The sequence below is a fragment of the Heterocephalus glaber genome, unplaced genomic scaffold, assembly GCF_053883595.1.
Source record: "Heterocephalus glaber isolate CG9 unplaced genomic scaffold, H.glaber_assembly_v1.0 deba00001538, whole genome shotgun sequence".
Taxonomy (NCBI): Eukaryota; Metazoa; Chordata; class Mammalia; order Rodentia; family Bathyergidae; genus Heterocephalus; species Heterocephalus glaber.
This window is the reverse complement of record NW_028258333.1, coordinates 5,688,339-5,976,696: the sequence shown is the minus strand read 5'-3', so window position 1 is coordinate 5,976,696 and position 288,358 is coordinate 5,688,339. Positions and strand designations below refer to the sequence as shown.

General features: G+C 38.6%; 1 protein-coding gene and 1 pseudogene across 1 annotated transcript; both read left to right on the top strand.

Moving 5' to 3' along the window:
- The first annotated feature begins 110,299 nt into the window (after positions 1–110,299).
- Positions 110,300–114,959, top strand: LOC101705753 (nicotinamide phosphoribosyltransferase pseudogene; annotated as a pseudogene).
- Positions 114,960–168,294: 53,335 nt separating this feature from the next.
- On the top strand, positions 168,295–285,588 carry Marchf11 (membrane associated ring-CH-type finger 11). Its single transcript, XM_004845269.3, has 4 exons — positions 168,295–168,645; positions 169,779–169,934; positions 263,872–264,064; positions 284,930–285,588. The coding sequence occupies exons 1-4, from the start codon at positions 168,295–168,297 to the stop codon at positions 285,250–285,252; spliced, it is 1,023 nt and encodes a 340-aa protein (XP_004845326.1). The 3' UTR covers positions 285,253–285,588.
- Positions 285,589–288,358: the final 2,770 nt, after the last annotated feature.

The following is a 288,358-nucleotide window of genomic DNA, read 5'->3' as shown; positions in this document are numbered from 1 at the left end:
ATGAAATTTCTCAGGTGTTCTTTGTCATGGAAGTATCTAATTTCCCCATTGATTTTGAAAGATAATTTTGCAGGATAAAACAGTCTAAGTTGGAAGTTATTTTATTTTAGGGCTTGAAATACTTCACTCCAGTCTCTCCTTGACTTGAGGGTTTGTGTTGAGAAGTCTGCTGTGATTCTGATGGGCTTTCCTTTGTAGGTGATTTGTTTCTTTTCTCTAACTGCTTGTAGGATTTTGTTCTTCTGTTGGATTTCTGGGATCTTGACTATTATTTGTCTAGGTGTAGATTTTTTTTTTATCATGGCTAGTTGGAATTCTATATGCCTCACTTATGTGTATGTCCAATTCTCTACCTCTGTCTAGGAAGTTTTCTACTATTACTTCTGTGAACAGTTTTTTATGTCAACTGTACTTTCTCCTGCTTTTTTGTGTACTCTTATCAGTCTTATGTTAATCTTCTTTTCATCATCTAGCAGCAGCTAGATTGATTTCTCATGTTCCCTTACTATTTTTAAGAAATCTCGGGTTTTTTTTGGTCACTAACTACAATCCTGCATTTTGTATATAATATTCTATCTTCACATTCCCTTAATCTGCTGCACATGCTTTTAATGGAGTTTTTAATCTCCTGGATATTTGTTTAAATCTGTTTCATGGATTCCATTTCTTTCTTATGTTGGGCAATCATGGGTTACATTTCTTTCTTTTGCTGGGCATTCATGGCTTCCAGCATGTTTCTGAGCTCATCTATTTTTTTTTTATCTGTTTTTGTTCTAGATCCTCTAATCATGTCTTTCACTCTGCTCCCCATCTCTGTAGTTATCTGGGAAATTATTTCTGTTTTGAATTTTTCTAGAGCCTCATTCATCTGTTTTGTTACTTCCTGTGCTATCGGTTCAGGGTGTCCAGGTGGTTGATTATTGGACTTTTCCACCTCATTTCCCCCAGAATTTGCCTTTGGTGGTGTGGAAGTCTGAGTTTGTGCCTTGCTTAAATGTCTTCTCATTTCTATTTTTGTTGTTTGTACTGTCCTTTGTTTAGTTCCTGGGTTGATACTTCAAGATTGCTTATTGTAGGTACCTTTGTTGCTTGTATTTAGAACCCTTATAGAATGATTGCTTCTCAGAGGTGTCTTCCAGATATAGCTGGTCTTAAAGTTTTGAGTCTCTAATGACTGTATGGCAATCTCATTTTCATTATACCAGAAGGATAACTGATTAGATCAATCACAACCCCTTAGCCCAAGTGATACAATCAGCAATAACAATAGCATCAAAGACAGCTCAGAAAATGACAATTTGTGGTAGTTATTGATCTATCACCTTTAACTGTGTGAATTAAATCAAAATCAAGGACCATCCCCAAATATGTTTATAGCGCATAAAGTCTTCAATATACCAACTTTACCCTTTGGGATGGGGAGTTAGAAGGAGTTGGGCAGGGAGGGATAGATAGGTAGAAGGATAGGGAAAGGTTATCAGTGAGGCCAGAGGATACAGAAAGATCACACAAACTCTAGGGAACTGTTCAAGACAATAAGAAATGACAGAATGAAAGAACAAAGAGAAGAACAGAACAACCTATCAGCAATAGGGAATCTAGAAGCTGTATTCACTTTCCTTTGAAACTGATGAGAATTGAGAGAAGGAAAAAGAGAGAAGAAAAGAAAAAGAAAGAAGAAATTTCAATTAGGGCAGGAAGAGGAACAACAAGGGAGATGAAGAACAATGTGGGAGGGCAAGAGAGTGAGAGAAAGAGAAAGAAAAGGAAAAAAAGAAAAATAAGAAAGAAAAAAGTTTTGAAAAGAATAGAAAAAAGAATTAAAAATTAACAATTAAAAATAAGAGAAAAAAATAATTTTGAAAATAAAAAATAAAAATGAAGGGCCTCCTTCAGGGTATATCTCTGCTGTCACAATAGACAAAGTGGGCAGCAGTGTGCAGATCTCAGTCAATTAGTCTCAGGAAGCCAGTCCCAGACACATGAGATTCAGGCAGACTTCTGGCTGCAAGGCCCAAGTTGAACTCCTTGACCTGTTGCAGGGTTGAACTCTGCAAGGTTCTACTGCAGGTTCCAGCTGCCCTTCCCCTGAAGATAGTCCAGGTTCCAATGGGAGGTGATGATCCCTCCAACTTACCAAGTATGGTGGTCTGGTGTGCCTTTATTGCAGAGATTCTCTTCACTTTTCCAGTGGGCTTCAGTTTTCATCAGAGAGTCTGAGAGAGGCCCTCTTTCTGTTTTTCACTTCTGCTCTATCTTCTGAAGCTCAGGACAGTGGCCTTTATGACCCCCTGTGCCTCTGGGTAGTGTATTCAGGTACAGGTGCAACCAGGAGGCCAGAGCTGGAGGCGGATGCTGGGGGGAGGCACAGGTACCCTTGCTGCTCCACTCCTCACTGGACTGTCCCTGGCTAGGCTGCAGTTTGTGACAAGTGTTTACTTTTGGGAATTCAGAAAGTCGGAAAATTTAGGTGCCAAACTTTGAATGTATGCCTAGGTGCATTTTCTTGGGATGAATTCTGTATCTACATAATAATCTAAATAGTGTATGACTCTAAAATGTAAAGGACTACTGCAGTAGGATATGATGCTAGAAAGGCCAGGGTTATAAGTTATAAGTTTCTTTTCCCCCTCGCTTGCCTTCCCTCCTTCTTTCCTTTCTATTCTTTCTCTGTCCTCTTTTTCTCTCTCTCTCTTTCTCTCTCTCTCTCTGTCTTTCTGGTGCTGGAAATCAATCTATGCTAAGCACAAGAACTCTATCACCAAGCTGCTTCCCCAGCCCTCTATGCCTATTATCTTCAGTAGAAGAAACTTCCATCCTGTAATCCTAGACATCACAGTTGACCCTGAGAACCACATGCAGTCATGTGCTATTATTCACAGAGGGACAAAGAAAAGCAGTATCAATGGGTCAGGATCCCTGGCGTCTCTTCTCAATGTGGTAATTGCAGATTAAGAAGAGTTATTTTGCAGCCTCATCTATCAGAGCTACACACATGGAGCACCAATGAATGACACTCATCTCTCTCTCCAGATTTTGGAGCCAGTGGAGAGATGGGCTAGTGAAGACAGATGGGGAATAAAAAGAAAGTTGGTTCTGTTGATGAAGTGGATGGGAAAACATGGCTTTGTATGTGAGGCAAATAGACATAGTAATACTTCCTCTGAACCAGAAAGACTGGGCCAGTTGTCCAGGGCTTGCTGGACCAGCCCAAGTGATTTCCTTCCCTTCAGCTGGTCAGAATGTGTGGGCTACTGAAGGTCATGTAGCCATTATACTACCCTCTGAAGGGGCTGAACCTGGTGTTGGTCCATTCTCTCCTCATTGCACCAACTAGATGTTCCTTCCTCCCGGTGGGAGCAAGGAGTGAGGGGAGGACAGCAGTTTCTCCCAGTAATTGTCCTCTCTCTACTGCTCTCCTTCAAAAATAAGGAGTTAGGAATAAAATTTCTCCAAATGTGATTGAAACTTTGCATTAAGATACATTCCCAGTGTAGAGTTACCCTGAGTGGCTTGTTTAAAAAAATGGAAATAAGTCTGTTAAGGCCACGGAGAGCTGAAAAAGCATGATCAGAGAGATTTCTGAGAGACTGCCCATAGTAAGGTGGATCTCTACTGCAACTATCTCGTAATGCCAACTGATGAGAATTAGACATTTTTAAGTAGAGCTAAAACTGGCTAGGAGGAAGTGCTTCAAAGTGAGAAAAGTGGGAGTTGGAATCATGGATGTGAGCTCCAGATAAAACCATGAACCCGAGATGTGCCATTGTTTCAGAATGACCTTTCCTTCAGTTTGCCCTCTCTAATTTTATCTTCCTTGGCTCTACAAAGAATTCTCCAGCTTTCTCTCAGGCATCCTATGGATTTTTAATGCTTTCAAGTCATCACCCTTCCAAAATGATAACAGTAATTGCCTGTGAGAAAAATTGGAAACCTCAGACTTTGAAAGGAACCGTACCATTCTCATGGGGCTTTAAGGTTCTTATATGTATGGTTACCTATGGTCCCAATTTGTCTGGTGTCTCTCAGTTTGTACCTGATTTCCTGGTAAAGCTATTAATAGTCCTTCCATCCACTCTCAAGAATGTCCTAGTTTGGATAATTAATCACACAGTCTCTCTGCTTTTTCTTTAATGTTTGGTTTGTTCTTTCTAAAAAGAGGAATGGATTTATTGTTACTTACACAATTATAATTAGTTTTATAAAAAGCTATGACATGCTACTTGGAATTGTGATGGTCTTTCAAAAAGTTGGCACTTCCTGACAACTCCTCATTTATACTTTGTTTGACTCCAAATTGGAACTCTTTATTTTTCTAGCTGCCATTATACTACCAATTATTGTAAGCCTTACTGTACAGAATGAGACAAAACTGTTAAGTGGATCAACGTCACTGGTCTCAAAACATACTCCTATTGAGCATTGCTCCCCAGTTTCTTCTGCCTGACATGGAACCCCTGAAGCCCTTCTTTGTATATGATCTTCCAGCCATATCTTTCCTACTAGATTAGCAGACCCTGCCTGCTATATCCCTATTTATTAATGCTGTGTCACACAGAAGAAAACAGTCTACATGTGTCAAAACAGATAGGCCCTCTCCTTCCCTTCCTGTCAAACTCTCTGTCAAGGAAGAGGGTTAGTAATGGTGGTGGATTCACCTTAGTGCTTTTTGCCAGCATTGGTAGCCAACCAATAGTCCCCTAACATGGCTGTTCTGTTTGTTAAAGTAGGAAAATATTTCTGAATCAGTTGATCTATATTATTGTCCCAAAGTCCTGTAAGCTGTCTGGCACCCCATTCCTTAGCTCTTCTCTTAGGCATGTCTGGATCTCCCAGATCTAGCAGATAAGGGTCAAGAACCAGTGTAATGGGCCAGGGATTTTGCTCAGTGGTTTCACTGCCTGCTGCGCAAGCACAGGGACCCGAGTTTGATCCCCAGTACCAAAAAAAAAAAAAAAAAAAAAAAAAAAAAAGAACTGGTGTAGCAAGAGGTTACAGGGTCCTTGTTCCATCCTATTCTGATCAGCTCTTGTCCATGCCATACAGGTGGCTGGATACCACCCCTGGTTTGTCTATCCTCTCTCCTCTTCAAGGTGCATGGTACTTTAGAATTGAGCTTAACTCTCATGATTGTGTGTGTGTGTGTGTGTGTGTGTGTGTGTGTGTGTGCTTTTAGGGTGTCTGCAAGTATCTTTGCTACTCAATAAGTTGGCCAACTCTTTTTTTCACAAATAGAAAGTTGATACCTTTTAGCGGTACAGTATTCCTTTAAAACAGAATAGGAGCTAGTACCTATCTGACAGATGGTCATTCATTTTTAAATAACTTCCGTAATGGCCGGTTCACTACCCCTGGAGGATATTTTGTCCTCTGAAGTCAATTACATGGAATGACCTACATTTATTTCTCAGAAATATTCTGTATTTCAAGGAGCCAGATATGATAACAACAGAATTAGTCTCTTTTTGCTTAAAAAAATGTTTCTCTGGATGATCTTTGCTTAGCAATTTCCTCTGTATCCATATTCATGGACATTTCATAACATTTGAGAAATGGCACAAAGCTAAGGAGACTACGCTGTCCTGACTGCTGCCTTTTGGCTGAGAAATATGCTTTGGGCTTATTTATGAAACCAGTTATTCCCATCAAAGTTAGTTTTGCCAAAGGAACCAGTCATTCTTATCAAAGAAATGAATGAATGAGAGAATGAATGAATGAACACAGTGAAGGATCTTGGACAGAAAATTATCTTGCAGCCTTTATAGGAAATTCCCTGAGGATATGAGCTTCATGGCCTCTGGTTGGCCTCTTTCAGTATTTTATCAAAACAACAACCAGAGTTGGGGATTTAGCTCAGTGGTTCTGCCACCTGCCTTGCAAGTGCAAGGACCAGAGTTCGATCTCTGGTGCCAAAAAACAAAACAAAACAAAACAAAACAACAATCAGCGTTTCTCTGTGTGCCCAACTGACTTCTCTTGAGCTAATTTAGGCAATTTCTTCTGCTTCTTCAGGGTCCTATGTGAGTTTCCTTTGTCTGGCTGTGGTCCCAGATTAGCCTTTGTGTGGACAGGGCAGAGGTAGAAAGAAGAAAGGGCAAACATGCATCACAGATCTCTAGTGTTGCAGAGAACTCTATTATCAAATTTACCTCCTGTGTAGTAAAGGAGAGCATTTTCCTTTATTCTAGACACCCGATTATATTAGATTATATTACGAAGTAATGATAGCAGGTATGGTCAGTTCTTTTTGCATATCAGATGTTATTTCAGCTTTGGATATTTAGAAAGAAGAAAAACATTATAGGGAAAAGTGGAGTTTTTTGTTTGTTTATTTGTTTTGACTTTCTAGAAAAACTGTTACAAGTGATGTTCAAACCTAAAGATAAGAATAATGTAGTTTGCCTTTTGACCAACGCTACCTTCTGCATCCTTCTCCTCTTCCTCTCATGCCTCTACCTCCTCCTCCTCTTCCTCCTTTTTTCTTCTGTGGTAATAGGGATGGAACCCACGGGTGCTGGTCTATATCCTCAGCCCTGTTCAATCTTATTTTCAGACAAGGTCTTGCTAAGTTATCCAGACTTGTCTTGAACTTTTGATCCTCCTGCCTCAGCCTCCTGAGTATCGGGGATTACAGGCTTGCATCACCATAGCCAACTCCCTCTGACTTCTAATTAGGCCAATAAGGTACCTGCACTAATCTTCCCAGAGTATAATCAGAAAAGCAGAGAAAGAGGCTTCCTCTTGAGAACTCTAGTTATGGGACCATTAGTTCTGGTTATGTAGAGAAATATATCCATTGATTATTTTGTGGAAAAGTCATACCATGATTTAATTTCTTTTACTTTTGGAAGGAAGGATATTTAGCCTAAAAAAATACTTCAGAGAGCATGTAGCTTGTACTTTGCTGAAGAGGAGACTGTGGCTTGTGCATTGACAATAAACAAATATATCCCTCAAAGGGCTGGGCATTGAGAACAGTACAGAACAATTCTGAATGAGAGGCTTTTTGTCTTGGGTATACCTGGATTATAGCAGACTCCTGCCACCCACCTCCCTCTGTTAGGATATGAAAAAGGGAGAGGAGGATGCAGCCAATGACTCTGGGACAGTAGAGGTGTCCCTTACACACAGACACTTTTAACTTAATTCCATGGTTGGGAAATAACCCCCGAATCTCTCAGCAGGCCTGTCTGCCAGGGGAGAGTACCCTGAGCAAATGGCAGGTGTGTGTTATTTTCCTGTGGTAAAATAATATATAAATCATCGTTATTCTGATGTCTACACATTCCCAAGGTTGACTGTTTTGAGGTGATTAAAAAAACCACTTCTGCCTAGTCTTGAGCTTTCTGCCTATGTTCTGGTTAGGGTTCCATAAGCACAAAGAGGCAGGGATGTTAAGGGAGCAGAGAGGAGGGGCTAGAGGGCTGTGTATGGGTCTGAGTGACACTGAGGAAGTAGAGGCATGAGTGAAGAGAACAGTTAAAGTGAGTGAAGAGTGTGTGAAGACAATCTGAGAGTGACTTCCTGAAGTTTGGTTCCTGGATCCAGCCAACCAGGAATCTGCAGGCCGGTCCCTGGAGCAGGTAATTATCGGAGACCCCCACGGCGGGTTCAGATCTCCTGCTCAGGGCTATGAAGCAGGGTGCGAAGAAAGACCTAGAGACAGAGTTAAAGAGCTAGAGATGTGGGGAGCCAGGATGACCAGTGCTTGAGCAGTCAGAGGTCTGAACAAGCAAAGGTCCTGTACACCCAAAGCTGTTGATGTTTATTGGTGGCATCATAGTTAGACTGAGGGAAAGGGACTACACAGATGGACCACATGGAGTTGCTATGGATACATTGTTGATCCAGGCAAAGCTTGTAAAGAAAGAGATAAAGCATTCTTGAATTAGGAACAGAACAGACAAAATATTACGAGTAATAATTAACCTTACCTTTTTAGTAAAGAAGGTTTGTATTTTGCTTCATTTATTTATTAAGTTTTGGTACCAGGGATCAAACTCAGGACCTTGTGCTTGCTAGGCAGGTGTAGCACTGAGCTACATCCCTGGCCCAAGAAGGTTTTAACTCTGGGCATAGAATTTGGGTTCAAGTCACTCTGACCTCAGCCTGTAGGCTGACTCACTTCTATAAGCAAGTCGATTGCAGGATTAACCCTTTACGGTCCGCACGGCTTACAGGCTGCTTTGCGCATAATCAGTGGGGTGGTCTCCCACATGTAATTCCCCATTCTCCATTTTTCTTCTTTTATTTAAAGCTCCACTTGGACGGCCTCTTAGCTAATACAGCCATGTATCTCTTGCAGGTCACTCTGCAGCCACTGTATCTCAGGTGATAGTTTGTTCTGCTAATAGTTTTTGTTAATAAATCCCTTGATCCTCCTAGACAGGGTTCGTTATGGGCGGAGTGTCTTCTGAGTCCCACTGGGCAGTCGATATTGCTAAACTGAACATATAGGGCTGGTTATGTCAGAACTACTCATGGCTCTAACTCATGCTACCAACTGATCGTTTACTTCACTCACTGTTCACTCAAATACCAGGGTAGAAATTCCGTTTTCCTTTTCGGTACTGGATCTAACTTGGGTCCTTGCGCTTGCGAGACAGGCGGCTGAACCACTGAACTAAATCCCCGGCCCTCTGTTTTCCTTTTCTAAATTGACTGTTGTTCAAGGCTGAATTGTACATGAGCCACTGTTTTTACTTTGTAAGAACTCAATATTTCTACTCCCTTGCTGAATCTGAAAGGGACAATTTTGATTAATATTTTCATATTTTAAAATGGCTCCCAGATAACATCTGATTCATCCCTATAACAATTTTGAGAGACAGGAAGGAAGCAGGTAAATGGGCATTTCACATAGTTTTTGCTTAATGGTGAATTTAGTGCTGCTTGGGCTTAGATAAAAACTGAAGAAATTATTCATGTGGAATCTAAGATCATTATTCTTGATGACATCTATAACTTGCTGCTGGCAAGAACTGTTTATTGTAGTACTATGAGGAGAATTATACTCTGTGTTTGAACGTGACACCAATACCCCCTCCCATTAGGTACATAGGAGCTATGTGATGTTTTTTCTAATAGGAAGGGCAGATTTTCATTCAGCCATTTATTCTCTGTCTTGACATTGTGATGATGGACACACATTTCTGATATCGAACTTGGGATAAGCATTACAGTCATCACCACAAGCAGGGAAAAACAAATTGCCTGCCTAGGGATTTGAACTTCTGTCACTGCCCTCAGTAGGATGGTGTGCTAACCAGTGAGGGTAGCCGTGGGCATGCAATTATAAAACGGCGTGAAGCAAACTCAGTCTAGGGCCCTGAAATTTAACCTTTGGATATATACATTAGCCTTGATACATCTCTATGGAAGAACGTGACCTATCTCTAAAGACATTTATTGCAAAATGGTTTGCAGTTATCCTTCACAGAAACTTATTTTTCAAATTTAATAAAGATAGAAACATCAGTGATCCTTGAGGAAATAAAATTTAGTGTTTCCATCACACTAGATATTTATTTTGAACAATATTTACAATTATGTCACTCATCTGTGAAAATTGCTTTGAATAACTTCCTTTTAATGATAAGGGCATGCTTGAGCTACATCTGAATTTATGTTTCAGGGAATTATGTGGGAGAGATTAACATTTTAGAAATAGAGCACAAATATCAAAACACTACTAAAATGGGAACTTCATAGACATGCTAGAAAATGAGACAAGATCCATAAAAGCATTATTAAAAGAAAAAAAAGCAAATTCTCTGCAGTTAACTCATTCTGTGAACTATTTTGGAAATGAAGCACTTAATTATAATCATTCATGATTTAAAAACCAGTGGGTTATATAGGTAGATGACCATTCAAGGAAGTGAAGATGTGATGGAAATGGATGTCATATTTATAAACTGGAAACACCTTGACTATTTTGATTGTCAAAGATATTCCTCCCCCATCTCCTTCGCTTCCCTTGTTCAATCCATCCAAATATTGTCCAATTCAAATCTCCTGCCAGGGCCACTGCAGCACCCCTGTTTCCCATGGTGATGATGGCAAAGGTTCCATATGGCTCCTCTCTCCATTCCTGCTTCCCTTTAATCCATTTCTCATTGTCTAGAAAAGGCAAGTGAAATCATGTTACTATCCCACTTCACTTCTGACCAAGGATTCCCATTGCTTGCATCATAAAGTCCTCAATTCTGATTATCCCTTCAACCACAGGTTGTTTTCCATGGTTTTGTGTGGACACTGGGCAGTGGCTGTGATTGCAGGTACACAAGCATCTTGGAAATGGTGGGCTCACATTAATGAAAGGCCCCAAATTTAAATCTCTTACTTTATCTCTGACCTAGATTACTTCTGTAACCATGGAAGTTCATATATTTGTGATGAGGCATTATGTACATTTACTGTATCTCTTTAAAATCCTCTTTTGATATTTCTCTATCTTTTAGTATACTGGGAGCCTAAGGGAAAACATGCTGAATTGGCTTTTGCTATTCTCCCACCTGAAAAGCCCTGTTCACAAGCAATGGCCTTCTGCCAGCCCTCTGGACCTGTTCCTTTCTCTGCCCTCTGAACACACTTGAACACCCTAGCTCTGCCTTCAGGAATGGTTCTCACTCTTAACTGTTTGATGTTCTCCCTTGACTGTGGAACTTCTCCCAAAGTATTCTCATTCTTGTTTTCTCTCCTCTGGCTGAATGGTACTCATATTTTAATTTTTTCAGGTTAAACATTTTTTAAAAAAAATTACTGTGGACTAAGTCTAGGACCTTCTCACTGAGCTACATCCCCAGCCCTCTTTTTACTTTTTATTTTTGAGACAGAGTCTGGTAAAATTACTAAGTTGCCAAGCCTGTGCTTGAATTTGCAATCCTTCTGCCTCAGCTTCCTAAAGTGCTGGTATTACAGGCATGGTAGGCCTTAGCTTAAATGTCACTTCCTCTTTCTAGAACTTTCTTTGATCAGAATAGATTCTCTTATCACAAGCCTCTCATTCAAATGTTGGAATTGCCTTTCTTACCTCCCTATGCTGACTGGTTGTTACTACTGGTTCATATTTTCCCACCTAAACTGCAAGAGCTTGACAACCTTGCTTATTATAGTCTAGCAGAGAGTTAAGCAGCTCATAGACATTGAATATATAATTGTGTCATAGGAGCTCCATGGGGCTCACTGTTGTGTTCCGCATGACCCATGACCATTCCTGACACAGAGTGAGTGCTCAGTAAATGTTTTATGAATAAATTTCAACTGTATAATATGATACTATCATGCCACTGAAGGAAATGAACAATCTTTGTTAAATACTATACATTCGCATTGATCATATCAGGAATTGGAGTACAGATGCCATGATACTATAAACATTGACACAGGAAGATAGCAGCTGCCATTTTCCTGGCCTACCCTGATGGCCCATCAGTAGCTTGTCCTCAAAGAGCAGGAAGCCATGATGGTCAGCCACCAAGTTTTTGAACATTTGTTATTTTTAAATGAATTTACAACTTCCTTCAGTGGGAAAAACATAATTGATGATGATTATGTTAAAAAGGATAGTCTTTAACTTTATCTCATGAAAATTTGGTTGAATATTTGCTTAGATAACAAAAAGCTCAAATTATTGAAAAGACAGCTTACCCTAATTAGCTAAGAATACCAGAACAGCTTCATGCTGAAATCCAGCACAGTTCTGAATTCATAAGTATGAATAAATATGAGTTGAAGAAAGGCTACACACTAATTGGAAACAACAATTAAATGCAAAAATGTTTGCTGAGTCTCAGTTGTCTAAGATCTGAGTCTATGATCTATACAATTAGGTGGTACATTTAAATGTTTTTCTCTTAAAAACCTCTAAAATAGGGTGTCAATGAAGATTGACTGAATTCTTGGAAATTAAGATCCTTATTGTGATAGATAGTTTAGGAATAACAATAAATAATTATTATTTACATATCTGTTTCTTTTTTGTATATCGTTTTATTGGTACATTTTAGGTGTACAATATAATGACATTCATCATTGGAAATTTGAACCTTTACATAATCTCTCTCAGTTCTTATTTGTGTCCCCTTCCCCTGCCCTCCCTTCAACTCCTCCATCCCTCCCTATTTACAAAGACTTTGTTTCCTTTTTTTCATTTTCTCATATTAATTCCATTCCCCTCTTTCCTAGGATTTCAATTGGAATTGCATTGAATCTATATAGCGATTTTGGAAGTATAGCCATTTTCACTATGTTGCTCCTTCCTACCCAGGAGCAAGGGATGTCTTTCCATTTTCTGATATCCCCTTCAATATCTTTTTTCAAAGTGCTATAGTTTTTGGAGAAGAGGTCTTTAATTTCTTTTGTTAGGTTGATTTCTAGGCATTTCAGTTTTTTGGGTACTATTGTGAAAGAAATTGTTTGCCCTATTTCTGTCTCAGTGAGTCTGTCGTTCGTGAAGAGGGAAGCTATTGATTTTTGTGTGTTGACCTAGTATCCAGCTACTTTACTGAATTTGGTTATTAAGTCTAGAAGACTTTTGGTGGAGTTCTTGGGGTCTTCTCTGTAGGGTATCATGTCATCTGCAAGTAATGACAATTTGACTTCTTCATTTCCTATCTTTATTCCTTTTATTTCTTTCTCTTGTCTAATTGCTGTGGCTAATGTTTCTCAAACTATACTGAACAGGAGTGGTGATAGTGGACATCCTTGTCTTGTTCCTGATTTTAGTGTGAAGGATTTCAGTTTTTGACCATTTAGTATGATACTGGCTGTTGGTTTTTCATAGATGGCTTTTATCAGATTGAGGTAGAGACGGTCTATTCTGATTTTTTGTAGGGTTTTTATCATAAATGAATGTTGGATTTTGTCAAATGCTTTTTCTGCATCTATTGAGATGATCACATGGTTTTTGTTCCTGGCTCTATTGATATAGTACATTACATTGATTGATTTACTTATGTTGAGCCATCCCTGCATCCCTGAGATGAATCCCACTTGATCAGGGTGTATGATCTTCTTGATGATCTTCTGCATTCTATTTGCCAGTATCTTATGAAAGATTTTTGCATCTATGTTCATTAGTGAGATTGGCCTATAGTTCTCTTTTTCAGTTGGGTCTTTCTCTGCTTTGGGGATCAAGATGATACTTGCTTCCAGGAATGATTTTGGGAGTATTGCTTCCCTTTCAATTTCTTTGAAGAGCTTAAACAGTAGTGGCAGTAGTACCTCTCTAAATATCGTGTAGAATTCAGTGGTGAAGCCATCAGGACCGGGGCTTTTCTTGGTTGGTAAGGTCTTAATTATGTTTTCAATTTCATTGATTGATATTGAGTTGCTTAGAAGTTTTAGGTTTTCTTCATTCATCTTTGGTTATTTATAAGTGTTTAGGAATCTGTCCATTTCTTCTGTGTTTTCCATCTTATTGGCATATAGGTTCTGGAAGTAGGTATTGATGATCCTCTGGATTTCTGTTGGGTCTGTTATAATTTCACCCTTTTCATTCCTAATTGCATGGATTTTGGCCTTTTCTTTCCTTTTTCTGATAAGGTTGGCTAAGGGTTTGTCAATTTGGTTTATTCTTTCAAAGAACCAATTCTTGGCTTCATTGATTTTTTTTATATCATTCTCTTAGTCTCCACTGCATTGATTTCTGCCCTGATCTTTATAATTTCTTCCTTTCTATGGGCTTTGGGTTTGTCCTGCTCTTCTCTTTCTAGAAGCTTGAGGTTCAGCATCAGTTGTTTCATTGGGCTCGCTCTGTTTTTGTGATATGAGTATTCACTGCTATGAATTTCCCTCTTAAGGCTGCTTTCATTGTGTCCCATAGATTGTGATATGTTGTATTGTCATTGTCATTTAATTGAAGGAATTGTCTGATTTCCTCTTTAATTTCCTGTGTGACCTACTGGTTATTCAGAAGTGTGTTGTTCAATTTCCATGTGTTTATGAAATTTTTTGAGTTTCTTTTGCTATTGATCTCCAATTTCATCACACTATGGTCTGATAATATGCAGGGGATAACTTCAATTGCGTTGTACTTACTTAAATATGTTCTATGAATGAGTATGTGGTCTATTTTGGAGAATGGCCCATGTGCAGCTGAAAAGAATGTGTATTCTGATTTTGTGGGGTAAAACACTCTGCAAACATCTGTTAAGTTCATTTGTCCAAGAGTTTGATTGAGTTCTAGTATTTCATTGATTGTTTTTTTTTTTTTGTCTAGTTGATCTATCTATATGTGATAATGGGGTATTGATGTTCCCCACTACTACTGTATTAGTGCTTATGTGATTTTTCATGTCTGTTAGTATTTGTTTTATATAATTGGGTGCACTAGTGTTTGGTGCATAGATATTTATGATTGTCATCTCTTCCTCATGGATTGTTCCCTTTACAAGGATATAGTGTCCTTCTTTGTCTCTCTTAATCAGTGTGGGTTCGAAATCCACTTGGTCTACAAAGAGGATAGCTACTCCTGTTTTTTTTTGGGTTCCTATCACATGGAGTATTGTTTTCCACCCTTTAACTTTCAGTCTATGAGTTTCTTTTTGAATTAAGTGTGTTTCTTGTATGCAGCATATTGTTGGATCTTGCTTCTTGACCCATTCGGCCAGTCTATTTCTTTTGATTGGTGAGTTGAGACCGTTAACATTGATGGTTATACCTGATACATATTGAGTTATCATTGTCATGACTTTTTCTTTTTGTTGGATTCTCCCTCTTTGCTTTTAATTTCTTGTCATGCCTGGTGGATTCATTCTGCTGGGTTTCCTGGGCTTGTGATCTTCATTGTCTTTTCCTAGGATTTTGTCTAAAATTTTTTGGAGTGGTGACTTAGTATTCATGAAGTTCCTAAGGTGCTCTTTGTCCTGAGAGTATCTTATTTCACCATCAGTTTTGAAAGATAGTTTTGCAGGGTACATCAATCTGGGTTGGAGGTTGTTTTCCTTTAGGGCTTGAAATACATCACTCCAAGCTCTTCTTGCCTTGAGGGTTTGCATTGAGAAGTCTGCTGTGATTCTGATGGGCTTTCCTTTGTATGTGATTTGTTTCTTTTCTCTCACTGCCTGTAGAATTTTGTTCTTCTGTTCAGTTTCTGGAATCTTAACAATTACATACCTATGTGTAGATTTGTTTTGATCAATGCTATTTGGAGTGCTATATGCCTTGCTTATATGTATGTCAAGTTGTTTTCCCCTCCTTGGGAAGTTTTCTGCCATCACTTCTGTGAACAGTTTTTTTTTTTTTTATGTCATCTGCCCTCTGTCCTGTTTCTTCATTAACTCTGATCAGTCTTATATTATTCTTCTTTGAATCGTGTAGCAGCTACTGGATTGATTTGTCATGGTCCCTTACAATTGTTAAGCAATTTTTCTTTTCATGTTCACTAATTGAAATCTTATCTTCTATATCTGAAATTCTGTCTTCACATTGGCTCATTCTGCTGCATAGACTTTCAATGGAGTTTTTAATCTCCTGGAAATCTGTTTGCATCTGTTTTATGGATTCCATTTGTTTCCTATGTTGGGATTCCATCATTTTCCTCAGGTCCTTTATTTTTTTTAAATCTCTGTCCTCTCTAGATTTATTAATCATGTCTTGCACTATGGGCACAATCTCTGCTGTTATCTGAGAAATTATTTCTGATTTCCTTTTTTCCAGATCCTCTTTTGTTGCCAGTTCAGGGAGTCCAGGTGGTTGAGTATGAGTGTTCCATCTCGTTTTCCTTTGGGGTTGCTATAGGTGATCTGGAAGTCTGGGTCTGAGGCTTGTTTACATGTCCTTTCATTTTGATGGGGGGGGGTCCTGGTGCTGCTGGCACCTGCGTGGCTCACCTCCTGTGTGCTGGGAGCTGTGGCACCCCTACCAGGAATCCTCCTCAGTGCTGGGAGCTGTGGCATGCCTACCCAGAATTCTCCTCTGGGCTGGGAGCCATGGCACACTGACCCAGAAGCCTCCTCTTACATATCTGTTTCTTACTCTTATTTTTGTATACAGGAATATAATTGAATCATGTTATTTATATAAGACAAGTGTAATTATTATTTCAATTTTATATAAACAGAGGATTAAAGATCAGAATGTGTAGGTGATTTTCCTAAGGTCACATGTGATAACTAGTAGTGGAGTACCACATTGGCTAGCCCACGGTGCCTACTTCTTTGGGTTAAAACTAGTATAGATGTTACTGTAAAGTTATTTTGCAGGTGTGATGTCTATTTACAATCATTTGACTCTAAATAAAGCAGATCACACTCCATAACACAGGGGGCCTCATCCAATCAGTTGAAAGCCTTAAGAGATTTCCTGGAAAAAGAAAACTTCTGCCTTAAGATGAAACATAGAAATCCTGGGTGGGTTTCAAGCCTGCTTAGTGGATTTCCTATTCAAGACTTATCAATTCTTACCTGAATTTCTAGTTTGCAGTCTGACCTACTTAAACTAAACTTTCTTCTCTCCTTCTCTCTCTTTCTCTCTCTCTCTCTGTGTCTCTCTCTCCCTCTCCTGAACCATTAGAGATAAATCTAGTTTTAGTTTATGCATAAATACTTCATGTGTATTCCCTATGAAGGACATTCCAGTCACAAAACTCAGGAATTTTAATATTGATGCAATACTATTACAGTCAACCCTTCCCGTTTTCCATGGTCTCAATAATGCCATTTATAGCCATCTTTGTTTCTGAATCCAAATCCAATTCAAGATTATGGCTTGCCTCTAGCCTTCATGTCTCTTTAGGTAATTCCTCAGGAACCCTCACTCTTTCATGGTCATGACATTTCAGGGGAGTATAGGGCACTTATCTTGTGGAATGTCCCTCAATTTTGGTTTTCTTATGTGTCATTATGATGAGATTCAGGTTATTTGTCTTGGAAACACAACAAGTGCAGTGCTGATCACTTCATAGAAAGTTGCAACAAATTGTTTGGGGCCCTAAAAATAGGGCTCCTTTGGCCACTGTGGTTCTTATCACTGGATTTTACATTGTTTCTACTTCCCACCCCAACTTGGAAATAACCATTATTGAGTATGAACCCTATAGTCTTTTAGAAATACAGAGCCTGCCAAAAACATGTACACATTTCAGGAAAAGAAAAACATTATGATGTTTTACAACAGATGGTGTTACCCTCGTAAGGAGACCCTAGAGGATGTCGCATATTGCATAAAACCCACCACACTGCCGCCTCTTAGAGAAGAAATTGAAAATGCGTTTGCAGCAATCTCAATGACGCAGGTAACCCAAGCCACAGTTCACTGTATTAATAAGTGCCTGGCAGCTCATGGTCACTTTGAGCACCTTTTGTAATTGTAGAGGCCAAAGATAACTTGGATTAATCTGTGATGTCTCAATAAATTTAGTATTAAAATATTTATACAAGGTTTTCTTTTCCTGAATTATGATACATTTTTTGACTGACTGTATATTTATAAACCTATATATGTATTGAGACAATAAATAGTATCACTTTATACTTTTATAGTTACATAAATAGCTATACATATAAAATATCTGTGTGCTTGCCAGCTTTTTGTTGTGGGAACAAAATGCCTGACATATAAAGCACAAAAGAAAAAGGTTATTTTGACTCATAGTTTTAGGAGTTTCCATTGATGGTTGGTTGACTCCAAGGCAGAAACATCATGGCAGAGAAACATGATGAAAGGAAGCTGTTCACTCCCTGGAAACTTGGAAGCAGAGAGACAGCAAGGAGGGGGGCCTTAGAAGGCTCACCCCAGTGAGCACTTCCTCTAACCAGGCCCCACCCCACTAAGAGCACATTCAGCTATGAACTCATTAAAGGATTAATCCACATGCCAGTATATTACCCCATGACACAACCACCTTCCAAAAACTCCCCACCTCTGCACGCATGAGATGCTTGGCGGGACACCGTGAAAGTCTGCCATGTGTTTGAGACCCACCCTTAATACTGTGTATTATATAAACTCTATGTGATTCCTTTCACCATTCTCTAGATCACTCAGCCTTTTGTGGGCTGGGAAATCTTCACAGTGGTTTACAATGCAGCTTTCACAAGACCATTTCTGTTTTGCTCACTACTGTGTGGTCAGCTGATAGTGACTCCATCACAGGCACTCAGGTAGGGTTCACTGAGTGCACTGGAATGAGGTGTCTTCCAGGCCCACCCAGGACAGCTTCCCACACCAGGCTCTGTGTACACCCAGAGTTTTCACTGATTCCAATGACTGTGACACCCACTCTTAGCTTCTGATGACATTGAGAGTCCAGATGGGTGAAATCTTATCTTTATGAAAATTTTCTTAAAAATTTAGCTTTTGAATTTACATTGAGAGAGCAGAACTGACAATTGAGATTAATGGTTGCTGTTGAATGCACACCCTTCCTTACTGTCATAAAAGAACATTATTAGTATTTGAGAACAGCAAATTGCCATATATTGCTGCTGTTAAAACCAACACAAAGCTCTTTCAGGATGTTTTAATGATCAGTGAATGACTTAATGAATGTTGAGCTGCAGGCTATTAACCCTGACTCTGACCTCTATTAGCTATGAATTAAGGTAGGGATGTAGTCAGCTAAAAAGGGATCAGAGTAAATATGGAGAGTAATTAAGCTTCAGTGGGTCCCTAGATTTTTTCATTTCCATCGTAGTAATGTGTGTAACTGCCAAAAAGAGTTGATCACTCTGAACCTAGAAAAGATTTCTCATTTTCTGCTACTTAATTTGCATGTGAATGAAATGGAGCTCATTCTTTCTCACTTTGAAGACAGTAGTGGGAAAAGAAAGAGGCTTCAGTAGAGGTAAAATTGATGATAGTGAAAAGCAACCACATGCTTCCAAGCATGTAATACAATTCTTTAGGGGAAATTACTTAGTATTCCTGTTATCACCCAAATCTACTCCATAATTGGTCAAGTACAAACAATGCCTTTTACCTTCTCATGAAAATCAGGCAAAGAATATGCCCTGTAATTAATAGGATATCTGTTATGGCTTGTGTCTAGATCTTTCCCCAAATCCTCATAGGTGGGGCTTTTCAGAGGAGGCTGGATCTAAGTGTGTGATGCTGAGATCAAGGGTGTGTGATAACTAAATTAGTCCACTAATTGGTTTGGCATAGTTCCAAGTGTGGATAATGGGAAGGCTCACTTTGGGTGTGTGTGCTACCCACTCTAAGGGCGCATAGCCTGGGTAGAATATAAGGGACAGAAAGAAGGCTGCTGTTGTCGCTTGCTGCAGCAGCTTTTTTGCTACTTCGCTCCTTTCTGCCTGCCATGAACTGTTTCTCCTCTGCCATGCCACCCTGCCTTAGAGCCATCCAGTTATGAACTGAAGTCTCTGCAAACAGTGTGCCCCAAATAAACCTTTCCTCCCTGAGCTCTGGATATTGGGTATTTTGTCTCAGAATGACAAAAGTATTCCAGACAATGCCTGATTGTTCAGCTCTGATAAGTCAAGGTCAGTGTTCTTTGAATATCTATGAAGCATCAGGCATTCTATGGGTCAAAATATTCACCCAGATTTCAAATCTGTTTGTTGCTAACAGTTTTGGAACAAAACAAGAGTCATTCCCTAATGGTGATGCATGTGAATCAAGTTTGGTCAAAATGTATTTCCTTTATCTTTACTTGGCTTTCCAATATAGGACTTTAAAATTCTGGAGATTTTTAAATCTTGTATTTTCTTTAGGAAAAAAATAACATAAAGAAGGAAGGAAATGGGCCTTTTTATAAGATTGAATTCTTCTTGTAAAAGGTTATGAAACTTCCTTACTCCCCTTGAAGTATAGATGTGAAAAATCATGTGGTTATTTGATCTTTAATGGTCAGGGGAGTTTCTAACAAGAAAAAGGAGGTCCATGATGTGGTGGCAAATGCACAGGACTTACACCTAACACATGGAGACCTAAGTTCCCATGTGCATCTCTTACAGAAATACACAGCTTGAAAAAAGGGAACAATTCAGAGATAGAAATGCTTGCAGAACTCGACCTCATCTCTATTTGTATCAGACTTGAAGACTTTTCTCAAAATGTGTATCATCTGAAAATGGTCCTTGGAGACAAAAAATGAGACAAGAAATGAAATATATATGTATCTATGTATATAAGTATATATTATATGAATATGTACACACATTCATATAAAACCTGTGAGAGAGGCTGAACTAATACTGATAATACTAACTAATCTTTTCAAAGACTAATAAAATGTTTATTTAGTTTTCTTAAAAAAGCAGGACCACACTATTGAACTCCATTGTTATACAATGGAGAATGTAAGTAAGTTGAAACTTTTCCTAGGATTATTTAGCAATTAACTCTGCTGGAACAGACTGACAATAGGCAGAATGGCAGGAGAAGAGCACAGAAATTTATTAACATGCACATGTGCACGGTACTGTACAACATATGAAACTCAGAGAAGAGCCAGATGGTTGATACTCAAATACCCACTTCACAAGAAAGAGAATTAGGGACTTCTGGCACTTTGGAGGGATATTAGATAATGTTTAGGGGAGACGATGAGCTTAGAGAACAGACAATGGTCTGAGAGAAGGTTGCTCTGATGTTTTCCTTTAAGTCTCTTCCTGTGTGATGAATATAAACTTCTTTGGTTAAAAAACTTTCAGAAGGGGCTGGGGATTTGGTTCATTGGTGCCACCACCTGCCTCGCAAGTGCAAGGTCCCGAGTTCGATCCCTGTTATCAAAAACAAAAAACAAAAAACAAAGAATAAACAAACAAACAACTAAAACCCCCAAAAGAACAATAAAAAACTTTCAGAAAGAAGATTAGAAAAAATTGTGTTTCCCTTTGGGGAATCTAGTAATTATGTAGCTAAGGGAGCCTCAGACAAAGCTGTGTTGCATTTTCTTGGCTTTGGGTGCTGTCAGTTTGAAATTTAGAGCAGCATTTTTGGGGGTGTTGTTTTCAATAGGTGCTTATCAAATGTCTAAAAGGTATTGTTCTAGACATTGAGGATTCAGGAAAAAAAAGACAGACCAATTTTTGTCCTCAGCATACTTATATTCTAACAAGAGAAATGAACAAGACACAAACAAGTGGATCAACATCATTTTATATTTTTTCCAAGTGGCAGAAAGACAATAAAGCTGAGTAAGGGTATAGGAATCAAAGGGAAAGAATATTTGGCAAAGTGTGGCCAGAGAAGGCCTCATTGAAACAATCCCCAAGTGACTTGAAAAGGCACTCTTGAGACTTTCTGAGGAGAGAGTATTAAGTGGCGTGTGGACAGCAGGCATTAAGGGGATAATTTGGAATAAATATGTTGTGTTTAAGGGGGCATAAAAAAGCCTGGTCATGCTGGAACTTACTGGCTGGTAAGGGCAGGAGATTAGACAGAAAGGTAGGAGAGGGCATATTATAATAAGTTTTTAGGCCACGACAAATTTAGGTGCTTTTCTGATGATAAGAATTCGTGGATGGGTTTATAACAGAGAAGTGCCATCACTGAATTTAGATTTCTATCAAGTCAGTCTTGACAGCTGAAGGCACCAGGCACTCTTACACTAGAAGAGATAATAATGACAACAAGATAATATGCATTATGTGTGATCACTTATACGGCTTCTTAAAATAACTTAGGTCTTTCTCCTCATGTTTTACAGGGAACAAAACAACAGTTCTGGAAGGGGAAGTGTTGAACTATGGCCCCATTTTGGGTACACAGGGGGGTTGGTAGTAGAATTCACAGTGTCACACTGGTTGAGTGCCTCAACCACTACCCTGTGGAAGAATCACTCTATCCCACTTTCCAGGGATGGGTGAATCTTTCCTCTGAAACCAGCACTCCTTTTCTATTGTAGAGCCCTACAATGATAATCCTTCCTAAGGAATGCAGTCTTTCTGCTCCAACAATTCCATTCAACATGTATTTATTGAACACCTATGATGTGTTCTGTAGTGAAATAGATGAGCTTGTAGGGGAAGAAAGATAATTTTCTCTCCAGGTTTCATGAATTCTTAACTAGGTCTTTCTCAAACAAAAGGCAGATTAACAAGTGAAAAATAAAAGAAGTTCAAGAACATGTACACATGTGAGGTAATCCAGAGAAATGAGATACGCTTGTATTGTCTATAAAGATGCTGTTCTCCTTATTCTTTCTCTTTTTAATATTTTATGTGGGGTTTGACCTTGATGCTTTTTTAACAGTTCAATGTTATATATTTAGTTTTTATGTACTTTTAAAGTGAGATAGTATTAAGGAAAATTTCTAATTTCACAGGAAGACATTATAAAGCATTCAAAGATACAACACATAGAATGTTCAAAGACACGGTATCTTAATTTTGGAGACTCTCTGAGTTAGTTCCCTTCCTCAGCTTCAGTTGGGCCCTCCTTTTTTCTTCAGGTCTCTCATCCTTGTTCTGTTCAGTTGTTAGCTTCCTCCTAGTGGTCTCTCCTCTTTATGGGAACTGACTTACAGGGGAGCTCCAACCCATTCAAATCTTCTGTGGACTCCTCCTCCTCTGGAGGCAAAACACTTTCAGTTTCAATGTCTATTCCTAATTTGACCAGCAACAATGTCTAGTGACAACCTGCTGGGTGTTTGGGTTTTTCTTATTTACAGGTTCACCAGATAGTTTTTTCTTGTCCATGCTATTTTTGTGACTATCATTACGTAGCCCTCCCAAATGACATGCTGGGGTTCAGTAACATGTGTACTAGGCTTTTTTGATTTTTAGATTTGTTATCAATTAGTTCATTTTATGCGTCATTTGAAGAGATAGAAGCATTATGCTGCTTCCATCACCTTCTATGAATCACTATCAGGTTGGAATGATGCCTCCTGAAGTATCCATGATTTGATTCCTAGACTCTGTAAATATGTTATCTTATGTGAAATAGGGATTTTGAACATGTGACTAATTTTAGGGCCTTAAAATAGAGATTATCCCAGATTGTGCAAGCAGGCATGTAATCAGTGGGCCCTTTAGAGATGGAAGGGGAAAGAAGTAAATAGGAGGAAAGGATTGTGGGGCAGCGTCAGGAAGGATATTTGAAGAGGCCGTGCTGCTGCTTTTAAAGATAGAGGGAAGCAGCACAGGCCAGGGAATGAGGCAGTCTCTACACCCTAGAAAAGCAAAGGCATGGAGTCTCCCCTACAGCCCCAGGAGGAATGGAGCCCTGCCGGTGCCTTGATTTCAGCCCAGTCTTTGGACTTCTGGCCTCCAGAACCGTAAGCCAGTAAACTAGTGTTGTTTTTAAACCACTGAATTTATGGCAATTTGTCATGGTAGCAATAGAAAAGTAATACACAGAAGTGTCTCATTTCCAGGTAAGTCTCTAATGTTCTATTTCCTTGCAGCACCAGACCATGGAGGTCATGTGTGCCAGATGAGTTTGCCTCTGGAAGCGTGGGTCTCTGAGTCACCACATGGAAAGCAGTTATTTCCCAGACTGGCAGCAGACTCTGGTCAAACAATAAGTAAACCTCTGTTCTGAGGAGACCCTGGGACTCTAGGGTTGTTTAGCCTCTCCCTGCTAGTACACAAGCTCTGCCTTGTTAACTCAGATCTTTATAGGTGAGGTGGCATCAGTTATGTGCTGGTAAATGGTTGGCAACCAACCACCTGCCAGGGGAAAAATAATAATAACAACCTTAGCTTGCAGTGTTGCAGACACCTGGAGTGTAAATGTTCTCACCCTGGCTAATTTCAAGCTACTAACATGGTATCACTGAATATGGAGAGGAGAAGGGACCTAGTATTATTTGATGCCTGTTCACCTCAGGGTGGCATCTTGATTGAATATGAAAATGCAGCAGAGTTTGTGATTTTTACAGATGAAGAATGAATATGGGAAAAGACACAGAGTGCATATGGCAAGAATAAAACTGGAAAGATCTTATTTAGCAATATTTTGTACTAAGATTTTCAAACTAAGAAATAATAGGTAATAATTGTACATAGTAAAATAAATTTTAGCAATTAAAATTTAATTTAGGATTTACTTAATATACCAGCTCAAAACAAATCATTTGGCAAATTATTTGTGAGTTTTCCTTCTAAATGCTTCCTGTATATCTTGTTTTTGTGATAAGGGGTAAGTTACTGCCAGGCTAAAATAAAAGAATGTAAAATAAGACACTTTGGATTTGTTTTTGCATGAAGATTAAATTAAATGAACTTTCTAGCATTTGTTTCATAAATCAAATACTTTATTATTACTATGCAAATATTGAGAATATGCAAATGTTAAGCGGAGAGTGTAGCTCAGTTAAGTTATAATTTTAAAAAACTCACTTTTTAGTAGAGTAGTTCTTGTAAGGCTCAAACAATATCACAAATTACGCACTCTTGTAAAACTATTCTACTTACATTACCTGGATAAATATTTCAAAGGTCATTTTTAAATGATCCTTAATATCAAATAGTAGTATTAGTCTTTAATGTTCCTTTAAATATATTTTTCTAAAGTCCTTAACCCAATTTGAGACTTTAAACTGATAAATACCCAAGAAGTTCTTGGTTTGTATTTATCAAGTTTTTTAAAGAATTAAAAAGCACCGTACACTTGCCACTAATAAAAGGTAATGAAGTATTAACTTATAATTACATTATTATTATTAAGTATATTCATTTAAAAAATAAAGCTTGTATTCAGTAGAGGAAGAAAAAAATCCCAAAAGCTTACAGAAAAGGCGGCAAAAGGATAAATAAAGTTATATCGACACAAAAGCACTGAAAAGGGGCCCTCTGCTTCTTTACCCATTATTAAAATGAAGGACCCAAAAGGTTTGCCTGCCTGTCCAAGCCAGGCTGGAGCTGCTGCCTGGCTCCAAAATCCTGGCCTCATCTTTGAAGTAAAGAGGTCCTCTTACCAAGCCTCATGGAAGAGTTGGTCTTTGCACAGGCTTTGTTTTGTCAGCAGAAGGAAAGGAAGGATGCTTTGCCTTCTGTGTATTTTGCCCAAAAGGCAATAGGCTGAGTGTCACCCTTATTCTAATGTGAAACCTCCATCTCTAAAACATATGAACATTATTGTCGTACTTTAGTTCTTGTCACTGAGACGCAGTACCCTACAGCCACAATTTGAAGGAGGAGGGGTTTATTTTAGCTCATGTTTTAGTCCATAGTTGGCCGCTTCAAGGAAGGAAGGGATGGTGGAAGGGCCTGGTGGAGGACAGACGCTTAACTCACAGCAGCCAGGAAACAGGAGCCTGCAAGATGAACCAGGGAGGGAGATTCACCCTACCAGGTCACAGTAACCACTCTACAAACCCAGCCCCATCTCTTAACAGCAAATGTAGCTATTGTGCCTCCACGGTCCAGTCTTCTTCCAAAAGCCCAGTGTATGAGGTCATGAGGCTCTTGAAGGCCATCTAGATATAAACTGTAACAGTTATATTGATTAAACCACTGTGAAAATGTTACTTACTAGTGTAGCTATTATAAAATATTGCTGCTCTGGTTAAAAGTGCAGTCAAGGCTGTGCTGTGGTCAGTATATTTTTAAAATTTTTATTAGTACATGTTTGCAGTACACAATGATTACATTCCTGGTGGGGAGTTGGCACATGTACATAATGCACCTTAATTCCTTTTACTTCCCTTTTCTTTTCCTTTCCCCTCTTTCCCCCACTCCCTCCATCATTCTCAAACTACTCCTTTGGTGTTATTTCAACTGGCCAATCTCTTCTGAAAATCTTTCAGATGGTCCTCTTGTTCACAATTTGTTCTTTGTCTATATACGTATGTATTTTGAGCACATGTATGTGTGAATGGTCACACACACACATGCACATGTCCTGGAGACTTGCAGGAAGTGCTTCAAATCATTGAATTGTTTTGGTATTGTCCAGACAGCCATCTGGCAGTTTTTTCACTTTGTTCTTGTCTACTATTGTTTGTCACACACAAATAAAAGAGGTGGGGGTGGGGTGATGGAAAAAGCATCATGTATTTCAATATGGCTTAGCACTTCTACCAAAACAGTCCTTTGAATTAAGTCCACATTTTGCAAAGGTATGAAGACATAGAGAAAAGTTTATTCTTTTCATTGGGAGCATTCACGAATGTTCAGATTGAGTATTCAAATGAAATAATTGTCCATAGGAATATATATTCTAGTGATTGCATATATATGCCAGAACTGCACACATGCACAAAGATAGACTCATTTGCTTCAAAGATAAGATCAGGATTTTGGAACAAAGAGATCCAGAAGCTACATAAAGATTCAGATAAGGGAGGTGAGCCTAGTGAGTCTTCCACTCTAATATAAAATTAAAGGTATTTAAAAAGACTTAATTTCCAAAGTTTGACTATTATTAAAGCAATAACAGAGGAAGCTTCTGGGTTAACATTCCACCACTCCCAGCACAGAGGACGAGGGTTCCAGGCTGCCATAGCACCACTCCCAGCACAGAGAAGGTGAGCCACTCAAGTGACAGCAGCACCCCAGACCCCTTCGAAATGAGAAGACATGTAAACAAGCATCAAAACCAGACTTCCAGATCTCCTATAGCAATCCCAAAGGGAAACGAGATGGAACCCTCTGATACTGAACCACCTGGACTCCCTGAACTGGCAACAAAAGAAGATATGGAAAAAAGGAAATCAGAAATAATTTCTCAGATAACAGCAGAGATTGTGCCCATAGTGCAAGACATGATTAATAAATCTAGAGAGGAGTTGAGGAACATGATGGAATCCCAACATAGGAAACAACTGGAATCCATAAAACAAATGCAAAAAGATTTGCAGGAGATTAAAAACTCTATTGAAAGTCTATGCAGCAGAAGGAGCCAATGTGAGGACAGAATTTCAGATATAGAAGATAAGATTGCAATTAATGACCAGGAAAAGAAAAATTGCTTTATAATTGTAAGGGACCACGAGAAATCAATCCAGCAGCTGTTAGATGATGCAAAGAAGAATAACATCAGACTGATCAGATTCAATGGAGAAACAGGAGAGAGTGCAGATGACATAAAAAACTATTCACAGAAGTGATGGCAGAGAACTTCCCAAGCAGGGGAAAAGAACTTGACATAAAGATAAGTGAAGCATATAGGACTCCAACTAGCCTTGATCAAAAAAAATCTACACATAGGCCTATAATTGTTAAGATTCAAGAAACCCAACAGAAGAACAAAATTCTACAGGCAGTGAGAGAAAAGAAACAAATCACGTACAAAGGAAAGCCCATCAGAATCACAGCAGACTTCTTAATGCAAACCCTCAAGGCAAGAAGAGCTTGGAGTGATGTATTTCAAGCCCTAAAGGAAAACAGCCTCCAACCCAGATTGATGTACCCTGCAAAACTATCTTTCAAAATTGATGGAGAAATAAGATACTTTCATGACAAAGAGCACCTTAGGAACTTCATGAATACCAAGCCAGCACTCTAAAATTTTTAGACAATATCTTAGGAAAAGACAATGAGGATCACAGCCCTAGGAAGCCCATCAGAATGAATCCATCGGGCATGACAAGAAATTAAATGCAAAGGGATCAGAGAATTCAACAAAAAGAAAAAGTTATGACAATAATAAGTCAATACATATCAGTTATAACCATCAACATTAATGGTCTCAATTCACCAATCAAAAGAAATACACCAGCAGAAGGGGTCAAGAAGCCACATCCAACAATATGCTACGTACAAGAAACACACTTAATTAAAAAGAAACTCATAGACTGAAAGTTAAAGGGTGGAAAACAGTACTCCATGCAACAGGAACCTGAAAAAAAGCAGGAGTAGCTATCCTCTTTGCAGATCAAGTGGATATCAAACCCACACTGATTAAGAGAGACAAAGAAGGACACTATATCCTTGTAAAGGGAAGAATCCAAGAGGAAGAGATGACATTCATAAAAATCTATAAACCAAACACTAGTGTGCTCAACTCTATAAAACAAATACTAACGGACATGAAAAATCATATAGGCACTAATACAATAGTAGTGGGGGACCTCAATACCCCACTATCACAAATAGATAGATCAACTAGAAAAAAAATAAGCAATGAAATACTAGAACTCAAACTCTTGAACAAATGAACTTAACAGATGTTTACAGAGTCTTCCGCCCCACAAAATCAGAATACACATTCTTTTCAGCTGCACATGGGTCATTCTCCAAAATAGACCACATACTCACACATAGAACATGTTCAGGTAAGTGCAAAGGAATTGAAGTTATCCCCTGTATATTATCAGACATAGTGTGATGAAATTGGAGATCAATAGCAAAAGAAACCACAAGAATTTCATAAATACATGGAAATTGAACAACACACTTCTGAATAACCAATGAGTCACAGAGGAAATTAAAGAAGAAATCTGACAATTCCTTCAATTAAATGACAATGACAGTACAACATATCAGAATCTATGGGATACAATGAAAGCAGTCTAACAAGCAAAATTCATAGCAGTGAATACTCATATTAGGAAAACAGAGCGAGCCCAATTAAACAACCTGGTGTTGAACCTCAAGCTTCTAGAAAAGAAGAGCAGGACAAGCCCAAAGCTTATACAAGGGAGGAAGTTATAGAGATCAGAGAAGAAATCAATGCCATGGAGACTAAGAGAATGATACAAAAAAAATCAATGACGCCAAGTTGGTTCTTTGAAAGAATCAACAAAATTGACAAACCCTTAGCCAACCTTATCAGAAAAAGGAAAGAAAAGGCCCAAATCCATGCAATTAGGAATGAAAAGGGTGACATTACAACAGACCTACCAGAAATCCAGAGGATCATCAATACCTACTTCAAGAACCTATACGACAATAAGATGGAAAATAGAAGAAATGGACAGATTCTTAGATATGTATGAATTACCAAAGTTGAACGAAGAAGACCTAAAAATTCTAAACAACCCAATATCAATGAAATTGAAAACGTAATTAAAAACTTACCACCCAAGAAAAGCCCAGGTCCTGATGGTTTCACTGATGAATTCTACAAGACATTTAGAGAGGAACTACTGCCAAGACTGTTTAAACTCTTCAATAAAATTATAAAGGAAGCAATACTCCCAAAATCATTCCTGGAAGCAAGCATCACTTTAATCCCAAAGCAGAGAAAGATCCAACCAAAAAAGAGAACTATAGGCCAATCTCACTAATGAAAATAGATTCAAAAATCCTTCATAAGATACTGGCAAATAGAATGCAGATCATCAAGAAGATCATTCACCTTGACCAAGTGGGATTCATCCCAGGGATGAAAGGATGGTTCAACATAGGCAAACCAATCAATGTAATATACTATATCAATAGAGCCAAGGACAAAAACCATATGATCATCTCAATAGATGCAGAAAAAGAATTTGACAAAATCCAACACTCATTTATGATAAAAACCCTAAAAAAATTGGAATAGATAGTCTCTACCTCAATCTGATAGAAGCCATCTATGAAAAACCAACAGTCAATATCATACTAAATAGTCAAAAACTGAAATCCTTCACACTAAAATCAGGAACAAGAGAAAGATGTCCACTATCATCACTCCTGTTCAGTATAGTTTTGGAAACATTAGCCATGGCAATTAGACAAGAGAAAGCAATAAAATGAATAAAGATAGGAAATGAAGAAGTCACATTGTCATTATTTGCAGATGACATAATACTCTATATAGAAGACCCCAAGAACTCCACCAAAAGTCTTCTAAACTTAATTAACAAATTCAGTAAAGTAGCTGGATACATGGTCAACACACAAAAATCAATGGCTTTTCTCTACACAAACAACAGACTCATTGAGAGAGAAATAGGGCAAACAATTTCTTTCACAATAGCACCCAATAAACTGAAATACCTAGGAATCAACCTAATGAAAGAAATACAAGACCTCTTCTTTGAAAACTATAGCAGTCTGAAAAGAGAGATTGAAGATGGTACCAGAAAATGGAAAGACATCCCTTGCTCTTGGGTAGGAAGGATCAACATAGTGAAAATGGTCATACCTCCAAAACTGCTATATAGATTCAATGCAATCCCAATTGAAATTCCAGCAACATACTTCACGAACCTTGAGCAAACAATCCAAACATTCATTTTGAACAAGAAGAGACCCGGAATAGCAAAAGCAATTTGAGGTAACAGAGACATGGCAGGGGGTATTACAACCCCAACTTGAAACTATACTACAAAGCTTCTGTGATAAAAACATCATGTTACTGGCAAAGAAACAGACCTGAGGACTAGTGGAACAGATCAGATGATGCAGAAACAATTCCAGACATACTCAGCCACATCATCTTTGACAAAGGAGCCAAATGCCCTCACTAGATAATAAGTGGTGCTGGAACTTACAATGTGGGAAAAAATTTTCAGCAGTTGTATCTTAGACAAAGGACTACTATCTAGAATATATATAGAACTGAAAAAAATTAGACCCCCCAAATTCAAAGACCCAATTCAAAAATGAGCATCTGAAATGAACAGACATTTTTCAGACAAAGAAGTAAAAGGAGCAAATAAATATATGAAAAATGTTCAACATTACTGGTTATTGAAGAGATGCAGATGAAAACAACACTGAGATTCCACCTCACTCCAGAAAGAATAACTGTTATAAAGAATTCATCCAATGACAAATGCTGGCAGGGATGTGGGGAGAAAGGAACCCTTCTCCATTGTTGGTGGGAGTGCAGACTGGTGCAACCACTGTGGAGATCAGTATGGAGATGCCTCAAAGAACTGGGCTTAGAGGCCCCAATTTACCCAGCTATTCCCCTGCTGGATATCTTCTCAAAAGAATAAAAAGAATCATACCACAGCGATATATGTGCACCCATGTTTATAACGGCACAGTGTGTAATAGCTAAAGCTTGGAAACAGCCCAAGTCCCCATCAATTGGAGACTGGATAAAGAAGATGTGGTTTTTTTTTTTTTTTTTTAATAAAATGGAGTACTATTCAGCCATAAAGACCGAGAAACTAGACACATTTATAGCTAAATGGATGCATATTGAGGCCATACTCTTTAGTGAAATAAATAGTACACATATGTGTAAATACTCAATAGTTTCTCTAATTCAAGAAACTGAAAGTGTAATTAAGGATTAAAATGATTAAAATGAATAATTTGAAATACGAAGAAATGGCTGAAAAGGGTAGGAGTGGCAGGAGGGGAAAGGGAGAGATCAGAGTTACAGGCTGGAATCTGGAAAGAATTCATATATAGGTTGTGTTTAAAACTATAGGGAGAGATGTAGATAGAGACTAGGCTGGAACTTATCAATGAGTTGGGAAGGAAGAGTCACTGAGATCAAAGGAGAGAAGGGTGTGTTTCCAGAAGAAGCACATACAACTATGTACAGTACACACTATTTGATAGTGTGATAAATGACTGTTATGGTTTTAGGTACTTATCATAACATGCTGTGCTTTTCATCCTTTAGAGCATAATCCTACTTATATAAAAGAGTTTACTGTAAAACAGTGTGCTGCTATGCCAGTGGTAGCCTCATGTATCTCGTGTTTAACTGTGTATTTGGATAATATCAAGGGCCATCACAGATTGTTGATGTATACCTTTTCAGTTTACACTTAGAAGTTGGCACTCTGTGTGGTACTTTGCGATACACATGGATGAAATTGCCTAATAACATATTTCTCAGATTATATTTCCATCATGGGTCATATGAGTGTATTGAAATTTAAATAAAAAAAATTTGGCCTATGTGGAGTCTACCAGCTAATTAGAATTTTTTTCCAGACCACTATTTGTTCAATATTAGTTTTGAAAATCTTTCTAGAACAAATCACATCCTCTGATGTCTTGTTAATGCTTGAGATGTTTTTTAAAATTATACGGAAAAATGTTTAAATACTTTTCAGTTTTGCTTTGGTTGAGTTCTACTATATTTGAATATTACTATAGTATTTTCCCTTGCATTGTTTTTCTTTGAATAATTTTAATTTTTGTATATGTGTGTGTTTGATAATAAAGTTATAAATTTAAAATAAAAAAGGCTGCTGGAAAAATTGGGTTAAAACTAGACCTATATCACTCACAGTGCACTAAACTCAAATAGAAGTGGATTAAAGATCTAAATTTAAAACAGAAACTCTGAACTGGCTGGAACAGAGGTAGAACTGTTAAAGACATTGGTGTAGGAAAAGATTTTATGAACAAAACCTCAGTTGCCTGTGAACTAGCACAAACAATCAACAAGTGGGATCTCTTCTTATTAAAAGGCTTCTGCACAGCAAGAGAAACCACCAGCAGTGTGAAGAGACAACCTACAATGTGGGAAAAAACTTTTACCTGCTGCTCCTCAGACAAAGGTCTACTATCTAGATTATATAAAAAACTAAAAAAGAATCAGACCTCCCAAATATAAAGACCCAATTCAAAATGAGCATCTGAAATGAACAGACATTTCTCACACAAAGAAGTAGAAATAGCAAATAAATACATGAAAAAATGTTCCACATCACAGGTCATTCGAGAGATGCAAATGAAAACAATGCTGAGATTCCACTTCACTCCAGAAAGAATGGCTGCTATCATGAAATCAACAAATAACAAATGCTGGTGGGGCTGCAGGGAAAGAGGAACCCTGCTCCACTGCTGGTGGGAGGGCAGACTGGTGCAAGCACTGTGGAAATCAGTATGGAGATACCTCAAAGAGCTAGGACTGGAAGTCCCATTTGACCCAGCTATTCCCCTGCTGGGTATCTTCACCAAAGAATTAAAAGAATCATACCACAGTGATATATGTTCACCCATGTTCATAGCAGCACAGTTTTTAATAGCTAAAACTTGGAAACAGTCCAAATGCCCATCAACTGGAGACTGGATAAAGAAAATGTGGTTTTTAAAAAATAAAATGGAGTACTACTTAGCCATAAAAAATGAAAAATTGGCTGGGGATTTAGCTCAGTGGTTTCGCCGCCTGCTGTGCAAGGGCAAGGACCTGAGTTCGATCCCCAGCACCAAAAAAAAAAAAAAAAGAAAAATTAGAGGGCTGGAGATGTAGCTCAGTGGTTCGGCTGCCTGTGCTGCAAGTGAAAGAACCCGAGTTCGATCCCTGGTACCAACAAAACAAAACAAAACAATAAATAAACAAAAATGAAAAATTAGAGACATTTTTATAGCTAAGTGGATGCACATTGAGGCAATACTCTTGAGTGAAATAAATAGGACACACATGTGTAAATACCAATTAGTTTCTCTGGTGTGAGAAATTGAAAGTGTAAATAAGGACTAAAAGGTATAATAGATACTGTGAAATAGGAAGAAAAGGGGCAAAGGGGAAGGGGAAGTGAGAGAGGTAGGGGAAAGGAAAGAAGGGAATGGAATTAAGATGAGAAAATGAAAAAATGGAAACAAAGTCTTTGTAAATAGGGAGGGATGGAGGGGTTGAAGGGAGGGCAGGGGAAGGGGAAAAATAAGAACCAAGAGAGATTACATAAAGGTGCAAATTTCCAATGATGAATGTCATTATATTGTATACCTAAAATGTACCAATAAAATAAAATTCAAAAATAAAACAATAAAGTACTTATTTCATAATTCAGATTATAAAAGAAACGGTCATATAGATACAAAAGCGGTATAAATATGACCAGAACAGGTAGCCAGAGTAAAGGTTGGAATGAGCTAGTGTCAAGTGCATGAAAATAATGCATCAAGTTGTCTGATAAGACTTCACTAGGTGTGCTGGGTAACAAATATCCTCAGTATGTCCTACAGAAAGAAAAATTTCTTCTCTTGGGCACTCATTCTGAAGAAAGAGATTCTGTTTAGAACATGTTATTCTATGAAATAGGGAAAGCATAAGAGCAGAATTACACAGTGACCTTTAAGGATTTTACATTGGTGACCTGACACGTATTACTCCTGCTGACATTCCATCGGGCAAAGAAAGCTAGATTACCAAGGCACACAGGATAGAGAACTAAACTTCTTTCAAAATGCTCTGTAAGTCACATGGCAACAGGCAGAATTTTATCAGCCTCTTACAGAGAACACAAAGAATAAATAGGAACTCTAATATAATCTAACATAAGGGACTGTCCCATAGAAAATTTTCCTACGAAGGCATATGGGACTTCTTAATCATCTCTCAGGAGTCAACTAAATAATCAGGTATTGCAAAGCACTGCTCATATGTGATAAAGTATTCTCTTACCAGACACGAGAAGCCCTACTCAGTGAACTTGAAGCAGACAGTATGAGGTAGAGCAGAAAAACTGAGTTCATATCAAGATTCATCAAAGGATGACATCACTTACTGATGACCACTGATGTTCCTCCTAAAAACAAGGTCTCCTATTGTCAGCCACGCCTCCACTGAAAAAAGATGTATTCACAACTTTAAAAAGCACATTATCATTACTAATTTCTCCTTTTTCTTTTATACCCAAAGACTGAAAATGAAAACAACTTTACTTGAGCGCCAGCAAGGCTGTGAATGTCCACAGGACTCTTAGGTACTCTGAGATGATTTTCTTTGACTTTTAAACTATCTATTCAGCATGGCCTGTGTACAAGTGAAATCCAACCCAAGTTTCAGAATTGATCAACTACCATTCAGATGATCGGAGGGTTGTGCCATTTATATTGAAGATGCTGGAGGGACTCTCAAAGGGGACTCCTTCTATGTGAATTTTTGTTTTAATTTGCATGCCTATTTCTCAACGAGTTGAGATTTTTTGACCAATCTGTGGCTTTGGCCACCTCTTAAATGGATCAAGAGACCAAGCACTTTCGAGGTAGATATGACATTAATCTTTTTTTTCCTGCCAGAAGCTGTTGTAACCATTTCCTTATTAAATGTTTTTTGGAGTGTCAGGTCTTCCTGGCTCATCATGGAACAATAAAAATTAAATCTGAGCAGATGACATGCAGATGTAAAAATTCTAAATAGCAGAGCCACTTAGAAGAGCTTTAAGGTTTGAATCTAAAAATCATTTATGTGAATAAAATGCTATTCTGTTTTTAATAGCTGTAATACATCATACTTTCAATGTGTCTATAACAATGGAAAGTATTGCTAAAACTGGACTTCCAGGATTATTATCAGACTGTCTGGAATGCAGCTTTTAGATTCTAAAATCCATTTTAACGTTAATTGGTCATTATTGGCAACAATATTTGAAGTTGCAGTGTCTACAACTTTAGGAGACATATAACCCAGACTGTCTTTGCTATAGACTGAATGTATCTTCCATAAATCCATACATTCAAAATGAATCCCTTCTTTGGAATGTTTGGAGATGTGGCCTTTGGGTCATGGTTGGGTCATGAGTAGAGCCCTCATGAACAGCATTAGTGCCTTATAGTAGTGAACCAGAGTTCTTTTGCCCCTTCAGCCCTATGAGGTTACAGCAAGAAGGCTCTCTGTGAGCCAGACAGTGGGCTTCAACAGACACTGAATCTGCTAATGCCTTGACCTTCGACTTCGTCCTAGCCTCTGGAACTGTGAGAAATAAATTGGGGGAGACCAGAGGAGAATTGAGGCCTAACTGGCCTCCTCTTGTGAGTACAAAGGAGACAGGCTGCACTCGGGTAATGGCATATCGCAAGTTCTAGGGAAAGGATGAGACAGCAGAGGTTAAGTTGTCTACCAGAGTCCGTACTAATGGATACTGGAAAGCAGATGAATCTTGAGTTACTTTGATTGCTTGTATCCTTGTTTGGGTAAATAAAGGTAAGACAAGCCAGATGCTGGGTGGAGAGGGTGAGTCCCCCTGCCTACTAGAGGCAAGAGCCCCTTGGCTGCCCGCATGTTAAACTGACTCCGTGTCGCATCAGGGAGAACAAAGAAGTGGGTCTGGGTCCTGCACAAGTGGTGCCGGGGTGCAGAAAGCTCCAGGGAGTGTGCTGGCCCCAATAATTCTCTGTTATTTGTAAGCCATCTGGCCTATAGTATTCCATTATAGCAGCCTGAATGGACAAGACACTCTTTATTTTTGTGAAGATCTTTGCAATTTACTTTTTTTACCTCTATGATAAAGTTAAATTATGTTTATGTTGATGGCTCCTTATCTTAAAAGAGTTCAAACAAATGGCTGATTATTCTTGTGCCACTGGGAAGAGCCTTGCATGTGCCAATGAAGTAGGGTGAAATACTATATAAGAATAAAAATTAAGGGTTAAAATGGGTCTTGGAGGTTATAAGGTGGTATAGTGACAAGAGGCATGACTAGTAAAAGCTTATGGGGGGATTAGGGAGAAGTGTTTTCAGTTAGGTTTGTTTTGGAGAGGTGAAAACATTTGTCCCTTATTTGACCCGTGGTCACAGATAAGGCCCCAGTGTTGCCATGGCATGGCTTGGCTTTACTGAATGTGATGTCTACAGAATAATGAGGTTGAATTTCCTGTGATTGAGGGAACCCAGTCAGAGTCATTGTCAAGGTCAGGGCCACTTAAATTTGACAGAGCAACCTATGGTCCCCGGATGGACATTCTGCTGAGTTTAAAGGGATGTTTATTTTTGTCCTCATAAATGTAAATGCTCCAATAGCAAATAATTAATACAAAATTTACATATTTCTATGAATGAAGGCTAAAATGTGGACATGTCAACTAGAATGTGTAGGACAAGTAATGATATGGCTCAGAGCTTTTGCTTTATTCCGATGATGCTTGATTTTCAGAAGGCAGGGAACATCTACGAAGCAACAGGCACTCCCAGCACCCAGATCTTGATTTCTGATGATATTCTCTGATCAAAAGCAGCAGGGGTTTGCAGAAGTGGCTGACTCTAGGACGAGGCTGGCAAGATGAGCCTAGAGCATCGCCCAGCATCACACAGCAGGGAAGTACCCCGTTCCCCCAAACCCCCACTGTGATTGGTTGTGTCAAAAGACCACAGTAACCATCTGAAAGAGCTCCCAAGGGCAAAGACTGGAAAATTTGACCAACAACATAAATTTGAAAATATTGTATGGTTCAAAGTATAAAATAAGTAATCACAAGTTCATACTTATATAATAAAAATGGGAGAGAAGAGTTCCAAACAATTCATATAGTTACTCTGCCTTCACAGCTCCCCATTCCTCAGATGTGGGCTGCTAACAGTGTTTCCCTTCAGGAGCAAAAAGCACAGCAAGGAAAAGAAGAGAGTAGAACAGGAAATGGTCAGTGGACAGACCTGGAAATCACTACACTAGGTGATCAAGGTCCACATCCACAGTCCAAAGTCACACTGGTGGTAACTGGTGTGGTAACAACAGCTGTTTACCTTTGTAGGATTCCTCCCTAAACCAGAATCCCAGTCTTACTGTGAGAAGAATGTCAGATAAACAAAATACAGGGTCATCCCACAAAATACCTGACCAGTACTCCTCAAAACTGTCAAGATCATCAAAAATAAGCAGAGCTTATGGAAACATAATGACTAAACACAGGAATTCTGCCAGGCCCAGGCATGTTATTTATGCTTTTATGTATGTATCCTAAACTATATACTATCAACTGCCATAGTTGCTTGGTGATTGTGGGATCATGCTATATAAATATACCTTTCCAGCATTATAAACAATGCTGCACACCGTGCTCCTTGTACACATTTCTTTGTGCACACAAATGAGGATTCTCTAGGATTGGCCCCCATGAGGGGATCTATGTATATTCAACTTTACTAGAAATTGATTGATTGTTCTCTAAAGTATTTGTGCCAATAATGTTGATGTTCTGCTAGGTGATAGGATTTTCTGTGGACTTACATTTTATACAAAAATACTATCACTTAATCTGATTATTGACCTCCTACTCTATTATTCTTTCTCAGTGACTTCTATTTCAAAAGCTTATTCATACTCAACAGTTAAAGTCTTATTACCACTAAGCAGTTCCTAAGGAATTTGACATATGATCTGAAGACAGTTTTGTGAAAGTTCAATACATATTTTAGACAATAGTGCGATCATTTGAATAAGAATATTATCTTCCAAAGCTCATCGCTCTGAATAGCTGTGCCTCATAATAATGTGTAAATGTACTATTAAAAAAGTGTCTTTACTTAATGGATACATTGGTAAGGGAAGAGAAAAGAGATGAGTATATCTTAAAATTGATTCAATCACCATTACCTAAAGCTCAGCTATGATATTGTAGCCACGAGGCTCCTGTGGCCTTTGAAGACCAAAATATGCTAGCGCTATTGAGATATATTGCCAGAGCAACATGCACAATAAGGCTCAAATGCCTGTCTAAAACTATGTAAAACATATGATACTTATATGTTTATTATATGTTGACATGACACTATTTTGGATATATTGGATCATATAAAATCTCACTAAGTAATTTCTTTGATTTCATTTGACTATTATACTGTGGCTACTGTACCTTTTAATATACATATGACCTGTAATTGTAGCTGGCATCTTATTTCTGTGGTATTATATTACTCTTGAAGAATCTTTGTGGTGGAGTTGAGGAAAAGACTACAAAAAGTATGGCGAAGACAGTGAGATGCCATGATGATGGGGGATCATGAATGTGAATGTTGAGATCACCAAAGACAATGTTCAAAAAGAACCATGGACCAGAGGATAAAAACCTCCACGAATGAGGCTGTTGATGGAATTACTAGAACTAAAAAAGGTACCAGGTGATGAGGGATTTAGAGATTTTTGAAGAAGGGATGAGATTGTCTACAACTAGTGATGAGGTATAAAAAGATCTTCTGTCTCACGGCCCTGCCATGGTGTAGTACATGGGGTATACAAGAAAACCAGGGCAAATGAGTAGCATGTAGGAGAATCATGGTCCTCAGATAATGAGATCAGTTGGATCAAGAAGTGAAGGGTCATTCAGAGAATAGCTTGGTGGGATATTACTGATGGCAGCCCATTGATGCCAGTGGGTGGAAGAGTCACAGAACTGTGCTATATCAGTCAGATTTGGGGATGGATGAAAATCAGTGGCCTCACAAGGGTGGATGACCTGAGACACTTGGATCTCAGGAAGCTTGTAGTGCATGCCAATTAAGCCTGATGCTTCCACAGAAGGTATGGACACTCTGGTGTACATCTCAGCACCTTCTTGGGTTTGCACATGGCATTCTGACCCATGATAGAAGTGGTACCATTGTGAGGAATATATCATTGTAGGTAAACACAGCAGCTCACAGAGCAGCTGATGGCAAATGTGTAAAGAATGTTCATGAACTACCACTGATCCCTAGGCTGTAATTTAGGAAGTATTCTCTATGGAATTTCTTACATTTTTGCTTGGTATAGTAGGATGATTTGTGTCCACCCAAAATTCATTTCCACCTGGGACCTCAAAATGTGACCTTATTTAGAAATAGGGTATTTGCAGATATAATTAACTAAGGATCTTCAGATAAAACCCTCCTACATTTAGTATGGGCCTAATGCAGTGAATGGTGTCCTTGGAAGAAGAGGAGGGGACACAAAGACACAAAAGAGGGGAGACAATGTGAGGATGGAGGCAGAAATTGAAACAAAGCATCTACTGTGCAGGAAACACCAAGGATTGCCAGCAGCCTCAGAAGCTAAGAGGGAGGCATGGAAAATTTCACCATCAACCTCTAGAAGGAACCAACCCTACCGACAACCCTGACTTTGGAACTCTAGCCTTCGGAGCTGTTGTTTTAACCTGCTCAGTTTGTGCTAATTTGTTACTGCATTCCTATGAAGCAAATACACTTGGTAGTAAGCTGATTGGGGAAAGAGGCTAAGATTTCAGAGATTTGTCCTGAGTCACCCCAGGATGCTGAGCACACAATCAACAATTAATAAATGTACTCTGATGAACTCAGCCACTTCTCAAGTGTATGGGTGCAAAATTCTCAGACCTTTAAACTGACTATATAAAGAAAAATTCATAGAGCCACATTAAGCATTTCTCTAATATGCAGTATGGAAGTGATATAAAAATTGAGGAACATTGTTTCAGCTATCTTTACACACAAACATAAATCCCTTAATTTACCCCATTTCTCTCCATTAATGTTTGCAGACCTTAGAAGCCTGCATATATTTTTCTAAATGGCTATCTCACTGAGGTTGAGTGCCCTTACTATTTTGAGAAAAGCAAGCCTAGGAACTTCACCAAAGTTCTGAAAAATGTTAACTTCCATACCCCCGAGCATTTTAACTAAGTGCATTTGTACTTCAGAATAGGACAGTAAAATCCCACCATGGTAGTGGTATTAAGCTTAGTGTGGACAGAGCCAGTCTCTACCAAAGGACCTCGTGATTCTCACTTTCTGGGATGTGGAAAATGGCAGCAGGTGTAGGATACCAGCTGAACTATATTCTTTTGAATCAAAGTGATGCTTTTCTTAAAAAGCCAAACCTATATTTTTCACTAATAGGACATTAGTGTTATGGATAAATTATTCAGAAAAAAATTTTTTTTTGGTACCAGGGATCAAACTTGGGACCTTGTGCTTCCGAGGTAGGCACTGGAACCACTGAGCTAAATCACAGGCCCTCGGAAAAAATTTGTAATCAACTCTCTAATCAGGTTCTCTTCCACTGGAGAAAAGCACAAAAAGCAATACAACATGATCTTGTAGCTAGGGAAGGGAGACCCAGAGAGCTCTGTCACTGCTTAACCCAAAAAGGCTTTGGGTAAAATAAGGCTGAAGCTGAATGATTGAAAGGAAAAGCCAAAGATTGTTTCAGTTCTCTACAGCGGCAGAAATTGGGGTGAAGGAAAGTCCTCCCCCAGCCCCATCCAAACACGAGTGTGATACAATCACTCCATCCTCATGTGCCCACCATATCTGGCATTTTTTGTGCTGAAGACAGAGGGAAAAGTGAAAAGAAGGGAAAGTGATATAATCAAAGAACAGTAAGAACCGAAACTGGAGGGGTGACTAGTAAGAGGAGAAAGAAGATCTACTTTTACTTGACATAAAACAATATAATAAAAGTTGCCCATAGAAAGCAGGGCAGTTATTGTTTGTTTTTATTTCTCACTGTCTTTGCCTCAAGCATTGGTGGAGAGGGTTAGGAGGCGGGGAAGGGGACGGGAGGAGGCAGTGCAGACCAACTCAATGAACAATTTCTTGCTTTGACAATGCTCCCAAGCATGCTCACAATAAACCTGGCTGTAATGGGGACAGCAAAAATCCTTTTCTGCTTTTTTTTCAGGTTTATGCTCCTTAGAGTAAAAAAACAGGAATCTGTAGGTGCTGGTGATTGAATCAATTTTAAGATATACTCATCTCTTTTCTGTTCCTCTTTTTCACACCCTTACCAATGTATCTATTAAGTAAAGATATTTTTAAAAATAGTACATTTGCACATTATTATGAGGCACAGCTATTCAGAGCGATAAGCTTTAAAGATGTATAGGTTTCCCTAATTTTTCTCAGTGAGTTTGTTATTTGTGTATAAGAATGCTATTGATTTTTGAGTGTTAACTTTGTATCCAGCTACACAACTGAATTTGGTTATTAAATCTAGAAGTCTTTTGGTGGAATTTTGGGGGAATTGTACGTAGAGTATCATGTCATCTGAAAATAATGATAGTTTAACTTCTTCCTTTCCTATCTTTATTTCTTTTATTTCTTTCTCTTGTCTAATTTCTTTGCTCCAGCTAATGTTTCCAGAACTATATTGAGTAAGAGTGGTGATAGTGGACATCCTTGTCTTATTCCTGATTTTAGAGTGAAAGTGTTCATATTTGAGCATTTAGTATGATGTTGGCTGTTGGTTTGTCATAAATGGTTTTATCAGATTGAGATAAAGACCATCTATTCCAATTTTATGTAGGGTTTTTTAAAAAATCATGAATGGGTGTTGGATTCTGTCAGATGTTTTTTCTGCATCTATTGAGATGATCATGTGATTTGTGTCCTTGGCTTTGTTAGTATGGTGTGTTACATTTATTAATTTGCATGTGTTGAGCTATCGGGCATCTTTGGAATGAATACTACTTGGTTGTGGTTTATAATCTTTTTGATGATTTGCTGCATTCCACATGGGAGTATCTTATTGGGCATTTTTGTGTCTGTTCATTAGGGAGATTGACCTGTAGTTCTCTTTTTTAGTTGGATCCTTCTCTAGTTTTGGTACCTGAGTAATACTTGCTTCTAGGAATGACTTTGGGAGTATTGCTTCCCTTTCAATTTCATCAAAGAGTATGAGGAGTGGTAACATTAGATCTTCTCTTTGTTGGTAAGCTTTTCTTTGTTGATAGGTTTTTAATTACTTCTTCCATTTCATTGGCTGTTATTGGGTTCTTTACAATTTTTATATATTCTTGATTCAGTTTTAGTAATTCATATGTATCTAGGAATCTATCCATTTCTTCTGTGTTTTCCATCTTATTAGAATAAAGGTCCTCCTAATAAGTGTTGATGATCTTCCGAATTTCTGCAGGATTCATTGTGATTTCACCCTTTTCATTCCTGATTGCATGGATTTGAGTCTGTTCTTTCCTTCTTTTGATAAAGTTGCGTAAGTGTTTATCAATTTTATTTAATCTTTCAAAGAGCCAACTCTTTGTTTCTTTGTATTGTTTTCTTAGTCTCAATTGCATTAATTTCTACTCTAATCTATAATTTTTTCCCTCATGAGCTTTGGGCTTGATTTGTTCTTTTTCTAGAAGTTTGAGGTTCAACATGAGGTTGTTTATTTGAGCTTGCTCTGTTTTCCTGATGTCAGTGTTCACTGCTGAAAATTTTCCTTCCATGACTGCTTTTGTTGAGTCCCATAAGTTCCAGTATGTTGCATCAGCATTATCATTTAATTATAGAAACTGTCTAATTTCTTCTTTAATTTCATCTGTGACCCATTGGTTGTTCAGGAAGGTGTTAATTTCCATGTGTTTATAAAGTTTTTGTGGTTTCTTTTGCTATTGATTTCCAATTTTATTGCACTATGGTCTGATAATATACATGAGATAATTTCAATTCATTTTCATTTATTTAAGCATGTTCTATGTGCTAGTATGTGATCTCTTTTGGAGAATGACCCATGTGCAGCTGAGAAGAGTGTGTATTCTGATGTTGTAGGGTGGAACACTCTGTAGACATCTATTAAGTCCATTTGTTCATAGGTTTGATTTAGTTCTGATATTTCTTCCTTGATTTTTTTGTCTAGTTGATGTATTTGTGATAGTGGGGTATTGAGACCCCCCCATTAAAATTGTATTAATGCTTATTTGATTTTTTCATGTCTGTTAATACTGGTTTATAAAGTTGGGTGCGCTGGTATTTGGTGCATATGTATTTATGATTGTTATCTCTTCTTGGAGTTTTTGCTTAACAAGCATGTAGTGATTTTCTTTATCTCTTTAGATCAGTCTTGGCTTAAAGTTCACTTTGTCTGTAAATAGAATAGCTACCTCTGCTTTTTTCTGGCTTCCTATCTCATGAAGTATGGTTTTACATCCTTTGACTTTCAGTCTATGAATTTCTTTTTGAGTTAAATGTGCTTCCTGTACGTAGAAAATTTTTGGATCTTGTTTCTTGATGCATTCTGCCAGTCTCTTTCTTTTGATTGGTGAATTAAGAACATTTACATTGATGTTTATTACTGATAGGTCTTGGCTCCATTGATTCTGAAAGATAAATTTGCAGGGTACATCAATCTGGGTTGGAGGTTGTTTATTACAGGACTTGAAATACTTCACTCTAAGTTCTTATTGACTTAAGGGTTTGGGTTGAGAAGTCTGCTGTAATTCTGTTGGGCTTTCCTTTATAGGTTATTTGTTTCTTTTCTCTAACAGCTTTTAATATTCTGTTCTGGTGCTGAATTTCTGGGATCTTGATTATTATATGCCTTGGTATGGATTTATTTTGGTCATGTTTGATTGGAATTCTGTATGCTTCACTTATCTGTATGTCCAATTCTTTTTTCATGCTTGGGAAGTTTTCTGCCATTACTTCTGTGAAGAGTTATTTTATGTCCTTTGCACTGACTCCTGCTTTTTCATCAACTCTGATCAATCTTATGTTGTTCTTCTTTGCATCATCTTGCAGCTGTTGGATTGTTTTTTCATGGTCCCTTGCTGTTTTTAAGAGATCTTTCTTTTCATGATTGCTAACTGCAATTCTGTCTTCTAGGTCTGATATTCTATCTTTACTTTCATTAATTTGGCTTAACAAACTTTCAGTGGACTGGATATCTGTTTGAATCTTTTTCACATATTCCATTTCTTTGCTATGTTGGGCATTCATGATTTCCATTGTTTTTCTAATCTCCTCTTTTTATTTTTTTGGTACCAGGGATCGAACTCAGGTCCTTCGGCCTTTGAGGCAGGCGCCAGGACCACTGAGCTAAATCCCTGGCCCCGTAATCTCCTCTTTTTTAAAAAAATCTATATCTATTCTAGATTTGCTGAGCAGGTCCTTCATTATGATCATCATCTGTCTCTCTCCCTTTTTTTCACCTGAGAGATTATTTCTTCTCTGATTTTCTCTATGGCCTCATTCATCTGTTTATTTACTTCTGTTGTTATCATTTTAGAAAATTCCAGTAGGTGGCTTCTGATTTCCTCTATCTTGTTGTCACCTAGATTTGTCCTGGATGGCCTAGAGGTCTAAGGTTGAATTTTGCTTCTATGTCTTGTCATTTTCTATTTTTAAATTTTAATTTGTTTTCTGTGTTGGTGCTTGCAAGTTTTAGATAGCTTTATCACTAGTATCAAGGATTCTCTAGGAAATGTCTATTCCTCAGTGTCTGTCCCAAGATCCTATCTTCCCAATTTATTAGGAATGAGAAGTTTGTCATCTATTTGGCTCAGCTCCCAGTCCATTGGTACTGGACTATGGTGATGATTATGATCCCAGACAATCACAATGTAGTTACACAAGGGAGAGCAAATGATTATGACAGGCATGGCATCCTGGCTAAAGTAGTACAGTTAGCAATAACAATATCAACCATAGCCTAGAAACTGACAAACTGTGGTAACTGCTAATTTGGTATCTTTAACCTTAGGAGCAAGATCTATAGTTACATAAGAATATCCAACAGAAACCAAGAATTTGTATACAGTGAGTTTCCCTTGGTAGAGTGACTTTACCCTGTGTGTGTGTGTGGTGGTGGGGTTAAGAGGGATAAGGGACAAAACAGAGCAATAAGTGAAGAGAAATATAGTAGAAGCAAGGCTGAAGGACAGAGGTTGATCACCCAAGCTTTGGGAAACTGATGAGGACAGGAGAGAAAGAATGAAGAAAAAAGCAAAAGAATATCAAAGCAAGTAAGAAAGACTAGCAACAATGTTCATTCACATGAAAATATCAAAAAACCAAGAAAGACAGTTGAAAAAAAAGAAAGACAGTTGAAGAAAGAGAGAAACAGGAGGAATAAAACAAAACAAACAATAAAAGTCAAAACCTAAACAACTCCCCCCCCAAAAATCAACAGAGAAAGGAAAATGAAATAAACTAATAGAGAAAGAAGAAAAAAACATTACTTTGGTGCCCACAGTTCTGTGGCAGTGTCCATGTCAGACAGAGCCTAAATCTCTGCTTGGTGACCCCACCAAGTCTGCAGTAGGATTAGTGCTGGATAAGGGGCTGATCTTGGCTTCCAGATGTGGGGACTGGGGCCAGTCTTTAGCCAGCAGCTTTCTGGATAGCCAGCCAATGTCTCCTTATCCTGTTTTTGTCTGCATTTCTCTCCCTGTTGCTGTAGGGCTCTCAGACAGAGACACCCTGAGGGTGCGCCCAGTCCCATGTACAGTTGGCCCCTCCTGGACCTTGCACAGCTTCCTCTGTTCCACACCACTGGCTCCTCTTATGTGCTGCCCTCCTTGTCCTGCCACCATGCCCCAAGGCTGCTGATGCTGCTGACCACAAGTCAGAGATGTGCTGACTTCTCGGCCCAAGGGTTTTCGTGCAGCTGGTCTGGTAGCAGCTGCTTCTGTGGTTTGAGACTCTCCCTCCTGATGGTTGTAGGGCAGGAAGGGTCGTGTTGTTCCACTCAGTATCCTCAATGCCACCATGGCCCCTAACCTTGTTGTCTAGAGGTACCAGTTAGCTGCTATGGTGCATGACAGAGAAAAAATTATCCAAAACAAAACTGGTAGCCCATCAGGGTGGTAGCAGCTCCTGGTCACTTGCCTCTGTGTGTGCTGGTCAAATTTGTTGCCAGGCTGCAGTGTCTATTTGCAGGAAAGCAAAAAGAGGCAAGGGGCTTTATACCCCAGGCCTATTCTGTGGATTGAGTTTGCCATACATCTGTAGTCTCTCCATTTTGGGGGGGAAATTCCTGGGAATGGCCATTCCTGCTCCTCACACAGATAGTAGACTCACAAACAGCCCTGGGTTTTATAAAGCCTCATGCTTATGTTTTGTTTGATCAACAAGTCTCTTACTTCAGATTGATTTTGGCATCAGGATGCGTGTCCCTCCATTTCTTCCAATTACCTGTGTTTTTAGTTGATTTTCTCTGAGTAGCTCCAACATGGCTCCTTTTCTGTTCAGCCATGTTGAATCAATGTCTAATTTCCATTTTAATAGCCCTTATTTAGGCTTTTGTTTCATTTCCTTCCTTCCTTCCTTCCTTCTCTTTCTTTCCTTTTTTGTCCTCAGGCTTAAACTCAGAGCTGTTGTACTGAAGAACATCCTCAGCACTTTGTAATATTTTGAGACAGCCTCGTAAGTCCCCAAGTTGCCCAGGCTAGGCTTGAACTTGAAATCCTTTTGCTTTAGCCTTTCAGAGTGCTGGTTTTGTTTCTTATTCACTTCCCCTGCCCATTGAAAATTCTCTTGTTAAAGTCACCAAAGACTTTCACCTTGCCAGATCCAATATAAATTCTTGATCCTTGTGGTATTTGAACTTTTAGCACATTTTTCACAGCTATTCTATTCTTCTTAAAACACTTTATTTGCTTTCTATGGTGCAAATTTCTCCTTGTTTTCCATTTACCATATTGACTGCTTCTTCATGAATCCATTATCTCTCTCTTAAAGCAGGAATGTCTCATTGCTCAGGTGTCAAAACACTTTTCTCTAGCTGATATCATCAAATCTCATAGCATTAAACACCCCTACCTAGTGATGTCCTCAACATTTTTGCCAATCTTCTGAGCTCCAGGCTCAGGACCAATCATCTCATCCACATCTTTTTGAAGTTGAATGGTATCTCAGATTTAATTTTCCAATGGATACTTTGAGTTTCACTTTTTCTAAACACTCTTTCTTCAGTGATTCATGTCAAAAACTAGAATTTTAGTTCTAACTCATTATTTTCCATCATTTCCACTTCTCACCCATCACATGGCTTATTGGGTCACCCTTTAAAATAGCTGTTAACTGATGTTCTAATCACTTCCAACTGGCCCCACCTGTGATCACATGAGGCTTTGAGGGGACATCTAGACATAAAATATATGAATGCCTTTAAAAATGAAGTCATTGAGCCAGTCCCAGGACCCGGAAGGAAGCTCCCCTGCTGCCATCCCAGGCTCCTAGGGTAGAGAAGCTCAGCCCATCCCAGCACCTGGAAGGAAGCTCCCCCACCTCCATCCCAGGCTCCTAAGGCAGAGAAGTTCAGCCTGTCCCAGCACCCAGAAGGAAATTCTCCCACCTCCATTCCAGGCTCCTAGGGCAGAGAAGGTGAGCCACGTGGGCACCAGAAGCACCACCCCCCCGTGGAAATGAGAAAACATAAAACAAGCCTCAAAAACAGACTTCCAGATCACCTATAGGAACCCCAAAGGGAAACGAGATGGAACACTCTGATACTCAACCACCTGGACTCTCTGAACTGGCAACGAAAGAGGATCAGGGAAAAATGAAATCAGAAATAATTACTCAGATAACAGTAAAGATTTTGCTCATGGTGCAAGACATGATTAATAAATCTAGAGAGGACACAGATAAAAAAATAGAGCATCTGAGGAACATGATGGAATCTCAACATAGGAAACAAATGGAATCCATAAAACAGATGCAAACAGATTTCCAAGAGATTAAAAACTCCATAGAAAGTCTGTGCAGCAGAATGAATCAATGTGAGGATAGAATTTCACATATAGAAGATAAGATTGCAATTAGTGAGGAGGAAAAGAAAAAATTGCTTTAAAATTGTAAAGGAACAGGAGATATTAATCCAGCAGCTGCTAGATGATCCAAAGAAGAATAACATAAGACTGATTGGAGTCAATGAAGAAAGAGGAGAGAGTGCAGATGACATAAAAAAAACTGTTCACAGAAGTGATGGCAGAAAACTTCCCAAGCAGGGGAAAGAAACTTGACATACAGATAAGTGAGGCATATAGGACTCCAAATAGTCTTGATCAAAAAAAATCTACACATAGGCATATAATAGTTAGGATTCCAGAAATCCAATAGAAGAACAAATTTCTACAAGGAGTGAGAGAAAAGAAACAAATCACATACAAAGGAGAGCCCATCAGAATCACAGCAGACTTCTCAATGCAAACCTTCAAGGCAAGAAGAGATTGGAGTGATGTATTTCAAGCCCTAAAGGAAAACAGCCTCCAACCCAGATTGATGTACCCTGCAAGACTATCTTTCAAAATTGATGGAGAAATAAGATACTTTCATGCTAAAGAGCACCTCAGAAACTTCATGAGTACCAAACTGGCACTCCACAAAATTTTAGACAATACCCTAGGAAAAGACAATGAGGATCACAAGCCCAGGAAACCCAGCTGAATGAATCCATTGGGCATGACAAATTAAATGCAAACAGGGAGAACCCAACAAAAAGAAAAGTCATGACAAGGCTTTTAAAACTTTTAACTTCCTCTCCCTAATGAGTGTATAATTCAATGTTGTTATTGTACTGATTAGTATTTTTCTGATCCTAGAGTTGCACACCTTTCCTTGTGCTATACTGGCTATTTATCATCTTATGTCTACATTTTAATTGGGTTGTCTATTGATGCGCTGTAAGAGTTCTTTATATATTCTGGTCATAGGTTATATGCATTGTAAATATGGTCTGTTTAAGGAGTACTTTTCATTTTAATGATGTCATGTAAAGTTCTAAATTTTGATAGAATCTCATTTATCATTTTTTTTCTTTTATACATCATGTTTTTTTCATCCTAGGTAGTTGTTGCCTACCCTGACTTCATAGATATTTTCCCTTATAAGTTCTTCTTAACATTTTATACTTTTAGGCTTTCGTATTTAAGTTCATAGATCCCTTCAAGTTATTTTCATGTATGGAAATAAAGGATTGAGGTTAATTTTTTATATACGGATACCAGGTGTTCTAGTGCCGTTTCCTGAAAACACTATCTCTTCCTCAGCTCTTGAATTGAGTTTATATTCTATAAAATGCTAATGTTAAATAATCTTTCAAAACTCAGTGGAACATATATATGTGGTTCTATTTCTAGATTCTCTGTGTTATTCCAATGATCTATATGTCTTTCCTTACACCAACACTGCCTTGATTACTGTAGCTTTAGAAGAAGTCTTAAAATTAGGTACTAAACATCTTCCAACACTGTTTTTGTTTTTGTTTTTAACTTTTCTAGGTCCTTTGTACTCCTACATAACTTTTAAATTTCAATATCCAGTTCTTCATTTATAGCAAGTATACACAGACCTGAATTTTTATATATACCTTGTATTTTCTAATCCTGCTAAATTCAAATACAAGTTCTAGGGGCTCCTAGAGATTTCTTAGTATTTTCTCTGTAGATGCTCATTTCATCTACATATAAAGATTTTGCTTCTGCTGTGCCAATCCTATCCTAGTTGTGTCATTTTATTGCCAGACTATTTTGGTGGAGACTAGGTTTCAAAGTTTAATAGACAGATAAAGAGTAAGCATACCTGCCCTTGTTCCCCACCTTAAGGAGAAAGCATTGTATCTTCTCCATTTATATAAGGCATTCTCTCTGGAAGTATGTAGTACATGTCTTTAATCTGTTGAGAAGTTTCTGTTCTACTTCTAGTCTCCTGATAGCTTTTACCATGAACAGCTGTAGAATTTAGTCAGATACTTTTTCTCCAACTAGTGACAGGATCATATGGCTTTTTCCTTTCCTCTGTTAAAATGATGACTTTTAGGGGTGGATCTTCCAATGGTGAACTGTACTTACTCTGCATTTTCACTTGTTACATTTGTTTCCCCATGTGCTAAATAAAAGATGCTACAAGCTAGGGGGGTTTTGTCTTTGCTGCCCAGAACAGCACTGATCAGACCCAAAACTCAGTTCTCAGTCTTATTTGTTTATCTTTCCTGTAATTCTCCGTGTGCTGCTGTGGCTCACAAGAGACTAGGATTTACTACAGAGGTTTTGGTAACGTCCCCTTCCCCTGTTCCCTACATTTGGCGCCCAATGTGGGGTAAATCAGATCCACAAGTAAACTCGCCTGTGAGACAAACTCGGAGTAAAAAAGACAACACACCAATTTCCCAGAACGATTTCCAGACTCAGGTGAGGGACACTTGTGGTAAGAGTGTCCAGCTGGGGGTAATTTTCTATCTTTACTGAGTTACAACTATGGGTCAGTCTCTATCATTGGAACAACATAACTTTGCCAAATTACTTAAGTCGCTGTTAAAACAAGCTATGTACCCAGTACCTAAAGATGCTGTAATAGATTTGTTAAAAGACATACAAATGTACATCCCATCTTTTCCCCAGGAAGGGACAACTAACTTAATAGCATGGGAATGTGTAGGTACCATTCTCCCTGAGGCCTGGTGAAGGGGTGATCATCTCTCCCCCTCAAATTCTCCCCACTTGGGCCTTAGTCCACTCTGCTCAGAGGTCAGAGTTGCTAGCCATTTTTTTTTTTATGATTGAAAACTTCCCTCCCCAACCTCTTAATATTTTAAGTGATTCCTCTTATACAGTTTGGTTGACTCAAAGACCGGAAGGAGCTATGGTCTGCTCTACCTTAGAACCTAAATTATTAAACTTGTTTTTAAGATTACAAAAGGCCATATGTCAAAAAATTGCTCCTGCCTTAATAACTTGGGGGAGAGGTTTTGCCTGTGTCCTAACAAATAATGAGAAAACCTTATGGCTGCCCTCCTGGAATGTGAGACTGTGGGTCACACTGGTGGAACCGCCAACATCTCAAAGACCAGGGATAGCACCCCCACTGAGGGTGATGAGCCAACAGCACCTGAGTGACCCACCTCACCAGTGACAACCAACAAATCCACAGTAAGGTCCAGGACTGAGATGATGCCCCCAGAGAAGTAATAATTATAGATTTATGATAAAAAAATTTATAAAGGTGGGGACAACTTAAAAATGTTCTTTTTATATTTACAGGTATAAAAGCGCTTTCATTCCTTCTGATTCTAATTTCAAGAGATCTGTTAATTGACTACTAAAGTTTTTGACCAGTCATACAATTATAAATCTAATAATCATAAAAAAGACATTATAATTCAATTTGGCCAAATATATTTGAGTACACTCTAATTTTATAAATTGTCTTATATGTTTGTCTGTTGTCTGTTTGTCTGTTTGTACAGTTGAGCTTAATTTTTTTCTTTTCTCTTTTCCTTTTCACTTTTAAAAAAAAATTTTTTTTCTCTTAAAAGATATTCACCTATTATTAAATTGGCTTACAGATAAATGTTATTAAAGACATGCCCTCCTTCCCAGGTTGCTAACTGATCAAAGTGCCAGCGAGATTTATTTTATAAAAGTAATGTGTATTGTCACCTACATACAATAATCAAATTACAATAAACAGTTGTACAATAAAAAATATATTCTTATTATTTGTTTGTCAAAGTAAATAAAGACTGTGGGTACTCCCTTTAATAAATAAAGAAGTGGCCACCCAAAAAAATAATTATTCTGGTTTTAATTCACTGAAGGGACCCCCTAGTAATTTTCATAATCTTATGAGAGACACACCACAACAAATATTGTCTCAATATGTTATTATAAATTGATTACATTGGTTATCATTGACGTTTAAACACTAAATATGTTATTGTGATAGGTCTACATTGGTCATCTTCAAAAGATTAAGTTCTGTGGTATAAACAAAAGAGTGTTATTAAAAAGATGCTTTTGGTACCAAACTACATTAAAAAACATAATGTTTTATATAACCGTAATATTTATTACCACTCCTTTTCTGGTGTACAAAATGTATTCATGCCCTCTAATTGTATGGGTTTTTCAACATATTGTTTATGGTAATAACCTTTTAATTCAGATATTTGCCTTTCTCTTATGCTCCAGCCACCTATGATAATAAACACAGTTATAGGCTGATTTATTTTCCTTAGATGACATCCTATAAAAAAGATAACTACTTAGGGATCCAACCACAAAAACAACCATAATTGACAATAATAACAGTTTAACTATATTTTTATTCCAAAATGCTTAATATCCAGGTAAAATTATAATATTTGAGTTCACTACTCCTCTTACAATGCTAATGTGATTGATCTTCTCTTCTGGGTATTCAACAATCAAAGTTTAGAGACCAAAACTAAAGAAGTATCTGGGCTAAAAAGAGAGCCAATATTTTGGCCCTGGCCCTCCAAGGTCAACAACAATAACAAAAAGATCCAGGTCATAAAAAAACCATCTCCAATATCCTACATTTTTGGTGAGTCACCCAACCTCCTGAACAGAGAGGTTACTAAACACCAAAACAGTAAAGATCCAACAAAAAGTGTGCCAAAAAAATGTCACCTAAAAAAAAATCCCCCATGCTTTCTCAAAAGACAACATGGTCAAACAAGGCCGTGACATATCCTGATGACTGACATTGACAGAGGAACTAAGAGGCTCTATACATGGTTCCAAGACAGTGCCTGTAGAGACTTAATTGACCTTGTTAGATAACAAAAGATTGACTTTATTTAATACAGGTCTCACCGTAACTTGGTCTTAAACATCCAGTAAAAAAGTGTAACTATATAATAGCTATTTGAGCTCAACAAAAGTTTTAAGTATTTTTAGCCAACATTGTTTAAAAATAAATAAATAAATAAATAAATTTATTATTTGATTTTTCATCCTTTTACAGCCCCAATTAATACAAATTATGCTTATTATACACAGCTAAGCCAGTCAAACACACTATAGATCCTCACAGTATATAGGGTCAAGCTATTGTTGGGTGTGTTCACTTTTCCTAAAGACACCTTCACATAAAACAAAAAGAAAGGGAGATATGTTGGGAGGAATGCTACCTAATTCTAGGGAAAAGTCATTTGAGTAGGCCTAGTTCTCCTGCCTACAGCCCAGCTATGACATTCCAGACATAATTGTATTTTGGCCTCGGGTCACAGCTGAGACCTCAGTGATCCCACCATGCTGTAATCTCCAGGACAAGATCACACCTGTGGGAGATGGCAGGGAGGAACCAAATCTTCATCTGCATAGCTCCTTATTGTTCTTAGATTTCCACTGCCCCCCAAGCCTTTTGTTACACCTTGTTTATCCCAATGTGAAGTACTGAACTCTGCATTTCACTTGTTGCATTTGTTTCCCCATGTACTAAATAAAACATCCCCTTCCCCTGTTCCCTACAGTGAACCAACACTGCCATCCCTATAACAAAACCACTTTCTACATCCTGCCAGATCTGACTTCTAATAGTTTGATTTGTTAAACAAATTTCTATGTTCATACTTTTTTCTTCTATTATCTTTATCCAGTTTTAGGATTAGCACAATGTTGATTTCCTAAAATGAGGGGAGAAGGGTTCTTTCTTTTTTCTGCTTTAATTGTTTGATATAATTTACCAATTAAAATATTTGTGAGCCTGTTGTTGTCATATAGGTAGGTTTTCAAGCTAGGAATATACTTTCTTTAATAGGTGCTATTAAAATTTTATATTTCCACCAGAGTTAGTTTCATTAATTTGTATTCTAAGGTACTTCTTAGAAGTTGTCAAATTTATTTCAAAACAGATTTTTGAAATATGCTTTCTATATCCTTTTAAATTCTGTAAAATCTGTGGTAATGTCTCCTAGATCTTAATATTGTAATTTAAAAAATGTATAACTGATATTGTGTAAGAGGAAGAAAAGGTCTAAAAGAGCAGGGGAATTGGGAGGGGTAGGGGAAGGGAATAAAGGGAAAGGAAAAAATATGAGAAGAGGGAAAAAAAATGGAAACAAGGTCTTTGCAAACAGGGAAGGGTGGAGGGGGTGAAGGAAGGGCAAGGGAAGGGGAATAAAATAGGAACCAAGAGACTCATGTAATAGTACAAGATCCCAATGATGAATGTAACTGTATTTTATACCTAAAATGTACCAATAAAGTTAATGGGGGAAAAATAGCTATTAACTTCCCTGTCTCTAGAACAAAACACCTAACACCCATAACTTTCTTTTGGCTCATGGTTTGAGAGGCTTCAGTCCATGGTTAGCTGGTTGCAAGGCAGAAACGTCATGGTGGAGGGGCATGGCAGAAGAAAGCTGCTCACCTCATGGGGCCTGGAAACAGAGAGAACAAGCAAGAGCCAGAGAGAGGGACAGGCCACAGACAAGAATATACCCTTCCAGGTCCTGGCCTCAGTGATCTATCTCCTTGTATCCATCTCCTAACAGTACATTTGGCTGTTAACTCCACATTGCATCCCCATGATTCATTAATCTTCCAAAACTCCTACCTCTGAAAACAGGAGCCTTTTGTGGGATGTTTTTAATTACATTACACCAGAATCTAAATCCAATTCTTGGCATTTTAGCACAAGTCACAATAGTTTCTCTGCCCTCTTGCCATAACTAGTGAGTCCTTAAAAGGCAAGAAATTTTTTTTCTGACCAAATCTATGACTTTCTACCACACATAAACAAAAGATAAACACCTTCATATGGCCTATATGCTTCTGCATGTCCATTTATCTCCTGCCATTCTACTGAGTTTATCATTTACTATTTTTGCTTAATCCAGTTTACCATACATTGGCTTTCTTGTTGATCTTTGCTCACATCAAGTTAATTTGTGGTATACACATTTGTACTTTGTTGTCCCTTTCACCAGAACACTCTTCAGAAAGTCTTTAAAGAGCTTGTTATTAAAGAATTTTCAAATCTCTCCCCGTCTCATCTTCTTGACCACCTTTGCTAGCAAATAATCAAATGGCCACATTGGATACACATTTTTCTTTTTATTTTAATCCTGATTTATTTTGATCCACAATTATTGGCATCTGAGATTGCTTTCTGTATTTATTTGCTCACTTGCTTATATTCTGCATCCTGCTCTCAAATTTTAGAGCATAAATTTTCTTCAATTGTTATTTAGTCTATTTTGTTTACTGATCTATGCTTAGAACTGGAACGAGACCTCAGTGCCTAGACCATAATTGGTCTTCAATAAGTATTTACTGAATAGATGAATGATTTAAGACCTATTTTCTCAGAACACTCCATTGTATCATAAATTATCACTGTATAGTTTCACATAATTTATGTGTCAAATCATTTTCACCAGTCTTATAATGCAAAAATTTGTTATTGCAAGTTTGAAAATAAGATAGGCATTCTCTTTGCTTCAGTCCAGTATAAAAAATTGAATTCAACATATTAATGCCTCTAATGTGATAGTATCCATTCTTTGGTGTCCAGTCCCAAAACCTGTGATATCTTCTATTAAAAAAACTAATTGAGGTACATTATTTTTTCTTTTATTATCTGATCTTATTCAAAATGGAATAATTGTACCAAAATGGAAACAATAGCATTAGGACAGGAAAAATTGCACCTGCAGAAGAAAATAAAGAAGGGCAAATTGTGTGGCTATTACAAGTAAAAGTTTGACTTGGTTGGAAAGGAGAGCTGGAGACATGAATGAAGAAGAACAGAAGTCACAACTGGTGGAGATTCTTTTATAAAGCAGTCAAGTGTAAGATTACCAGGTCATAAGGAGGTGCATAAGTTCTTGAAGAATAGCAGTGACATGATAATAATGCATTTGAGACCCACAACTTTGAACAACAAGAAGGACCAAGGACAGGGAATGAACTTGGGAGACTCAAGTTCAGAACTAGACATCATGTGAAGACGTCTGATAATTATATGGGACCTCTCATTTATACAATGTGGGAATTTAACTTTAAAATTGAATATGAAAGAGAACTTCATATATGTCTGAAAGAAACTGAGGTAGCACTGTTCCTTTCTAACTTCATTTGAGCAAATTGTAGAATTTTCAGGGCCAACAGGAGTCAAGTTAAGTAATTTATCATGATGAATTTATTCGGGAGGCAGAAAAATGTGAGCCAGTGAGAGAAGTACATTAATAATTTGCCTTTGGAGCAGGATCCAAATGGCACTTTTTGCAAAGAATAGGAGAAATATTCTCATTGTGCATTTAAATTCACTTTCTAGTTTTTGTATTTTAGACAGATACTTCAAAATATTTCTGTGTGAAGTTATATGATTGCCTAAGATTTGCTTTCAAATAATTTGGGGACCTAGGGTGGATAGTGGTGGTTATGGGTGAAGCAAAATTGCTGAAACAAGAATTCATGAAGTTATTTTCTCTACTTTTGTATATATTTGAAAGTTATCACACTAAAACGTATAAACAAGTACAACAACAAGTATCTAGAAGTCAAACTAAATTTTTATGATACTCTCAAGTAAATAAACAAGCAAAAAAAGAAAGTCTCCAAAATTCTCCCAAAGGAGGGGGAAACTCCAACAAAAACAAACACCCCCCCCCCCAAAACCAAGTGAAATTCTTTCCTGACTTGTGACATTACTTGCTTGAGTCCTACCCCCAGAGGATGCCAATCACTGTCTACATAGCCAGGAGAAAGGAATGACCTTCAAAATTAATTAAGGAGAGAAAGAATGAGGAGGGTGCTGTAGAAGCCGGTTGGGGTCTAAGCATCCTCCCTGGCTGAGATATCCTGTAGGCTGCTCCGTTGCTGCTTGACCTCTGATTGGTGCCCACTGGATCCTGAAAAGCCTGACCCGGAAGTGTTTGCAGGCAACTCTGGAAGTTTGTCTCTGTGTTCTGGCTTCTAGTTTCCTCCTGTCTCTGTTTCTCACTGAGTCTTTTTTCTCCAGTGTAAACCTCTGTTTTTTTTCTCTGAGGTTAGTTCTAGCCCAGAGTGGCTACTTCTTCCCATTGATGGCCTGATATACTCCTGGCTTTACATTCCTCTGTGGACTTTGCCTGGTATCATCATGTCTAGCCAGCTTCTCTCCTATATTTATTGCTTATGAGGGAGGAGAATATTCATCCCAGGCTCACTGTCATTTACTCTGTATTTCTAGCAGCTGTAGCAGAAGTAAAGCTTTATGAACTACTGCAGATATGAGAGATATAGTACTCAAATACCTCACTGGTACAGAAAGGCCCTTGTCATTCCTCAGCACGGGACGGTCTCAGCCTTCATGCCACAGGCTCCATTTTATCAGCCTTGCCACTAGGACCCTCCAGATTTTCAAAGCCCAACTGGATACTGGAATTCCACTTTCAATAGATCAAACAGAAGATACAAAGGATACAAACAATCACAGTTATTTGTGAGAAGGAAGAGATTTCTTACCATTTAATAGGGTCAGTAGTGGTCAGGGCCTTTATACAATCTCTTCATATAAACTTTAAAGATATTTGATGTAATTATGAAGAAGGTTCTGAATTCCTTAGGCCTCAATCCAGTGGAGGTGATGTGAATTCCTCCCTGACTCACCTGTTGATCACAGGCATTCTCATGCAGGAGTGATCAGACCTGCTGTACACTGCTGGTCTACATAATTAAAATCAGCACATTTGATTTCTTTTAAACACACTCTGGCATGTACCTTTCCACATGCTTCCTGCTCTCGCATGGATGCCAGATGATGCACTTCAGTTGGTCCTGTCCCCAGCAGCTCCTATTTGAGCTAGGCTTCCCACACTCACTTTGGAAGAATTGTGATCAAAGTGTCAGTGTGTTTTTAGATTTATATTTAAAAAAAAACACAACTCTCTTAGGACTTTGCTTTGGCCTTAGGTCAATCTGGTCATTTGACCATGCCTAGCCAACAGTGTGGGAGGTAAAGAAAAAATTCCTTTTCTGCAGCCATGTGCTGTGTGCCAGATAAATATCAGGGTTATTAGCACAGAAAAAGGGCTGAGCTATTATTGGATGACAATGGGAAACTTGGATAATGCACATTGGTAAAAGAATAATCATAAAACCTAGAAAGACTATTTGCAATCAGCTGGATCTTGCAAGTGGAGTGGGAGAGGGAGAGAGAGGGAGAGAGAGAGAGAATAAATGGTGAATAAACTCCCCCCAAAGAAGAATTGTCTGTACCCTGTCAGGGGCATGACTTCAAGGGAGACGTTAATAATCTAAGTTCTTAACATACTGTGTTTGCACGTTATTCAAATGTATGATAATGAACATCATGCTTTGTGCACTAGAAACATAATATAATTTTATACCTGCATAATCAGATATGTGGGATAACAAAGAACTTTTTAATTTCCTCATTGTAATAAGTGATCACGATTGTAAACAGATATGAGTGTGATTATAGGTTTAGTAATACCTGCGGATGGGGCCAGTCTGCTGTTAGGTGTAATCATTCTCCCCCACTCCTCTCCATTAGCTGTGCCTCTCCCGTGGTTAAATGCTGTCCTTTTAATCAGTCTTGATTGCTTCCCCTTGCACCGAGAGTTGCTCAGGAACTCCTCAGAGGCACATTGTTCTGTGGCAGACAGCTGTTCTTTACTAGTGCAGACTGACTGGAGTTATATATAGTGACGATAATAATAAATTGTCTGCACATACGCATGTACCACATGGGGACCCACTGATGAAAATTAGTGTTTTATGCATATGTGGTGGTTTGCTCTGCATTTACAAACATTCAGCTTCATTGCTCCTCCCCCAGCTGCTGCAATGACCCCTTTTAGCAAGAGGGGTTCAAAATTGCCCTCTCCACTTCCAAGATTCCCTTCCTTATTTCTGATTAATTCCTTTACTCTTTATGTTCCCACTTTTACTTCTATATAATAGAAAGCCATACAAATTTTAGACTCTAATTCTGCTTTTATTTTTGAATATAAAGCAATGTCTACACAAATTCCACTTCCAAAAAAGCAGTATGTGTGAAATTGATATGTATATAAAGTCTAGCTACAAGAGGCACCAGTGACTGTAAAAATGAAAGTGACTTTAGTTTAAAAATATTGATTCCCATTTTTTTATTTGGTCATTTTAACTGGAGTGAGGTGATATCTCCTTGTGGTTTTCGTTTGTATTTCCCTGATGATTATTGATGTAGAGCACGTTTTCATATTCCATTGGCCACTCATCCACATGCCTTCTTTTGAGAATTGCCTATTCAGACCATTTGGCCAGTTTTTAAAATCACATTTTCAGCTTTTAATTTTTTTCTGTTGGTGGGAATATAAAATAGTACAACCATCATGGAAAAGAGTGTGGAAGTTTCTCAAAAACTAATAAATAGTACCATTATATGACTCAGCAATCCCATCACTGGGCATTTATTTAAAGGAAGTAAAATCATTATATTGAAAGATACTGGCATTCCCATGTACTGTGTATTATATTGTTATGCTATTATAGCCAAGATATGGAATCAAATGAGGCATCCATAAATAGATGAATGGATAAAGAAAATGTGTTAAGGAGTGATTGAAAGCTACAGTGAATGTTTAAATTAAAAAAAAATCTTACTACAGTAAAAGACATCACTAAGAATTACGGGATAAATGTCTTTGAAGTGAGGAGGAATATTTTGAATATTATGAGGGGGATTCATGGCAGTAGTTTTACTATAATAACACTTTAAAATTTAAACATTTGCCATAGTTTTTGATCATTACCTTACACAGTGAAATAGCATTTAGCCATAAAAAGGAAAAAATTTTGTCATTTACAGAAACATGTTGGAACTGGGGACCGTAATGTTAAGTAAATTAAGCCAGAAATAGATGATAGGCATGGCATAATCTCGCTTATAAGTGGAATCTAAGAGAGCTAAGCCAGTAGAGCTTTTGAGTACAGTGGTTATCAGAGGCCAGGGAGGGGAAAAAGAAAAGGAGGAAAGCCTGGGAGGTGGGTACAAAATCACAACCAGACAAAAAACATGTGTTTGCTTTGTCACACAAACAGTGATTATAGATAACAATATTGTGTTGTTTAATCTGAAATAGTCAGAAGCTTTTGAACGTTCACATCATACAGACATGATAAATGCACAAACTAAGTGTGTATCTTGAGTTGATCAACATCTGATGTATAAAATATCACACTATTACACTGTACCTCATGAGGATGCATAATTATTGCATATAAATAAAACATTTTAAAATATTGATTGTTATTGGGAAGAAAAGTGGAGCCAGATCCTTACTAGCTTGTTGGAAAATAATTCTTTGCTTAAAATTGCCAATCCAAGTTCCTTTATTGATCATCTAGCTTTTAAAATAAATATATACAAAAACTAGAGATCTCCTATTTGAAGTAATATGTAATTTCTTTTACAGCATCTTTCCACGTATCATGTATTTTCTGGTGTCCATCTAATTGGACACAGTGACACAATGACAAATGTCTCCTCTTGTTGTATGGAACTTCTCTAAGGCAGAAAATAACGGTGTTCACTACACTGGCCTTTCAACAGCAATCTGTTTTGAAGATGAGACAGTAGTATTAAAGGGCATGATATTTACAGTATAGCAAGCACTTTTCAGGGTCTCTGGTTTTTATTTTCAGGTCTTTATGTGAATGCTATTCTTTTCCTTCCTAGTTTTGCACATCCTTATGCTAACATTGCAATTGGCATGGAAAATTGCATTTTTTGTTTCTTTTTCTTTCATTTTGTACATCAGCATAGTGTACCAGAGAAATTTTTGTACCACGATTTACCATACAGTTTACTAGAGCAGTATAAATTGGGGATAGAACTTCTCCATCTTCTACTTGATTTTCACTGGGTTCATTATGGCAGAGTGAAATAGACCTTTCCCCAAAGGGGGATTCCAGTGTCTGAGGCCAGAGGAAAGCACACCAGACACATTACATGTGGCACCCGAGGGTGCTGTGGTTGACGCAGTGGAGAGGCCCCTCCCATGGAGAGCTTTGTCGATATTCTTCTGGGCTGGCTTTCTTCTTCTTATATATCCATATTGGTCTTTACTCTTGGAAGTTTTCTCTAGATATAATGTAGCAGAGATTTCTTTGATACAATAGCATCCCTGAGTCTCTTTGACTTACTTTTAAAATGATTGCAGAGTAATGAAAAGAACTTGGGATTGAAAAGACCTGGGTTCTGATTTTGCCTGTATTAACTGCGTGACCTGGAACAATTTCCCTCTTCTCAGGGATGTACGAAGTAAGAAATTTGAAAGGTTCACCTTATGTCAGAGACATATGTTGCTCTTCTGCTTTTTTTTTTTTGCACTTTATTAAATTCTTTTATTGGTACATTGTAGGTATACAACACAATTACATTTCTCATCGGGAATTGTACCTTTACATGATGCATCTTGGTTCTTATTTTTTCCCCATTCCTAGCCCTCCCTTCACCCCCTCCACCCTTCCCTATTTACAAAGACTTTATTTCCATTTTTTCCATTTCTCATCATTTTTCCTTTTCCTTCTTTCCTTTCCCCTGCCCCTCCCACTAGCCCTACCCCTTTGGACCTTTTCTTCCTATTTTACATTATCGATTATTCATTCTAATCATTGGTACATTTTAGGTATACAATATAATGACATTCATCATTGGAAATTTGCACCTTTACATAGTCTCTCTTGGTTCTTATTTTTCACCCTTGCCCAGCCCTCCCTTCAACCCCTCCCGTCCTCCCTATTTACAAAGATTTTGTTCCTATTTTTCCATTTTCTCATATTAATCCCATTCCATTCTATCCTTTCCCCTAGCCCTCCCTCTTCCTTCCCCTTTGCCCCTTTTCTTCCTATTTCACATTACCTATTATATATTTAGTCCTTATTTACACTTTCAGGTTCTCACACCAGAGAAACTATTTGGTATTTACACGTGTGCCCTATTTATTTCACTTAAGAGTATTCCCTCAATGTGCATCCACTTAGCTATAAATGTCTCTAATTTCTCATTTTTTATGGCTAAGTAGTACTCCATTTTATGAAAAAAACCACATTTTCTTTATCCAGTCTCCAGTTGATGGGCATTTGGACTGTTTCCAAGTTTTAGCTATTACAAATTGTGCTGCTATGAACATGGGTGCACATATGTCACTGTGGTATGATTCTTTTACTTCTTTGGGGAAGATCCCCAGCAGTGGAATAGTGGGGTCAAATGGGACTTCCAGTCCTAGTTATTTGAGGTATCTCCATACTGATTTCCACAGTGGTTGCACCAGTCTGCACTCCCACCAGCAGTGGAGCAGGGTTCCTCTTTCCCCACAGCCCCGGCAGCATTTGTTATTGGTTGATTTCATAATAGCAGCTATTCTTTCTGGAGTGAAGTGGAATCTCAGCATTGTTTTCATTTGCATCTCTCGAATGACCAGTGATGTTGAACATTTTTTCATGTATTTATTTGCTATTTCTACTTCTTTGTGTGAGAAATGTCTGTTCATTTCAGATGCCCATTTTCAGATTGGGTCTTTAAATTTGGGAGGTCTGATCATTTTAAGTTCTTTATAGATTTGAGATAGTTGACCTTTGTCTGAGGAAGAGCAGGTGAAGATTTTTTCCCACATTGTAGGTTGTCTCTTCACACTGCTGGTGGTTTCTCTTGTTGTGCAGAAGCTTTTTAATAAGAAGAGGTCCCATTTGTTGATTGTTTGTGCTAGTTCATGGGCAATTGAGGTTTTTGTTCATAAAATCTTTTCCTACACCGATGTCTTCAAGGGTTCTACCTAACCTCTGTTCCAACTGGTTCAGAGTTTCAATTTTGATATTTAGATCTTTAATCTATTTTGATTTTAGTTTAGGGGATGGTGAGAGATGCAGGTCTAGTTTTAATCTTTGGTAAGTTGAAGCCCAATTTGTCCAGCACCATTTATTAAAGAGGCTATCTTTCCTCCAGTGAGGGTGTTTGGCTCCTTTGTTGAAGATGAGATGACTGAGTGTGTCTGGAGTTGTTTCTGCATCTTCTAATCTGTTCCACTGGTCCTCAAATCTGTTTCTTTGGCAGTACCATGCTGTTTTTATCACAGTAGCTTTGTAGTAGAGTTGCAGGTTGGGGATTGTGATACCCCCTGCCATGTCTCTGTTACCTAGAATTGCTTTTGCTATTCTGGGTCTCTTCTTGTTCCAAATGAATTTTTGGATTGTTTTCTTGAGGTCTATGAAGTATGCTGCTGGGATCTCAATTGGAATTGCATTAAATCTATATAGCAGTTTTGGAAGTATGGCCATTTTCACTGTATTAATCCTTCCTACCCAGGAGCAGGACATGTCTGTCCATTTTCTGATATCATCTTCAATCTCTCTTTTCATAGTTTTCAGAGAAGAGGTTTTTGATTTCTTTCATTAGTTTGATTCCTCAGTATTTCAGTTTTTTGGATGTTATTGTGAAAGGAATTATTTGCCCCATTTCTCTCTCAGTGAGTCTGTCATTGGTGTAGAGGAAAGCTATTGATTTTTGTGTGTTGACCTAGGATCCAGCTACTGTACTGAATTTGGTTATTAAGTCTAGAAGACTTTTGGTGGAGTTCTTGGGGTCTTCTCTGTAGGGTATCATGTCATCTGCAAATAATGACAATTTGACTTCTTCATTTCCTATCTTTATTCCTTTTATTTCTTTCTCTTGTCTAATTGCTGTGGCTAATGTTTCCAGAACTATATTGAACAAGAGTGGTGATAGTGGACATCTTTGTCTTGTTCCTGATTTTAGTGTGAAGGATTTCAGTTTTTGACCATTTAGTATGATATTGGCTGTTGGTTTTTCATAGATGGCTTTTATCAGATTGAAGTAGAGATGGTCTATTCTCATTTTTTGTAGGGTTTTTATCATAAATGAATGTTGGATTTTGTCAAATGCTTTTTCTGCATCTATTGAGATGATCACATGGTTTTTGTTCCTGGCTCTATTGATATAGTACATTACTTTGATTGATTTACTTATGTTGAGCCATCCCTGCATCCCTGAGATGAATCCCACTTGATCAGGGTGTATGATCTTCTTGATGATCTTCTGCATTCTATTTGCCAGTATCTTATGAAAGATTTTTGCATCTATGTTCATTAGTGAGATTGGCCTATAGTTCTCTTTTTCAGTTGGGTCTTTCTCTGCTTTGGGGATCAAGATGATGCTTGCTTCCAGGAATGATTTTGGGAGTATTGCTTCCCTTTCAATTTCTTTGAAGAGCTTAAACAGTAGTGGCAGTAGTACCTCTCTAAATATCATGTAGAATTCAGTGGTGAAGCCATCAGGACCGGGGCTTTTCTTGGTTGGTAAGGTCTTAATTATGTTTTCAATTTCATTGATTGATATTGAGTTGCTTAGAAGTTTTAGGTTTTCTTCATTCATCTTTGGTTATTTATAAGTGTTTAGGAATCTTTCCATTTCTTCTGTGTTGTCCATCTTATTGGCGTATAGGTTCTGGAAGTAGGTATTGATGATCCTCTGGATTTCTGCTGGGTCTGTTATAATTTCACCCTTTTCATTCCTAATTGCATGGATTTTGGCCTTTTCTTTCCTTTTTCTGATAAGGTTGGCTAAGGGTTTGTCAATTTGGTTTATTCTTTCAAAGAACCAATTCTTGGCTTCATTGTTTTTTTTATATCATTCTCTTAGTCTCCACTGCATTGATTTCTGCCCTGATCTTTATAATTTCTTCCTTTCTATGGGCTTTGGGTTTGTCCTGCTCTTCTCTTTCTAGAAGCTTGAGGTTCAGCATCAGTTGTTTCATTGGGCTTGCTCTGCTTTTGTGATATGAGTATTCACTGCTATGAATTTCCCTCTTAAGGCTGCTTTCATTGTGTCCCATAGATTGTGATATGTTGTATTGTCATTGCCATTTAATTGAAGGAACTGTCTGATTTCTTCTTTAATTTCCTCTGTGACCCATTGGTTATTCAGAACTGTGTTGTTCAATTTCCAAGTGTTTATGAAATTTTTTGAGTTTCTTTTGCTATGGATCTCCAATTTCATCACACTATGGTCCGATAATATACAGGGGATAACTTCAATTCCTTTGCACTTACTTGAACATGTTCTACGTGTGAGTATGTGGTCTATTTTGGAGAATGACCCATGTGCAGCTGAGAAGAATGTGTATTCTGATTTTGTGGGGTGGAAGACTTTGTAAACATCTGTTAAATTCATTTGTTCAAGAGTTCAATTGAGTTCTAGTATTTCATTACTTATTTTTAGTCTAAGTGATCTATCTATTTGTGACAGTGGGGTGTTGAGGTCCCCCACTAGAATTGTATTAGTGCATATATGACTTTTCATGTCCATTAGTATTTGTTTTATATAGTTGGGTGCACTAGTGTTTGGTGCATAGATATTTATGATTGTCATCTCTTCCTGTTGGATTCTTCCTTTTACAAGGATGTAGTGTCCTTCTTCATCTCTCTTAATCAGTGTTGGTTTGAAATCTACTTGATCTGCCAAGAGCATAGCTACTCCTTCTTTTTTTTGGGTTCCTGTCACATGCAGTATTGTTTTCCACCCTTTAACTTTCAGTCTATGAGTTTCCTTTTGAATTAAGTGTGTTTCTTGTATGCAGCATATTGTTGGATTTTGCTTCTTGACCCATTCTGCCAGTCTATTTCTTTTGATTGGTGAACTGAGACCATTACCATTGAAGGTTATAACTGAAACGTATTGACTTGTCATTGCCATGAGTTTTTCTTTTTGTTGCGTTCTCCCCCTTTACATTTAATTTCTTGTCATGCCAGATGGGTTCATTCTGCTTTGCTTCCTGGGGTTGTGATCCTCAGTGTCTGTTCCTAGGATATTGTGTAAAATTGTTTGGAGTGCTGGTTGGGTATTCATGAAGTTCCTAAGGTGCTTTTTGTCATGAAAGTATCTTATTTCTCCATCCATTTTGAAAGATAGTTTTGCAGGGTACATCAATCTGGGTTGGAGGCTGTTTTCTTTTAGGGCTTGGAATATGTCACTCCAAGCTCTTCTTGCCTTGATGGTTTGTGTTGAGAAGTCTGCTGTGATTCTGATGAGCTTTCCTTTGTATGTGATTTGTTTCTTTTCTCTGACTGTTTGGAGAACTTTGTTCTTCTGTTTAGTTTCTGGAATCTTAACAATTATATGCCTATGTGTAGATTTTTTTTGATCAAGACTATTTGGAGTCCTATATGCCTCACTTATCTGTATGTCAAGCTCTTTTCCCCTGCTTGGGAAGTTTTCTGTCATTATTTCTGTGAAGAGATTTTTTATGTCATCTCCACTCTCTCCTGTTTCTTCTTTGACTCCAATCAGTCTTATGTTATTCGTCTTTGCATCATCTAGCAGCTGCTGGATTGATTTCTCATGTTCCCTTATAATTTTGAAGCAATTTTTCTTTTCCTGGTCACTAATTGCAATCTTATCTTCTATATCTGAAATTCTGTCCTCACATTGGCTCATTCTGCTGTGTAGACTTTCAGTGGAATTTTTCATGTCCTAGAAATCTATTTGCATCTGTTTTATGAATTCCAATTGTTTCTTATGTTGGGATTCCATCATGTTCCTCAGCTCCTCTCTAGATTTCTTAATCATGTCTTGCACTAGGGGCACAATTTCTCCTGTTATCTGAGAAATTATTTCTGATTTCATTTTTTTCAGATCCCCTTTCGTTGCCAGTTCAGTGGGTCCAGGTTGTTGAGTATCAGAGTGTTCCATCTCATTTCCCTTTGGGGTTGCTGTAGGTGATCTGGAAGTCTGGTTTTGAGACTTATTTATGTGTTTTCTCATTTCGACTGGGGCAGGGGGCTGTTAGCACCTGCATGGATTACCTCCTCTGAGCTGGGAGAGGTGGGACAGGGGCCGTGAGCAGCGGTAGGGATGGTGACCCAAAAGCCCTTTCCTGTGGGCTGGGAGCAGCCGGAGGGATGGTGGCCGGGAAACCCCTTCCTCTGGACCAGGAGCAGTGGGATGGTGGCTCAGAAGCCCCTCCCTGTGGGCCAGGAGTGATGGGAGGGATGGCATCCCCGAAGCCCCTTCCTCTGGGCCAGGAGCAGCGGGACAGAAGGTGGCCCAAAAGCCCTTTCCTCTGGGCTGGGAGCAGCAGGAGGATGGTGATGGGGAAGCCTCTTCCTCTGGACCAGGAACCGTGAGATGATGGCTCAGAAGCCCCTACCTCTGGGCTGGGAACAGTGGGACTCAGTACCTTGGTCTGGTGGTCTGGTGTCCTGTGCATCTTTGTAGTGTGGAATCAGGTGGCTGCCTGTCTGCAGCAGGGTGATTTGGTGTCTTCCATGCGACTCAGGACCTTGGTAGGGCATGCAGAGACCTGCCTGTCTGCAGCAGGCTGATTCAGCATGTTCTGTGTTACTCAGGACCTAGGTAGGGCATGGGCAAGGAGAGCTACTCCTGCTTTTTTTTGGGTTCCCATTGCATGGAGTATTGTTTTCCATCCTTTAACTTTCAGTCTATGAGTTTCTTTTTGAATTAAGTGTGTTTCTTATAGGCAGCATATCGTTGCATCTGGCTTCTTGACCCATTTGGCTGGTCTATTGCTTTTGATTGGTGAATTGAGACCATTAACATTCATGGTTACAACTGATACATATTAACGTATCATTGTCATGACTTTTTCTTTTTGTTGGATTCTCCCCCTTTCCATTTAATTTCTTGTCATGCCAGATGGGTTCATTCTGCTTTGCTTCCTGTGGTTGTGATCCTCATTGTCTTTGCCTAGGATATTGTCTAAAATTTTTTGGAGTGCTGGTTTGGTATTCATGAAGTTCCTAAGGTGCTCTTTGTCATGAAAGGGTCTTATTTCTCTATCAATTTTGAAAGATAGTTTTGCAGGACACATCAATCTGAGTTGGAAGCTCTTTTCCTTTAGGGCTTGAAATATGTCACTGCAACCTCTTGTTGCCTTGAGGTTTTGCATTGAGAAGTCTGCTGTGATTCTGATGAGCTTTCCTTTGTATGTGATTTGTTTCTTTTCTCTCACTGCTTGTAGAATTTTGTTCTCCTGTTCAGTTTCTGGAATCTTAACAATTATATGCCTATGTGTAGATTTTATTGATCAAGGCTAGCTGGAGTCCTATATGCCTCACTTATCTGTATGTCAAGCTCTTTTCCCTTGCTTGGGAAGTTTTTTGCCATCACTTCTGTGAACATTTTTTTTATGTCATCTTCACTCTCTCCTGTTTCTGCATTGACTCCAATCAGTCTTATGTTATTCTTCTTTGCCTCATCTAGCAGCTGCTGAATTGATTTCTTATGGTCCCTTACTATTTTAAAGCAATTTTTCTTTTCCTGGTCACTAATTGCAATCTCATATTCTATATTTGAAATTCTGTCCCCACATTGGCTCATTCTGCTGTGTAAACTTTCAAAGGAGTTTTTAATCTCCTGGAAATCTGTTTGTACCTGTTTTATGGATTCCACTTGTTTCCTATGTTGGGATTCCATCATGTTCCTCAGCTCCTCTATTTTTTTATCTGTGTCCATTCCAAATTTATTAATCATGTCTTGTGCTATGGGCACAATTTCTGCTGTTATCTGAGAAATTATTTCTGATTTCCTTTTTTCCTGATCCTCTTTTGTTTCCAGTTCAGCAAGTCCAGGTTGTTGAGTATCAGAGTGTTCCATATTATTGTTTCCCTTTGGGGTTGCCTTAGGTGATCTGGAAGACTGGTTTAGAGACTTGTTTATGTGTCTTCTAATTTCAATGGATGCAGCTTGTTGTGCCTTTGTTGAGGTAACTTTTTGCTCAGGCAGTGACCTTCAATTCTCAGCAAGCCTCTAAGCAGCCTTTTCTGCGCTGCTCACCAGTACACTAATTCCGGGGTTCAGAATGGTGGCCTTCTGGATCCCTGAGCCAACCTGTTTTCTGGCCGGGCTTCTGGCTGGGGCTTGTGCATTCTTGGGATGGTATCTAGGTGTGCCTCTGGCTATGGCCCTTATGCACCTTTTGTTTCAGAGGGCCTTTGGCTGGGGCCTGTGTACCCCAGTTCCTTTTGTGTGAGCAAGCTTCTGTTAGGGTCTTGCGCACTTACTGATGATATCAGGGAGAACCTCTGGCTGTTGCTTGTGTGCCTGTTTATCTGTTTTCCAGGTGGGCCCTTGGCTTGGGCTGGTATACCCAAGCCCTTGGAGTTGGGGTAGAGCCCTAGCTGGGATCTGCTTCCAGCTGTGCCACTCTGGTCCACACTGCTGCTCCCTCGACTAAGGTGGTCTGATGTGCTTTTATTGTAGAGATTTTCTTCACTTTTCCAGTGGGTTTCAGTTTTCATCAGTGGGCCTCATAGAGGCCCTCTTTCTGTTATTCACCTCTGCTCTATGTTCTGGAGCTCAGAACAATGTCCTTTATGACTCGTGTTACTCTATAGTGTGGATCCAGGTAATGGCTCCAGGCCCCATTTCCTAACAGCATTATAGTAGTATCATACGAATTTGGGGGGAAACACATTCAAACAATAGCACGCAGATTCTCCCTTTTCTATTCTCAAGCCCTTTACCACTTAAATTCATACAAAATCTTCCTTGGGCTATTATCTGATTGTTTCTTCTAGGAACGCCTTCTATTAAATTTTATATTTTTACCTTATTTAGGGAATGTAAGAGGGAATGAAACCAGAAGCATGAAAAACATTTCATCTTTTCTAATATTGTTTAAGTGAATATCTAAAGTCTTCCACATGATAAACTACACCATAAAAATGTTTCTCTTTTGTCTAAACCAAAGTGATAATTGAATATATAATTTTTCTATGAATTCTCCAAGGCATTTTAGGCAGTAGCTTGAGTATAAATTATGCAAAAAATATGATATTTATATTATTTTTATTTAGTGATAAATTCAGGGTTCTTTGGGCAGACAGCTATGCTGTGGATGAGATAGTGCTGCTTCTCAGGCTAGCAGAATACCAGGTCTCAATGTTATGGAAGAAAGAAATAAAATGGAGAAATTTCAAGAAAAGCTGAGGGGCATAAACATACTCTCTGATAAACAGTACTACATCATACTGTAAAATGCTGAACTCACTACTGTAGAGAAAAGATATCTATATTAAATAATAGGAGAAAGAAGGAAAAAGAGATAAAAATAATCAGAGTTTTAAAGAAAATTGAAAAGCAAGGTGCATCCGTCAGTGTTTACTGGAGAGAAATAGATATAATACAAGATATACAAATATATAAGAATTTACATGATCAGCTTACAGTGGCCACCCAGAATTGGATGAGGAAGAGTGCAGAGGGTCTGTCTGCACACTGGGGACCAAGATCCAGTCAAAGGTCTGGAGCTCATTGCAGTGTCCTGTGTGAGTCCATATCAGGAGCCCAAGGGGTCTGTGATGGAGGCTGAAGAGTCTGCACTGGAAGCCAGGAGATGAGGCCCAAGGTGAAGGGAAGACTAGAACCCCTTTGAAGAACGGAAGCAGATCCATCCTTCCTTATTTCCCCTTTATACCATCCAGGGGACAGAAGCTTTAGGGTGGGTCTTCTACATCCTAGGGGGTGGAATTGCTGAGCAAATTTGGTTGAGCTTTTCTTATCCCAATTGACACACTCAATCAACAATTACACAAGGTATAAAAGGGCAAAATGTTTTACATATGGAGGAAGGTCAGAGTTTTACAAGATCTCATAATTTAGGCTAAATGGCCTCCTACTCTTTTGAAAAATCAGAGGAAAAAATAATTTTTTAAAAAGTTACTGAAGTCTTCATGGTAAAGTTAGATATATGAGGAAATTTTAGTAACTAGAAAAAAGACAAATCATTGGTAACTTTAGAAAAGACTATAAATTAGCTAAGAAATAAAAGTTTAGAGGGATATGAGTAAATGTATATGGTTTTTAAAAATTAGAACACTAACAGAGTAGAATGATTGAGGCAATTTAAAAAATATTCCCAATGAATAGGTATAAAAAGAACTCCTAGAAAAAAATGTGTTAAAATGAGACAAAATTTCTTGACTATTTTCAAATGACATAAGAAATCTATATTCAAGATTTTTAAATGGCATCATCAAACAAGACAAAAGTTGTATACTCTTGACTATATTGCCAGTATAAAGGAATTATTGCTATCTCAAATGACTCATCTTTAGAATCCATGAGGAGCCACCCTAAAAGATCCCACCAATAAATCAATTAAAATATTTTGCAATTAATAAAAACTGGAAAATTGTATACTTCTTTTAAAAGTTGATTTTGTATCTTCCTACATGGTAAGTTCAAGTCCTAATGCCTGGTACCTGTGACATTATTTGGGCATAGAATATTTTCAGATATTAAGATGAGGTCCTGATTCAATATGACTGATTCCTTTTAAGAGAAGAATTTGGTCACAGACAGAGACATAAAGGTCACAGGTCACATGACAGCAGAGTCAGAGTTTGGAGGGATGCAATTGCAAAGCCAGTGAATACCAGAGATTGCTGGCAATACAAGAAGCTCTGAATAGGAAGGGAGGATCCCACTCAGACACTCAGAGAAGAGAGGCTAGATGGCTGCTATTTAAAGCAGTTTGTGGCATTTTTGGCAGTCCTAGGAAACTAATCCAACTTCCCTTTTCTCTTTCTTGTTTTTCATGGCAGTGGAATTCTGAAGGTGTGTGTGTGGGTGAATGTTATCTACCTGGGTACAGGTATTAGGAGGTGATTATCCAGATGAACAGTGTGTTACTTCACTTCTGCCTCCTCATCTAGTTACTTGGAATTTAATTGCACTTGGAATCTTTCAGTGGGAAACAGAAATGTAAAAGCTTCTAGGAAGGGTAGTGAAGACATGGTTGCTATTGTGATTTCTGGTCTTTATTGTGGAAAGGTATTTTTACGTATCTCTTCCAAACTGATTTTGCCATTTAAGACCTTTTCTAACTGCTAATAAATCAGTGGTTTCATGTGAAAGACACTTTCCTAAAATAAAATGAATAAAAAGTGTGATTCAATCAACTATGATTTAGATAGTACACAAATCTGATTATATCATGCAGTGAACAGGAATATGTATAAATCAGTTTGGTGAAGTCATTGACAAGTTTACAAAGTTAAGGCATGAAAGTGGTAACCTATTCATCCATTATTATGATAGACCAACAAAGAAATCTTTTTTGTATCCTTTTTCAAAATATACATATATATTTGGTACCGGGAATCAAACTCAGGACCTTGCGTGGCAGGTGGTGGCACCACTGAACTAAATACCCTGCCCTAAAAAAATATATTTTTGATATTTAGTAAGTACTAACTCCTTACTGTGTAAGGCTGTGAAAACATATTCATGGAAACTAGGTGGCTTCTAATAACACGTTTTTCTCAAGTTCTGAAAACTAAACACCTGAAACCAAGGTACAGGGAGGGTTCTTTTTGGAAGCTCTGTCACATGTCTTTTTTCTAGATTCTGGTGGCTACTACAATCATTGGCATTCCTTGGCTTGTAGACACAGCATTACAATCTTCCATGCCTCTGTCTTTTTTTTTTTTTTGATTTTCAATTTATTTTTTGTTTTTTATTTTTTCCATGCCTCTGTCTTCATACAGTTTCTCTTTTGTATGTCTTTCTCCTCTTACAATGACAAGTCCCTGGATATTAGTCTCCCCTGATTAATCTGGAATGATCTCATCTCGAGATCCTTCACCTAGTTCCTTATGCATCAGGGGTTAGGAATGGGCATGTCTTTTGGGAAATCACAATAACCATTTTCATTTCACTTTGTACTTTAATATTTATTTTTTTATTTTCATTTTATCCATATGCTTTTTTATAGAAAGCTTCATATGAGAAAAATTATTCTTTTTTTGGAGCCGTTTACTATTCATTTCATTGTATAATGATTACTAAAAGTACTCGAGATAATTATGATGTATGGAGGAGAAGGGTGTAAAAAGTATCTACGCTGAATGTCAAATAGTTGGATATGAGCTGCTCATGGGCTGAGATGTTAAAGGAACAAAACAGAAAGGAGAGTACAGATGAAAAGGGAAAATTGAGAGACACTGAAGAATTCAACAGGAGGATGATCTTAGTTGTGGACCTAAAGCTTGGGCTTGAGAGTCTGATTCCCAATCCCAACATGCTATCCCTACACAGTGGCCAAGCTTAGTGTATATGAAACAAAAATGTGAAAGCTTCTGCTTACAATGAATTTAGAGAATTTTCAGAAGAGCTTACAGGGTAGAAAATTAATAGTTATCTCACTCTTGTGTTTGTACATGTATTAGGGCTCTACAGAAATAGAACCAATAGGAGCTATATATACATACATACATACACATACATACACAAACATATATACACACATACACACCTGTACACATACACACATAATACACACATACATAAATACATGTATATATACATACAGTTGACCCTTTGTGTCTTGGCTTCCACATCCATGGATTCAACAAAATGCAGATCAGTTTTTTGTCATTTTATTTTATTTTTTTTCAGTCCATGTTTGCAGCACATAATGTTTACATTCCTTGTGTGGAGTTGGTTCATGTACATAACACAATTTAATTTCTTTTTTCATCCCCTTTCCCTTCCTTCCATCCCCCTCCCTCCATTTTTTTTTTTGTACCAGGGATAGAACTCAGGACCTTGTGCTTGCCAAGTAGGTGTGTCACCACTGTGCTAAATTCCCAGCCTCCCTCCATCTTTTGATCAGCTTTCCATTTGTGAAACACCTAGTGCCCTGTGTTCTATTATCTATCTTCAATTTTACTCTTTATTTTTAATTTGGGTGTCTCATATAAGAGAAATCATGTGATATTTAAGCTTGTGTGTCTGATTTATTCACTTAATGTTATAATCTCAAAGTGCATCCATTTTCTAGAGATCAAAATACTTTTAAAAATTCCATTTTTTACTGAAAATGGGCAGACTTCTTTTTCTTGTCATTATTCTCTAAACAATATTGTATAACTTCTATTTGTATGGCATTTGTTTTGTATTCTGCATCATAAGTAATCTAGAGATGATTTAAAGTATCCAAGAGTATGTGCACAGGTTATGTGCAAACACTACACCCTAAGGGACTTGAGGACTCAGATTTTAGTACCAGAGGTGGGATTCTGGAACCAATTTGCCACAGATACTGTAGGATGACTGTCTAAAAGTTTTGATATAAATATAGATAATTATAAAGGATTGGCTCACATGATTATGGAAGACTGAGGTGTCCCACTATGTGCTATCTGTGAGTTGGGGCCAAAGAAAGTAGGTGCTACCTACTTGGGTGGGTTAGGGCAGTTCCTACGCAAACTCGAAGGTCCAAAGACCAGAGGTGCCAACAGTGTACGTCCTGACCTCAGTCTGAAGTCCTGAGAAGCAGGGTAGGGTGGGGCAAGATGTGAGGAGGATGAAAGGTGGAAGTCTGGCTGGAGCAGAGAGAGAGAGATCCCTTATGCTGATCAATCCCACCTGTCCCGACATTTACACCCCTACTGTGATGGTTAATTTTTTGTGTCACCTTGATTAGCATAAGGGATTCCCAGATAACTGATAAAATATTACTTCCAAGTGGGTCTGTGAGAGTGTTTCAGGAAGAGATCAGCATTTGTACCAATGGACTGACTAAACGTCATCCCACAGGCGTGAATCTGTTGAGGGCCCAAACAAGGTGAAGAAGTACAAGAAGGGTGAATTTCCATTCTCCCTCCTCGCTCTCTCTCTCTCTCTCTGTCTCTCTCTCTGTCTTTCTCTCTCCTTGAGCCAGACATCCAAAGGCAAAGGAATAGTGGAGCTGAAGGGGATGGTCTTGAAAAATACAAGATGGCAGAAGGGCACTGGGATTGGGAAGGAAGTTACAAGCAAGTTAATAGTGTACTCATTGCAGCCTCTTTCATCTGTGACAAATAATGAAATGAAAGAATGAGAAACACATTTAGTAAGACATAATGTTCAGTGCTAAATGGAGAAGTCATTCAAAACCGTCCATTTTCAAAGAGAAAATGTGATGTCTATAGTGGTCAGAAGTGTTAACTAAGGACAGTTCCTGGGGTGGGGGACGCAGCCACAGTTCCAAGATATTGGAAAGGTACTTTTAGTACTTGGAAGTAAGTTGTTATCATTTAGTCTGGAGACTTCCCTTAACTCTCTGTCACGTATTTATAGAGAATCCCTGGGGATGTGGAAGTATATCTACAAAGTAGTTAAAGTCCAAATATTATTACAGGAAGGACAAAACATAGTGGAAAAAAATAAAAAGTAAACTGAGCCAAGTAATGCACTATACTTAGAAATACTTACCTTGTGTAAATTTAGTCTCAGTTATGTCAAATGACAACCACTTAGAAATGCATTGCAGAATTCCTTTAATAAAGTGTAAAATCCAGGGTTAATAGCTATATATATTTAAGTGGCATACATTTATTGCTGTACATAATTTATTGCATACATTAAGTGTAAAGTTTTCTGTGGGCAACAATAAATGTGATTTATAAGTCACAAATTTGTGGGAAGTCTATTTCTTATTCTCTTGAGGACAGTTTTAAATACCATTAAAAATTAGAAAAAAGAATTAGAGATTTATTTGAGAAATCGTCTTTGTTTCATTCTCTCAAATACACTTTAAAATGATTTATTTATATTCATATAATAAAATTTTTACCACAATTTTAACCATTTAATCACCCAAGGGATATACTAATTTTTAAGGTTTTAGGTACATAACTTTGTTTTGTATTTTTAAATGAAAAAGAACTTTTCCTGTTACAGATCTGTGAATGTACATTGTAAAAAACTTGAAAATCCAAAACTAGAAAAATAAAACATTATATTCCCCAAACAAATGGAATTTTAATGAATATAGCTTAACTTTATATATATATGTTTTAAACAAATAAAATAGTATGATATATAGTAATATGCATTTTACTTAAAAATTTCTATTTCTCTATAAAATCATATGCAGTTTCAACAGATGCACCCTAAATTACAGTGAGTTCACATCCCGATAACCCAATCATAAATGAAAAATATGTTTAACACACCTAACCTGGGGCATGAACATCCTTGCTTACCTATACAGTCCCTGCAAGTATCAGCTACTTCCAATGGTGACCATGTTGCAGGCTGGGAGTTGTAGATTACTGTGCTGCTCAGCATCAGGAGAGAAGATTGCATCACATCTCACTAGCTGAGGGAAAAATCAAAATTCAAAATTTGAAGTATGGTTTGTACCGAACGCATATTGTCTTGCACTGACATGCAGAAAGATCCTAAGTTGAATCACAGTGAGTCAGGAACCATCTGTACACAAAACATATTACAGTTGCCCCAATTATGCCTCAAATGTCTTTACACCTGGTTTGTTTCATGATGACTCTACATCAAGACTGCGCATTGCATGCTCTTCTTAATTAAGTCTGTAATGTAAAACAAGAGCTGCAGGCCAAATACCCCCATCAGGCCACCTGTTGTTGTAAATAAAGTTTTGTGGGAATGCAAGTGTTCTTCTTTGGGTTTTGGCCATGGCTGCTTTCTCCTGACAAAGGCCGAGTTGAGTAGTTGTGAGAGAGGCCATCTACCCTGAAAAGTTGAGTGTTCACTGTCTCGTCCTTTACAGAAAAACATCACGGACCCCCTGAGCCAGAACAGACTTTTTTCATGGCATTGAATTGCTGATACATCTAGGCCAGTTGTCCTCCTGAATGTCACATCTTCTAGATTTATCTGGTTGTTCCTTGCTATATCTCAGCTTATTCTTTTCACTGAATGTTTCTGCTTTTTGTGCTACAATAATCTCAATGGCCTTAGTGTCATTCTGACCAGCCTTTCTTATAGGTTAAAGTCAGGTCCTTGCCTTATACATTAAATGGAATCAGCTCAGGGAAATCCTTGGTCCTGCCAAATTTTTCTTATTTTTTTCCTGAAATTTCTTTAACTAAAGAAAAGCCATTTTATTTCAGCAATACAAAAAAAAAAAGATTTAGTATGAAAACACCTTGAGAGAAAGTCCAGTGGAGGAGATGGCATGGGTAAATGTCTTGGTTAAAGCGAGAAGGAATGGGAAGCAGTGAAGGGAATGCATTCCTGGAACTCAGGTATACCAAGGTGCAAGTGATCGATAAGATAGAACCAGGCCTGTAAGTAACAGGAGCAAGAGACTACAGGAAACTTTTGGCTGTTTGAAAGAATAGACTGAAGAAAAATGCTAACAAAGAGAAAAATAACAATTTTAAAGATAAACTATTTATTCCAAACTTTTGCCTGAGGCCAGTTTTGAGCAGTTAATGGATTGCCTACACATTTCAAAAATGACTCATGCTTCAAATTTCCCTGTAATTGGCACTGAATAGTCATGTAGAAAGATGGAAGACATATTACTTGCCTACTACAATTCTGATTGGTCCTCTATAATCATGTTATCTATAAACTCTAAGAATCCTTTAATGTTCTCCTCAATACTTTATTATTCCATTTTGTCTTGTTATAGTACAATACCCAAGGCTAACTCCTTTATAAAGAAAAAGTGGTTTGTTTTGGTTTACAGTTCTAGAGGTCCAAGTGCACCATGTTGGCATCTGGTGAAGGTTTCACGGTAGATGGCATCATACGGCAGAGATGCACATGAGAGAGGCAATTGTGCGTGAGGAGAGGCCAAACAGGTGAAACAGTCTCACTTTGTAACAACCTGCTCCCACAGTAATGGATATATCCTGCAAAACCTAAGCTACTACCCCAGGCAGGCATCAACCTCTTCTAAGAGCAGTGCCTCCATTATCTAATTACCTCCTTGCCTCTTAGGGTTCTCTCAGCATTGTTACACCAAATCTTTGGGAACAAAACCTTTCTAGCACATTAACCTTTGGGAGCAAAACCAACCTTAGCAAACATGTAACAAGAGGTGGTTACTATCAGTCAATACCCTTACACACAGTGATGTGAAAACCATCCTGAAGTTTGCTACACCGTTAGCTTTTCAGTACTAGATAATTCTTTTCTGATATTGGATTAGAGCATATTGACTGACTGCTGCCCAAAGTCAAATTAATGACACTTCCTGCAGCAAAGGACATCTTTACTCAATTTAGAGGAGGCAGTTAGGGAGGCTTTTAAAAAATTAATCATTCATATGGAAATGAAAATGGAAGTAGAAGTGGGTATAGATGTAGACTTTATATAGATAGCAACAGAGACATAGATGCAGGGATGAGTGTAGATATGATATCTGATGATATCAAAGTGGCTATACCCATGTGTAGTAAAAGGAGGGCTTTTTGCACCTTTCTGTCATAATTTAATTTTTCAATTTTTAAATAATCAACGTATTTACTTCTTCCATTTTTTTAAAAAAAGTTATCACTCATGGACTTATTTACTTAATTGGGTATTGAAGTCTGGGCCAAGAGGCCTACTATGGGCCTTTATGGGAAGGGCTGGATAGGACTGGGGACAGTCCATGGCATAAAAATACAGTTTGCTGAATAGAGCAAAGCCAGGTTCTGGTAAGCAAGCTCTTTGCATAGGTGAGCACACTGTGGGTCTGATAGGGGAGCTGTTTGCCCAGATGGGAAAACTGTTGCCTTGACAAACTGTCTTGCAAGATTTCCTGGAGCAAATGGTGGGTGCTTAATTATTGGCTAACAGTCTTACCTTCCTGGGTATGAGTTACCTGGGACATGCAGGTCATAGAGACACAATTAGGCTTATTTCTTAGTCTCGTCATCTGGTTTTTGTTGTCTCAGGTAGCCTCATGTCTCAAGCACTTCATGAGAAGTAAAATAAAAAGGCATTAAATTATTTATTTAACCATTTTTACACATTTGTCAGAGATATTGTGCATGACAAAATTATGCTGTGAATTTTCCAATTTGTTTTCTATATGATTACTTTATAATGAATGACATTTTTGTTATTTATAAGAAAAATATTAAAGATACAGTAGTAAAGATGCTGGGTCTCCTTCTTTAGTAATAACTTCTGAGAGTTTGTCTGTGGGTTGCGGGGATGTGGCCTTGGGGACCCTAACTGGTCCCTTGCCCCTTTGTCTGCAGTGGTTTTCTCCTGTGCTCTGCTTCCTGGCCATCAAGATTGAGCAGCTTTGCTCCACTGCATCCTTCCATCATTGCCGCTTCTGCCTTGGAGCTAAGTGACCATGGACTAAAGCCTCTGAAATGATGAGCCAAATAAAGCTTCTCCTTCCTTAAAATGTAGGTGTCAGATATTTTGTTCCAGCACTGGGGAGGGTGACCAATACAGACAACATTATAAAATTAATAGAATACAGTGGTACCTCAGTTCATGGATGCTTTTGTTAGCAAACAATTTGGTTTGCAAACAGAAGCATTTGGCAAAATTTTGTTTTTGTTTGCAAACTCTGCATTGGGAGACAAACATGACTGTGGCTATCTTTCCCACACAAACACAAACATGTCCATCTTTTCCAAAATCGTAGAACAGATTAAGTTCATGAACTGAGATACCACTGTATAGCAATGCTAACATGCTTACCGAAGGCTTCTGAGGTGTTTTTTTCTAGTAATATATGAGAATGGAATCTATTTTTTAGTAGATAATTTAAAAGCATTTTGGCAATTAAAATTACTTTTAAAGAAAATGTCTAGTATAAAGGGGTCAAATTTTAATCCTTACATTCCCTTACATTTAACAGATATTTAATGGGTGTCTAGCATTTGAAATGTATGGTATAAAGTATTGGGAAACACAAAGATGACATCTTCTAGGTCCCTGTGTGCCAGAAGCTGATAGTTAAATAAGATGAATGATACTGAGAAATAAGTGAGGTGGATCTTATGGAAAGTAAGAGGAATCATAAAAAGTGCTTCCAAGTGATAGTGTTGAAGTATAATGTTGAAAAACATTTACAAAACCATGGTTCTTATATAAATATAACACGAGTCAGAAATTTATTAAGGCATTAATGGAAAAAAACACTCAGATGACATCTAGTCCAAAGTGACTATGGATGAACTTTGTATTTATAGGGAGTTTGAGAAAAGAATGTTAGAGTCTATTGGGTAGGTTGATTTAAAAAAAAAATAGTTAATTCCCTACAGAGCAGCAAAATGACAACCTTAGGGGTTGTCTTTTCCATCACAAAAAAGTCAACAAGTAAACCTATGATTTCACAGAGTTTAAGCTCTTAACTAATAATAAAAGCAATGTCAAATGTAGGCACTTCCTGAGATAATTAAATACTTTTTATGACATTATATATGACCTTATAATTATATATGACTTTGTAATGTTTTCATATGGGAATTCTTAAGTGATATCTCCTGGAGATGTTATTCTAAATATGAACCCCAAGAAAAATCAATTAAGACACTGAGGAACTGAGGGTCAGGGATTTAGCTCAGTGGTTCTGCACCTGCCTCTCAGGTGCAAGGTTCTGAGTTTGATCTTCAGTACCAAAACAACCAAAAAAGATACTGAGGAACAGGAAGAATATTATAACTCTCCCCAATGAATTAAATTTTAACAATTTGTGTAGAGACATTTGTCCTAAAGAATCTGCTGATATCAAGTAGAAAGCAAGAGTTGCAGATGATCTTATGTAGAATAGAAGGCTAAGGTCAAAAGTTATAGATAATTTTTCTTAAATGGTTATTAGAAAGAGAATTGGAAAATATTGGTAGAGGATTTCACAGGTGAGGTCTCATTTAAATATGCAAACACAGGTGGAACACGGGTAGAGCAAATGATTTTCTAACAAAAGGAACTTTGTGAACAGAAGTAGAAAGTTTGGAACATTTGATCTATAAAACCCTTCATCAAGGGGAAATTAAGGTGAGACTAGATGGTAGAGGGTTTTAAATCCAGAGATAGCATTTTCAGCTTTATTTTGTGAGCAGAGTAGCTCCTTGGTTTTTGATGTGTTTCGTGTAGATAATTAAGGTTGGAGATTGTGGGCTGTGGAGAGGGGAGTCAGGAATGTGGGTCAGGACCACAGCATAGCACTTGAAGTCACGTGAACTGCTGGCCATCACCAGGGTAGTGCCAGTAGGAATGGTCAGAAAGGGAGAGAAGAAATGCTAGTTTGGTAGATTCCAAAAGCCCAGCCCAATATTTGGATGCATATATGGGATGGGGAGGGACTAGTAACAAGAGTGAAGTGAAGAGTTAAAAAAAGATGGTTAGACTGGTATAACCATGTGGGAAAAATGGAAAAAGTAGCAGCTGTTTTCATCTACATGCTTTGCATTAGAATGACTTATTCTGATGATTATCTTAGCAATAAACTTAAATATTGATTAAAGGAAGGGTGTTAAATAAATTATTTCATTTGAAAGAAATTTTCTTTTAGCTTCAAAGTTATTGATAAGTCAAAAGAATTCTAAAAATTATATTCATTTTTTTTTGCAAGACAATACCTGGAAACAAGCCAGTTCTGAACAAAGGTCTGGACAGAACCTCAACAGTTGAATACTTCAGACTTGTCCGATACTCATTGACCCTTGACATTATGAACAGGCAGTGGGGGAAACAAGGAAAATTGTTTTGGAAAGAGGAAAGGAACAGGCTGAGGTAGGGAGAGTCATGTCAGAATACTATTTCCTCACCTCGAAGAGGATAAGAAAGAGTTCAGACTCTATTAAAAACCATGAAAAAATGAAATGTTAAAATTAAGACTGACACCATTCACTCATCAATTATTGAGTCCTTTGTAACTAATTCTTACTCTATAGAATATTGATCAGCCATGTGCTTTCATGAACTTCTCTGCTTTTTCTGCACTAAAGCATGCTACTGAAGGGGTTTAGGAAATGCCACCCCACATATGGCACTTTGGTATGCCGATTACTCTGAACTGAGGATATTGGGGAGTAGTGGATACAAGCAGAGAATTTCTCTGTGCTCCCCTTGTTTGCCTCAAAATGGATCCTCCAAAAGACATTCAACTGTCATGAAGATTCTCCCTGGGAATCTTACCAACCAGCGAAGGCTAAGTTGAGTTTCTGCAGAAGACCTGGAGTTAGCAGCACGCTCAGACAGACTGCCACATATTCTGCTGAGAAGTGCCCTGAGAAGACAGCTTTTTATTGCCCACCACACTTTGGCTGCATAATAGGACAAACTTTATTTGCCATGAATCTCCTCTCTCAGCTTCCCAAAGTTTGTGTGGTCCCAAGACCAAGCCCTTGTTGCTGTCTGTAGCTCAGGCTGCAACAGTCATTGGAAACTTCTTTTATCTCACATTTTGTATGTGCAAGTGTACATGACTTAGGGTGATTTTTCTCTTAATATGTCTTATGTAAATTTAATTTATAGCCAAAGAACCTAGAAATGTGAAGCGTAGCTATTTTTACTGTTTTATTTCCTTTCTCTCTTACTCTCTATACAAACTATATATATATATATATATATATATATTCCATTAATTAATTCATTTTACTTGCAACCTTAGCTGTGATGTGATCTAGGAGCCTTGGAAAATGTTTAACATACCACAACATATATTTACTGTCATAGAAATATTTATTAGAATCATAGTTCAGTTTATTTTACCTCTTAATTTTAGTATTTATTATACTTTTCAGCAGTCATGTTAGTTATCTAATCAATAAGCTAATATAAATAGCTTAGGAAGCCAAATTAGCAAAACCAAATAAAACCAAACATATACTTGAATTAAATGCTCCACTGAAAACCTCAAGGAAAAGATGTGGAGTTTATAACAATTGTATATATTATTCTTCACAAATTATGATTTGAAATATGTATAGATTTTGGCATGGCTACATAAAGCCTATTAATATATGCAGTATCTCACTCTTTTGTTGTGAGAACACAAAATTTACTCTCAGTAATTTTCAGCAATACATTTTATTGTATTAACTGTGGCCACTGTTTTCTATTACAGAACTCTTGAACTTATTCATATTATCTAACTAACAATTTGTATTCTGTTTTGAACCAAAAATATTACACCAGTTTGACTTGGTCAGATTTATTTTCTGGAAACTTTTTTGAACCAATCACAACAGAAGTCCTTCAATTTTTTTTCCCCATTAAGTTTATTGGTACATTTTAGGTATAAAATACATTTACATACATCATTGGGATCTGTACCATTATATGAGTATCTTGGTTCTTATTTTTATTCCCCTTCCCTTGCCCTCCCTTCACCCCCTCCACCCTTCCCTATTTGCAAATATTTTGTTTCCATTTTTATGCTTTTCTCATATTTTTTCCCTTCTTTCCTTTCTCCTACCTCTCCCACTTCCCCTGCTCCTTTAGACCTTTACTTCCTATTACACAATATCAATTATACATTTTTAAAAATGAAATATCAAGACCTAGGAGACATTACCACAGATTTTATAGAATTTAAAAGGGTATAGAAAGCATATTTCAAAAATCCGTTTTGAAATAAATTTTACAACTTCTAAGAAGTACCTTGGAAGACAAATTAATGAAACTAACTCTGGAGAAAATATAAAATTTGAATAGCATCTATTAAAGAAAGTATATTCCTAGCTTGAAAACCTACTTATATGACAACAACAGGTTCATATACATTGTAACTGATAAATTATATCAAACAGTTAAAGCAGAAAAAAAGGAACACTTCTCCCCTCATTTTAGGAAATCAACATTGTGCTAATCCTAAAACTGGATAAAGATAATAGAAGAAAAGAGTATGAACATAGATAGAAATTTGTTTAATGAAACAAACTATTAGAAGAAAGATCTGGAAGTATGTAGAAAGTGGTTTTGTTATAGGGATGGCAGTGTTGGTTCAGTATTGGAAGATCCACCCCCAAAAGTCATCATTTTAACAGAGGAAAGGAAAAAGCCATATGATCCTGTCACTAGTTGGAGAAAAAGTATTGGACTAAATTCTACAGCTGTTCATGGCAAAAGCTATCAGGAGACTAGAAGTAGAACAGAACCTTCTCAACAGATTAAAGACATGTACTCCATACTTCCAGCGAGAATGCCTTATATGAATGGAGAAGATACAATGCTTTCTCCTTAAGGTGGAGAACAAGGGCAGATATGCTTACTCTTTATCTGTCTATTAAACTTTGAAACCTAGGCCTAAACCAAAATAGTCTGGCAATAAAATGACACAATTAGGATAGGATTGGCAAGGTAGAAGCAAAATCTTTATATACAGATGAAATCATCATCTACAGAGAAAATACTAAGAAATCTCTAGGAGCCCCTAGAACTTGTATTTGAATTTAGCTGGATTAGAAAACACAAGGCATATATAAAAATTCAGGTTTATGTATACTTGCTATATAAGAAGAATTGGATATTGAAATTTAAAAGTTATGTAGGAGTACAAAGGACCTAGAAAAGTTAAAAAAAAAACAGTGTTGGAAGACATTTTGTACCTAATTTTAAGACTTCTTCTAAAGCTGCAATAATCAAGGCAGTGTTGGTGTAAGGAAAGACATATAGATCATTTGAATAAAACTGAGAATCTAGAAATAGAACCACACATATATGGTCCACTGAGTTTTGAAAGATTATTTAACATTAGCATTTTATAGAATATAAACTCAATTCAAGAGCCAAGGAAGAGACAGTGTTTTCAGCAAATGGCACTAGAACACCTGGTATCCGTACATAAAAAATTAACCTCAACCCTTTATTTCCATACATGAAAATAACTTGAAAGGATCTATGAACCTAAATAAGGAAGCCTAAAAGTATAAAACTTTAAGAAGAAATTATAAGGGAAAATGTTTATGAATTCAGGGTAGGCAAGAACTACCTAGGATACAAAAAACATGATGTATAAAAGAAAAAAATTGACAAATGAGATTCCATCAAAATTTAGAACTTTACATGACATCATTAAAATGAAAAGTAGTCCTTAAACAGACCATATTTACAATGCATATAACCTATGACCAGAATATATAAAGAATTCTTAGAGCTCATTAATAGACAACCCAATTAAAAAGTAGACATAAGAAGATGATAAATAGCCAGTACAGTACAAAGAAAGCTGTGCAACTCTAGAATCAGAAAATTACTAATCAGTACAATAACAAGACAGAATTATACTCTCATTAGGGAGCTGAAGTTAAAAGTTTTAAAAGCCTTGTCATGACTTTTTCTTTTTGTTGGATTCTCCCCGTTTGCATTAATTTGTCATGCCCAATGGATTCATTCTGCTGGGCTTCCTGGGTTTATGATCTTCATTGTCTTTTCCTAGGATATTGTCTAAAATTTTTTGGAGTGCCGGTTTGGTATTCATGAAGTTCCTGAGGTGCTCTTTATCATGAAAGTATCTTATTTCTCCATCAATTTTGAAAGATAGTTTTGCAGGGTACATCAATCTGGGTTGGAGGCTGTTTTCCTTTAGGGCTTGAAATACATCACTCCAAGCTCTTGTTGCCTTGAGGGTTTGCATTGAGAAGTCTGCTGTGATTCTGATGGGCTTTCCTTTGTATGTGATTTGTTTCTTTTCTCTCAATGCTTGTAGAATGTTGTTCTTCTGTTGGATTTCTGGAATCCTAACTATTATATGCCTATGTGTAGATATTTTTTTGATCAAGCCTATTTGGAGTCCTATATGCCTCACTTATCTGTATGTCAAGTTCTTTCCCCCTGTTTGGGAAGTTTTTTGCCATCACTTCTGTGAAGAGTTTTTTTATGTCATCTTCACTCTCTCCTCTTTCTTCATTGACTCCAATCAGTCTTATGTTTTTCTTCTTTGCATCGTCTAGCAGCTGCAGGATTGATTTCTCATGTTCCCTTACAATTTTAAAGCAATTTTTCTTTTCCTGGTCACTAATTGCAATCTTATCTTCTATATGTGAAATTCTATCCTTACATTGGTTCATTCTGCTGTGCAGACTTCAATGGAGATTTTAATCTCCTGGAAATCTGTTGGCATCTGTTTTATGGATTCCATTTGTTTCCTATGTCGGGATTCCATCATGTTCCTCACATCCTCTGTTTTTTTTATCTGTGTTCTCACTAGATTTATTAATCATGTCTTGCACTATGAGCACAATCTTTGCTGTTATCTGAGTAATTATTTCTGATTTCATTTTTCCCCGATCCTCTTTTGTTGCCAGTTCAGAGAGTCCAAGAGGTTGAGTATCAGATTGTTCCATCTCATTTCCCTTTGGGGTTGCTGTAGGTGATCTGGAAGTCTGTTTTTGAGGCTTGTTCACCTGTCTTCTCATTTCCATTGGGGGAAGGGTGATTCTGGAACCTGCGTGGCTCACCTTCTCTGCCCTATGAGCATGGAATGGCAGCAGGGGAGCTTCCTTCCGGGTGCTGGGACTGGCTCAGCTTCTCTGCTCTAGGAGCCAGAAGTCCTTTAATTTAAGAGGTGTTACAATCTCATTTGAGAATTACCTCTGAGGGCAGAATATTTCAGCAGACATAGGGGCCTTACCTGGTATAGGCACATGGGGACCCAAAGAATTTTTAGATCCAACTACAGAGCCCCAGGTCTCATCTGTTCCATGGGACACAGAGGCATGAAGATTCTCTTGCCTGGCCCTCAGATGTCTGCTCTCTCCCCCTTTGACATCACACATAGGCAAGAAGGCAGAAAAGACTCACTATTTGGAAGATTGATTTTCACCAACTCAACCAACACAGGTCACCAAACAGCCAAACCATCAAGCCAGATTCCCAGTATTTATTCACCTTAGGGGAAAATGTATTTTGCACAAACACACCAGCAGAGAGCCTGCAGCTTTCCACATGAGCCAAACAAAACCAAATTTGGCCAAGAATGGGAAACAAAAGGAAAGACACAGGCAGCATCAGGCTTAGGAAAAGAGGAACATGCTTAGCAAAGTTGTAGTATTGCCCAGAATCACCCTGGGCTTCCAGAAGGGACAAGCCCATGAGAAATATGTTCTGCAGAACACAGCCTCACTGGTACTGGCATGGGAGTCTCCCTGGATATCGCCAAAGCAGTCTTGGTCTTTTGAAAAGTTAAAAATATTATTCTCTTTCAAACATAAATTTTGAACACATGTCCAAAATTGTATTCAGGTTAATGAGTGAGGCAACTGACAGGATCATAGGGCAATTAAAAAATTCATGCAATAGACGTTTTTATAAACAGAAAGTCAGGAATGAAGACATAGGTTTTACAAAAGACACACAATTGGTTAACATTCTAGGGGATAATACAAGCATAATAATTGGAGTTATCTTTTCTACTGTACTGAAACTTAAATGTAAACTTCTAATTTCATAACAACCGTGCTTTAATCAAACACAGAGCAGTGAAGTCTCACACAGGTGCATTTCTCTAAATAATTAATGATTGTGTGAGCCTGTTAGAGAGTGATGTTTGGGGCTGCAGTGGCCTTGTATGAACTTTGTTATTTACCTGAAGTGCATTAGAGTGGTGGCTTGAACTAGAGCACTGGCAAGGAAAATAGGGGATTCTCAGTGGATTCAAGATATAGTTTGAGGAGGAAGACATCCAGGATGATTGCCAGGTTACTGGCATGAGCAACTGAAGTATGTGGGAGTCAGTTACAGAGATAGAACGAGAGGGGAGCAGATGGAGTGTGGGGGTGAGGGGAGGAATTTGGGAGCAGCAGGTTAGAGATGCCGTGAATTACTGAAGGGGTATTTTAAGTAGACAGCTGGATATTTGGGCTTGGGGCTCAGAGAAGAGGTCAGGATTAGAGATGTAGCTTTGGGCATAGATGACTTCAACATATAGAGCCTGAAGAGTGAGATGTGTGGTCCTAACAGAGGCTTCACGTTCAGCATGGCTGGGTCAGGAAAGGGGGTTAGCATGGGAGACTGAGACTGAGGGACCACAGAGAGGGCAGTGAGGCCTGGTCACTGTTCTGGATTGACTGTATGATGTGCTGAATTCCTCACCCCTCGTGCCTCAGAACATGCGCTTACTTGGAAGTAAGGTCAATGCTGATGTCAGCAATTAAGATGTGGGCCTGGTGGAGTAAGGTGAGCCCTTAATCCCTAAGACAGATGTCTTCCTACTGAGGGAAAACTCCATGTGAAGACAGACACACAGGAAGAGGATGGCAGCATGGTGACAGAGGCAGAGCCTGGAGTGATGGAGCTGAGACCGAGGGACAGGAAGGACTGATGTCCACAGCACAAACTTTGGGAAAGGACCAAGAAAGGCATTGGAGCACACTTCTGAGGTTCAAAGCCTCGAGGTTTATGTTACTTTGTTCCAACAGCTCTAGAAAAGTTACAAAATTTCTGCCACCCTCAAATTGAACAAGAGGAGAAGACGAATGTGTATTGGATTAAGAAAATACTGAGCATTTGTGACAGGAGTGAGTGACTTTGCACAAGAAGCCGAGCTGGATGGGACTGGGTGGCACAGTGAGCAAAGGCAGATAAGCTGTGTAGAGCAATGGCCCCAAACTTTGTGCATGGATCCGAGTTCTGGGAAGTCCTGAGAATGGTGTATCCCAGCACAGGTGTGAGTTGCCAACTTTTTCATCATAGTTTTATGCAATTTCAATAGCTATACTTCTGGGGATAGTATAGATGCTGAAAATTTAAGATAAAGCTATTGTATGGTGCTTTAAAATGTACGTTGTGGAATCAACATGTAATCACAATTTGACATCCTACAATTCACTTAAAATATTCATGAACAAGTTCTTTAACAGCTGGAAATTTTATGCCATTCTTTTCCCTTGTAATCTTATTTCCATTTGATTTCTTATACAAGATTTCATGATGATACATTTTATTTTTGGAAAACTTTTTTCAGCAAGTCCTGCAAGAAAATATAGAAACTAAAATTAAATTTTTAAAAGATCCTTGACTAAATATTAGGTATTCTTCTCTTTAATTGAAGTTTTTACAATTAGTATTTGCATTCAATTGGCCATAACAATATGAATTATATTGTACATTTGATAAATAATTATTAACATGTAAGTTAATGGACATATACCTGTCAATCAAATAGATGTTTTATTCTAAATAGGTTAGGTATCCGTGGATCAATACTACTTTTTGTGAGAATGAAACAAAGCTATGCATCAATACTTTTCCGTTTTCCTTTTATTAATTTAATTCCCAAGAATTCCTTTTCACAGAAATAAATAGCTAAGAATGGAAGGATTTTGTTCTAGCAATGCTATTCAGTTCTTTAAATGCTTCTCAGTATATAGCAAAAATCTGAGTGTGGATCAGCAAAAATAATTAAACAACGTATTGATTGACAAAAGAACAAAGTCCTCCTTGTGTTGAAAATAAGAATTGGAAAATTCTACAGAAGTTCACTTTCCTTTTTATTTATTTATTTATTTATTTAGGTACCGGGGATCGAACTCGGGTCCTTGTGCTTGCATGGCAGGTGGTAGAACCACTGAACTAAATCCCCAGCCCTTTACTTTATTTTTTAAACAAGCTTTAACTGACATAATTCTACCTATTTATGGGTGTGACATAAAGTAGCATTTCAATACCAACATTTTGACTTGCTACTTGGGGAGGGGGCATCATCACACTTTGGACAATGAAGTTAATGAGATTAAAGCTTCAAAATCCTTCACTTGCCTCTTTGAAAAGAGTCGAAAGCTTTGCTACTGGATTTTGGCCAGGCAACATATCACTTGAGCATTCCCTAAATACTGTCAAATACACAATCTCAGGCCTATGTACATCTCCTGAGGCAGGATGTACAGTTTAAAAAATTTTCTGATACCATTACACACTTTAAGATTGGAGAAGCACTGCTGTTGGTAGTCTAGGTTAACATGTTAATCAGCTTTCTGTCACTATAACAAAACACTTGAGATAATTAGATTTAAAAGAGAAAAGGTTTATTTTGGTTCACAGCTTTGGAGGGTTCGGTCCATGGTTGGTTGGCCTCACTGATTTTTGATCTGGAGCAAGGCATTACATCATGGCTGGGAGTACATGGGAGAATAAAGCTGCTCACCTCAAAACCTGGTACACTAAAAGGAGGAAAAAATGTTAAGGTCCTAAAACTCCTTTGAGAGCATGCTCCCAAGGACTTGAAACCTCTGGTTCACCACCACCCAAGAGCCCATGTTGGTGATCAAGACTTTAACACATAGGCCTTTGGAGAACATTCTGAATCCAGACTATAGCAGCTGGCAAGATTACACTAGGTTGCAATCAGTAAGCATTACTAGGGAGTGGCCTGAAGGAAAGAAAGGACCTGGATTGCCAAGCTTCTCCCTAATATTTAGTGAGTTTGCTTTGTGTTTTCTAAATCCATATCCACTTTCACACCAAGTTCTATACTGGTACATTTTTTTTTTCTTATAGGGGGTTTCCACTATTGTAAGACCTTCGAGGCTTACAAAACCTGCTTCTGTCCTTGGCCTAGGTTGTGCTCTAGAGTAGAGGGTGGAGGGGAAGGTGAGGAAAGGCTCAGAGGGCAGGCAAGCTTAGAGGTGCCAGTGAGGAGGCCCAGCTTGTGGTCGTTGGTGCCAATAGGGTGTGTGATTTACTTTTTTATCTAGGCTGGTGGCATGCAGGGAGAAGTAGGGTGCATTCTTCATGTGTAAATTTTACTGGGTAGATCCAAAAGATGAAGAGGAACAAGAAGATCAGAGTTACGTGCCACCATTTTACCTTTGTGATACCCTTATGACAAGTCAGGGACTATATATGATCACCGTTTTACAGCTGAAGGTACTGAGACTTAGATCAAATTATTTTCTAAAATGCCACATTGCCCCTGATCCAAGTTATGACCTGTACGAATTCACTGAGGTCTGCCTGCCTCCTTGCTCAGTGGGGAGACCCACTGATGCTCTCAGCCGGTGGTGCTGGGATGGATATGGAGGTGCTAGACTTTGACATGTGTCCATCATGCCAATCAAGGAAGACCTGCTCCTGTGCCAAGCTCAACCTGGTTTAGCTGTAAGTTCCACCTCTTTCTATCACTGACAGGTTCTGGTGAGTGCTTTGACCAGGGCCAGATAACTTTCCACTCAAATGTGTGGGAGGCACTGGCATTGAGAGATGAGATGCAGGTAGGAGCCACTAAGCAACTTCCTCTCCCCTGCTAGAGGCTCAGAGGTTCTACATGTCCACTTGGAAGATGAGAACCAGCTGTGTCTTTCTTGGAGGTTGTGGCTGTCGGAGGAGTGATCACCTTCAGTTAACTTTCTCTCCTTTCTCCCTCATTCTCAATGCCTTGGGACAGTACCTCCAAGTGAAACCTTAGTATACAGCTCTACCTCAACTTTTGTTCTCAAGGAATCCTACACTTGAACACTTATGTGGGGGAAACGGAGCCACCAATAGAAGCAAGCCTTCATTTCTGAGCACTCACTATGCGTCACACTCAGAGCTAAGCTCCAGGGACACAAAGCAACAAAGACACAGTTCCTTTTTTCAGGGCTAAAAATCTATGATGTTCTACCTCCTGGTCCCATGCTGTTTGTAGACAACACCACAGTGATTGCAGTGGTCATCTTGTCTCTAAAAACTGGATAGAGTGGAAACTTTTACCAGATGCACTCTTCTGAAAAAGGTCAATCCCCCCACTTTTCTGAATTTAGCAATTTTTTTTCTGCACAGACTGTGTGTGAAAGTATAGTTTGTTCTTTCTGTGTAAATACAAAACAGAAAGAAAGAAGGAAACAATATGCTTTAATTTATGCCAAATGGGGGGTTTCTTTTTTTCCTAGAAGACATGCCCTGACAAACCATATGACAATATAGGTCATTAGTCATTTTAGCAATGAGTAAGTACATATCAGGCTATTTCTTGTCTCCTATGTAAACATCATTATTTGCACTTGATTTTTAAAAATTTATTCACTCATTCCTTAACAGAGAAGAGGCTGTGGCACTGAATTTAACAAAATGAAATAATGACTTTAGAAGTGATCCTAGCCTTTGGTTAAGAATTCAGTAGCAGCCTGCTTTGCACAAAGAAGTTGGACATCTGGGAGAATTCAAATCCGGCATAGAGTGGACCATAACAATCAACATTTTACATAAGGGAAAACTGTTTTCAGGGGAGGACAAGAGTGTTCTCCAGCATTAGTGGTAGAGCTGGGTCTACAGCCTAGTTAGACCTTCTTACAATTATGATGTTTGGAAACTATTTTCTTTATCACAAAAATTCTATTTTGATATTAAAATAGTCACCCACCTACTGCAATCCTCTCTGAAGAGCCAACAACTGGGATGAAGTCGACTTCTTAAGGAAAGTGCCATAACCTTGGAGTTAAATATTTATGAAGAAAGCATTCCTATTTGTAACTGTCACATAAGAATTTGGGAACAGCTGTAGCATAAGGTATAGCATGTAACGCCTCCACTCCAGTGGCAAAGCCAAGATTGCCCGGCTACAATTTTTAGGTGATTTTATTTGTTTTACATTTTGTCCAGATTAAAAACGTTCAGAGCATCCCACATATAATTTTGCAGAATTGACAATACTTCACAAGGCTAACATCTTGGCCATCATTACTTTGTAAATATTGTGTACCTAACTTTCTGGTCTTAACAAGGGAAAATGTTTATATAACCAGGCCATTTACAAATTTAAAAGTGATGATCCACTCATAGAAAGTTTGTATAAGATTGTTCTATTTTTTCCCCTTTAAGTTCATTTTTTGAAGTTTTCTGCATAAGAATGATGGAATGAAAAAAAAAAGAATGATGGAATGAAAATAAAAACAATAAAAAAGAATGATGAAATGAATTCCAATGAGGTTAATTTACTATAATGTTTTCTATAATTAAATGCAAAATTAGGATCAGTACTGCAGATACAGTAAGCAACTAAGTTAAACACATTTTAGCTAGGATTTAATAGTTTAATAGGAGCATCTTTGCTGGAATAAGGAGCTCTGGATTTATATGAATTGAGCACCTCTTAGATGATATCAAACCATACAATAAACATATTTGTTAAATTTTTATAAAAATCTAAATACTTTGTTTCCCTATATTTTAAACATTTTATCTTTTTGTCTCCTGCAATTTTAATTATTAATTGTTTTAGTGAGAAAATTACCTCACAGAGTAGTTAAAAGAGACCTAGATTTTTATTTAGGGGACTTAGGTTCTAGTCCCAATTCTGCAACAAAACGGCATCTTGACCAAGATATTTAATCTCTTAATTTCATTATCTATAAAATGAAGATTTTGGTGTACTAGACAATATCTCTGTTTCCTGTCCAATTACTCTAAATCGAAATCAGACTTTGCTCTAGTGTTTTAATGTACATTTAGCCCTTGTTGTCATTTTTATCAACACTTATTTAGAGAATGTATACTGACTGAAATGACTTTGAAAAATGATGTTATACAAGGAAATCATTGCATAGATACTTACACTGAGGAATCACTAAAGGCCCTTGATATTACTCAAGGTCAATTAGTTTCAAAAACAACATATTCTCAAGCAGTAATGATGCTTGTCTTCTTAGGAGATGTTTTCTAAATGAAAGGAATTATTGAATACATACAATAATTTTCAACTAGTAAAGAAATACATCTGGATTGTCATAGTTCATCACACTCAGATGAGAAGCTTGACTGCTTATGTATTTAGGATATACTTTATGATATTGCATTCTAATTTTATATATAGTCAGTCAAAGATCTTGGTCAAAGACCCCCAAGACCAAATTTATTTCTGTGAAATAAAACGTGGTGAAAATACCACATTTGGTCACTAACCTATTAGCTGAGCCATGATGTGTATTTATATTCCAATTCTACAGAAGAAACTGAGTTTCAAAGAGTCTAAGCACCATGGCCAATTCTACACTATTACCAAGCTGGAACCAGAATCTAAATTTTTCTTTCAGTTATTCTATTCACTCCACCATTTTCAGTTGTCTTAAAGCAGAAAAAACTGTACATGGAAGATAATAAATGCCACTATATATAAAAGGACAAAGACAGTAACAAGTCAGAGGCAGACTGGTTCCCCAAACAATCGCAGGGGAATTTGAAATATTCAAATAATTTCTGTCACAAACAATTGTTCTTGCTTTCTCTACCTCTCTCTATAGATGCAATTTAATTGTTGAAAAGATAAGTTGAAAAAATAGTTCTTAAAAGGAATGTTAAGGCTTAAACTACTCAAAGGCAACTTACAAAGCTCAACAGTTGGACTAAATATTTTTTCTCCAATATTAAGAGTTCTGGGCAAGAGACAATATCTCAGTGAGAGGAAGATGCCAATGGGAAAAAACCTCAAAGGACAATGAATAAACTTGAACCCAAAAATTGATCCCAACTTATACCGATTAGGACATAGAGAGTTGCTAGATATTTAATTATGTAGTTCAAGTGAGGAAAGATCCCAATAACTGAGTACACAACAAATATAGTCTCTTTACTACATTAAAATTTCTCTAGACAAGGAGAAAAATTTTTCTTTATATGAGTAAATGTATACAATACATGGCACAATTCAACCATCAGTGAACTAGTTATTTAAAAATTGGGCCAGGGATTTAGCTCAGTGGCATCATGCCTGCTTCACAAGTACAAGGTCCTGAGTTCGATCCCTGGTACCAGAAAGAATAAAAGAGCAACAACAACAACTACAAAAAAAGTACAGAACTCCATCTCTTTGTCCTACTACTTTGGCTTTGGGCAACATTTTCTTGAGTGTGTACTGTATTTTTGGAACAGTTAACTCTGTTTTTTTTTTGTATTGGGGATTGAACTCGGGATCTTGTGCTCATGAGGCAGGTGGTGGCACCACTGAGCTAAATCCCCAGCCTTGGTTAACTGTTTTTAACCATAAGAAGGGTGAGGTAGTATAATGCAGGGATCATCGATTGTGGATGCCCACTGGAAGATTTAAATGTGCAGCGATGGTAAGATCTCTGTTGTAGTGGAGAGAGCATGGGCACTGATGTCCAAAGACTTGGATTTGAGAACCAATTTTCCAGTTTATTGACTGAATCTAGTGATTGAATTTTAAATTTATTTTTGTATTAGCTTTCCCATCACTGGGACACCATACCTGACACCTCAAAAGGACAGTAAGGTTAAATGTCAAGTTAATATTGATATACTTGCAAAAGGTCAGTTACTCAGTCAATAAATATATGTTGGTGTTTCTTTTGTGCCAGGGACTAGCAGTACACAAAAAAGTCAAAATGCATGACCTCATGAAACTTATAATCCAGTGGGAAACACAGTATAAACAAACAAATGTTATAAAGCATGTAGGGATAGATGCAATCAATGAAAGTAAAAAAAAGATGAAGTGACATGAGCAGGCATTTGTTCTTTTCTGAAGAATGGCCACAGATGAACTCTCTAGATAAACTATCAGAATCTGAGTGACCTCAGGGGGAGAGCTGTGTAATTTCAGGGATAGAGAAGCAGAAGACAGACAAATGCATGCTTAAAGGCTTTTGGAAACAACAGAGAGCCAGAGTGGCTTGCATGGAGTGGTAGTTAGAGCAGCCAGAGGTCAGGTTACAAAGCTCTGTGGGGCCTGTGAAATATTTGGGGTTTTATTCTAGCGCTTTCTGAAGTCACTGTGGCATTCCCAGCAGGGATTTGCAATGATAAGAACTCCCATTTTAAAAGGGTGATTCTAGTTACTGTATAAAGAATGTATTGTAATGGGACAGGAGTGGAGCCAGGGAGGCTTATACACTGAATGTATCTATATATCTATATCTATCTATCCGGACACATACTTTACAAATGTATACTTCCATTTTCTGATATCAGGCAATGAAAAAGCTCATTTGTATTTTTTTCTCCATTTCGTTCTTTGTAGAACTTTCTATTAACTTGGGTAGACTGAATTTTCATCTAGTGTAATTTCCCCTCAGTCTAAGGAATTGCCTTTAATATATTTTGCAATGCTTGCCTCTTGGTGATGGATTCTTTCCATATTTGTTTGTTGTAAAATGTCTGTTTGTAAAGGACATTTTCAGTAGATTTTAATTCTCTTCTTTTTCCTTTCAGTACTTTAAACATGCCAATTTAACATAGCCTGACTTAGATTGTTCGTAGTGAGGTCAAAGTTATTATTTTTCCTTGTAGGTAAATAAAGTGCCATATTTTTGTTTTTTACTCTTTAAAAAATTTTTCTCTTATCACTTTATCTATTTTGGAAAATAGCGTTTCCAAAAAAGAAAATCAGGGAAACTTTTGAAACCCCCCAAATTGGGATTTATCCCATAGTGCTAAAATAAACAATTTAAAATTTCTATTTGCTGACTTTTGTTACTGCTACACATTGGATTTTGTTGCTTTTTCACCATGTCTAGTAATTTTTTATTATGTGCTGGATATTACATATGCTGTGCCATTGAGTAAGTTCTTTCATAGGCGTTGAGTTTTGTTCTATCACATACTTAATTTACTTAAGCTTGATTCATTCAAGGCTTGTTTTTAAGCTTTGTTAGAACACATTTAGAGTAGTTTTTACTGTAAGAGTAGATTAGGCTGGGCTTTCCAGGGTCTCCACTGAATGCAGAGTTATTGAATATCTCCAGTTGATCAGCATTCAAATGTCTTCCAGCTAGTTGAGCTCCAGTAGCTCTTCAAGTCAATGTCCTCCAGCAATTTTTCTTTCCTTAGTAGTTTTCTTTTCTCCATTTTATGGATTCTTGCCCCAGGCATACAGATTTTTATTTTGGATTTGAGACTAAGAGAAACCATGTGAAAAATTCTGGAGTTTCTTTTCTGTAGAGCTCCCTTCTCTCCATTATCGCTGTACAATATCAAGTACCTCAGTGGCCCAGCGCTAGCCATTCACCTCCATGGGACATAGAGACTTCTGTACTGCCTGTTTGGTTCCATCTTACTGTGGTTTGGACAACGCCTCCTGGAGAAAAAGCTAGAGTGACTGTGAGGCACATCTTAATCCTTCTTTCTCTGAGCCCACACATTTATGCTGCCTGTTTTCTAACACCAGAAAACAATCATTTCTTATCTTTTGTCTAGTTCCATAGTTGTAGGTACAGGTTACTTGGTGTTGGCTAGAAGCAGAAAACTTCTGATACATTTTGAAATGTAGGATCTGAGTTATAACTTTGCCATCTTTGCAAGTTCTAAAAAATTCATTTGTCTTATGAATTTTACAGGAATAACAGTTTTCTTTATTTTGCCAGAATTGACTGGACTTTCTCGAGTCCCAAGAAGTAAAGTTTTGACTGCAGTAAACTTGGACACCTTCCCAAGTTCTGCCATTTCAGTTTTGAAATGGCAAAAAGAAAGGAGTAATCAAAAATCTGCAAGCAATTTATGCTTTTGACATCCCGGTGAATCTGAAGGGTGGTTCATAAAAAGCAGAGGGAGATTTATTTTTTGAGTTTGGAATAGTTGACGGGTTTCAAAAAATCCTAGACTAAATATCAGAGGTTTTGGAGTTTTTCGGGTTCTTTTACTAACCATATGATCTTGCATAAAGGTGACAGTTCTCTCATCTGTGAAATTATATCTGGCTTATCTATCTCAGGAGACTAACCTGTATCCTAGATGTAATGAAATAGATTACAAAGGACATTGTAGAATAAGAAACACTATATAAATATAAGGTACATTGTTCCTCATGTCTTGAGAATTATGAGCTACATTTATGAGAAAAAATGAGAACTTCAAGTGTAAAATATTTGAAGCAGAAAGAAGGCCAATAGAATAGGACTAAGAACTTAGAAGTGATGACTTATTTATTACTTATAACAATTTATTTGGAACCACTATGTATTCTTCAAAATCAGCAATTTTTTTCTCATCTTAATCAAAATACTTGAATGTGGTATGATGAATTATTTTATTATTTTTAAAATTTTTATCTTAGTTTAACTATAGGGGTGCACTCTAGAAAAAATTATTATATTGAGAATTCTAATGAAGAAATAAATATCTCAGTTTTTATGTTTCATTCTAGTGTTTCTGATATAATCACAGATACTACACCTTCAACTTTTGACCCAAATTCAAAGGAATATTTTGTTTTATTAACGTTTCCAAAGAGCAAGCATACTTTTGAAACTTTGAAATAGTGAGTCTTAATCTTATGTTGCTAAAACTGACATTTTAAGCCAAATAATCATTTCAGTACATCATCACTAGTGGAACTTTCCCTTTCCCCATTTTATGGGGTTGTTTACCTCAGAATCATAGAATCAGGGCCCAGAGAGCAGATTAGAGGCAAGATTGTATTCTATAGGATTAACCTCTGATGGTGACCCCCTGGGGAGCCCACATGCTCTGCAGATTGACAGAAACTGAATACAAAATGGGAAAATTAATTAATGCCATATCCCCTCTTGACAGTGGAACATACCTGTTTGTTTTAAGAGGTTATTTAATCTATTAATATTTTGAATGCTTTTGTCATCATTGCCAGAGTAGAGAGCAGTGTATTCTGTATTTTGAGATGCTACAAAGGAAATAAGTGATAGATGCTCTTCCTTTAAATATCTGAATCTTTCTGAAAGAGTTAAAGATGACATATTTTAGTGATATGTACATACCCATGTTTATAGCAGGACCAGTCACAATAGCCTATGTGCCCACCAGTAGATAAATGGATAAAGAAAATGCAGTTATATATACACAGTGAAATTTTATTCAGTCATAAAGAAGAGTGAATACATGTCATTTGCAGGTAAATGGATGGATCTTGAGACTACAATGTTAAGTCAAATAAGTAAGATACAGAAAATTAAATATCATTAGGTTCTTTTACATAAGAAACCCAAAATATAAACATTAAAGAATAAAATAAAGGAGAGCTGGTAGGAAAGAAGGAAGTAAACTTGCTGGAGATGAGGAATAGCATTAGGGTAAGGGGGAAAAGGATAGGGTGGGGGGAAGGGCTAGAAATGTTCAAAGTATGATTTATATGTGTACCTATTCCCCCAAACAAATGTAAATATTATGTATCATAAACACAAACCAATGAAAAGTCAGACAAATAATATCTTACCTTGAGTTGAGAAAGAAGGCCCAGTGCAGGGAGGTAGGGTCATTTATCATTTGTTTACATATGTTTGGCCAGCTGAGTTAAACTTACTTTTATAGAGCGAAGTACCAGTTTGACGTAGTTGCAACGGGTTCAAAAATGAAAAAAGAAGATTCTCCTGTATGTTAATGCCCCATAAGGTTTTTTTTTTTTTTTTTGCTTAAATTCTTTTATTGGAATGAGAAACTAGAGACATTTATAGCTAAATGGATGCACATTGAGGCGATACTCTTAAGTGAAATAAATAGGACACATTTGTGTAAATACCAAATAGTTTCTCTAGTTTGAGAAACTGAAAGTGTAAATAATGATTAAAATGAATAATTGATAATTTGAAATAGGGGTAGGGAAAGTGGGAGGGGAAGGGGAAAGGAGAGAAGGGAATGCCCCATAAGTTTTGATGAAAGATGTTCAAACAAAAATCCAAAATGTAATGTTCTATATTCATCCATACAAGCAGGTCCAGATGAAATACAGTCTGACATGACAAGAAGACACTAGGAAGTGAAGCTAGATGGGATAGGCAGTGGCAGTAGGGATCCCAAGAAGGCTACAGGTTTGTGAGATGTTCAGGAGTAGAGGACAGGAAATGATAACGAAGTGGGCATAGCAGGTAGGGAAGAGGAAGGCATCAAGATGGCGGAGATTGTCTCTTTGGGTATGGAGTTATGGAATGGTGCCACAACCAACAGAGAGAATTCTAAGTGTTAGATGAAGAGTGGCATTGGGAGTGGAAATGTTGAATTCCAGTTTTGACATGTTGACTTGGAGATGTCTGTAGAAAATCCTGGTGGAAATGCCAGGAAATTCTCTGGGTGGATATAAATACAAATGTATTTAGGTGAGAAAACAGAGCCAGACTAGGGAAAATGATTTAAGGATTGATGATTTTTAAGGTATAATGGAAACAGTGAGCATGAATAAGTTTATCTGGGAAAAGAGTATAGAGAGAATATTAGTCCAACAAAGAAATTCCAATGAAGATCATTTAAGCACTAATACAAGAGAACATTCTGAAGAAGACTGAGGACAGAGAGTCAGAAGGATGAAGCCAGGCTTGTTTTCTTTTCTGCTGGTGCCACTAACAGAACCTTGCTACCCTGGGCTACCCTGCCATTTCCCTTGGGAAGGCAGATATTGATTAGACAAAGCCAGTCATGGACATTTTCTCTATAGCAATAATACATAAAGTTATGATGAAGTCTTAGTCAGGAAGAAACAAAGGGACATAGAAGAGCTTGTATTATTTTCATGGCTCTTATAAATGGGTCCAGGATTTGCCTAGTTTTTGCTTCACAAAGTGAATGTTTGATGAAATAATTATAAAGCAGTTGTGGGATGCATCTTGAGACTGGAGTAGCAGGCATGGAAAGAAAAGCCAACAGCTGACTGAGACCAGCAGAGGAGAAAGAAGAGAGTGCCTGAGGGTTTTGCTGCTGCATTAAATCAACCCGGAATTGCTGGTTGCTGCCTACTTTTTGTGACAATTTTTACCCTATACAGTATATATTTTTGAGAGAGAAGGAAAAAGGAAGGGGAGGGGGAGGTAGAAAGGACAGAGGGAAGGGGAAAAAAGGAAGGAGGAAAGGAATGAGAGAAAGCAGAAAAGAAAGAAGAAGCAGGAAGGAAGGAGGAAAGAAAATAAGTAAAATTAGGAGAGTGACTTGCAAATCAGGGAAGAGATTTTTTTTTTCCCAAAGGATGAAATGGTCAAAAATCTCTAAAGCCTTACAAAAAGTCTAGCTCAATAAGAACTGAAAATAATTTCAGAGATCACTGGCAACCATAACAAATAAAGTCAACTGGGCAGCATTCAAATTGCAGTAGAACAAGGAACAGATGAGAAATGAACAAGGGATTTTCTTTCAAGAACTTGGTTGAAAAAGGAAGATAGGGAGATACCTAAAGCCATGCAATGACAAGGGAGAGTTAATCTTTAGAGCAGGAATTTTTTTTCATTAATGTGTACAGGTAGAGGGCCAAGAACAAAGAAAGGGGGTTGCTGGATGAAAAGGGGGGGAGGGAGAGAGAGACAAAGATTTATGAGGAAAGTCTCACAGATGGTAGGAAGAAGTTGACTCATGAAGAAGGCTGAAGGTTAGGACTTTGAAGAGAAAGGACAGAACATTCTCAGATCCTGGAGAGTAAGGACAGGAGTTACATAAATGAGAGGAAGGAGTAGATGTTTAAGCCAGAGGGGTGATGATGAAGTGGGAGGGAATTTTGTTTTTGGAGAATGAAGGTGGCGAATGCTGGCCATTCTGCCTCCTTGGACATGCTCAAGCAGCTGCCCCTGGGCTGACTGGAGAATGGAATTTGCTCAAGAATGTGGCCCTGTTAAATCATGCATCTCACTGCATCCAAATGAATGAGAGGCCAGTGAAGCTGTTGCCATAATTAGGTGAAGGCACATGCCAGAGGGACTTAGCAAGATCTGTGAGGTTCCTAGGACATATGTGACTGTATCAGCAAAGAAGTAGATGAATTAAAATGTTAAAGGTAAAGAGGTCATTTTGTGAGATTACTTTTGAAAATGAAAATAGCATCCTTAGGATTCAATATCATGTGAGTCCATCCTATCAACCTAGGGTAAAGGCACATGGAAAGATGGAGAACATTTTTAATTTTTGAATTAAATGCATGGATAACATTTTGAACATGATGTGTAGTTTTTCACCCTTCTGTCTTTTGCCATTTGTCTTACAGAAAGCAGGATCTTATTAATTCAATAGCAAGCTTAGGAAAGGTAAGAGATCTTGGGCCACTTATTCAAACTTAAAAAAGTAAATGTAAGAACTGGGTACGATATTGTAACTTATTTTTGTTGGTTTTTTAAAAAACAATAGCCACTTACTTTGGATTCTTGCTTTGTGTTCATTGCACTTATTTGGTAATCTATAGCTACCCGGTGAATCACACATCAACACAATGGAAATCAGTATTATTTTGCCTTGTCCATCTGCCTGGTAACTGGGCTCAGGCTTTGCTTGTGGCCTCTTGCGACAATGGAGTGTACGATGTCTGAGACTACAGCAATTGTGGGCCTCACGCACACACATGTTGGGGCCATTGGCAGGCTGTTAGGGAAGAAACTTAGGCCTGGCCTCTGTGAGGTCTTGCCACTTCCTCACAGCATGGTGACTGGGTCCCAGGAGCAAGTGTCCCAAGAGGACCAGGTGAAATCCGTGTCGCCTCCATGTCATACTCTCGGAAGTTCCGTAGAGTGATTTCTGCTGTCACTGCAGACCTGCGGAGATTCAAAACCTCGTTTCTCCGTGGAAGGACTGGCAGCATCACACAGGGAGGAGGATGGGGCCTCTTTCAGCAACTCTTTTGGAAAATGCAACCTATGTACTGCTCAAATGACCCTGCACTCTGCCTAGACTGTAAGACAAACTTTATATCTCTTCCAATCCCATTGTCCTGTAAACCTCATTTGGAGATTTTTACTTTGTGCATCTACTGACTGTACCTGCTCCTAGCCATAGATGCTATTTTACAAGTTCAGCATATACGGGATTCTTCACTGCAGGGACATTTTTAAAAACCAGGATTAGGAAGCCCCAATTCAACCTCCTCTCTGTGGCTTCTGATACCCTTTCTTTTCATCATGGTTTCTAGATTGGAGGCCCGTGAACATTTTCTAAAAAGGACTGGATAGGAAACTTTAGGATTTAAGAAGATAGTCTTTGTCACAAATACTCAGCACTGCCATTATGGCACAAAGGCAGTCCTAAATGATACATAGACACATGGTACAGTTGTGTGCCAATAAAACTTTATTTTAAAAGCAGATGGAAGTCTGCAGCTGTGTGGTGTTGGACTAGTGGCTGAACCACTCTGGGCCCTGGTGAAATGGGGACCCAAGAACCTGCCTCATGGGCTATTGCACAGAATGAAGAAGCTCAGGGAAAACTTTGACACAAAAATGCTAAAAGCACTCCATTTTATACAAAAACTACATCTTCTTTATCCAGTTTCCAGTTGATGGGCACTTGGGCTATTTCCAAGATTTAGCTATTACAGACCATGCTGCTATAAACATGGGTACACATATATTACTTAAGTGAAATAAATAGGACACAAATATGTAAATACCGAATAGTTTGTCTGGTGTGAGCAACTGAAAGTGTAAATAAGGATGAAAATGATCTAAATGAATAAATGATAATTTCAAATAGGAAGAAAAGGTCCAAAGGGGTAGGGGAAGTGGGAGGGGAAGGGGAAGAGGAAAGAAGGGAAAGGAAAAATTATTACAAAAGAAAAAATTGGAAAAAAAGAGAAAAAATTGGAAATGAAGTCTTTGTAAATAGGGAAGGGAGGAAGGCATGAAGGGAGGACAGGGAATGGGGAAAAAATAAGAACCAAGATACATCATGTACAGGTACAAGTACCCAATGATAAATGTAAATGTATTGTAGGCCTAAAATGTACCAATAAAAGAATTTAAGGGAAAAAAATGCTAAAAGCTAGTGTTTACTGAATGCTTCCTATGTTCCAGCCACCATTCTATATGTTTTGTCACATATCGACTCATTTGTTTTTCCAAAATTCTTTGAGATAGGTACTGTTACTGGTCTTATTTTAACAGAGAGAGGATGAAGTCATGGAGAAGGAAAATCACTTGCTAAGGGTTTCGTGATTTTTGAGACTCAGTATATTTTAATTTAAATACATACTAAATAGCTTGTATGAAAATGTCCTAAAGAAACCCATTATATTGTTGCATGGATGTGTGCTAATTAATTATAAATATTAAAAAAGAAAATTTATATCATAAAAAATAAGAACAGATGGCAGCAACAAAAGCTGAAATAAACATATGGGACTATGTCAGACTAAATAGGATCCAAGTAACAAAGGAAACAATGAAAGAAAAAAAAGGCAGCCTACACAATGGTAGGAAATATTTGCAAACCATATTTCTGATAAGGAGCTAATACCTACAATATATATGAAACTCACACAACTCAATAGTAAAAAACTAAAAACTCAAATAATCCCATTAAAAAATGGACAGAAGACCCAAACAGACATTATTTTCAAAGAAGACATACAAATGGCCAATGCACACATGAAAAGATTTTTCGACATAACTAATCATCAGAGAAATAGAAATCAAAAATCACAGTGAGATATCCCCTCACACTATTTAGGATGGCTCATTTTCAAAAGACAAAAAATAACAATTGTTGGTGCAGATCCAGAGCAAAGGGATCATTTGCACACTGTTGGTGAGAACATAACTTGGTATGGCCCTCATGAAAGGTATTATAGATATTCCTCTAAACCTGAAAAATAGAACTGTCGTATGATTAGCAATCCCATTTCTGGGTATATATCCAAAGGAAATGAAAACTTATCTCAAAGTGATACTGGCAATTCCAGGTACAAAGCAGCACTATTTACTTTTGCCCATACAAGGAAACAACCCAAGTATCTACCAATGAATAAATAAAATGAGATTACACACACACACACACACACACACACACACACACACACACACACATCGCCATATGAATACTATTAAGTTATAAGAAGGAAATCTGGAGAACATAATGCTGAGTGAAATAAGATTGATACAGAAAGATACATACTGTATGATCTAATTTACATGTGAAATCTAAAAACTTTGAACTCATAGAAGCAGAAGATTGAAGGCTGATTCCCAGGGGCTGTGGGGAAGGGGCAGAGTAGATGAGGAGAAGCTGGTCAAAGGTACAAATGTTCCATTAAAAATGATTAAGTTTTGCAGATCTAACGCGTGGCATGGTAACTACAATTAATGATGCTGTGTTGTTTACTTGAAATTTGATAAGACCGCTGTTTTAGGCATCCTTACCTCTCCCCACAAAATAATAAGTAGGGGTGCTGAAAAGTGTGTTAATTAATGTGGAAATCAGTGCACCATGTGCATAGATATTAAACCATCACATTCTATACACAATTTGAATATACACAATTTTTGTCAGTAAAATATTGTAAAATTTAAAAAATAGGTAGCAGAGCAGACATGGACCACTGGTTGCAGTTTGCAGACTTCTATTCTAGGTCAATGGGCTGCTCTGTCTTCCTCAAAGAATCCTGGTTGTTCATACTGAATATCATCAGTCCAGATTGTTAATTATTTGAAATTCTCACATCTCCCACTCATAAGTTTAGGGCACTGCCTGATTTTAAGAGAAAAATGGAAAACATTCTCTCTTTCTGATATCCATCCCCCTTCAGGTGAAGAATCTAGATGGCAAAGCTTTTACCACAATTCCAGGGTGTTACAGTACTTGAAATGTCTCTCCTATTTTCTGGTTTCACCACAAGTATTTTGTTTGCCTATTTAGCTTCATTTTGGCCTGTTTTTGAAAAAGTAGAAGTTATTTTCTATAAATACTCCAGTGCCTAATAAAGAAATGTCATTAAGGTATAAGAGAGGAGCCCAGTCCTTAAATCAATGGGCTAAATAGAGATTACGAAACTTACACTTCTACTCAACTGATGGAAAACCAGGTGCTCCTTTCCCCTACGGACATCTACTCTGTGATTCTTTCTTTCAGCCACAATTAAGCCAGATGAGCCCAGGAAGTCTGGGTGGAACTTTTCTATTTCAGAAATAATTTTTTTTTGCTGAGAAGTGAGAGAGTACTGATTTTTGTACTTTAAAAAAATGGATCCCATTCAAATATAAATTAATTTCCTCTTTTAATGGTGATTGCCATCATCCCAAAACTGATACTATCATTTCAGTCATTTTGGGGTTTTGACTGGCACAGGAGAAAAGGATTAAATTGACTATGTCAAAGAGTTCAGAAATAACAACAGGTTAGACCTGGACAAATGATGGAAAATTTAAATCTAAAACCATTATTTTTAAAAGACTAATGGGAAGTAAACTAAGGGAATTAGATCACACAATGTGTTTTAAAGACTCGTATGACCTTTATGTTCTAAATGCCATAGAGCTCATTTTTATTCCCGTAGTGTCATCTAGCAGCAAATGGATGAATAAGGGCTAAAATGACAGTGCTCAGAAGGATGGGAATCAGAGGGACAGGGGCAGCCAAGGTTATCATAGCAGCAGCAACAGCAGCAAGTGCATTGCACTTTGTTATTGTTTCTCAGAAGTGAACAAATGTATTTTGTCTTCGAAAGGCTTAGTATTTAATATAAAATTTACTATCAATTGTAGGAGAACGTTTCTTCAATGAAGCACATTATGTGCATAAGAGTCAACAGCTTCGATATTGTTTATTTCTCCTATAGATTCAGTCATAGAATATGCACCATTCTTATCCTAGCAAAAATTATAATGCTTATTTTGATATAAAGAACAGGAAATGGGCCAGGGATTTAGCTCAGTGGTTCTGCTGCCTGCCTTGCAAGTGCAAGGACACGAGTTAGAGCCCCAGGACCAAAAAAAAAAAAAGAACAGGAAAAAAGTATATTGTATTTAAAAATAAATCCTTGAATAGTACTCTGTTGAAGGCCATCATCTTGATGCATCAGTCATGTTTTTCTGGCTTAGCTCAAGGGTGGTAGAGCTCAGCGCCTGGATCACATCCAGATTCTGTTTAAAAGCTGGGAAAGTACAGGCACTAAATTTCCCTTTGCCCAAATATGAATCCACTGCCTAATGTTAAGCAATCTTCTTTGAATTGATGTTCTTCCTCTTAACTTATTTTACTTAATCATATTTATTAGGGGAGTTTAGCACATCAAAAGCACATTTAAAAATATTTCCCATGATTAACCTTAGGGTAAGAAAGTTAATGCAATGTATATTGCCAAGTTCATTAACAGTCACTTGATGGGCTAACAGCTGTGTGATGAGGACAGTAGCCATCAATTAAATGAACAATGATCTTGAGACCAGTATTTTCAGCAGGGAATAGTCAGCTAAGTTGTGGGCACTGAAGGGCAACCACTGGATGGACATAATTCCAAGCATATCAGGATGCACCTTTTAGTATAGTATTGGTGAAAAATGTAAGCAAATCAGTCAACCTCAAAAAATCAAAATATAATTACATAGTTTGGGAGAATTTAAAAGAATAGTATTTAGAATATTATTCAAAATAGAATTTAGAATAGTATTTAGAATAGTATTTAATGCATCATACAGGGATATATTCACATTCAAAAGTTATTTATTTAAGGGATAGGCAGGTGTACATAAGAAGAAGTATAATATATTGAGCTTACAATTGCCTTTACTCCCTTGTAGAAAGATATCATTAAATAGAAATGCAATTTAAAAGAGATAGATAAAACTCATGTAATTGATAAATTTTTGATGAAGTAGGCAGTTCATTATTTGGAGGACAAGAGTTAACTAACATTTCAAAATGAAGAAAATGCTGTAAGTCATGATTAAATAAATAAAGTGGTTTATTACAGTGTGGTTGTTCTGCAGAAGGGATCATTCACCCTGAAAGATAATACCTCAAAGCACCCTTCTCTCTTCCTCTTGTTTTCTTTAGAGTTTCAGAAGGATCAAGAGGGAGGTCATTCAAATGATAGTGCTTAGGAGGTGATATTCCTAGAGGATCGGGCACTTGCCCAAAGGTAGCAGGAGACTGTTCTGGCTGTTATGCTTAGAACAATCCATGAATTAGTCCACAGGAAGTGTTTGGCCTTGGACCTGGCATGAAGAAAGTGCTCAAGGCACTTACCTGTTATCATCATCCCAGTAAAAACAGTGGCATAATACTTCCAAAACTGCTATGTAGATTAAATGCAATCCCAATTGAAATCCCAATAATATATTTCACAGAACGAGAGAAAACAATCCAAAAATTCATTTGGAACCAGAAGAGACCTAAAATAACAAAAGCAATTCGAGGCAACAAAGACACGATAGGGGATATCACAATCCCCAACATGAAACTATATTACAAAACCACTGTGATAAAACAGCATGGCACTGGCAAATAAACAGACCCAAGGAACAGTGGAATAGATTAGAAGATGCAGAAACAACTCCAGACATACTCAGCCACCTCATCTTTTACAAAGGAGCCAAACACCCTCACTGGAGGAAAGATAGCCTCTTTAATAAATGGTGCTGGAAAAACTGGATTTCAAAAGATTGCCAAAGATTAAAACTAGACCCATATCTTTCACCATGCACTAAACTAAAATGGAAGTGGATTAAAGATCTAAATATTAAAACAGAAACACAAAACTTGCTGGAAAATAAGTTAGGTAGAACTCTTGAAGACATTGGCATTGGAAAAGACTTTATGAACAAAACCTCAGTAGCATGTGAACTAGCACAAAGAATCAACAACTGGGATCTCATCTTATTAAAAGCTTCTTCACTGTAAGAGAAACCACCAACAGAGCTAAGAGACAACCTACAATATGGGAAAAAATTTTTACCAGCTGTTCTTCAGACAAAGGTCTACTATCTAGAATATATAAAGAACTCAAAAAAATCAGACCTACCAAATTTAAAGACCCAAGTCAAAAATGGGCATCTGAAATGAACAGACATTTCTCAGACAAAGAAGTAGAAGCAGCAAATAAACATATGAAAAAATGTTCAACGTCACTCGAGATGATGCAGATGAAAACAACACTGAGATTCCATCTTACTCCAAAAAGAATGGGTGCTATTGAGAAATCAACAAATAGCAAATGCTGGAGGGTTGTGGGGAGAAAGGAACCCTTCTCCATTGTTGGTGGGAGTGCAGAGGGGTGCAACCACTGTGGAAATCAATATGGAGATACCTCAAAAAATTAGGATTAGAGGTCCCATTTGACCTAGGTATTCCCCTGCTGTGTATCTTCCCAAAAGAATTAAAAGAATCATACCACAGTGATACATGTGCAACCATGTTTATAGCAGCACAGTTTGTAATAGCTAAATCTTGAAAAGAGCCCAAATGCCCATCAACTGGTGACTGGATAAAGAAAATGTGGGGTTTTAAAAATAAAATAGAGTACTACTCAGCCATAAAGAATGAGAAATTAGAGACATTTATAGCTAAGTGGATGCATATTGAGGTCATACTCTTAAGTGAAATAAATAGGACACATGTGTAAATACTGAATAGTTTCTCTGGTATGAGAAACTGAAAGTGTAAATGAGGATCAAAATGTATAATAGAAAATGTGAAATAGGGAAAAAAGATCCGAACCGGAAAGAGAAGCGGAAGGGGTATGGGAAATGAGGAAAGGAAAAAAAATGGAAACAAAGTCTTTGTAAATAGGGGAGGGTGGAGGGGGTGAAGGGAGGGCAGGGGAATGGGGAAAAAATAAGAACCAATGTATATCACGTAAAGGCATAAGATCCCAATGATGAATGTCATCATACTCTATACCTAAGATGTACCGATAACCTTAATGAATAATAAAAATCAGTGGCATAAAATCCCTACTTTGTGGTGAGCTCTCCCCTGGAGGTGTGGTCCCCATAAGGATGTTAATTTGCTATGACCAACTATTGGGAGAAGGAAAATGGAAGTATAACTTGAATATTCCCTTTTGACTCTTCCCAAAGGAAATAAAATTCTGTTTAGTTATTTACTGAAGCCAAGAATGTTATGAAACCTGAAGTAGTCTTATCCAGGTACAGTCCAAAAGGTTATATCTATTACTCTAGAGAGATAAACAAATATGAGTAAAATGAATGTTCTAGAAATACTATTCTTGTATGACACTTTAGACATAAAAAGATGCATTGACATGAAACATTTGCTAGAGTTGGCTTTGCGTGTCCTAGAGCTGAGCTAGCTGTTCTTTCATTCACAAAGAGGATCATCCTTTTTCTATTCTAGATAATGAAAGTTACCTAGGTGCAAGTTAAGTTCCTTGATCTCAAGGAGCTGACATTCCAAGAGTAGCAAGTTAAGGATAAACTATAAAGAAGTAAAGAATAAACAAAATACAGGAAACAACTGTGGTATACAATACAAGTAAAAAATGTAATAAGGAAAATAAACTCAAGGGCAGGGGATTTAGCTCAGTGGTTCCACTGCCTATCTCGCAAGTGCAAGGTCCCCAGTTCGATCCCTGGTACCAAACCAAACCAACCAACCCCTCAAAATACAGTGGGATTATTTGAGATGGATGGAGTTGCTGTTGGTTTTAGTGATAACATTTAAACTGAGATCAGAGTGATTGGAAGGAGCCCAGTGGCCATGTTGAGATTTTTGGAAATAATATTCTACACAGAGGGGCAAGGAGGATCTGTAGTCTGCAAAGATGGATGTCATCCATTCCTGTCCTCCCCTGTGGCCATGCCACTACTCTTGCAATCTGAAAGTGGAGACATGCGTTTCCCTTCATGTGAATCTAGATCGGCATCATGAGCTGCTTTGGCAGATGTGCACTTGTGCCAGTTCCAGGCCTCTCTTTTAGGAGGCCTGGCAGCTCCTGATTCCTTCTTTGAAACCAGTTGCCTTTGCAGAAGTATATTCTGAAACTGCCATGCAGTCAGGATGCCTGATGTATGAGGAGGAGCTACATGAAGTAACATGTTAGTGGCAGACGTGAGTGAAGTCGTCAGGAGCCTTCTAACCCACCCTGCTTAAAGAAACTGAGTAGGTGAAAACAACCAACATGGAAGAGAAGAACCATCCAGCTGAACCCCATTGGGTCAGAATTGTGCAAAAATGAAGTCAGTACTTTTGGGATGATTTTGCCAAGGAATAAACAATGGAAGAAATCATAACAGAGCAGCCCAAGGAATGAGGCTTTCCTTCGAGGTGAACTAAATCTTCAAAATTGAGAACAGTGTCTCTCTAAGCTTTGAAGAGAGGCTCTAGCAACATCTCTTCTATAACCTGCAAGGATATGAATAAGCATGTGCAAAAAACTGCTAGATTGTCCCAGAGTGCAACATGCTTTGAAGTGTATTTGCGGACAGAAAGCCCACAAATATTTCCTACCTTCTTCTGTGGAAGAGAACAGGGCAAATCTTGGTCCATCTTCTGAGTCATGTTTAGGACTCAGCAGTTGAATACCTTGGATTAGGAGTAGAAGTGTTTTCAAGAAGAGGCACTTGTACTTCCTCTCAGCACTAGCTTGCCAAAGCTCAGAGCCCTACCTCCTTTTCTATCTGCAAGAACTCAAGGGCAGTTCTTACAGAATCCAGGATTTGAGTGGCAGCGTCTGTTGCCCATCTCTTACTTGAAGTCAAAAGACAAAATGGCTGGGGAAACTGGCCATGGTAGGATGAGGAGAGAGAAATGCATTGAGAAAAACTGGCATTACCAGGATTGGTGGGACACAGATGTGGGAAAGTATCCAAGAGCCAGAGGGCTCTGTGAAGACAACATGGCCTGAAGCTTCTTGGGAGGACCCAGAAGATAGAGTAGGGAAGGTGGGACTGCAGAACTGGCCAAACTGGCTCATACTGGGAACAGTGTGATGCAGAGCCCCTGTGGTGTTGGCAATGGTTGGAATATCTCTGAAGACTGCATGGTACCCCCTACAAGGCAGAGCTAACATTTGAGTGTCTGCCATGACAGCAAGCAGCAACTCAAGTAGCTCCAGGTGTGTGAACCAGTTGTGGCATCTTCTTTGGCTCATCTGTCTCCACTCTGTCTCCAGCCTAGAAGAGTCAGATGCTGGGCAGGAGGAAATGAAATAAGGAGAGGGAGGGGACCCAAGGTTGTCCCCCCACTGCTGGTCCCTGACCATAGGCCCAGATAGGAGGTAGCAGAGGGGACGCAGTTTACCCTGAGGCTGAGATCTCATTTTTAAATTTAGAACATCAACTAAAAGCTAAAAATACCCTGAGATGTCTGGAAGGGGAAGGAAGGGGTTCAGCAGAGCCTTTTGCAGAACAGTGGTGGAAGAAGAGTTGAGCTCTTTTCTAATCATCCCCTCCCAATTTAGCCCACTCAATAAACTAGTTACAGGTTCCAAAGCCCGAAGGGGAGAACAGGTGGATTACGTCTGAGGAGCTGGAAGATATCTGTGCAGGAAAATAATGAGCAGAAGGCAAGGAGAGAAGAGTCAGAGATGAGGTTGGAGAGATGAAATGAGCAGGGGTTAAATCCTGTATTGCTCTCAGCACGAGAGAAGCATTTTGAATCTTACTGTGCTTTAGAAAGCCATTAGAGAATTCTGGGAAAGAGTGTAATGGAATCTTATTTCCATTTTTTGAAAAACCTCTGACCACTCTTTGGAGAAGGTTGGGAGGGGAGAAGTGTGGAAGCAGGCAGACCAGCGAGAGGCTGCTGCAGTACTGGAAGTGACAGGAGAGAGATTGTGGGGAAGTTGCTAGATGGAGGGCTTAATCTTTCAAAACGTTTTGATAACCAGATGAGGTAGGTGAGAGATTTATTTGGTTTTGTTATTTGACAAATTAAAGAGGGTCTGGCCAGGGCTAGTTTTCAGTGCACTGACAGTATATGATCAGCTCTCAGATTTCACTGTGCACATGAATCTCCTAGGGAGTGGGTAACATGGCAATTCTTGCGTCTCCTCCTTAACTTCTGAGTGGCCCTAAGAATACTGGGGTGGTGGTGGGGATTCTCTGTTTTGCTAAAAACATCCAGGTGAGGATTGAGGACTCTGAAAAACCCCACTCTGAAAGAGTTTCCGGTTTCCTGGGATTTTTATCTTTCTCACCTGCACTCTGCATTCTGTATTACAATATTCATTCCACATTTTTGTACTTTGCTTTCTTTTTCTTCATCTCATTTCTTTTCCTTCCAGCCCTCAAGCCTTAAACATGTTAAGGACTAGTTGTTTCCTCCCCCCTCTTTCTTTCTCTCTTTTTAATGTCCCTTCTTACAGAATTCCAGGTGCATAATTACTTTTTAACTGTTTTGAAAACAACATAGCACTTACACTGCAAAAGCATTTAAAGGACAACATATCAATTATAAGCCAAGTAATTTGAAGACAGAAGTGGCTGAGTGGCATAAGTAAAGGATCCATTTTCTCTAGTAAATAACAGAGATACTGTTTCCATCCTTTCCTTCCCATAACCAAGGACATTTTGGCACAAAAGACTTCCAAGTCATAGGCAGTAAGTGGTAAATGAAAATATACAAATGTCTCTATCAGGCATTTTAATCTGAATAGTGAAGAACACCCCTAAGGTGGCAGACGTTTAATGCTGCTCTGTTGGACCTAATGCAGGACAGCTTGCTTTTACCCACAACAAAATGGAATTTTCTCCAGATATCTGGATAACCTTGATAGAGCAGGAAATGTGTGATTCAATCATAGCAGGCGTAATAACTCATATCAGTACAGGCCAAGTTGGTAGATGTTCCAAACTGTCCCAGACAAATCATCAAGAGGCAATGGGAGAGGGATTATTTCCTTGATGCTCACTGAAGGGGTGAAATCATCTAAGTCCCTCGGAGACAGAAGCCAAGCCCAGGTGTTACAAGAAGTCGATTGTTTTCTTCCAATTTCTTTTTAAGACAAAGGAAGTTCAAATGATACTTTAAGAAAAGAATATTTTTGTAATGAAACTTGTGTAGGAAAAAAGTCAAGATTTAATTCTACCAAGGAATTTGATAAAAAAGAGACACAGACCTCAGAAAAGTATCCCCTGTACGAAAGGTAAATTTTATTCACTTTATTGCTTCTTTTAGCCCCCCCCAAATAGGCCAATAGAGATAAGTTGATCAGCAAATTACTAAAGAAAATTGATTTATCCCAAATCAAAGCTAGATCAACACAAAACAGCTGATGACAGTGAGGACGTCCTTGCCACACCTGGAGAGCAGGTGGAGTTTCATCATAAAAACTAGGCTAAGCAACGAAGCATGGGGAAGCACATCTTTCTCCTTCCTGGGGGCTGCACCCATGGGAGCTTGAGGTGTGGCTCCTCCACCCTGCTGTCAATGAACACTGTGGCAGAAGCCAAATCCTGCTGGCCACCAACTCCTACAAGGCTACTCAATGTAAACAATACCCCCCCAACACAAGCAAAATTCATTCCAACTTTGAATGCAGTTCTTTGGTTGTTGCAGTACATTCTTAACAAGATCTTAAAAGGTAATGCAAAAGAGAAAATCCAGGAAGTCAAAGAGGTGTGCGTACAAAGAACATCGCCAGATGCTGTCTTTAATGAAGAGGGATGGACTATGTGCTTGAGAAACACACTGGACATCTTCAGATAGAAGTCAAAGCTGTCCCTGAGGGCTCTGCCATTCCCAGAGGAAATGTTCTTTTCACAGCCGAAAACAGATGCAGAGTACGACTGGCTTACACACTGGAGACTTTTCTTGTTCAATCCCAGGATCCAATTACAGTGACTCAAATTCTCAAGAGTGGAAGAAAATGCTGGCCAAATATTTGTTCGAAACTTCTGGTAACTTAGATGGTCTGGAACACAAACTACAGGAGTTTGGCTACAGAAGAGTCTCTGCCCAAGAGAATAGTGGCATGGGGGTGGGGGTGTTCATTTGGTTAACTTCAAAGGAACAAATTCAGTAACAGGAATTGCTCTAATTAAAAAACACTCTGGAGCAAAAGACCTCATTCCAAGTTATTCTGCTCCAGCAGCATAACATGTACTGTACCATAATGGCTTGAGGAAAAGACCAGGAAAAAGATGCTCTTTGACTTATGGTCGCAGTTTTCATCAGTGCCTGTATCTGTGGTCCACAGTAGTGATGCCATTTATAACGCATGGAGAAAATATGGGGTGAAGATTGAAGACATCTAACACTATCAAGAGGTACCAAGGCACCACTAATAATCAGACCTGATTCTGGAAATCCTCTTGATACTATGTTAAAGGTTTGGAATACTTTATATGAGAAGTTTCCTGTTACTGAGAACTCAGAGGGCTATAGGTTGCTGTCATCTTACCTTTGAGTTATTCAGGGGGATGCAGTGGATATTAATACCTTACACGGGATTGAAGAAAGCAAGAAACACAAAAAGTGAAGCATTGAAAATGTTTCCTTCTGTTCTTGCGTAGTTTTCCTACGTAAATGAATAAGAGATCTCTTAATTGTTCCTTCAAGTGAAGCTACGCGGTCACCAATGGCCTCAGGATTATTATGTTCAGGGACTCAGTTGTTCCCAATAAAAGGTCCAAAAAAGGGCAGATTAGTTTTATATAGGACACCATCAAGGAATTTGGTTACATTTGAGGAAGGAAAAGGAGATCTTGAGGAGGACAGTCAAGATCTCCTCCATGCTGTGTTCAAGAATGGGCAGGTGACAAAAAGTTCTCCCTTTGATGAGGTAGGAAAGCAAGAATGCACAGCTGAATATGAAACCGGAAGTAGTGCTTCATTAGGTTCTGTCTTGTGACTGGATTGTGTGCATGCCTGTGTGGACTTGCATGTGTGCTTGTGTGCACCTGTGTGAAACGATGTAATACATAACGTTCATTGTATAGATGTGTGAGACTTTCTTTGTGTTCTGTGATACGTTATAGCCAAATTACCGTATTTGTTGGTTTATGGACATACTGCCTGTTTTCCTTTTGTGTCCAGTGTTTAGGTGATCTCAAATTAGGAAACACTTATAAGCACAACATAATATTAATGCTACAGTAAGCTTTTTAGGGCCCTGTGCCAATAGATGGTAACTCAATCTGCTATTGATATTTTCATAAAGAGCAGAACCAAGAAACTTTGATAAATAACTAAAGGTCCCATACAGCAGATTTGGGTAAAGTAATAGGATTGCTTTATGTTTATATTTAACTCATTTTTTTGGGGGGGGGGTACTGGGGATCGAACTCCGGTCCTTGCCACTTGCACAGCAGGCGGCGAAACCACTGAGCTAAATCCCTGGCCCTTAACTCATATTTTTTGCAAACAAGATTGTGTAAGATATATTTAGAGTTTCAGTGATTTAACAATCTTTCCAACTTTTCACGGTTTTTATGAGCACAGAGTTTCAAGAAAATACTTGAAAATCAATTACCTGGCCTTTTGTCCATTACTCAGCAAATAAAGCAAAGCTAGATTCACACACAATGTCATAAAGTTGTTTGTGTTATTGTGGTAATTGAAAATTATGTTAACATTACTCTATAGAATTACTAAACTCACTGCCCCCTGGAGTATATGCAGTGGTCATTCTACACCTAAGAAATTAATAGTTCTTACCGAAATTTCTAGGCACTGTACAGTTCTATACTTTGGTCATTGTAGCAGCAAAATGCCAAATTTGAAAGGCCTGTGCTACAGTTTCTATGTCAAAAACTGTGGCTCTAATATGAACCTCAGAACTTTTAAGAGATAATTTTTTGAAAGAATTTCTACTTCCACTGTAGAATACATAAACATTAAATATTGGCAAAAATGGAAATAGTATGTTTTGAAGTAATCACACTTCTGAATTTAGTTTTCATATTCTATGGTTGGTTTGACTTAAATGAATTAACTGGAGGGGGTAGTGAGGGTTCTTATTTTAAATGTTTTGATTCTATATTTCATTGAACTGCAAAATTAAACTGGATATAAATTGGAAAAAACAAGAAAAAACTTTTATTCTACTGTTTAACTTGAGATAGGGAGATACATGAACTGTGTGTCTCAAATAGAAAAGAATTCAATACATGTAGTTGTTCTTCGATTCTTATACATAGCAGACAAATGGAAAGTAAATTGACATTCTATCATTTCTGTTTCAATAAGCTAGGGAAATATCAATTTCAAACAAAACTAAAATAAGTTACCTTTCTATTAGAGCCCAAATGCTGGATACAAGCCTGGAATACATTAGAAACTTTTCTGTAGGGAAAAATACTTGCCTCACTTATAGAGTGTCTTTAATTTGACTGAATTCCCAAGTAGAACAACAGAGTTGTTTTTTATTTTTGATGCTAATATTTACAGAAAATTAGAATGCTACTTTCCCCCTTCTTGAGGAAGACAGTTTCCTTTAGGCAAAAAATGAATGTCTCATAAAAAGTACCAGAAATGTTAAAATATACTTGTCTCTGCTGTTATGTAGAGACATAGTTTTAAGGGAAGAAATGAGATCTCATCAACGTGATCACATTTTAAAAAGGCCCCAAACTTTTCAACAATTATTTATAGTATATACTTTGGTGACTTAATGGAAATAGCTTAAAATACAGTAATTTATTTCAATGGCATTAAAATCAAGATGGTACAGAAAGACTTGAGATGATTGATCTATTATCTCAAAATAATGCCTTTGCTAGAATCTACTTGATAGTTTTTACTGACTCTTCAAAAAATGTTCAACTTGGAAAAAGAAATAGACATATCTGGACAGTGTCTAGAAGGGTGATGTTGTTTGTTTCTTTTCTCAGAAAAAAAGACTTTGAGAGCAGAATGGTTTTTATTTTAGTGTTATCAGATTGATCAAGCCATTGGAGCACAAGGTTTCGATTGAGAAAGCAATGTGTCCAGACCTGTTAATTAATGCAGCAGAGTGGATTACAGTGGGGGAAGGCAGGCTTCTGACCTAAGAAAAGGACCTTCCAGGGGACACACATCATTACCACTCACAGTACTGGAAGTGTGTAAATCAGCAATCAGACCTCAGGAAGAAGAAAACTCTAGTTAGCGTATGATTTACATTATTTTCCTGGGAGGGATCCCTTTACTTTGTCCACCCCTGTGTTCTTTAGTTCACATGAAATTCCCTTCAAATATTTACCGTTAAAAAAAGGATATCCCCATTTATGCTTCAAATTACAAAAAAAAAAAACACCTGACGTGAGCAATAGGAAACAATTACACAATGACTGAGACTTTTTAAAATGGCACAACTTGAATGCAATGTTAACTTTGATATGTCTTAGTTTGAGGTTATATGTGTTACATGATGAGTGGAAGGACATTTTTTTGTCATCTACAAGAGTTCAAGGAGATATCTGGCTGGGGAGTCCAACATATAAAAAGGAGAAGCCACTGTTTAATTTTGTTTGTTTGTTTTTGGAGCTAAATAAAGTGATTGTCCTAGATATGTTCAAATTTACCATCTGGCCCTCATTCGATATTCTCTTGGTTTAGAAAAAAACCCTACATCCAGAACTGCCTATTATGGCTATTCTGATTAAGACGAGATGGAAGGACAGATGGCGGAATTATTTGGTGGAGAAAGTGATGAGGACACTGAGCTACTTACATTTTGCTAGCGGAGAAGCTGGTGGATAGTTGGGTAGAAACTATAAGTTGAATGTCACAGATAGAAAAGTTCCTCTGCCAAAATCATCACTAAGGGAAAGTAAAATTTTTAAAAAACATACATGTACATTCACATATAAACATTTTCGGTGATTATTATTGTTTTTTGCAGTCAAGATTTATTGAGAATTTATGTAGCAGGGAACATACCAAGGTCTTGTGTTCTATCTTATTCGGTTCTCAACCCTTAGAATTAGGCAATTCCTACTATTCTACATTTTCAAAACAAGAAATTCAGACATTGAAAGTTATATGTTTTGTCCAAGGTCAAATAACTAATAAGGAGAAGAATGGGAGCCTCAAAACTCGCTGGATTCTGAATTTCTCCCTGACGATGCTACACTGCTTTTCGTGACCTTTAACAATTGCTAAAGCAGCCGGGTCGTATTTAGCTGCTTCACTCTTCCATTTAACAATTTTTTTTTCCATTGCCAATCCTCTGTTTCCACTTCTTCCTTGATAAATACCTTTAACTTCTTCGAAGTTGAGGGAGTTTTCAAGTAATAACACATCCAATGTAGTATTGAATTCTGGATGCCACCTCTCCAGTCCTTTACATTTTCCTCCCCTACAACAGTTCTTTGCTTGCTGTCGAAAACAGCACTGATCACTGCCTAGCTCACCGTGGCTCTGCTAACATGCATGATTACCTAAGAAAAGGACCTTTTCACCTTCGCCACCCCCTCAGGCCTCGCAGGACATTAACATTTGACTGACTTCACCCATCCTTCGACAGTCCACATTTTGAATTCTCTTTCAGTTCTCAGATATATTAGATTATAGCTTGCCAAGTTGAATTTCAGTCACTCTGTAGTTTTCTTCTCAATTTATTCTTCTGTCATTGCAGCAACTCCCAATTTAGAATCAGATTTCATTACTGCAGTGTTTTCGCATTCTTCCAGATTGTTAATAAAGATGTTAAACCTGACCAGACCTTCAAAGCGACCCCTTGGTTTCCATTTGTGTGTCCTTTCGGGGAGACCATCTAGGAATAGCTTTCAAGTGAATACAAACTGTGAAATCAGATTGCGAGAAGATCCTAAACTTGTTATCAAGGGTCAAAATAATTCCCTGTGTGGCAATCAAATGGAAATGGTTGGCAACATCAGGAATAAAACATGAACTAAGAACTGGGAGGCGCAGGAGAGAGGACCCAGAGAGGAAATGAAGAACAGTGTCTGTAGTGCTAGAATACCGTTACTATTTTTTTTTAATGACATTTTCCCCAGTTTGAGAAATACTATCGTATTACTTTCACAGCACAGGTGTGTTTTTCACCTCTTTGAAATCATAATATAGAGGTGAACACTACTTCCACTCGGTGCGTAGCAATGGAGCTACACAGAGACTTGGCAAAGTCACCCCTCTTTGGCATCGGATCAAAGTTTATCAGTCTGTACTAGGTCTTGTCAGGTGTTTGGAATTTAATCATGTAACTGAGTGACTTGTACATTATGAGTACACAATAAATATTTGTTCAATAAAACCCCTTATAGTCTAATCAGAAACCCTGACATGAAGCTTGCCAGAGATGTTTTGATAACACCCACAGCACCCTGACCTGACCCTGGTCTCCATTTGGTCTGTATTTCTGTGGGGCACTGACTCCTATTACTTGCACCTGAAGTGATGACTTGCTGCAGTAACATGATTTGGGAGCCATAAGGCAGTTCTTAGCCTTATGAGCCTGGGAATTTCTTAGCGTTTCTGACCCCGTAAGAGAGAGCAGCCCGTGACTGTTGCTTTGGCTTCAATAGTGTTGCCCTAAAATTTTTGTTCACTTATAACGTGGGAATATAATCTTCTTTGGAAATCATGTGTGTGTGTGTGTGTGTGTGTGTTTTCTTTCCAGGTGCAATCAGAAGATGAGGTACGCTGGGTTCAGGTGAAACCTAAATCCCATAACTGGTGTCATTGTAAATGAGAAGGACATAGAGACATTGAAACATGGAGACCCCGACACATAGAAGAAAAGCAACCAAGATGGAGGCAGAAAGTATAGTGATGCAGCTGCCGGCTGAGGAATGCCAAGGTTTGCCGACAGCCACCAGCAGCTAAGAGAAGCTTCTGGATGGAACCAACCTTGCTGACACCTTGGTTTTGAACTTCTGGCCTCCGTGAGTTATCTCAAGTTACCTAGTTTATGGTACATTTGTTGCTGCATTTGGAAGAAACTAGTACAGCTGCTCTGTTAGCTGCAGTCCTCCCTAATACACATCGCCCTCTGGTTCTCCTGAGCCCGAGCCCCCTAGCACCTGTATCCCCTGTACTGTGTGTCCACCTTGCCCTGCACAGCCACTGATTGGAAGGCATTTCTACTCCTGCCTGGCTAACCCTGCTGATGGTCCCTGTTTTAATTGTCCTTCTGGAAAGATGATTTTTTCAGCACTTGATCTAAACTAGCCAGCTTTTCAGGACACAATGACACAATTTAAATTCTCTTCTTTGCCCTGAATAATACCTGACTTTTAAAAAATTTTAAATTCAGTTTCTTCCCTAACCAGAATGTGTGTTCCATGAGAGCAGAGACCGTGGCTGTCTTGTTCATGGGCTGCCCCCAGCACTCAGACTGATTAGTTTTGGTTGAGTTAATGTTTTCTTTAATATGACATATCTATCATCAAAACCTCATCTGCATTTCTCCTTCACCTTGTCTTCTTCATCTTCTTCACAGTACTGCTTCTTGGAAACTGCCTTGAATAAAAAATTCTTATTCATTTGTATACTAAAAACACCAGAACGTGGAAGTAGAAGAACTATACATTGCTTTTCTTTATGCCACTTCCCAGCAATTCCTGTCTTCTAAATCTCCAGTTCATTTATGTCCCTGTCACTGGCCTGTACCACTGCCATTCCTCCTACTTGCTGCCTTTGACCATTACTCAGTTACATCTCTCCTTCTGTTGATGAATATCACACCAAATTGCCTGTTTCAACCTCTCGCTATTCTTGATGACTTCAACATCTGTGTACATGATCTTTCCCATATCTTGATTTCTTAGTTCCTCAGCTTTTTGCTTCTGTTAGTTTTCCACCAACCACTCCAGCAATCCAGTCTTCAGGGGAGTTTAATTCACCATTGAAATAGTCATCATCAGTAAAGCCACCACTTAATAACTTGACATCAGACATGAATTTCTGATCCCTCATCCTTTTTGCCCACCTACTCAAGTCCTTCTGCTTAAGCAATTCCTCCTGATTCTTTCATCCATGATTCTAACACAGTTTCATGATCAGTTACAAGGCTTATGCCATCACTTTCCCACTCATCTACCTTTGATGGCAGAGCCTCATTATAATGATTCTATTGCAGACTCTTCCTCCTCTGTATTGCTCTTATCTACAAATCCCCACTGTAGGTCCGATTTACTTACTTTTCCCATGCTGAACTCAAGCAGCTAAATATTGCTGGAGAACCCCCCCCCCAAAAACACAAAACACAAAACAGTGATGCTGATTAGTCATACTTTATAAGTAATTTCAGTTGATCACTCAACAAATCTCCAATGTATAATCAACATTATCCTATAATCTCACTGCATTTCCCTGGCATGTTTGATTTCCCATCATCCAAAATTTTACACCATTTTCTCTCTCCTGAGGTGTTTTTCCCTATCCCTCGTGGACGGCCTTTTCCCATATTTATTAACAGAAGCAGTCAGGTGGGAATTCTGCTTTTTTTTCCAGTTTACCTCCATCAGGACTTGTATTTCCTGATTTCCCTGTTATGGTGGATTAAGAGTGCCTGTTGCTATCTAATGCTATGTAATGCCACACTTTATACTTATGCCTTGGGTCCGTATACTCTTCAGGTTCTCAGGCCCTTTGTACCTGCCATTGTCCACACCAATCTCTTGCATCTTCCTCTCTCCTCACTGGATAGTTCCCATCAATAGTCAAACATGTTCCAATAACTCCTATATTTTTAAAACAATCCTTTGATCTCACACCCATTTCCAGTTACCTATTCATCCTCCCTCTCATCTTACATGGTTGTCAGTTGGTTCCTTCTCCACACTTCATCTTTAGAGTTCAGCTCCCTCTAATTTTACTGACACCTGTATCAGTCCAGCACTCCTGCTGTCAAGATGTCAATGACTGCCATATCATCAAGTAGATAGTTACTTGCATCTTTATCTACCTTTATCTTTCAGCAGTTTTTTCCGTACTTTCTTCTTTGTGAAATATTTCCTTCTCTTGGCCTCTACACCACCACTCTCTCCTGGGTGGAGTTCAATTTTGTGAACATTTTCTTCTCAGACAAGTTATCAGCAGGCACCAGTTTCCTCATGTATCTCCTTTTCTACACATGATGCAACAGACCTCCATCTACCCCATGGATTTAAATATTATGAATGAGACAGAGACCTCACATTCTTTTCTCTGGCATATCTCACAATCTAGGATACTTTTTGATTGTATAATGAATATCTTAAATTTGGCCAAAGAGAACTCATATCTTCTTATAACCTCTCAATAAACTTGTTCTTCTCTCAAATCTTTATCCCAGCCAATGCACCATCATTCACTTCATTCCTCAAGCAAAAAAGAAAACTTGATGACTTTTCCCCCCAGCACCTTTCTATCCACTTCCTAAGCAACTCTTGCTGAGGGCTAAGCTGTGTCCTGAACCCAGTAACTTCTTGCTATCTCTATTCCTGTTGACCTCTTCCAAGCCATTGTCAGGTTTCATTTTGGCCACGGTGACAGTTTCTAAACTGCCTCTGTTTTCACTCTTGACACACAATGACCCATCTTGTCACTGACTCCTGGGTCATCCAGTGCACAGCAGTCCCTATGCCCTTTAAAAATTTTAATATGATGTCGTCAGTCTTTTCCTTAAAACTGTACAAAAGCTTTCTATAGAAATGAGGATAAAATTCAATCTCTTTCTTGCTTACACTGTCCACTGTTTATGTATGACCTGAACTCTGCCTCCATTACCAAGTTCACCTTTTGCCCTCCCTCTTCACTCACCAAAATTACTACCATGTTGTATCCATGGGAGTTTCCAAAGATCACTAAGTCGCACAGAATCTTCCTTACCTTTTCCGAAAGAGGATCTCCCCAGACCCTCTTCTGCCAATGGCCATTACATTATCCATCTTGGAATAGGTTTATTTTCTGTATCACCCTGAATGTTTCATTTATTCAATCCCAGTATCAGTGAGTTACCAGCACTGTGAAGTTACACTTTTTGTCTGCTTCAAAAGCTACGAGATAATTAGAAATAGGTAGATATATACAATTGATAGTAGTGATGGATTCCATGGACTTGGGCAAAAACTTTCCTGCTCAGTGATGCCTGAAATTGCTTTATCTGGCCAAGCTTTTTCATTCTAAATCAGAGATAAAGTTTAAAGATAAAAAATCTGGGAAGGGTCTTAGTGGGCAAGTATTCAGCACCTGCAGAGGGAGTGGGGAAGCCACCTAGCAGGACAAGTAGAACAGCTTCCTCCTATGGCTTCCTTTGCAATTTTTATTCTGGTACAGAAACAAAACTTTGGGCTGTGAGGGGAATATAATTCTGAGCTGTTCTTAAAAAAAGATATAATACTACATCATGCATCAACCACCTTAAAGTCCCTTCTTTACCTTGTCTTAGTCAAATTTTATTCCTCTCGTGCCCACATATATTCTTTTCTTCATTTTCTCCAGGTTTTGATAGTCCCATTCTCCCTATAAATTTTCCTAGGCTGCTCCTTATATGTGAAGCACATATTTCTCTTAGGCTTTTTCTCAGAAAAATCCCTCTCTTGCAAATTTGTTTTCAGAATTATGTTTCACCAAATCGTTTGAATGCAGTCCCTTAATAAAATTCTCTCCCTAGGAGAAAGCATGAGAGATGGCTCAAGGAAATGAGTGAAACAAAACTGAAAGTCAGTATTATCTTAGTTGTGAAGCCCACCTACCTTCTGGCTCTAGTTTCTGATTTGCTTATTTAGTCTGTTTCCTCCTTTGTCCTTCAACCACAGTCCTAGTGGACAAGGGCTGTTCCTTTCTTTATGTTCAAAAGCACCTGAACATAATAGCAGCACCTGGTTTGCTGTAGTTTGCTAGTGTTGTCTGAATCACTTACCTTACACATATTTTTCATAGTGATAACTATCCACACTGTCTTGATTCAACATCTATTTTCAACAAGGGACACAGAGTTGACGTTACTTCCACTGTTCAGAGCACAGAAAACACAAGATATGGATCTAAACGTAGTAGTTGCACATCCTTACTCTGCATTGGAAATTGAAATTCAAGCCATATTTTATCTGAGAATGTCTCTTTTAAAGGGAGAAGGCAAGGTGAGAGCTGTATTGGGATTTTAAAGTAAAAATGAATGTTAATAGAATTGAAGATAAGGCATATAGATTTGCTTTGTGTAATGTATTTATGCAGAAATATAAAGTAATAATGTATTTTAGTGACAGTTGATTTTTTTCATCTTTGGAGTAGATGGTTGTTTTAAACTTTCAGAGAAAAATGCTTCAAAATTTCTGCCTAGTAAAAGAGAGAAAGTGGCATTAAAAGATGCCTTAGATTTCCCTCTCTGTAATTCTTGTTGAAAGTTTTGTTGTAATTTACTGAAGAAAATGTAAAGAGAATTTATTTACTTAATATTCATAATATGTTCTGAATATTATTTTATTTTCTTTATTTCCTCAAGGTATGCATATGCCAGCCAAGTTCACATGTGTCCAGTCTGCATTCTGTTCTGATAAATCTCTTAACACATTAAGTAATGTGTCATTAACAAACAATAGTATTCATTAAGTTAATTGAAATTTTCCAATTTATAATGACCCCAATATTGAAATTTAAAAATATTTATTTTCTTTCTTGTATCTCAGTTAAGCCTCAATAACATCCTTGAGAAAAAAAAGGAAAACAGAAATGTTACACCCAGTTAGTGATGGGCAAACTGAGGACCAGGAAATTGCACAATTGGGTTACAGCCATGGGTGTGCTGTTAAATAAAGTCACTGGACAGAAAGTTGGAAGGCATGCTTGTAATTACTTCTTACAACTTCAGATCAGCACCCCACTGTATCATCCTAATTGAGTGTAGCACCTTAAAGAGGGAGGAATTCCTTGGACAGATGGGATGAAATATGATGATATTTCATAGAAGAGCTGACCCTCTGGGCCTTGTGATGTGTGAGGACTTAGGCAGCCCTGGGTGTCTTTGCAGTGGAATTCAAGGGCCTCTTCTCCAGAGGGTTACCACTGGCTTGCTGTGTCACTGCTACCGTAATTCCCACTTCTCTTATCTTGGCTCCAAGGTGACACTCCAGAAAGAGATAATCTGATTGGCTTAGTCAGGCCCATTGTCTATGGCCAAGGGCAGTAATGGCAAACATATTGTTAGGGCCTCATACTTCTATGATCAATGCAGTACCCGAGAAGCAGGAATCACAGTGCTCTGGTAGCTTCCCTTACATTGGGTATTTGGTAGTTAATGTTTAATTGGTGGGTTGTCCAGCCCCATGCACCCCTTTCCAGGCAATCCAATGTCCCCCTTGGGACCAGGCACCTCAATATTCTGGGTTCCAGGTTTAAACTCTCAATCTAATCAGCATCAGTACTTCTATATACAACCACTAGAGAAGAGAAAACAAGAGAGAGAACATCTATTTTACAAAGAAAAAGACTTACAAAAGAGAGACTTTCAGTGAATATAGAATTCATGTAGAACTGATTACACATGTCTTTTCTTCCTTCTTCCAAAGCTCTCTACAATATAGTTGCAAGGATTCTGACAGGCAAAGCCCATAGGATAAAAAGAATAAGAGTAGAGAGAACAGTAATATAATTTTGGAAGCTAGATAGGAAACAGGCAAGTGGTAAGTGAATTAGCCATGCAGAGGAAATTGAAATATAAGCTGAGAAAGGAAATCCAAGTGAAGTTATATCACTAAAGTCCAGAAATGGAAGGTTCTGGAAGCACCATTTACCTCTGAAAATGGGATTTGTGTGGTGCTGGACACAGAAGATTTCTGCTAGACACAGAAAGCTTGTCTTCAAGTACTTATGTGAAGCAGTAACCCCAGACTCCCTCCCTCCCTCCATTTCAATCTGAATTCCAGCTTCCCTTCTCTGACAGAAGTTTTCTATGGAGAATCTGAGACAGAAGAAATCTAGTCTTGGGAATTCCCGCCTGAAGAAGAAAATACTGAAATTAAGGGCTTTAAATGAAACTTTACATAAAGTATTTGGAGAAGGAGATCTCCTAAGCCCTTTCCAATATCCGGACTTAGAATTCTTGCAGCTAGAGTCATACCCCTGAGAGTGTGGGAAGTGGGGGCTGACTGATGAGCAGTACTCAGGGGGCATCAGCAAGTCCTTGGAAGATGAGTTGCCAGGGCTGGCTACATGCTATGAGACTAGTCACAGGAAGGCCTCTAGCCTGGGCTTTCATGCTCTGCAGTTGCCACCTTGAAATACTAAATTCTTGATGTGCATTTGTGTTTTGTAAGTGAAGCCAGGGTAACAATGAAACATGTACCATGGGCTTGAAACCTCAACTCAAGTCTGGATCCGCCTCCTTTCATCTTCCTATACCCCCAGAACAGAGTCTCCTGAGCTTCTCTGCCCCCTTAATGTCCAGTCCTGTTTATATCCTGAACCCCATGGCATCTGTGCCCTGCAGCCCCAGCAAGGGGCCTGGGCGCAGTTATGAGGATGGTCAAGGATTGTCCAGGCCAGGGGCTGGCTGTGCCTTGGTGAGCATGGGGAGCTCCTCAGTGGAACCTCTCACCCAACTACCATCTAACGGAATAAAAGAATCTGCAATCCTTGGGGGTGGGCGTGTCTCATGTGTACCATACATAGGTCCTGCCTTGTTTCCTTATTTATTTGATCATTTTTGACTAATTTTCTTATTTGCCATTGAAAATAGGGAGAATTTTTTGAAATATGAGATAAAAGTGGGTTTCCTCTGGCAAACTTAGTTGTTCCTCTTCGAGGAGCATAGGGGTGCTGCCCATCTATGTTAAATCAGTGTTTCTCCAAAAGTGTGACGTCAGCATTTTGTGTGAATCATTTCTTCATTATGGAGGTTTGGGGTCCCTGTTTCTACCTGTAAATACTCACAGGAAACTTGGTGACCACAAGAACCCCAAATATTTCCCAAACATTTCCAAACACTTCTCCGTCATGTGCTATCCTCATGGACACCTTTATTCACAATTAAATATTTGACTTGAGGCTTTGTGGATTTCATGAGTTTAAGGCAGGACTTTACATCCTCACAGTAAGTGAGTGGTGGCTCCAAATGCCCTGGGCTTCTTGTTCAGCCTTAGTCTGCTCTGACCAGGGCTGAGACAGTCTGCCCAGCAGTACCCTGATTCTGGCTCTGGGGGTTGAGTATTAATCTCCTGCAAATTGATTTCTCATTTTTTTGCATTTTATTTAAGATTTATAGTCATTTTCAGAAGTTGGAGTGGAACAGCAATCTAAACTTACTGAATGCAGATAATTTAAAGAAATCAGTAGTCGCAATTTTCCTAGCATGATTAAGGAAAAGTGTTACAAAAATATGTATATAGTAGTATAAAGGCAAAGAGAAAAGACTGGATTTGGAAACAGTATTAATAGCATGGTATAGTGTGAAGATGAGAGTGTTAGAGCCAGGTAAATTTGTGCTTGAGTCCTTTCTGTAGCATCTACCGTCTCTGTGTCCTTGGGTAGGTTTCTATCTTTAAACCTCAATTTCTTCCTTTGGGAAATGGAATGAACATAACGCCATTGTCTCAAGATGGTGGAGGACTAAAGAGATTACATGCTTGTTGCTTTCATTTCCTTTATGTTTCAGTAGTTAGAGTTCCTCAAATACTCTTACCCATTTTTCTTTCCTTTTTCTTCTTTAAAATTCTTATTCCTTATTTGTTTTTGTAGTGGCTCTATCAATGAGAGCTGAACACAACTAGATGCCTGATACATTTGTAAGTAGAAGCTCAGAGAGTTAATATATTTCTTTGGATGTCTATCATCTTGGATACCATTAGACATTTAAGGAAAAGGCACGGTCTTAAAAACAGAACCATAGATAATGCCATCAGCAATCTCTTTTGTGCTCATTAAAATATGGAAGAAATAGGTGAATCTGGCTTGCTTTTATGTGTCTACAGTGAGGGGAGTTCAGAACTACACAACAAACTGTCAGATTAGTGATGATAAGAAATGAACTGTTAGAAGAAGGTGAGGAGGCAGACATGCTCCTGGTTTCAGCTGAGTTTGTGATAAGCTTCTAAAAGTAATTAAAGAAACTCCCAGTGCAGCCACACAGGGTGCATGTTTCACTTCTATGAATTAGCTAACTGGGTAAGGACAGATATCTATCTGTCATTCCACCAAAGGCCATGCTCTTCTAAGTGTGAGTGAAGTGGGATGCACATTTGTGATTGATTTGAGACATCTTCTGGTCCTCTGTGTGAAGATCTCAGGATGAAAATTATTCTTGTTTTAAAGGAATGTGTTATTCATGTAAAATAGTCATTAAATGCATGAAAATAATTTCATTTAGTGTCAAAATGACAAGTGGTAACAAGAAATCTGGCTGAGGTGGATTTGGAGAAGGAATGTGAATGGTAGTTATTTTACATGTGATTTGTGGCCCAAAAAACTGACTTTAGAACCTAACTCGAATACAGTACAACTCTGCTGAGACTAAAATTTCAATTTTTCACTCAGTAATCAATATATCATCTTGATTAGTAGTAGCTTTTATGTACACTGGAAACTATAAAAGACTAAACATCAACTGGATAAAATTAACCAATAGCTGAAGCAATACACCTTCCATATCTTATGAAAACCTTCTTTGCTTACTGAATCTCAATCTGGATCCAAGAGTGATTATTCAATATTGAGAAGATTAAGTTATAGCTACAATAAAATAAATGCTGCCGCATCCAAGTTTAGCAGATCATAGGTAAATCCTAAAAGATTTATGAAATCTCACAAAACAAGTTCAGAGTCAGAATTTTTCCAGTATAAACAGACGCTGTCCAGGAGGTAGAGCAGGGAATCTTTTACCTTTTATCACCCAGTGGATAAATAATGCATAGACTTAGTGAGCACACAATGGCAGTAAGGAGACTTGAATTGTTCTTTAGGCTATTTTATTTGGGTTGTAATAGATTGAACTCTAGCTACAGAAAACTCTCCTCCTAGGAGGCCCTGATTGAAGATAGAAGGTAATTCAACACAAAACCCCAACAAAAACAATGCAATCTATTAGATGCCAAAAGCTTCTCCAGCAGCTTTTCATTTGAAAGGGTATGATAAATATAATTATAATATTGCAACTAACCATCTATTTCAATATCATTGCATCATGTAACTGGTGCGCACTGTAAAAATGAATACTTTGTTGTTTTTGATGAGCACCATTTGAGTTTATCTAGACATATGATGTACTAATGGTAATTTATTTCAGCACTTAGATTGTGTGTTCAGAGTGTGCATTCTGATTCTTTCAGGGGTTGCAGACCAACAAAAGACATAAAGAAGGAAAGCACATTGCTTTCCTAGAAGGTGAAATGTCATTTGGTTAAGATGTTTACTGAGTACCTGTTGTATGCCTGGCACTACACGTAGAGCTACAAATACAGGTAGAGGAGACACAATCCCTGCTCTCAAAGACTTTTTGTTAGGGCTGTAGGGGGCTGTGGGTAAGCACTGTGACAGAGAAAAACCAGGTATGCTGAGTCACAAAGGAGAAAGATCCTGCTCTATTCTTTGGGAATATCAGGGAAGGGTACTCAAAAAGTTAACAAATTGGTTGAGTTTTTTTTTTTTTTTTAAACTGAGTACAGTCAGCCAACTAGGAAAGGCATAAGAAGAAAAAAAGGTAGAAAGACATAAAACGAATGGTGCAAAATATCACATTGGCAAATTGTATGTATGAGAGAGTATGATGTGGTCCAAGATCTGCAAATGAACACTGTGTAGGGGTTGATGCAGGAAGAGAGGAGGTGGGAAAGGGGGCGCAGAACCCCATCATGTAGCACTGTCTGCAGCCCGAAAACTCAGATTTTATTCTCAAGAGAAACGGTTTTCATGCCACCATGGTGATCAAGTGCTCCTGTTAGAAAGAGGAATTTGCCCAGAGAGAGGGGAGTGGCTAGAAGAGATGAAGTTGGAGATGGAAAGTAATTAGAAGTCTGCTTCAGAGGTCTTAAGGAGAAATTATGAGGGGCTGGATTGCTGAGTTGGACAACATGACCCATCAATATGTTTAGGAAGCAGCTGAATCCATGAGTCGAGACCTCAGCAGATTGATTGGGATCAGGAAGCACTGACTCAGGAGTGACGTGGGGTGGCTGAAGCCATGGAGATCTGTGGGAGCACTTATCTTAGTGATCTGAGAAGGAGGAACCAGCGAGAAGAGAATGTTAACATTTATGTATAGAGACAGGGAGAAGAGCCCAAAAGAGAGACAGAGAAGGTATTACAGGGTGAAGAGTGGTGGCATCTTGGAAAACCAAGGGACTCATAAGCAGGAGAAGGCACTTTCAAGAAGTTTGACTCTAAAGAAGAATTGATAGAATGAAAGTTGGAATAGACAAAGGGGTCTCCTGTTTATCCTTAGGACAGCCTTCAATGTTTTGTATTATGGTAAGCTATAAGGTATTGGGGTTTAAAGGGGAGAGAGGGAGGAGGAGAAGGGAAGGGAACAGAAGAGAAGAGAAAGGAAGAGAAGAGAAGAGAAGAGAAGAGAAGAGAAGAAGGAGAATTGGGAGAATTGAGATGTGGCTTCCAATTACACCTGGGGAGGGGAGGGAAGGAGATGGATGAGGACCAAGAGCAGAAACAGAGTGGCTTTCAATGGAAAGAATATCTTGTTTAATGTAAAGGAACTAAGAAAATATGGCTGTGTTGGTTTCAGAGCAGGTGTGGATATATTTATGAGTTAAGGAGATGGACTCCAGCAGAATTCAATTCTCATGGGTTCTCTTTTCTCTATAAAGTAGGAGGAAAGGCCAGATCTGGAGTAAGGGTGTAATATGTAATATTAGAGGTAGGGTAGGAGGAGTCGGAGCAAAAACTGAAAGCCAAATAAGGGATGAAAATAGTTCTGGCTAATGGATGCGGCACATTTTTGCAGAGGAAGTGGTATTGAGTTTGGCCTTTATGTGGGCAGGTTTTAGGAAAATGAAGAGAGTAGATTTGAGAGAGGAGAAAGAGGTATGTAAGGAAGTACAAACTTCTATTTGGGGCTCTTGAGACTGACAGGAGTCACTCGTGAGCCGCCGGCAACATTAAAAGCTGCTTTTTGCTTCTATCTTGATGTGAAAGAGTTATCTGTACCAGGGTCCTCACTGTTTCCGGCTTCATTTTAAGTTCCAGGAAGAGCGTTTGCATAAGCAGAAGCAACAGAAATGAGGGACGGTCATGTGAAGGTCATGTGAAGGTCATGAACTCACAAAAATGAGTTATTAGTTCACAGTTTGCAGTATATGAAAAGAACTTCACATGCAGTGTTGCATGAATGTCCTATTTAGCTATGTATCTTTAAGATCCAACATGAGTCCTGCCACCAAGATGGATCCTCAATGAATATTTTTTAATGAGTGAGGTGAATAGATTTATAATTTGCTCTACAACAAATTATAAAAATTAAAATCAACATCCAAAGGTAAACAATGAACATCAATTTCCATTTTTAAAAATAGTAAGACACTGTTAATTTACCTTTCATCCATGTGGTCTGTATCTTGCTATTTAACAAAGTATTCCCAAACTTAGTAGGTTAAAATTGCAGACTTTTGAAAAGTTGAATTCCACAGATTCTGCAGGTGAGCTTTCAGGCCTGGCTCTGTGGTTCCTCTGAAGATAGGCTGGTCTAGAGGATCACTAATGGCTCCACTCCCAGGTCTAGCACGTTGGAGGTGGAGAGGAGGTTGGACTCCATTTGGATCTGTTGATGGAACATCTACCTGTGATTCTCCAGCATCGTGCTCTTGAGCTTGGTTTCTTAAAGATTGATTATCTTTCTGGAAGCCAGGGGGTGATTCTGCCCACCTAAGGAACAGTTGGAAATATCTGGAGATGGTTTTGTTTGTTATAGTTGAGAAGAGGCTGCTATTGTCATCTGATGGGTGGAGGGCAATGATGCTGCTAAACATCCTTCAGCACACGGAGCAGCCCCACTCCACTTCACCTGGTCTCCTGACAAAGAATAACTCAGCTCCAAATGTCAGTTATGCTGAGGCCCTGAAACTCTGTGGTTGATCAGGCCACCCAAGAAAAAAAGGCAGCAGCTGCAAGTCCTTCTGAAGTCAAGTAGAGACCCTTCTTCCAAATTGCCTTGGTTAGAAGAGTCATAAAACTGATGTCGGTTGAAGGGGAAGGTAATTAGATTTCACCTCTTGATGGAAGCCTGGCAAGGTCACATTCTCCTATAGCATGTGGATGACAGGGTAGGGTTTTTTTGAAAATACAATTTATGCCAGCAGGGATGAAAGCATAAAATAGACATCATGAGAAGGAAGGGAGAAACATTTAATGATAGAAAAGTTGAAATTGTGAATACATGTAAAATGGAGATGGGTTTGGTCAATGTGCATCACAGGAAAAACTTCCTCCTAATGGGAAACTGAGAGTTAAATCTGCCTCGCTCCCACCTCTGGTCCAATTGACAAGCAACTAATGAGTGACATGGGTGGTTAGGCTCCTCCTACTCTGGGCCTTGGGGCCACCAAGGCTTATTGACACTGAGCTGAGCTGAGGCCACTCTCGTTTCCCTCAGGGATACTCCCTGAGCTCACGGTCCCCGCGGGGAGGACAGGTACCACACTCCAGCCTTTCACTGTGCTCCTTATAGGGCCAGGCCCTAGTGTGAGGCCTCGGTCGCTTGGCTGAGAGCAGTGTGATTGAGTCAGTGCCGGGCGCAGGGTCACCTCCGCTTCTACTTGGCCTTGCACCCTTCCGCCAAACCCTTGTGCCTGCACTCGGCCTTTCATCAGCATGAGCTCTCTCCCAAGGGCATCCTTGATCCTTTGTGTAGAGATTATCAACTGGCTAGGTTAGATTTGCAGTTCTATCTTGCTTATTTAGAAACACATTTATATTGAATCTTTAAAAATATTGGAACAAGTTGTCAGTATCATAAAATTAGGGGATTTCATGCCATATGAAAGAAAAATCTGTGTGCTTCTCTTGAAGCACTGGAAGATTGGGAAAGATTAGCCCTATCACCTTGTTGGAAACCAAGTGGATAAGTTGTGGTCAAAAATGTTTGTGAAATTTTTTTTTTGTATTGAATTCTTTTATTGGTACATTGTAGGTATACAACACAATTACATTTCTCACTGGGAACTGTACTTTTATATAATGTACCTTGGTTCTTATTTTTTCCCCATTCCTAGACCTCCCTTCATGCCCTCCACCCTTCCCTATTTACAAAGACTTTATTTCCATTTTCTCCATTTCTCATCATTTTTCCTTTCCCTTCTTTCCTTTCCCCTGCCCCTCCCACTACCCCTACCCCTTTGGACCTTTTCTTCCTATTTTACAGTATCGATTATTCATTCTAATCATTGGTACATTTTAGGTATACAATATAATGACATTCATCATTGGAAATTTGCACCCTTACATAGTCTCTCTTGGTTCTTATTTTTCACCCTTGCCCAGCCCTCCCCCTTCAACCCCTCCAGTCCTATTTACAAGGATTTTGTTCCTATTTTTCCATTTTCTCATATTAATCCCATTCCATTCTATCCTTTCCCCTAGCCCTCCCACTTCGTTCCACTTTGCCCCGTTTCTTCCTATTTCACATGACCTATTACACATTTAGTCCTTATTTACACTTTCAGTTTCTCACACCAGAGAAACTATTTGGTATTTACACTTGTGCCCTATTTATTTCACTTAAGAGTATTCCCTCAATGTGCATCCACTTAGCTATAAATGTCTCTAATTTCTCATTTTTTATGGCTGAGTAGTACTCCATTTTATAAAAATACCACATTTTCTTTATCCAGTCTCCAGTTGATGGGCATTTGGGCTGTTTCCAAGTTTTAGCTATTACAAGCTGCGCTGCTGTGAACATGGGTGCACATATATCACTGTGGTATGATTCTTTTAATTCTTTGGGGAAGATCCCCAGCAGTGGAATAGCGGGGTCAAATGGGACTTCCAGTCCTAGTTCTTTGAGGTATCTCCATACTGATTTCCACAGTGGTTGCACCAGTCTACACTCCCACCAGCAGTGGAGCAAGGTTCCTCTTTCCCCACAGCCCCGCCAGCATTTGTTATTGGTTGATTTCATGATAGCAGCCATTCTTTCTGGAGTGAAGTGGAATCTCAGTGTTGTTTTCATTTGCATCTCTCGAATGACCAGTGATGTTGAACATTTTTTCATGTATTTATTTGCTATTTCTACTTCTTTGTGTGAGAAATGTCTGTTCATTTCAGATGCCCATTTTCAGATTGGGTCTTTACATTTGCGAGGTCTGATCTTTTTAAGTTCTTTATAGATTCGAGATAGTAGACCTTTGTCTGAGGAAGAGCAGGTGAAGATTTTTTCCCACATTGTGTGTTCTCTCTTCACACTGCTGGTGGTTTCTCTTGCTGTGCAGAAGCTTTTTAATAAGAAGAGATCCCATTTGTTGATTGCTTGTGCTAGTTCACGGGCAACTGAGGTTTTATTCATAAAATCTTTTCCTACACCGATGTCTTCAAGGGTTCTACCTAACCTCTGTTCCAACTGGTTCAGAGTTTCTATTTTAATACTTAGATCTTTAATCCATTTTGATTTTAGTTTAGTGCATGGGGAGACATATAGGTCTAGTTTTAATCTTTGGCAAGTTGAAGCCCAATTTTTCCAGCACCATTTATTAAAGAGGCTATCTTTCCTCCAGTGAGGGTGTTTGGCTCCTTTATCGAAGATGAGATGGCTGAGTGTGCCTGGCACTGTTTCTGCATCTTCTAATCTGTTCCACTGGTCCTCAAGTCTGTTTCTTTGCCAGTATCATGCTGTTTTTATCACAGTAGCTTTGTAGTAGAGTTGCAGGTTGGGGATTGTGATACCCCCTGCCATGTCTCTGTTACCTAGAATTGCTTTTGCTATTCTGGGTCTCTTCTTGCTCCAAATGAATTTTTGGATTGTTTTCTCAAGGTCTATGAAGTATGCTGCTGGGATCTCAATTGGAATTGCATTAAATCTATATAGCAGTTTTGGAAGTATGGCCATTTTCACTATATTAATCCTTCCTACCCAGGAGCAGGGGATGTCTGTCCATTTTCTGATATCATCTTCAATCTCTCTTTTCAGAGTGCCATAGTTTTCAGAGAAGAGGTCTTGGATTTCTTTCATTAGGATGATTCCTAGGTATTTCAGTTTTTTGGATGCTATTGTGAAAGGAATTATTTGCCCTATTTCTCTCTCAGTGAGTCTGTCATTGGGGTAGAGGAAAGCTACTGATTTTTGTATGTTGACCTTGTAACCAGCTACTTGACTGAATTTGGTTATTAAGTCTAGAAGACTTTTGGTGAAGTTCTTGGGGTCTTCTATATAGAGTATCATGTCATCTGCAAATAATGACAATTTGACTTCTTCATTACCTATCTTTATTCCTTTTATTTCTTTCTCTTGTCTAATTGCCATGGCTAATGTTTCCAGAAGTGTATTGAACAAGAGTGATGATAGTGGACATCCTTGTCTTGTTCCTGATTTTAGTGTGAAGGATTTCAGTTTTTGACCATTTAGTATGATATTGGCTGTTAGTTTTTCATAGATGGCTTCTATCAGTTTGAGGTAGAAACCATCTATTCCAATTTTTTGTAGGGTTTTTATCATAAATGCATGTTGGATTTTGTCAAATGCTTTTTCTGTGTCTATGGAGATAATCATATGGTTTTTGTCCTTGGCTCTATTGATATAGTGTACTACATTGATTAATATATATTGAACCATCCCTGCATCCCTGGGATGAATTCCACTTGATCAGGGTGTATGATCTTCTTGATGATCTTCTGCATTCTGTTTGCCAGTATCTTATTAAGGATTTTTGCATCTATGTTCATTAGTGAGATTGGCCTATAGTTCCCTTTTTCGGTTGGGTCTTTCCCTGCTTTGGGGATCAAGGTGATGCTTGCTTCCAGGAATGAATTTGGGAGTATTGCTTCCCTTTCAATTTCACTGAAGAGTTTAAACAGTAGTGGCAGCAGTTCCTCTCTAAATGTCTTGTAGAATTCAGCAGTGAAGTCATCAGGGCCCAGGCTTTTCTTAGTTGATAAGTTTTTAATTACATTTTCAATTTCATTGGTTGATATTGGGTTGTTCAGAATTTTTAGATCTTCTTTGTTCAACTTTGGTATTTCATATGTATCTAGGAATCTGTCCATTTCTTCTGTGTTGTCCATCTTATTGGTGTATAGGTTCTGGAAGTAGGTATTGATGGTCCTCTGGATTTTTGCTGGGTCTGTTGTAATGTCACCCTTTTCATTCCTAATTGCATGGATTTGGGCCTTTTCTTTCCTTTTTCTGGCAAGGATGGCTAAAGGTTTATCAATTTTGTTGATTCTTTCAAAGAACCAACTCTTGGCTTCATTGATTTTTTTGTATTGTTCTCTTAGTCTCCATTGCATTGATTTCTCCTCTGATCTTTATAATTTCCTCCCTTGTATGAGCTTTGCGGTTGTCCTGCTCTTCTTTTTCTAGAAGCTTGAGGTTCAACATCACGTTGCTTAATTGGGCTCATTCTGTTTTCCTAATATGCCTATTCACTGCTATGAATTTCCCTCATAAGACTGCTTTCATTGTGTCCCATAGATTGTGATATGTTGTATTGTCATTGTCATTTAATTGAAGGAACTGCCTGATTTCTTCTTTAATTTCTTCTATGACCCATTGGTTATTCAGAAGTGTGTTGTTCAATTTCCATGTGTTTATGAAATTTTTTGAGTTTCTTTTGCTATGGATCTCCAATTTCATCACACTATGGTCTGATAATATACAGGGGATAACTTCAATTCTTTTTCACTTAAACATATTCTATGTGTGTGTATGTGGTCTATTTTGGAGAATGACCCATGTGCAGCTGAGAAGAATGTGTATTCTGATTTTGTGGGGTGGAAGACTCTGTAATTATATGCCTATGTGTAGATTTTTTTTTGATCAAGGCTATTTGGAGTCCTATATGCCTCACTTATCTGTATGTCAAGCTCTTTTCCCCTGCTTGGGAAGTTTTCTGTCATTATTTCTGTGAAGAGATTTTTTTATGTCATCTGCACTCTCTCCTGTTTCTTCCTTGAGCCCAATCAGTCTTATGTTATTCTTCTTTGCATCATCTAGCAGCTGCTGGATTGATTTCTCATGTTCCCTTATAATTTTGAAGCAATTTTTCTTTTTCTGGTCACTAATTGCAATCTTATCTTCTATATCTGAAATTCTGTCCTCACATTGGCTCATTCTGCTGTGTAGACTTTCAGTGGAATTTTTCATCTCCTGGAAATCTCTTTGCATCTGTTTTATGGATTCCATTTGTTTCTTATGTTGGGATTCCATCATGTTCCTCAGCTCCTCTCTAGATTTATTAATCATGTCTTGCACTAGGGGCACAATTTCTCCTGTTATCTGAGAAATTATTTCTGATTTCATTTTTTCCAGATCCCCTTTTTTTGCCAGTTCAGTGGGTCCAGGTTGTTGAGTATCAGAGTGTTCCATCTCATTTCCCTTTGGGGTTGCTGTAGGTGATCTGGAAGTCTGGTTTTGAGACTTATTTATGTGTTTTCTCATTTCGACTGGGGCAGGGAGCTGTTAGTGCCTGCACAGATTACCTTCTCTGAGCTGGGTGAGGTGGGACAGGGGCCAGGAGCAGCAGTAGGGATGGTGACCCAAAAGCCCTTTCCTGTGGGCTGGGAGCAGCCGGAAGGATGGTGACTGGGAAGCCCCTTCCTCTGGACCAGGAGCAGTGGGACGACGGCTCAGAAGCCTCTACCTCTGGGCTGGGAACAGTGGGACTCAGTACCTTGGTCTGGTGGTCTGGTGTCCTCTGCGTCTTTGTAGTGTGGAATCAGGTGGCTGCCTGTCTGCAGCAGGATGATTTGGTCTCTTCTGCATGACTCAGGACCTTGGTAAGGCGTGCACAGACCTGCCTGTCTGCAGCGGGCTGATTCGGCGTGTGTTCCACGTGACTGATGTTTGTGAAATTTTGCAGGGGAGATTCCCTGGGTTAGGGATACTCATCACACCCTGGCATGTTAAACACTCTGAAAAGTGCTGAATGACATTGTATTATTATTGGACATAACACCATAGTACTGTGTGTCATATTGTCATAATAATGTGTATTATATAATATCATTGTAATATAGTAGTGATAATAACTGTTCTGTTTAATGCAGCAATTTCAATTGGCAAGAACACTTTTTCCTTTTGTGAAAAATATCAACTTTGAGACAAGTGGAATCAAAATGTAAGCAGACCCTTGCAGTCACCTATATTCCACCTTTGTGCACAAATTCTTCAATCTGGGTTCACTGGGACATTATACATATGGCACATTTTTTGCAAAAAATGGCTACAACAGTTACTCTCCTTCTGTCCATTTCCAAAGTCACTTTGGCCTTGGCCTAGTGGCTAGCTTTGGCTAACAGGGCAATAACAAATATGCCACAAGCATAGACTTAAATTTCCTCGTGCATTAAGGCTTGTCTTCACTTGTTGGATGTAAAATCCTGAGAATAACGTTTGAGTAAGCCAGAGAAAGACCATTAAAGAGGCCACCGAGAGGAGCAACAAGGCAAGCCAAGTGAATGGGGCTGTCCAGGATCAGCCAGCCTGCAGACAGCCTTTCACCAAACTGCACATTATATACAAACGTGGCCAAAATCACTAAAGCAAGCAAATTTTCCCAGCGGAGTCCTGCCAAAATGGCCAGTACACAGAATCATGAACAAATAAATGGCTTTTCAGTCAATAAATTTTGAGATATATCGCAATGGGAGACTTGTACCTACCACTGCACGAACATACTGCCCTCTTTTCTAGGATTGAAGACCTACAAGACCAGGAACTTTGTCTTGATTACACTGTGGTCCCCAAGCCTAGGACAGAGTCTGGTCTAGAGTAGCCCTCAGGAAATATTTGTTGATGAATGAACAGTATCTCATGGAGCCAACTACTCTCTATTCTTGGGGGTTAGGGAGGGAAGAGTGAAGAGAAGGAGTTCAGTTAGCCCTCTATAGATTTGGGTTTCATATCTATGGATTCAAGTAACTAAAGATGTGGGGAAAAAATCACATCTGTACTGCATATGTACAGACTTTTTCTTGTCATTCCCTAAACAATAAAGTCTAACAACTGTTTACACAGCAGTTACAATATATTAGGAACCATATGTAATCTAGAGATGATTTAAAGAATATGGGAAGATGTGCTTAAATTATATGCAAACACTGTGCTGTTTTATGCTGTACAAAAGGAGTCCTTGCAGGGAGGGGTGGAGGATAGGAAACAACCCCTAAGGATCCAGAAAGGTGACTGTACTGTTAGGGAAGAGGAGCAGATGACAAATTCAGGGGATCAGGAGTGCTTTGTAGAGAATGCTTTGTATTCTTTTTTAGAGGCATAAAAATTCAGGGGTGGGAGAAATGGGAAGATGTTAAGTCAAAGTGAATAAAATTGCAGTTATGTAGGGTAAATAAGTCTATTATACAATGTGAAACTACTGTTAATAGTATTGTAATGGCAACATGGTAATTTGCCAAGATATTCGTACCACAGAAAAGGAAAGAAGGAAGGAAGGGAAGAAAGAAAAAGGAAGGTAACTATAGTCACTTCACTGTATACATGCATATATATGGACATTATGTTGTACATCTCAAATACATACAATAAGAATGTTAAGAGTAGAAAATTTCATACAACAGAAAGTAGAGATTAATTTTTTAAACTTCTTTTGAAATTGAATTCCCACATCAGTAACTATAACTTACTGCCATCTTGTTTCATCTGCTCTAAGCAAAAAAATAATGTGCGACTGTGGCCACCCTATTAGATATGAGGTCTGTAGGTCCTTTTTAAAATTTAGCTGATTCTTAGTCTGTTATACAGGAAATTGATTTAGAGCTCTTTCAGTTTTCTCCTAAATATAATATCACAAATGAAGCAACCACTATTACTCATAAAACTCCAATCCTTTCAATCTTGGCATATTATTTTAAAGACTTTTATAGGTTAACTGCATATTATGAACTCAGTTCAGCCACCTTAATGAAAACACCCACTTGAATGAAAAAAATGCAATTAAATTTAACTGACTTAGAGGAAGGGATGGCACAAAATACCTAAGTAAGACTGAGATAATTTTTATATGAAATAGCAAAGGTGAAGATATTTTGGAGCCAATACCAAAAGGCTGACACTTTGAGCAAGCCTGAGAGTCCCAGCTGTACATTATTTGGCTGGCTCCTCCTCCACACACACAAGGACTCCATCCTCTTGCCTGAACAGGTTCTTTGAATTTGCTCAGTTCAGGTTCTGAGTCAAGTTTAAGTCAAAGGACCAACAGCACACCATTGGCTCCTCACTTCTCAAACCTACTTTACTAATGAGTTTACTGTCAAGATAACTTTGTAAACAATTTTGCTTCCATGTCTTTTTAAAAAAATAGTCTTTATTCAGTTAATAAAATTGCTTAAGAATCTAAGGGACCCATGTTTATAGCAGCACAGTTTGTAATAGCTAAAGCTTGGAAACAGCCCAAGTGCCCATCAACTGGAAACTGGATAAAGAAGATGTGTTTTTTAAATAAAATGGAGTACTACTCAGCCATAAAGAATGAGAAACTAGAGACATTTATAGTTAAATGGATGCATATTGAGACCATACTCTTAAGTGAAATAAATAAGCCACACGTGTAAATACTGACTAGTTTCTCTAGTGTGAGAAACTGAGAGTGTAAATAAGGATTAAAATGAATAAAATTAATAATTGATAATTTGAAATAGGAAAAGGTCCAAAGGTGTAGGGTTGGTGGGAGGGGAAGGTGAAAGGAAAGAATGGAAAGGAAAAATTATGAGAAAGAAAAAAATGGAAATGAAATCTATGTAAATAGGGAAGCGGGGAAGGGGTGAAGGGGACACAAGTAATGGGGAAAAAATAAGAACCAAGATACATCATGTACAGGTACAAGCACCCAATGATAAATGTAAATGTATTATATGCCTAAAATGTACCAATAAAAGGATAAAATAAAAATTAAAAAAGAAAGAATCTAAGGGCCAAACCCTATGAAAAAATCACATTACTCTTGCTTCCATTTATACCATTAAAATGTACAAGCAAAATAGTCCAAACAACAGCTGTATATAAAAAAGTAGGCAATTGTATCAGTGAAATCTCTTTAAAACTTTAATTATATTTTTGAAAATGTCCATATGGTCAAATATCAATTGTCAAAATAGGATATACTATAAATAGCTGTATATTGTGCACTGACCCTCCTCCAATGTTTTTTACAAAAGTTAACAATATAGTTGTTTCTGCTATCTTTCTGGAAATATTCAATACCCTCACAATTATATAGGCAGGTGCCCCTTGTTTATTTCTCTTCTCAGTTGATAACATGATACAAACCCTAACACACATTTCGATTTCTTTCCTCATCATTTCCAATGGGACTTAGCATTCAACTCGCATTAGAATAACTAGGATTAGCTCTCTTTAAATGCTGCATAGTCTCCTGTTGTATGACAAAATATGATTTATCATTCTCCTACTGATGGATATATAGGCTATTTTCAGTCCTTTGGTATTATAGAAAATGCTGCAAATAATAGTCTTTAAGGATATGTGTTGTAAGTCAATCTATGGGACAGAAGCCTTCACATGGAACTGCTGAGGCAAAAATATATGCATTTAAAAATGCAATAGATAGTGACAACTTTTATAGTGGCTGTTTAAAAATTATACCACTAGGCTCCCAGCCCAGAGGAAGGGGGTTCCAGGCTGCCTTTCCACTGCTCCCAGCCCACAGCTAGGGTCTTCCAGGCTGCCAGTCCACCACTCCCAGCCCAGAGGAAGGGGCTTCTGGGCCGCCTCTCCACCACTTCCAGCCCAGAGGTAGGGGCTTCTGGGCTGCTGCTCCACCTCTCCCAACTCAGAGGAGGAGGCTTCCAGGTCCCCATTCCACCACTCCCAGCCCAGAGGAAGGGGCTTCTGCACCACCTTTCCACTGCTCCCAACCCAGAGGTAGCAGTTTCTGGGCCCCTGTTCCACCACTCCCACCCAGGAGGAAGGGGCTTCTGGGCCACCATTCCACCACTTTCAGGGCAGAGGAGGTGAGCTGTGCAGGTGCAAATAGCACACCCCCCCATTGATATGAGAAGACAAGTAAACAAGTCTCAAAACTGGACTTCCAGATCACCTGCAGCAACCTCAAAGGGAAATGAAATGGAATACACTGATAATCAACCACCTGGACTTGCTGAACTGGCAACAATGGAGGATCTGGAAAAATGAAATCAGAAATAATTTATCAGATAACAGCAGAGTTTGTGCACATAGGGCAAGACATGATTAATAAATCTAGAGAAGACACAGATAAAAAAAAATAGAGGAGCTGAGGAACATGATGGAATCCCAACATAGGAAACAAATGGAATCCACAAAACAGGTGGAAACAGATTTCCAGGAGATTGAAAACTCCACTGAAAGTCTACACAGCAGAATGAGCCAGTGTGAGGACAGAATTTCAGATATAGAAGATAAGATTGCAATTAGTGATCAGGAAAAGAAAACTTGCTTCAAAATTGTAAGGGACAATGAGAAATCAATCCAGCAGCTGCTAGACAATGCAAAGAAGAACAACATAAGACTGATTGGAGTCAATAAAGAAACAGGAGGGAGTGCAGATGACATAAAAAAATGTTCACAGAAGTAATGGCAGAAAACTTCCCAAGCAGGGGAAAAAACTTGACATACAGATAAGGGAGGCAAATAGGACTCCAAATAGCCTTGATTAAAAAAAAATCTACACATAGACATATAATTGTTAAGATTCCAGAAACCCAATAGAAGAACAAAGTTCTACAAGCAATTAGAGAAAAGAAAAAAATCACATACAAAGGAAAGCCCATCAGAATCACAGCAGACTTCTCAACACAAACCATCAAGGCAAGAAGAGCTTGGAGTGACATATTCCAAGCCCTAAAAGAAAACAGCTTCCAACCCAGATTGATGTACCCTGCAAAACTATCTTTCAAAATTGATGGAGAAATAAGATACTTTCATGACAAAGAGCACCTTACGAACTTCATGAATACCAAACCAGCACTCCAAAAAATTTTAGAAAATATCCTAGGAAAAGACAATGAGGATCACAGCCCCAGGAAGAACAGCAGAATGAACTCATCTGGCATGACAAGAAATTAAAAGCAAAGGGGGAGAATCCAACAAAAAGAAAAAGTCATGACAGTGATAAGTCAATACGTTTCAGTTATAACCATTGATGTTAATGGTCTCAATTCACCAATCAAAAGAAATAGACTGGCACAATGGGTCACAAAGCAAAAAAGAACAATATGCTGCATACAAGAAACACAATTCAAAAAGAAACTCATAGATTGATAGTAAAAGGATGGAAAAAAAAATACTCCATGCAACGGGAACCTGAAAAAAAGCAGGAGTAGGTATCCTCTTTGCAGATCAAGCGGATTTCAAACCAACACTGATTAATAGAGACAAAGAAGGACACTACATCCTTGTAAAGGGAACAATCCAACAGGAAGAGATGACAATCATAAATATCTATGCATCAAACACTAGTGCACCCAACTATATAAAACAAATACTAATGGATGTGAAAAGTCATATATGCACTAATAAAATAGTAATGGGGGACCTCAATACCCCAATGTCACAAATAGATAGATCAATTAGACAAAAAATAAGTAATGAAATACTAGAACTCAATCGAACTCTTGAAAAAATGAACTTAACAGATGTTTACAGAGTGTTCCACCACACAAAATCAGAATACACACTCTTTTCAGCTGTACACAAGTCATTCTTAAAAATAGACCACATACTCACTCATAGAACATGTTTAAGTAAGTGCAAAGGAATTGAAGTTAGCTCCTGTATATTATCAGACCATACTGCGTTGAAATTTGACATCAATAGCCAAAGAAACAGCAAAAACTTCATAAACGCATGGAAATTGAACAACACACTTCTGAATAACCAATGGGTCACAGAGGAAATTAAAGAAGAAACCAGAAAGTTCCTTCAATTAAGTGACAGTGACAATACAACATATCAGAATCTATGGGACACAATGAAAGCAGTCTTATGAGAGAAATTCATAGCAGTGAATACACATATTAGGAAAACAGAGTGACCCCAATTAAACAACCTGATGCTGAACCTCAAGCTTCTAGAAAAAGAAGGACAGGACAAACCCAAAGCTCATGTAAGGGAGGAAATTATAGAGATCAGAGCAGAAATTGATTCCATGGAGACTAAGAGAACAATACAAAAAGATCAATGAAGCCAAGAGTTGGTTCTTCAAAAGAATAAACAAAATTGACAAACCTTTAGCCAACCTTATCAGAAAAAGGAAAGAAAAGGCCCAAATCTATACAATTAGGAATGAAAAGGGTGAAATGACAACAGACCCAGCAGAAATCCAGAGGATCATCAATACCTACTTCCAGAACCTATATGCCAATAAGATGGAAAGCACAGAAGAAATGGACAGATTCCTAGATACATATGAATTACCAAAGTTGAATGAAGATGACCGAAAAATCCTAAACAACCCAATATTAATCAATGAAATTGAAAACATAATTAAAAACTCAACAACTAAGAAAAAGCCCGACTTCACTGCTGAATTCTACAAGACATTTAGAGAGGAACTACTGCCACTGCTGTTTAAACTCTTCATTGAAATTGAGAGGGTAGCAATACTCCTGAATTCATTCCTGGAAGCAAGCATCACCTTGATCCCCAAAGCAGAGAAAGACCCAACTGAAAAAGAGAAACTATAGGCCAATCTCACTAATGAACATAGATGCAAAAATCCTTAATAAGATACTGGCAAATAGAATGCAGAAGATCATCAAAAAATCATACACTCTGACCAAGTGGGATTGATCCTAGGGATGCAGGGATAGTTCAACATACGCAAATCAATCAATGTAATATGCTATATCAATAGAGCCTAGGACAAAAGCCATATGATTATCTCCATAGATGCAGAGTAAGCATTTTACAAAATCTAACACACATTTGTGATAAAAACCCTACAAAAAATTGGAATAGATGGTCTCTACTTTAATCTGAGAAAAGCCATCTATGAAAAACCAACAGCCAATATCATACTAAATGGTCAAAAACTGAAATCCTTCACACTAAAATCAGGAACAAGACAAGGATGTCCACTATCACCACTCTTGTTCAATATAGTTTTAGAAGCATTATCCATGACAATTAGACAAAAGAATGAAATAAAAGGAATAAAGATAGGAAATGAAGAAGTGAAATTGTCACTATTTGCACATGACATGATACTCTATATAGAAGACCCCAAGAACACCACCAAAAGCCTTGTAGACTTAATAACCAAATTCAGTCAAGTAGCTGGATACAAGGTCAACACACAAAAATCAGTAGCTTTCCTCTACACGAACAACAGACTTACTGAGAGAGAAATAGTACAAATAATTCCTTTCACAATAGCATCCAAAAAACTGAAATACCTAGGAATCAACCTAACAAAAGAAATCAAAGACCTCTTCTCTGAAAACTATAGCAGTCTGAAAAGAGAGATTGAAGATGGTATCAGAAAATGGAAAGACATCCCCTGCTCCTGGGTAGGCTGGGTAGGAAGGATTGTATAGTGAAAATGGCTATACTTCCAAAATTGCTATATAGATTCAATGGAATCCCAATTGAAATTCCAGCAGCATACTTCATGGACCTTGAGAAAAGAATCCAAAAATTCATTTGGATCCAGAAGAGACCCAGAATAGCAAAAGCAATTCTAGGTAACAGGGACGTGGCATGGGGTATTACAGTCCCCAATTTAAAACTATACTACAAAGCTATTGTGATAAAAACAGCCTGTTACTGGCAAAGAAACAGACCTGAGGGCCAGTGGAACAGATTAGAAGATGCCAAAACAGCTCCAGACACACTCATCCACCTCATCTTTGACAAAGGAGCCAAATACCCTCACTGGAGGAAAGATAGCCTCTTTAATAAATGGTGCTGGCAAAATTGGGTTTCAACTTGCCAAAGATTAAAACTAGACCTATATCTTTCACCATGCAGTAAAGTAAAATCGAAATGGATTAAGGATCTAAATATTAAGATAGAAACACTGAATCACCTGGAACAGAGGTTAGGTAGAACTCTTGAAGACATTGGTATAGGAAAAGATTTCATGAACAAAACCTCAGTTGCCTGTGAACTAGCACAAACAATCAACAAGTGGGGTCTCTTCTTACTAAAAAGCTTCTGCACAGCAAGAGAAACCACCAGCAGTGCGAAGAGACAACCCACAATGTGGGAAACTTTACCTGTTATTCCTCAGACAAAGGTCTACTATCTTGAATCTGTAAAGAATTTAAAAATGATCAGACCTCCCAAATTTAAAGACACAATCTGAAAATAGGCATCTGAAATGAACAGACGTTTCTCAGACAAAGAAGTAGAAATAGCAAATAAACATGAAAAAATGTTCAACATCACTGGTCATTCGAGAAATGCAAATGAAAACAATGCTGAGATTCCAACTCACCCCAGAAAGAATGGCTGCTATCAAGAAATCAACCAATAACAAATGCTGGTGGAGTTGTGCGGAAAGAGAAACCCTGCTCCACTGCTGGTGGGAGTGAGGACTGGTGCAAGCACTGTGGAAATCAGTATGGAGATACCTCAAAGAACTAGGACTGGAAGTCCCATTTGACCCAGCTATTCCCCTGCCAGCGATCTTCTCCAAAGAATTAAAAGAATCATACCACAGTGATATATGTGCACCCATGTTCATAGCAGCACAGTTTGTAATAGCTAACACTTGGAAGCAGCCCAATTGCCCATCAACTGGAGACTGGATAAAGAAAATGTGGGTTTTTTTATAAAATGGAGCACTACTCAGCCATAATAAATGAGAAATTAGAGACATTTATAGGTAAATGGATGCACACTGAGGCAATACTCTAAAGTGGAATAAACAGGACACTCATGTGTAAATACTGAATAGTTTCTCTCATGTGAGAAACTGAAAATGTAAATAAGGACTAAAAGGTATAATAGATAACGTGAAATAGGAAGAAAAAGGGCAAAGGGAAAGGGGAAGTGGGAGGGGTAGGGGAAAGGAAAGAAGGGAATGGAATTAATATGAGAAAAGAAAAACTGGAAACAAAGTCTTTGTAAATAGGGAGGGATGGAGGGGTTGAAGGGAGGGCAGGGGAAGGGGGAAAAAGAAGAACCAAGAGAGATTATGTAAAGGTGCAAATTTCCAATGATGAATGTCATTATATTGTATACCTAAAATGTACCAATAAAATAATATTTTAAAAAAAGAGGCAAAAAGATTCAATAAAGGCATTTTGTTGCCTTTGCAAAAAAAAAATTATACCACCAGTAACAATATTTAATATGCTTATTTCTTTAAACTTTTCCACACAGAGTGCCACAAAATTTTGCCAATATGAAAGGTGAGGAATAGTAATTCATTGCATTTTCAATTTGCAATTCCCTTATTTTGAGCTATCTTTTCATAAACATAATATTGCTTATATTTCCTTTACAGTGGGCTACCTATTTATGAATTTTTCCCATTAATATGATTATTGATTATTTCTTCACTATTGACAATTTATAATAAATCAATAATGTTTAACATAAATGTAGGAGAAGAAAAATACTTTTCCTTTCAACCCGTCTTAGGTTCTTTGTCTGGGACCCTGTAAATTAGGCTGATAGAAGACAGATTAATGAGGAAAAATAATTTACTTAATAAAAATTTTATATGATTCAGAGCCTTCATAAGAAAATGAAAATATTGAAGGAATGTTTAAAGACAAGTGTTTTTATATTAGATTTGATGAAAAGTGAAAAGTCATGAAAAAAGTATGAACCGAGAGTTCTGCTCATTCAGATGCCTTTAGGTGCTCCACTGTGTTTATAGATGAATGGGTCTTTCCAATGGGTACCGGGAAGTCCCTACTCATGGGACAGTTCTATGACCTGCCTCAGGGCAAGATCAGAGTCCTTCCTGGGCTTCCTAGCTCTCAAATTCCTTCAGTTCAAAATATTCAATGTGCCAATGTACCATATTTTGGAATAGCAGATCCTGATTCCCATCAAGAGCATCATATTTATGTAATTGAGAATATTAACCTTTAGGTGAATATTGCCTTTTGTTTTTCAGTCACTGTGAAATTTCTAAGTATGGTTTATCTCTTTCATAAGCAATCTATTCTATTTTTGATGCTTTCTTTCTGGGAATCAACCCTTAAGGATGTATTATATTTGTCCTGAGAATTTATATGTAGTGCTTATTTGCTAGGGATTATGCATAGGAACTTTTTAAAAGATTAAATGTGGGAAGGTTGTAGCAGTGACCTGGTGCAGCATGAGTATACCCAAATAGAATTTATCCTCAAAATAATTTATTTTTGAAGTGATTTTGAATCGTAACTGAGAAAGATCATAGACTTGAGATACAGTGAAAGAGTCTACATTTAAAATGTTCACTATAGAACATAGAAAAGCAGGTAAATTTGGGGATGTTTTCACTTTTATGCTCAATAAAGTTTAAGAGTTTGTGGATTACGAGATCAATGATGAAATTAAAATTCTAGTCTTGCAGGAATAGGGGTATATCAGAGAGATTTGTTTAAAAAAAAAGATCACTAGATGAGATAAGTTAGATTGAAAACAATATAAAGATTGAATTACAGAATTCAAATTGGCATTGAAAGACCCGTTTATAAAACAAATCATCATTAGGCAAAAGACTATAACAAATATCTCAGAATGTACAGAGAAAGGACAAAAACATTATGAAGTTGAGAAAAAAAGAAATTTGGATGGTAAGAAGAGAGGAAGAGCTCTGAATTTGAAGAAGATGGGGGGTGGAATTATCACATAACAGTGAGAATATTGTCACATTCAAATTTCTCAGCTGAGAGCTATAGAAAACAACCCTGGCTAATATGATCAGAAAATGAATTTACTTAAAAACACTGATTAGCTCAGAACATTTCAAAAAAGGCCCCTGAATCAGGTTTAGAGTCTAGGTCACTAGGAACATGCAGATCACCAGGCACAAATACTGCACCTTGGGCCACAGAAACACGGAGCCCTGCAGCCAGATCCCCCTCCCCCCCATGACTGCGCCTGTCACTGACACCAAGCTCCTGCCCAGAAGCAGCTTCCTTCCCTAAAGCCTACAGTGGTGCTTCCCAGCCATCACAGAGATCAGGCACCTGTATCCTGGCTACAAGGAAGGCGGGGGAAGGGCAACAGCGCCTTTCCACTTTTTAGAGGGACAGGTTTTTCCTTATTGAAAGAGGGATGCTTCAAACATAAAAAAAAGCGTGGGGTGTGGGCTGGGCTTAGTAAATCACTTGGAAGAAACCCAATGTGGTAAAAACAACAGCATGCTACTTCCTTGGTGAGTTTATGAAAGACCAATTTCCTTCTTGCTGAAGTCTCCCTCTTTGGATCTACTCATTTGCTGCTTTATGAATCAAGCTGCTAAATTGAGCTGCCTAGGTTGCAAGAGACTAAAGGCAGCCTCCAGACTAGGAAGATTTGAGTCCTTTGATTCCACATCACGAGAGAAGCTGGGTCCTGACAATAACCCTGTAAGTGATCTTGAAAACGGATCCTTTCCCAATTGAGCTTTCAAATGAGTGCAGTACTGGCTTCTCGACACCTCCTTGTGATCTGGCAGACACCCTGAGCTAGAGGTGTCTAGCTGAGCCAGTCTCACCCAGACAATTCCTGCCTCAAAGAAAAGGTTAAACATTACACGTAATTGAATTAGCTGGGTGTAGTGATGACACACGCCTGTAATCCCAGCTACCTGAGTGGCTGAGGCAGGAGGATCACAAGTTTGGGGCCAATCTGGGCAATTTAGCAAGGCCCTATCTCAAAATTAAAAGTGGGGAGCTGGAGTTGTAGGGCAAAACTCTCTAGGTTCAATCCCTAACAGCGTCCCCCCCAAACCCACTAAGTTTTACAGAATCTGTTACATGACAAGAGAAAGCTACTTTAAAAAATTAACAAAAATTTAACATTTAATCAAAATGGTCAACATTTAATCAAGATTCTTTAGACATTATGTAATCAAAACTAAAACTCCTGTCTACTTAGCAGAAACATAGTGTAAGATATAAGGAAACACCAAAACGTTTTTTCCTATGCTCTCAATACAGACCACCTCTAGTCACCAAAATGTGTGTGGGGATTTCTCTCACACACAATCACTATAGCACCAGATTTGAGAGGGGGTTTTGCAGCAGTTGAGTGTCCTCTAATTTAATTCAATTCTAACACTATTCACCTGGAGATAGATTCCCACAGCTTGAGGGCTCAGGCCCAAAAGACCACCCCCACTTCAGATGCCAGTTGCAAGTCGTACGTTGTCACTTATAGTTCTGACCAACGGGCTGTAAACTGAGGTTTGCACAGCTCTTTCTCAGGCTCGATGAATGTCCTAAGACAGCTCATAGCATTTACCGAAGTGCTCACTTACACGTGCCCGTTTCTTGTAAAGGATAACGCAAAGAATACAGGTGAACAGCCAGATGGAAAAGATGCCAGAGCGAGGGGTGTGGGAGGGGACCATCACTCCTCAGGACCTCCCACATATCCATATCCAGAAGCTTTCCAAACTCAGAGCTTTGGGGTTTTTATGGAGGCTTCGTTACGGAATTATGATTGATTACATTTTTGGCTCCCAGCCATCAGTCAACTTATTAGCATAAAGAAAGACACATCACTTCGGAGAGTCCAAGGATTTTAGAAATTATATGCTAGGAAACGGGACGAAGACTACTATATATTTTTTTTATAATTAACAAAATCACAAAAATCAACAAAAAAACCTATATATCAAAACAGAACATAGACGTGAGCTTTTTGCTTATGACCTCAGTGGTATAGTTTCCAGTGCCTCAGTGAGAACAACCAGAAAAGCTGTGTACATTGAAGAAAGATTCTGTTTGAAGTTCCCGAGAGAAGCGTGCTTATTGAGTTGGATTTCTGCCAAGGCTGGGAATTGAGGGGCCTTCTCTCTCAGAAAGAAAGAAGAAGATAGAAGGTGGTAGATGAAAGAATTTGCCCGTTCTGGACCTCCCTCCTTTCCTCGTTCTGCCTCCACAGCTTGCATGATCATCTCGAGGCACATTTGATGTAGCCTCCGGGAGCCGGTCCCAGGCAGGAGCAAAGCCTTGCAGAGGTGGCCATGTCGGCTGCGCATGCTCACACAGCTTCTCTGTCTGGTCTAACTCCTTCTTGGACTGGTAATTCCTGGTAAAGAAAAACAGCTCATAAACTCTCTGCCTGAGGCATTGTTCAGTATTGAAAGTAAATTCGAAATAAACAGAAACTAAAACATTTTTAAGGCATCAGAAATAGCTAATTAGGAAATATAATGGAGAAATGCACCCCATAAGTTTTAGTACGCTGTGTTTTCATTAGTGGTTCAAAATATTTCCCAATTTCCACTGTAATTTCTTCTTCTGAATCATAGGTTAACATACGTGTTGTGCTTAAAAGGTACATGGTAGGCACTGTGTAAGTGCAAGCTCTTATTAATGGAAAACATAAAGATAAATGTACATTCTCCTATATCTATACACATATAAACATAGGATAACAGGTAAAATGTAACTTTTACAATATGTAAACTTTTACAATATATATGACAAAGTAATAACACCAACTAGCATTTGTGGAGTGTTCTATACATATTCTGAGCATGACAACACTAAAGCATATATACTGTGTTCTATGCTTTACAAACGAGGAAACTGAGGCACACTAATTTGTCCAGATTATATAGTCAGTAAATGACGTAGACTAATTTTGAACCTAGAAAGTCTTATTTATAAAAAACTTTTGAATTCTGGTCCAGTTCTTATCATGAAAAACATAGTCATCACCTTCCCTTCTCAACCTCCATTAAAATAAAATAAGAAATAGCAAAGTAAATCCATAAGATGTGAGAAAGCCTGACCACACTGTAACTTGAACTCTGAAACATTTAGGTTTTTTCCAAGAAATGTTGGACTCAGCAGCACTGGAAGAAAAGACAACTGAGGGAGAACCATTTTGTCCCCACCCATACACTTAGAGGAAAGCTGTTTCTGGCTTTGGTTTCCAGTATGCTGGTGTAAATGCCAATTCTGAGCTAGGGGCATGGGAAAGCCCCAGAATGCACCCTGGGCTGGAGCTGTAAGGCTACAAGGATCTTAAGATCCAAGATTACAGCCTCCGCCTGCTACCTGGCCCACACCCCAGCACCAGAACTTTCAAAGCCTGGCTCTGCTTTGTCTGCCATGGAAACAGCAGAAAAGAGTGACAAAGAAAATGAAAAAAGAAAAACAGAAAGAAAAGTACAGGAAATAAAGATAAGAAGGAAAAAAAAAGTTAAAGGGGGAAAAGAAAAAGAAAAGAAAAAAGGGAGAAAAAGCCAAACCTCCAAAAAAACTGATGAAAGAAAGATAATAAATTTTAAAAAAAGATTAAGTTAAAAAATTCCTTTGTATTTTTGAATGAGTGGTTTCTTTCAAATATCTGCAGTCTTGGAGTCCAGCCAGCCATGATTTTCTCCCCCTAACTTTAGGGCCTGTGGGTTTGTGACATGCCCTCCCTATACCAGAAACCCTTCTGTCTGTTCACTCCAGACTCTGGTAACTGTCCAAGCTGATGTGTCATCGCTCATGTTGGTAGACAAAAAGCAATCAGGTCTTTGATTTTTGCTAGATGTGCCCATAGGGTGGGGGTTCAAGCTGACTGTAAGACTTACTACTGACACTCTCTGGTTTCTCCAGATAGAGGGCAGGTCCTGTGTTCTTCCCAGCTTGAGCTTACACTTCTCAGGATGCCCACAGCCTCTCTGTGGCAATTTTCTGCAATTTTCTCTCACCCAGTCACTTTGAGAGGGTAACACTGGAATCCTGGAAGGTGCTAGTGAGGTTCATATTTTCTTCCTTGGTCTGCTGGCCTTCTGGGTTTACCTTCTCTCCCTGGGCTTTGTTCTCTAGTCCAGGGTCAAGTTTATCAGTCAGTCGGTGCCATTGCTACTCCATGCCAAGAGGAAGAAAACATAGAGCCAACTTGGAGGTGGTAGATGTTCTGTGACCAAGGAAAATTTTCTTTAAAAGATATGTTATTATTAGCTCTAGGCAAGATTTCAAAAACCTAATTAACAAGTAGTTTTCATTCCAGAAATGCAAAGATGGTTCAACACATGCAAATCCACAAAGGTAACACATTAGAGAAATAGAAGCAAGGACAAAAATCACATGATCATCTCAATATATGCAGAAAAAGCCTTTTATAAAATTTAAAATTCATTAATGAAGAAAAAACCCTGTATAAAATAAGCATAGAAGGACCTTACCTCAGTCTTATAAAAGACATTTATGACAAACCTTCTGCGAATGCCATATTAAACTGGGAAAACTGAAAGCTTTCCCTCTAACTTCGCCTTGTTTCCCCCATCCCAAGCTCACTGAGGGGCTCTCTCTGGAATTCCCTTACCTACCTTAATGCCAAGTAAAGCAGGAGAGCAGAGTCACCTCCCATTGCTTCCATGAAATCTCCTTTTCCATCCCAGAAGAAAATCCTGAGGAGTGTAGGCATACCCATAAGGACTTTGTCACATGACAATATCTGTCTCTTGGGCTTATTCAGATTCAAAATAAAATCACACACAAACTGAACTCTGTTTCCTAGGCCCGCTCATTCTACTTGACAATCATTATCCCTCTAAAATGTGCCCACAGTCACACCCACACCCTTCCCTATGAAGAAGAGTTTTAAGTTTCAACCATCTGGCCTTTTTGTGAGACTCAGACTTAGCGCACACGGACACCATGGTCGTGACTTTTTGTCCTATTGACCTGTAGATTTTCAGTTAATTTTAATGAACCTCTGGAAGGCAAAGGGAAAGCTTTCCTTTCTCCTCTATATAAGCTTTTGATAAAGAGAATTGTTTTCTTCATTTGTTTACTCATTTCGGTACTGCAGAAGAGTAACTGTAGCTTGTTTTTGAATTTACAATCACAGCTTCTTTCTGCTTGACTTGTCAGTTCTACTTTGGTGCTTTTTCTTTAGGAAATAATAAGAAAAATACAAAGGAGAATTTCTCCTTTGATATTCATACCAAGCTTATTGTTAATAGCTCTGGTCCTCTCCTCCTCTCATTAGAAAACAAAACAAGCAAAAACAGGAAAACGAATGGAATAACCTAAATGTCTGAGGAGAAAATAAAGATACAAAAGTGTAATGGAGCAACACTTCACTATTAAGTATAATTTATAAAGATATACAAGCTGTCAAAATATACTGATTCCCTTAACTGAGTCATCCTATTTAGAAGGATCGCAATGCTTAGTTAACTGAAGAAAATCTTCCTGACAGATGAGCTTGCACATTTTATTAGCACATGTTTACAATATATTCAAAACAAGCAGTTATAATCATGTTGGGGAGAAGGTACATCACATAGGAGCCTAATAACCTCAATGAATGTAAACATTACATGTCATCAGCGTGAGATAAGATTAATAATATTGACAAGCATGAAAATGGACAAGGGGGATTTAGAGGAGGTGGAAGGGAGGCAGAAGGGAAGGGGATTTAAAAACAGTATGCATTTTCAAAGTCTAGCTTGTTGAAGATTTTCTTATTATTTGCAGGACGTCCTTTGTCCTTATTGGTCAGTCTTCCTGGCACCCACTCCTACGTCCTGACTGAAACGTATCTTAACTTTTCCTTGTCTTTTCTGGATTCTGTCCCTCATCAGTTGGTTCCTTGCAGTTTATCCCCAGGTGGGAGTGGAGGTAGTGGAGGAAGGCACTTTCAATTATTCTGATCCTTTGGAGAAAAGTATTTATGAAAGAAAAGAAAGCATTTGCAAAATTTAAATTTCATCTTAGTGCAGGCTATTCTGCCCTGAGAATATTATTTTTTCTAAGACAGATTATGTGGGTTTTCCCCTCTTCTTACAAAAGATTTCTCTTGGGGCAAGATGGGAGGGTGGTTCTGGAATGGAGAGAAAAGCTACTTTGCTACAAATGCACATATTTGTTTCTCCTGAATGGTATAATTGGTAGTTACCATTACCTTTTTCTGTTTTTTCTATAATTAAAATGTCAATAAATAACATCTATAGTAATAAAATCAGAAAAACATACAATGTCATGTTAAAGGTCATTTTATGTGATCAAGAGTGTTAAAGAAAAAGATATTCAATGATACTCATTAAAACACGGTAAGGAAGATTATATTCAAGACCATTGCTGTGTGGTAGGAGCACAGTGATGGGATTTTGGAGGTTGGGAGAGGAGGAGAGGGGAGAAGAGAATGGAAGGGATCACTGTCAACTGAGGAATTTAGGTTTCAACACTCAAACCAAGGAATGAGGGACCACATCAAATGCTGAGGGAGGGATGTTTTTGCTAAGCTGACTTAGCAGATTTGCTAAGACTAGATTTTACAAGGAGACACACAGAGGAGCCTAGGAGAAGCTTCAGGTGCGTGACTACAGTTGGATCAAGCAAAGACCCTTTATCAACTATTACTATCTATGACCTTATGGACTACCAGAGCGTTCTTCAGCATTGTTTTTGATTTTAATCCTTCTTATATCAGCCAAATTTTTTTTTATCACTATCACTTCTCTTAGAAATGCAAGCTTCATTGTCATCACCACCATCAAAATTTTTGTTTTTGCCTCATATATGAGTTTAAACATAAAATGTAAAAGCATGTCCCTATATTTTAGATTGAAAATCTAAATTACTGAGGATTCATAATTTTTAAACTCTAAATTTTAGTTTCCATAAAACTAGGAACCAAAATATCCTTTCAAATTGGTGGGAAGTCTGTTCACAGAACATTGAAGAAAATTAAAAACAAGCTGAAAAAAAATGAGGCTTACCAATTCGTGATGACTTACCTCTTGCATATGCATTACTTTTAATCTATTTTAAATTAGCTATTCATTTTAGACATATGTTCTTGTATTATGCATAGCTTGTCCAATTAATCTTGGACACTGTCCTTTCCTAATCCTTTCTTTTACTTTCAAGTAAAAAACAAAATACAAACCTCAAGTATATAAAATTTCATTGCCACTTTTTTTAAATACTAAGATTTTTCTTTCAGACTACCTTTCTTTGTTTGGATTGCCATTTCCCTTTTAGTGATTTTTTAAAAAATGAACTATTTCCCCTATATTCATATCCTGGAAAGAGTTTTGTTATGGTTTAGGGTGAGATTTCTCCACTGTGCCCCGTTGATATTTGCTATAGTGTGGGGTGTCCCATGCATGGTAGATGAGGATGTGACACAATACCCAACACCCCACAAATAAAAGGAGGAAAGGCTCCTTTATTAGGCTCACAGTTGTAGAGGTTTCAGTCCATAGTCCACTGGTTGCAAGGCAGGGCAACACAGCAGAGACACATGGGAGAGGAGGAAGCACTAATGGCTCAGGAAGCAGAGAGACTGATCATGGGAGGAGGAGAGAGGCAGACCCTTCTCAGCCATGCCCCCAGGCACCCACCTCTTCCCAACATCACATTTAGCTAAGAACTCATCAGTGGACTCCTCCGTGATGCGTATCAAAGCCCCTGTGGTCTAATCAGCTCCCCAAAGCCCCACCTATGAGTGCATGAGGATTTGGGGGAACATCGAGATATGAATCATAACAAACAACATATTTGGCCTGGCTTCTACCCATCTCAATGCCATAAACACTGTGGTACTCAATGTGACAACCAAAAATGTCTCCAGATGCAGCTAAATGTCTTCAGTGGATGAGAGTGGGTCAAAGTGAGTTGAGAAGCACAGGGTGAGGATGAATTTTAGGCTGTCATTTTCAGCTCATCATTTCTAAGTGTGATTTGTAAGTGAATTATTCTTTTAAACATCAAAGTGAAGAGGCCTTTTACAGTAGGGTTTTCTTTTCCATAAAGAACGTAGATAAGAGCCTGAGAAATGGCCCACTTAGTCAATGGCCCTCCACTCTGGTTATTTTCTCTCTGCCACTGGTAGCAGGAAGCACTTTGGAAAGAGTATGGCTGTAATATTTCATGCTACCAGTCTCAGAAGGTCAGGCATGAAGCTCCCACCTGAACCCCATCCTAACTTTCCCTGCTCTTCAGAAAAGATGTGAAAGTGTAGACCCCACCGAAGAACGCTGAAGACTCTACCTTCCTTCTCCTTGAGTTTCAGGCCCTTTCTCTTAGGTCTCAACCACACTTTCAGTTGCTCAGTTGGCTGGGAATTTTTTAAAAGGCACATTGGTCTCCCTAAACCTCAGATTCCTCCACTGAGCTTGGGAACTTGTGTACAAGCCTCTTGGGAGGAATCTTTCTGTAATAATCCACATCCTAACTATCTGAAGTAGCACAGACCACACACCATGTAGACATATATTTTTCTGTGTTAGTACTCCACCCCAACACATGCCACCACTGGTGCTTTAAATCTTTAAACATCCTGGTTTGGAAGCTACAGAAATAGTTTCAGGAAGTGTAGCTGGCCTATAGTAAAAGAATGTGACTACAGAATTACGTGTATGGATTGTGAAGAAAACATCAATTTTTTACTTCCTCTGACCACTGAGGTGGTGGTGAGTCTTTTCTACCACGGATGAAGAAGTAGACCAGCCTCAAATCATCTCTGCTCACTCTTGGTAATAGTACCACAGTCATGTTTATTTACACAGTCTTAGTTCAGTAATTAGAAAATCCAATACTGACAACAAGCATAAATTGGAACTCTTTAAATCAAACTGTCCTGTATCCCCTTGAACAGGTACATTCCAGAAGAAAGCTTGCTTGGGGAGGGGAGGGAGTGACCCTTTGGCTCTCACTTGGCTTCCTGCTCCCTCCTTCTCGATGGCTCAGGTCCCCCTAGACCTGGCTGGGGTCAAAGTGGGGGGAAGAGAGGAGAGGCACGGGGAGGTAACACCTCTTACTTGCTGCATGAATTTGTGTTTTGTGATATGTGTTACAGTTGTGTCATCCATCAGTGGATATCTAGTCTCAAAAGGTCAGGCATGAAACCCCTACCTCAACTCAACTCCATCCTAACTTTCCCAGGAATGAAAGCTGACTCCTTCTCACATGTTGGAGCTCTTCAGAGGTTCCCTGCTTTTCTCATTGCCCCTTGACCTGCACAGTTAAATTTCAGTTCTAGATGATCCTTGATAATGCTGTTCTTAGTCCATGACCACTAGGTAGTTTATGTCCAGATTCTTACAACCAAAGTTTACTTGTTCTGTCTGCTTGGCAAAGGCCAAGACCCTCCTGTGTGGCTCTTATTTGATTGAGGCCAAACACTCGGGTGTCCTTTGATGTACAAACCACAAAGGCAGGAAGATGCAAGGCAGCAGCATGCTCTCAATCCAACACCACAGTGCTTGGCTGATCTCTAGACTTCCAGAGCAGGAGTAGAATGCCACTCATGATCTACATCTATGGAGTGTGAGTTAGCCATCAAGTAGCCTATTGTGTCTCCTGAAGGAGGTGGTCCCTTGAAGCTCCACTCAAAAAAAGATTTGGTGTGAGAAGAAAGCAGCTTTCCCTCAAGGCAGGAAGTGGAGCAGACTCACATTCATTCTTTCTAAAATATTTATTGAGCATCTACTGTTAGACACTCACTGTTTCAGGTGCTGAGATGCATACAGAACTGAATAAAATTCTTGCCTTACCATAGCCCATTTCCCTTGGCCACAACTCTGTATAAGGAAATAATTTCTCCATTCCTACCATTCCAGTGGAGATAGAGTTCTAGAACTGCAACATCCATCCCAGGCAGAAATTTCCTGGGTAAATTCTGCATGTTATCACTGTGGCTAATCAGCTAGAATCCTGGTTATCTTCTTAGTACTTGGGTGGAAAATGAGGCAGGATGAGACTCATTACAATGTGAAAACAAATCCTAAAAGGAGGCTCAGGTGCCTGGAATTTAGGGCATGCTGAAGGCAAATCCTAGGGAACTTCGTGGGCTCACAGGCACGTAGGTAGATTCTAGGTGCACCTCATAAGCTCATCACTCAAGCAGGGAGCTCTTGGATGAAACATTACAGATTCATACTCCATGATGCAAATTTTTAAAAAATTATAGTAGTAAAATATATGGAACATAAATTTGACCATCTTAAACACTCTAGGTGTACAATTTTGTGGCATTAAACGCACTCATAATGTTGTGTGATCACCAAGGATTTTTTGTAAACTGATGAAACTACATTGATGAGATCAACTATCTTTTACAGGAATGAGTTGAATTTTTTTGGTCTGATAGGAATTAAACAAAACAAGGAGCACATGACAGTGGCTAAAGGCATGGGCTTGGGGGACAGACTGCCCAGGGTGGGGAAGGCTGCCTCTGTCACTTAGCATGTCTTCTCTCTCTGTCTTTGGTCATCACTTTCCTTCTGTGTATAATAAGGATAATAGGACCTGTTTCATAGCACTGTGGTGAAAATTAAGTAAATTAACACATGTAAAGTGCTTGGAACAGTGCCTGATCCAGTAAATGATCAATCAATTTTATCATTGGTAAGTGCAAAAGAATTGCTTGTGTAGTTGAAAGCTCATTCATTTTTAATATAAATCTTCTTTAAAAGTGTTACAATGACTTCATTCTGCTTTGTTCCCTAGATAAGCTTTATTTGAATAGCCATTATGTTCCCCGCCATTTGTACTTAGCACTGGGGACAAACTATCAAAGTTACATAGATATACGCAACCTGACCTCCAGTCACTAGTCACTGAAGATCTACTGGTGGAGAAAGGGAAAGGGAGCAGGGAGAAGGTGATGGTTCCTGCTCACGGGGGCACCTGGTGAGCTGGGGCTTGAGGGAGCTTGAGGCGGACAGCAGAGCAGAGGCTGCCCAGGAATGATCAGAAGACTTTTAAATCCGGTTCAGCAGTAACAATTTATATTGCAAGGAAATCTTCTAAATGTGTTTCATCCTTCATAGATTAATGAACAAGTATAGACCATGGCCCAGACTTTGCACTTTTCTTGGAAATTCACACCCTTCATCACTGATTGTAGGTAACTCAGCCAGGTAGAGAGCTGTTTGTTCTTAAATGAAATCCTACTGCGGAGATTGTTAACTTATTGGGGTCTGCTTTCTTGGGGAGAGTGGGAGGAATAGCTGTTGTTCTTTTTCAGGGCTGATACCCTGTTGACATTTTCAAATGTGTTATTTGTAATCTCCTGCAGATAGGAAAATTAGCTAAACATAGTTATTAGGATTCTATTTGAGGTAAGTAGATCCACTGATCTCATCTGATAGGGAGGAGGAAGTATGAGTAAATGGATTGTTATGTGGTTGTGTGTGGGGTAGGCTGTGGCCATCTTTTCAAAGATGATATACTTATTTCCTGGTTTTCAGGGGACTCTAGGTTACATTCAGTGGACTAGTGACCTTGCTAATTAAATGATCTAGATTTTCTTAAAATAGTGTTTTCCCAACAGAAGGTGCTTGTCTTCTAGTATTTCAATACGTAGTAGGTTTGTCCTACTTGTCATTTATACTTTTATTTTACACATCATCATCTTCATTTGTATGAGCTTGAATCACGTCTTCTCTCAGCTTTTTTTCTTGGCAGTCTTCACACTTGGGTTTAATATTCACAGCAATTTCTCCATCTCTTTATTTTTTTTAGTACTGAGATGTAGAATACCTAGCACCCTCCTATCTGACCTTCAAACCTTAGCCCAACTGGTCTATATCGAGAAACTTTTTCTTGTACAATGAATCATCTTTCTCATGCCAAGTTGTTTATTTCTGTACTTTCATGACCCTTTTATTCCTCTTACTATAACTCTCAATCTGTGTTACATATTTGTGAGCATGTGCCTATGTACTTAGTTATACTATAGGCTTTCTGAGATCAGGTCTAACTATGTATCTCTCAAAATGCATTACCAAATTTTTGTCACTTGCTTATTGTTGACTGCACAAATAGATGTTCAATCTTCCTTTAATGATATCCATTATTTGTAAGCTCTTCCATACAGATACACATCCACACATATACTATTAATATTTATATAATATTTATATATATTAGCACATTGGGCTCATGACCATATCAAATATTATATTTAAACTGTATTAACTTATTTCTATTTACACAAGCCTTTTTGCATTTGGAAATCCTGCAGCATGTAAGCATTAGTTTTGATTGCAGTAATCAGTGCCTTTTGGAGTACAGTTTCATGGTGCTGGCTTAGCAGGGATGGGGAGAGCTGTTGTGGGAGTTCAGGTCAACAAAGGGAAGGTAACGTGTACCATAAATGTTATAGGGTAGAGGTCTATCTCCAAGATGTGGGGATAACTAGCATCTTTTTATCTGTCCACCAGTCATTGCCCTGAAACAACATTTTTCTTTGAGAAATTGTTTTTACAATAATCTGAAATTTTGTTGAAGGGAACTTCAGTGACTTATGGAAGCTCACAATCCAGGATGGGATAATCACAATCCTTTCTTGGATGTTTTAAAGCCTTTGATTGATCCCACAAGACAATGAATCCTTGTAACACTTTATCCACTTTCAGAAATATTTATCTCAGTCTATCAAGTTCCCTGTCTTGTTGACTAATCCTCTGCTCTTCACCCAAACTTCCTGGAAACACACCCCTCTTTAAATTTTTATTTCTATAGAACTCTATCAATGACTTTAAAAAGCAAGCAATAATACTTTTCAATGAGGATTTTAGTTAATTTAATCCACACTTACCAAGCTTGTGCTGTGTCAAGTTGATATTAACTACATGTTTCTGAGAAAACAGTCAGGTAGGCACAGAGTCAAGTCAAGAGGCTAATACCCTAGCACAATGGGAAAGACCAGGATAAATGCATACCTAACCTCACAATGCAAAGCATAGCACACAAAGCATAACATCAAATTAAGCTTGCGTTTGGTAGAAAAATGCATACTCTTCAGCCGAAGAGAATCACAAATGGCTTTATGTGATCCTTTTAAAGCTTGGTTGGCCCCATCAGATCAGCCTGACTCGGCTGCATTCCAGATGCTTGGTGGGTTAGTGTACCCTGTGCATGGTATTTCCGTGAGTTTTAATGTGTTCACATCTCTGAAGTAAAAAGCACTTTTGAGTTTCCAAATTCCAAGGTGGGGGAGACTAAGGGAAAAACAATACTTGGTTATTTTAAAAAAATGTGATATGATCCTTTATAAATCAAACATGCCCTTAAGATGATATTTCATTGTCATGAAGGTCTCAAAACTCTTGAAAGTGTTGAAGTACAGTGGTACCTCGGTTCGTGCACTCATTTATTCTATGATGTTTCAAAAGATGGCCACATTTGTGTTTCTATGGGAAAGATGACAAACTAAAACCCAAGTGCTTCTGCTTGTGAACCAAATTGCTTAAAAACAAAAGGGTTCATGAACTGAGGTACAACTGTGTTTTTGGTAGGACTCAGTGAGTTTTGATGGTTTTAATATTCAGTTTAGGTATCAGCAAGCTTTCATAGAAGATACCTGGTGAAATGTCCAGTCAAGGTAAGTTGGTGAGGACCAATGTACCTAGTCAGGGTACAAAGAGGACTGACCAGGTTAGATTTGGGGGCCAGCAGGGACAGAAAACAATGGAGAAATGCAGGAGATAATGGTAGAAGGACTGAAGGACATAATGGCTCCCAACTCAGGTGTAGAATTGACAGATGCTAGAAAGCAAGGTGGTATAAAATCCGGTGGCAGATGCACAATGGAACAGTGATGAGTGTGCCCAGATATGGGGATTATCTAGCCATTTGCCTTCACTTTGGGCCCTATAAGGTTATTTTCAAATTTCTCACAAGTCTCTTAGTGAACATGAGACCGACGTAGTCCCAGACTTTGACCTCATTTACACATGCTAGCAAATGACTAGGCAGCAACTACACATTACTAGAGGACAGAATAAGTTTGGTTAATTCAATTGAGGAATACAGAAAAATATTTTGTGTTGCATGGAGTATATTTCTCCAGATTGCATTCTCACCTGGGGATGTCAGCTTAACCAGCTGCACCGTGCCTTAAACACAGAGGCTGATGAATATTTTCCTGCTTGGTGGACTGGATTATCCGTGTTTATTGAATAAATATTGGCCAACTGCTATTCTGGCCTGGCATTCTTCTGGGCACTAGAGTTTTAAACAAAAGTGTGCAATGGGTCCAGAGTTCTAGTCAAAGATCCAAGTTCAGAAAACAGCCAAGTAAAATACACACAATATGGACACACACTCACACACACACACACACACACACACAGAGTGATCAACAATATGGTGAATATTTAATTGAAATTGAAAACAAGTCTTATGACAATAAGAGGCCCACTACCAAGAAGCAGAAACAATGGGATAAGCAATGGTCAAAGCTAGAGGAAATATTCTGGGTATTAATGGCAATGTATGTTTTACTGTGATACATTTTAAAAAATCATTCGTGGTATGTTTTGATCACTCCTCACTGATCAAACATTTATGACCATTTTTGTCAAGTAAAAACATTACAGAGTGTCCTCATCCTCTTTATTCACTGGATCTGGCACCATGCAACTTCTGGCTCTTCCCCAAAGTCAAAATGACTATGAAAGGTAAACATTTTAAATTGGTTTAGGACAGGGAGGCAGCCATGACAGTAAAAATAAAGACCCTAAAGAGGACTTCCACAACTGTTTCAGAAAGTGCAAAGAATGATGGGATGCGTGCGTTCAAAGCAAGGCGGAGTATTCTGAGGGGCACGGATGACAATGTATCTTTTACCATAAGGATTTTCAAAAATATAAACTTTCTTTGTGTTTTTAAAATTATATACAATGGTGAGTCATGAAAGGAAATAGTGTGAAACGGGACTACAGTTAGATTTAAAATGGGAGTGGGGGATTCTGTGTTAGACAGAAGACCTTCAAATAGGAAGCCTTTTTGATGAGGTACCTCTGGGTGAAAAGAGGGAGCCATAAGAACTGGAATAATCAAGGGGGATAAGGGGGTGTAGCAAGGAAGTTGGTATGGTTAACAATGAAGGGATAGAGACATTTATAGCTAAATGGATGCATATTGAGGCCATGCTCTTAAGTGAAATAAATAGGACACACATGTGTTAATACCGAATAGTTTCTCTGGTGGGAGAAACTGAGACGGTAAATAAGGATTAAAATGAATAATTGATAATGGGAAATAGGAAGAAAAGGTCCAAAGGGGTAGGGGAAAGGAAAAATTATGAGAAAAGGAAAAAATGGAAACAAAGTCTTTGTAAATAAGGATGGGTGGAGGGGGCGAAGGGAGGACAGGGAATGGGGAAAAAAATAAGAACCAAGATACATCATGTAAGGGTACAAGTACCCGATGATAAATGTAAATGTATTGTATAACTAAAATGTACCAATAAAAGAATCTAAGGGAAAAAAAAAGAATGAAGGGAGAGGGGCCAGGGATTTAGCTTAGTGGTGCCATTCCTGGCAAGTGCAAGGTCCTGAGTTCAATTCCTGTTACAAAAAAAAAAAAAAAGAATTGGGCTGGGATGCAGCTCAGCAGCACCAGGGGGAAAAGAAGGGAGAGGTTTGAGTGGTGGATAGGGGAAGGAGACATCTGCTAAGCAGGAGCCAGGAACTAGGTGGAGAACTTGCAGGGCATGCTAAAATTTTTATATCACATTAAGTGCGACAGGAAGCTATTGTGGATACTGAGCAGGGGGCTGATGTAATTGGACTTTCACTTGAATCAGACCATCCTGGTCACTTTAGAGGATGGGTCCCAGGATGGAAAGCAGGGGAACAGTTCAGAGCCTTTTGATAGTCCTGGCACACCATGATGATGGTGTGAACCGATGGTGAAGGAGGAGCTGAAAAGTAACAGTCAAATTCAGTGTGTATTTTGAAAGTACATTGGAAAGAACTTTTTAAATACACTGAATGTATGATATAAAAAAAGAAAACTCAAAGATAGTTTCAAAGATTTTGGCTTGAGCAACTAGATGAACAACTGCTTTACTGACATCATGAAAACTGGGAAAAGGTCTTGGGGTACTGTTTGCTACTGGACCTGATTAATAGGTGTGAAGGATACAACTCAATACATGAGTTTGGAGTTAAATAGAGGGATATAGGAGAAGATATAGAAATTGTGCACTCATTTGCAGAGGATATTGTGTTGGCGCAGTGCTGTCATTGCTTCAGTTCTGGTGCCTAATAAAGTAACACTCTGCCTTGAGTATCAGCAATAACAGATGACACTTCTCTATCCTCTTTAAAAATCACACTCTCTCTAACACGAGGCATAATCTTGTTGCTCTACCACACACCTAGAGCTCTTAGAGTCTTTTCTCCCGGATATCAGCAGGCAACTGAGAAACCTGTGTTCTGTGGTTAGTGGTCACAAAGACAAATTAGTGTATCACAAACTGAGCAATTTTGGAACAGCTCTAAGAGAAAAAAGAATTGAAAGCAATTCTACTCCACTCTTCACACTAGTAACTTCCATTGTTTGGAGGGGATATCAAGGTCATCACACCTAGTCCCATTTTAGGGTAATTGTGAAAACACTGAGCTGCTGTACCTTGGATTGTTTCCTGTCTAACATCTCTGAGGTGACTGTGGGGGCCACCTCTACAACGCTCTTACTAGGGAAGGTCGAGGAGAATGTCTTACTGATATCTGCTAACATCACTAAAGAACTTTTCAGAATGTACTTCCTTGGGCCCGGCTCATTCTCCCCCATTCTTAGATTCAGCTCAAGACACTCATGGTATCTGAAGGGTCTGCGCCATTAGTATGAAACTACCTATCTGGTGAAGGGTACGTCTGTGTGTGTGTGTGTGTGTGTGTGTGTGTGGGGACATAAAAACGGAGATTTTTCAAGTACTTATTATATCATCTCTTTTTTCTTTATATAGGTTAAGACAGGAGTGAGGTACCTTTTAGCATTTGCTCAAATTTAATAAAACGTCATTTCCCCTCATTCATTTTTCAGTTGGCAGATGCGCATCAGCTCCCAGTGTCTGTCAGTGCTGTGCACCTGCTGCCCTTTCTCTGTCCTTCTGCACCTGCTCTCCCTGTCTCCATCAACTCTTCCACCTGGGTGCCAGCAGCTGAGCGTGACTCATCTTTTCTGTCTTCCCCATTATTCCACATTTTTACAACAGAGGAGTAGTTAGAGTTACAAAGGTGTTTTTCCTGGTCCATCGAACACTTTCTGGGTGAACTGAAGGTCAAGAGTAAGTTTCTCTATTAAAAGAAGAGGTCATTGAAACTGAGAAATAATGTTTTTATGTGGTCGTCCACCATATCAAGGGAACTTAATTTTATCTTATGGGAGTTAATTATTTTCCCTAAACAATCAACTGAGAGGCCCAGCCTTGTGGTCTTTTCCTACTTTGTCTGGTTTGCTGTTTGAATTATTCTACAAAGTTTATAAGGATCCATAGCTTTTATTTTGTACTTTAGATAATAATGTATTTTATTGCAAGTTGTAATAATTACCATAAATTGAATTACTTGGAGGATTTAAGGCTTACGATGACTTTAGGATTGGTGATATGCAAATTTGTGCAATGTTATTTTGACAGGTGAGGACCCAAAATAAAAGCCTACCTTGCAGCCACATTGTTTCAATGTGATGAGTTCCTGGGACTTGTGGGACTATTATTTTAAAAATGTGCTTGCTGCCTGTCACTCTGCTACCAAAAATAAGCTGAAGTCTGAAGGAACCATGTGTGAGAGGACATTCCTGGAAACTCTTTCATTGAAGACCATTTGTGACAAAGCATTTTGGAATTCTTTTTTTGCTATCTTTGTTTTCTACTTTCTGACCAAGAGAATTTCTATCAAAAGATTGCATTTAAAAAAATCAAATATATTTCCCACTACTAAAATGTGTACTTGAAAAATTAACCTAAGCTGGTGGTTTATCTCAACCATTTCAAAACGTCTGTTAATGGGAGTCTGCCACCAGACAACCCATGTATAACAATGCGATTTTAGAAGGCAGAAGAAGAGATTGGAATTTTTAAAACAATCATCGATGCTTGAGCGGTGAGTCTGGAGTCAGGGAGCTCAAAAGTTCTTTGTTAATAGACTGGTGACCTTGAGCAAGTTACTTTGCCTATCAGATCCTGGGTTTTCAGGTGTGAAATGCAGCCAGAATGACCGCTCTGAGAGCCAGTAGGTGTGTAGGAGACATTTAAAGTGTTACATCCGTGAAAATCACCATCGATTTGCTTAGGCACATTGCAGTGTAGAACTCCGATGGCTTATGATTCCACACGGCACGAATCTGGGATCTACTGCAGGTGCCCGATTTCCATCCAGTTCAGTGCAAGCGAAGTTTATTTCAGAAAGGACCTGGGCCAAAGAGGCGTCTCAAGATGTTTTGCTGGATGGAGTTACAGAAAAATTGGGCTCAGGGTGAGTAAAACTTAGGTCCGAGGCTGCAGCCCCTTTCTCCTGGGTAAGGGGCGGTGTCATTACTGCAAAGATGAAAGTGAGCTCAGCCATTCTTAGGAATCATTCCACGAAATGACCTTCTGAGCTCCGAGGCACGAGATACTTACAAATAGCCCAGAACACACTACCGAGGCGAGCGCGCAAGGAGGACGCAGGGGTGCGGCGGACTGTGGGGGGACAAACGTTCCAGAGACTTCCGTGGGAAGGCGCTCGGGGATCAGCGAGGTTGCCCTTGAGGGGCTGGCCCGGGAGCCCAGGGCCGATCGCGCGCCAGCGACTGTTACCGCACCGGCCCGCGCGGCCCCCGCGCCCCGCCCAGCGGGCTCCGGCGCGCGCCCCACGCCCACGCGGCGCTCGGCTGGGGGCGCCCAGTGGCGCTGCCCGCCCGGTAACGGCTCTGGACGGGAGGCTGCGACCCCGCCCCCGCCTGCTGCCGGGAGCCGCCGCGCCTCACCGCGCCGATCCGAGAGGGGCAACCCGCCCCGGAACCGACGTGAGCCGCCCGGGGCGGGGTCGGTGCGGCGGGGAGGGCTCCCCGATTCCGGCGTCCTCCGCGCCCCGCCCCCGCCCGCGCCTCTCACGCGCGGCAGATCGGGCGCCGCCTCCGTCAGAGCCCGGTCGCCGGGCTCCGGGAGCAGCTGCCTGCTCCGTCCGGCCCCGCGCGTCCCGCCCCGGCCCCGGCCCCGGGGCCCGTGTCCCCTCCCCGTCCCCCGCCCGCCCCTGGGCTCGCGGCCGCAGTCGGTGTCCGGCCCGCCGGGAGGGCGGCGGCACCAGCATGAGCTCGGACCCGGGTCGCGGCGGCGGCCGGAGTCGCGGGGCGGACAGCGGGGACGAGCAGCCGCCGCCTGCACCTCCCGGGCTCCCGGCCGAGCGCGCCGCGGGGCCTGACGAGCGGCTGCCGCCCCTGCCGCCCGCTGGCCAGGAGGCGTTGGCCGCCGGAGACTCCGGCGAGGGCCCCAGGCGCCGTCCGGACGCGGCTGTCCCCGAAGCGGGCGCCGGCGACCAGCCCGAGACGCGCTCCGTGTGCAGCAGCCGAAGCAGCAGCAGCGGCGGCGGCGGCGACAGGCGCGCCGGACACCAGCACCATCAGCCCATCTGCAAGATCTGCTTCCAGGGCGCGGAGCAGGTGAGGCCCCGCGGAGCCCCGGGCGCGGGCGGCGGGTTCAGCACCACGGACAGCGCCCGCGCTCCTCCGGGGCGGGTTGCGGGTCCAGTGTTTCCCTTCCCTTACCGTGAAGCCAAGGAAGTCCCACTGGCGAGTACAGGACTGATTTGGTCTGTACTTTTCTCTCCCGACCTGGCTTTGCAATTTACACGTTCTTCAGGTGCGTGGATGATAACTCTAAGACTGTATCTCTTGTGAATCACTCCGTGGATCTTGTGTGCACTTAGAAACAAACGTAGGATATAAGGTGAAGTCCATTTTCTGTTAATGCACCCTGAAAAGGATAGTCTGAGAATAAAACCTGGAGGTGAGTCACGTCACAGTCAAAAGGAGCAGGGTCTTTCGTTATTGTAAAATTTGGCCATCAAATCTCGCAGATGTGCGACTCGTGCTACCCTTCTTATAAAACAAACAGGAAAGTACTTCGAAAGAAAAGCTATTTAGCCAACCATGCACTTTATGTTGTATTCAAAGCAGAATTCTGAAAGTATAAACATCACTAGAGGGGTATGTAAACTAATACGACAGTAATCATGCAGAGGAAAGAATAGTATTATCTCTCTTACAGAATGTGTGGTCTGAAAAAACATTAGGTTTAATATTTTTAAAAGTAGGGTAATTGCATAAGAATATGCAGGCTTTTAAGAATATACTTCCTTAAGTCCATATTTATGATGCAACATTTAGAAAAAAATACAAGCATAATGCTGCTGCAGGCTGCTTTCTGGAATGTCGTGCACTTTTTCTTTACCAATGATTAAGAATAACTGAGGAGGAAATGCATATGACCATCACTTAAAAGTTATTACAGAGATTTAATAGTACAGCTTTCCCCCAAGGGTCCTGGGAGCTATATCTTGCAGACATTTTGTATGCTCAGAGAACATTTATGTCATAACTCTAAGCAATATCTTTGAAATAATTTAAAGACTTTAGTTTGATCCCCATCAGAGGTATAAAATTTTAATTTGATTTTCTGGGATAGAGCATGAGGGTCGTATCCTTCTGAATAAATGGCTTTGAAAGAAGAGAAACCAGGCATTGCATTTCCAAAGAGAGGCACAGATATTCACACAGAGATGTTTTCCTTGCAGGGTGAGCTGTTAAACCCCTGCCGATGTGACGGGTCCGTTCGGTACACACATCAGCTGTGCTTGCTAAAGTGGATCAGCGAGCGAGGCTCCTGGACCTGTGAGCTCTGCTGCTATAGATACCATGTCATAGCCATTAAAATGAAGCAGCCCTGCCAGGTAAGGACTGGCCTTTGTTTTTGTTAGCATGCATGTATTTGAGTTTAGTTATTACTCAGGACATTTACTTACGCTGTTTAAAAAAACATTTGAGGCTAATTGTAATAAAACCAAGATTTAGGATTTGTAGCGATGTGCTTTGAGAAAGCCATGATGTTTTATCTGAGAAACTCAAGTTTTAATCAGATGTTTTCCATAATAACTTATTTACTGGTCAAACTATAACCCAGTTTTGTGTTTAAAGGGGCAAGTTGGTAAAATGCCATCTACTACGTTTAAATCCATTTTGTTAATTAGGAATGCTATGCAATTTGTTTTGGTAATGTTTTGAGCTCTAGTGAGCTCCATTTATAGAAAACAGATGCAAGTAAATTGAAAAATTTACTGGCATAGAAACTTAGTTGAACCTATTAGTTCTAATCTAATGTTTCTTAATTCAACCAGCCTTGGTTTTTTTTTGAGACAAGGTTTTACTTTATAGTTCAGACTGGCCTTGAACTCACTAGGTAGCCCAGGTTGGCCTCAAACTCAAGGTGATGTTCCTGCCTCAGCCTCCTGAGTGCTGGGATTATAGTATGTGCCACCACGCCTGGCTTAGCTTTCTTTTTCACACCGAATTTTTTCACAGTTAAATTTTGACCACTTCTTTGCTATGTCAACCATACAGTGGATGTAAAATAATCCCCAACTGTTACTTTCAATAATAGTATTAAAATTGTATGCATTGTTAAACTTTTGTGTAAAGTCACATAATAACACCAAACCATAAACTCACAAATGTCCTGCAAAATTGACTTTTTTCCCTTTTAATTTCTCTTGTTGGAACTGATTCAAGATCTTGGAATAGGCTAGTGGAATATAAAGTATAAAGTATGACATCTTTTTAAAAAGTAGAATTATGTATAATCAGTGAGATCTGTTAGTGAGATGGGGGCAAAAACTAAGCAGACATGAAACAAAAGGTTCAAAACAGAGACAAAGGATGTAAGGAAGGAAAAAGAAGAGGGAATTAAAACACCGAGAGACAAAATAGTAATAAAATCTAGTGTTCTCTGTTTCTGTCCAAATTACCAAATCTGATTTGCATTGAGCAATAGAACATATATAAAATCATAGTGCTTGCAGGAAGAACCTGGAAGCTGCTGTATTACTATGCTAATCATTTAAATTTCATAGTTTTAAATTTATGCACCCTTCATATGGTTTGCAATTAATTAGCATCTTTGATAATTGCCATTTAAGGCATAATTAGCAAGCATGAAATGAAAATATGAATGTCTTCCAGCTGACCCGAGGCCTATGAATTATTTGGAAAGAGGAAGCATAGCTAATGTGGATGAATGATGTCATTATGGTGAAGACAGATACAAACACGACACATTTTCCCAGAACCTCTAATTGATTGAACTACTCAAGTATCAGTTTATGGATCCTTCATAGCTGTCTTGAAAAACAGACAGAACTGTGTCCAGAGGTCAGCGTGTGGTTAATGGAGCTGTGTCTGTAGCAATTTTATGAATAGAAATATGTGAGAAGATAAAAGAAGGGAGAGTTTTGTTGTTCCAGTGAAAAGTACATTGAGCTCAAAAGCTAAAACAGAATGCTAAGTATTTTGAAAGCTCCAACTTCTGGACACTACATACTAATTCATTGGGTATGATTAATTCTGAAGTAAATAGAAGCAGGTCTTTCATAAACATTTTAAGATAAAAATAAAAACCTGGCCAAAATACTATTTGCTAATTATAATTCTATAGAAAAAAGAATTGGCTATTACTATCTTTTGCCTCATCAAAAATTCAATAACTAAACAAAGGCACTTCCAAAAACTGTATAATATGATCCTCATCCTCCACTCAAAAAAGAACCAAAGCCCACATACTAACCTGATATTACTGACACACTTAGAATTAATTTTGTTATGATATATATAAATGCTATGATCTGTAACCTGATCTGACTTTTGCACTAAACTGTGAAAATAATATCTAGAAAGAAACTTCATATGAATTTGATAATAGTTGAAATGATTGTAGACATGAAATTGCTTTCCATGACTCTCCAATATATATATAAGACTTGGCACTCTTGAGGAACAGAAATCAGTTACAAAATTTCCAAAGAATGGGTTCTTATGCACAGAAGTAGTGTATTCTGAGATGTGGACTGGCTCCTTGAGCAGCATTTCTGTTCTGGATGACCCACAACCTAAGCATTTGCTCTGATTTTTAGTTTTCTCCCTTCCTGGAGTGTGGCCAGTCCAAGTTAGCATTTACTACCTTCATATTTCTATAGCGTGGTGTTTGAGATTCACTTCCTCATGGTGCAGAATCAAACAGAAAGTATGCGGGTGGCCCTCTTCTTCTGTTTCCATGTCCCTAAGTGTGGACCTAAGTACAGAGCCATCCCTCAGCAGTGAGCAGCAGGTCCCTTGGATGTGGAACAGAACACAGAAGAACTAATATTAGGAGGGAACATTTAGTGAACACTTCCCATGTGCCAGGCACTGTTCTAGGTGCTGTACCTATGTAGATACTGAGATTTAATCTGTGTAACCAATCAGGGAGGTGAGAAGTATTATCTCTATTTTATACAAAGGGAAACTGAAGCACAGAAAAGTTCAGTTACTTCTACTAGGTATGTAGCTAGCAAAATGCAAAGGCAGGATACAAGCACAGTCCATCTGGCTCCAGGGCCCACGGTCTCAGTGACTGTATTGGAAAACATTCTTCTCGATACCTTCTAGCTATTTTGATGTTTCTGGGTCTATGCTGACTTGTCAGATAAGCGAGTAAGTGTTGCTTTGAGCCTGGATCTCTATCTAGGAGGGTTTGCAAAGTTTGTGACTATGTTTTGCTGCATAACAAGCCACCTCAGTACTTAGTGGTTTAAACAGCAACTAGCGTTTATTACCTAAGAGTCTGTGTATCGGCTGAGGTCATCTGGGAGTTTCTTTTCCACCTGTCGTATTTCTTGACACCTTAGTCCAGGGGGGCGCATTCATTTGTCTTGTTCTTGGGGCTGGCTGGGCAGTGCAGGTGGAGGTTACAAATCTTTTAGAGCCCATCGTGGGAAGTAACGTGGTTTCACAGCTGGTGTAATTTCTTGTAAAAGCAAATCACAGGAACAGTTCCGATTCACAAGAAGGGGAAATAGACACCACCTCTGACCCGTCTTCTAAAGAGGTTGCCCATCTTTCGCTCACTGTGGGAGACAGCTTCTGAAATGCTCTTCGTACTTGCCCTCCTCTCTCTTTTGCCCTTATGTGGTCTGGACGGACTGGCACCCATCCCCACAGCTGCTCTCCTGGGGCTCAGAACCAAAGGAAAAATTTAAAAAAAATATGGAAGATTGGCTCCAGCAATGGTGTTTGAAATAGTGCATATCCCTAAGTACTTTCAAAAGTGATTGTTACATACACACACACACACACACCACACACACACACCCTGCTCAGTGGGAGACAAGGACCATGAAGGGGAAGGAGCAGGCAGCCAGAAAGCAGGTATCTATGTGGGAGGCATGCTGCCTACAGCCTAGAACCTTAGTTTTACTCCCTTTTCTCAAGGAGATTAGAACTCTTGGAGAATTCGGATCTAAATCTCTCCATTTCCTTAGATTTCAGTGATATTCAGCAAAAGAAAGGCAGCAGATACATCCTCTACAGCATATTTAAATTTTAACTGCCACATTATTAGCAGTAGGAGTTAATTAAGACTTTTGAGGTAATTAAAATGCATTTACCTTTCTATCTACTTGTGGAATCCATTTCATGAACATATCTAAGGTCTTCATTAATGTATTTTAAATGGGAAAGTGAATTATATTTTGAATCTCATAGTACAGTATAAAGTTAATGATAAACAAGAACGTATAAGATCAAATTTACTTTGAGATATTGGTAACATTATAGACTAAGCTACATTAAATACAGTACTTTCTCAAGATATGTAGATTTTTGAGGAAATAACATTTATTAAATAGATCATCATATCAGAAACTAAACTTGGTATAAAAATCAGAATGCACTGCCTACAGGTAGAAAAGTAGATGTAAATGGAAAATAATAGTATTAGCTTAGATAAACTACTTAAACTCTGTGCCTCAGTTAACATAGCTTTAAAAAGGATGTGATAATGCCACCTATGTTATACTGTGCGTTATTTTGTGGATTAGATACATAAATATACATGAAGTGCTTAAATCAGCACCTGGCCCAGGTGCTGATCATGAGTACTTCTCAGCTCTGGTCATGATTACTTGTTCAGTCTGCTAACAGGGGACCCTTTCAATTGCCCCCACCCTGCTCACATACAGGTCCTCTGGGTTCCTCCAATATCCCATCACCAAAGTGAAGTTCATGACTCCTCTTTTCCATATCATCCTTTCTCGAGTTTTATTTTTAATTGACAAAAATAGTAATTGCATACATTTATAGGGTACAAGATGTTTCGGTGCACGGATCCATTATGGAATGATTTAATCAGGCCTGTTAGCCTATCCATTACCTCAAAAATTTATCATTTCTTCATGGTGAGAACAGCTATGTCTTTTAGCTATTTTGAAATATAGAAATTGTTATAACTGTGGTCCTCATGCTGGACAATAGAACACTAGAACTTAGTCCTCCTGTCTAACTGTAGCTTTGTACACACTGGCCCTTTCTCCCCTTTCCCACTCCACCCCACCCCAGCCTCTGGTACTCATTATTCTACCTCCTCCTTAGTGGGTTCAGCTTTGCAGAGATTCCACATGAGCGAGATCATGTGGTTTGTATCTGTCTGTGTGGGGCTCATTCCAGTTAACACAGTGTCCTCTAGCTTCATCCATATTGACACAAATGGCAGAATTTCTTGTTCTTTGTTTTGTTGTCTGTTTTTCTTAAGGTTGAGTAATATTCCATTGTGTCTATATACCATAGTTTCTCATCCATTGATAGACAGTTCAGTTGTTTTCATATCTTGACTATCGTGAATCCAATATCATTCTTTATCCTCAGATTTTTAACCTCTGCTTTTAGGGAAACCCATGTCAGCTTCTGACCAAATTAGTTATCATAAATAATTAATGAACCATCCTGTTTTCAAAGCAGATGTAATAAGCTTTAATGATATCAGAGCATAGGAGCATATTTACTGTCCAAACGCCCTACACCTTGGGTCTTGTTTATGTCTTTTTGGGGTCTTCTCATAATTGAAGTTATGAGATGCTTTGAAATGTGGCCAAGCTCAGGATGGCACTACTCAAGCCAGGGAGCCATCCTTCCTCTCTTCTTGGAAATGTCCTCTGTCAGCTGGGCTGCCTGAGACCAGTCAGTAAGGAAGGCGGGAGAAGTGCCAAGATTCCAGGTGGGAAATCATGAACAGGTCTTGGCTGAGCATCCCCCAATGAATCGTGGTGTCTCCCAACTTTCCTTCCTCCTCCTTTGTTACTCAGGGCACCAGAGGGAAGGACTAATGATGTCTCACTTGCCTGGGGAGGGATGGAGAACTTACCGCGGGCCATATACCTTTGTGGGTATTAGGTAGGCCCCTAGCCGTTTTTACTAGCCTATCACATTTTTATTGGCCTTTCCTTACTTCTTTTTCTTTAAACATTTACAATGGGCAACAGGTCTTCTCACAGCAGCATGAATGACTGGAGTCTCCTAGGAAGGAGAGTGACATGAGATTATTTTTCATTTTTTATCCATATTCTCAAAACCCTGAGATTCATCATACTATATTTATGTTAGAGAGGAATTGGGCACCAGCTAGGTTTGTGTTGGTTATCTTCTTAAGGTACAGCTTCCGAACCTATTTGTAAGGCATTCATAGAACTTTGATTAACTTTTTGAGGATCCTGTAGTCATTATTTACCTAAATGGGGCACAAAAGAAGTATTTCTACCTTGAGAGCTAATTGTTAGTACGACGTAGCTGATGCACTTGGAGGAGATGACAATTAGGATTGAAATGGACTGAGATTCTGAATGTGCTATTAGGAAAACATTGGTGCATGAACGGCATCAGCATTGCACACAGTCATTTTAAATCATTCAAGTCATTTACATTTTATGGCTTAAAAATGTCCATATATGTGTGACCTTGTGACGTGGTTAGCTACCACTTTGACCTTTTCTCTGCTGTTCTTACCAACATTCTCTCTAGGTGTAATACAAACAGTAAGATGAGGGGAGATTTTTCATGACTGAGCCTGAATACCTGAAAAACAATGTTCAAATCTAATACTTCAGAGCATAAGGAACTAAAAATGTCAAACAAAGACTATATCATGGGACAATTGCTTTGCCTTAGGAATAGTTTTTGTTTCATTTGCTTACTCATTCCCTGAACACGTGTATCTGCATTTGGCTCACTTGAAAAGATTAATGATTCTCTACTGGGTGAAATATGTACACTAGACTTTGTTTGTACTGTAGCCATCTTATTTACTGTATAGGCTGCACATGTAGTGATTTTACAATTTTTCCAGGTGGTTCTCAGACAGGAGGAAAAGAAGGTGGAGCACATTTGGGCTTTATGCTGTGGTGTTTTTCACCTTTATAGAGCAATGCTTGGAGACAACTGGACCCCATAAGTGATATTGTCCAGAACGTTCTTCTCCCACACACCTGCTCTTGTAGCTCTTTTAAAAGTGTATTTCCTTCTTGCCACATCTTTTCTTTCTTTTTTCTTTCTCTGCCTCTTCACCCTGCTGCCTACTGGAGAGAGCACCTTGTCCTTAGTGGAACTGCTGCAGAACTATTCTTCAGTCACAGCAGGTTGGGGTGGCAGGAAAACTCAGCTGTGATTGTCCCGAGGAACGTTGCCATGGCTCCAAAATGTCTTCATTTGATAACATTCATCTTGTTCCTTAAACCAGAGGGTTACAAACCTTTTCTCTTAGGAGCCAGATATTTTAGGCTATGAAAGCCATTGGAGCTACTGTCCCACAAGGGGAAAAGTCATAGAGAAATGAACAAGCCGGGCTGTGCTCCCGTACAGCTTTCTTTATACATGGTGAAATGTGAATTTCATGTAATTGTAATCAATAGAGAAACAATATTCTTTGAGCAATACTTCACCCAACCTCTTAATAATGTGAAAACTTGTGGCCTACTCTAGAAGGCCCAGGTGGCAGCTGGACTCGGCCTCCCTAGTGCAGTAAGTAGTTCAGACAAATGCGGGATTGATGTGGATGGAAGTGCTTTGTGACCTCTTAAAAAATTCCACTAGTGAAGTGTTTCTAAATATTTGCATTTCTTTGTCATTGTGAGTGAAATTATAATGAGCTTACATCATCTAGAAAATGCGCCACTTTAGTTCCATAACAGAATGCTATTAACTTGTTAATATTGAATATTAAAGCCATTATTTCTTCCAACAGTTTCTTGGTTGTGTTAGACTCAGACCCTGAATTCCCAGGGTAGCTTTAGTTAAGTCAGGAGCAGAAGGCAGGGCCGTCTCAGCATGAGTGCTTGCTGTCCCTGGAGCAAACCAGGGAGTCTTGGAGCTCACTGTTGAGAACTCTTGTGGTCCATCCCTAAGCAAATCCTCCCAGGCTGTCCAGAGCCCAGCATTCGGGCTGGAGTATCCCCTTACGAAAGTCTGACGTGAGATTATTTCAGTTTGCTCAGGGTTTCTAGGCTCACAGTCCCAATTGTTAAGCCTGGCAACAACCGGGACAAGTTTTAGAGCAAGTCATGTGACACAGCTCAGGTTTGCTTGCAATTCATTTTTGAGGTCACATTGTGGGCACTTGTGAATATCACGCATGAAAAAGTGAATGAGTGAATGAATGAATAGATGTGTAAATGAGTGTTTTAGTGAAGTGGCCGGATTCGCAGAAGTCATGTCATTTCTGCAGTGAGGTTACATCTGAAACTAGTCAAATTGTGTTCAGTAGTCATACTTGTATATTTGCCATCTTGTATATTGGCCGTTAGTTTTCAACTTGTATTTAAGTTGATCTTCTAGTAATGCAATTCAAGATTTGCTTGGGCAAATATATTCAGTTTTTCATACTGCAGCAAAATGCCTTAAAAGTAATAGAGGGATTTATTTTTAAAAAACAAGACTTTTTTTGAAGCTCCCAGTGAGACATATCTGCTCTTTTCAAAACATAAAATGTCATGAAAAAGAGACTCAGTGAATACAGAATTATCCATGTGTGACACATTTATTTTCTTGAGATTGTCTCTGGTTGAAGGGTTTCATGTAGCATTTGTTCGGGGAATTTGAATAATTGGTTGGAAATTTTACTCTATGATATGGATATAGGCGGACTGCTAAGAATGTTGGCTGAATACAGCGTTTTGGTATGAAGTCTGGCACCTGGCTGAAAACAAGGGGACATCTCTGTGATGAGCAGTTTGTGTAGTTGTACTGTGACTTCAAAAATGATTTTTCTGGTGGTGAATACAATACTGCAATACAGAGAGATACAGCAAGGAACAGGCTATTTCCTCCTTGCTCACTTCCTGCTTTGTCTTAGCATGTGGCTTTGCTTTAATGTGACTGATGCTTCATTGAAGAGATTGGAACAAAGGAAATTCAGCTTCCTTCTATTTTCAGACCTTCTAAGAGTAGAATGGGATGACTTGGAAGGGCACAATGGGAGCACATCTGACCCTTCAGAATAGCAGGGGGTGGGCTGATGAGTAGATAATCGCCTACAATTACCAGTAAATGGATGGCTGAGTCTGAGAATTCTGCCAAGAGAAACTGCACTGTGGCTGGTATTTTCTGTATCCTTAGATATCTAACCACGTCTTCCTTGTGAGCATAACTCATAATTCAACAGCTGTTCCACAGGAGCCAAATGAAGTTTGATATAAGTAGAGGTGGACTGGGAACTGTTGCATGAGAGAACGTGAGTAAAAACCTAGGAGGATTTCCCTACAGATTAAGTCAGTAAGGGAAGCCACTTTCTGATTCCACCCCTCCCTTAGGTGTGACATGCTGTGAAAACTTCCATCAAACAACCTGTTCTCTTTCCAGTTTTTATCTCTTCCAGTTAGTCTGCTTTGACTCTTGATGTCTGAGGAATGTCTCCTTAGCAGAGTAATAAAGTTTCATTGCCTTATTGTGCTTTTTAGTTTTGCTTCTCTTTTTGGTATGCTAATTATGTGCCAGTGGCCAAGAGCTTAATTTGGGCACCAGCGACCCTCCCATAAACCTTTATTATTCTAGGCCCCTCTGGGCCCTCCTCTGATATATATGGTCTTGCAGTTGTGCCAAATGTCATCTCCCCACTCAATTTGGGTCATGCCACTGAGCGACAAAATAGTTCAAATGAGCAAGGGGCTATTTCAAGTAATTTACACAGGCTTGTCTTGGTTTGTCCAACCTGCTAAAAAAAAATTAAAAAGATTTTAGGAAGGATAACATCTCTCACGAATATCAGGGGCATTTTATTTGTATTCTTATGAAAGAATATTTCAGAAGCCAAAGGAAATGCTTTCATCCTGCACTCTCTCTCACCTAACTTGACTTTGTTACTCTAGCAGATGTCTTCATAAATATGTAAGAGGATTCTATAAATTTAAGAAAAATAAAAGAAATGAAACTCTTACAGCCGAGCACAGGATTTGCCCGGCCTATAGTGGATATTCTTTATAGTGAATGTGTCTGTTATATATTCTTCATAGTGAATGTTTCTTTTGTTCTTGTTCCATGTTTTTCTTCTGGTATTGAATGTCGTCTTACTAGCTTCTTTTGTATGGCTACAAGGAGATGCTAGGCTCCCCATGAGACCACCAGTCCTTTGCAGAGAGAGACGGGCTCAGTGGTGAACAGAGTGGGCAGTGTTTGCCTGCACATTATTCTGTAGGACCAAGCATGCCCGGCTCACCCTAGAAGTAAAAGAAATTTGGAATGAAGCCACTCTTTAGTCTCTTCCCATACAATCTTCTGCTGTCTGTCATGATAGTCACCCAGTCACCTTGCCATACCTTCTAATAAATTTGCTTTCAAATCTAGACAAAACTTCTCAGTAATTTGAGTAGCTGAAGGAAACTAAAAAGAAAGAAAGAAAGAAAGAGTTAGACTAACAAGATTACAACTAACTTTTCTAAAACTTGGTGGGTAGCTCTGGGGTACCTGGTTCTCAGGATACGGGGTGAAAGACTCCTAGATATTGAAACATTTCTGAATGATTTGGTGGGACATATCAGGATGGGTGATGCATCTGTCTTTTACTGCCTCCTCTGACCTGCCACTACTGACATGGGAGACAGTATCTGTTACAGAAAAGTGAACTTGGAAAAGAGATATGCTACTTTATTTTGGACAAGATTAAACTCTTACTAAAAGTAAACTTTACAGGGGAAACAGCAGCTTTCCCTTAAATTGCCTGCAGGGACGATTTTGTTGTCAGGTCACAAGGAATGGGTGGAGATAATTAACCTAATGGAGCTTAGCAATGGATCAGTGTGTGTTTATTTTTGTTCTGGAAAATAATTTTACTCATAGTTCAGGAGTAACTTCAGAATATTCCAGCTGTTAGTTCCTACAATGAACTACGTAGTCAATACTATGTTACTGCTTAATTTTTACTTATTCAACAGATTAACCACTACTACATAGTAGGCACTGTTCTAAGCCCTTGAGTTAGTTAAAACAGCAAGCAAGACTTATGATTCTAGAACTTAAATTATTGATGATATGGGACAGAAAATAAGAAAGCAAATAAATTTGAAAACTAAATAACTATAGATCCTGTTAATGACTCTAGTGGAAATAAACTGAGTTTAATGGTTAATTTTATTTCATGGTGTGTTCTAACATTTGGTTAGACATTATTTTGGGTGTGTTTATGGGGGTGTTTCTGCACAGATTAACAATGGAATCTATAGATTGAGTAACACAGGTTTGTGATTTGCTGTCTATCCCCTTATTTATTCATCTATTCAATCATTCAGTGAATATTTCTTGGTGACCTACTAGGTGTCAAACACTATTGTAGGCACTGGGGATTAACAAGAGTAAATAAAAAAAAGTGAAATTCTAGTCATCAGGTCATACATACCAGAAAGACTGTTATAAATAGAAATTTCAAGCAAATTAGTGATTTAATTAGTGGTAAGTGCTAAGGAAAAATACATGAAGGGGACATGCATTGTTGAAATATAGTGTTAAAATTTTAGGCAGGTTGGATAGGAAAGACTGGAATGCACAATTTTTTATTTGGTTGACAAAATCTTTCTAATGTACAGCCTTTTAGAAATATAGTATGCTAATGATTATGTATCATAAGTAGTTTTCTTAGCATTTCATTCTTGGTTTTAATTTTCTATCAATCAACTGGGAAGGTCATATGTATAACCTATAGTTTTATAATTTGGATCAGTATATTAAAATCCTTGTTAGAGCTTCAATTTCTCCTGTTTTGATATCCAGTGTACTGTAGTGAAGAGTCAAGACACTGGTTTTAGGAGCAAGGGAAAACTATTGCAATTAGAAATGTTAAGGGAAAAAGAATAGTGAAAATGTATTTTGGATTCTAAGAAACACATATGTTCATTTTATGCCTCCTGAGTCATTTAAAGTATTTAATTATGTTGCCACATTGGAGATTCAGTCTACAGAATTATCAAAATATTAGGATCTTAAATAAAAGTTTGCACATATGACAAATCAGGTGTATATGTGACTATGATTATTTTTAATACTGATTTTTATAAATATATGTGATAATAAAACCAGTAAAAAAATAATTTTAGACCTATTTGCTCCAGAGACAAGTACAAGTTTTCTGTGGAAAAAAATCACAGTTTCTGAGATGGATTGTTCTGAAGAGAAGCCCCATCATCTCACTGAATGTCATCCTGAAACCCGGCTATTTGGAGAATGGATGTTTGAGGCTGTAATTTGCAAGATAATATAATTGAGAGATATTGAAGTGGCTCATACATGACTTGGCCACCGTGAAAGACATGCAATGACTTAAAGAGGGGAAATGACTTTTTATGTTGCTCTGGGAACTATAAATTGATATTTGGGCTTCCAAAATCCATTTGGAAACAAATAGCTTCTATTTATCCATGTAATGGTACGCTAAGCAGTCCATTTTTTTTTTGAATTTCTGACATTGACAGGAAATATGACTATAAAGGACTTTTAAAGGGTGAAGATTCCTTCCTCTTCTTCAAAAAACTTGTAATAATATAGAGACATTTTGTTTGAGCATTTGGCACTTATTCAATGAAAACAGAATAATTATTTCCCCAAATTTGGTGAGCAGTGTCATCCGTAACTTGAGACCTTTAGCTCTTAAAAGCCATAAGCATTAATGGGTTATTAAGAATCTTTTGTTCAGAAAAAATGTGACTGTCATTTCTTGGAGAATAAGATGTTATTTATGGACACACGCAGGAAGTAGGAGAGATTGTTTTCAGGAAGGTGTTCTCCGTGGAGCCCTTGTCCAAGTCTCGTGTGACTGGTTGATTGCTTTTGTATTAAACTAGTTTAGACAATCTGTTAAAAACTCAAAACCTTTCAAAACAAGCCAAGAGTTCCTGTGGCTTGTGGAGCAGGAATCCTGTATCCCTGTCCCTGCCCCAGGGAGACGTCGGAAGAGCTCCACTGTGCAACTCCGCCCTCTAGCGTCTCACAGGAACTTCAGTTAAGTTCTTAGAATTGCATGCGTGAGGCAGAGTTCTACAAGGTGAAAGATACTTCTATACTTTTCCCATCTTAGTTGAAAATAAATTTGACCCAGATTCCATTTATTTAAAAAAGATTTATCATCTGTTCTTTCTTATCTAATTTGTTTGAACAAACGTGTCACTTTTTTCTATTTGATTAGATTTTGATTTTTATCAAAATGTGTTGTTTTTTTAATTCCACTTTGCAGTTTAGGAGCATTTACTTTTCACCCCGTTCAGAGATTTTTGGAAGAGCTACTTCTTAAATAGTTTAAGAAAGTAAAGCAAGTGAACTCAAGAATGTTAAACTTATTTAAACTTATTTTAGGGATTGCATTCAAATTTTGATTGCCCATTTTATATCTGGGTGCAGTAAGTTTAAGCAGAAGATAATTTATAATATCCATAATCTCTATCAAAATATATGTATGTCTTGATGATCAAATATTTTATTTTTTTGTGAACTAAGGCAAAACTCTGTAAGGAACAACCCATTTATATTCATACATGTGAAAGCAACTATCCACCAATTATTGGAAATTTTTTACTTGCAAGAGAAACAGCGATGGCATTTTAGCTTCTTTTGTTTGACTTTAAATTTTCAAAGAGGGCATTTTATTTTGCTTCAGGCAATATTTCTAAAGAGAATTAGATGAGAAGCCATTTTCATGATGTAAAACTTATGAACTATATTTGAAAATGAGGTTTTTAATTACTATGGATTGTTTTACTAATAGCAAGCCATCTTGCTTGAGGGAGAAATTTTTTCCAAGCAGCTTAAGTTCTTAGTTAATAACTGGAGAACATTAATTAAGCAGTAACTGTTGAGGCACCAACCATCTCCTCAGGCACCATCATTGGTGGGAGGATGTGTGGAGAATGATTCTCTCTGGCTGGTTGTTAATTCCCAGGAATGCTTCTGTACCCTGGAAGTAACAAAGAAATAAAAGAAGAGAAAAGAGAGTGACACATCATTTTCTTTTTCTAAATGGGCAATACAATTTTATTTTAGAACCACAAGGCAGTTCAAAAGCATTTATAATTAGTATTGAACAAACATTATTTGTCTGGGAGCATACGCATACCTTTTGTAGATCAATGAGGCCAGAATTACTCCTGGTGATTTGATGTACAGAAAAAGGGACCTTACTTATGAGGAATGATGTACAAGCAGCTTTTAAAAACTTGGTTTGTAGCGCTGCCCTTGACTTATTAGTTGACTAACTTATATATCCAAAAGACTCTGAAAGCATGGTAAAAAGTGGAAGGAATATTGTGCTCCTCCAGGGAAAACCATTTCAACTCCCTGGTTTTCAAAGGTATATGGCCAGAGGGGAGGCCAGAGGGGCAACTGTAGGAGTACAGAACTTCTGTTAGAGGATGGCATGTCCATAACATTGATTAAACTTTATTTATATAAGTTTTAAACCAGACCATTGGATTTTAATGTTAAGTACATTTGCATACATGCCTTTATTTATTTAAAAATTAATTATTTTACATAGACAGAGATTGCATATTTTACTATGTTCAGCATGTTGTTTTGAAATAGGTATACATTATGGAATGGCTAAATTGCATTGCCTCATACTTGTATCATTTGTCGTGGTGAGAACACAACATCTACTCTTTAGCAATTTTCAAGACTGTGCTGTAGTCACCATATTGACAATATATCTCTTGATCTTATTCTTCCTAACTGAAATTTTGAATTCTTTGACCAACATGTCCTTACCCTTAACTCCTGGTAATGACCATTCTATTCTCTGCTTTTATGAATTCATCTTTATTTTAGATTCTTTAGATCTTTATTTTAGATTCTTTAGATACTTTAGATTCTTTAGATCTCACCTATGTAGGTGAGATCATGTTTGTCTTTTTTGTGCCTGGCTTATTTCACTTAACAGAATGTCTTCCAGGTTCATCCACGTTGTTATAAATGAAGAAATTCCATAATTTTTGCTCATTTTTAAGGCTGAGTAGTATGCCATTGTCTTTATCCTTTCATCTGTTGATGGATGCAGGTTGATTCCATATTTGGTTATTGTGAATAATGCTGCAGTGGACATAAAGGGGCAGAAAACCTTTGGAGAAACCGACTTCGTTTCCTTTGAATATATCCCTAGCAGTAGAATTGCTTGATTTGATGGTAGCTCACTTTTTATTTTTTTTCAGGAAGCTCTATGCTGTTTTCCATAAGACTTATCCCAATTTACTTTCCCAATAACAGTTGTACAGGGTTGCCTTTGCTCCATATCCTTGTCAACACTCGCTATTTTTTCCTTTTGGTAATAGCCATTCTAACAGGTATTGGTGACATTTTATTGTGGGTTATTTACATTTTCCTGACAGTTAGCATTGTTGGTAGTTTTCATATAGCTGTGTGGCCTTTTGAAAAGTTTTTGAGTCCTGGGTTCATTTTCATTCATTCATTTATTTATTTACTATCATCATCATCATCATCATCATCATCATCATCATCATCATCATCATCATCATTTGCAGTTCTGGGGAGTGACAAATGGCACATGCTAGGCAAGCATTCCCAATGCACTCATTTCTAGAATCAGGTGGCGTCCTTACTATTCAGTTCTTTGAATGTCTTATAGATTTTGGATATTAACCTCTTGTCAGATGTATGGATTGCAAATACTTTCAATCTGTATGTTGTTTCTTCATTTTGTTATTTCCTTTGCTGTTTAGATGCTTTTAAATTTTATGTAATTATATTTCTTTTTTGGCTTGTGTTGCCAGTGCTTTTAGGGTCATATCCAAAAAATTATTCCCTAGATAAGTGCATGAATTTTTCCCTTGTCTGTTTTTGTAATACAGTAGTTTTACAATGTAGGGTCTGATGTTTAAATCTTTAATCTACTTTGCCTTGATTTTTGTATGTAGTATGAGACAAGGGTCTAAATTCATTGTTCTGCATGTTGATACAGTTTTTCCATCACCATTTACTGAAGAAACTATCATTTCCCTTTTGCATGTTCTTGGTAATTTTATAAAAAAAATCTATTGACTGTAAATGCATGGATTTATTTCTGGGCTCCCTATTCTGTCCATAGGTCTATATGCCTGTTTTAATATTGTTAGAATGCTTTGTTGAATACTGTGGCTTTGTAGTATATTTTGAAATCAGGTAGTATAATGTTTGCAGCTTTGTTCTTTTTTTGTTTAAGATTGCTTTGATAATTTGGCATCTTTTGTGGTTTGGTATGAGTTTTTCTATTTTAGTGAAGAGTGACACTGGAACTATGATAGGGATTGCATTGAATCAGAAGATTGCTTTGGGTTGTATCAACATTTTAACAATACTAGTTTTTCCAATCCATGCACAGGTTATTATTCCATTTAGTATGTCTTCTTCAAATTCTTTAATAATGTTTTATAGTTTTCAGTATAGAAGTCTTTCACTTCCTTGGTCAAATTTATTAAGTATTTTAATATTTGTAGTTATTGTAAGTGGAATTTTTTTGATATCTTTTTCATATTATTTATTAGTATATAGCAATGTACTGATTTTTTCCATATTGATTTGTTTCCTGCAATTTTATTGGATTTGTTTATTATTTCTGACAGTTGTTTTGATGGAGTCTTTAGGGATATCTCACTCCTGCAGGTTGTTGTACTAATAAATGTCTGGAAGCCGTCACTTTGAGTACTTCTTATAACTGTGGAAACCAAAGGTAACTTGTATTAATCTCATCATGTCTCAATAAATTTAATATTGAAATATTTATACAAATTTTTCTTTTCCTGTTGTGTACTTTTTTTGGTGGACTCCATATATATATATATATATAGGGAAAATTTAACTTCTTGCTTTCTGCTGTGGAAGCTTTTATTTCTTTCTCCAGCACAACTGCTCTAACAAGGACTTCCAGTACTATGTTGAGTAGAAGTGGTGGTTGTAGGCAGCCTTGTACTCTTTTTGATTGTAGAAGAAAAACTTTCAACTTTTTACTCTTGAGTATGATATATGCTGTGGATTATCATATACAACCTCTATTGGACTGAGTTACATTCCTTTTTTACCTAGTGTTGAATTTTTATAACAAAACAATGTTGAATTTTTCAAATGCTTTTTTCTGTATCTGTTGAGAGAATCCATACTTTTTTTTTTTTTTTTTTGCTTTTTATTCTATTAGTCTAATGTATCACACTGGTGGATTTGCATATGTTGAAATATCTTTCCATACCTGGAATACATCCCACTTGATCTTGTTAAATTAGCCATTTAATGTGCTACTAAATTTGGTCACTAGTATTTTCTTGGGGATTTTTGTATCTAAATTTATTAGGGAATGGGTCTGTAATTTTCCTTCCTGTTAGTGTCCTCATCTTGCTTTGGTATCTAGCTAATGCTGGGAATGAGTTTAGAAGTATTTCCTCTTCAGTTTTTTTTTTAAAAGAGATTCTTTAACTGTGTGGTAGAATTCAGCAGGGAAGCCATTAGGTCCAGCACTTTTCTTCAGAGGAAGAGTTTTTATTACTGATTGGAACTTCTTATTTTTGGTGTTAAGGTTTAGATCTAAAATGTTCCCCAAAGTCTCACATGTCTGGAGGCAGAGCCTGGTGAGAAGAGGTGGGTCACTAGGGACATGATCTGGAAGCGTGTATTCTTGTTCTCAGCTCTTCCTTTCACCCTCTGCTCCCTAGCATCTGTCTACTGCTATACCTTTCCACCATGTTGTTTCTGCCTTGGAGCCAACTGACCATGGACTGAATCTCTGAAACATGAGCCAAAATAAACTTCTCCTCCTTTAAGTTGTGGGTGTTGGATATTTTTTCACAGTGATGGGAATGGACTAATACAATTGGTCTGTTAAGATATTCAATTTCTTGATAATTTTTTCTTGGTAATTCTATGTGTCTAGGAAATTATCCATTTCTTCTAGGTTATCAATTTTTTTGCCATGTAATTGCTGAAAGCAGACTCTTCAGATCCTTGGTTTTTTGGTAGCATCAGCTGTAAGGTCTCTTCATTTCTCATTTCCTTCCTTTTCTTCTTTTTTCTTAGTCTCATTAAAGGTTTGTTAACTTAGTCTATCTCTTCAAAAACAATTAGTTTTCTGATATTTTCTATTATTTTTCTTATATTTATTTCATTTACTTTTGCTCAGATCTCTATTATTTCTCTTTTGTTACTGACTTTGGGCTTAGTTTGTTTTTCTTGTACCAGTTCTTTGAGGTATAATGTTAAATTATTTGAGATCTTTTTGGTTTAAGCTTTTATTGCTATAAATTTAATTCTTATAATTACTTTTGCTGCATCCCATAAGTGTTGATCTGTTGTGTGTCCATTTTCCTTTATCTGAAAGTATTTTTAATCTTCTTTTAAAATTTCTTCAACTCATTAGTTGTTCCAGAACATGTTATTTAATTTCCACATGCTAGGGCCAGGGATATAGTTCAGTGGTGCCATGCCTGCCTTGCAAGTGCAAGGTCCTGAGTTTGAACCCTCATATCCAAAACAAAACAAAATAAAACCTGAAAACAAAACAAACTGAAACAAACCTAATTTCCACTGCTTTGAATTTTCTGAAATTCTCCTATTACTGATTTCTAGTTATGTACCATTGTGGCTGGAAAAGATACTTGATATTAGTTTAGTATTTTAAAAATTTTTCAGACCTGTTTAGTGGCCTAATGTAATCTCTTTTGGAAAATGTTTCTTGTGCCCTTGTGAAGAATGTGTATCCTGCTGCTTTTGGATGGAAAGTTCTGTGCATATTTGTTACATCTATTATGTTGAAAGTGTAATTTAAGCCTGATGCTTCCTTATTGATTTCTATTTCAATGTACTGTCCATTTCTGAAAGTGGGGATATTGAACTTCCTTATCATAATTGTGTTACAGTCACTATCTCCCTTTAAATTTATCAATATTTGCTTTATATCTTTAGGTACTCTGATATTGGGTATATATATATTTACTACAATTGTTATATTCTTTTGATGAATTGACACCTTTTCGTTATGTAATAATAATCTTGGTCTCCTTTTATAGTTTTTTTAACCTAAGGTTTATTTTAAACCTATTTTAAATGGGATACACTGGGAGGGATTTTACATGAATAAACAAATATATAAATGCACTGTATTTGATGTACAGATATACAAGTAGCACTTTGACCTTGTCAAAAATTGAAATATACTTCGAGGCTAAAATAAATTTCAGAGAGCATTAAAAAAGCTAAACATGATAATAATTACTTAAATTTGTATGGTTAGTTTATAGTCAACTGGTGGTATATATGTTTTAATTTAACAGAGAAATGTTTTCATCAGATTTTGATACAAATAATAAAAATGGCTTATATTACTTATGAAGTGACTCAGCAGTAAATCATAAGGTGCTACACGGAATAAAAATATAATAAATTAAAACCTCTTTTATGTGGTCCTTAAACCTTTAGCAAAATGTACAGCATATTCATTAGTATGGCAGTAATATATATTATTAATATTTCAACATAAGATTGTTACAAAACTGGGCCAGAAGTCTTACTGTGAGGAAAGAAATGCTTATATTAATATGCATTTGAACTGCACGTTCTGAATGAAAGGATATAAATTTAACCATTTCCTAGTAGTTCCATACTGACATAAGGAACTAAGAAAATAAGGCATTTTTAGTTTATAGTTGGAAGACAAGGGACTAACTTCAAATAAAGTGCTAAGTGTATGTGGGTGACAGTTTTATTATATGAAAAGTAATATAGAGTTTCTTATCAATTGTGAGTCAAAATTTGGCCAGCACTTTAGAAGTAAGAAAGCTCATTTCTCATATCTTATCAGAGTCTAATAATGTAATTTCTTTTAGATGTTTGATCAAAACCAAAGAATGTCATCAAAGCAACTATACAGAAATGAAATGATACAATCACCAACTTTTATAGTAAATCTATCCAGACCCAGTAAAGAAATATATTGCTTTATATACTTACAGATATTTATGGATTAAAAGTTCCTTGATTGCATAGAAAAGATCTGTGGAAGGTAATGTAGATTAAACAAGTGTTTATTTGGAATGAATCTCGACATGTCATTTCCAGGACTGAAAATATTTTAAAGACATGAATGAGAGTGATTTGGAATGGGAGGCTAAGATATGTTTAGACACATCCTCATCTATGTATTCTCTGTGGCTGGAGCTTTGTTAGCTCAGAAAGGAAACACGTTTATTATAAAGTACGTGTTGCATACACCCACTACTTCTAGAGAGACTTACTAACAATAATAGTGACTGCCATTTACTGAGCTCTTAGATGTCAAGCACCTTGCCAAGTGCTGGACAGGAGTGGCACACTTGAAATGCTGTAAGAATGATTGGTTTAGAAAAACGTGTCCTACTTTGAGATGCTTCGGTTTTAATTTGTACTGGCATTTACAGGGTGAGCATACTGCCTGGGACATAGGGAAGTCTAAATCAGTTTGGGAGAATGGATGAGTTAAGGGGCTGGAGTCCTAGTTCTTGAGGCACCACAGGCCAACTGCACAGTTTGGAGTAAATCTGCTAATGTGCAAAGTAGTTTTTAACTACACAAGTCATTCAAGAAAACATAATATTAAAATGCATGTTAAATTTAAATAATTGAAATGATGTTTTTCTTTACCTTGTAAGACCACCCCAATCCATTTGCTTACTGGTGGCAATCACTGGGAAAAGGACGGCTCATCTCCCCCTAAGACCTACGGAAAATGCATTCACAGGTACATATTATGCACCTGTGCCTTGGTATTATTTCTTTTCCCCCAATGGAAAATATCTACATAGCTTGTTCTGCAGCTTCACTCACTTGACGGTCTATCAGTACATGTGGCTCACTGTTCTTTTAGCCAACACATTATAACGTTTAGAATGCATCTAACACTTTTTGCAACAATTTTCCTATGGAAGGACATGAAGTAGCTTATTTTTCTTGGTATTGTAAACATGATATGGTGACATTTATAAACATGTTGGTTTATCACTGTAGTGCTGAGTTGGATATGGAAATGTTGGGCTTCCTACTTGCATACCAGCAGCATTGTACTGGTAGGATTTTCCATTGACGTTGCAGGACAGTGCTAATTTCCCAATCCTCATGGCTATGGAAATTATAAGTAATTGATTATTAATGAAGTAAATGGTTGGTGTTGCATAAAAACCTGCTTTGTTATTTTCATTTTCATTTCCCCGATTACTAATGAAGCTGGACATTATTTTCTGTGTTTTATGGCCCATGGTGTAGCTGTGTCTGTGTGAGTAATTATATGTTTGAATCCTGCCTTCTTTTAATTGAAATCAAGCTGATTAATTTTTTAAAACACATTAACATCCTTACAAGTTTTTGTTTTTTGTCCCCAGCTTGACCAGCTTGATCTGTTAGTTTCTGTTACATAATTTTCAGTCTGATTGGAAGATAGACATTAACAAATCATCATACACTTCATTTTTAAACCTGTGAGGACGACTTTTGTGGCATTGATTTCTAGCTTAATTGCTTAGTGATTAGAAAATATACTTGATGTTATGAATTCAGTCTTTTCAATATTTGCCGAAACTTGAATTTTGGCCAAATACACAGATAATTTCTGTAGATGTGGCAAATGTGCTTGCAAAGAATGTGTTTCCTTCTGTTATTGGCTAAAGTTTTTCAGGTTTCATTGGACTGTCCAGTGTGGTTTGCCCCATTCCTTACAGGATTTCCTGAGTTCCTCAGGTAAAGCTAATAGCTTTACATTGCTGCAAAAAGCCCCTGACATCATTTTTCCAACCATGTTAAGATAGTCTTTGGTTCAGATGGCAGTGATTGAAATCCAAAATACAGGAATCCCAGAAATGGTCAGAATTTGGCAAAAGTATTAAGTAAGGTGTTCCAGAGCCGTGACATGTCCATGTGGCTAGAGTCCCAGATCCTCCTACCTTATTGTCTTGATGCATTCCCAAGTTTATCTTACTGTCTAAGGAGGCTGTCTTAGCTCCAGACATTACATCTACATCCAAACAGAAAGAACAACCCTTCCTTCTGGACATGTCTAGAGGACATTTCCAAGAAGTTGTCCATCCTACTTCAGACTATATCCCATGTACCACAATCAAGTCATATGATCCTATCTAGCTATAAGGTGAGCTAAAACGTGTTGTTTATTCTCATTAGCTTGTGTCCAGCTGGATTGTGGGCATTCTTTACTAAGAAAGATAATGAGTGACAATTATCATTTTTCACTGTAACTAGTTCTTCAGTAAGTACATTCATCATTTAATGGGTAATTGATAGAAACTAGTGTCTTCAGCATGAGGAATATTGCACTTAGCTTTGACTGTGCACTTTGCTAAAAACCTTAGACTCCCACCTTTTCTCCATCTTGACAAACAGCATTGAGTGTCCTGGACTCTGGCTTAGGGGCATCTCAGGCAGGCCCAGTTGCCTGCAGAGTGAACTCATGTTTCTTAGCAAGGTAGGAAGGTCTTAATTGAGTTGGCCACACCTGATTTAGCCAGAATCCCACACATTTTCTGTACTTCCTGTAAGCTGTAGCCCTACCCAAAGTGTTAACCTATTCCCCCCACATAAATAGAATCCTGCTTTAGTTCCTGCACTGCCAACACTCCTTTCTCATCTAAAGATCCCACGTCTCTGTTTTCCACTTGGAGAAACACCCTATTGATTTCTGACTTGAATCCAAAGTCACTATCTCCAAGCCATTTCATATCACTCCTTTTCCTGTATAACCTTCTCTCCCCATAGGATTTCTATGATGCCATGTATGTTCTATGCTTCTGGAGTCTGGATCTTTCCATCTTTATATTACACTGTAGGGCACTTGTGGCAGGAACAATACCTAATTTGTGTTTTCACCCTCTAGGATGACTGGCCATGTGCAGAACTTTGCACAATACACCAACAAAGGAAGTCAATGCAAATGATTTATTGCATACCAAATGTATGCATTTAGTGCCATAGTATTTGTTTTATACATGATCATATCACATTAATGTAGCTTATTCTGTGTGTGATTTAAGTGACATTCTTGGAGATTAGTCATGGTATTAAATAGAAAGATGTATTTTAGTTCAAAGGTAGCCTAACTAGCTGCAGGTGGCAAGAGAATACTCTACTGGCTTTAATATTATAATAGGTCTTTTTCTTAGCCAAGTAGAGGAAGTAGAATTTAGAAACAATGCCAAATCCTGCAGTTGAATTCATCTAGGGACATTTTATTATGTAAACTTTGGGAGGAAGAGATGAAACATCTTTGGCTCCCTTTGAAGTTTTGATTGGCATAAGATAAATAAACGTCTGATTTTGTTCAGAAAACTTCTGGTAGACAATCTTTCCCTATGTTCTTATACAGCTGTTCTTCCTGTCTCATGATTTCTTTGCATCCAGCTTGATCCTGACGAAATTTGTCTTAGTTTCTTTAAGACGAATTAAGTAATAGGATGTGATTTGTGGCATGGATCTTGATAACACTTATTACTCTTTTTCATTCATTAATTTTATTGGTACATTTTAGGTATACAATATGCTGGCATTCATTATTGGGAATTTGTACCTTTACATAATATATCTTGGTTCTTATTTTTTCCCCATTCTTCTGCCCTCCCTATTTATAAAGACTGTGTCTCCATTTTTTCTTTTTTCTCATATTTCTTTCCATTCTTGCCTTTCCCCAACTCCTCTCACTTCCCCTTCCCCTTTGGACCTTTTCTTCCTATTTCACATTATCTATTATATTACTTTTATACCATATAAATACTCAGAATAGGAGTTTTAATTATAGTTTTGAGCTTAGTCTCAGAACTTGGAAAAAACCATGTCTTTTGACAGAATCAGAAGTTCTTTGTTAGACAGATGGCTGGGCAGGTAGGAACTGTCTGCTTTATGTTAACCCATCACAAAAATATGAGTTACTGCATATTCTTCTTGATAGATGCAAAATTGCATTTGGTAAAAGCCATTTATTCATAATAGAACTGTGATTAAAATAGAAATAAAACTATGAAGCTCAACTAAAAACCTCTTCATGCTTAATGAGTAAGATACTGGAAATACAGTGATTAAAGTCAGGACCAAAACACAGTGTCTGCTATCACTCCTGTATTTGGAATTGTTCTGGAAGTGCCAGCTACTTAGGAAAGAGAATAAAGGAAATGGACATAAGTGACTCCCCCCTCACTTGCATCAATATGAAGTATCTCTTTTTGTCTTCACCCAAACATGAAAACAAAACAGCACTAAAAATCTTGTTTAATTTGCATTTTTCTTTGGTTAATTGGGAGATTGTTTTCTCTTAATATATTCGTTGACAATGCTAAGTCTAGACTCTTGTCTTAGAGGGTTATCTGCTACTATAACTGAAATCCCCAGGCCGGGTAATTTATAAACAATAGAAGTTTCTTTGGCTTATGGTTTTGGAAGTTCAGAAGTCCAGGAAGAGGGGCTGCCTCTGGCAAGGAACTTCTTGCCGCATAACAACATAGTGGAAGGTCAAGTGAGTACGTGTGAGACAAGAAAAAGGGGCTAAGCTCATCCTTTCATCAGGAGCAAACCCATCCCCACAACAAAGGCCTCAATGTACTCATGAGGGCATAACTCTCATGACTCAGTCACCTCTTAGAATTCCCACCCCTCATTACAATTGCATTTAAGATTGAAATGAATTTTGGAGGGAACATTCAGATGATAGCCCTCTGCCAGTGCAAACTGGTTCTGAGCAGTGCCAACTGCAGCCAGAACTGTCTCTTACCACCTCCCACTGTCCCTCTAAATTCCAAGAGTTATGTGTCTTATTTGTAGTAATGTACTCTTTTGTTCAGAGATGACTCATAGGGAGTAAAGTGCATAAATCTAGAGTGTATAGCTTAGTGTATATACCTTTTGTGGTGGTTAAGCTTGATTGTATCAACTTGATTGGCTTACAGGATTGATAGAACACACTTGTGGGTATTTCTGGGTGGGTGATGGAGGTGTGACCTTGGATACTATATATGGCTCATGGCCCCTTCCTTTCTGGCACTGTCCCCCTGCTCTACTTCCCAGATACCATAAACCAAGAATCTTTGCTCTGCCAGTTCCCTCCACCATAATGTTCTGCCTTGGAGCCAACTACCCATGGACTGAATCCTCTGAAACCATAAGCCAAACTAAATTTTTCTTCCTTTAAATTGTGTGTCAGGAACAGGAAAGCTGATTAATACACTGTGTAACCATCATCCAGGTCCAAATAAAGGATGTTTCAATTCTGGGTTTTTTTTGGTACTGGGGATCCAACTTGGGTTCTTGTGCTTTCGCAGCAGGTGGTGAAACCACTGAGCTAAATCCTTAGCCCCAGGATGTTTCAATTCTTGACAGACTTCTTTGGGTTGCCTCCTAGTAAATAGTCTTTTAGGTATTATTTTTGTCAAAATAGATTAGTTTTATCTTTTTATAGATTTGATTTAAATGGAATCTTGTGTTTTCTGTTTTTCTTTGGGCTTTTATAGCTTAACATTATGAAACACATCTATGTGGTTGAGTTCAGTACTTGTTTTCTCTTTTTATTGCTGTTGTATTCCATTATGTGGGTGTACCACAGATGCTGGTCCATTGGTCGGTTATGCTGCTTTCTTCCTCCTGAGATCAGTGAGCTACTCATGGCATTTTGTCCTTGAGGAGACAGTTGAACAACAAGCAAACATGGCAAACCTTGTGTGTATACATCTTCTAACATTGCATTGGCCAGAGTGCATTCTGTAGCTGAGTCCAAAGTCCAGAGGCAAGAACAACCATGTTTTTCTTGGAGGTAGGAGAAACTGCAGAGTTATGTGGCCAAAGTGTGGGTACAGGGTACGGTAAAAGTTTGGGTCACCATGTAGTCATTGACACCATAGGACAGATACATGTACAGCTTTAGTGAATATGGCCAAAGTATTTTCCAAATGATATACAAGAAAACTTGCACCAACAGTGAAAGAACTCCAATCCTCTTCACATCCTCACCTATACTTGGTACTTAATTCTTATGAATTTTTCATTCTAACTACCGCAGCAAGAACACATTCATACTAATTATGGTTAGATGTTGGTACCAGGGAAAGGTTGTTAGTAAGTCCATGTGGGCCAGAGAGGAAAGAAGGAAAAGGGAGAGGAAAGTTCCATGTAGGCATTGTTGGTCAGTTTCTGGGTAGCCATTCTTTTTGTGAGTGGTATTTAAAGGTGGGAGCATGAAATATTGTGACATTTTTGATATTTTGTATTTTTACCCATCATATGTGTTTTCTTTCACGAACTTAATCCTATGAGTTGGTTTTCTTTGAACAAAAATAAATGTTATGTCCTGTTCCCTAACACTTTGTAGACTTATTTCCTACTTTAATCAATTACTAAATGAATGTGTTGTTGAAAGTGACAGAATGCACCCTCTCCTAAATCTGTTCTTAAAATTTCCTAAAGTATGCAATAATAAAAAAGAGGCAGAAGATGAAGAAAAGCATACATCATGGAAACTTCCCCAGGACGTGTTGGTGCCACACAGCCTTGCCAGTGGTATGTTTCCTGGGATTACAGCTGTAGGAATCATGAACCAGCAGCCTGTCTCTGGGTTCCAGAGCTCCTGCGGTTCATTGGGTCCACTCAGTGAACACAGAGAAGGGACCAGACCCTGGCTGGAGTTGAAGGGGGCGATGATGCCCCATGCTCTCTGTCTTGAAAGACTTCTAGTACGATGTAGTCCCTGGACCCAAGTAACTGCAAATCCAAGGTCAGAGTACAGCTATGGATCACAGGCAATGTTTAGCTGCATAAGTGAAAGAAACCCTTAGTCTGCACTGTCCAAGACTGACTCTGGGACAATGGAACGAATTCATGGTCATTGAGTGTAGCTGGGAGATGCCAGTTTCACCTTCTGTGGGCACATTAAAGATCTTCCAGATCAAGCCTCTTTACTCAAAGATGAGAAAAGGTGGCCCCATTCCCCAAGAGAACTGGTAGCCAAGTCGTGCCTGGAACTGGGACCTGCTCTTTCTCACTGGAGGCTCTGCAGTTGAGAGTGTGGTTAATAAGGCCACAGGTGAGGTTTTGAGTCTCTGCATTTGCTTGCTTTGCTTCCTTGGAATAGTTTTTAACCTTCCCGTGTCCCAGATTTTTTTGGCTGTCACATGGGGATAATAATAGCAGTAACAGCGTCATAGTGTTTTGGAGAGGATTAATTGAAATGGTGCACTTAATGTATGTAGCAGAGTGACACACAGAAAAAAACACTCAATAAATGTTAGTTGGCATCAGCAGTGATTGTTAAATGAAAGTCCTTATAGTTTGGGCAGAAAGGGACACTGTGTACTTATCCTGGTGTTCCTGAACTCCCCAGTGCTGGGCCAACCAAAGCCTATCTTATTGTGGCTGTACCCTTCCTCAGTACATTCACCTCAGAGATGACCTGTACTGTGATATCAGCTGAGGAGAGACTTACATGTTCCTTTCACATGAGAAAATTGACCTGAGAACTTCAGGGAGTATTTCAGTATTTACATTCAGATAAACTTTAAGCAGTTACCTCAACATGTTCTCTGTCTCCTTCACTTCCTCCCCTATCTTTTTCTCTGTCTTAGTTTAGTGGGATTTTTTTGGATACAAAATAGCTAAATCAAAACCTCAATTTATTCCCTTAGTATATAGTCTCCTATACAGTACTATAATGGCTTCATTGATTTTTTTGAATCATTCTCTGTCTCCATTGCACTGATTTCTGCTCTGATCTTTACAATTTCCTCCCTTGTATGAGCTTTGGGTTTGTCCTGCTCTTCTTTTTCTAGAAGCCTGAGGTTCAGCATCAGGTTGTTTAATTGGGCTTGCTGTTTTCCTCATGTGAGTATTCACTGCTATGAATTTCCCTCATAAAACTGCTTTTGTTGTGTCCCATAGATTCCAATATGTTGTATTGTCATTGTCATTTAATTGTAGGAACTGTCTGATTTCTTCTTTAATTTCCTCTGTGACCCATTGGTTATTCAGAAGTGTGTTGTTCAATTTCCACGTGTTTATGAAATTCTTGTGGTTTCTTTTGCTAATGATCTCCAATTTCATCACACTAGGTCTGATAATATACAGGGGATAACTTCAATTCCTTTGCACTTACTTAAACATGTTCTATGAGCAAGCATGTGGCCTATTTTGGAAAACGACCCGTGTGCAGTTGAAAAGAATGTGTATTCTGATTTTGTGTGGTGGAACACTTTGTAAACATCTGTTAAGTTCATTTGTTCAAGAGTTTGATTGAGTTCTAGTATTTTGTTGCTTATCTTTTGTTTCGTTGATCTATTTATTTGTGACAGTGGGGTATTGAGGTCCTCCACTACTATTTTATTAGTGCATATATGACTTTGCATATCTGTTAGTATTTGTTTTATATAGTTGGGTGCACTAGTGTTTGGTGCATATATATTAATGATTGTCATCTCTTCCTCTTGGATTGTTCCCTTTACAAGAATGTAGTGTCCTTCTTTGTCTCTCTTAATCAGTGTGGGTTTGAAATCCACTTGATCTGCAAAGAGGATAGCCACTCCTGCTTTTTTTCAGGTTCTTGTTGCATGGAGCATTGTTTTCCACCCTTTAACTTTCAATGTATGAGTTTCTTTTTGAATTAAGTATGTTTCTTGTATGCAGCATATTGTTTGATCTTGCTTCTTGACCCATTCTGCCAGTCTATTTCTTTTGATTGGTGAATTCAGACCATTAACATTGATGGTTATAATTGATATGTATTGACTTATCATTGTCATGACTTTTTCTTTTTGTTGGATTCTCCCCCTTTGCTTTTAATTTTTTGTCATGCCAGATGGATTCATTCTGCTGAGCTTCCTGGGGTTGTGATCCTCATTGTCTTTTCCAAGGATATTTTCTAAAAGTTTTTGGAGTGCTGGTCTGGTATTCACGAAGTTCGTAAGGTGCTCTTTGTCATGAAAGTATCTTATTTCTCCATCAATTTTGAAAGATAGTTTTGCCAGGTACATCAATGTGGGTTGGAGGCTGTTGTCCTTTAGGGCTTGAAATATGTTACTCCAACATCTTCTTGCCTTGAGGGTTTGCATTGAGAAGTCTGCTGTGATTCTGATGGGCTTTCCTTTGTATGTGATTTGTTTTCTTTCTCTAACTGCTTGTAGAATTTTGTTTTTCTGTTGGGTTTCTGGAATCTTATCTATTGTATGTCTATGTGTAGATTTTTTTTGATCAAGGCTAGCTGGAGTCCTATATGCCTCACTTATCTGTATGTCAAGTTCTTTTCCCCTCCTTGGGAAGTTTTCTGCCATCACTTCTGTGAACGGTTTTTTATGTCATCTGCACTCTCTCCTGTTTTTTCATTGACTCTGATCAGTCTTATGTTATTCTTCTTTGCATTGTCTAGCAGCTGCTGGATTGATTTCTCTTGGTTCCTCACTATTTTAAAGAAATTTTTCTTTTCCTGGTCACTAGTTGCAATCTTATCTTCTATGTCTGAAATTCTGTCCCCACATTGGCTCATTCTGCTGTGTAGACTTTCAATGGAGTTTTTCATCTCTTGGAAATCTGTTTGCACCTATTTTATGGATTCCATTTGTTTCCTATGTTGGGATTTCATCATGCTTCTCAGCTCCTCTATTTTTTTAATCTGTGTCCTCTCTAAATTTCTTAGTCATGTCTTGCACTATGGGCTCAATCTGTGCTGTTATCTGAGAAATTCTTTCTGATTTCATTTTTTCCAGATCCTCTTTTGTTGCCAGTTCAGGGAGTCCAGGTGGTTGAGTATCGGACTGTTCCATCTCATTTCCCTTTGGGGCTGCTTTAGGTGATCTGCAAGTCTGGTTTTGAGACTTGTTTCTGTGTCTTCTCATTTCAGTCGGGGGTGGGGGGAGATGTTTGCTGCTGGCTCCCACTTGGCTCACGTCCTAGGCAGTGGGGGTGGTGGTAAGGTGGCCCAGAAGATTCACCTCCTCTGTGCTGGGGGCAGCTCTGCTCCTCGGTGCTGGGGGTAGTGGTACGGTGGCTCTACAGTATTATAATGGAAAGCAAGACTTCTTAAATGTGGCTGCTACAGCTGGCATGTCTACTCTGCACTTGCTGGGTTGCTTTTAAATTGTCTTCAGCTAGAAGTTGTATGGAGAGTGTTGATTGTCCTCTTTTTTGTATTGTCCCACAAACTCGAGAACTTGGAAGCAGCTTATCCCAAATAGTTTCTCCCACTTCCACAGCCTTTCCAACCCAAACTTTGAACTGGTTTCATGGTTTTAGTCCTTCAAACTGAAAATGATTGAAACATCATATATTCCAAATCCCCCGCAACATAGCTCTGGTGGAGTGAGTACTGAAGTCATGGTCCATGAGTCTGGCAGTCATTTTATTCTTCTTCAACAAGTGATGATCCAGACAGCATTCTGCAGTTTTGAGTTGGGGTCATCTTTAAAATACTCTTTTTTTTTTTTTAACCCAGTAGAGCTAAAAAGAACAAACAGAATGCCTTTAATGTCTCTTCTTAAGTGCACCTTGTTTTGCCTATTTGTGAATTTAGTGGGAACTACCTGAGGAATAGAAGATAGCAACTGCTGTGAGTTGGAATGATCTAGTATAATGTAAAGAAGTCCACTGCAGAAGGCTACTATGACACTGTTATAGCAATAAAACTTTTCTTGCCATTTGGTCAGCAACATCTACAAGATCACCCCACACTTGTGGTTGAGGAGGTTGACTTTATGTCCTGATCATTTTTATTATTCATGGATCAAGAAATCCATACACTGTTCTTGATAGTTATTGTGAACTTTGATTTTAATTGTTCACTAACTAAATAAAACTGGATGCTGTACACCAATTATAGAATTTGGCCAGTCCATAAATAAAAGCAAAATTTCATCTAATTATTTGCATTGGACAAATATATACTTATCTAGAAATGGAAGGAAGTTGACTATTAGAGCACCACTTGAGGGTCACATGTCACATGAGCACTGAAACGTGAGTTACTGATTATCTGAAGAGTAGTATGTCTTTATGCATTTATTTCAGTAAAAGTATGAGTTTGAATGAGAAAAATGTGACATTACTTTTATGGTTTTCAAAATTTATTTGTATCAGATTTCCAGACAGGTCTTTCCAACACATGTATAATTTTATATAGCTTAGGTGTGTTTGATCTTTTATTCTATAACCATGTTTTCTTTCATAAAGAACTGTATTAGTCAGCTGGGGCTGTATAACAAAGTACCATACACTGGAGGCTTAGACAGCACAAATACATTTCTTGGGGTTCTGGAGGTTGGGAAGCCCAAGGTCAAGGTGCCCATTGATTTGATTCCTGGTGACATGTCTCTGTTTAGCTTGTAGATTCTACTTTCTTGTTTGGCCTCACAGGTAGGGGGGAGAAAGAGAAAGAGCATTTCTCTTTTATAAGGCCACAGTGCTATAATATCAGGGTCTCATGCCTATGACCCTATTTAACCTTAATTATGCCCTGAAGATAATATTTCCAGATACACTCATGTTGGGAGTTTGCACTCCAATATATGAATTTTGGAGAGATTCAATTGGTAGTAAGGACTTACTGCTGGACTAAAATAGATACCTACACAACTAAAACACTTAGTTGAAGCATGTTCATTATCAGTTTCATTGAATGCCAGGGAAAGATGAGAATTCATTTACAAATTCCATCTAGCCATCTCAGTGAAGAAAGAGGCAAATTTCCCTCTGCAAATGGCAAAGTCCAGAAAATCTTGCTTTGCCCCCAAATTTATGCATGATACCCCAATGAATATACTTACTTGTCTTTAAATATTATTCCAATAACCTATGGATTACTTGAAAGTTGTTGACACATTAGCACCTATAAAGGTATGAGTTTCTTAATGTGAGCAAGAGGAAAATAGGAGGGAGGGAGGGAGGGAGAGAGAGAGAGGGATAAGGATTAAAGGAGAAAGGGAGAGAAAAAGAAAGAGATATCAGTCCTCCAAGACAAAAGGATGGAGGTAGAAGCTAGAAGCCAGGAAAGAGGCCAGACTTTGGGCCTTGTTTGGGAGAAACAGCTAAAAATGGAGACTCATTCTTGGCAATCTGGTGGCACAAAGGACACCTAACACCAGAGCATAAAGTAGGACAAAGGAGAAATGAAAGATAAGTTTGATTTGGAATTTGAGTATATGGAAGCAACAAAACTAACAAACATAACTTACCTCCCTAAGCCTAGAAAATGCTTGCAATGTAATTAGTATTTTCTGATTGTTAGTGATATTTGACAATTTAAAATAAACTCTTTATTTTAAAATCATTTTAGATGTACAGAGAAGTTGCAAGATACTAGAAAGAGCCCCTACATACACGGGATCGAGTTGCCCTGTTGTTAACCTTGTATGTTACCATGGTACACCTGTCACACCAGAGAAATAAACAGATGCATTATTATTGACTTAGCACCATAATTTACTAGGATTTTACCAGTTTTTCCAGATTCTTCTTTTTGTTTCCCCGTGAGTCACCATGCCTCCTCAGCCTCCTATCACCTGTGGTAGCTTCTGATGGGCTAGCAGTTTCAGTACTGGTCAGGGGGGTTGTAGAGTGCCTTTCTATTTGGTTTTGCCTAGTGATTTTCTTGTGGGTGGATAAGATTTTGGTTTTTGAGGAGAAAAAGCATACATGTCAGGTGCAACGCTCACCACATAGTATTCAAATGCGCCGTGCTATCAGCATGAACGGTTACTATCAGGGTTGACCCTGGTCACTTGTATCTTAGCTGATTTTATGCTGCTATAACAGGGATACTACAAACTGGGTAATTCATAAGAATAGAAATTTGTTCCCTCACAGTTCTGAAGACTGAGGTCCAACCTCTGGCATCTTAGGGCCCCGGCCACTCTGCTTCTAAGGTGCCAACTTGAATGCTGCCTCCTCCAGAAGGGAAGAGGCAATGTCTTCACATGGAGAGCAGGAGAGCAGAGCCACTCTGCAAGCCCCTTTTCTTTTTTTTTTTTTTATTTTTTCCCCATTAAGTTTATTGGTACATTTTAGGTATACAATACAATTACATTCATCATTGAGATCTTGTATCATTACATGAGTATCTTGGTTCTTATTTTTTCCCCTTCCCTTGCCCTCCCTTCACCCCCTGCACCCTTCCCTATTTGCAAACATTTTGTTTCCATATTTTTCCTTTTCTCATATTTTTTATTTCCCCTTTATTCCTTTCCCCTACCCCTCCCACTTCCCCTGCTCCTTTAGACCTTTTCCTCCTATTACACAATATCAATTATACATTTTTAAAATTACAATATCAAGATCTAGGAGACATTACCACAGATTTTACAGATTTTAAAAGGATATAGAAGGCATATTTCAAAAATCTGTTTTGAAATAAATTTGACAACTTCTAAGAAGTACCTTGGAAGACAAATTAATGAAACTAACTCTGGAGGAAATGTAAAATTTGAATAGCACCTATTAAAGAAAGTATATTTCTAGCTTGAAAACCTACCAATATGACAACAGCAGGCTCATATACATTTTAACTGATAAATTATATCAAACAATTAAAGCAGAAAGAGGAAGGAACACTTCTCCCCTCATTTTAGGAACCAACATTGTGCTAATCCTAAAACTGGATAAAGATAATAGAAGAAAAAAGTATGAACATAGATAGAAATTTGTTTAACAAAACAAACTCTTACAAGTCAGATCTGGCAGGATGTAGAAAGTGGTTTTGTTATAGGGATGGCAGTGTTGGTTCAGCATTGGAAGATCCACCCCCAAAAGTCATCATTTTAACAGAGGAAAGGAGAAAGCCATATGATCCTATCACTAGTTGAAGAAAAAGTATTGGACCAAATTCTACAGCTGTTCATGGTAAAAGCCATCAGGAGACTAGAAGTAGAACAGAACCTTCTCAACAGATTAAAAGACATGTACTCCATACTTCCAGTGAGAATGCCTTATATAAATGGAGAAGACACAATGCTTTCTCCCTAAGGTGGGGAACAAGGGCAGATATGCTTACTCTTTATCTGTCCATTAAACTTTGAAACCTAGTCCCCACCAAAATAGTCTGGCAATAAAATGTTACAACTAGGATAGGATTGGCATGGCAGAAGCAAAATCTTTATATGTAGATGAAATGATCATCTACAGAGAACATACTAAGAAATCTCTAGGAGCCCTTAGAACTTGTACTTGAATTTAGCAGGATTAGAAAACACAAGGTATATATAAAAATTCAGGTCTGTGTATACTTGCTATAAATGAAGAACTGGATATTGAAATTTAAAAGTTATGTAGGAGTACAAAGGACCTAGAAAAGTTAAAAAAAAACAAAAACAGTGTTGGAAGATGTTTAGTACCTAATTTTAAGACTTCTTCTAAAGCTACAGTAATCAAGGCAGTGTTGGTGTAAGGAAAGACATATAGATCATTGGAATAAAACAGAGAATTTAGAAATAGAACCACACATATATGGTCCACTGAGCTTTGAAAGATTATTTAACATTAGCATTTTATAGAATAAAAACTCAATTCAAGAGCCAAGGAAGAGATAATGTTTTCAGCAAATGGCACAAGAACACCTGGTATCTGTATATAAAAAATTAACCTCAACCCTTTATTTCCATACATGAAAATAACTTGAAAGGATCTATGAACCTAAATACGAAAGCCTAATAAAACTTTAAGAAGAAATTATAAGAGAAAATGTTTATGAATTCAGGGTAGGCAAGAACTACCTAGGATGCAAAATACATGATGTATAAAAGAAAAAAAATTGATAAATGAGATTCCATCAAAATTTAGAACTTTAAATGACATCATTAAAATGAAAAGTAGTCCTTAAACAGACCATATTTACAATGCATGTAACCTATGACCAGAATATATAAAGAACTTGTACAGCTCATTAATAGACAACCCAATTAAAAAGTAGACATAAGAAGATGATAAATAGCCAGTACAGCTCAAGGAAAGGTGTACAACTCTAGAATCAGAAAAGTACTAATCAGTAAAATAATAAGACTGAATTATACACTCATTAGGGAGATGAAGTGAAAAGTTTTAAAAGCCCTGTCATGACGTTTTCTTTTTGTTGGATTCTCCCCCTTTGCGTTTAATTTGTCACACCCGATGGATTCATTCTGCTGGGTTTTCTGGGGTTGTGACCCTCATTGTCTTTTCCTAGGGTATTGTCTAAAATTTTGTGGAGTGCCGGTTTGGTATTCATGAAGTTCCTGAGGTGCTCTTTAGCATGAAAGTATCTTATTTCTGCATCAATTTTGAAAGATAGTTTTGCAAGGTACATCAATCTGGGTTGGAGACTGTTTTCCTTTAGGGCTTAAAATACATCACTCCAAGCTCTTGTTGCCTTGAGGGTTTGCATTGAGAAGTCTGCTGTGATTGTGATGGGCTCTCCTTTGTATGTGATTTGTTTCTTTTCTCTCACTGCTTGCAGAATGTTGTTCTTCTGTTGGATTTCTGGAATCCTAACTATTATATGCCTATGTGTAGATTTTTTTGATCAAGGCTAGCTGGAGTCCTATATGCCTCACTTATCCATTCTTTTCTCAAGTTCTTTTCCCCTGCTTGGGAAGTTTCATGCCATCACTTCTGTGAAGAGTTTTTTTTTTTATGTCATCTGCACTCTCTCCTGTTTCTTCATTGACTCCAATCAGTCTATGTTATTCTTCTTTGCATCATCTAGTATCTGCTGGATTGATTTCTTGTGTTCCCTTACAATTTTAAAGCAATTTTTCTTTTCCTGGTCACTAATTTCAATCTTATCTTCTATATGTGAAATTCTATCCTCACATTGGTTCATTCTGCAGCACAGACTTTTGATGGAGTTTTTAATCTCCTGGAAATCTGTTTGCACCTGTGTTATGGATTCCATTTGTTTCCTATGTTGAGATTCCATCATGTTCCTCAGATCCTCTATTTTTTTTATCTGTGTGCTCTCTAGATTTATTAATCATGTCTTGCACTATGAGCACAATCTTTGCTGTTATCTGAGTAATTATTTCTGATTTCATTTTTCCCAGATCCTGTTTTGTTGCCAGTTCAGAGAGTCCAGGTGGTTGAGTATCAGACTGTTCCATCTCGTTTCCCTTTGGGGTTACTGTAGGTGATCCGGAAGTCTGTTTTTGAGGCTTGTTTATGTGTCTTCTCATTTCCATGGTGGGGCGGGTTGGTGGTGCTTTTGGTGCCTGCACAGCTCACCTTCTCTGCCCTAGAAGTGTGGGATGGAGGGGGGGGGAGCTTCCTTCTGGGTGCTGGGACCCACTCAGCTTCTCTGCCCTAGGAGCTTGGGATGGCAGTGGGGGAGCTTCCTTCCGGGTTTTGGGACTGGCTCACCTTCTCTCTGCATGAGCCACTTTTCATAGCAGCACTGATCCATTCAAGAGGTGGAGCCTCAGTGGCTGCATCTGACACTGAGCCCCACTTCCCAACAGCAGTTGCCCTGGGCATTAAGTTTTCAACAGGCATTTAGGGAACAAATTCAAACCATAGCAGCTTGGGTAAGGTTGTGTTTCAGATTTCTGCACTGTAGATTAGTTGCAGCACAGTTCCCACGCTCTAGTCTTTGAAAACAAATCTAGGCAATGCAGTCTGCACTCAAAGAGTGGAGATTCTTCAACTTTTTAAAATGTATTCACCTCTGTGCTCCTAATCTACAACATCTGAATGAACTCCAGTTCTGACCCTTATCCTAACTCCAACAGATAATTATTGTCTAACAACTTTCTCAGACACTCTCCATACAACTTTTTTCCTATTCTGCCAGCCAGCTGCTACTTTTAATTTTGGTGGTTTTCTGTGGTGTGCACATGGCATTTTAAAATCCAAATGAAGACTTGAAAAATCTAGTTAGCTATCCCCATGTTTCTACTTAATTTAAATGTTTGCCTAACAGCCTAAAAATTCTGATAATGAACTGAGAATTATTTTTTAATCAGAACGTCTGGCATCATGAAGTTATATTATTATTTTGGCACCATGAATTCCTCTCTTGGCTATTAAATGATGATATAATTTCACTGGCTGTGGAGCCACATGACTCATCTCTGTTCATTCCTCTGTGTGCTCAGTACACAGATTGCAATATGCTATTTTGATTAAGAATCAGAATTCATGGTTTAACGGAAAGCTAAAACCCCCAGATCAATCAAATAGGCTGATGGAAAGCAAGAGGCTGGATTATGGGCCTAGGAAGAGAGGAGGGCAGTGAACACACACACACAGGTTTAACAGTGTTGGAGAACAGTGGAGTGGGGACTGGTGCTGACATGGTCCAGGGAGTGATTCCCAGTCCATAGGCAGGAGGAGCTGCTGGAGGCTGTATGAAGAGATGAACAGCACAATGGGAAAGTTTGTGTGATCTGGCCATCATATAAGAATCTATTAAATTCCATTTTAAAGAGCATTAGCAGTTGTTCTAGTTAATATTTAGCAGAAGTCATAAATGTACTCTTGACTTTTCTACTTCCTAAACTCATTTCACAGCATTGGTTCTGAATTTTTTGGGGAAGTAATAATGAACATTTTCTAACTGTTTTTTTTACATGTAAAGCACAATAATTCCTTATTGTGGCTCAATAATTCCTTATAAAATAGGGAATTCTTTTATATTGATTATTGTTAGATTTATCATGAGTCTTATTGTACAGATGTTAACACAGAGGGAATGAGCATCATCGATCATCACTACTAGGGATGATTGGACTCGAATATTATGGTTGGGCATGGTTTAATTATTTAATTATGCCTCCCAAGGGGACATGTTTCAAAGGCTTAGTTTGAAGAGTATTTTACTTAGTTATTCTCTCCAAGGTCCATATATTAAAGGCTTAGTCTTCAAGATGGTGCTGTTCAGAGGTGCTGTAGACCTTTAAGGTATGGGGCCATATTGGAGGTATGCCTTTGAAGGTGGTTGTGGGACCCTGCCCATCCTCTCTCTGCTCCAGTTGATGTGACCATTTGCTCATGCATGAGCTCCTGTCAAATCAATGGGACTACCTGACCTTGGGGTTGAATCTCCAAAACTGTAAGCTGAATAAGGTTGTCTGTTTGTAAAGGTAGTTGCTTGAGGTGTTGCACTGGAATTAGGCAGTATTCACTAATATAGAAGGGCTCTACAGACTGCAGCCCTTAGACACCAATGTATTGCAATTCATTTAAATCAGACTACATGTGGAACATACCTAATCCAAAACCCCAACTCTGAAATGTTCCAAAATATGAAATGTTTTGAGTGCCAACATGATGGCATGAGTCTGATGGTTCACTGTACCTGAATTTTGTCTTGTTCACAAAATTATTAAAAATGCTACATAAAATTACCTTCAATCTATGTGTATATAGACTTGCATCCCATCCTCAAAATATCTCATTATGTAGATAGAGCTATGCCAAAATCTGAAAAAATGGAGACATTTCTGATCCCAGGCATTTTAGTTAAGCAATACTCAACCTGTATTTATTAAGTTCTGCCAGTATTTTGAAGAGGTTTTACTACCAAGAAGTCCCAGGTGAGTTTGTACCTCACTCCATGCCACACCACTGGACCTAGACACAATTTTCACAAGTATCTGCCTCTTCTCTTTGATCTTGCTCTGTTTTGCAATTGGTCTCTCTAGGCAAAAAGACTGAATTGGACTTGGGGGAAAACACATTTGTTGGAAGGCTGGCTAGGGTTATGACCTTCTCTTCCAAGGTACCTACTTATGGAACAGAGCATCAGATTAGCTGCTTAAGGCATCAGAGGAATCCTAAAGAAATTGGACAAGGAAAGTCCCTTCCAGATGGGGAGAATACTGACATTCAGGGATGAGGTTGTCCAGCCACTGGGAGGTGCTGAGAAGGAAGTAAACAGGTAGAGTGGGTTAGGACAGCAGAACTACCTCAGCCCAGTGGGCCAGGTCTAGAGGGATGGGAATGACTGGGAGATGAGATCCATGGTCAGGTCAAGACTCGTGTCTCCATCTCTGTCCTGTCCCATCTCACCCTGCCTTTCTGACTCCAACATATCCATGGGGGTCTCGGACTCACTCTCCATTTCCCTCTACTGTCTTCAAAGTGAGAAACAGAGGGCAAGGGGGACAGCTAGAAGAGCTTCCAGTAGAATGAAGAGTCAGCAATAAGAAAGGGACTGGGAGGATAAAGACAGCGCATTCTATCCCACTTAAAGTTGGATATGATTTGATTTTGAACATTAAAATGTAAAGTTCAAAAAGTGCAAATAGGGCTTTGTTTGAAGTGGAGTGTTCCGAGGGGAAAGTAACAGAGGGAATGGAAGCCAGCACTGTGAACTTGCCCTGGCTCACCAGGTTGTGCAGCACACTGTGCTCCATTGAAATGTCAGTGCTCCCAGCTTGTCAGCAGTGTGAGTCCTTAGGGCAAAACCAGGCTGCGTTGTAGTGGCCTCTAATACACATCTGGTTGCCTCTAGGGCATCTACTTTGCCTAAGATGCTATGGACTCAGGAAAAGAATTTTTAAAACCTGGCCCAGTGGTCCTAGAGCAGAATCACTCCCAAAGTCGTTATTTTAACAAAGAAGGTGAGCTTGTTGGAGAGGACGAGGAGCTGTGTTCTCCTTGGAGCAGAAAGTCATGTTATGAGTGTAAGTTCTTGGATGCTCTCTCCTCTTACAGTCTCACGTTAGAAATGGCTGCTTGCCTTTGCAAAACAAATAAAAGGGGATCATTTCCTCCCAATTTTAACTGCATGTTGATAATGATTTTGGTTTGGGAAATAGTGCCAGTTATTCAGGTGAGGTATTTAGTTGTTTGCACCCAAGCTGACGAAGATAGACTGCTATTTTTTCTTTTAGAAATGATCAAGCGGGTGTGTTCTGGATTTCTGGAAGTGATGCATGTGGAAACCTTGGGTTGGTTCTCTTTTGCCCTTTAAAATCTTTTTATGACAAGTGATTTTCCAGGAAAATAGGAAGGGGAAATCACCTAAGCATCAAGAAGTATCCTGGTTACTAATGACCTTGAGGGGGTTTTCACACCTTAAGGTAATGAACATGAAGTGCTTGGGTACTGAAGTACTTTTCACAGAATAGGTGTTTTGGATGCAATACCATTCCTTTCCATCAAGGTCAGCATTTAGCGTTCTCATGTGTTTTTCTGGCTTTTGAGTTTCAATTCATATTTTCAAGGTAAATGAAAACTAGATTTTATTGGGATTTTTAAAACATCAGTTTCCTTCAAAGTACTATGGTGAGCCTACTGTGTAGACAAAGATGTCCCCAGCCTTTTAGCTTCTGCTGGATGCATTTCTTCACATTTTTGTTTGATGACTTTGAAAGGACTTCTCTTTTTTATTCTGCCAGTAAACTAGGGCCTTCACATCCTTCTAGATTCTGTGGGTACCAAAGGAAAGGGCCACATTATTGTTTTTATTTGCTAATTGCCCGAAACTTTAGAACTGCTTACTACTAATAAAGAGGATTTTTCACTATGAAATGTTTCTTGCATTTTGATGTAGGACTAGAAAGTAGGAAATAAGGATACAGTGTTCCAGCACCTAGATTAGTGTCTTGCATCCAGTTGGCACTCAGTAAAAAAAGTGGGCTTTTCATATCTGTGGGTTCCATATCTGTGGATTCAGCAAACTGAATCCAAAACATTCAAGAAACAAAATTGTATCTCTACTGAACACCTACAGACTTCTTTTTCTCCCTAAACAATATAGTATAACAACCATTTACATAGCAGTTAAGTATGAATGTCTTAGTCATTTATCTTTGTCACCGAAATATAATTTTTGACACCCACAGTTTAAAGGAGGAGAGGTTTATTTTGGTTTTGTTTGACCAGCTCATGGTCAGCTGGCTCCAAAGCAGAAATGGTGTGGTGGAAGAGCCCTGCGGAGGAAAGCTGCTTATATCATGGCTACCAGGAAACAGAGAGAGAAGGGAGGAACCAGGGAGGAAGATACAGTAAACACTTCCAGGTCATGCCTCAGTGACCCACTTCTTACCAGGCCCCACCTCCTAATAGCACATACAGCTTTGTACCCAGTGGATTAATCCACTGATGAGCGTAGTGTCTCCATGATCCAATTACCTTTCACACACATGAGAATTCAGGGTACCTTTTAGATCTAAACCATAATGGGGGAGGATTTAAAGACTATGTGTGGGTTCTGTGTGAATATTATGCCATTTTATATAAAGGATTTGAGCATCTGTATATCTCCATATCCTTCAGCGTGGGGTGTCTTGGGACTGAGCAGTACAGAGATGCTGTATTTACTTGTGGAATGAGTATGCAAACTGCTGTTGTACATCAGCCATTAGACAAATAGCCTCCAATGTGCCCTGTGGAGAGGGTGGATGTGCCCTGTTTTCCCTTCTGTTGGTATGGAGATTAAGCAGTTTCTCCAACTTTTAGAAAGAAGTCAAGTGGCCCAAAACCCGGGCTTTTCTCTCAGGCTCCTTTCATCCCCAGTGCCCTGGCTTCCTTTCATCTTTAGTTGAGGGCGAAAATTAACTTTTGAATTGATACATATCTATCAATTGGGGTGCCAGTACTACATAAATTATTCATTATTATATTAGTGATGTTTCCATATTTTTTTATTGTGTTAAAAAGTTTTAAAAATCAAGAATGAACACTTCTAGGTTAAATTTTATCAATTTTTCCCCCAGTGTTAAAGGAGAAAGTAAGACATCTCTTTCTACTGATGTGAATTATTATATTGAGAAATTTTGAAATGTTGAGTAGTGTTGCATCATCTGACTTGTGTAGATTAAGATTTTGTATCGAGGACATAAAGGATATTCGTCTGTAGTTTGTGTGTGTGCGTGTGTGTGTGTGTGTGTGTGTGTGTGATATTGGTGTGGAGTTTATGCAGATTGCATGGAAAGAACCAAAATCTTTCCTTCCTTCCTTTTCACATGTGCTGTATTTGGCACTCGAATAATTTGTTCTTTAAAAACATTTGTAGAATTCAGTTGTGTGAAATTGGTTATGTCTGGTGTATTTGAGGAAGGGTTATTCTTTGAAAACTTACTGAAGTTTCATATCTGTTAATTAAATATGTGAAGAAACACCAATTACCCAGGTTCTTATGTTTATTATAAGGTTTTTGAGCCAAGTGGTTTTTATGATTCACATATTCCATGAGTAATTTGTGGTTCTTTCCATATTCTGACTTCTGTTTTCTTTCCCTTTGGTTATTTAAGGGTTTGTCTCATTTGTTGGACTTATTCTTCACTTGGATGTATAATTCCTTAAAACAAAGAAAATCACTGTTTATTAGTTGTTCATGCAAGTAGTTTAGGTAGTTCAGTCTGAGTTTTTTGAGCCCATCACAGTTATTTCCAGAGATTTCAACAGAGATATTTCATTTTCAGTATTTTCTACATAGTCTAAATTCTGGGTTCCGATTTCACTTTTGACACAATATTTACTTTGGAGAATTTAAAATTTTTACAGATGGTAGAGTTTTTTTATTTTCTAATTTCGTTACGTATTTTTAGTTTTAGTGCATATGAACAGAAATTATTGTCTGTTTACTTTCTATTTTTATAATTTGCTGAAGCTTTGTTATTTTTGGTATAATAAATAGTGAAAATATAATATGGAAATTTGTAAAGTAGTTACATCTCTGCTTTAAGACATGGAATTCCATTTAAATACAAATTTGAATGGCTTTGTAATTTTATTCCTATTTCTTGTTCACTTGTTCATTCTTTGGCAGAGATTAATCTCTTAATGCAAAAGTGCATTTCTTCCATTTTTGCACTGCAGAAAGGTTTTGCCATGTAAATATTGATACCCTGTTTAGAATCATTAGACGTTAGTTGTCAGGTGCATGCTACAGTTTTGTAATAGCTTCTTTTGACTGGATATGCTTTGCTTTGAATTCAGTGTGTCTGCTACTGAGATCAGTATACCTGATATTCAATTGGTACTTGTCTGGTATGGTTTTGTCCAAGCTTTTTGTTCTCAATATTTATGAGTCACATCATTTTAAATGCTTTTACATATAGCAAGGATACCATTTGTTTTTCTATCCCCTTTGGGGGGTGAGTCTGGGGTCTTTTTGTTTTGTTTTTGGTTTTTTAATATAATGGTAATTTATTTATTTATACAATAGGTATATTTTGTCTTAATTCTGTAATTACATTTTATAGTACTTTTTGTTTCCTTTCATTTTTTATTATATGGCCTGAATTTTTAATATATTTTTTCTGTTATATGGAAGGGTTATGTTATGTTGTAGCTCTTTTAGTGATAACCTTTATAACTATAGCTTCATAAATATATTTATATTTCTTTGAAAAATATCTACTATGCCCTTTAAGATTTATGAAGAAATAAGTATTTTTCACATATTTCTACCTTTTGTCCCTTAATCTCTTCTTTTTGGCACTTAATCTGGATTGAATATATGTTTTTAGCTCTTTTGTTTAATATTATATACACATTATATATTGTCTTAGTCACTTTCTTCATCACTGAGACACATTACCCGACACCTGCAATTTGAAGGAGGAAAGTTTTACTTTGGCTCGCACTTCAGTCCAGAGTCGGCTGACATCGAGGCAGGATGGCTTGCCAGAGGCCCATGCATGGTGGAAGAGACCTCGAAGGCAGAGGAAACAGGAGGCGGAGAGAGGTCCTCAAGGGAGGAGCCAGGAAGAGAGATACTCTTCCGGGTTACACCCCGGTGACTCCCTCTTTCTGGTGTACTTGTAAATAGCAAGTCATCCATAAGCCCCTATAATCCAGTCGCTTCCAAAGGTCCCACCTATGATCACAAAAAGGTTAGGGGACATCTAGACACAAACCACTCTGGCACCCAGAGCCTTGCACATACCAGGCAAGTGCTCTACCGCTTTCACATTTTGAATATACTTAAAAGTGTTTTGCTCTTCCTGTATCAGATTTGAATCTTATGTTTTCCCCTTGGCTCTGCAGGAGGAGTCAGTGTATCACATCACCTCTCCACATCTCTTCCTGGGTAATCCCCGAGTTTTGTTAGTTCTCCCACTTTGACATTTGTCTTAGTGTTACTGTTTCTGTTTCATTCTATAACCCTAGTTCTCAGCGTTGTTTTAATTACCTCCTTTGTTGAAGTGCATTCTGTCATTGCTGCTAGCCATTTAGGTACAGTTTTGTCTCAACTCTGCCTGAGAACACGGGTGGCTTCTGTGTTGTCCTAAAACTGAATGTTGCTGGGGAGAAGCTCGAGGCTAGCTGATGTCTTTCCCTTTAAGATAATTTTATCTATTTTATCCCATTTAGATGCTGGAAGCATTTTTATCCTCGAGATCCACTAACCTCATATCTATTGCTGTTTATCAAACTTATTCTGGTTCCGGTGTTCACTTTGAATGCTTATTTCTCATTTTCTTGGATGAAACAATCATTTATTTATTTTCCCATCCTGTTTTCTCTGGGGCACCAGTTAGACATTCATGACGTCTAAGTATTATTTTTAAGGAGCACATTTTGTTTATGTTCATCTTCATTTTATACCTGAGGTACTGGGGCATTGTAAGAGAGAAGGCTGACAAGGATTGGAACTCAGGTCTGCCTTTGTCATATGTTTTCAGCTGAGTCTGTGGCTCCACGTAGTTTTGCACTCTTCCTCCCCTGCCTTTCTCTCCCCTCTTCCCTCCCTCCCTTTCTTCTGTCCTGCTGTATTTTGTTGCCTTCTCCACCTCACTGCACCATGGAACATGTCCTAAGTGAAAATGTGGCTGGAACTATATATGTAATATATAGTGTGACTCACAAGGGTATTTTCTCAGTTGACATGGAGACCACCTGGCCACTTCAAGAATAATTACATTTTTTTCTATCCCAAAGGCTTTTTAATCTTTTCAACAGTGTTTTCCCTTTGGGTTACATGATCTCACTTTTTAAGGGATGCTATTATATGTAATATTTTCCCTTTAAACCTTTCTTATTAATTTGAGGATCCAAAAAATGTAAATGATATTCATAAGAGACCATACCTGGCCAACAGGAAGGGGAGAATTGATCTCATTTTTCATTTTTCCATTTAGGTTTCAATAATGTGCTTGATTTTTCACACCAGCTTTCTAGTTCATGTTCAGTTTCAGCTTCACTAACTTCTAGATCTGTTTTAGATGCACCTGCTCTCAGCCTCTACATTGCATCAGGGTTTATCCCTGGTAAATGACCTGGTGGAAGCTTCTTTTGAATCTCATCTTGTTTATTTCTGATCACCTCAGCATTCAGCAGTGTCAATCTGCATCCATAAAGTCTCTTGGGGGTTTGTAGCAGACCACAGCTATTCTGCTTCTATGCAATGCCACTGTGTAGTTGTTGATGAGAAGTTTATAAAATGTACTGGGCCAGGAACTGACCTCTAAGGATACTTAAGGCATAGATAATCTTTTAAAAATAAATTTATTTTTTGTATTTGTAATATCAACATACATTTTAGTGTAGGGAATTGAAAATCTGTGTATGTGTGTAAAAGAGAAATAATCTTGTAGATATAGTGACTATTTAGCATAATTTTATGTTTTTTCTATACTAAAATATATGCACACATATACAATTCTATCAAATGCTTCATATATCTGCGAGTATTCATTATTTTGTTTGCTCATGTTGGTAAGTGTTTATTATATAATGGTTTTGTAATGGTTGTGTAACTTTTATGTATAAGGCCTGTGAAGTAAAATTAGTACATAAAGACGCATGAACATTTTTTTTTTTGTGGTACTGGGGATCAAACTCAGGACCTTGCGCTTATGAAGCAGGCGCGGTGCCACTGAGTGAAATCCCCAGCCTGCATAAACACTTTTTATGCTAATTTTTCAAAGTGTCATGTTATGAAATACACCCTATTCAGACAGATAACACAAACTTGAGAATTTTAAGGCTTCACTGGTGCTCCTGGGAGTGTGTGTGAGTGGCTGTGTTTTGATGCCAAATTCAGCATTCAGCCTCAAGAGTTCCAAAGTTTTGTCTTCAATTGACTATATAGGAAAGGTGACGTTTCATTGCTTTAATGTTTGGTTCTTTGATGAGTGGAGTTGAGTACCTTGAGGTGTTTGTTTAGTGTTTCTTTCATGAATTTTCTGAAGAGGTTCTTTGTCCAGTTTTCTGCTGGACCATTAAGAGTTTTATTTCCTTTTACTGTATTTCAAATATATTTTTCCCCCATTAACTTTATTGGTACATTTTAGGCATAAAATACAGTTACATTCATCATTGGGATCTTGTACCATTACATGAGTCTCTTGGTTCTTTTTTTTTTCCCCTTCCCTTGCCCTCCCTTCACCCCCTCCACCCTTCCCTATTTGCAAAGACCTTGTTTCCATTTTCTTCGTCTTCTCATAGTTTTTCCTTTCCCTTTTTTCCCTTCCCCTACCCCTCCCAATTCCCCTGCTCTTTTAGACCTTTTCTTCCTGTACACAATATCAGTTATACATTTTTTTAAATTACAATATTAAGATCTAGGAGACATTACCACAGATTTTACAGAATTTAAAAGGATATAGAAAGCATGTTACAAAAATCTGTTTTGAAATAAATTTGACAACTTCTAAGAAGTAACTTAGAAGACAAATGAATGAAACTAACTCTGGAGGAAATATAAAATTTGAATAGCACTTATTAAAGAAAGTATATTCCTAGCTTGAAAACCTACCTATATGACAACAACAGGCTCATAAACATTTTAACTGATAAATTATCTCAAACATTTAAAGCAGAAAAAAGAAGGAACATTTCTCCCTCATTTTAGGAACTCAACATTGTGCTAATCCTAAAACTGGATAAAGATAATAGAAGAAAAAAGTATGAACATAGATAGAAATTTGTTTAACAAAACAAACTATTAGAAGTCAGATCTCGCAGTATGTAGAAAGTGTTTTTTTTATAGGGATGGCAGTGTTGGTTGAGCATTGGAAGATCCACCCCCAAAAGTAATCATTTTAACAGAGGAAAGGAGAAAACCATATGATTTTGTCACTAGTTAGAGAAAGAGTACTGGACTAAATTCTACAGCTGTTCGTGGTAAAAGCTATCAGGAGACTACAAGTAGAACAGAATCTTCTCAACAGATTAAAGACATGTACTCCATACTTCCAACAAAAACTCCTTCTATGAATGGAGAAGATACAATGCTTTCTCCCTAAAGTGGGGAACAAGGGCATATATGCCTACTCTTCATCTGTCCATTAGACTTTGAAACATAGGTCTAAACCAAAATAGCCTGGCAATAAAATGACACAACTAGGATAGGATGGGCACGGCAGAAGCAAAATCTTTATATGTAGATGAAATGATCATCTACAGAGAAAATACTAAGAAATCTCTAGGAGCCCCTAGAACTCGTACTTGAATTTAGCAGGATTAGGAAACACAAGGTATATATAAAAATTCAGGTCTGTGTATACATGCTATAAATGAAGAACTGGATATTGAATTTAAAAGTTATGTAGGAGTGCAAAGGACCCAGAAAAGCCCAAAACAAAAACAAAAACAGTGTTGGAAGACATTTAGTACCCAATTTTAAGACTTCTCCTAAAGGTACAGTAATCAAGGCAGTGTTGGTGTAAGGAAAGACATATAGATCATTGGAATAAAACAGAGAATCTAGAAATAGAACCACACATATATGGTCCATGGAGTTTTGAAGGATTATTTAACATTAGCATTTTATAGAATATAAACTCGATTCAAGAGCCGAGGAAGAGATAGTGTCTTCAGCAAATGGCACTAGAACACCTGGTATCCGTATATAAAAAATTAACCTCAACCCTTTTTTTTCCATACATGAAAATAACTTGAAGGGATCTATGAACTTAAATAATAAAGCCTAAAAATATAAAACTTTAAGAAGAAATTATAAGAGAAAATGTTTATGAATTCATGGTCGGCAAGAACTACCTAGGATACAAAATCATGATGTATAAAAGAAAAAAATTGATAGATGAGATTCCATCAAAATTTAGAACTTTATATGACATCATTAAAATGAAAAGTAGTCCTTAAACAGACCATATTTACAATGCATATAACCTATGACTAGAATATATAAATAATTCTTAGAGCTCATTAATAGACAACCCAATTAAAATGTAGACATAAGAAGATGATAAATAGCCAGTATAGCACAAGGAATGGTGTGCAATTCTAGAATCAGAAAAATACTAATCAGTACAATAATAAAACTAAATTATACACTCATTAGGGAGATGAAGTGAAAAGTTTTAAAAGCCCTGTCATGACGTTTTCTTTTTGTTGGATTCTCCCCCTTTGCATTTAATTTGTCACGCCCAATGGATTCATTCTGCTGGGTTTTCTGGGGTTGTGACCCTCATTGTCTTTTCCTAGGGTATTGTCTAAAATTTTGTGGAGTGCCGGTTTGGTATTCATGAAGTTCCTGAGGTGCTCTTTAGCATGAAAGTATCTTATTTCTGCATCAATTTTGAAAGATAGTTTTGCAAGGTACATCAATCTGGGTTGGAGACTGTTTTCCTTTAGGGCTTAAAATACATTCTCCAAGCTCTTGTTGCCTTGAGGGTTTGCATTGAGAAGTCTGCTGTGATTCTGATGGGCTTTCCTTTGCATGTGATTTGTTTCTTTTCTCTCACTGCTTGTAGAATTTTATTCTTCTGTTGGATTTCTGGAATCCTAACTATTATATGCCTTTGTGTAGATTTTTTTGATCAAGGCTAGCTGGAGTCCTATATGCCTCACTTATCTGTATGTCAAGTTCTTTTCCCCTCCTTGGAAAGTTTTCTGCCATCACTTCTGTGAAGAGTTTTTTTTTATGTCATCTACACTCTCTCCTGTTTCTTCATTGACTCCAATCAGTCTTATGTTATTCTTCTTTGCATCATCTAGCAGCTGCTGGATTGATTTCTCATGTTCCCTTACAATTTTAAAGCAATATTTCTTTTCCTGGTCACTAATTGCAATCTTATCTTCTATATGTGAAATTCTATCCTTACATTGGTTCATTCTGCTGCATAGACTTTTGATGGAGTTTTTAATCTCTTGAAAATCTATTTATATCTGTGTTATGGATTCCATTTGTTTCCTATGTTGGGATTCCATCATGCTCCTCAGATCCTCTATTTTTTTATCTATGTCCTCTCTAGATTTATTAATCATGTCTTGCACCATGAGCAAAATCTTTGCTGGTATCTGAGTAATTATTTCTGATTTCATTTTTCCCAGATCCTGTTTTGTTGCCAGTTCAGAGAGTCCAGGTAGTTGAGTATCAGATTGTTCCATCTCATTTCCCTTTGGGGTTGCTGTAGGTGATCTGGAAGTCTGTTTTTGAGGCTTCCTTATGTGTCTTCTCATTTCCACAGGGCAGGGGTGTGCTTCATGCGCCCATGTGGCTCACCATCTCTGCCCTAGGAGCTTGGGATGGCAGCGGGGGAGCTTCCTTCCTGGTGCTGGAACTGGCTCACCTTCTCTGCCCTAGATTCTTGGCATGGTGGCAGGGGAGCTTCCTTCCAGGTGGTGGGACTGGCTGAGTTTCTCTGCCCTAGGAGCCTGGGATGGAGGCGGGGAGCTTCCTTCTGGGTGCTGGGACTGGCTCACCTTCTTGACCCTCTGTATTTCAAATATTTAACCTTGTTAATATTTTTGGGAGTACTATGTATGTATGTATGCTATGTATTTATATATGTGTGTATCTGTGTGTTAGCACATGTACACTACATATATGTTATAACTTTTGCTCCTGTTTAGGTGAAATAGCTAGTTAATGTTGCATAACAAAAGCCTCCAAAACTCAATTATAACAAGAAGGCATTGTTGTCCTCTGGGTAGGGAACCACTTCTGCTGGTCCTGGTGAGGTTTCTTACGTGCTGGGCAGGCACTGATGGGCTGGCTGTGGGCCAGGCAACGGGGCTCTTTCTCCTTCAGTGCATCAGCTTGGCCTGCTCCAATTGCAGCATTCCAGGGGAAGTTTGGAACTGGAGCACAGCTACTGCTAACCAACACATTCTATTGGAAGCAAAGCAAATTCAAGGGGTAGAGAAATAGACTCCACCTCTTGATGGGAGGAGTGCAAATCTGACATAGAGCAAATGGTATGAATGAAGGGAAGAATGGATAACTGAGGTATGTTTTTCCAATCTTGCACATTAAATAACTTTTTTTACTGCATCATTTTAGGATATTTCTTCAATTTTTAGCTCAGTACTTTTCTAGGATATGTAAGACTTTTTAGAAATTAATTTTACTCTTTTCTATAGTATATCTTTAATTTTGCATCTATTCGTGTCGTCCATTGCTTATTCCAATGTGAATTTATATTTGCCTATTATGTTTTAGTATTTCCTTGAAATTTTTAATCTTTAGTTGGATTGTAGCCAATTTCTAACTGTTCCTTTTGACTTTGATCTGAATATTTTCTCTTTTGCTATTTACTACCTCTAGCTACTTGTAGGGCATAACTTTGTTCATGTTTCCAAGGTTTACAAGAAGTCTTCTGAAATGTTCTTTGATGAAACATCAGCTCCTCCTCTCTTGGTCTGCAGGCTAATTATTCCACACTATCTTGTTCTCTGGTCTTTTGAATATAAATCATTCATATGCAAATCTAAACCCTTATACCCCTGTCGTACTCAAACCTTTTCCTGGTACTTTGTAAAAGTCTCTCCTCAAACAACTAGATTTCCATGTATGAACTTCCCGTCCTTGACTGCCAGTCTAGATGCTGAAGCAGAGTCCCCAGTCTCCTTTCAGAAGGAAGCAACCAAAGACAGATAGGAATTAGATGCAGGTAGACCAGAAGATGGAACCTTGAATAGGCACTGAGTGAACAGTGGAGCTGCCCAGCCCGACCACTGCGCCTTTCTGCATTGTTTCTCCTCATTCCCATTTCTCATAAGCCATTTCCATACTTTGGTGCTAGCTGATTTTATACTTGGCTCTGAGTATGGCAGTGAACCTGTCGTGATTGCTATAAAGGATGCACCCTCCTCAGTCACCTGGCCGTGTCCTCAGCCACAGTCAGGAAACGCTTTGAGCTCTGGCCATGAGACAAGATGAATGGATGTAGCCAGTGTCTGGGTGACACTCACAGATGCATCAGTCAGTGACCTCTTTCTCTGCTTTTGAGTTTTGTTCTGTGTTGGTGAACTTTACCCTACCCCTGCTACTTCATTACTGTCTCTCCCTTTTAAATGGTTCCTCTTGAGCAGTAATATTCAGCACTGGCAAGTTAAAACTAAGTAGGTCTGGGGGTCGAGGTGGGGGGATGCATTCTAATGCCTAGTTAGACAAGAAGTAAAGTGAAGTTTCTATTTCAGCTTTCCATCATGAAATCCGGTGTTCTCAGAATATTTGAGTGGAAAGGGATCTGAAAGATCAACGTTAGCCTCGCCATGAAGGGAGCAGGTGACTCATTCATGTCCTGGGCTGGGTATTGAAACACAGGATTCACACCCAAGTTTCCTTAATCCTCTGTCTTTTTCCTCTTCCTGCTACTCCCAGTTCTTGCTTCTCTGATAATATTACATTTTACTTTAGATTGCTTTTTTTCCCTTTCTACTACTGCAGTCCACATTTGTTTCAAATTACACATTTGCATTTTTGTTTTATTTCAAAATGAACTGATATTTCCAGAATCTATTGCTTATTATGTAGAAAATTATAAATCATAAGCCTAGCTTACTGTTTTTTGTTTCTATTTCACCATAGAAGGTAATTATAATGGGATGTTACTTTGTTGCATGTTACTTTTTCATGATAATTGTTTTCTTTCTTAAAAATAAATTTGGAGCAATCACCATTGGCATTAGAGTTTTATACTTCTTTTAAAGCATTACTTTTAATTGTTGTAGCACTTGCTTTAGTAGGACTCCATTTGGATCAGTGTTAATTTACCCCTGCCTTCCCTCTACTTCTTTAGGTGATCCTCTGTTCAGTGAAATAGTCAAGGCTTTACATATATATTTAAAGGTGTAAATTTACATGTATATTTAGCTGTGTAAAATGAAGGAGCCACCAGGACATTTTTTGCCTGGAAATTAACACAAGCCCTCAGGCATACGGATTAAGGATTAAAGGAAATTGTGTCTGATGGAAAAGACTCAGGGAGTGATCCAGTTTTAAGGAGGATGGAAGATGTGGTGCCTAGTAAAAATGATAAGAACAATTTGGAGTTAGATTCATTTATGGCTCTATCTCTGGCAATGATGCTAAAGTTGACTTGTGATGACCTTTGTCTTCTGCCCTAATAACTACAGAATAAATTCAGAGCACACCTTCAGCATTCTGGACTCTCTTCAGCAGCAGTGTCTGGATTGTTTTCATTGGATGACACCACTATTTCCTTTTGTCCATTTGTGTACGCTTTTTTCAGGCATGCTCTCATCAGGAGAATTTTTACCAGAACCAGGAATGTTTTTTTCCCCCCACAGGAACGATTTGTCTCTATATTTAGCAGCATCTTGCACTGATTATTTTCTATATCTACCCAGCTAGAATCTCTACAGAAGAGTGTGAAACAATAAAACTCTATTTATTATGCCCAAATAGCACCAGTGCAGCATTCAGTATTATAACATTCTAATTTAGTATGGCAAAAGTTTTCAAGTTTAGACTCTGTGCATACAGGTTTACTGAAGCACTAATGATCTTCACAGCCAGTAACAGGAATCAACGGTTAGCAAATCTAGTCTAGGATGAAGAAATCTAGTCGTGTGTGTGTGTGTGTGTGTGTGTGTGTGTGTTGCACATCTGTCTGAAATTTATGGTTCTTATATTAGTAAAGCATTTAGCTAAGAAATGATTAGCTGAGAGGTGGAGCAGATTTCCAAAGTTGAATTTGGTTATAAATATTAAACTTGTTGAAATGAGACTTTACCTATATTGACCCAGTGCAGTTTTACAAAATCTTAGCAATAAACATTGATCTCTCATTTTCTCTGTAGTTGTTGTCTCTCTTGGTTTTCTAGGAAGTATGACTTGAAATATTAAAAAAGCAAAGAGATTGAAACTTTATCTATTTTGAGGTTTTTTTAGCACAAATTTAACTGTATACTCTTTCATTTTCCTTCATTTTTTTTGGATCCTTGTCTTATGACCCATGTAAAGATAAAAGTTAGTTGGAAAAGGTTACCATAAAATGACCCCAAGGCAAATAACTATGTGACTTGGTGGAATGAATGTGAACAGGCAATCACTATTCCTCTATTGAAACTTGAAAACAAACTCGACAAAGTTGTTACAACTCTATTACTCAACTTTACAGCCAAGTTTTATGAAGTCTTTGCTAGGACTGTTGAAACTCAGTGTAGAAATAAAGTACTGCTGAGCTAGCAAGTTACTTAAAACACAATTTACTTAATTAGGGCGTAATGGGAATATAAAATAAGTCTAAAGTAAATATTTTTATTTGAATATCTTTATATTAAGTTACACTAAATTTGGTGTAGCTATTTCAATATAAAACACTTAACTTAAAAATGAAATTTTCTCCTTGTTATATACTGTGCTTTATAGGAAAAAAGGAAAGGCACAAAGTGCTTCATAGAAAAAAAGAAAATGCTAGATGTTTTTCTGAGAAATGTTAAGGAAATATAACCAGTAAACAGTGATAATCACAAAAAGATGTTGGAAAATATTCCCAGCCCTTCCTTTTACAACCTTAAATAAATGTCTTTGAGAAGTCCCAAACATGTACTGTTAAATTTGTGAGACACCTGTCTCTTCAGAAATTCAAAAAAGGATTGTGTGCAGGTGTACAACAGAGTGACCATCAGGCCAGTTTTATGGCAGCTTCATGCACCACGGTGAGTAGTTGACAGATCTGTTGTCACATTGAAGGGTGGAATGGTGGCTATGATCAGAGCCTCTTGAGCAGCAAGCTCATTTTCTAATCAGCTATTACCAATAAGGGCTCATGGGATTTCTCTCTGTAAAAACATTACTATTGAAAAGGGTGTGGCCATATACTTACAATAAACAAAAGACAATTTTGAAACTGAGGAGTCGGCACCAAAGGACAGAATAAGTTAATGGCTAAGGTTTAAGCATCCATCTGGTATTGATGTTTTGTGAATTACTGGCAGGAACAGATGGCCAAGTTTGCTCACATATTTTTTTTCTAAATTGTTCAGCATTGATTCAATTTTCTTACAGACTTTGAATGACACATTTGAAGTGATGTTTACACTCACACCAGACACACATGCACACGCACACACAAACACACACACACACACAAACACACATATGAGTTCAGTATTTGATCAGTGAACTAAAATTCCACTGAAGTTATGTCTTTTTTCAGGGACTTTTCCTACCCCACCTTCTTCTCATAAGGATTATTTTCCTGTATCACTGTAGGTTAGAATCACTTCAGTGGTAACAAAAAAATATCAGATTCTAATTCTCTGGCTTATGTCTCTCCTTCCTATTGTGGGATCCAGTACGACTTCAAATCCTGTCCCATATTTCTGAGTATCCCCAGAAGTTATCCCAGTAGGCTTAAATGGATTGGTAGCTAATAACTGTTCAGCAGTTTGCAAAGCTATAAAAAGTACCCTGCCACAGCCCCTGGTCTGCATTTGAAGGCCTGCAAACAAGTGCTGCTCTGCTGGGTCCTTTTACCCTACAGGTATGAGAGCTGCTGAGTTACTCACTAGAGCCCTAGGGCCAGTAGGTTTCTGGCCAGCTTCAGATTGCCTGGCTGCATTGCTCTAGAACACTTCCCAGAACACTTCCCGTGGTATATTTGGTTGTGCTTCATCTGATAGTGTGGTGGCCTTTAGTTATGGCCTCTTATGGAAGTTTCCATTAAGATAGTTGTAGGCTTTTGAATAACATGTAGCTTCCATTAGCTCTGCTAGGAAATGGATCACTCTGTGGGTTTATTAATAGCATGGGAGTTGGGTTTAGAGAACTAGTAGGGGGATGGTAGAAGAGGCAGGTGAAGAGCTACTGGAGGTGTCCAGAGCTAAGGGTATAAAAGATGGGGTGGCCTAGGGTGACCATGGGCTGGTAAGGATGGTGCATGCATAGTAGACACCTTGACTTCTTTCTGATTCCTTGCTCTGACTTTCTGAAGTCCTCTCCATTGGCCCCATTCCACCAGAAGTCAGCCAGAGGAGCTCATGTTTGAGAGCAGGGAGAGAAAGACAAGGTCTCTTTGGTTGGGAGGACCAAAGAAGAATATTTGGCATATGACCTCCTCTCCCATTCTTGCAGCCTGCCATCCATGGTCTTGGGAGCTGGGTCAGAGTAGAATCCACAAAGAAGATATCTTGGTCCCCTCCCCTCATGAGCAATGGCAGGTTGCGGCTGTGGAGCTTGAAGCCTTGTCTAGAAGGCAACTACTCATGCAAATAATGTCTTCTGTGCCAGCCCAGGCAGCTCACTTGACCTGTCCAGATGTGCTGATCTGTCCAGATGTGGTGTGCGTCAGTCAGGAGAGGTTAGGTGTGATTTGGGACCAACCTGTCTCAGGGGCTTTATCCAATAGAAATGCTACTTACAACCCTCTGTCTTGTAGAGAAAACCTCTGCAATTCAGAGCCTCTGGAGTCACCCCGAAGGTCAGAGAGGAGAGAGACAGGATCACGTAGGATGATGAGATGGCCAGTCCTGGGTGCGTGGAAGTCTGAGCACTCACCTATATTAACCACATAGTCACCTGCTGCATGCTGACCGCAGAGAAGGGCAGCATGTTTGAAGCTCATTAACTATCTGAGTAGTGTCTGAATCCAACCCTGATGGGACTGCAAGTGAGCTGGACCTCCTCACATGTGCTAATGTAATGCCCAACCATGTCTACTTAATACCCACTAAGTCCTGTGGTCCAGGAATTCGCATTGTACCATACAACACCTGGATATGTACCAGTTACTGAGAATCTGCTGCCTCACCTCCATAATTCATTATGTGAAACAATCACCAGAAGATGCTTTTGAAGTTATTTCTGATTGACAAAGATGCTGCAAGTAGGAAGATTTATGTTGTTTTTAAAGATTTATGAGTCTTTAAAATATTCTGCCAGTTTCAATGCTTAAATCAAGTTATTAATTTGAGTCTTTATAAAATATCTAGGCCTATTAGAAGTTGGTGTTAACCAAAGCAGAGCTTTTGAATGTACCCTTTCTTAAGGTTGGAGTAAACAATGAATTATGTTATGGTAAGTAGTTCGTAGGGTGCATTGATTTAATGTCAGTACTCATTAGAATCTAAATATACATACCGCACTGTGTGAGAAAATAGAAATACAAATAAATTTAAATAGAAATATTTTAAGTTCTGTACATAGTACCAGAGAAAGAACCTAATATTAGTTAGATTTTCCTGCTCAGAGAAATTTAGGACCTCCATATACAGTAGTGGTATTTTTCTATTATTATAAGTAGTTCTTATTTTTAAAGTATCTATGCAGGGCATAAAAATCCTGCTATTATAATAAGAACAGAATCAAAAGAGGCTTTGTGCACCTAAGAACCTAAATTTAAAATAATAAAAATAATAAAATAATAAAATAATTCATGTATTAAGAACTACTTTATGTGCCAACATTTTCTAGTAAATAAATTCATTGTTAATTAGTGGCATTTAAATGATATATTCTTGGCATTTTAGTTCATAGAATTGGTGAGTACTATGTAAATAGGAAAATTAGTTTAATTCTAGATTCTTTTTGGTTTATATGTTGTATCAATCAGTTTTATTCTGTTACAACAAAATAACTGAGCCTGGATACTTTATAAGAAAAGAAGTTTATATTTAGCTCACCGTTTTGGAGGTTCAGGGGCATGGTACCTGCATCCTAGTGAAGGGCCTGCTTGACTGTGTTGTCTTATTTTTTTAACAATCACTGTCATGAGAACTTACTCTGAGAAATTACCATTAATCCCTTTTGAAAGAAGTACTCCCAGTAACCATCCTACCTCAAACCAGTCTCTACCTCTTACAGACTTTCCCACTTCTCGTATCGCTATATGGAGAGCCAGGATTCCAAAATATGAATTGGTGTGTGTGTGTGTGTGTGTGTGTGTGTGTGTGTGTGTGTGTGGCGGGGGATCCCTCAATCTACATCCAAATCATAGCATATGCCAAGGTGTTCCCGGCCCTCTCACCGACCACCCCAACTTAAAACCATCTGTGGTTATGTTATAATGATAAGTCCTTTATTCTTTCATTAATAATTCCTTCTTGACTAAAGTAGGTTACAATACTTACTGTGTACAATAACTGTTGGTCAAAGTGGTTTCATTTAAGAATCCCAAAGTAACAACTCTAACAATTAAGGATATATCTAAACCTTTCTTTAAATGATCACTTACTGTGGTTGCTTTCTAAAGATTTTCAAGCAAGAAGTCATGTTCACAGATCAGAATGAGAAAATCATCATCACATCAACTTAGTATTTTTTCAGGTTTGAAGGACATCATGCCTTTGTTATGTCTTTCTTCTCAGGATAAGGTAAAAATGTAGGTTACCTCACAAGCTCTCTGGTGTCTATCTCCTTAACCTGTAAGGCATTTGTGTTAAGTTTTCTCTGGCTTATTTCTGTAGATTTATTCTCCCTGATAGTGCATCTGCAGTTGAGTTCCTCCTAATTCTTTACACATACTCTAGGTTTCCTGAAATGGTTGCCTTCAAGATAGTAATGAAACTGTGATCAGTGTGAATGTAAGTGCAGCCAGAACTCACCACTGTGAACCTCTGTGCAGCCAGGGTCCACCAGAGTCTGTGGAGGAGCCAGTCCTGAGTCCATTCCTGAGGCCAGGGTTGGGACTAGATTCTTACATGGCAGCCCATGCATTGCAGTGAAGTTAATGCTATACTTTAAAATCTATATGCCAAGAGGCCACTCTGGGGACTCTTTACCACTTTGGCAGCTCCAAGATAGGGATAATAGCAGGACTTATTGAGTGTGAACCACATGCTATCATGTTCTAGAATAGTTGCATCTATTATTCTCATTCCACGCAACAGAAGCTTTCCAAGTGTTTAATGCATGGATTGTCTTTGGTGCCTGGGGCTCAATTCAAATGTCTGACGGTCTTGAATATACTATCAGCAGTGTTCTGTCCTTGGCCTGATGTGACACAGCGCAGTTGTCAGGGGCCTGTTGAGTTGATGTTGGCCATTACAATGTATGGTTTCAAATCCCTTCAGGATCACATAACTAACAAGAGTGTGAAAAATATTTCTGCAAAGAAGCCTCCTATTGAAGGCAATTATTTCATGCAAAACTGAATCTTTACACCATAAGAACATAACAAAGTTGGTACTCTTGGTATTGGTGCAGCCGTGCTTGTAGGAAGAACAATGAGAGACTGATTCGACTTGATAAACATCAGCCAAAAATGTAGAAATAATTCAGATGATTAGAGATATGGACTGATATCTTCCATTGTTAATTGTGCATCTTGTCCCTAAATGTGTTGCATTCAAGATACAAACTAAAGATCCTATCAGTTTCTGGTTCTGAAACTTGATAGTGTGTTTTCTTGGAACATTCCCTGTCATCTGTTGGATACCTGGAGAATTATAAACTGGAGGCAGCTCCTGGCTTCTGTGTTGGCATGTGCCTTTTGCTGATCTTGTAATTTTCTGAACCTAGATTATAGTGGTTGTGATAAAAAGCAAGTGCTCCTTGAAGGCCACAGGAGAGCAAGGAATATAGGTGTCAGTATTTCACTCGATTGCCATATTTGAGAAACTACTCATTGCCTAGCAAGTTTACACATCCTCTTGCAAGTAATTGTGGTCATTTAATAATAACAATTTAGGTTTATTGTTAGGGGATAAATCCTCATTTAAGTTGTCTGGACCAAACAATTTCATAAATAGAACTGTAAGCTATTTCTTTTGGCCTGTTGAATTTTGTGAGAAAATTTACTGTGGCCTTAAGGATTCAGTGAAACAAAAATAATCTGAGACCCTTGGGTTTAAACTCATATTAGCAAGATGTTTTCAAACTTAATACAAGACAAATCCTGTGTATTTTTTCTGTAAAAAGAGTTTCAAATAATATCTGAATATGCAGACCATTTTTATTTGTGTGCCTTGAATGTTTTTGGAGGTCTTATAAAAGATGATAGTTTTAGCCAAGTCTAGAGATTTGCATTAGGCCAAATTGAAGTTTGATCTTGAGTATTAATTCCCTGAACTGATTGAATTTCTAAGAATTTTGGGTACCATGGAATTTAATTTGATTATGTAACAGATTAATTGGGTTGAGGACACTCTCCAAACACTAAATTTCCTGCAGGTATCAGTGACGCGAATGGATGTGAAATTTCTTGCACCAGTATCTTCTGCTATTCCCTATAGAAAATAAGCCACATGTCCAGTTTTGACTCCATTTCCAGAAAACATTTCACACATGTTAGTCAGATTTTGCATTGCTGGGACAAAATACCTGACATCCACAGAGAGGAGAGGAGGGGTCAGAGGGGAGAGGTTTAATTTGGCTCATAATTTGGGGGTTTCAGTTCATGGTAAACTGGCTCTAAGGATGCTAGAAGGGCACAGTGGAGGAAAGCTGCCCCCCTCCTGACAGGCAGGAAGCAGGGAGAGAAGAGAGGGGGAAGGGAGGAGGATAAAACCTCCAAAGGCACGCTCCCAGTGACACAGCTCTTCCAACTAGGCCCCACTTCCCAACAGCGCAGTCAGCTATGAACTCATCACTGGTTTAATCCACTGAGGTGTCCAGCACCTCTGTGGTCCAATCACCTTCCAAAAGTTCTACCACTGAACTCAGGAGACTTCTTGGGAACACTGTGGGTCTAAACCATAATACATGTCTGTTATGCAGTCTAGTTTTCAGATCCTTATACATCCTCATTGGCAGCTGTTTCTTCCTGCACTCTCCTGGATTATTGAAGAAGAGAAATGGTTTTTGTCTGAATTACTGAATCTCACTTTTGAGTTCAAGTTGAACTCAACTTCCTAAAATTTCCCCTCTGTATTCTACTAGCAATACCGTCCAGAGCTCTGTGTGAACTGCTTTTCCTTCTCTAGAATAAAATTCTCAAAGCACATCCCTGACCCTGGTCATCCAGTCATGTCTCCTCTTTGTCAGTTGTTCTCGCCGGTCTGTCCTGTAAGACACTTTACGTAGATACCTCTCTTCCTTCTGAACCCCCAGTTCCTAGGTAGCAGCTTCCCATTTTCCTCTTCTATCTTTTTCCTTACAACTTCTCACTAGTTATTTTTACTGTTCTCAGTGGATTCATCCTCCCATCCAAGGCTATTCTCTCTTCAGAAACTCTTACAGTGAACACACTTCACTGTCACTGTTTCCTGAGTTCAACTATTAGCCGCGTTTAAAGATTTATACTTGATAACCTGATACACTGCTGTTCTACTTCGTTTAGAGGAATGTGCTGCACTTTTCCCAAGCCCTTCAGACTTCAGTGTCCTGTCTGTCCCGTTGACCCTTGTATGCTTGTGTCTTGCTCTTGCCACATGCTAGCTTGAGAAAAGTATGTCTTTATACCCAGACAATAAAGAAGGCTTGTGGCTTTTAATATGGCAAGACAACACATGCCAAAAATTGTCTCTTGCAAATCCATCTTCATCCTGCCAAGTGCTGACATTGTGACGACACCAGAGATGTCCCTGCAGATAACTGTGAGTAAAAGTTAGTGAGTAAAGTTAGTAGTAAAACTGTGAGTAAAACAAGTCCACACAAAGTTCAAAGAACAGCACAGTTCACTGCAACACCACTGTGCAATCCAGTCCAATAAAACCTCAAGAGTTCAGTGACAGGGCAGTGCAGGAAATATTGCAGCCATAGAGTATTTGATCTCACGAGGTGGGGTAACAGTGCCCAGCATTGAGTGGCTTCAACAATGGAAATGTATTGATTCATGGTTGAAGATGCTAGACGTGTGAGACCAAGGTGTTGACAGGCTTGTGAAGGAAGGGTCTGCACCATTCTCTGTCCTCCGTGTTGGAAGGCTGTCTTCTCCTGGGTCTTCACCAGGTCTTCCCTTCACATCTGTGCTCCTTTCCCACTTCTTGCAAGGAAGCTGGTTGGCCATCTTGGGTCAGGCCCCATCCTGTTGATCGCATTTTATCTCTGATGAGGGCCTTGTCTCCAGACATAGCCACATTAAGGGTATGGGGGTCAAGACTTCAGCATGTGATTACATGGAAGGATTTATACCACAACGTGCAGTATGTGAGTGACACGTAGAACAAACAAGAAGTGACATGTTTGGAAAATGGAAAGGCTTGAATGGAGGGAGACTCTGCACTGGTTTTGAAGGGGAAGCAGGTTTTTAGTAAGGAGGGTCAAGGTCATGGTCAGGAGGACATCACATTGTATGTTGCAGCCTTGTGGCATCAACTCTGAGAGAATGACTGACTCATTGTAGGAAATAAATGCAGACTTCAGGTGGCACCCACCAGTCTTTGTGGCTGAATATCAGGGAATTGGGATTGGAGTGCTGGTCTGATCCCTCTCTCACATCCCAGTGGGCTGTCTCATAAGTGATGTACCCTCTGTTCTGAAGTGGGACAGCAGAGCTCCATGCCCCTCACCTTGCTGCCAGGGATGTGTAGTCCTCAGTAAGGAAGGAGTGAGTGGGGACAGCTGAGGAACAGGGAGGTGAGGACCACTAGCAACATGCAATGTCATGAGAAAAGCCTAGAGAGTAGGAGGAGAAAACTGCAAGGCTATACTGGGGTCCAGGCTGTGCAGAGCAAACCTGTCATTGGGCACAGCAACAAGAAAGCCATTTGTGGAACTTTTAGCATTGTGTGATTCTCTTTGTTCTGAAAATATTTTTCATAAGTGTCACTTACTGCTGCTGGGCTTTTGAAGGATAGTAAGCATAAAGACCGCCTAATTGCTGAGCACTGGTGTGTCGGCTGGCTTGCTGACTGAGAGAGGATCCTGATGCATGGATTTCCAGGCATGAGGTGGCAAGATAAGACTGGCTTTCCCTACGGATGTGGAGAGGCTCAAGCTTTCTCCTTGGAAAACCACCTTCTCCTGAGAATCATGCCCTGTGCTTGCCCTGTGTTTGGAGGAAGAAGAGAAGATGAATGTCAAGGCTTCCCAGGGAAAGCATGATGATTAGATATGGGGACCCAGAAATTTCCTTCTGTCCAAGTCTCACATAAAGGTTTGGGAATTTATATAGGTGAGGAAGGGCAGGTGCATCAGAGTTAAACTGCCCATGTTAAACCCAACCCTACTGCTTTCTAACCACGTCCCTTTAGACAAAGTACCTGAATTATTTGTCTCCTATTTTCTATGAGTACTAGAGTAAGGATAATAGCACCAGTGAGTTGAAGCCCATAGTGTACCTAGAACACTATCTAGTAGAGGACATATGCTCATCAAGTTAACTTCATTATTATTGGGCCATTGTCACAATATAGCTATAATGCTACTAAAGGAAGGATTGATGGAGTAGTGGGAATACAGGCTTTCTGCTTCAGTACATCTATTTTATTAGGCATGTTTTTATCACTTTCTTATCACTGGGACAAAAATACCTGACACCTGTAAATTAAAGGAGGAGAAGTTTGTGCTGTATTCACTCACAGTTTCAGTGAGTTCAGTCCATGGTCAGTCTGGTTCAGGGCAAAAACTGCATGGTAGAAGGACATAGGAAAGCTGCTCATGTCTTGGTGACCAGGAAGCAGAGAGATAACCTGGGGACAAGAATACACCCTTCCACATCATACTCCTAGTGACCCACTCTTTCTGGTCAGGTCTCACCTTCTAATAGGGCATTCAACTATGAACTCATCAATCAAAGTCCAGTGGTGAAAATAGTGCCGCATGATCCCACATGAGACCTTAAGAAGACATTTTCTGTCTAAACTATAATAAGGAATAAGAGCTTTACTCCCACTTTTTGGATCTCTTTGAATGGAGACTGTTCCCTGGACTTTGTCGCATAGTCAACTATAGTGCAGAACAGCACTGCTGTGACACTTACATGCTACTTAAACCTTCCATATATAGGAGAAGTTAAATTTATTCAGGTGTCCATCCAAATATCACATCTTTGGTGATATCTTCTGTCACCTATGAATCTACAAAAGGCACCTACTGAGTACCATTTCATTTATCTATATCTTTGTAATAGATATTAGTATTTTATTTTATTTTCAGGTTTGTTTCATTCACTTAGATATTGATGTAAATAGTATATATTGTGCTCCTATCATGCACTAGGCATTGTGTTAGCTATTGGAGATATAAACATGAGCAAAACAAGAGAAAGTCTTGGTCCTCATGGGACTTGTAGTCTAATGAGAAAGACAGATTGAAAATAAATAAGTAAGTATATAGTAAGTATAGTATGTTAGGTGGTGATTGAGCCCCATGCAAGAAAACCAAGAAGGGCTTGGATGGAGTGGGATACATGAGTTTGCACATCTCTGTAATGCATTGAAGGAAGGCTTCAATTCCCTGGTAGATGGCAATGGGCAAAAATCTGTAGGGAGAGATATATCTGGCTGTCTGGAGGAGGAATACTCAAAAGGATCCTGAATGGTAAGTGGGAAGGCCCCAAAGTACAAAGTATATTTATTGTATTCATGAAACAGTAAGGAGGTTGGTGTCAAAGAGACAGAATGGGAAAGGGGATGTCTTGATTAACTGTTGCAACATAAAAAAAAAAAAACCTGCCAAAAACTTGATGACTTAAGATAGGCACCATTTTCTTTGTTGGCATGTTGGCTGGGCTCAGCATGGCAGTTCATCTGCTGGTCTGGACTGGCCTCACTCACTTGCCTCTCCCAGCAGCCAGGCAGCTGAGCACTGGTCAGTCTTGGGGATCTCAGATGGGGCTCACTCACTGGCCTCTCCCAGCAGCCAGGCAGCTGAGCACTGGTTAGTCTTGGGGATCTCAAATGGGGCAATTTACCTCTGGTCCACATTGACATCTCATCTTCCAGCGAGCTATCTCGTGCTTCTTTGCATGTCAGGTCACTCTTGCCATGTTCTGTTGGTCAAAGCCAAGCCTGGCTTCATGGGCTGAGGTACACACTTTGTCTCTTGATGAGAGGATCTGCAGTCACCCCAGGAAGTGCCACAGAATGTGAAATAGAGAGTTGTGGAATCTACAGTGTATAAATTTATATTTTACTCATTATGTCACTTGTACATGGACATCAAAAGCCAGCTGGGGTTTGGAGCATAGCCTGATAAGACTTGATAATTGAAAAGCATTTTTCTAGTTGTACTGTGGAGAAGAGACCCCAAAAGAGTAAAGTGGAAGCCATATGACCATGTGGGAGGCTGTCGTAGTCATCCAAATGAGACCTGAGGGTGACTTGAACAGGGTAGCAGTTACCACATTCCAGATACACATCCACTCTCTTCTCCTCCACTGCCTTGAGTCACAGCCCCTTGTGGGAAAGGACTGTTGTATTCTTCACAATGTTCCCAGCTCCTAGGACTATGGATGGCATGTGGTAGATATCAAGTGCGTATTTGTTAAATGAATGAACAAGTGAGTCTGTGGGGCTTTAAATTTTCCATGTGAAATTGGAGAAACCAAATAGAGCCCCACTCTAAGGACCCCTTAGGAGATGCCCCTGAGCCAGGGTGGCTCCTTCCTGCTGCATAGATGCAGGCCTCTGCTCGCTGTCCTTATCCCACTGTCCTTGTCCTGTCTGCTGGGATGGGGGTGCCCTTGAGATAACCACTTAGCAGCATCTGCTCAGACATAGAGCGTGAGGGATGCATTCATAAAGACTTGTTTAGTAATGCATTTTAAGCTCCTTCACTTTACTTTATTGCAGTCTGTGTTGTTTATTGGAATCTGTAGATTGAGTTTTTATTTCTATAAATAGAAGTCTGAAACATGGAGCCTTGAGGGGTTTTGTTTTTTGGGGGGTTTTTTTGCTTTAGAGAAAAAATTGGTAGAATAAACTCAGAGTCTGACATCTTTAAATGGCACTGTCAGCAAGTCAGTAAACATAATTGTGCTGGCTGGTAGGACCTCGGCATCTCCAAATATGTCGTGTTCATGATTAGGCATTCTTTAACATTTTACAACCTGGGGGTTTCCCCTTATCATGACTTGCAAAACATTGAACGATTTTCCACCCAAATCCTTTGTGGGGCGCCAGAGTCCCGCTCTCTCTCCACTTGGCACCAGAGAGAGAAACCAGCTTCCGTGGGTCCAGCCATCCACTCTGCTCCTGTTCTGTGTTGCTGGTGGCTCAAGGCTTTTGTCCCTCATTTGTTTCTTCTCTTCCATCACTGGCAAGTGTCCCTTCTCACTTAGATTATTTCCTAGGGTAGTTAGACCCTGTCTTAAAACAAAAATAATAGAAAAGGATGGGAATGTAGCTCAGTGTGGAGTCTCCCATTTCTGATTTATATTATATATATATATTCCCATCTGTGAGATATATTGATACATATAGATCTTTCTCTTTTTTAAGAATAAGTCCCTAACACACCAGTTTTCCCTCCACCCAGGTACTGCTCTAATTCTTTTTCCCATCCAAGCTCCTTAGAGAGTATCATCCACACTGAACTGTTTCTGCCTCTTAACTTTCCTGTCATTATTTAACCTCTTCTAAGCTAATTTGTCCCTTCATTGCTTTCCTGAAATTGCTCTTGCTGAAGCCAACCATGACTGGAAGAGGGGTCTTCAGGCGTGTCACAGTAGCTGGTGTCCCTCCCTTTTCATGCTCTTTTGAGTCTTCCCTCCTAAGTTTCCTCTGTCTCTCTGGGTGCTCAGCTTTGCTTTGTTTTTATGTTTACTTTTTAAAAATCCTGGTTCCTTCTCTATTGAATGTGGTGATTCTTTCATGTTCACAAATCTTACTACCCTACTTGACATCTTCTCTTGCATGGTTGATGGGAATTTCAAACTCAGTGTGTCTACAGTGGAGCTCTGTGCCCTGCAGTGTCTTCCTCTTCTAGTCTTCTTGTCTCTGTGGATTGCATTTCTGTTCACCGTGCCTTCTGAAACCACCTGTGGTCCAAGTCATCACCTCCTCTTTGGGAACCAGTTGAATGACTTCTCCGTGGGATTTCTACTTCTCTCTTGCTCAGATCCATGTGAAAGAATGGTCACTTTTTTGCCTTAAAACCTTTCAGCAGTTGCTTGTCCAGCAAGAGTAGCAGAACATCTCATATCCCTTTAAAAGGACTCACAGGCTCTTCCTGATCCCATCTGTGCCTACTCCTTTGAGCTCATTTCATGCAACTGGCTCTTTCTCCTGTCACATTCCATCCGTGGTTTTCCCTGAGCCTTAGAATTACTCAAGATGCTTAAGTGTTCTCTGGGAGGACCACCTATGAATTTTCCACATCCCTCAGCTCTCAGGATAAAATGCTATTATGGTCTGGATCTTAGGACCATATGCTAAAGGTTTGGTCAGCCATCTGTGGTGCTTTGGGGAAGTGGTTGAACTTTTAGGAGGTGGAGCCTACCAGAAGTAAGTTAGGTCATTGGGGTGTGGCCTTGAAGGGGTTCCTCTCTTTCTCTGTCTCTCCCCTTCTCAGCTGCCATGAAGTTAACAAGCTCCTCGCTATATTCCCTTGAGATGATGTACTCTGCTGCCACAGGCCCAAAAGCAATAAGCCAAGCAACCGTGGACTGAAACCCCTGAAACCATGAGCCAAATAAACATTTTCACTTTTAAGTTGTTTATCTCAGGTATTTTGTGACAGTGACAGGAAGCTGAATGACTCAAATGTCTTTTGATCAAAGAAGCTTCCCTGAACCCTAAAATTAGGTGAGTTCTTTTCTCTTTCCCAATGGCTTGTGCATTCACTTATCATTTGTCACCATTCCAGTGACATGCCACTTCCTTTGTGTCATTTTGCTGTGACATCCATGTCTTGCACTGGTCCAAACCATACACGAGTGGGGACATAGTGACTGCTAAGTTACTACAGGATGAATGAGTGGATTTTATTCTCTAGTTTATTTTGAAATACAGTTGAATTTAAAGACATCAGTCACCAACTTTTGTGGGCTTGTTTGCTTCCTGTGGGCCCAAGTTCAAATATTATCTTGCAAAGCACTGCCTAGGTGGATAGTGTTTTTTAAAACTATATACAGTTAGTTCAGGAGTGCAAATAATGCAGTTAGTCACTAAACATGTCTCACTGAATGAATCAATTTAAGAAAAGTTTGCATCATTTTATCAGATGGCTTTAAAAGGTTAATGAATAAACATGCCAAGTGGGAGGTTGGGAATAAATAATTCACAGCATCCCAAATGAACCATATTATAGTATATCCAACTCAGTCATATTTTATTTATCACTGTATTGAGGAAAATCAATTTGAGAAATTTCCAGTGCAATTTTGGTGCTTAGCTACTCACCCTCCTCTGTGTGTTAAGTTAGGTGGTTTGTTTCAGATGGAGCAGCTGGAAGACTCATCTACCCTTCACTCCTGTTACTAACCCTTGGATCAAATCTCTGCCGCACTCACCACTGTGGTGTTTGAGAGTTGGTCTTTCTCAATGGGTTTCTAGCCAGCAACTTAAATAATTGCACTGAAATTCTAATCACAGAGCTTGTCCTCCTCAAATGTCTTGCCTAGGTAGCTTGAACTCTTCTGGAGCTGTTATTGCTGTGCTTGAAAAAAGCCTTCACACCTCCTACCGTTTGACCCTACAAGGGCAGAGAGACTGTTTCAGAGAAAACAACTTCTTTTACAGAGATGCCTTGTGTATTTCCCCCAAGTCTAGTTTCTTAAGCATTTGTCTGTAGCTGCAGGTATTTTTGTGCAGCTGCTCATTATTGCATGAGGCTATACTTCTGAATTCTTTCCAAATATGCCAAAATGAGACATCATCACACATGGTAGGCACATATCAGCTTCTACTTATTTTAATCCCAGTAGCCTCAGATTAATGTTTCAAAAATCACTCTAGAATCTTTTTACACTTTCAAAGGCAAAGTGAAACCAGTAGCCTAGCATTTCTTTCTTTTAGAGTTCATATGGCAGCAGAGGCTATTTTCTTAAATCATTTTCTTAATAACAGTTCTATGCAACCTGGGAGTGAAGGTGACACTGAACTCAGCTGTTTGAGATATTCAGAGTGGTTTGACGAAATTGGAAGCAAGAAAAATTGGTCAATCTCAGGACCTCGTTAGATGGGCACATGTGTGGAAGTGGTACATTTGATGCCCTGCATTGCCTGGGGACTGATAATCTCCCAGACCCCAGACACTGAAGTGTGGTTGGTTTGATTTCATACAGACAGATCCAACTTGGTGGTTGTACTTCCACAGTCAAACAAAGCCTTGCGTGATTGAAATGCTTCATTTGAGAATACTGACTTCCAGAAGAGTATTTATTGACTTGAGAAACAAAAGGAAGATGATTTTGTCACCTGCATTATATCTTCTGGAGATCACTGACAAGGACATGCATGCTCCAAAGTTAGAATCTACCACTAAACTTCTGGCATCAAACTCCTAATAATGCTCAATCTCATGACATGCATTGTGACCTACTCTTGGAATAGTATCTATTTAATAAATTTTTAAAAAATTTATTTTTAATTTTTCAGAGCTCAGGATTGAACACTGGGCCTTGTACAGTGTTCTCTACTACTGAGCTACACCCCAAGCCCTGCTAAGTATTCATAGCCAGAATATTAGACTCCCACAGAATGGTGTGCAAAAACATCTAAAATTGCTTTCATTAAAAGAGATACATATGTAGAAAAGTGAATCATCTCCAAATTTCATTTTAATTCATGCAAAATTTTTATGCAAGTCTTTTTATTCCATTTCTCTTGCCCAGTGTATTAAAAACACAATATGCTTCCTAACACTTAGACTTTCTGAATATGCTTCAAAAAAACGTTATTCTCCAAGCAGGCAGTTTCTTATATCCTCACTCCAATATTCCAGGGCTCTTGATTTGGATTTATTGATGAGCTTATTCTTTCTTCACAAACTGATGAGGCTGTGACATCCAGCTGCACTTGACAATGCTGCTGGGCAGAGGAGGAAGCCAGCAGGAGCAAATGCGAGATGGAGATGAACAGGAAGAGAGTTAAGTGCACATGTAATGCAAGTGCAAGGAAGACAATTGGTGAATTAAGGAATTGGAGGGCACGCTCATTACCAAATGATGGTATAAATTAGACTTACAAATTTTGTCTTAATAAGTAGATTGGCTAAATATTTCATTTTAAGTTATTCTTCTTACAAAATGCTCTTTACAAAGCCCTGTGTCAGCTTGTGTTAAAAATATTATTGCAGAATCAAGACTCCTAGCCTTATTCATGAGCTTCATGATAGCAAAGCATGCTTTTTTAAAAAAATTTTTCAATGCAAAAGAATGAAATAGTCCCAACAGCATGAGCCATGTAAGAGAACTGAGTTCCATAGATAGGTACATTCTTTCAAGGGGAAAAGATTAGACGAATGGGTTTTGATTCTTGATCATAGGTTTTTACTTCTTAAAAATCCAGATAAGCCAAATTTAATCAACAGAAAAAAATAGAAACCAGTGCATTTCAGTTTTATATTAATAATGGCAGCTATTTCTCCTTGATTAGAGAAGTAAAATTGTTAAGCATATGGACTTTTGTGCAGGAGCCCGTGGGTCCCCTGAACTTACTGGTTGGGGCACCCAGCAATTCCAGACAGAAAGTGGAGGTGATCACTGCCAAAGCCATGGTGTTTTCTGGGAGATAGACGTGGGAAAGTTAGAAAAACCAAACAGTTAAACATGTAGGGAATTGTGGCAATTGACCTGCAGATGTAATCACTGCAAAATGGAAGTCAAAAAAATTCAGATTTTAGTTTTCATCTTAAAATCAAGATTTCTGATACTTTTAATCCTGGCATTATAAAACAGGTCTGTGAAAAAGTAAGTTAATGGTCTTCTTTTGAAAGTTAAACTTTTGATTAATAAAAATTGAAATTAGAATGGATTCTATTGTTAACAGTTCTCAAAGACAGCCTAGTCTTAAGATCTAATAAGTACTATTCTTCAGTATCTCCAATTCAGTGTATAAAGTGCTTTCTATAGATCATATTAGGCTGTTAATGATTTTGAGAAAAAATAATACATCCACTAGTATCAGTTTTATTTTAAACATATCATACATTTCTTCATCTTTGGTTGCTAGTGTTGCTGGCTATGTACTAGCAGTTTCCTATCATGAAATCATGCTCTCTAATGGTGGCATCCTTTCATCTAATAGCTTTTGAGGGTCTACATGCCTTCTTTTCAGACCTTGAAGAATACAGTAATTATTGCTGTGTAGGCTGGAGATTAGAAATATACATTCACACAATTTTCTGAGTATTCTATCACTAACTGCAGTGTGAAATAAGTTAACTTTTTAATGTTGGCCATTAAGTAGCTGTGTGACCTGGACTTAGTCATCTTACTTCGACTTCAGTTTCTAAAAAATGAGCATTTGGACTAGATTGTTGTGTAGTGCCAACTTCTGATAGACTCTAGTTAAATAACATTCATTGAATATCATATTAATTTGTTCTATTGTAATTGTGCAGAAACCAGATTATGTGAGTGTCCTAACCAAGAATGTTTTACATTATCATTTTTGTCTTTTAATGGAGTGGGTTTTAAAATTATAAACATTACAGTTTTTCAAAATTAAGTACAAAAACCTGAATATAATTCACCCAGATTTTCTGGAGAACTCGAAAGAAAATATATCTCAAATGGCACTTCACTTATATAACTGTTACGTTAATAGTCCTGGGGAAAATATGTGACAGGCATAGTAGTTTCCCATTTGATAAAAACATCACTGGGCTTCTACCAGAGGAATTTGTGGGAACTCAGTCCTCTGAAGCATTGGCAGCTACATGCCGTTTATGAAGTACATCTGTTCCAGAGACAGTGCTAAGTGTATAATGAAAATTATGTCCTGTAGACTGCTGGAGTTTGGATGTCAAAGGTCCACCAAGAACCCATGTGTTGAAGGCATTGTTCCCTGAGAGACACTTTTGAGAGGTGGTGGGAGGTACTTAGATTAGTGGAGATGTGACCCTGAATGGGATTTAGGACTGTGGTCTCTTCCTCTCTTTTCCTCCTTGTACTAAGTGAGTTTTCTCTGTTATGTACTTCCTGCCATTGTCATCCAGCTCTCCTACCCGAAAGAAATGGATCCTTCTGGGCAGGGATTTAGCTCAGTGGTTCTGCCACCTGCCTTGCAAATGGAAGTCCCGAGTTTGATCCCAGTACACACACACACACACACACACACACACACACACACACACAAGAAAAAGAAATGAATCCACCTGCTCATGGACTGGAATCTCTAAAATCATGAGTTAAAATTGATCTTCTATAAGTCATTTAGGTATTTTGTCATGGTGGTGCAAAGATAGTGATTGCAGAAAATTGGTACAAGGAGTTGGGATCTTTGACCATAGCTATACCAGAAATGATGAGCAGAAACCTTTAGAATTGGTTTTTGGAAATCTTTGGAGAAGCAGCCTATAGAAACCCCAAAAGGCTGAAAGTGCAGCTTAACAGGTTTTTCTGACAGTAGCTCAGAACACCAGAATGCTGATAGGAATGTGGACAGTAAAGGCCAGGCTAATGAGCTCTGAGATGGAAATTAGGACTTTATGGAGAACTGGACCGGATATCACCTGCATTACATCATGGCACAGAATTTGGATGCATTTTGTCCATGCCCTGAGACTTCATGGGAGACTGAGTTTAAAGGTGATTGATTAGTTTATCTGGTGGTGGAAATTTCAAAGTAACAAAGCATTCAGGCTGTGGCATAGGCATTGTTAGCTCCTTTTACTCAGTTTTACAGTGAGAATTGGATGCAAAGAGGAGAAGAGTAGACAGATTTGAAAAAATACAGCTTGGACAGAAAAGGAACATGAGTAAGTGTATGCGTAAGGACGGTGCAGTTGCAGACATAATAAAAGAAGCCAAGTGTGTCACACTCAGACTACAGGAAAGATACTTCAAGGGAATCTCAGAAATTGTCAAGGCTACCACCAGCACAAGTTCAGAGATGTATAAATGCAAAATTGTTTCAAAGATGTTCCATAGAGCAGAATAATTTCAGAGAAGAACCCTGGGGTACTGTGTACTCAAATTTGCCTAAGGATTTGTTTTCCTGTATGTAACCAATACTGATAAATCATTACAGTCATGTTTCAAGCAGCCTGAGGTATAAGTTGCATTGACAGCAGACCTTGGTGTCATCCACATGACTCTGGTTTTACAGGCACACAGAATGCAAGAGTAATGGGATCGTGATGGCTTGCACCAAAATTTCAAAGGACTGCTTCAGAGGTTTGGTTGTGTGCTGCAGATCAGAGTTTATGCAGACAGCTCATGACATTGTGTGAAGTTGTGAAAGTGAAGCCAAAGCTACAAGTGAGAACCCAGGATATTAGAAATGCTAGGAGCATAGATGCCTCCCAAGGGAAGCTGCAAGTAGAGTGCAAAATTCAGCAAGAGGCTGTGGACTGCAACCAGCAAGCTGTATGGGTATGGGATACCAAAGTCCTTGGGAGCCCTCATCCTGACATCATGTGTCCTGATGTCAGACATGGAGATTTAAGATTTAATGTTTGCTAGGTTTAAGTCCTGGTTTGGGAAGATTCCTCCTTACTATATTCCTAGTCTTCCTATTTACAGGAGGAATATTTACCTATGCCAGTCCTACCATTGTATTTTGGAAATATGTAAACTCCTTTTTCACTTTTTTGTAAAGACTCACAGCTGAATTTGCTTTGAATCTCAAGGGAGACTTTTGATTTGGGCATTTGAACAATGCTGGAACAGTTAAGACTAGAGATTCATGGGAATGGGCTCAATGCACTTTGCAACGTGAGACAGACATGCACCTTTGGATGCTAAATGTCCCTGAGTGGCCCATGTGTTAATTGGGGTGGTACTGTTGAGATGTGGTGAAACCTTCAGGAAGTGGGTCCTCATGGAAGAACTTGGGTTATTGGAAGGTGTGCTCCTTAAGGGGATTCTGGTACTTTAGCCCCCTCCAACCCCTCTGCCCCCCGTTTCTTGGCCATGAGGAGAGCCCTTCGCTCTGCTATGCTTTCCCTGCCATTGCAACAGGTCTGTCTGTCAATCATGGACTAGACTGGAAGCCAAACTTAACCTTTTTTCTTTACAAACTAATTATCTCAGGGATTGTATTACACTGACCTGTTCATATCATGTGATATTAGCCAGCACTTAGAGAATGTGGGAACAGAGCCACACACATGTGTATATACACAGACATGGGCACACTCTACAAATGTTGTGTCAGTGCAGCTCTCCAAGCAGAGCTCTGCCTCTGCAGAGGGAAAACACTCCAGAGCAATGTTGTCATGTGACTCAGTTGTCTGGAGAAGCAGCAGCCTTGCTTTGTCTTTTGTGGCCTGTAATTGAGGAGACAGCAGCTCGGGGATCAGGGAGGGCCACCTCAGCCATCCCTGGCCTTGGTCTGTCTGTCTCTCTTTGAATCTATCACTTTGTAGCCTTTACTTCTGTCTTCTCTCTGCAAAACAACACTGTGATCTCTAAGGTAGTTTCTTTTCTCTGAGACCTAAAGGTAGCCACATCCGCAAGCAGTCTGGTATCAGAATATAAGCATCATTCTTGCCTTTTTGGATAGCCTTCTTTCAAATGCTAGTCAAAGAGGAAAAAAAACCCAAGAATTTTCCTAATTTGGATAATTCCAACATGTGGAGACACAAGGTAGAATAATCATACAGTGTTTCAGACGGTTGTTACAGTGACCTTGGCTAGAACTTGAAGAAGGATTAGCTTTGTGCATCTGTTTATCCATCCATCCATCCACCCACTCATCTACTCATCCATCTATATCCATCCCATGTTACAAATAAATCTTTAAGAAATATGTATCTTTCTTCACTGATGCTTCCTTGAGTTATCTACCATTTATTTTAAAAATTAGCATATAGAGTAGCTTCTTGCATGCAGAATCATGAAGACTGGAGCAGGTTTTCACCATCCTTTATCCCCATGTGCACCATCCATTTCCACATCCTCTCTGGATGCATACAGGGCTCAGATTGATGAGATGACTCGTGGCACACTTTGGGAATCACTGCTGCCATGTTTGTCCAGGAAATAAAGTGTGGTCACCTTGACAAGAATCAGGTTCTTCCCCCTGATTTCTTTTAAAAGACAAATACACTTTAAGTTCAAAAGATGACACACCCAGAACCCTCACAGTCCAGCCACAGACACTGTTTAGGCTTGTGTGTGATAGACTGGACAGTTTAGGACAGTTTAGGCCAGGTAATTTTTGTTGTGAGGTCTGCCCTGAGCATCATAAGATGTTTAGCGGCATCCCTGGCCTCTGCCCCATAGATACTTGTGGCACTGTCCCGGCAAGGACAACTAAAGGTGTCTCCAGATCTTGTCCTTGGAAAGTGGGGTGGGGAGAGAGGCACACTCACCCTGAGTTGAGGATATCTTGATTAGAATTAGAAGTTAAAGTGACTTTGAGATCCTTTCACACTGTTGAAATAAGTCATCCCCATAAAGACAGGGCAAAGCCAGACATGTCTACTGACCCAGTATTTCTGGAGCACTGATGCCATGCCGTGGCACTGTTCCAGTCATCAGGGGCAGTCCCTGCTCACAGAGGGCTCATGGTGTGGCCTGGGAAGGAGACAGGGAGATGGGGAGATGGATAATCATGTCAGGGGACTTACAGGGAGAAAGTGAGTTGCATTAGTGGCAGATCTATTAGAACTTGCCCACACTTGTTACTTTTCAAATGACTCCCTGCTACTTCCAGAGACATTTGCCCCGAGGAAGCCATCCTGGATGCTTCAGATCTGACTGATGTCTGCCTGGTCAGCTCTTATTCCGAAATGTGTGATCTCATCCACACAGTTTAAGGCCAAATGACACGCTGTGCTGTGCTGTTTGATCCTGTTTCCCACTCACGGGTCTTTTTGCTCACGTGCACTGTGGGCTCTCTGAACATGGAAACCAGGTGTTGTACTGGATAGTTGCTCCAAGCAATTTGAGCACTGCTTGCTGTTGATTTGCAAAATTAGGCATGAGAGGAGAACGCAAAAGGGTTAGGAAAAACAAGTAGGAGGTGAAATTAAATTTAAAAGAAAAACTAAAGCCAAGAAGTTTGGCCTTGTGATGGGTACATTGTTTTCTACCTGACACACTGCTGGTGCTGTAGAGCTCCAGAGCACTCTTCCTCTATGCTTCCTCCTCGGCTTGTGATTGCTGAGTCCCTGAGCTCTCCTGCAGTCATTTGCCACAGATTCCTAGATATGTATGAATTACCAAAGTTGAAGGAAGATGACCTAAAAATTCTAAACAACCCAATATTAATCAATGAAATTGAAAATGTAATTAAAAACTTACCAACCAAGAAAATCTCGGGCCCTGATGGCTTCACTGCTGAATTCCGCAAGACATTTAGAGAGGAACTACAGACACTACTGTTTAAACTCTTCAATGAAATTGAAAGGGAAGCAATACTCCAGAATTCATTCCTGGAAGCGAGCATCACCTTAATCCCCAAAGCAGAGAAAGACTGAACCGAAAAAGAGAACTATAGGCCAGTCTCATTAATGAACACAGATGCAAAAATCCTTAATAAGATACTGGCAAATAGAATGCAGATCATCAAGAAGATCATACACCCTGATCAAGTGGGATTCATCCCAGGGATGTAGGGATGGTTCAACATACACAAATCAATAAATGTAATACAGTATATCAATGGAGCCAATCATCTCAATAGATACAGAAAAAGCATTTGACAAAATCCAACATGCATTTATGATTTTAAAAACCTACAAAAAATTGGAATAGATGGTCTCTACCTCAATCTGATAAAAGCCATCTATGAAAAACCAACAGCCAATATCATACTGAATGGTCAAAAACTGAAATCCTTCACACTAAAATCAGGAACAAGACAAGGATGTCTGCTATCACCACTCCTGTTCAATACAGTTTTGGAAACATTAGCCACAATAATTAGACAAGAAAAAGAAATAAAAGAATGAAGATAGGAAATGAAGAAGTCAAACTGTCATTATTTGCAGATGACATAATACTCTATATAGAAGACCCCAAGAACTCCACCAAAAGTCTTCTAGACTTAATAACCAAATTCAGTAGAGTAGCTGGATACAAGGTCAACACACAAAACTCAATAGCTTTCCTCTACACAAACAACAGACTCACTGAGAGAGAAATAGGGCAAACAGTTCCTTTCACAATAGCATCCAAAAACCTGAAATACCTAGGAATCAACCTAACAAAAGAAATCAAAGACATCTCTGAAAACTATAGGACTCTGAAAAGAAAGATTGTAGATAATATCGAAAAATGGAAAAAATTTTTGGAGTGCTGGTTTATAGTTTTACAGGGTATATCAATCTGGGTTGGAGCCTGTTTTCCTTTAGGGCTTGAAATATATCACTCCAAGGTCTTCTTGCCTTGAGGGTTTGCATTGAGAAGTCTGCTGTGATTCTGATGGGCTTTCCTTTGTATGTGATTTGTTTCTTTTCTCTAACTGCTTGAAAAATTTGGTTCTTTTGTTGTGTATCTGGAATCTTAACTATTATATCCCTATTTGTAAATTTTTTTGATCATGGCTAGTTGGAGTCTTATATGCCTCACTTATCTCTATGTCAAGTTCTTTTCCCTTACTTGGGAAGTTTTCTGCCATTACTTCTGTCAACAGTCTTTTTATGTCATCTGCACTCTCTCCTGTTTCTTCATTGACTCTGATCAGTCTGGTGTTATTCTTCTTTGCATCCTCTAGCAGCTCCTGGAGTGATTTCTCATGGTCCCTTACTATTTTTAAGATATTTTTCTTTTCCTGGTCACTAATTTTGATCCTATCTTCTATATCTGACATTCTATCCTCATATTGGCTCATTCTGCTGTGTAAACTTTCAATGGAGTTTTTAATCTGGAAATTTGTTTCCATATGTTTTATGGATTCTATTTATTTCCTATGTTGGGATTCCATCATGTCCCTCAGCTCCTCTATTTATTTATCTGTGTCCACTCTAGATTTATTAGTCATGTCTTATACTATGGGCACAATCTGTGCTGTTTTCTGAGAAATTATTTCTGATTTCATTTTTTCCAGATCCTCTTTCATTGCCAGTTCAGGGAGTCCAGGTGGTTGAGTATCAGATTGTTCCATCTTGCTGCCCTTTGGGGTTGCTTTAGGAGATCTGGAAATCTGGTTTTGAGACTTTTTTACTTGTCTTCTCATTTCAACAGATGCACCCTGCTGTTTCTTTGTTTAGGTGACTTTTTGCTCACCCAGTGGTCTTTAATTCTCAGCAAGCCACCAAGCAGCCTTTACTCTGCTGCTCATCAGTACACCAATTCATGGGTTCAGAGTGGTGGCCTTCTGGATCCCTGCGCTGACCTGTTGTCTAGATGGGCTTCTGGCTGTGGCCTGTGCCCACTTGGGATGGTATCTAGGTGTATACCTCTCACTGAGGCCCCTATGTAGCTGTTGTCTGGGAGGGCCTTTGGTTGGGGGCTGTGCACCCAAGTTCCTGTTGTCTGTGCAGGCTTCTCGCTAGTGTCTCTATGCATTTATCAATGATATTGGGGGAACCTCTGGCTGTTGCTTGTGCACCTATGTAGCTCTTTTCCAGGCGGGTCCTTGGCTGTGGCTGATGGGATGGCAGGCCTCTGCCTGAAGCTTGTATACTTGTGCAGCTCTTTTCTAGGCGGGTCTTTGTCTTGGGCAGGTGTACCTGAGCCTCTGGGTTTGGGGTGGAGCCCTTGCTGGGATCCACCTACAATGGAGCTGCTCTGGGCCCACACAGCTGCTCCCCAGGATCTTTGTGCACTTAGGGAATGGCAGACCTCTAGTTGAAGCTTGTGTACCTGTCTAGGCTTTCTTTTAATCATCATTACAACCTTGCACAATAATCATTATTATCCAACTTTAAAGATGAGAAAATTAAGATTCTTTTTGTCCAAAGTTGTTCAGCAAAAGGATGGCCTATCAGACTGTGAATTCAAATATGACTTCAGTGTCCAAATTCACTAACCAGCATGCAATCTTCCAGGAGAGAGAAGCAAAGCAGACAATATTTAGGCCAATAGCCTTCTTAGTTTCCTCTGAGCCAGGAGCTGTATTTAATTTTAAAAATTGAGTCCATTTCAAATATTTTACAGTAGAAGATAACACTAAGTAAATAATCACCTGAAGGATTTCATTCATTTTTCTATTTTAAGGGTTTTTTCTCAGGGGCTTTAAAAATAGTTTTATTAAAGTATAATTTACATACCATAAAACTCACTCATTTTAAATATACACTTCAAAAATTTTTAGTAATTTATAGGCTCATGCAACCATCACCATAATCCATTTTAGGACATTTTTATCAATCCCAAAACATCCCTAGTGCTTTAAAGGGCTTTTTGTTTTTGCTGTAGAATTCCTAAGATGTGTTTGGGATGAAAGAGACAAAGGAGGAGGAATTAGAAGAAGATAGGTGGAAAGGAAAGAGTGGGTTCAATAATAAAGAACAAAAGAACAGGGAGTATTCCAGGGAATTGTACAGTAGAAAGAGGTTTGGAAATGATTTGATTGAGTCTTCATTTCACAGATGAGGAAGAGAAGGGGTGAAGTCAGGACTCAACTGAGCTGTTGATGAGAGAGGATACCAGCCCTTTGTATGGAATTGGGCAACTATGGGTTAACTGAGTTATTAGGGAGCTATGGGTTAGCTGGTAACTGTGCTCTTTGTAGAATGTACCTGAGTAGCCATGACAACTTCTGTAATTGGTCACCAAAGGAGCATAGAAAGTCCTGCCAGAACTCTTTGCTCTCCCCCTCTCTGCTGCTCTGCTTTGTGCTTGCTATATTCTCAGGGAAACTCCAATGGAATTAAGCTTCATAGATGTAAAAAGAGGTATACAAAGAAGCACAAACTTCTATTCGGCGCTCCTGAGACTGACAGGAGTCACTGGCTGAGCCATCGCCATTAAAAACCACTTTTTGCTTTTATCTTCATGTTAAGAGTGGTCTATCTGGGGTTCTCACAGTTTCCCACTTCATTGATACATGTTTTCTGACTCTTAGCATATTTCCTACCACAGTGCAAAAGAAAACATCCTGAGACTTTGTAGTTCCGAACAACCAGATTTTATTCTGCTCATGACTGTTTAGTCTGAAAGGGACGTACTTGATCATTTGTCTGTGACCAGTGTGAAATCTGCTGAAGACTCCTGGGCTGGAGCATCCACTTTGCCTCCTGCCTCAGTGCTCTGGGTTCCTTCACCATGTAGCATCTCAGTCCCCAGAGCCTCTCCATGTGCCTTGAGCTTGGTAGTTTCATGGTAGTCACAGTTCTTGGACTCCAAGAGAGAGGAAGCTGAAGCCACTGGGCCAGTGACAGTCTGTTCATGCAGTTGATATAGGGTCATTTCTGCTATGTCCTATTGGCTAAAGTGTTCCCTTACTCAAGGAGATTGTGAGATAGTCACCACTTCATCATCTCAAGAGCCACATGGGAGAAGAATATCTGGGTTGGGATATTCTATTGGGTCCATCTTCATAAAATATAGGAAGGAGGAGTAGAACTAAGTAGGTAAAGCTCTCTGAGACATCCAGTGACATTCAGACCTAGTTCTTTTTTGTGCTTATGTAATAGTAATTGTTTTCTTGGACAAAATTCAAACTTCATGCCCAATCCTGGAAACTCCTCCCCCTGACTTGCTCACATGGATTTTACTCTCTACCTTTAACAAAAAAATCTCACTATTTCCCAAACATACTATCTCCTTTGCACATGCATTTTCCTTCTTCTCTCCAAGTCTTCAGCTCTTTTTCCACTAACCAGCACTTCTTGCCCATACCATTAAACTCAGCTCAACCTTGCCATGTTGCTCTGGAAGCTGTCCCTGAAGACTAGAGCAAAGACAATTTCTGCAGGATTCCTAAGGTGGCTGTGTGGAGAAAGCAATAAAGGAGGAGGGATTAGAGAAAAAGTGGAAAGGACAGAGCAGGTTAAATAATGAATAGAAGTGGCATTTCAGGGAATTGTAGAGCAGAAAGAGGCTTAGAAATGATTTAATCAAGATCTTTATTTTGAAGATGAGGAAGAAAAAGTTAGATGATGTCCATGTTTACTTTCCTCTATGAGTACATCACAAGCTGTGTTTAGGCTTTTGTGGTTTTGTTCTGCTTGGGCAGTGATATCATGAGAATAGGAAGTTTTCCTCAGACTGATGACTTCTATGGGGCTTGGCATGTACCATGCATCTTATAAGGCCACATTGAGTGAATACATTTATATTCACCAGATCCTTAAAGGGACAGAATTCCATATGCACTTTTATATTGGTGGTGTCATCCTTCAGTGTGGCTGCTCTAACTAAAAACTGAAGCAAAGCCTAGTTCCATATAGTAGACATTGCACATTCAGCACTCAGTTTAATGGACTGTGCTTGTCCTCTTACTGACTCAGTCACTTTGTGGCCTTATAGTCTTTGGTTCAGTCCCCAGAACTTCAATGAAGGAAGGAGGGTAAATCATGGAGGCATCGATGTACAATTATTCTATGATAGCTGTCTTGATCCATTTCCTGTTGCTATAGCAAAATACTTGAGTCTGGTTGCCTTCTAATGAAAAGAGGTTTATTCAGCTCATGGTGTGGAGGTTGAGAGTCCACGATCAGGAGCTGTTATTTGTTTGGTCTCTGGTGAGAGCCTCATGGTGGATGCCATCCCAGTGGCAGCAATGTACACAGAAGAGATCACATGGCAAGACAGGAAGCCAAAGAGATTCAGGGACCAGGCCTGCTCTTTTTACAATTTTTTTTTAAACTTAAATTCTTTTATTGGTACATTTTAGGTATACAACACATTTACATTTCTCATTGGGAACATGTACCTTTACATGATCCACCTTGGTTCTTTTTTTCCCCCATTAACTTTATTGGTACATTTTAGGTATAAAATACAGTTACATTCATCATTGGGATCTTGTACCATTACACGAGACTCTTGGTTCTTATTTTTTTCCCCCTTCCCTTGCCCTCCCTTCACCCCCTCCACCCTTCCCTATTTGCAAAGACCTTGTTTCCATTTTTTTCCTCTTTTCATATTTTTTTCTTTTCCTTTTTTCCCTTCCCCTACCCCTCCCAATTCCCCTGCTCTTTTAGGCCTTTTCTTCCTGTTACACAATATCAGTTATACATTTTTTTAAATTACAATATTAAGATCTAGGAGACATTACCACAGATTTTACAGAATTTAAAAGGATATAGAAAGCATATTACAAAAATCTTCTTTGAAATAAATTTGACAACTTCTAAGAAGTAACTTAGAAGACAAATGAATGAAACTAACTCTGGAGGAAATATAAAATTTGAATAGCACTTATTAAAGAAAGTATATTCCTAGCTTGAAAACCTGCCTATATGACAACAGTAGGCTCATAAACATTTTAACTGATAAATTATATCAAACATTTAAAGCAGAAAAAAGAAGGAACACTTCTCCCCTCATTTTAGGAACTCAACCTTGTGCTAATCCTAAAACTGGATAAAGATAATAGAAGAAAAAAGTATGAACATAGATAGAAATTTGTTTAACAAGACAGAACTCTTAGAAGTCAGATCTGGCAGGATGTAGAAAGTGGTTTTATTATAGGGATGGCAGTGTTGGTTGAGCATTGGAAGATCCACCCCCAAAAGTCATCATTTTAACAGAGGAAAGGAAAAAGCCATATGATCCTGTCACTAGTTGGAGAAAAAGTATTGGACTAAATTCTACAGCTGTTCATGGTAAAAGCAATCAGGAGACTAGAAATAGAACAGAACCTTCTCAACAGATCAAAGACATGTACTCCATACTTCCAACAAAAACTCCTTCTATGAATGGAGACAATACAATGCTTTCTCCCTAAAGTGGGAAACAAGGGCATATATGCCTACTCTTCATCTGTCCATTAGACTTTGAAACATAGGTCTAAACCAAAATAGTCTGGCAATAAAATGACACAACTAGGACAGAATTGGTACGACAGAAGCAAAATCTTTATATGTAGATGAAATGATCATCTACAGAGAAAATACTAAGAAATCTCTAGGAGCCCCTAGAACTTGTACTTGAATTTAGCAGGATTAGGAAACACAAGGTATATATAAAAATTCAGGTCTGTGTATACATGCTATAAATGAAGAACTGGATATTGAATTTAAAAGTTATGTAGGGATACAAAGGACCCAGAAAAGCCAAAAACAAAAGCGGTGTTGGAAGATGTTTAGCACCCTATTTTAAGACTTCTTCTAAAGCTACAGTAATCAAGGCAGTGTTGGTGTAAGGAAAGACGTATAGATCATTTGAATAAAACCGAGAATCTAGAAATAGAACCACACATATATGGTCCACTGAGTTTTGAAAGATTATTTAACATTAGCATTTTATGGAATATAAACTCAATTCAAGAGCTGAGGAAGAGATAGTGTCTTCAGCAAACGGCACTAGAACACCTGGTATCCATATATAAAATATTAACCTCAACCCTTTTTTTCCATACATGAAAATATCTTGAAGGGCTCTATGAACCTAAATAAGAAAGCCTAAAAGTATAAAACTTTAAAAAGAAATTATAAGGAAAAAAATTTATGAATTCAGGGTAGGCAAGAACTACCTAGGATACAAAAAACATGATGTATAAAAGAAAAAAAAATTGATAAATGAGATTCCATCAAAATTTAGAACTTTACATGACATCATTAAAATGAAAAGTAGTCCTTAAACAGACCATATTTACAATGCATATAACCTATGACCAGAATATATAAAGAACTCGTACAGCTCATTAATAGACAACCCAATTAAAAAGTAGACATAAGAAGATGATAAATAGCCAGTACAGCACAAGGAATGGTTTGCAATTCTAGAATCAGAAAAATACTAATCAGTACAATAATAAGGTTGAATTATACACTCATTAAGGAGATGAAGTTAAAAGTTTTAAAAGCCTTGTCATGACTTTTTCTTTTTGTTGGATTCTCCCCCTTTGCGTTTAATTTGTCATGCCCAGTGGATTCATTCTGCTGGCTTTCCTGGGGTTGTGACCCTCATTGTCTTTTCCTAGGGTATTGACTAAAATTTTTTGGAGTGCTGGTTTGGTATTCATGAAGTTCCTGAGGTGCTCTTTAGCATGAAAGTATCTTATTTCTCCATCAATTTTGAAAGATAGTTTTGCAGGGTACATCAATCTGGGTTGGAGGCTGTTTTCCTTTAGGGCTTGAAATACATCACTCCAAGTTCTTGTTGCCTTGAGAGTTTGCATTGAGAAGTCTGCTGTGATTCTGATGGGCTTTCCTTTGTATGTGATTTGTTTCTTTTCTCTCACTGCTTGTAGAATGTTGTTCTTCTGTTGGATTTCTGGAATCCTAACTATTATATGCCTATGTGTAGATTTTTTTTTTTGATTAAGGCTAGCTGGAGTCCTGTATGCCTCACTTATCTGTATGTCAAGTTCTTTTCCCCTCGTTGGGAAGTTTTCTGCCATCACTTCTGTGAATAGTTTTTTTTATGTCATCTGCACTCTCCCCGCTTTCTTCACTGACTCCAATCAGTCTTATGTTATTCTTCTTTGCATTGCCTAGCAGCTGCTGGATTGATTTCTCATGTTCCCTTACAATTTTAAAGCAATTTTTCTTTTCCTCTTCACTAATTGCAATCTTTTCTTCTATATGTGAAATTCCATCCTCACATTGGTTCGTTCTGCTGCACAGACTTTGATGGAGTTTTTAATCTCTTGGAAATCTGTTTGTATCTGTTTTATGGATTCCATTTGTTTCCTATGTTGGGATTCCATCATGTTCCTCAGATCCTCTATTTTTTTGTCTGTGTCCTCTCTAGATTTATTAATCATGTCTTGCACCATGAGCAAAATCTTTGCTGTTATCTGAGTAATTATTTCTGATTTCATTTTTCCCAGATCCTGTTTTGTTGCCAGTTCAGAGAGTCCAGGTGGTTGAGTATCAGAGTGTTCCATCTCATTTCCCTTTCGGGTTGCTGTAGGTGATCTGGAAGTCTATTTTTGAGGCTTGTTTATGTGTCTTCTCATTTCTACGGTGTGTGTAGGGGGTTGCTTCTGGTGCCTGGCTCACCTTCTCTGCCCTAGGAGCCTGGGATGGAGGTGGGCAGCTTCCTTCCAGGTGCTGGGACCGGCTGAGCTTCACTGCCCTAGGGGCCTGGGATGGAGGTGGGGGAACTTCCTTCTGGGTGCTGAGACTGGCTCACCTTCTTGGCCCTAGGAGCCTGGGATAGCAGCAGGGGAGCTTCCTTCTGGGTGCTGGGACTGACTGAGCCACACTGCCCTAGGAGCCTGGGATGGAGGCGGGGAGCTTCCTGTTTACAATTTGCTCTCAGAAAAATTAACCCTGCAAGAGGACCATCTGTCTTTTCTGAGGACAATGATCTGATCACCTTCCATGAGGCCCCACCTCTTAAAGGATACCCCACCTCTCAATATCACCACACAGAGGACCACAGTTCCAGCACATGAAACTGGATGACACACACAGACCACTTGCAAAGCACAGCAAGAGCTAATATCCAATGTTGTTTATAGACCATGAAACTGGGCTACTTATGGGAGGAATTCTGGGGTCCTGGAGCCAACTCACAGTTTTCTGCTTGTCCCAGCACATTATGCTGTCTTCTCAGAGCCAAGAGATGAACACGTTGTAAGAGATTCTGCATAAATTGCTTGAAAGAGGCAGTCTTTCTCACACTGTCATTCCCAGGCACCAGTGACACTGTTCGTGTCACTAGGAGACCACATCACGAGTTCCATCTGCGTGAACTCAAGTGGGAAAGTAGTCGCTTTCAATGGAAATTCTGCTCAGAAACAAGATTGGAAACAGAAATAGTCCGGTGAGAGTTTTAATAAGCTGTTTTAGCAAAGGTAGTTTTCAGCTCCTTGTGGAGAGAACCAGTAAATCCAGTTAGAGTCACCTGCTAATTACTTCGATAGAACTCCCCTGGGAAGCCAGTGTTTAAACACAATTAATACTGAACATTGAGAGGAACAATGAAAGAAAATGCACTGTACACAGACACACACTTTTTAAATCATGTGGGGCAGAATCAAATTACTAAAACTAACTATATTAGACAAGCAACACTTGGGGAAAATTTCTCTGATTTAAAATGATGAACAGCATCTGCTTTTGTTATGAGGAATGACTAAAACAGGGAGGGAGAAGGCAGCACTGGCTCTTGAGAGCTGAAGAGCTAAAAAACATTCCTCATGCAACATTCGAACTGTTATATCTGGACTAATAAATCTTTGACAAATAGGAAAATGTATAATGCTTGAAACTATTGAATAAGAGAGAACATTGAGAGATGAGCTATGGATGGCTTGAAAGAATTAGAGGGAAAACAATGGAGGAATAAATATACTTTTTTTTCTGAGGGGAGATCCAGAATCTGTGGCATTCTTTATGTGGCCTCCTGTAGCTGCTAAAGTAATGTTTGTTGGGCTGTTCAAATAATGTTTCTTCCTATTAATATACAGTCATTCCAGGGATTTTTGTCAGACATGATCTTTCAGTTAATCTTATTCCTTATAAGAAAAATTTTACACCTGCTATTGTTTTACTCTGTCTTCTTCCTATGTATCTGGAGACAGCCAGATGGGAGTGGCTATGGAATTCACTCTCCTGTTCCCAATGACTTGCCATCCTAAAGGATAGACTTAATTAGAGGATTTTTCTGGATAGACCTTTCTCTGAAGGGCTCATCTCACTCTTGGAAAGAGTTTCCTTGTCTCTGGCCTTTCACTGAGACTTCTCCCAGTAGCATCTCTCCCCACTGGAATTTCCTGGCTTCTGCTTGTCTTGCCTCTCATTTAATAACCAAACCCTCACTTTGTACTGATTTCTGCTTTTCTTAGAATTACATTTTGGAACTGTCCCCGTTTATCAGATCTCTCTGGCCCTGACTTGGTATTCTAGGTCCCATTGTTCTCAAGTGGCCTTGGGCCAAATCTGTCTTTATCCTGATGTGCCTAGGACTTTCTTTTCCTGCCCTGGAGTTGAAGGGCAACCCTCCCTAGTTATTTCCTACTTTATAACTCTGGGACTCAGCCCCATGGTACCAGACACATTTCTCAAGAACCCCAACATAACCCCGACTCCAGTGCCAACATTTCTTCTTCCTGAGCCACACACCACACCAAGGACATCACCATAGTTCTGGGACATGCCCTGCCTAATCTCCTGGGACTTCTTGGTCCCTGGAAGCAAAATTTTTATTGGTATTCTGAGTTGTGTCCAATAACATGAAATCCTCATAGCATTTCTTAATAAACCGGGGAAGCTGCCCACCCTGATTTTTCCTTTCCTGTGGTCATGTGGTCTAGTGCCAGGCATTTTTGTTAAATAAATCGATGGTTTATGGTCAAGACAGTGTCTCTCAAAGGATGTGCATTTCCAGTGGCTGAGAGTGGGAGTAAAGATTGTTTCACACCAAAAAGTGGGTCCAGAGGATTTTCTTTGGATTCTTGCAGAAATTGCACCCAATGATCTGGATTGTTTTTTCTTCCCTCATATCTATGAAATAAAATTAGATGATTGCAAGCACAAGGTCCTGAGTTTGATCCCCAGTACCAAAAAAAAAAAAAATTAGATGAATATCACCTGATGGGTGATCATTTTAAATGAATGGTCTCTTTTAAAAAATGTGAACAAAAACAAGAAAAATAAATTGTTTTGATACTGTCTTGCTTCTAGTTTAGGTTTAGAATTTAAAATTGGGGAAAATGATTACCTGAACTATAGCGAATCTTCAAATCCATAATTCATTTATTTTGAGTCTTCTTTAATTCTTTTCAGAAATAGCAGATACCTTTTTATAAATTCAGGCCTAAGTAATTTATAATTTTTAGTATTTTTATGTAGTATTGTTTTTGCAATTTTTTCTAACTTTTTGCTGTTGTATTAAAATATAATTGATATTTGTCTATGGATCTTATATTTTTAGGCTTTGCTAATTTAATTTACTACTTCTATTAGCTTTTCTTATAGAGTCTCTAGGATTTCTATACAAATAAGAATCTCATTCACAGATAGACACCATTTTATATTCCTCCTTTACAGTCTTTATACCTTACTGTTTTTTTTTTCCTCTTGCTTTATTGCATAGACCAGGACATTCATTTCAAAACTGAATAGACATTCTAAAGACAAATATCTTAACTAGTTTCTGACTGAGGAAAGAAAACATTTTTTTCCTATAATTATGTATGATTCTGGCAGTAAGTGTTTTATAGATGCTTTTCTTCAGGTTAAGTTTTCTTTCTCTTCCCAGTTTTCATTGTGGGTAGGGGAATGTCAAATAATTTTACTGCATCTGTTGAGAAAAATCTCTTTATTCTTTTTTAGTTTGTTAATGTAGTTGATTACACTGATTGACATAAATAACTTGGGAAAGGCTCTGTTCCCCTTTATTTTCTGACTGAGCATATGGAAGAGTGATACTACACTTTATTTAAATGCTAACATCCAGTGAAATGATCTGGTTCTGGAGGTGTTTGCTAGTTTGTTTGTCAGAGGCTGTTGTTTACATATTCAGCTTATTGTATGTAGAGCTACTCACATACTCCATTTCTTCTCGAGTCAGTTTTGCTAAGTTTGTCATAGAAATTACCTATTTCAACTGTGCTATTGAATTAATTGATATAAAATTATTTATAGTATTTTCTTACTACACTTTTCATCTTTAGGGCCATACATTGCATCTACTCTTTTATTGAATTAATTGCTATTAAATTTTTTAAGGAAAAGGTCTTATGTTTTCTAATTATTTTCCTGAGGTTGTTTAGAGTTAATATTTTTCAGGCAAAGCAGATTCCTTTTGCATGATTTTATCTCAGCTCTCATGAGTTTGCTTTTCCAGCAGAGAGGATCCATACCAAACCATGAGATCACTTTTATTAGGCAGCCTTGATAGACACAGTTCTACCAAGAATGAGTATATAATTAATGGAGTGTTGTAGCTTTATGTCAGTTTGATTCCATATTGAAATGTTTCTTCCAGCATTTTCAATGCCAACTTTAGGAATACAATTTAAACAGCATATAAAGATGGCTGAAAATGGGTTTTAGTTCCTTTTTCTGAAGAAGATACTCCCAGAGCAGGTGTTTTCTCTTGTGACCTTGGTGAGTAATCCTACCTGTCATACTGCACAGTATAAATTATGGTACTACAAATGTATTAACTTATGATTCATACCTGGCCTGCCTTGTGAAAACAAAGATGAAGCAGTACTTTGGACTGGATGCTTTAATGCACACTGAACAGATCGGCTCTCTCTGAGTTCAGCCTAGTTTCCCCTAAGCATGTGTTATTTTCCGGGAGGAAATTGGGTTCTAAATGGAGAAGGTGCCTTAACTCTTTCAGACAACAAAATGACAGGTTCATTTACTAAATAGCTTCCTAGAGACCTGATGGTGTGTAGGCTTTCTCAAGGGCTTATCTTACTGGCTAGAAGTGATTTATACAAGCGGGAGACTTTGAGCCTTACTTTGGCTTGACCTTGTGTCATTTCTTTAAAGACTATTCCTAGCTTTTTATTACATCCTTTCTTCTCTGGTGGCAGTACTAAACCTCTGTTAGTCAACATTTTTGTTTTTTCACAGCAGCAATATTTGTCATCGTTTCACAGCAACTCATGGTAATTATTGGGGCAATTTTTTATCTGATTTCCCAAGCAAAGTGCCTATTCTAATGTATCAATTCTGGCCACATTGTCTGTATCTTTTTGGAATTGGCGGGCTTGGTGCTTCTCCGAACAGTTGTGAATAAAGAGAATATGAAATAGTTTTTGATGTAAGTTTACTTAATTTATTTCCAAGCTTTTATTAAAATGAAAGAGATACAGCTCTTTGAGATTGTTAGCATTCATTTAACAAGCTACAACTTCCAGACTGGAGGAGAATTTAGAGACGCCACTTAGGAAGCTACAGATTAGATTTCACTGGCACCCTGCTGGGCTGCTTTCTTCACAAGTGGAATTTTTTCCATCCCCACCACCACTTCTTAGGTATAACTGTGCTCATTTTGCTTTTTCCTTTCAGATACAAGATTTGCCTGTTTAAGCAGGCAGAGATGGGTGAGAGCAGATGTAGATTTTAGAAAGGTGTAGGCTTTGGAAGCAGAGATCTGGGTTTGAGCTCTCCTTCCTGGGCTCCCTGATGGTTTGGCCAGAGCAGGACTTACCTGGAACAGTGATGGGATGGAGCCCAAGAACATGGTCATCTGGCAGTCAGATGGATGATGGGAATGAATATAAGAATCCATGCATTTCAGGACTTTGCTGGGTGTATTCAGCTGTGTAGTAAACATGAGGAGGACCACTATTTGGCTTCTGTCACCACAAAACTCACCATGGGGAAATAAACAGCTCTGTGGGCTTGAACTGAAAAAGTGATGAGTGCTAAGCAGTGGATTGAGGGTCCGGGAAAGAGAGATCCTGCTGAAAAGTGGAAGGGTGTGAAAGGATGGCTTTTTTGAAGAGGTGGCATTACAGCCAGGTATGAATGGAAAAGAGATGCTATCAGTAAGAAAAAAAAAGAAGGCGATTGCATGTCAAGGAAGAGCAAGGGAGGCATTTAGAGGGACCACGCAATGAGCATATGGCATGTAGGAGAGTTAAAAGCAAAAACCCTAGAAACAAAAAGCACAAATGAAGCTGAATTGGTACCCCCTCTTTCCTGTTCTTCTTCTTAGTCTCCCTCCATCACTTTCTTTGACCCTTCTATGACAAGTATGTGCCAGGTACTGAGGATGTGTGCTGACCCAGATGCAAAGCCCTCTGCACCAAGCCTACAGTGCAGCTCTCCTTCCTGGGAACACAGATGGCAGCATGGAGCAGGGAGCTGGCAGTGCCACGCAGCTGCCAGCCCAGCTAGACAGCTCTGCCAGTGGCCTCACAGGCTCACTTGGAGCTTTCATCCCCAGACTGTCATGGTGCGGCAATGATGGGGACCTATGCAGTTGTTATCGTAGCCTAGCAGGATTCTTGTACAGTCCAGTTGAAGAGCATGAACCTCAGATCCATTCTGCTCGGGCTCACAGTACTGGACAAATTGTTTAGCCTCTCTCTGCTTTGGTTTACTTACCTCTAAAATGGGGATAAAAGTTTCCCAGTAGACTTATTGTGGAGATTAAAAGAGTTAGTACATGTAACTTCTTAGAAAAGAATGCCCAGCATGTATTGGATATAGACATACATATGTAATAGCACATATATATGTATATATATATTAAATTACTATTAAATTTAAATACTATCATTAAATTACCTGGAAAGAAGTGTATTAAGTGAGGGTGAGTTTGCAAAAGAGGAGCTCGCTGGTCCCACTTTGGCTCAGAATGATAGGCGCAATAGTTTGTTGTAGCAAAGTATACAACTTTTCAGGAATATGAGAGGCACATACATTCAAAGATTATGGAAATGAAGTAATAGTAATTATTTAGAATCAGTCTGATTATTATTATATTTCTTTCTTATCCAAACTTGGCAAGAAAGTTAAATGAAAAAATACATACACACAAAACACATGTAAACACTCTGAGGTGTCTCACTAGAGGAAAAGAGTGTGTTGTTTAGCCATTGAAATTTTTTTTTCTTAAATTCTTTTATTGGTACATTTTAGGTATACAACACAATTACATTTCTCATTGGGAATTGTACCTTTACATGATGCATCTTGGTTATTTTTCCCCCATTCCTGGCCCTCCTTTCACCCCCTCCACCCTTCCCTATTTACAAAGACTTTATTTCCATTTCTCAGCATTTTTCCTTTCCCTTCTTTCCTTTCCCCTGCCCCTCCCACTTCCCCTTACCCCTTTGGACCTTTTCTTCCTATTTTGCATTATCGATTATTCATTCTAATCATTGGTACATTTTAGGTATACAATATAATGATATTCACCATTGGAAATTTGCACCTTTACATAATCTCTCTTGGTTCTTATTTTTCACCCTTGCCCAGCCCTCCCTCCAACCCCTCCATTCCTCCCTATTTACAAAGATTTTGTTCCTATTTTTCTATTTTCTCATATTAATTCCATTCCCTTCTTTCCTTTCCCCTACCCCTCCCACTTCCTTCCCCTTTGCCCCTGCCATTGAAATTTTTTGATGAAAATATCTTACAAACTTAAATCTAGTCCTTGGATACCTGAGAGAGAAGTCCCAAGAGATTCATTTGCTTCCATTGTCCAAGCTAATGTTCCATTAACACAGCTTCTGGAGGCCAAACCCCTAGATAATTTCTCCCTTCAGAGAGCCAGGATGCTGGCTGAGCTTCCTACCAGCTGGTAGAAGGCAGAGTTATGTTTCCTGGGGGAAGAATACGAGCAATCCCTCTTTTTGTACATAATGGTAGAAATAAAAAAGAGTGGTTTATAGTGGGCAAAAAAATTACCAAGATATCAATGTCCAAAGGGAAATTCTTACATTCATAATTGAATTCAGTAATTTTGGTTTCAGTAATGTTTGTCCTCACTAGCTATTCAGTAAAATGAAGTTAATTTTAAAGTTCATCAGTATATGAAGAGCATCTATTTACTTTTAACGGATTTGGATATTTGCATTATTATTATTATTATTTGCATTATGGAGTGATTTCCATTATTATCAGAGTGATATATAACCAAAAGCCTTCAAGGGATTCATTATAGATTATGTACAGTTTAGTCATCTTTAAAAATAAGCTGTAAACAGGCCAGGGATTTAGCTCACTGCCTGCTGTGAGCAAGAGCAAGGACCTGAGTTCGATCCAGGTACCAAAAAAAAAAAAGCTGTAAACATCCCAAATTACTTCTAATATCCATAACAAAAGATAATTTCAATGGTAATTGTAAATAATTAAACTTCCCTTTACACTGTAATTAAGAGTTGTTCTCTTTTCCCAGCTTCCTCATATGATTTTAAACACATTGATCTCAAACTGCCAAGCATTTGAATTTTAAAGTATTTTAATTTGGTGTCTCCAAGACAAGTGTGATACTTCCCAGCTCCTTATTCCTGGTAACGGTTCCCTCACTCATTCGCCTCCCCTGTCAAGGAGAGCTCCACTTTCTGGGTTAGAAGGATGCTGAAGGAAATTGAGGTGGCCGACACCTGCAACTCCGAATGGCCACCCCATTTCCTGTGTCCTAGGAAACTCCAAAGCCACATCCATCTATCACCATGGTCCTTGCAAACCCGAGCATCCAGTAGGACTAAACAACGCTGTGCCCATAGCTGTCATGCAGGTAGTCTTGGAGCAGGTCATTTGTGAGTCTAATGGAAGCTAAGTATAACGAATTGTATGAACTTAGCTGTTCAAATTTAACTACACCAAAGTTACATAATGAACCTGGGTCATCATAAGGATTATTGGCTTTCCTTTACTTTCCTCCTAATGTAGATCTCAGTGAGGACCATCCTTGATGAATCCTCCTCACTCACCTTTGACTGTTTACTTAAGACTCCCAGGAGTCAGGCATATGTATTTGAGCATGTGGACCTTCATGTGGAAATCACACACACACACACACATACACACACACACACACACACACGCAAAACCTTCCTCTCATAGATTTAAAATTATGTGATGTTGTCATCTCTCTGATGTGATTAATAAATTGATAAAGCACATAAATTAATACATTGATAATAATGCACATAAATGTGGTAGAATTCATCTAGAATGGATGCAGCTATAGGTAGTTTTTTTTTTTTTTTACATTGCTTACCATGTTGTACTCAAGGCAAATTTTAATGAGCATCAAACTAAACCTGACCAAGGGTCATTGACACCTCATGTTTGCTTGGTAACCCACAAATTGAAAATGCTTTACAATTCAAATGCCTGACAATTTGGAATTAATTTATTAGAAAATATGTTAGGAAACTAAGGAGAGAAAAACCTTTAAAATATTTTGAAATACATTGATCCACTTATAATGGTAAAATCATGTCAACTAGTTTATTTGGAATTGTGAAAGCAGGAACTATTTTTTAATAAATGAATTTTCACACTAAAATGAACAGTAATGTATTTCATAGTAAACAACTGTTACTGTTTCTTTCTGTTCCTAAAAGTAAAAAGTTAAATGACTTTAGAATATCAAATATTTCAAATGTATGTTAGCATTTAATCTGTAGCAAATGTAGAATTTGATAATATATGTGAGTATGCAAGAAAAATCCAGATTATCAAATCTAGATTTAAAATGTTATGAGCAGTGTATGTACTTATGAGGTGTGTGTATGTGAGAGAGAGAGAGAAGAGAGAAAGGGAGAGAGAGAGAGATACAATGAAGGGATGGAAATTCTACCTGAGGATAGATATACTTCTTGGGGATGTACATATTCAGACTTGAGGTAAGTAAGACTTCGAGGAAATTTCGTATTCATCCATTAGACACTGAGTGGTTAAGCTCATTTTAAAAAGGACATTTTAAACTGTTTAGGAATTCTTTTGATGATGATATGTTGCAGCTAGAAATCTTTCCCACAAAATGGGATTGTGCGAGACATTTTCTTTTCATTCATTACTGGCAAACTATAACAATTCTAGTTTTGTTCTGTTTTAAGCAGGAGAAAGTAGACATGACTAATTAATACTCTCAATTTGATAGTACCTTGAAGGACTTTTGATCATTTGTACTATAAATCCTATCAAATGTTAGGATACCAAATTATTTTCTCCATCGAATAGTGTGTGCCAATATAGTTCATGAGTTTCTAAGATAATCCATTTGTGTACAAATTCTAAATCTTAACAAAAATACTTCACAGATTACCCATTAGATAACAAAATGCTAGTAATATCTGAGCATATGAAATGTACCAATAACAGATAATGTACAATACTTTCCTTATGATTATTCTAGTATTTGTTACCTTCAATGATTTTTTCACTGGTATTCATATATAGCTTACTTATTTTGTTTTGTGGTTCCACATTTTTCTACTCAAACAAGAGACAACTTTTCCCCTTTTTTAGGGGCCAAATGGATTAAGAACAAAAGCAATGCCCTGGAGAGGAGTCCTTACTGTGTATTGTCAGAGTGTATTTAATTTCATGCATGCGAGAAAGATAATGTGATTCTCCAGCATTAAATATTCCTCAGCCATTCACACTCAGTATTATCTGGAGTAAAACTAGATTAAACTTGCAGGATGGTGAATTACTGCAAATATTGAAGTTAAGGGAATTCATTAATCTTTATCTGCTTGTCTATTTTCTATAGCTTGCATGAAGTAGAAATAATCATTTGGGGGCAGATCAGATTCCAAGGGGTCTGGCATCATGGAAGAATTATGGGCCTGAAAATGCTTTTCTTTCTTTTTAAATTATACACAGCACCTTTTCCTTACATGCCTCTGTTTTTCTTTTAGTGGCAAAGCATTTCTATAACACTGGTTGAGAAAGTTCAGATGATTGCTGTAATCCTAGGATCCCTGTTCTTAATAGCCAGTGTGACTTGGCTCCTCTGGTCAGCCTTCAGTCCCTATGCAGTGTGGCAGAGGAAGGACATCCTTTTTCAAATCTGCTATGGAATGTATGGTTTTATGGATCTAGTGTGCATAGGTAAGACCATGATGTTAAACATTTATGAAATGTCAGTAATCCATTTTTTTCAGCGATTGCCTTCTCACCAGGTGGATCTAACATACATACAATGTGGTTCACATTATTTGGTTTGACAAAGAATTAATTATCTGGAGCTAGAGGAATGCTTTTCTTTAAAAAATAGCTTTTCTATTCCAATGTTGTCTGATAAAGTAATAGGATAAAGCCCGTTCAAAGTCCTATCTTTTGCAACTAAAAGAAAGGAGGGGTTGAAGAAACGATTTGAGGTGAGTGATATAAGTAAGCCCACTCATTTCTAATGAATAAGAGCAAATAAGTGTCCCTTTACAGAGTTAGGGAAGCATAGATCAATGCAAATGGCAATATCATGCATTCAGCAAGAAGACCGTCACCCAAAAGACTCATCATGATTGTGGCTCACATTCTCTGGAGACATGGATGGCTCCTTGGAAGATTAGGGACTTAGGGATAATTTTTCTTGTCGACTTGTATCTCTTTATTTCACCTAACAAAGTCAGTGGCTTAGAAACGAAAGCATATCAAACATTTTAGCTAAAGTAGGTTACTACGAAATAGCTACACAAAGGTCATTCTGCGATTCACTTGGCCAGTCTGCCATTTCCCTAATACCATGGAGAAAACGGAAGCCAATTCATGCAGCATTTATGTGCTATGTGTGCCACAGGCAGCCCCTGTGACGGTGACCATTTCTAGGGTCAAAGGCTGGGGAGAGCTGGATTTGGGCGCCAGGGTATTAGGAGAATTTCTCTGTTCTGGTATGGTTCACAGACTTGTGAGTCACCCCAAAGAGCCATGATTTAAAGCAATGGTTCTCAGAGTGGGGTGCCTGGGCCGCTGACAGAGTCAGCATCTCTGTCACCTCATCATTCTCAGCCCCATCCCAGAGTCACTGAGTCAGCAATGTCAGGGGTGGGACTTGGCCACCTGTATTCACACTGCTCCGAAGTTCTGATGCCCTGGGAGCTTGGGAACGTCAGAGCCCAGGGAATGGATGGCCAGTGTGGGATTGAGTGGCTGGGATTCCAACCCTGGCCTCTGCTTGGATAGATCACCTTCATCTTGCCACACTCCTATCCGCTTGCCATAAAAACAGGAATAATAATCCCTAATGTGCAGTCTAAATGAAGGAAACAATACTAATTCGAAATGGTAGATTGAATATATTTCAACAAGTCAGAAACATTGACAGAACTTTGTATCACTTAATGTGTGTACTTATTAGAGCTTTAATTTAACTAGAAATTTCAACTAGCTTTTTTCAAAAGAACATCTATAAATGTTTAAAATATGATCAACTTGACTTTTCCTTTTTAAAATATTTCCTCCCTGACACTAACACAAGACTAATTGGAAAGAAAATAATCATATTTCAGGCCAGAAAGAAAAAAATAAAGAAGGGTGGGAAACATCGTGAATAATATGTAAACTGAGCAGATGTTTCCTGAATAATTGTGCTAATCATCTATTTGAGCACTTTGCATTAAATGTGATAATGCATATGCAAATATTTGGACATTCTAAAACTCTATGAAATTTAATCTTTAGAGAATTTCTCTAAGGAAGAATCACAAAATCGTTCTACAAATTGAATCCTTCAACAAGTTCAAAGATTGTGTTCATTCGTCAATTTAAATATTACGTTGCATTTTATTGATTTCAAATTGGGAGCATTTCAAAAAGCTAGAAGAAAGAATCTTGAAGGTTTTCACCATAAATAAATGATAAACATTGGAGAAGATAGATATACTTAAACATTATACAATGCATACTTGTATGGGAACTACATTAATATGTATAATTTTTATGTACGAGTTTAAAAATAATTTTTCAAAAAAAATTTAGAGAAACGCCAAAAAGAAAAAGAATTAGGCTCCCAGTTCAACCAGAAGGAGAAACAAAATGCAGTTGATTTTCTTGACATCATTGTAAGATTAAAAGGACTATATATTTTCTGGTTAGAAAATAATTTTCTTGAATTTCAAAACTTGCATTCAGTGCTGTTATTATATCCTAAATTTTGATTATTATGTCAGCAATTTAATGAAGATTTTTAAAATCTGCTTTCAAAAGTCTAGACATAAGAACTAATGGTCATTTAGTACTATATGACCTATTTCGACTTCTCAAAATTTGAGCATTTGCCCATCTTATAAAGTCAGACTTTTTAGAAACAAAGATGGTTGTCATATTTCTGGAGGTATTTTGGAAAGTGAATTGTTATCTGCATTTTGTTTGTTTGTTTGTTTGTTTTTGGTACTGAGGATCGAACTCGGGACCTTGCCTTTTCAAGGCAGGTGCTGGAACCACTGAGCTAAATCCCCAGCCCTGTTATCTGCATTTTTAAATATTGGCAGTACTGTGCATTGTCTTTGGTTGATCAAGTCCAAATCTCATCCTTCAGTGATCTATTTATATATTTTGAAAAATGGTTAAAAATTCAGATCGAACATTATTTTACTTAGAAATCTAAATCATTTTTCTGTTTGGCCCAATGAATATCTTGATTTTTTCCTCAAGAAATTAGGAAGCTGCTATACTAACGAAAACAGTAGCCATTTGGATTATAGCCAGAGTTAACCTCTGGTAACATTTAAATTAATTAAAATATCTGCTAGTCAAATGAAGACAGTAACAAAAATTACATTGATTGTACCTTAATGCTAATACTGCCTGGAAGAGTTAGAGTCCTAGGCAGAATGAAAAGCAACTTTACCACTTTGAGTCCAATTTGCTGAGGTCAGTTTAATAAATGTTTGTTGGGAACGTTCTATATGTTTGGCACAGTGCTACATGCTAGGAATACAAATGAGTCAGGAATTTTCCTGCCCCAAAGGAGTTCCTGATCTGACGAGGATGTACAAGGTTTTTTGAACCAAACTGGAGTCATTGTGTCAGACTTTAACCAAAAATAAGTGACATTGGAAGACTGCGGAAGGGACCTTGTCCTTATGCCAGATGACAAGATACGTTACAGAAGACCGCTAGGACCACAGCCTTGCATGAAGACATCCCAGCTTCACACAGAAAGCACTTCTACAAGGACTTCTATCCCCAAACTGGACTAGCATCAGCCTTGTTATTGATCCTTGAGCATGCTTGATTTTATTCCTTGTGGCCAAGGATTATTGTTTTAAAATATTTTGATTAATGCCCTCATTTGCCTTTAAAAATGCCTCCTTCCCTCCACCTCTTTGAATGCACACATAGTTTACTCCGCACATACATTCCCTTCCAATGCCACTCGAATAAATTTAATTAATCTTTAGAGAAGCCCTCTTGCTGTTTGTTAGTTTGACATGAAAGATGGTCATGTGAGTAAGTAAGTAGAATATAAAGGGATGTGCAGTTATGAAAGAATACACAGGAATTGGGAGTTGGATATATAGGGAGAAATTAATCCGGAAGTGTCACTTGGAGAAGTTTTCTAGCAGATTTCATGAGGAAGTGGTAGCTAAGATGGCTGACAGATGAATCAGTACTTGACAAAAGGAAAAATGGACCTCTCTTCACCCCTGGAGCATGAGAGACTGGCTCCCCTTTCAGGGGGCTTTGAAATAGTTGGAAATATTCCTATGAGTTTTTTAAAACTTGGTTTTACCTAGATGAGAAAAACACAGTGACAACTTGGAATTTCCCTTGAAAATCCATGACCATTCCAGAATTCAAAAATGTTATAATCCCACCAGTGCATTTAACAGACAGAGAGAGAAATTGGATTGTTAAATAGAATTTTAGAGAGTTGTAGAACACTGATTTCCTTGGGGAAGTTCGTTTACTTATTTCCACACACAGTGAATTGGTTTGTTGTTTTCACACGCTGTTAATTAGTGATTTTTCTTCTTTTCTTTTATTTTTTTTCTGGCTACTAATGTTTTAAATTCTAACAAGAGGCTAGGTTCTATTATTGTTGAAACCTGAAGATCAGGTTCAGTAGAACTTTCTGTAGTGATGAAATTGTTCAGTACCTATCCAACACCATAGACACTAGCTAAGTTTGGCTGATGAGCATTTGAAATATGGCTGGTGAGAGTTAAAAAACTGAAATTTAATTTTAATTTTATTTAAATTAATTTAAATTTAACTTAGATTGTTACATGTGGCTTGTGGCTGCTGTACTGGACAACACAGGTGTCAGATGACAGAATGGTAGGTGTGTAACGATTCAATTAACAGGTTCACCTTGTCTGTCTGTATCAGTTGTAGTTCTTAAATGACAAGAGAACTCTGTTCTGAGAGAGATAAATAGTGTGACTATGAATTCAAGAAGATTGAGGGGAGAGGGAGCGGGTAGCTGCCAGGAGGCAGACAGAGAGCCACAAGGGGGAGACATGTGTGACAGGTGACTCTTTTCTGTCACTGAACTTTTTAAGAAGACTTCTGTGGGTTAACTGTGTATTTAATTTTCAATCTACATTTATAATACAGTTCATATCCATTTTAAGGATATTGAAATATGAAGATAGCTATTTGGCAAGCTCTTTTTTATATTTAAGTGGGTGACATTCAGACTGATTTGCTCCCAGGAAAACTCATATAAACCAATATAAAGGATTTAAATGTGTGAGATGTTGTAGCCAGTGGGGGTAATTTAGGGAGAAGTCGAGGAGGCTTGTGTTGGCTCCTCCCACAGAGAATTTTCACTGTGGACAGGGGAAGATTAGCAACTCCAGAAAGGAAAAGCAAGACCATGGGAGGAGGCAGGCTTGGGCAGAAGAATCTAGTGCTGCAGGGAACATATTTATTCATGACTGAAGTTTGAGGACCTCAGAAAGGCCATGGGAGGACAGGGACTGACTTGGTTCACTTGCATCTAAACACTGAGTGCAGTTTCTAAGGCATTTCAGTGTCAGATACTATGACTGGTGAAGAGTTGTGTCATAGAAGCAACAAACTAGAACCTTTTATGTTAGTGTGACTCCTGAGCTAGCGATCACAGTTCACATACCCAGTCTCACTAACATTGTGAGTTAGTGGCAAATCCTTCTGGAGGAGGCTTTGATCTCCCTGGGATACTATGGAACAAAATTGGTTATGGTTATAGTATTTAGCCATATTACTTCATTATTTAAAAAAATTTCTTAATTGTCCACATAACACATAAACGCATATATAACATATATAAATTTTGTTTGTAATCCTGACATCTATAAAGTTATAAAAAGACCATTCCCTCTGTCCTTTCTGCTGTGCCACACCCTTTGTAGGAATGTCCCCTTTCAACATAGCAATGTGTGTCCTCTGGATCTTTTCTGCTCAGTTTACATGTGTATAGGTGCATGTTTTATTTTTTCATACAAGTGCAATCATGCTATATCCATTGTTGAGAAAATAATCGTTTCCATTCAACAGTGGGACCTAGAGCTAAAAAGCTGTTCCAACAGATGTAACATGATTTATTTAACCTTTCATCTCCTGATGGATATTTAGGTTGTTACCCATTTGTGCCATTAGGGACAGTGCTATAAAAGACATCTGTTTTATGTATTTCTGTAGGCAAGATTCCGAGAAGTGAAAAGTCTGGATTGAGTAATAACCACATGTTAAATTTCAAAAAGTCCTTTTACATTGCCCTCTAAAAAGACTTCACTGTTTATACTTCCTTCAAATACACAAGCATTCTTAATTTCCTCCACCTTGCCGACCACAGGTGTCATTACTCTTTGACATCGCGTTTGGTGGTTTTAGCCATACTTAACATGTTAGAGTGGTTTTCTTAAAGTCAGTTCCATAAGCTGATGTGACACATTTGATCAAAGAAAATAGGGATGGCCACACTGGGTCGTGCTGATGGCCAGGTTGCCCTGCCTGGTGTCTTTTGGGATCCTGGGGATGTGATGTGCAGAGACAGATCGGGTCAGCTCCCCAAGCTCGTTCACCTGTCCTTTCTGAAGATGAAACCCAGCAGGAGTGAGGGAGATTAGAACTCCCTGCCTGTCAGAAATCCTGCATTCCCCACACACAGAGGATGAGGGTCGACTATTGTACTTTAACACTAAGGAGATTTCACTTCTCAATCTTTTTCTTTTTAACATAGGACATGTTTTCTAATATTGCCTTAAGAAAAATGGCCTCCCTCTGTCACTTGGCTGTGAGGCTCAAATACTGATTTGTTATTTTCAATTTTCCACATTGCTTTACTTCTCAAATTAGAGAAGAATCATGAAGAATGGAGCATAGATACATACACACGCATATGCAAACATACAGATACACCCACCAAGAACCATAAATATCTCTCAGATCGCTTTTGAAATAATGAGATAAGTCTGTGGTTGTTTATGCTGCCTTGCTTTTGAAAGCTACAGAGATCAGGGAATTCTAAAAAATAAACTGAGATAGTAGAATAAGAATGAGATCAAAATGTTTTCTACTCAGCTGTACAAATTATAGTCAAGACAGTACTGAAAAAATGCACTTTCAGCAGTAGTTCATATCCTCTAACAGAAACCTTTGTTTCCTCTATTTTCAATTGAAATAGTTATTTAAGTTTATGTAAATTCTTCTTATATATTTTTTATAGTTGATCAGTTATCTAGCTTAAGTTCCTTGGGTACATGCAAGAAAACTCTTTAGAGTTACCAGTTGCTAATATATTCACATTTCATTATAGAACATCAGAATAATAATTACAATGATGCCCATAATCATTGACTAATTATGTTAGACATATATTTACATTTTAAAAAGGCAAGTCTTGCTTTTGATATTGCTACACTTTGCTAATTTTTTTCCAAGTAGGTAAACTGAGGGTAATACAAGACTTAACATTTTATTGACATGACACTTTAAAAGCACATTTTCGGGGCCAGGGATTTATCTCAGTGGTTCTGCCACCTGCCTTGCAAGCACAAGGTCCCGAGTTTGATCCCCAGTGCAAAACAAAAGAAGATGCTTAAAAGTACATTTTCAAACTTTGTGATACTATATGAGTAAAAGTGAAGCATTTTGACAAAAATATTTCAGAATCATCAGAGTTGGTTATCATAAATAAGTTCCCAGTACTTGTCTATTTAATGACAAGGATTATTTCTTTTTAAATTTGTGCTCTGGGTTATCTTCTTTTCCTTCAGTGAATATAAATCAATAAGCATAAGCAAAACAGAATTAAGAAAGTAAATCTGCTATGGAAAAATAAAACACTAATTTATTCCAATAAATGAATTTTAAGCTATCTCCTTTATAAAAATTTCCATGCTTTCTGGCACCTCTCAGCATGATTCATAAATTGACAATATTTCTTGAAGTATTTTAGGTGAAAAAAAATCTACTGAGAAAGAAGAGTTTAGCACTGGAAATTGAGATACGCCATAATTTTAAGCAGAAACAAATAAATATAAAGAAGTGTTTTCTCAAGACCACCCGGGGGGCTTCAAGTTCACGGACACACAAGGTCATCTACCATAGGTGTGTGCTGGAAGTAGCTGCAAGTGAGCTTCGCAAAATGTGTTGTACTTGCATTGTTGTCCACAGACAGCATTGTTGAGCTGGAAGACATTTATACATTGATATAAACTGCATCAAGTAATTCCCACCAAATAATGTAAAATTACCAAGAGTGTAGATAGGTCCTCCCGGGCCACCGTCCTGCACAGGATGGGTGGGGATGTCCAAGTTATCTCTTTCCTAGGCCTCTCTAAGGAAAGGCAGGACCACCACAGTCCCGCATGGAGTGGCACAGGTCACCTCTACATAGCAGATCCTTCAGCAGCACCCTCCAAATACCTTCTCAGGGCCACCAAGCAGGGCGGCCCCACCCAATTCAAAATCGTCAGCAGTTTTCTTCAAAAAGCCCTCACACACGTGTAAAGTAGATGTCTCGTTTTTCATCACAAAACATTGGGATCTCAGATCCCACCTCCTCACACCCCACCTCCTCCCAACCCAACCGCTGCCACCTCTGCCGAGTCTGGAGTCTGAGGGGCTGGGCTCCCTCAGTAAAACAGGGCTTTGCAAGGCAATAGGTCAGCATTGTCCGTACAGTGTTGGTCCGTACAGTGGGCGTGTAGAAGACTGCTCAAGTGTCACAGTTCACTCTTTGGGTTGTAGTGGAAGGTGGGTTGTAGGAGGTGTTGTTGCCGTTATTTGTCTCATTCTAAGTTTTGTAGGAAGCGCTGATGTGGATATGTTGGCATGAATCATAAGGCATGTAAAAAAAGAAAAAAAAAGCAGCTCAATTTAAACACTATTTGGCATAATAACTGGGAAAGTTGATTAGCTCAGTATTTCCTTTTTGAATCTTTGCATCACTATAATTTTTCCCTCTAGACATAAGAAGCATATCAGCCACTTCTGCTCCAGGAAACACTTCCATTTCCTGAGCTATAATTCGATCCCTCAGCACCACAATTTGGCTACTTAGGAGACCTTCATCCAGCTGCTTCTGAGGAGGACAGGAACATTCTTCTACTCTTGCCCAGAGCCCCTCTGGGGTTTGCTTTCTAACTTCATGCCAGGTCGAGCTCTGAGCTTCCAGCTGGGTTGCGCTAGCAGGTCTGTGACATGCACAGCCATGACCATTGCAGAAGTGTGCTCTCCCCTAGCTCACCTGGAATTACTACTTAAACAGAGTACAATTTCTTTACGTGGGAAGATCATTAGCCCTCAATTTCAGAATATGTTAGAATGCTTCATAGCCTGGAAATGCCCCTGAAGTTGATCAGCCTGAAGCACAGCCAGAGCCTGCCCTCCTGGCCAGCATGCCCTCCAGTGCCTTACACTTTGAGCACATCCTTGGCTAGTTCCCAGGGGTGGAGGCAGAGTGGTCTCTGCAATTTGAACTGCTTAGAGGAAAAACAAATTTTTATTTTTTATGAGCTATGCGAAGTAGGTCATTATCTCTTTTCTCTGGAAGTACAAATTATAGGCTTTCCTATGCCTTAATCATACTGATGTTTACCCATTTCTCTAAAGATTATTATCATGGTTGGTTATTAGTGATATTGTTGCTTTTAAAACCCTAGGAAATAAAATAGAAAGAAAATTGGGTTTTTTTGCTGCTTACCCTTCATTGCTGGCCTGGAATGGGCTCTCAAAGCTAATTAACTCTTTAGGTTTTCCATGGGGCGGGGGAAACCCCAACTTAATACAGCCTTCCTCTTAAGTGATCTTGTAAAGCTCAAGTTCTTTTGAAGAAACATTAACATGATAGCAGAGCAGCTGACCAAGAGCACTGTTACTGCTGACCTCCTCTTCCCTAGGAAGCTGTACTTGGAGCTGCCTCTCTCAATGGGAGCAGTCTAGTCCAGGAGGCATTGGTTTCCTATTGAGACAATGTTCATCAATATTTACTATGTGTGAATCCTGGAGTGCAGGATAGAGATATAAACAGAACAAGGGTCCAAGTGTTGGCAAACTGGCCTGAGGGCCAAATCCAACCCACTGGCTGTTTTTGTACAACCTATGACCCAAGAATAGGTTATACTTTTTTAACTGGTTAAAAACACATGAAGAGAAGAATATTATTCCATGATACGTACAACCTGTATTGAATTTAAACTTCAGTGGCCATAAATAAAGCTATATTGGGCAGCACCATGCCCATTCATTTAGGTGCTGTCTATGAACAGTTGCAACAGGCACCAGAAGATTTCCACAGCCTGAAATATTCTCTCTCTGACCCTTTTCAGTTTGCCAAGTCTTGCCTTGCTGCAGGGACACATTCAGGGAAAGAAGCAATTAGAGTCCAACCTGAAAAGTGCCAGGAAAGCAATATATGTGAGAACTGATGGGGGAAGGTCAGTCACACTTAGGGTCAGCAAAGTATATGGGGACAGAAACAATCTTGAGCTAAATTGTAAGGAACAGCAGTAATTAGGAACAGGTCCGGAGAGAAGCAACTGCCTGGATCTGTGAGCACATGCATCCCTGCACATGTCATATTTAAGGAATCTTAAAATCTGCAATGGCAAGGGCAAACATGCTTATTGGGGAAGTTTCTACTGGCAAGTAAAACCTGGTCTTACAGAAGGAGCCCAGGGGTGGGAGTTAGGGAGTGAGCCCAAGCTGAAGAACTTGGGGCCACTAAAGGATGGTGTGCAAGGCAAGAGAAGTCATGTGCTAGATAAGAAGTCATGTGCTAGATTGATAAGCTTGATCGTGAAGAGAGGACTTTGACATAAAAGTGAAGCTTGGAGGGAGACAGTCATGTTGGAGGGGGTGAGAAAGATACTACAACAAGGCAAGCGAGTGATCAGGTTTGCATTAAAATTGATAGGAAGCCAGAATGAAAAGAGATTAATTGAAAGATAAGTGATCAATTTGGTGGAAGTGTGTGAGGGAGGAGAGAACCTGTCAGGTGTGATTCACAGAAGCTAATTGATGTTAGTCATGGAAATGCTGAAGAGGATCAAGGGAGGGAAAATGTGCACATTTCCTTCTTGCAGAATATTTGGAGAATCCAATTGGACACAGGCCAGTGAATAGCTGGATTGAAGGGTCTGAAGCTCGGGACAGAGGCTGGACCTGGAGATTTAATGCGGTGGTTGAGCGTACTGTCTGATTTAGGTGAGGTGGGCAGCAACATGAGGAGCTCAGAGGCAGGAAGACCAGGCAGGTGAATGTGGCAGAGCAAGAAAAAGCAGACAGGCACTGGGAGGATAAGCAAACCAGATGCCGTGTCCCGGGAGGTGAAACAAGTCGGTATTTATTCACCGGATTTAGCACTGGGGGGTTGGCAAAACTTCAGTATGCGGAGGATGGGGGCAGTGGGCAGAAGGGAGTTCCCCATGTTCACGTATCTTGGCTATCAAAGGACACAGTCTGAAGAGGCCAGAACCTAGAGCGAAGTGTGGAATTGAGAAAGGTATTTGTTTGTTTTATTGGTAGAGAGAGGTGTGGAGAAATGGTGAGAAGAAAGCTCCAGAAGAAATCAGAAGAATGATCAAAGATACAGGGGTGGAAAAGAGGAGATTGATGTCTGGGGAATCCAGAGCTGGAGCCCAGCACCTGGAGAGGGTGTTGGCCGGGGAGAGACCTGTCCCTGAGCTGGGCTTGGGTGACTACTTATAAAATGTGCTGTCTGTATGATCAAGTGGGACCACTTCAGTCACTGTCTCAAACACTGATGTTGTGACACAGGGAATGAGAATCATTTTTAAAAATGGAGGAGCTGATTTTAAATCAGAAAAGGGACATTTTTTTTCCCTAAAAGCCCAAAGAAATGTAGTTATCTTGTGAGGTCTTTATTCATTTATTCTAAATTAATGGAGCCAAAGATGTATGGAATCATTAGTAGAGAGAATGAGAAAACATGTAATATACTATACTGAAAGCCCTTTTTTTCTTTCTATTGTTCTGAATGAAACAGTTTCTTAAAAAGACTCATCTAGTTAGAGAATCACACCCCAACCTTGAATTTTCTCCTAGGTCAAGGAACAGAATATTAAGGAAACTAAGGTCTCAGCAGTTTTACATTCAGGCTAAAATATTCATTAGTACTTCGAATTGAAAATCTCTTTCTGGTGTCATGGAATGAAATAGAAGAGTTAAAAATGTTAATTATGCTCAGATGATAGCTTCTGTGTTGAATTTTTATCCATTGCCTTTATAATTTAAGAGAAATACAAAAAGAAACCCTCAAAACCAACAAAAATGAAATAGCCTATATATAAATAAATTTTATTAAATACTTCAGTTTACATCTTTTTAGAAAAATGCATATACCTTGAGCCTGTAATGCTACATAAAATAAATAAAAGATTAAATATCACATTATTTCTTTTTTATGAGAAACCCAAAGTATAAATAATTTAAAGAGCAAAATAAGAGAAAGATGTTAAGAAACAGGGAGATAGACTTTGTATGATGGGAAGGGGGTCTGAGGACTAGGGAGATGGGAGGGAGGGGAATGGACAGGGGCATAAAAAGGACCAAGATGTGACATATACATGTATCAGTACCCCACAGTAAATGTGTTTTTTATGTATCACAAACATATATTAATAAAAATTTTAAAAACCAAAATAAATAAATATTATTTTCTTCTTTCAAAACTGATTAAAACATACATACAACATGTATATCTTTTACTCTGAAGATTATTCCAATCATGTTTTGTGAATTTCCCGTGGACGGTTAATTCATTGGAAAGATGGGAAATCAGCTGTATTTATTTCTGTTGTCCACTAGGAAAAGTCTACACATTTTCTCTTTCCAAGAACTGGCCATAGTCCATGGAGTAGAGGGTGGGAAACAAATGGACATCCATCAAAGCAATTTTCAGTCCTAAAAGCTTTCACCAACATAGAAGCGAGACACTGACATGCTTTTTAAACCAAATACTGTTTCCATCAAATCAGGGCCTGCAAAGAGAATTATTTATTATTTGTGAGCATTACTCAAATTCTCTAGCTCCTATAGAAAAGCTACAATGATTCTTCAGAATAAAGATCAGAGGAGAAGTACCCGTCTCAGCCTTTGGTGTTTTCAAGAAGGGATTTTGATTCTCTCTGCTCCTTGGTCAGAATCCCATGGGCACTGAGCATTCTGTGGGCTGGGGAGACACTCGTGATGCCTGGCTCTGGCCAAGGGCAGCTCCTGAGCTCTGAAGTCCTGAAGAACAAGCACACCAGACCATGGTCCAAGGGTCTGGGTTTGACCCTGGTGGACTCACGATAGATCCTTGAGTAGACCAAACCGCACTGCATCTTTGGGTCTCAGAGTTCTCATGTGCTAAAATGCAAGGCTTGGATTACATCATACCCAACATTTTTTAACTTTGAAATTCAGTGACAGCATCTTCTCAGTCTTCTGACCCGTGACATAAATGATGTTTCCCTTGCCACAAGATATTTCATCTGTCCCAAGTTGAGAGAACTTACATTTTATTCAACTGAAATGAAATTGATTCTAGTCTATGCCCCCAATAGGCAAGGAACTCTAAGGTATCTTTATTATCTATAAAGGTATTAGGCTTTATTTCTTTTATTAAAAAAACATATCCATAGATCCTTTTTTCTCAAGCACTATCGGATTTCTTCATGATATAATGATTTCTCTCTCTGGTGAAATTTTAATCCCCTCCTTTTTACAATTCTTTGTACCATGTATTTTATAACCAGTCACAGAGTTTGCAGCTTTTGAGGGCTATTCTATGCATGTGCCAATGGTGCTAGGTGCTCCAGGCTTAGCAACTGAAAGACCAGGAGAGTCTCTCATCTGTCTACCAAGGAATAAAAAAATTAATAAAATAATTGATTAATGAACTGGCTTCTTAGAAAACAAGTGGTCAGAGGAATGGACAGTTTCCTTTTCACTCTCTCTCTTTTGCCTGCAAGTAGCAAAGTGGAATCTATATCTGCCTCTTATGTTTTTCAGCACAGGGAGTCATTTGGTAAGTATCTTGGTTCATAATTTTTTGGAGCTGGTAAATATTTGTTGATCGCTACTGGTGCGGGTAGCAATAGTTTACTGAGGCTAACCACAAATCCTTACAAAGATTTTTTTGGCTCTTTTGCCTTTGCCATTCCTCAATCCATATTTTTTCCTGTGGGCAAAACTCCCTGTCCTGTTACAGGCATTGACCCCCAAAGCCTTTCTGAGTCTAATTTTGTAGTGAATGCTTTAATTTGTCCTAGTGTCTCAAGAATATTGCTTTAATATGTTGAAGGACACCACTTGAGTTGTTTTTCCTCTTTAAATTGCACTGTAACAAATAGATTAAGTCAACCCTTGCCATGCCTTGGGTTCCAGTGATGGTTACTCTCCTCTTTTTCTGTCCTTCCTATTCAGCAGAGTGGCTCAGTTCTTACCATGTACCAGGCCCTGAAGTAGGAATAGGTACCCAAAGGCAAATGAGATAGGGTTCCCATTGTCAGTGAGCCCACAGCTGGTTAGGGACCAGACTCATATAAAGAGGTTGTTAAAGTGCAGGTAACAAGTGAAACAGACCAGGCATGTGTGTGGAGAATAACAGATGGTAGAAGGAGGCAGTGATTGATTTTGTTTGAGTCCATCAGAGGAGAAATTATGACAGAACTGGATCTTGAAGCATGATTAATAGAGTAGGCATTCCTGGAACTTCTCTGTTTGTGGTTTGAGTTTAGGAAGACGACAAAATGAGCAAAATTTGGTGCAACAAGAGTTCTAGGGACTTCCATGTTTCTAATTTAATAGGCTTGGGGGATGCTTATTAACTGGATGAAATGGAATGAAACAAAAATGATGGGACATGAATACATTTAACCTATGTCAAAAGCTTCTGGAAGAGGGTATGCTTGATTCGCTGTCAGTAAAAGATTGCACGTTTTATGAACACTGGGCCTTGCAGTTTTGTTCGTTTTCCAACAGTGGTGTCATTGGCCTTGGAGATCCAGCGCAAGTGCAGCCTTTGCACAGCCTGGTGACTGCAGGTTGCCTGGTGCAGACAGGCAGAGATACACAATGAACAGCAACTTCTAGCACTCTCAAGGAACTGCTGTCGTGTAGGGCTCTTCACAGCTGTCAGCATCATCTCTCCATGTGTGCTGCTGACCACTCTGGGAGTGGAAATTTGATCATCGATATTTGGAAATTAGCCAGCTACTACCATTGAGGTTTTTATGTGTGTTATGGGAAGTTTCAGAATGAGTTATTGTCCTTAAGAGGCTTTCACCCTCAAAATGTTATTGCTAATGTTAAAGATGAATTTGTATTTGAACCCTGGGACTATACGCTCTCATAGCAGCCTGCCATTCTCAACTTGGACATCTGAATCTCACTTGGTTCTAGGCAATCCTGAGAGAAGCAAAAGTCTATACCACTTATACTCAACAATGGAAAAATCAACACATCTTTGATAGATGCAAGCTACTTTATGTAGACTATTTCTTTACATTGTTTCTATACGAACAACATCATATATATATAATGTCATATATATATATATAAAATATATATATATATGACATTGTGATTCCGAGGGGTGGTTTTGAAAATATTGATTTATGATAGTCTTTTTGGAGGTAAATTTAGTGATCACATAGACATATATATTAACTTTCAATGTTCACTAGGTTTTATCTTTTTGCTTTTCTGTGTGTTTTTAATCTTCATATATAGTTCAGTTCAACCAAAAAAATTCAGTATGTGTAGAAGTAACCTTGAGTCTTGGTTAGTTCTTCAAGATTTGTGTTAACAAGATTCAACCATCGGAGAGTGACTTTTGGAGTAATTACCTCCATACTCAAATCTAAGTGGCCGTAACTGTTGAGTATTTAAATTTGGAGTTGGTTGGGAAACAGTGCTAGAAAGGTTAATGCATTTTATCACATTTCAGCAAAGATCAACACAATAAAATTACTATAAACCACAGTCTAATTTTATTAATTCTTTAAAGGAACCATGCTCCCGTGCTCACCAAGTATCTACAGAAATTTAGGAGTTAAAATTGAAATTAATTGATGAGATGGGTTCTGAGCTATTCTAGCACACAGAATTAGAAGGAACCCAAAGAGTCCCATCTGCTTCTGGGTACATTGACTACTAAGGATGATAAGGTTGTCTCTATAGAGTGTGGGGACACGCACACACACATACACACACACACACACACACACACACACGCACACGTAAAGGAAAGGGCAAGGAGGAGAATCTTGGCAAGGGAGAAATTAAAACTAGAAATCTTGAGCAGTTTCACAATCAAGAACCTTTTCTGCTGAATATCTGGTGCGAGTTCCGAGTTGTCTGGCACTCCCAAAGGTCACTGTGATTGAGCAGCAGGTAGGACTTTGCCCAGGCCTCCTCTGTGGGTTCTCTAGGGACCTAGATTTTCTGGGAAAGCTGAGGGTGAGTGTAACATACCAGACAACCAGACAAAGCTCTAGTATACAATTAATTGCCATCTGCAACATCCTCATGTGTCACTGACACTGTCAGATCTTTAGGGTGTGGAAGAAACAGCCATCACTCTCACCCTCCCCTGGAGCTTTATTTGAAGGCAGAACGTGAAGTACTGAGAAGTCTGATTGTCTGATAAGGCAGCTATTGAATGCTGCTGCCGAGTACCATCCATTAGATGGAAAGGCTACTAGAAACATTAAGATGTGTCCCTGTATAGCACCAAGCTTCAAGAAGAAGAACAGTGAGAGAATCCCACTGAGTTCTAAGCAAGGGTACTGTACCCTCGTTCCCTGACCACAGACTATTCTTCCGCTTTGGTATGTCACCAAACCCTGGATGTTAGAGTGAAAGGAAATAGACATACTTGAAAGCTACCTGCTCTTCTGTTTTGTCATAGCAGCAGCAGACCAAGTATTAACGCTTGAAAGTCATTAAGATCTTGACCAGGTTTTCTATACAATGTCTAAATTCTATACACTATCTAAATTTTATTCAACATCTAAATTTCTGCACTATGGTCTTTGTAGGCAATGTGCATAGTGAGAGTATTTGAACATTCTAAGAATTTATATTAAATAAGTAATGATTTAATAACAACATAATGAGATATGATCAAATATAGTGATTGTTTAAATTTCTAAAAAATTTTTAACAGTAAAGACACATTGAAATTAATCACTTTCTATGAACACACTGATCCCATTGTTCTTGACACTTTCTGAAGCATTTCTAGAAGTCCTCTTTTATGAATGTTGTTAGTTGCCCTGTTGTAGCTGCCTCAGTATCTTGAATTTGTTAAAAACATTTACCTTTGTTGGTCATTTTGACTCTAGGGAAGAGCCAGAAGTTGTCCAGTGCCAAATTCAGTGAACTAGGTGGATGGGGATGCACCATGATGTCCTTACAAGCCTGCCTTTCCATTGCATGACATTCAGCAGCAGTATTCACCATGTTTTTTGTTTTTAATCACACTTTCCCCATAAATACATGAAAGAGGACTTCCAGAAATGCTTCAGAAAATGGCAAACATGATGGAATACATGTGTTCAAAGTGAGAAGAAATATTTTGAGGTATTTCAGTGGGCATTAATTACAATGAGTCTTTTATTGTAAAGAATTCTCTAAACATTTACAGTATATTTTGATCTTCCTTTTAACTTTACTAAACCACAGCCTCCAAGACAGATTTCCTCATGTTTGAAACAAGGTTGGTGCATTTCATCTTCCAGGTCTGCTGTGGTCAGTCTGGGTTGCTATAACAAAATGCTACCATGTGGGTGGCTTAAACAGTAAATATATATTTATCATGGTGCTGGAGCCTGGGACTCAAGGTGATGGGATATTTAGTGTCTGGGAAGGACATTGCTCCTGGTTTTCAGACAATTGTCTTCTTATTATTTCCTTACATTGCCTTGCCTTGTGCCCCCCCGCCCAACGTACACATGGAGGGAGGGGGATTTTGTCTCTCTTCTTTCTGTAAAGTCATTTATCCCACCATGAAGGCCTCACCCTTAGGAACTTATTTAACCCTTCTTCCCTCTGGAAGGCCCCTCCTCCAAACACTGCCTCACTGGAGATTAAGGTTGTGATGTAGGAATTTAAGGGAAGGGACACCAATATTTAGTCTATAGTGAGGTCTTTTAATAAACTGTTCTACAATTAAAAGAGCCTGCCATATGCTAGAAATGGGGCATGGATGGGACTCAAACTTTACATTTAGACAAAGTTGGCGTTCAATCTCAACTCTGAATTTTACATTTTTGTGACGCTGAACAAATTGTTAAGAATCTCTAGGTCTCCGTCTCCTCTGCTGTCAGATTGTTCCACAGTAGTGCCTCTTTTTAGAATTGTTATCAAGTTTAAGTGAAAATCATGCCTGTAAAACTCTTAGGACAATGCTTAGCACAAAAAAGACCCTTAATAAAAAATTTAGCTTATAAATGGAGATTGTTAAGACAAGAAATGACATTGCTTGGCCAGTGATTTGGTAGTAGATAAAATTGGTCTTTGACCATAAATTTTACAAGTCTTCATCAGTTATAACATTTCTGAGGTTGAAGTAGACATAAACAGATGGTTTATGTGTGTGTGCCCAAGCCTGTGAGCAGAGACCAACTGTACCTTGATAATCTCCCCCCTCATTTTGGGGTAATTAGCTAAGATTCTGCTACCACAAGGAATTTCAACTCACATGTCACTTCAAAATTTGGAATATATTTTACTTATACCAGAATATTTTTATTCCAGTGAAACCAGAAACCAAGCCTTTGTTTTTCAGGATTATTATTACCTAACAAAAAATGTTTTTTCTTTGTATAACAACAGCGATGTGTTACAATTAAATGTTGCTGACAAAAAAAATAACAAAACCAACTAACCACACACACACATTCCCACACACACAAATATTTCTCAATTCTCAAAACCCCAAATTCCCCTAAATCAGAACTTAACACTCATGCCATTCTCTGTAGACTGTATCCTAAAACACTTTATATTTACATTTTATAGAAATTGACATTGCTTTTCCCTGCAGTCTTAGTGAGTCAGATAAAAAAGTAAATCCAAGTCTTTTCTCATATGACCTGAAGTGTCAAGGCGACAAATTCATTTGATCATAGGTAAGAAAGCAAACTCTGCAGTGCTTCAAGGTTGGCTTTTCAATGCATTGCACTATGTGTGAATAAATTCTTACTTGTGGATCTAAAAATCATAGTGGCCATTTCTTCTCATAACCACTAATATCAAAGCATTTGCTACAATTCTGGACTATTTAAAGGGGAAAGAAAAAAATACACAGTACAGAGAATATCCTTGAGGCTTGGGATGGAGTTCCTTATGTTTCAGGGAAATTTAAGCTTCCAGAGGACAAGGAGTAATTCTGACTGCTCATAGGCAATAAAACAAAATCTAAACATCACCCATAAGTTAATGCAATTAACAAGTAGCCCACGGAGTTGCAACTTTAAGAGGACCGTGTCTCTGAGAATTTTAAGTAGTTTTCTCCCTTTAAATTTCATTCAAAATGTGCTAAAAGGACCTCTGGCATTTGCTTCTGCACATTGGGTCGATTTATGTATTTAGAAAAGAGATACCAGGACTATATTCCTGGAAAGTGACTTTAAACTCTAGAAAATGATCTGATTTTTTGCCCTTCAAAGGAAATCGATAAAAAGCACTAGGATCCTGTGAAATGAGTAACCTTGATGAAGCCACACCCCTACCCATGCAGGACAAACTTGTCTCAGGCTATAATTATTTTGTGATTTCTTCTTCACCACACAGATTCAGTATTGATTTTTAATTAATAATAATGTCCCCACTTTATATGCTTACCTTGTCAGGAAATCTGAGTGTGTTATAGTGGATGAATTCCAATTTATCTTCATCAAATCCTGCTGAATGTAAAAATTAAGTATTTCAGTTGCATGCTAAGGAGGAACAAGTGAGCCAGAAAGGTTAAATTTGCAGCCATGGAGAATTCAGGAATCTAATAATAGAATCACCAATTAAAATCCATTAGTTTTGACTTGTAATTCTATTTCCCAAAATCATCTGGTCAGCTTTGATTATGTCTTTGGAAAAGGAAGGTGGTCAGAGCAATTTTTTGAAGTTGTTATGATCAACTGAAGTTTACATTTCTTGTTTTAAAATGAATTTTATTTGTACATTTAAGGTATACAATATAATGACATTCATCATTGGAAATTTGCACCTTTATGAAGTTTACATTGCTTCTCATTATTTTGGTAGTATACAAAACATATCTTATGGCCACTTTTACTTATTGGATCACTTGCATTTTTTTAGTGGACTTACGTTCAAGTTTTAGAATCTTCTAAGTCACACCTATCAGATTTTTATCTCCTGATAAGGGAGCAATGCAAAACTTAAATTCTTGACATTAAGTAGGTAAAATTATGATTGTTTTTCAAGCACTGAACTCTCCATCAGCCACTTGACATTGTTTAGCTGACGAAAGCTGAAATAATGTCCTCAATAAAATCATGCTCAGAACCCTTCACTCTTCATTAGCCTCTCCACTGCTTTTTATTGGAATTTCAGCCTCCCCAAAGAGAAAAGTGTTTTTCCTTGATTCTCTGAATGGATCTCTCTTTGGGGGTCCCCATTTTCTGTGAGGGGTTACAAATTCAAAAACTTTTGGACTATATGCTGAAATGTAAACGTATGAAAATGGAGGTGGGACTCTGGCTGGGGAGTGGACAGTAGGGTGCCATAGCCAGGTTATGGCCTGCCCGGCGTATGGGCCTCGAGTTTTTCACATTACTTTATTTTCCTGAGAGTCTGTCTCATAGCAGCCAAAAGCAAGGACTCCAGAACCAACCTGCCTCGGTGGGACTTCCAGTCCCATCACTTCTGGTTGTTTGCTCTAGTTGTTTATGAGCGGTTTTCTTAAGATTCCTGTGCCTTTGTTTCATTTGTTGGTAAAATGAGAGAAATGCAAGTATTTTACCTCATAAGGACATTGTGAGAACTAAATGAAATAATGTACACAAAGCTCTTAAGTAGTTATTCACATAAATTTTTCTTGCATAGTTGAGAAAAATACAAATAAGAAACAGTTATATCCTGCCTACCATGTGCCAGGCATTATTTTCCGAACTGGGGAGACGGTACTGACCTCAGTATCTCCCAATTAAATTGTTAACCGGGCCCAGCCCTTAGCACATTGCTTGACACACAGCAGGCACAATGTTGAATTAATAAATGAACCAAATGATTCCCCCAAAGCAACATAAATGCCCAAATCATATTCTGAGCCACGACGGATTAAGTAAATTATATCCATGACAGCTTAACTCCCTGTATGTCAGTGAATTCTTACTCTTCCTCTCTGAATATTCATTCTGTGTGGTATCTGTAGTTGAGTAATCAGAGTTCTCTATTCTTTGACGGAGAGAAATACTAAGGAATTGATTATTTCCTGAATCCCTTACTTGTCTGCAGAACAACTTTCCTACCTTTTGATTGTCACCAATCTTTCTTTCACTTGAACTTTAGGTCTCATTGTCCATGAAGGAGCTGCAGTTTACAGAGTGTTTAAGCGCTGGCGAGCTGTTAACCTGCACTGGGATGTATTAAATTACGACAAAGCAACAGACATCGAAGAAAGTAGCCGGGGAGAATCTTCCACGAGTAGGACTTTATGGTTGCCTTTGACGGCTCTGCGGAACAGAAACTTGGTCCACCCAACGCAGCTGACCTCCCCAAGGTTTCAGTGTGGCTATGTGCTATTCCACCTGTTCAATCGGATAAGACCCCATGAAGATTTGTCTGAAGATAACAGCTCTGGGGAGGTCGTGATGAGAGTGACTTCCGTGTGACAGACGTACGCAGTGACACCGTGTGGACCACCCTGCACATTTTGGAATGTAATTGCAATGAAGGGTGAAACCATAGCACTTCTACAAAACATACATCTATGAACTTTTTACAATTTATGCTTTTTATATGAACATTTGAATTGCAAATACATTTTTCTGAAAAAAAGAGTCCTCTTGTTCTTTGTTTTTCTGATTTGTCACATCTTTTATAAGTTCGTACTTGAAATCATTGTATATATAAGTTAACTCTACTTGGTGGAAACAATGATGACAGTTATCCTTAAGGCCAAAACTATTTTTTCTTGCTTATTTTAAATATATTTTTATCAAACTTTTTGCTGCACGTGTAATTTTTCCAACACAGTGTGAGTGGGGTAAGTTTTCGCATGCTGTGGGCAGATGTCAAAGTGCCTGTAAGAACACCCTGCAGGGCTGTCCCATAGAACTACGCAGTGGTTCTCTGTGTGCCTTAGGCTGGTTGGCAAATGTGACCGTGACTTATTTACTGAGATGAAAATCAGCTTGTCACCAGGAAGGCAAGTTTCAGGAGTTACAGCTTGCTCTCTAACCTCTGAAACAGTACAGAGAGTTTCTGCAAAGATAAAAATGAGCACAATAACATGACTTTACCGCAGTTCATATTAAATAAGCAGGACATCCTGAATATTTACAACCTGCAATGCTCACCAAAGTGTTGCATTGTATACAACTGACTCTAAAAAATCATACTGACTCCAAAAAATACTGCCTCATATTTGCTTAGCCCTCTAATAGGACCTATCACAATATGGTTAATTACTAGTGTCTTGAATTGTAGGAGCACCATCTTAATTAGATTTTCTTTTTCTAAAAGCTTATATACCTTCTTAATCATTTAAGCACTAATCCTATTACTTGGTTTAATGAAGTCCTCTGAAATATGTTTGTTCACCAGCAGTCTTTCACTAGATGACTAGATCAGTATTTTTAAAAGAAAAGAGGAAAAGAAAAATGAAGCTATTGATCCCCCCAAAAGCAGGTTGCTAATCAGTAGTTCCCAGAAATTTCTACCTTTTTATCCTACTGGATATATTTAGCACATTTTAATGGACAGTAACAGGAAGGATGAGAAAACAGGTAGGCATGCTTTCCTTAGAAACATAAGTTGAACGTGCTGGTGGTTTGCAGTAAAGAATGACTAGATTTAAAAGTACGTAAAATAAAATGCTTTGTATTTTTTTCTAAAAATGACTTTTGGCTAATAATAGAATAGTTCGCGCTTACAAGCAGCACCATGTTTCCTCCATAGTAAATTTCCCCAGTACTTTAGATATCATTTTTCCAGTTAAAAATTGTCACAAATGACAAGGTGTGATGACTAACAGAAATGTAAAAAGTAAGTCACAAAGTCATGAAAGAGTGAATATTCAACCATTATTTGGAGGAGATCTAGATCTAGAAGATGGGTGTATTAAGCAGACTTTGGAGGTTTTTGCCTGTGTTAACCTGACATTACACAAACGCATCCAGATCTGTCAACAGCACCTCATTTAACCAAGAATAATTGTGGTTGCTGTTGACATTATGATGTAGAGCATTGTGTTAAAATACTGGAGTAAAGGGGCTTTTGCACATAGCAAAGCCTGCCCTGTGAGTTGGCACACACCATTGTGTCTGTATCAGCTCACTCAAAAACAAGGGACAAAGGATGAGAAGTCCCTTCCTGCAGTGTGTGGGATGTGTGAGGTGGAGAATCTGGAGATGAGTGTGCAGTTGGGATGGCCCATCTGAGAGAAGACCTCACTCCTTCTGAGGACCCTCCCTGATGAATGTGCCTCTGTCTCCAACCTGTGTGACCCTCTAGCTGTACCTCCTATCACACACACACACACACACACACACACACACATAAATCAGTAGTGTAATAGAACCCTAGCAGAATTTCCACTCAACAAAATGTATCATCCATGAAAAGACTACATAGAAACTCAACAAGGATGGGGAAAAAGATGTATTTAGAGAGTTGAATTTACTGCTTTAAAGTAATTCAGTTTCTGAGTAACATATGAGTTATGAAGATATAGATAATTAGTTCTTCAATTATAAATGTCATGATCCAAACTCAAGCTGCCTTAAATGCCAAAAACATTTATGGTAAGGAAATGGATTGGAAATACCTAACTTATTATTTTCAAAACCCTTTCCAATAGTATAAAAATTAGAACTCATATGCAGGCTGCAGGCTGTCTCTTGTGAATGACTAATTTGCAGGAACAACATTTATAGAGCACCCTCTGTGTGCCAGGTATTGTTAGCAGCAGGAAATGGGATGGGCCAGGTGTGCAGGGAGATGCATGTGGGGACACGGTGCATGGCATCACGTGGGTGGACATGCTGGTGAGCTAAAAGAAGTGGCAGAATGGGGGTGGGGGTGGTGAGGGTGGTTCCTGGGGCTCCTGGGGAAGGGGTCACCGAAGAGCTTGCAGCTCCAGGATTGTGAACCATGAGTATACACTGCAAATCAGACGGAGGAGATGCACCTATGTGCCAGCAGAGAAGGGGTCTCACGGGGGAGAGCTCAAGACACAGTGAAGACAGGATCCCAGCTGAGGAGGAGGTTAGCAAGATTCTGGAACTGCATCCCACCCAGCCAAAAGGTGGGGTTGATGGAGCGCAAGATAAGATCCGGTAAGGCCATTCCTGGGGGATGGATACTCTCTCTCCACCAACCTCTGTAAAACCAATAATGCAGTAGGAATATTGGGGCACTTTATGGGCCACTGCTTACCCCCTATCCCATGAGGCTGCAAACCCTATAACTCTGAGGAGGAAAGCACATCACAGATCTCTTAAAGGACCATTTTGTCATTATTAAAAATGTTCCTAGGGTCCGAGGATTTAGCTCAGTGGTTCCGTCGCCTGCCTCCCAAGGGCAAGGTCCCAAGTTTGATCACCCATACCAAAAAAAAAAAGTCTCCAAACACTTCCAGAGGAAATCAATTCTGTCATTTGATTTTTCCTAAATATAAAATTTTAATTTTCATTCTATACATCCCATGAACTGAAAACCTACCAAAATAAAGCAAGTTTTCGCTCTGCTGCCTTTGCTTCAGCCTATGTAGGACTA

Coding starts and splice junctions, on each gene's coding strand:
- Marchf11 (XM_004845269.3), top strand. CDS start 168,295: ATGAGCTCGGACCCGGGTCGCGGCGGCGGCCGGAGTCGCGGGGCGGAC. Junction 168,646..169,778: donor GCTTCCAGGGCGCGGAGCAG/GTGAGGCCCCGC, acceptor TTTTCCTTGCAG/GGTGAGCTGTTAAACCCCTG. Junction 264,065..284,929: donor TATGGATCTAGTGTGCATAG/GTAAGACCATGA, acceptor CTTGAACTTTAG/GTCTCATTGTCCATGAAGGA.